This window comes from Mustela lutreola, chromosome 15 (assembly GCF_030435805.1).
Source record: "Mustela lutreola isolate mMusLut2 chromosome 15, mMusLut2.pri, whole genome shotgun sequence".
Taxonomy (NCBI): Eukaryota; Metazoa; Chordata; class Mammalia; order Carnivora; family Mustelidae; genus Mustela; species Mustela lutreola.
In genome coordinates this window covers 942545-1176985 of record NC_081304.1, presented here as the reverse complement: position 1 = coordinate 1176985, position 234441 = coordinate 942545, and the positions used below count along the sequence as shown (strand labels likewise).

General features: G+C 63.9%; 25 protein-coding genes and 2 long non-coding RNA genes across 62 annotated transcripts in view; 11 read left to right on the top strand and 16 right to left on the bottom strand.

Annotated features, from left to right (window-relative positions):
• Positions 1-756: 756 nt before the first annotated feature.
• Positions 757-4126, top strand: MRPL12 (mitochondrial ribosomal protein L12). Its single transcript, XM_059150001.1, has 5 exons — positions 757-886; positions 1456-1642; positions 1763-1849; positions 3486-3620; positions 3748-4126. Exons 1-5 carry the CDS (start codon positions 813-815, stop codon positions 3862-3864), a joined length of 600 nt encoding a protein of 199 aa, XP_059005984.1. The 5' UTR covers positions 757-812; the 3' UTR covers positions 3865-4126.
• Positions 4127-6951: 2825 nt separating this feature from the next.
• SLC25A10 (solute carrier family 25 member 10) lies at positions 6952-14592 on the top strand. Of its 2 annotated transcripts, XM_059149999.1 has the most exons (11): positions 6962-7175; positions 10145-10264; positions 10546-10660; positions 10743-10791; positions 11016-11057; positions 11693-11736; positions 11862-11932; positions 12223-12315; positions 12631-12708; positions 13514-13570; positions 13673-14592. In XM_059149999.1, the coding sequence occupies exons 1-11, from the start codon at positions 7083-7085 to the stop codon at positions 13772-13774; spliced, it is 864 nt and encodes a 287-aa protein (XP_059005982.1). In that variant the 5' UTR covers positions 6962-7082; the 3' UTR covers positions 13775-14592. The 2 variants fall into 2 exon arrangements, with proteins under 2 accessions (XP_059005983.1, XP_059005982.1); XM_059150000.1 differs by lacking the exon at positions 12223-12315 and having other exon boundaries at positions 6952-7175.
• Positions 14593-18175: 3583 nt separating this feature from the next.
• LOC131816880 (uncharacterized) lies at positions 18176-19828 on the top strand. Its single transcript, XR_009348210.1, has 2 exons — positions 18176-19100; positions 19528-19828. It is a non-coding gene; the product is annotated as an uncharacterized LOC131816880 (long non-coding RNA).
• Positions 19829-20563: 735 nt separating this feature from the next.
• LOC131816882 (uncharacterized) lies at positions 20564-23727 on the bottom strand. The gene is made up of 2 exons (XR_009348211.1): positions 23354-23727; positions 20564-21321 (listed from the first exon to the last, which is right to left on the bottom strand). It is a non-coding gene; the product is annotated as an uncharacterized LOC131816882 (long non-coding RNA).
• Positions 23728-38932: 15205 nt separating this feature from the next.
• Positions 38933-43044, top strand: GCGR (glucagon receptor). The gene is made up of 13 exons (XM_059149358.1): positions 38933-39066; positions 39142-39244; positions 39963-40070; positions 40151-40272; positions 40366-40472; positions 40555-40711; positions 40792-40951; positions 41020-41080; positions 41356-41425; positions 41703-41791; positions 41919-42057; positions 42132-42173; positions 42518-43044. The coding sequence occupies exons 1-13, from the start codon at positions 39004-39006 to the stop codon at positions 42746-42748; spliced, it is 1452 nt and encodes a 483-aa protein (XP_059005341.1). The 5' UTR covers positions 38933-39003; the 3' UTR covers positions 42749-43044.
• A 4291-nt stretch (positions 43045-47335) lies between these two features.
• Positions 47336-55202, bottom strand: MCRIP1 (MAPK regulated corepressor interacting protein 1). 9 transcript variants are annotated; one of them, XM_059148788.1, is made up of 6 exons: positions 55138-55187; positions 53872-53966; positions 49147-49201; positions 48934-49052; positions 48327-48428; positions 47336-48176 (listed from the first exon to the last, which is right to left on the bottom strand). In XM_059148788.1, the coding sequence occupies exons 3-6, from the start codon at positions 49152-49154 to the stop codon at positions 48112-48114; spliced, it is 294 nt and encodes a 97-aa protein (XP_059004771.1). In that variant the 5' UTR covers positions 49155-49201; positions 53872-53966; positions 55138-55187; the 3' UTR covers positions 47336-48111. The 9 variants fall into 9 exon arrangements, with proteins under 9 accessions (XP_059004771.1, XP_059004766.1, XP_059004763.1 ...); XM_059148783.1 differs by lacking the exon at positions 55138-55187 and adding an exon at positions 54805-55046 and having other exon boundaries at positions 53872-53974; XM_059148780.1 differs by lacking the exon at positions 55138-55187 and adding an exon at positions 54636-54761.
• A 425-nt stretch (positions 55203-55627) lies between these two features.
• Positions 55628-58379, bottom strand: PPP1R27 (protein phosphatase 1 regulatory subunit 27). Its single transcript, XM_059147786.1, has 3 exons — positions 56493-58379; positions 56252-56402; positions 55628-55966 (listed from the first exon to the last, which is right to left on the bottom strand). Exons 1-3 carry the CDS (start codon positions 56680-56682, stop codon positions 55843-55845), a joined length of 465 nt encoding a protein of 154 aa, XP_059003769.1. The 5' UTR covers positions 56683-58379; the 3' UTR covers positions 55628-55842.
• Positions 58380-60924: 2545 nt separating this feature from the next.
• Positions 60925-70501, bottom strand: P4HB (prolyl 4-hydroxylase subunit beta). Its single transcript, XM_059147784.1, has 11 exons — positions 70290-70501; positions 69268-69474; positions 67841-67974; positions 67572-67709; positions 63750-63854; positions 63444-63569; positions 63166-63366; positions 62870-62990; positions 62576-62757; positions 62414-62500; positions 60925-61867 (listed from the first exon to the last, which is right to left on the bottom strand). The coding sequence occupies exons 1-11, from the start codon at positions 70438-70440 to the stop codon at positions 61790-61792; spliced, it is 1530 nt and encodes a 509-aa protein (XP_059003767.1). The 5' UTR covers positions 70441-70501; the 3' UTR covers positions 60925-61789.
• A 5243-nt stretch (positions 70502-75744) lies between these two features.
• On the bottom strand, positions 75745-79696 carry ARHGDIA (Rho GDP dissociation inhibitor alpha). Its single transcript, XM_059147785.1, has 6 exons — positions 79589-79696; positions 77913-78129; positions 77703-77786; positions 77386-77462; positions 77237-77300; positions 75745-77109 (listed from the first exon to the last, which is right to left on the bottom strand). Exons 2-6 carry the CDS (start codon positions 78100-78102, stop codon positions 76910-76912), a joined length of 615 nt encoding a protein of 204 aa, XP_059003768.1. The 5' UTR covers positions 78103-78129; positions 79589-79696; the 3' UTR covers positions 75745-76909.
• A 9629-nt stretch (positions 79697-89325) lies between these two features.
• ALYREF (Aly/REF export factor) lies at positions 89326-93118 on the bottom strand. Its single transcript, XM_059149873.1, has 6 exons — positions 92840-93118; positions 92302-92433; positions 90688-90835; positions 90016-90079; positions 89760-89937; positions 89326-89683 (listed from the first exon to the last, which is right to left on the bottom strand). Exons 1-6 carry the CDS (start codon positions 93074-93076, stop codon positions 89669-89671), a joined length of 774 nt encoding a protein of 257 aa, XP_059005856.1. The 5' UTR covers positions 93077-93118; the 3' UTR covers positions 89326-89668.
• Positions 93119-93210: 92 nt separating this feature from the next.
• ANAPC11 (anaphase promoting complex subunit 11) lies at positions 93211-98375 on the top strand. 2 transcript variants are annotated; one of them, XM_059149884.1, is made up of 3 exons: positions 93211-93353; positions 94123-94242; positions 98072-98375. In XM_059149884.1, the coding sequence occupies exons 2-3, from the start codon at positions 94134-94136 to the stop codon at positions 98215-98217; spliced, it is 255 nt and encodes an 84-aa protein (XP_059005867.1). In that variant the 5' UTR covers positions 93211-93353; positions 94123-94133; the 3' UTR covers positions 98218-98375. The 2 variants fall into 2 exon arrangements, with proteins under 2 accessions (XP_059005867.1, XP_059005868.1); XM_059149885.1 differs by lacking the exon at positions 93211-93353 and adding an exon at positions 93560-93723.
• Positions 98376-100619: 2244 nt separating this feature from the next.
• On the top strand, positions 100620-101356 carry NPB (neuropeptide B). The gene is made up of 2 exons (XM_059149883.1): positions 100620-101041; positions 101171-101356. The coding sequence occupies exons 1-2, from the start codon at positions 100799-100801 to the stop codon at positions 101297-101299; spliced, it is 372 nt and encodes a 123-aa protein (XP_059005866.1). The 5' UTR covers positions 100620-100798; the 3' UTR covers positions 101300-101356.
• Positions 101357-102857: 1501 nt separating this feature from the next.
• Positions 102858-109575, bottom strand: PCYT2 (phosphate cytidylyltransferase 2, ethanolamine). The gene is made up of 13 exons (XM_059149871.1): positions 109417-109575; positions 107509-107597; positions 106800-106961; positions 106526-106592; positions 105910-105994; positions 105701-105745; positions 104978-105116; positions 104707-104789; positions 104415-104492; positions 104141-104206; positions 103993-104058; positions 103620-103708; positions 102858-103534 (listed from the first exon to the last, which is right to left on the bottom strand). Exons 1-13 carry the CDS (start codon positions 109503-109505, stop codon positions 103423-103425), a joined length of 1170 nt encoding a protein of 389 aa, XP_059005854.1. The 5' UTR covers positions 109506-109575; the 3' UTR covers positions 102858-103422.
• Positions 109576-109935: 360 nt separating this feature from the next.
• SIRT7 (sirtuin 7) lies at positions 109936-116148 on the bottom strand. Of its 3 annotated transcripts, XR_009348200.1 has the most exons (11): positions 115990-116147; positions 115782-115919; positions 115554-115658; positions 113390-113460; positions 113211-113283; positions 112486-112584; positions 112173-112409; positions 111949-112029; positions 111675-111781; positions 111157-111242; positions 110382-110563 (listed from the first exon to the last, which is right to left on the bottom strand). XR_009348200.1 is itself a non-coding variant. In XM_059149865.1 (10 exons), the coding sequence occupies exons 1-10, from the start codon at positions 116080-116082 to the stop codon at positions 110365-110367; spliced, it is 1203 nt and encodes a 400-aa protein (XP_059005848.1). In that variant the 5' UTR covers positions 116083-116147; the 3' UTR covers positions 109936-110364. The 3 variants fall into 3 exon arrangements, 2 of the variants coding, with proteins under 2 accessions (XP_059005848.1, XP_059005849.1); XM_059149865.1 differs by lacking the exon at positions 111157-111242 and having other exon boundaries at positions 109936-110563; XM_059149866.1 differs by lacking the exons at positions 110382-110563; positions 111157-111242 and adding an exon at positions 111300-111530 and having other exon boundaries at positions 115990-116148.
• Positions 116149-116206: 58 nt separating this feature from the next.
• MAFG (MAF bZIP transcription factor G) lies at positions 116207-125150 on the bottom strand. Of its 8 annotated transcripts, none has more exons than XM_059149881.1 (3): positions 125051-125150; positions 121035-121097; positions 116207-120947 (listed from the first exon to the last, which is right to left on the bottom strand). In XM_059149881.1, exons 2-3 carry the CDS (start codon positions 121068-121070, stop codon positions 120495-120497), a joined length of 489 nt encoding a protein of 162 aa, XP_059005864.1. In that variant the 5' UTR covers positions 121071-121097; positions 125051-125150; the 3' UTR covers positions 116207-120494. The 8 variants fall into 8 exon arrangements, with proteins under 8 accessions (XP_059005864.1, XP_059005860.1, XP_059005859.1 ...); XM_059149877.1 differs by having other exon boundaries at positions 125047-125065; XM_059149876.1 differs by lacking the exon at positions 125051-125150 and adding an exon at positions 124808-124918.
• Positions 125151-125265: 115 nt separating this feature from the next.
• Positions 125266-126552, top strand: LOC131816834 (multiple C2 and transmembrane domain-containing protein 1-like). The gene is made up of 2 exons (XM_059149872.1): positions 125266-125937; positions 126336-126552. Exons 1-2 carry the CDS (start codon positions 125281-125283, stop codon positions 126372-126374), a joined length of 696 nt encoding a protein of 231 aa, XP_059005855.1. The 5' UTR covers positions 125266-125280; the 3' UTR covers positions 126375-126552.
• A 2987-nt stretch (positions 126553-129539) lies between these two features.
• PYCR1 (pyrroline-5-carboxylate reductase 1) lies at positions 129540-134111 on the bottom strand. Of its 3 annotated transcripts, none has more exons than XM_059149870.1 (8): positions 134017-134111; positions 133499-133621; positions 133175-133245; positions 132253-132432; positions 131819-132040; positions 131543-131635; positions 131210-131373; positions 129540-130370 (listed from the first exon to the last, which is right to left on the bottom strand). In XM_059149870.1, the coding sequence occupies exons 2-8, from the start codon at positions 133563-133565 to the stop codon at positions 130205-130207; spliced, it is 963 nt and encodes a 320-aa protein (XP_059005853.1). In that variant the 5' UTR covers positions 133566-133621; positions 134017-134111; the 3' UTR covers positions 129540-130204. The 3 variants fall into 3 exon arrangements, with proteins under 3 accessions (XP_059005853.1, XP_059005850.1, XP_059005851.1); XM_059149867.1 differs by having other exon boundaries at positions 134021-134073; XM_059149868.1 differs by lacking the exons at positions 133175-133245; positions 133499-133621; positions 134017-134111 and adding an exon at positions 132672-132759.
• A 2966-nt stretch (positions 134112-137077) lies between these two features.
• Positions 137078-138652, bottom strand: MYADML2 (myeloid associated differentiation marker like 2). Its single transcript, XM_059149789.1, has one exon. It carries the CDS (start codon positions 138344-138346, stop codon positions 137423-137425), a length of 924 nt encoding a protein of 307 aa, XP_059005772.1. The 5' UTR covers positions 138347-138652; the 3' UTR covers positions 137078-137422.
• A 4453-nt stretch (positions 138653-143105) lies between these two features.
• NOTUM (notum, palmitoleoyl-protein carboxylesterase) lies at positions 143106-150366 on the bottom strand. 3 transcript variants are annotated; one of them, XM_059149174.1, is made up of 12 exons: positions 150134-150366; positions 148948-149306; positions 147915-147967; positions 147742-147837; positions 147273-147333; positions 146944-147002; positions 146473-146575; positions 145695-145886; positions 145468-145568; positions 144731-144878; positions 143811-143858; positions 143106-143599 (listed from the first exon to the last, which is right to left on the bottom strand). In XM_059149174.1, exons 2-12 carry the CDS (start codon positions 149277-149279, stop codon positions 143293-143295), a joined length of 1500 nt encoding a protein of 499 aa, XP_059005157.1. In that variant the 5' UTR covers positions 149280-149306; positions 150134-150366; the 3' UTR covers positions 143106-143292. The 3 variants fall into 3 exon arrangements, with proteins under 3 accessions (XP_059005157.1, XP_059005158.1, XP_059005160.1); XM_059149175.1 differs by lacking the exon at positions 150134-150366 and having other exon boundaries at positions 148948-149389; XM_059149177.1 differs by lacking the exons at positions 148948-149306; positions 150134-150366 and adding an exon at positions 148773-148879.
• Positions 150367-162580: 12214 nt separating this feature from the next.
• Positions 162581-186973, top strand: ASPSCR1 (ASPSCR1 tether for SLC2A4, UBX domain containing). Of its 4 annotated transcripts, none has more exons than XM_059149851.1 (16): positions 162581-162759; positions 163518-163573; positions 164844-164958; positions 165831-165931; positions 173449-173506; positions 174496-174569; positions 174841-175237; positions 180875-181014; positions 181229-181310; positions 181697-181763; positions 182421-182483; positions 183013-183065; positions 186189-186240; positions 186471-186540; positions 186619-186794; positions 186874-186973. In XM_059149851.1, exons 1-16 carry the CDS (start codon positions 162658-162660, stop codon positions 186885-186887), a joined length of 1620 nt encoding a protein of 539 aa, XP_059005834.1. In that variant the 5' UTR covers positions 162581-162657; the 3' UTR covers positions 186888-186973. The 4 variants fall into 4 exon arrangements, with proteins under 4 accessions (XP_059005834.1, XP_059005837.1, XP_059005836.1 ...); XM_059149854.1 differs by lacking the exon at positions 162581-162759 and adding an exon at positions 162923-163124; XM_059149853.1 differs by lacking the exons at positions 162581-162759; positions 163518-163573; positions 164844-164958; positions 165831-165931 and adding an exon at positions 172288-172534.
• Positions 186974-187947: 974 nt separating this feature from the next.
• CENPX (centromere protein X) lies at positions 187948-191198 on the bottom strand. 2 transcript variants are annotated; one of them, XM_059149863.1, is made up of 5 exons: positions 191070-191198; positions 188934-188985; positions 188684-188737; positions 188431-188519; positions 187948-188353 (listed from the first exon to the last, which is right to left on the bottom strand). In XM_059149863.1, the coding sequence occupies exons 1-5, from the start codon at positions 191097-191099 to the stop codon at positions 188339-188341; spliced, it is 240 nt and encodes a 79-aa protein (XP_059005846.1). In that variant the 5' UTR covers positions 191100-191198; the 3' UTR covers positions 187948-188338. The 2 variants fall into 2 exon arrangements, with proteins under 2 accessions (XP_059005846.1, XP_059005845.1); XM_059149862.1 differs by having other exon boundaries at positions 188431-188737.
• Positions 191199-191359: 161 nt separating this feature from the next.
• LRRC45 (leucine rich repeat containing 45) lies at positions 191360-199239 on the top strand. Of its 3 annotated transcripts, none has more exons than XM_059149848.1 (17): positions 191360-191997; positions 192501-192562; positions 192967-193037; positions 193320-193498; positions 193757-193885; positions 194865-194977; positions 195309-195367; positions 195671-195748; positions 196021-196156; positions 196252-196329; positions 196429-196540; positions 196636-196706; positions 197080-197172; positions 197435-197527; positions 198011-198181; positions 198247-198394; positions 198601-199239. In XM_059149848.1, exons 1-17 carry the CDS (start codon positions 191778-191780, stop codon positions 198795-198797), a joined length of 2010 nt encoding a protein of 669 aa, XP_059005831.1. In that variant the 5' UTR covers positions 191360-191777; the 3' UTR covers positions 198798-199239. The 3 variants fall into 3 exon arrangements, with proteins under 3 accessions (XP_059005831.1, XP_059005832.1, XP_059005830.1); XM_059149847.1 differs by having other exon boundaries at positions 191361-191997; positions 198008-198181; XM_059149849.1 differs by lacking the exon at positions 197435-197527 and having other exon boundaries at positions 198008-198181.
• A 497-nt stretch (positions 199240-199736) lies between these two features.
• RAC3 (Rac family small GTPase 3) lies at positions 199737-202278 on the top strand. Of its 3 annotated transcripts, none has more exons than XM_059149855.1 (6): positions 199737-199891; positions 200377-200448; positions 200624-200797; positions 200894-201044; positions 201436-201595; positions 201760-202278. In XM_059149855.1, exons 1-6 carry the CDS (start codon positions 199857-199859, stop codon positions 201888-201890), a joined length of 723 nt encoding a protein of 240 aa, XP_059005838.1. In that variant the 5' UTR covers positions 199737-199856; the 3' UTR covers positions 201891-202278. The 3 variants fall into 3 exon arrangements, with proteins under 3 accessions (XP_059005838.1, XP_059005840.1, XP_059005839.1); XM_059149857.1 differs by having other exon boundaries at positions 200624-200741; positions 200982-201044; positions 201436-201599; positions 201760-202277; XM_059149856.1 differs by having other exon boundaries at positions 199738-199891; positions 200624-200741; positions 200982-201044; positions 201760-202267.
• A 1724-nt stretch (positions 202279-204002) lies between these two features.
• On the bottom strand, positions 204003-206021 carry DCXR (dicarbonyl and L-xylulose reductase). Its single transcript, XM_059149860.1, has 8 exons — positions 205890-206021; positions 205653-205750; positions 204973-205127; positions 204836-204878; positions 204659-204758; positions 204504-204568; positions 204280-204397; positions 204003-204184 (listed from the first exon to the last, which is right to left on the bottom strand). Exons 1-8 carry the CDS (start codon positions 205939-205941, stop codon positions 204081-204083), a joined length of 735 nt encoding a protein of 244 aa, XP_059005843.1. The 5' UTR covers positions 205942-206021; the 3' UTR covers positions 204003-204080.
• Positions 206022-207252: 1231 nt separating this feature from the next.
• Positions 207253-210710, bottom strand: LOC131816826 (carbonyl reductase [NADPH] 2-like). Of its 2 annotated transcripts, XM_059149859.1 has the most exons (8): positions 210612-210710; positions 210046-210143; positions 209784-209938; positions 209647-209689; positions 209460-209559; positions 209271-209335; positions 208860-208977; positions 207253-208741 (listed from the first exon to the last, which is right to left on the bottom strand). In XM_059149859.1, the coding sequence occupies exons 1-8, from the start codon at positions 210661-210663 to the stop codon at positions 208638-208640; spliced, it is 735 nt and encodes a 244-aa protein (XP_059005842.1). In that variant the 5' UTR covers positions 210664-210710; the 3' UTR covers positions 207253-208637. The 2 variants fall into 2 exon arrangements, with proteins under 2 accessions (XP_059005842.1, XP_059005841.1); XM_059149858.1 differs by lacking the exons at positions 207253-208741; positions 208860-208977 and having other exon boundaries at positions 208987-209335.
• An 18159-nt stretch (positions 210711-228869) lies between these two features.
• RFNG (RFNG O-fucosylpeptide 3-beta-N-acetylglucosaminyltransferase) lies at positions 228870-232838 on the bottom strand. Of its 3 annotated transcripts, none has more exons than XM_059147901.1 (8): positions 232505-232838; positions 231919-232012; positions 231314-231416; positions 231023-231176; positions 230725-230813; positions 230447-230612; positions 229891-229973; positions 228870-229804 (listed from the first exon to the last, which is right to left on the bottom strand). In XM_059147901.1, exons 1-8 carry the CDS (start codon positions 232790-232792, stop codon positions 229723-229725), a joined length of 1059 nt encoding a protein of 352 aa, XP_059003884.1. In that variant the 5' UTR covers positions 232793-232838; the 3' UTR covers positions 228870-229722. The 3 variants fall into 3 exon arrangements, with proteins under 3 accessions (XP_059003884.1, XP_059003885.1, XP_059003886.1); XM_059147902.1 differs by having other exon boundaries at positions 231919-231982; positions 232505-232837; XM_059147903.1 differs by having other exon boundaries at positions 231919-231967; positions 232505-232835.
• Positions 232839-232891: 53 nt separating this feature from the next.
• The window catches only part of GPS1 (G protein pathway suppressor 1), a 5355-nt gene continuing 3805 nt past the window's right edge, over positions 232892-234441 (top strand). For both annotated transcript variants that reach the window (XM_059147896.1, XM_059147895.1), the window contains exons 1-2: positions 232892-232977; positions 233866-233958. In XM_059147896.1, the coding sequence (XP_059003879.1) occupies positions 232945-232977; positions 233866-233958 (126 nt within the window). In that variant the 5' untranslated portion in view covers positions 232892-232944. The remainder of the gene's footprint in view (positions 232978-233865; positions 233959-234441) is intronic.

Below are 234441 nucleotides of genomic sequence, written 5' to 3'. Positions count from 1 at the left end.
GTGAACCGCCAGCCCTCTCGCCCGCGACCCCAGCCCCCGACCCTTCCAGGCTCCATCACAACCCTAGGGTCGCTGTCAGCAGAGAACCCCGAGTTCACGGCCCAGACGCGCGGGCCCAGGACGCGGCCTGGCTCCGTGGCTGCGGGGCGGCGCGACCCGAGAGAAAACGTGCTCCCGCGCTGGCGCCAAGGGCCGCCCTCCAGGGGCAGGAGGACGCCGAGGGCTGCCCCGAGGGCAGCGGAGCTCCCGGCGCCAGGTGACCCCGGCTGCGGGCGGCCAGGGCGGGCGTGGCCCCCACCACGGGGCCTGCCGAGAAAGGGCACTGGGGACCCTCACGGCCGCCCCGCAGCCGAGCCGAAACCCGGGGTCAGCCGGCGCGAGGGTACGGCGGGGTCACTGCACTGTCCTCCCTGGCCGGACCGCTCCGGGGCCCGAGCCACCTCCCCGAGCCTCGGCCTTCTCGGCCTTCGTCCCCCTTGGGAGGAGAGGCCCAGCGACTCAGCGCCCCGCCCCAGGACCCCGACTCCGACCCCAACTCCCAGCCGCCACCTACGAGCGCCCGCGCCTGCGCGGCTCGTCGCCCTGCGGGTGACCACAGAGAGCGAGGTGAAGCCCGCACGAGGCGCGGCTAGAGCGTCCTCTCCAACTTGTTTCCCCGGCGGCCTCGTGGGCAAGAGCGTCCTCACGCAGCTCGAATGCTCGGCGGCCCCGGCGGCTAGAGCGTCCTCACGCAGCTCGAATGCTCGGCGGCCCCGGCGGCTAGAGCGTCCTCCTCCCGGGGAGCCGCGTGTGACCTTCCCGCCCGCGGACCGATGCTGCCCGCAGCCGCTCGCCCCATGTGGGGGCCGTGTCTCAGGCTTCAGGGCGCTGCGCTCCGTCTCGCCAGGTACCTCCGAGGGCTGGCGGGGTGCAAGGTCGGGGGCTCGGCCGGCAGCTGAGGGTGCGCGCTGGGGGCGGCGGCGGCGGGAGGCCCCCGACTCGCGGGTCCCGGCGGCGGGGCGGGGTCGCGAGGGACCCCCGCGGGCGGTGAGTGTGCTCGGGTGGCCCCAGACGACCGTGCGCCGGTCCCTGCCCCTCCCCGGGCCTCGGTTGTCCCCGCGGCCCCAAGGCCGGGGTAGCGCTGCCGTCGGCGGGTCGGCGTCGAGCCGCCCGCGGGCCCCAGCGTCGGGGCGGCGGTCCGAGACCGGCGCGTTCGGGTCCGCGTCCTGCCCCGCGGGCCGGTCGCGCGCCCGCCCGGAAACGAACGCGCCTGCACGTCGGTGCGCGGGTCTCCGGGGCTCGGGGAGGACCCGAAGGAGGCCCGGACCCCTCGTCCGCCCGGAGCCCGCGTCCGCCCGGAGCCCGCGTCCGAGAGCCTGGGCTGGGACCGAGGAGCTCGCCCTGAGCTGCTGCGACCCCCGCCCCCGTCCGGGCCCGCGCCTGGGCCCGGCTGACGGCCGTGTTGGGGGGGGCTAGGCAGCAGGTGCCGCGCGTCTGCGCTGTGCGGCGGGTGAGATGCAGCGGCCGTCGGAGCGGGGAGGCCCTCGCCGGTGCCCCGCTGGATAACGCGCCCAAGGAGTACCCCCCCAAGATCCAGCAGCTGGTCCGGGACATCGCCGGCCTGACGCTCCTGGAGATCTCGGATCTCAACGAGCTTCTGAAGGTATCGCGGCCCGGCCCCTGCCCTGTGTCGCTCTCTGTGTCCGCAGCGGCTCCCCGAGTGCGAGGCCCGCGCCGGCTTGCGGTGTGGGTGTGTTTGAACTGCTGTGGCTTCTCCCTGCAGAAAACGCTGAAGATCCAGGATGTCGGACTCCTGCCGATGGGCGGCGCGATGCCTGGAGCTGCCCCGGCTGCGGCAGCAACCCCCGAGGTGAGCACAGGCCAGGGGCCCCCCAGAAGGGTGCCACCATGTCCCATGGCCACATTTCTCTCATTGTCCCTCATCTTGGGCCTGCATCAGCCGACACATCCCACAAAGTTGTGTGTTCTCCCCGTGGGCCCCCTGCAGCCTGCTTGGGACGCCTTCCCTGCCAAGGACATGCAGGCCCCTGCCCACACAGAGACCCTGCTTCTTGTTGAATGAAATAAGAGGAGAAAGAAAACGTTTGTCGCACAGCAGAGCATCATAAGTGCGGGGGGAAGGTAGGGAGAATGACGGGCAGGGTTCCAGCTTCAGGGAAGCCTTAAGAAGGAGGTGACCCCATGGGGGAGACTGAGGCATACGGGAGGAGAGCAGAGTTCCCGGCAGAGGGCCAGCGTCCACAAGAGCCGTGGGGCACGGTCAGGGCTGAACCAGAGATTGGGAGGTGGGCGGTGGGCAGGTTTGGTTCTCCACGAAGAAACCAGCAGACCTGAAGTCACACACTTTTGTTTCAGCAGGGGGGGGGGGTGTTGCAATTTGTCGGGGGAGATTCCAAAGTTATCAACAGGTACAAAGAACAACCCATATACTTACCATCCAGCCCCAACAGCAATAAGGTTTTTCCATACTTACTTCGCTTTTCCCTTGGTGTTTAAGGCACGTGTCTGGTCTGTCCTTTCCCTGTGTGCTCCAGCCCATGTCTCTCAAACCGAGGTGTTTTCTTAAGCCACGAGCCGTGTGTGCAACAAACATCATTAACGGTGATTTTCTAGCTCAGATACCCAGATCCGTTGATGGTCCCAGACTCCGTAGCAGTTGATCTACCCCAGCCTAAGTACGGTCTGTCTGGTCGCATCTGGTCCCTGGGTCTGTGAAGTCTGGCTCCTGTCCTCAGTCTGCATTCCATGGCCATCCCCTAGGTCAGGGGTCCTGTAGAGGGTCCCCCGTCCCAGATGTGTCTGAGGGTTCCAGTGGCATCAGCCCCGCTCCCCCCCGTCTGCTGTGAACTGTCAGCTTTACAGGCTGATAAGATTCAGGCTGAGCATTTGGGGCAAGGAGCGACAGATTTACTGTGGAATTTACTGTCTGAACTGGAACACTTCTGAGAATGAAAGGACACCGTTAACAACCCAGGGGCAAATCCAAACCAGACTGCCCCAGGCTGCGGTGCTGCAGGGGTGCTGCCCCTGCGCCTGTGACAGCAGCGGCTCCTCCCACCCTCCCCTCGCAGGTCCCTTGGGGAAGGTGGAGTGCAGCTGCCTGTCACTTTGTCCCCCATGAGGGATTGGGGTTTGGCTGAGGACGGGAATGCTGCTGTTTCCCTGACACGCTGCTGGATAAGAGCTGTGGGTGGCCCCCTGCCTGTCCCCCACAATGCAGCTTTGGCAGGATGAGGGAACTTGAGCGGGTGGCAAGGGGGAGGCAGAGTCAGAACAGCCTCCGGGAGAAGGCGGCCTTCCCAGCGAGGGAGCCGGGTCCCAGCCGGGGGGGGGGGGGGAGTGAGGGAGGGAAGGCTCTGGCTGGTTCACCTCCTGTGGGAACGGCAGGCTGTGCTGGCCTGGCTTTGGGGCCTGGGGTTACAGGACAGGGCCGCGCAGGAGCAGATGTGCCAGTTTACCCGGTGCTTGCTCTCTCTCTCCCCGAGGTGGCAGAAGATGATGTCCCGGCACAGAAAGAACAGACGCACTTCACCGTCCGCCTGACAGAGGCAAAGCCTGTGGACAAAGTGAAGCTGATCAAGGAAATCAAGAACTACATCCAGGGCATAAACCTCGTTCAGGTGAGCCCGCGTGCTGCACGGGCCCCCCCAGCTGTCCCTAACGCGCGAATGGCACTGGGACTGGCTCCTTCTGGGGCAGGTCAGTTGCAGTCACCCAGGCGCCATTTCTGACTTTGCTCTGTGGCAGGCAAAGAAGCTGGTGGAGTCCCTGCCCCAGGAAATCAAAGCCAATGTCGCCAAGGCCGAGGCAGAGAAGATCAAGGCAGCCCTGGAGGCGGTGGGCGGCACTGTGGTTCTGGAGTAGGCCAGCTCTGAGGACTGGTGGACAGGGGTGCCTGGGACCTGGGTGAGGCCCCAGCATCTGGGCCCCGCTGGGGGGAGCGGCCTCCGGACAGGACGACGGCACTGGTGCCCATGGGCCCACTCCGTCAGGCGGATGGACCTGCCCAGCCTGGAGGCAAGGCTCCTGTGTGATCCAGCGCCAGGGAGACAGACTCTAGAACATACTGCGGTCAACGCGCACCCCCTGGTGGCCACTGAGAAAAATACATTGTTCGGGCGCGGTGTGTGCAGAGTGATGTGTCTGGGTGGGCCAGGCTGAGCTCACTAAGGTGGCCCCCTCATTGCCCAGCAGGACATGTGGGGGTCACCGGCGGTCTTTGGGTCCTTTGTGTGCAGGGGCCTGACCTCCCAGGGCTGGCAGGAGCACACCATGGGGTGTGTGCAATGCCCACCCTGCCTGGGGGGTTTCAGCCGGCATGTGGCTGATGGCAGATCATCCCCCAGGAAGTGGGCGTGGGGCACCTGTGGTGGTCTTTAGCAGACCGAGAATGGCAGACCCCTTCTTGGCCACGCTGGAATAATGATCTGCAAGGACAGGGCTGCGGGACCAGAAGGAGACATCGCGTTGGGAGAGAACCCCTCAGGACAGGCGTGGGGAGCTGCTGTGCTTCTAGGGGAGGCGTGCCCAGCACCCAGAGAACATGCTTTCTGCTGAATGCTTTATAAGAAGGCTGCTCCCTGACCCAAAAACCCCACTGGCCCAGTCTGGCCCCAGCTGGCCTGGAGAGTTAATGATTCACCATCAGCAGATCTGGTGGGCCCATCCCTCAACCCGCGCCTACTAGGCCACTTGGAGCGGGTATGGCTGGCCCTGCACCCTGCAGACCCAGCTGCGTCTTCTGGGGGAAGGGAGTGGTCTGAATTCAGAGACAGTCCTCAGCCGGCCTTGGCAGGTCGCATGCAGAGTCTGCGTGTTCTCTGAGCCCCCTTGCCTTTGCAGAGGAGTTGGGGTGATGGTGGGGACTCCCTCCTCCTGCTCCGTCCTGGCTGGACTGGGGATGGCTGCTGGGAAGAGCAGGTGTTGCTGAACCCCAGGGCCATGAGGCTCTCAGGCCAGCCCCATTCTGTCTGCCTGACACTGGGCTCGGGCCGTGCTCACGAGTTCTTCGCTTGGGGCTGTCCACCTGACCTCGTGGTCCTGGCTGGTCCTACCCCCATCCCTCCTGCTCTGCAGTTGGCCAATAAAGTTGTGTCTCCGACCTGGCAATAGGTGGGTGCGCCCTGAATCCCTGGGATGTCACGTGACCTTGGTCCCTGGGCTCAGGGGTGGGTCTGCTGTGCCTCCTGAGTCCCAGGTACGGCACCCACACAAAACCTTACAGGTCCCGTCAGATCTTGGTGGAAGTGCTAGGTTAGTGAAACATGGAAAAGGAAGATCTGGAGCTCTTGCCCATTCCAGGGGCTCTGGTGTCTGCCTGGCCCCCCACGTGGCCCCATCGGTCCTCCCTAAGCTGCGGGAGGACGAGGGAGTGCAGCAGCGCAGACGGGCCCACCTGAGAGGTCTGGCCAGGCAGCCTTGTTTTCAAGACCTCACCTGACCTCCCCGTCTAAGACCTTGGGTTCATGAACAAGTCCTTAGAATCCATTTGAGAATTCATCTGGGGATCCTTGAGTTTGCTGACGTACAACTTGCAAAGTGCCACCTTCTCCTTAAAAAGGTTCCCCATACTTGGTGCATTTTCCATTTCCCAGCATTCCTCCACCCCTGGAGTTCCAGGCTGCGACGTGCTGGGCGGCTGTTCTTGACATTTTCAGTGTTCAGGTCTCTTCAGCCCACGCCCTGCAGCCCACTGATCTGGCGTGTGACCCGTCTCGGAGAACCAAAGCCGTAGGTGTGGAAGCCGCCTCGGTCCCTGACGTTCTCACTGTGTTGCAGAGCTTTGGGTGTGCGTCTCACACCTTCTGGGTTTGTTTTTTTGATGGAGTTGCTTTTCCTAACTTGATTTCAGTTTATTGCTGATACGTAGAAATACAATTGAGTTTTTTTTAATTAAGTTCTATGTCCAATGAGGGGCTTGAACTCAGAACCCCAAGAACAAAAGTCACTGAGAACTGAGCCAGCCAGAAGCCTCCTCTCTGGCTTCCGGGAAATTGCTGTGACCCTCCGCCCACTGTGCCCACCCCCGCCCTGACCCGCACCTTCCTGTGGGAGGGGTCTCTGGCTCGGTCTCCTCTGGGTCCTTGTGCCCGGCCGGAAGGTGACCCCGGGGTGCAGATTTCCACCTTGCCCAGCAGATGCGTCCTTAGCCTCCTATTTGCTGGCTGGGGGAATGAGAGTGGGGAGCTGCGCACAGGTGGCTGGGGGCACGCAGACTCCCAATACACCTCCCAGAAGCCGGCACCCGCCATGGCTCGGAACTTCCCGTCTCCTGGTCCCCTCCAGGACGGCTGCCTGGGGCTGTGTGGTCAGAGCACATCTGAGGCTGCATTTGGCCGGGAGCACCGGAGGTCAGCTGGTGTTCCCGAACTGACCTTTGCCCCTAGTTTCCCTGGAATCCGCAGACCGGCTCCAGGAAGGCTTTCTGCCACCCGCCGGGCGCATGCACGTGTCCCAGGGCTGACCCCTAGGGCCTGCGTGGTGGGGCTGGGACGCTGGGTGCAAGGTCAGGGCCGCGGCTGGGGCGGGCTGTTTGCAGGAGGCTGGCCCTCGGGTGTGTCAGGGACTGGCCGGGCGCCGAGGCCGCTCCTCCGCGTTGACCTTCGGAGACCTGCCCTAGGCGTGGGGGTGACCCTGCAGGGGCGGAGGGGGGCGGGGGTCGCCGCGTTCCCGGGGGCAGTGGAGCCGGCCCACCCAGCAGGCTCCCAGGAGTTGGTGCAGGGGCGGGGGGCCGGCCACGCCCCCACCCCTCGGGTACAGCAGCTGGCATTTCCGTGGGGCCCAGTCGACTCAGCGGCCGGGACGCGGCCGCTTTAAGACGCGCGCGGTCCGCCCCACCCCCGGCTCGAGGCGGAGTCTAGCCGGCCCCGCCCCTGGCCCCGCCCCCTGGGCCGCGCGGGCGCATTGGCTGCGCGGGGCGCGGGTGGCGGGTGGCGCTTTGAACTCGGCGCGGGCGGCGGTGCGGGCCGGGGTCGGGGCGGCGTCGGGGTCCGGTCGCGGCCGGGCGGAGGCCGGGGCCGGGCTGCGGGCAGCAGGAGCCGCGAGCGAGCCGCCGGCGCTCCCGGGCGTCCGCGGCGCGGGCCATGGCGGCGGAGGCGCGCGTGTCGCGCTGGTACTTCGGGGGACTGGCCTCCTGCGGGGCCGCCTGCTGCACGCACCCGTTAGACCTGCTCAAGGTGAGGCCGGCGCGGCCCGGGCGGGGGCGGGGGCGGGAGGGGGGCGCCGCGGGGGGCGGCGGGGAGGCGCGGGGGGCGGCGGGGAGGCGCGGGGGGCCGCCCGCCCCTGGGCGCTGACCCGCCTCGCCCCGCACCGGCCCGGGAGGGCCTGAGACCTGGGGCCGCCTTGCGGTTCTCTGCGCCCGCCGGAGACCCTGCCCACTCCGCGGCGGAGGTGCCCCTTGTCGGGGACCGCGGGTCGCGTCCGGCGTCGGTCGTGCCCCATACCACCTGTGTGACCTTGGGCTGGCCGCTTGGCCTCTGAGTCCGTTTCCATCCCGCAGCTCCGAGGACAGGAGTCCGCCGGGTTTGGAGTCGAGGGGGTGGTTCTGTGGCGTGCGCGCTGGGTGGCTCCAGCACCCCCAGCGCGTGGGCCAGGTGGCCTCCGCGGCCGGTGGGTTCCCAGCGCACAAGGAGGGAATGCGACCCGTCCCTGCAGGTCCCTGCCCCGGGCTGCTTCTCCTGGACTGGGAGGGCACCTGGAAGCCGCAGACCCTGTGCCCACGCAGGTCCTGCTCTGGGGGCGGGCAGGAAGCATTCACACTCATTTTACTTTTTTTTAGGAAAAAAGTGCTTGTGGGGCAGTATGAGACAGAGCTGCTCTTGTCTCCCGGGGCCAGCCACGGGGGGTTTGTTTTCTGTCCCTTTCTCACTACAAAGAACAAAGAAGAAAGGGCCAATGATGCAAAGCCTCCTCTGCCCAGGAGGCCCTGCCCTGGGGAACCTGGGGCCAGGGGGCAGCTCCCTGGCCACCTCCTTCCCTCCCCACGCCCTGCAAAGCAGCCTGACTCCCATACTCACTCCCTGGGAGGGACTGGCGCCTGTGGCCCTGTTCGCCCAGACCTCAGCCTCCTGCCAGGCAGCCCCCGCCCCCGGCCCTCCTCCACCTGAGGACCTGTTTCTTCCAGCAGCCTTTGTTCTAAATGGAGGGGATGGACTTCCCCAGTGAAAATGCAAACCACACCACCAGTCCGGGCAGGACTAGCCACTAGCCGACATGGGGGCTGGAGGTGGTGGCCCCACTGGCGCACCTGACACCTGGCTTGTCCTGCGAGAGGCCTGAGAGGCGACAGGGGGAGCAGGGCCAGGCCCTGGGGGATGCAGTGACCACTGAGAGAGGAGGTGACCGTGAACAGAAAGCTGCGTTTTGGTTTGAGAACGGAGAAACCTCCTCGTGTCTGTTTTGCTTTGCTTTCCCGTTGCCCACGCAGGCCTGCGCCACCCTGGGGTTTGGCTCTGTGTCTGACTATGGGGGACGCAGCTTCCAAGGGCCCTGTCCACTGTCCGAGGCTCCTTGGGACTTCGCATGACTTCGCTGTCCCATGCCCTGCCCCCCTGGTGCTGTTTTGCTGCAGAAGGCCGCCAGGAGGGAGGTTAAGGGAGGCAGGCAGCCACCGGACTCTGACTGCTGTCTGGCCGGGGGAGGACGCAGCCCTTTGCGGGGGAGGGGGGCGGGCAGCAGGCAGTGTGGCAGCCTTGGAGGCTGGCCTCCCTGGCTGAGCTGGTTGCCTCTCGACGGGGTGGCCACTGGAGAAATGACTTTACAGCTCTTTGAACTCTCCTTTTGCCCCATGCCCTGGCTCAGTCGCACGGCTGCTTCTCGCCTGGACAAGGGCTGCTTTCCGCGTGGACGCCTTGCCCCCAGGCCCAGTGCCCTCTGTCCCGTCCAGCTAGCCGATGCGGCTGAGCGGAGCCCCCTCCCCACCTTCGCTGCCCCCAGCCAGACACCACAGCTAGCGCCGGCATTGGCTCCAGCCCAGGCGTAAAGTGGGGCCCACACCCAAGGCCCTGGGAAGGGAAGGGAGAGGTACCCCCACCAGCTACTGAATCCTCATAGCACACTGAGGAAACTGAGGCAGGAGGGTCCGTAGCCTCCCCGAGTAGGCCCAGCCAGAACGTGACTGGGGCCGAGCAGAGTGGGGTGTAGGACAGACTCCGCCCCGGCCCCCCGAGTAGGCCCAGCCAGAACGTGACTGGGGCCGGGCAGAGTGGGGTGTAGGACAGACCCCGCCCCGCCCCCCGAGTAGGCCCAGCCAGAACGTGACTGGGGCTGGGCAGAGTGGGGTGTAGGACAGACCCCGCCCCGCCCCCCCCGGAGCGTCCTTTCCCGTCTCCCCCACTGGACCCCCAGCATCTCTTCCAAGGCCTTCATGTTTCTTCAGCCTGTCTCTGAGGCCCCCTAACTTTTTTTTTTTTACGATTATATTTATTTGACAGAAAGACTGTGAGAGGGAACACAAGCAGGGGGAGTGGGAGAGGGGGAGCCCGACGAAGGGCTCGATCCCAGGACCTCGCGATCACGACCTGAGCCAAAGGCAGCCGCTTAACAGCTGAGCCCCCCAGGCACCCCGTCCCCATAATTTTTGATCCCTCTTGAGAAGTGGCATAGCTAAGAAATGGGGCTCTGGAGGGGCGCCTGGGTGGCTCAGTGGGTTAAGCCTCTGCCTTCAGCTGGGGTCATGATCTTAGGGTCCTGGGATGGAGCCTCACATCGGGATCTCTGCCCAGCAGGGAGCCTGCTTCCCCCCCCAACCCCCACGTGCCTCTCTGCCAGCTTGTGATCTCTGTCTGTCAAATCAATCAATCAATCAATCAATCTTGGGAAAAAAAAGACGGGGCTCTGGAGTCCCCTAGCCGGGGTCTGCATCCTGCCTTAGTGTCCTCATCGGCATGGGACTGAGGACCCCACTCCTGCCGTGCGCCGGTGAGGGCCGGACGTGTGTGTGGACTGTTCCTCACAGGCCGGGCGGGCGGCCTGGTGTTGTCGCTCCTAAGGCAGAATAGGGTGCAATGGAGGTTGGGGCCCGGTGTGGGCGTGGAGTCCAGCCGGGCCCCCGTAGGAGACCTCTGTGTCTCTCTGTGCCTCGGTTTCCCGTCTGAACTGCATCTCCGTGTGGCTGAGGGCGGCGGGTGAGCGGCTGTCCCCACAGGTGCACCTGCAGACGCAGCAGCAGGTGAAGCTGCGCATGACGGGCATGGCGCTGCAGGTGGTGCGCTCCGACGGCGTGCTGGCGCTCTACAACGGCCTCAGCGCCTCCCTGTGCCGACAGGTGCCTTGGGCTGCCCCTCCCGGGACGCTGGGTGGGCAGGGCGCCCCGCTCTGGAGCTGGCTCACCACCTCCCCTGAGAGATGGGGAGACTGGGCCCGGGGAGGGAAACCCGGATGCGGCGGGCCCGGGTTTGAGCATCGGCTCAGTCCCGCGCAGACCCAGTCACTTGCTGACCGTGGGGCCTTGGGAGGGTCCTTCCCTGCCCCGTGGCCCATGATGGGGGTGGGGTGGGGGCGGACGGGCTGCGCCTCCTGTACCTTCTGAGCACCCTGTTCCCCCAGATGACCTACTCCCTGACTCGGTTCGCCATCTATGAGACCGTGCGGGACCACATGACCAAGGGCAGCGAGGGGCCCCTGCCCTTCTACAAGAAGGTGTTGCTGGGCGCCATCAGCGGTGAGCTGCCCGCCGGGCTGGGGGCGGGGGGGCGCAGGTGGGCAACGCCCGCGTCCCATGTTGGCTCTGGGGTCTGTCCCAGGTTGCATTGGCGGCTTCGTGGGGACGCCCGCGGATATGGTCAATGTCAGGTCAGTGTGCGCCCCGCCCCCGCCAAGGTCAGGGTCTTTCCTGACTCCTGGGGGGTGCTGACTCGCCGGTGTCCGCGGTGTGTTCAGCTTGGAACAAGCGCTTGGACCTTGGGGTCCTGGACCCAGGGGTGGGAGGAGGGGGTGGGGCGAGCCCCGCAGCGCGCTGGCCTCTGTGTGGGGCGTACCTGGCCCCTTCCGCCCCTGAGCCGGTGTGGTGGTTTCAGGATGCAGAACGACATGAAGCTGCCCCCGAGTCAGCGTCGCAAGTGAGTGGCCGGGCCGGGCTCCACTCTGGTTTGTGGGGGGCTGCCGGGAGCACGGGGAAGGGAGACCTGAGCCGCTCTGTGGGCCCCAGCTGGGAGTCCCAACGGGCCCTGCTGCGTGTGGCGTCCCCGGGAGTGGCAGAGACGGCTGACCCCGCGCCCATCCGCCCTGAGTCAAGAGGGCTTCTGGGTCCTTTCCAGGGGCCGGGTGGGGGCTGGCTGCGTCCCCTGCCTGTCTGGTGTCTTGTACGTTCACAGGAAGGACCGTTTACAAGTTTAAGTGACTTTGGGCCTTTAAACAAGTTTGGGAGCTGGGGTTTTTTGTTTTTTGTTTTTTAACAGTAAAAATATCATTCTTCATAAAGTCTGAGATCCTGTTGATCCCAAGGCTGTTACAGACTGACACCCCAGCTAGAGTAGGCACTGGCTCCAGTCCAGGGGCAAAACGGGGCTCCAGGCTGGCCCCACCCCCTCTCCCCCTAAGGAACAGCCACAGCCAGGCCCAGCCTCGGGGGATCTTCAGGCACTGTCGTCCCCTGCCCCCGGGGGAGCTGCATGGCTCTCCCCATGGAGGGCCCTCCCGTGGGGGCCAGCGGGCAGGGAACGCCTCACACGGGCCCCTGGTCTGTCCTTGGCAGCTATGCCCACGCCGTGGACGGCTTGTACCGCGTGGCCCGGGAAGGTAAGAGGAGCAGGCCCTGTGTTTGGGGGAGTCCAAGGAGGCAGAAGGGCCTGGGAGCGTCGTGCAGGACCTGGGGGGAGGCGGGGGGGCGCTGGGCTGGGCGCCTGACCTCCGTTCTCCGGCAGAGGGTCTGAAGAAGCTGTTCTCGGGCGCCAGCATGGCATCCAGTCGAGGGTTGCTTGTCACCGTGGGCCAGGTGGGGCTCCTGCTGGTGGGGGGCTCTCGGGGTGGCATCTAGGGGACCCGCCCTCGGCCCCTGGAGAGGTGGTGGAGGAAGGCGGTGGGTTCGGACCACACCGGGGGGCTGGGGAGGTGGGTAGGCCCCTCCCGGTCGGGCCTCCCCCATCTGCCTGGTCACAGTGACCGTGGAGACGTGCTGCGGAGCAGGCGCCTGGTCGGTCCCGGTGACGCCCCTGTGGGCCCCTGTCTGCTCCACCTGGGGCTGGGAGCCATCCCACAGACCTGCTCACCGCTGCACCCCTGCAGCTGTCCTGCTACGATCAGGCCAAGCAGCTGGTGCTCAGCACCGGGCACCTGCCTGACGGCGTCCTCACGCACCTCATCGCCAGCTCCATCGCGGTGAGTGCCGGGCCTGGCCGTTGGGACCTGGGGCCGACCAGCCTTGGGAGCTGAGGGTGCCCGGGACGAGGCCGGGGCTCGGAAGGCAGGAGGCTATGGGCAGGCGTGGCGGAGGTCCCTCTCGGGCTGCATATGTAGGCGGGCGCCCAGGCTCCGGAGCCCCAGCTGAGATGGCTCCGAGTGATCCCCAGTGTCCCGGGGTCCTGCAGCTGTGAGGGTACCTCTGAGGGTCCGAGCCACGGGTTTCTGAGGGGAGGACGAGAGGTGCCGGCTCACTCTGCCCGGCAGGCCCATCGGTGCTATGCTCCCCCGTAGGGTGGGTGTGCCACGATCCTGTGCCAGCCCCTGGACGTCCTGAAGACGCGTCTCATGAACTCCAAGGGCGAGTATCAGGTGAGTCGCGGCTGCAGTCACCATCCCCCTTGACGGTACAGGCATGCGGGCAGGGACGGGGGACCTGGGAGGGGTCCCCACACTGCCACCCTCGGCCTCCGTGGCTGGGAGCAACCGTGTCCCCATCCTGGCACGTGGCTGAGGCGTTCTCTCCCGCCGCTGTTCCAGCCAGCCGTGCAGCGGCCTTCGGCCCTGTGTGTATTTAACCCGATTCCTTGCTGTGTCGCAGAGCTGGCTGGTTCGCTGAAGTCTGTGAAAGTCGGTGGGGGCCGCAATCAAGGCGGCTGGCCAGACCCCGGGGCCCCTGCGTGGCCTCATCAGTGTCCTTACTGGGCCCTATGCCTCTTGCCAGATGCCCCCCCGCACCGTGTGGGGCCGCCATACGCTGTGGGTGCCCAGAGGGTCACCTGTGCCTGGTTCTGCTGTGTCAGCAGGGCTGGTAGCCAGTGACCTTGCCTGCCTGCCGTCACAACCTTTGATGCCCGGCCACTCACTGTGCAGGGCCCCTGGCCAGTGCTGTGGACAGAGCTGTCATGTGTGCCTTGAGAAAAAGCAGCTCATTCTTTTTTTTTTTTTTTTTTTTAAGATTTTATTTATTTATTGGACAGACAGAGATCACAAGTAGGCAGAGAGGCAGGCAGAGAGAGAGGAAGCAGGCTCCCCGCTGAGCAGAGAGTCCGATGCGGGGCTCGATCCCAGGACCCTGGGATTATGACCCGAGCTGAAGGCAGAGGCTTAACCCACTGAGTCACCCAGGCGCCCCAAAGCAGCTCTTTTTATTGCTTAATTTCTGTGTTTTCTGCAGGGTGTTCTCCACTGCGCAGTAGAGACAGCAAAGCTGGGGCCGCTGGCCTTTTACAAGGTGGGCTGTTGATGGGGGCGGGGCCGCGGGGCGGGGCGGGGCCGCGGGGCGGGGCGGGGCGGGCCCTGGGGCTCCCCTCACTTCCTGCTTCCGGGTCCCCAGGGCCTCCTGCCTGCGGGCATCCGCCTCCTGCCGCACACGGTGCTGACGTTCGTGTTTCTGGAGCAGCTCCGCAAGCACTTCGGCGTCACAGTGCTTTCCTGATGGGCCGGGACCGGGCGACCCCGCACCCAGGAGGGTTGGTGGGCTGAGCGCTGCCCGGGTGCCCAGGCCTCCGTGCTCGGGGCCCCCCACCCTGGCCCGCCCCCATGGGCTCCAGCCGCACCCAGCCTACCTGGGCCGGAGATCCTTCCGGTACCCTCCGTCCCCCCCACCTCCTGCCTGCCCGCCCCAGGCTCTCCCCACCTGGCATTGCGGGGGACCCCATGTCCCCCCCCCAGGCACCGTAATGACCCAGAGGGGCGGTGCCCGGGCCCTGGGTTCGGTTCTCTGCTCCCCCAGTAGCCTGCTCACCCTGGAGGTGGGCTGCTCTCCAGTCCCGGGCCTTCAGCAGCAGCTTCCATCCAGGGACGGGAGGCCACGGAGGGGGTGCCGACCCCCGGCACAGCTCAGCAGACTCGGGGTGCGCAGACACTTTTATTTCTGGAGAGGGACCGTAGCTCTTCTGACATTCTCAAAGGCAGCTGTGCCCCCCAGCCCCGGGGCCCCTGGGCAGACGTCACCGGGCAGAACCACCAAGCCCAGGAGGGAGGGCGCATGGCCCGTGGGCACCAGGTTGCTTTAACGAGAAATTTCACCGAAACCTCTTCAGTGCCGCGAGCCTGCTGCCGCCTTCAAAGAGTGGGTAGCGCCCCACATGCTGTCCGTGCCTCCCCCAGCGCCCCATGCAGGGGCCCGCTCTGTGCGGCCAGCGGCTGCCCACGGAACACCCCCAGCCTGAGTCTGGCGCCAGGCAGCCTGTTCCCCGACCCCGCAAGGGGATCTCTGCAGGGTGTCAATAAAGGACCGCGCAGTGCTCCGCACCCCGTGTCTGTGTGCAGGCTCCGGCCTGCGACACCCGCTCTGCCCCCTCCAAAGAGACTATCCGGTTCTGGGGAGCAAGGCTGAGGGCCCAGAGGGAGAAAAAGGCCCCAGCCTGACCACGTACATCGGGGAGGGCTGTGGGTGGAGGGACTGGGGGGGGCGGGGACGGGCAGGACGTGCACACTGGGGGTTCAGTTGGATCCAAGTTCCCACGGACCCCCCCGGGCCGCCTCAGCAGGCACCTGGGTGCTATAAAGCACCCCCTGCTCCCCACTGGCTCTGTCCCAGCTGCCCTGGGAGCCCTGCTCTGGGCTATGTGAGGAGCCCCAGAGGCTGGGCACACCCTTGGACAGACGGGGAGGAGAGGGTGGGGGGGCCACCCGGAAGCCTTCCAAAGTTGCAGACAGGTGGACTCCACCCTTGGCAGCACCTTGGGACATCGGGACCTTGGACTCCTGGCTCTGGAGCGCTGTGGGTGCACGTCCGGTGTCAGAGGGAATCTCCGTAGAGCTGCTGCGGTGGCAGGGCTCCCGCCCCGCGTCCCCCCAGCTGCGGCAGACGTGTGCACCGGCCCCGCGCCCCCCACGTTATTTGGAAGCAAATTCTGGACTGGAAGACATTTATAGATAAAAGCTTCAGCGCCTGTATCTAAAAATGGTCTTTCAGGGGCACCTGCCTGGCTCTGTGGGTTAATTGACTTCTGGTCTTGGCTCAGGCCATGATCTCAGGGTCGTGGGTTCGAGCCCCATGTCAGGCTCTGCTCCGCACAGCGTCAGCTTGGGAATCCATCTCAAGTCCTTAGAAATAGTCTCAAAAAATGTGCCCGTTACTCCAGTAGTAACTCGTGTAGGACCAGGAACGTCGGTCTTTATCCTCAAATTTCCAGTTCTACCTTGAAAGAGCTGGTTTCCTGGGAATCCGTCCAGGCCTGCATGTGTCCCTCCTGCCCCTTCTCTGCCTGTCCTCCGTCCTGCGGCCTGTCATGGAACTCAGCACCCTGGTCCCTGAGTTTCCTAAAACGCAATAATCTGGATCCAGGTCCCATTTCTGAGCCAAGGACCTGGTGTGGGGTGTGGTTCCTGTGTCCTTGCTAAGAGTCTTGGGGTCTGGCCAGGTTAGGGGGTTGGCACAAAGCAGCCATGCACCTGGGGTTGTGGGAGGCGATGCAAGTTTTCCGGAGAGTGGTCTTGGGCGGAGACGACAGGTTGCTGGCCAAGGGTGGGGCCTGTGGGGCTTGGCACAGAGACGGGGGTGGGGAGGGCGGTGGGCGGGGCAGGCGGACTAGGACCTGGCTGGGTGCGTCGTCCAAAGAGCACCCAGGGCCAGGCCCAACTCTGGCAGTTTGGGGCTTGCCGACGACCGGGTCAAGCCCCACTGAGACGGCTAGAACCACAGCCCAGTAGGACAAGGGGCGGGCGGGGCCTGGGAAAGCTGCTTCGCTCAGGCCACAGACACCACTTGAGCCTGGTGTTGGGGGGCGGGGGGGCGTGTCCTCTCTTCTCGGAGCTGCTTCGGTTTGGAGCCAGGAGTCCTCTTACCTGCATGCATAACCTGTCCCTCCCAGGACCAAGGGGAGAAAGTGCCCCGACTGGTTTGGCAGAGACAGCCTGGCCAGGACCTAGTGGTGTGGCTGGGATGTGACAGGGACGCGGACAGCTTGGGGAGCGTGGGGACCGGGTGGTGTGGAGACAGGCGACAGGCAGAGCCTCCACAGGCCACGGCTTCCCACTTCCCGGAGCCCGGAGCCCGCGCTCCGCACGGAAGGGCAGCGAGGAGGTCCTGCCGGTCCAGGGGCCCCATGTTGCTCCTCCGACACTGGAAGCCAGCAGCCCCCCCCCCCCGGGGCCACGGCCTGCTCCCGCAGTCCCTGGGGCCCCAAGCCGATTACTGGCCCAGGGGGACAGGGACAGGAGAGCTCACAGCAGCCCTCACCAGTCTGCCCGGCCTTTTTTTCTTAAAGAAACACTTCACACTTGACAAAAAGCTATATGCCCAGTATTTGTGGACATTCTAGCAACAGGATGTGCTGGGCTGCCGGACCCTCACTCCCCCATGGACTCGGCTCCTCAGCAGAGACGGGCGGGCCTGGCAGGCGCAGCCCAGGACGCGGTGGGGCCGGTGCGGGTGTCTCCGCCGCTCCTGCGGGGGAAGCTGCGCCCCAGAGGAGAGAAGCAGCTGAGTGTGACAGCAGGTGAGAAGTGTGTCCCCACGACACCTGGGCAGGGACGACCCCACGTCCACTACCCGCCGACTGGGCCACCAGCACGTGGCCTGTCTGTACGACGCAGGATTTCTCGGCCATAAAAAGGAGTGGACAGCTGGAAGGCAGCAGGTGTGCTCCCCACATCTGAGGACCGGCAAGGTCTCGCTCTCCTGAACCCACACCCCCAGCCTCCCCCCAAACCGCCACGGCTGCACAGAGATCCACGGCCTGTCCTCCGCCCACGCCGTCGGCCAGGGAAGGAGGCGGTCTGCTGCGACTGGACGGCGACATGGGCTCGTACCTACTGTGTAGAGAGACAGTAGTTCGTTTCATATTTTGCTTAGAAAGGAGATCATTCTATGGAACTTTGAAAAGAGAATTTTGTTTTAAAGATTTCAAGTCCTCTCTACACCAAACATGGGGCTTGAACCCACAGCCCCGAGATCGAGGGGTGCTCGCTCCCCTAAGCCACCCGGGTGCCCCTGCAGGATCCGACTCCAGGATCCCGTTGAGGGAGGAGGGAGCTGGGGGCGGGAGGGGCCGTGGGCAGGGCAGCCTGTGGTGTGAGAAGTCTGGATCCTTGAGGCTGGGGTCCTCTGGGGCTGCTGGGGACAAGGGGGGGGGGCGCCAGTGACCTCCTGGCCCGGGTCATCGCCAGTCGCCGCCCCGCCCCACTGCATCCAGCCGGGGTTGGACGAGTTCATCTCTTCATCAACAGCCGGGGTTTGGTTGGGTTTGGTTTTTAAGGAACCCGCAGAGCACAGCACAAGCGCAAACTCGCAGGGTAGGGAAGGCTTCTGGGGAACAGCGCGCCTCCCCCCAAACAGACCCTCCCCCGGAGACAGCCGGGCCCGCCAGACCCGGGTACTGCCCCGAGGGCGCCGGCAGGAGAGCGAGCACGCGGGGCGGGAAACCGCTCGTGCACGGAGGACTTTCCGTAGGAGCTTGAGTTCCCCAGAGACCACGGCGCTCGGGCAAGTGGAGTCACGGGCTTCCTCCCTCCCTCCCTCCCCCTCCTGCCCCCTCCCCCTTCCCCCAGGAGGCTGCTACTCCAAGGCCCGACCACCCCACCACCTTGCTCCAGGGGTCCGCTTGTTCTGCTGTGCTGTAAGCCTGAGGGATCTGACCCGGCTGAGGTCCATACTATGAGACCGACCGGCCCTTTGTGGGGGTGGGGGTCCCCTCTCCTTGCCCGTCCTGTGCGGCCCTCGAAGGGGGTGCTCCTGGCTCCCCAGCTGCCCCTGCTGGGCTCCATCATGACCCTGCCTGGGTCTCCGGGGCCCTCATTCGCTGCCTCCCAGGGGCCGGGGGTGGGGTGGGGTGGGGTGGGGTGGGGTGGGGTGGGGTGGGGGGGCTGCTCCAGGGGGCGGGCACCGGGGAGTGGGGGCCATCGGTAGGAGGTGTCCCCGGGCCTTTGAAGACCCCCGCTCTGCTTTCTGCCCCGGGACCCCCAGGAAGACGCCTGCCTGCCTGGGTTTCATTGCTGGAGTGTCTCAGAGAAAGGCAGGGTGGGGGCTGGACGTCTAGGGGTCGTTCAGCGCGAGAGCAAACTGTGCTCTTTGCCTTTTGCACAAACCACCCTCCTCCCCTTCGTAAATGCTGATCCCATTCCTGACCCTCCTGAGGGGAGACTGGCTTCTTCTGACTCCAGGTCTAATGACCCTTCAACCCCAATGTCAGTAGCAAGACGACCGTCTCAGGATCCCTTGCCTGGCAGCTTTCCTGGCGCAAATCCTGGAGCAAGACGCGGCGGGTCTATGCCCGAGCAACTCCGTGGCCCAAGCTTGCCTTCCGCTGCACCCGTCCAGAGCACCTTCTGCCTCCGTGAAAGGGCTTCCCTCCGAAGCACCTGCTCTGCATGGTCTCGGTGCCCCACCCCTGCCACTGTTCCCGGATTGCTGCTGTCTTGTCCCTTCCTTGTCCCCAGGGTGACCGCACCTCCCCCTGTGGGTTCCGGGCCACCCTAGGCTGTCCCACTGTGAGCGGTCTACTTCAGAAGGGCTCCCTGCTCTGCACAGGCTGTTCTCTCTCTCTCCCCCTGGACAGCTTTGTCCCCTGCTCTTGGACGGCAGGGTGTCCATGGAGCAATTCTCTCTCATTCCCTTTGAATGCCCTTAGTGCCTAGCCCAGCTCTGTCCCTGCAGGCTGCCCCTGGCTTTCTGGGGCTTTCCCCACCTCTCCAGTGAGGCGCCCTCTGGGCAACATCTAGGCCCAGAGCAGGGAGCAGCCCTCCGAGTGGTCATGCCGTCCAGCCCTGGCCGTGCTCCCTCCAGCGCTCAGGACCTAGGTCTCTGGAGAGAGTGGGTAAGCAGTGGGCAGATGTCGCTCTGTGACCGGTCCTGGGGTTGTGCCCCAGGGGCGGGAGCTGCTGGGCTCCTCCCCATTCCACAGAGGACAGCCAGACATCCACTGCCCAGGGCAGAGACCTCCCCGCACTTCCACAGCCGTTAGTGCTGGCCAAGGTGCTCCCGCCGCTGGACCTGGTCCAGAGGTGACAGTTGTGACCGTGGCGCCCACGGTTGGGCCTCTGAGGGTTGGGAGTCCCTGGGACTGTTGACCAGAGTGCCCACAAGTGGCCTCCAGGGACTCGGGTTTATCACGACACAGCCACCGGGTTCCAAGAGGGACCATCCCCAAAGCCAGTGTTCCAGAAGATGACTTGAGGTTGCTTTTTTAAGTTTATTTATTTCTTTCTTTTTTACTAATCTCTACACCTAACATGGGGCTCCAGGTCCTGAGCCCAAGACCAAGAGTCCCTCACCATTCTGACCGAGCCGGCCGGCGTCCCCCGCTGGGGTCCACAAGCAGCCTTACCGAGGTGTCAGCGCGCCAGGAAGCTCGCACTTGTGCAGGACACGATCTCACAAGTCTGGATGCCTCCATACACTCTTGAAACCATCACCCCAGGCAAGATGGGGGGCACATCCAACACCTCAGAGGTTTCCTCCTGCCCCTCCCATCCTGGGAAACCACCGATCTTTCATCACTGCAGATTTCTGTAATTTTATGTAAATAAAACCATATAACATGTACTCTTCTGTTTTTTTAAATGAGCTCCGCATCCAGTGTGGGGCTCGAACTCATGACCCCCCAGATCAAGGGTTGCATGCCCTGCGACGGAGCTGGCCAGGCGCCCTGGTCATTTCAAATCTGTGATCTCCTCTTTGACTCCAGAGTTATTTAGAAAAATAGACAAATCCGTTATTCTAGTTGGAGACCGGACCACCCGCCCTCGATGACAGCACAAGTGGATAGAAAATCATGAGGAGGCGGAAGACCTCAGCACCCACCCACAGGGCCTGGCCGACACCCGTGGGGTGTTCCACGCACAGCAGCAGAGCCCAGGGAGACCACGGTGGACCATTCCCTGAGCCCGAAAACAAACCCCAACAAATTTAAAAGACTTGAAACCATACAAATTGCATCACCAGCCGCAATGAAATCAAGCTAGACGTCAGTGGCAGAAAGATGAGACTTGGAAACCATCTCTGGATACAGAGGACAGAAGACACCTCAAGGAAAACTGGAAAAAAAGGAAAAGGAAAGCTGAAGGGGCCCCTGGGGGGCTCAACAGCTTAAAGCCTCTGCCTTCGGCTCAGGTCATGGTACCAGAGTCCTGGGATCCAGCCCCGCATCGGGCTCTCTGCTCAGCGGGGAGCCTGCTTCCCCCTCTCTCTCTGCCTGCCTCTCTGCCTGCTTGTGATCTCTGTCTGTCCAATAAATAAATAAAATCTTTTAAAAAAGAGAATCTCTTAGTAACGCAGGAGTAGAAAATATTTCCTTGATCTGATAAAGGGCATTTCCTTAAGAATATAGAGAAAAATTAAAATATTTAAAAGGATAAACCTTTGATTATTTAACAATTTTTAAAATTATGCATGATAAAAATTTCATAAACAAAAATATACAAACACACACACAAATTACAAACCCGAGACAACATTTGCAAAGTATGTGATAAAAGCTTTCTAATATACTAATTGCTCCTACAAATCACTGTACTAAGAAACCTGAGAGAAAAATAGGCTAAGATTGTTCATCTTTTGTGGGCCATACACCTTGCATTAGCTGCGAGTCTTCTGATCATATGGTAGAGAAACAAGGTTCAAAATGACTTGTACAAAAGAAATGTTTCGGCTTATGTAACTGAAAAGCCTGGGTATTAGCTTTCAGGTATGGCTCGATCCAGGTGCTTCACCCATTCCTCCTCTGCCTCAGTCCAGCTTTCCTCTGCATGACTTCATTGTCAGGCAGCCTCTCCTCAAAAGGGGACCGCACTGCAGCAGTTCAGATCCCCCCATGAAGAGAGGAGAGCCAGGATCCGGATGAGCTCTCCCAGACCCCACCAGAGTCAACCCCAAACTCGGGCGTCCCAGGACAGGCCGAGCCGCCGAGCTTGAGTGTCCAGGCTCTGTAGCCCAAGAGTGGGGAGAGGGTCCCCAAAGGGAAAACAAGCTGCTGTTCACAGAAAAGTCTGAAGAGACTGGCCGATGTCCCGCAGACGGAAGTTCTGCCCCTCGCAACCCTACCTAGAAATTAAAAGAGCACAGGCGTGTCACTCCTCTGCCCAGAATGCGGTCCTGTCGCTGCCGGACGTGGGCGCGCGGCTGGAGGGTGTCACGCCAGCCCACGAGACAAACACCGTATGCTTTCAGTCAAGTGTGCAGTTTAGGAAACAAACATGCAGAGGGTAAAAAGACAAGCCAGGAAACGGACTCCTCTCTGGAGAGTTCCCTGATGTTGGGGCGGGCAGGTGACGGGGTCTCAGAGGAAGCTTGTCCAGCGGCTGGCTCACGTCTGCAAGTGCTGAGTCACTGCCTCTTACCCGCCAGACTGCTCTTAGCCCGACTTAAATAACCAGATTAAAACAAACAAACAAACTTGGAACTACAAAAAGAAAGAAAAAAAGAAATGGGCATCTGAGTGGCTCAGTGGGTTAAGCCTCTGCCTTCCGTTCAGGTCATGATCTCAGGGTCCTGGGATCGAGCCCTGCATCGGCTCCCCCTCCCCCCCAGCCTGCCTCTCTGCCTACTTGTGATCTCTGTCAAATAAATAAGTAAAATCTTTAAAAAAGAGAGAGAGAGAAAAAAATCAAAACAGCTCGGGATCCTGTCCTCGGAGAATGTGTTCTCCCACAGAGCTCGCGGAGCAGCCGTGATGCGCTTCAGGACACAGCGGGGAGGGGGGACACTGGGGCACTCAGTGGATCACGGGTCAGACACGTCTGATCTCAGGCTCCGCAGGCAGTGGGGGGTCTGCTTCTCCCTCTGCGCCTCCCTCCACCCCTGCTGGCCGGCTCCCTCTCTCACAAACAAACAACAAGAAGAGCGGTGGCGCTCCGATGCCTCCAGCCCGACACTAACCGACGGGTTGCACAGAGGCTCGGGCAGGAGCTCCGAGAGCCTGGACCAGGGCCAAGGGGGAGCAAAGGGAAGTGGGAGAGGCCGCCAGAGCCCCGAGGCAGGTGGCGGGCTGGCCGGCAGGGCCGGGGCACTGGGGCTCCGGGGCCAGGTGCTGTCAGGGGGCCTGGGTGAGGCCGGGGGCTCAGTCAGGTGCGGGGAGCACAAGGCTGCCCCTGGCTGGCAGCTCCTCAGGGGACAACGAGCTGCTGCTCCTCTTCTCCAGGCTGTCCCAGAGAGATGAGGCCAGTGGCCCTGGGGGAACTCACCCCCCCGGGGTCGCCGTTCCCTAACATGCCATTGCCAACATGTGGGGCGGCCCGGGGGCCCCTGAGAGGACAGATGGTTACCCACACGTGGCTGTCTGTCCAGTGGAAGGACATCCCGACACACACGACAGGAGGGGCGGACAGGGAAGACATCCCCCCGCGCCCGGGGGAGCAGAGCCAGACGCAGGAGGGCAAACCCAGTGTGATCCCTCCGACAGGTGTCAGGAAGGAACGTGTGCAGCCACGTGAGGCTGGGGAGAGGGATGCGGCTCCGGGCCCGGGCAGGCAGGCTCTGAACGTGACCGCGTGGCGGCTGCACGTTCCCAGCGCTGTTCTGAGCCCCCGACCTCGTGCTTCAAACGTGTGGACGTGTGGACGGGACGGCATGCCAATAAAGCTGTTAAAAAAAAGTGAACTATTGGGACTCTATCAAGATAAAAAGCTTCTGCCCAGGGGCGCGTGGGTGGCTCAGTGGGTTAAGCCTCTGCCTTCGGCTCAGGCCGTGATCTCAGGGTCCCGGGATCGAGTCCCGCATCGGGCTCCCAGCTCGGAGGGGAGTCTGCTTCTCTGTGTGACCTTCTCCCTCTCCTGCGCGCGCGCGCGCGCTCTCTCTCTCAAATAAATAAATAAATAAATATCTTTTAAAAAGTAAAAAAAGATCTTAAAATACCATATAGGACACAAGAAGAAGAAAAAATTGGAAGAGCAGAAGGACACCACAGGCGGCTGTGAGAAAGGCAGAGGTCCAGCCGGCCCGGGAGCCCCCCGAGGAGAGCTGCGTCCCCCCGGGCCTCGGACCCCCTTCCCGCCCCTCTGGGGAGCCCACCACCCCCACGGGAGGGAGGAGAACACGGCCCGGGCAGAGCGGCAGTGCAGCCCGTCCCTGCACCCGCCTGCTGCTGCCCGGTGGTGTTCCTTTATGCTGCGGGTCGGTGTCCCGCGAGAGCGGGGACCCCCAGCCGTCGGGCCGAGGGCTTCCTCTGGCTGTGCCCCCCAGGCAGGCGGCCCACCGGGGCCGGCAGAGCAGAGCCCACTGTCATTTGCTCGGTGGACGTGTCTGTGGCTGGGAGAAGGAGCAGGGGGTGAGCAGGTCCACCGCCAAGCAGGCCGCCGCCTTGCGGAAAGCCTGTCACCCCCAGGGTGGCCACTGGGTGGCAGTCACGGGGCGCCTGTGGCCAGGAAGACCTCGTAGCAGGAGCAGGTAGGGTGGGGGGGGTGGTTAGTGACCCAGAAGGGTGCTGCCCTGAGCGGCCCAGGCTGGGGTTCCTCGTGCCCAACCAGCCGCTGAGGACACGCCTCCCAGGGGACAAGAGGAGCCGGCACACGAAGCCGGCACAGGAAGAATTGACAGAAATTATTTCCGGGTTTGCCTGGGAACAATACTGATCTGGAAAATACAAGCCTCCCAAATCCGGGGCTCAGAGGTGGTTCGAGCCCCCAGGACTTCTGAGGGGCGGTGGGGCCCAGGGGGACGTGCTTCCTGCACCGGGGTAGGACCGCGGGCCTCTCTGTGGGTCCCACACAGCTGCCAGCACCGGACCACAGAGGGGCGCCCGAGAGGGTGACAGGCAGGCCAAGGACATTTGAGGGGCCTGCGCCCACCTGGGGGAAGCAGGTAGGGGGACATGCTAGACCACACAGCTGGTCTGTCCAGCCAGGAGTGTGTCTGTCCTCCCTCCAGACTCCAGCGGGAGACAGTGGGAAGTTTGCAGCAGGAGGGGATCCCCGAGTTTGGGGCCGAGTGTGGAAGGCTCTGGCTGCCTTGGGTGAATGGTTTGGGGACTGCAGTCATGGGTCCCATGGGCGCACAGGGCCGGGGGAAAGGGGGCAGAGGACCAAGTAACCCCAGGCCTTGGGGGCAGGTACAGTGCAGGGGCACAGAGAGGGGCCTGCTTGTTTCCAGCATGGGCCCCAGGATCACTCCACCACCCCTCCTGCCCTGTGTGCAACCCTCGGGGAAGTGAGTGCAGCTTCCTTTTCCCAGTGAGCCTTGCCAGAAAGACTAGGACCACCATGGGGCTCCCTCTCCCCCCAGCATGATACACCAAGGCCCTCCCATGGGGAGACTCGGAGCACCAGCCACTATGGCCAGCTTTGCCCTCAAAGGACACTGGAGGGGCCACACCTGGCAGTAGACACAAGACAGGTAATTCGTTCTTGGAGACCCTGGAGCCCACCGGGGCCCCACTTCCCATGACAGGTCCCAGCGCCCAGGCTTGGCCCCTGACCCCTGTGTTCCCTGGAGGCCTGGCCTCTGCGGGCTCTGTGGACGACTCCTGCCTGGGGGGGTCAGGGTCAGACAGGACTCCAGGACAGACAGGACTGTCTGACCCTGGAAGGCTCAGAGCTCCCTGTGCCGGCAGGGCGTAGCGACGCTCTTTTGGGTGAAGAGTGCTTCCGGGGTGATCTGGGCCCTGGCCAGACAGCTTAGCTTGTTCCTTTCCCCAGGTGAATCAGAGCTGAAGCCACGTGGGACCAGGCACCAGAAAAGCAGCTTAGTCTCCACCAAGGTGCCCACACTTTCTGTGTGTGTCTGAGGCATGTGCATCAGGTGACAAGACCGGTGTGGCAGCCCAAGGATGAAGCCAGCACAGAGGGCAGGCCGAACAGAGTCCCCAGGAGACAGAACCGCAGCCCTGATCAAGCTTCTCCTGAAGCCGACCCCTCTGTCATTCAGCGTGATCCATTTATTCTTCCAGTCAGTTTGAGTTTTCAATGACTTAAAACCAGAAATACCTTCAGTCATGCGGCATATTTCCAAATACTAGACGAGCTTGCGACGGTGGGAGCCGCCTGCCGGCGGGTGGTAGTTATGAAGGGCAATCCTGCAGCAGCGAGCACCGGCATCTTGTCTCGCAACGAGGACAGAGGCGCGTATCCTGAGTCCACCCCTGAGACCAGAGGGTGCGCCTGGGCTTCCAGGACAGGATCTGGGATCCAGCTGGCTTCCGGCTCAGGCCTGACAGGTACAAACCCCTGCATCACCCAACAAATCAGCGTGGTAAACGACACGTACCACGAAATGTGCCGTGTTCATGCGGACGGCTCGGTGCCGCTGAGCACGTCCATGTTCTTGTGCCGCCACCGCCACCGCCATCCACCTCCAGAGCTTTCTCATCTTCCCACGCTGGAGTTCTGTCCTCACGATCATTGAGCTCCCAGCCCCTGGCACCCCCAGCCCTTCTGTCTCTACGACTGCGAGTCCTCTGGGGGGGCTCACGACTGCGAGTCCTCTGGGGGGGCTCACGTAAGTGGAATGGTGCAGTATTTGCTCCTCCGTGATGGGCTGAGGTCACCGAGCGTGTCCTGTAGGTCCGTCCACATGCAAGCGGGTGCCAGGATGTCCTTTTTAAGACCAACTAATATTCCACTGTGTGGACGGACCGGCTACATCCGTTCACACGTCAGCGGACACAGGCTGCTCCAGCTGCTGGCGATCTGAGGCGTCCCGCTGTGGCTGTCCAAGTCCCTGCTCTCATGTCTTCTGGGGACACCCACGAGGCACTCCATGTTGCCTTTTGGAAGGGCCTGCCTTAGGTCTTCGAGGTGGACACCAGTCTCCGCGTCGGCAATCCCCCTCCCCACAGGGAGGCCCCATGGTTCCTTGGGTGTCCTGCCTTAGGACTGGCACAGACCCTTATCGACAGTCCTCGAAAGGCCCAAGTGGTTCCCACACCCCAGGCTCAGGTCTGAAATACTGAGGGTGTCTCGCACTCTTGGCTTTGGGGTGCAGAGGCCAGGGGGTCCCCATCTACCCCTTGCAGCATGGACTGGACTCGCCAGCGTGCCTCAGCCAACAGACAGTAACACGAGTGACAGCATGTCCCCTCCAAGATTAGTTACAAGAAGGTTTCGGTCCTGCCCCCGCTCCCCCACACACTCCTCAGGGAGCTGGCTGCCGCCTCGCTCGCTCCTGAGAGCCCACAGAGGAAGGAACGGCTGTCCCTGGCCAGCAGCCTGCGAGGACCTGCAGATTCCTGACGCCCAGCAAGCGCGAGGCGGTACACGTTTGCTGCTGTAAGTGGCCGGATCTGGGATAATTCGTTACACAGCAGGCGGTAGCTAACGCACTCTGCTAGGACACCACGTCCGAGGCTCCCGTGGGTCACAGCTCCCTGGGAGCCAACCCACCTTGCCGCCCGCTGGGCCATCTGGGGCCCGGGCACCCCACGGAACAATGGGGACCCCGGCTCTGGCGCCCCCCCCCCACCGGCCCTGGCCTAAGGAGGATCCAGAACTTGCTGACATCCCCAGAGCCTGGCGTGGCCGCTCGTCTGCCCTCAGGGCGCCCCGGGGACCTCAGCAGGCGCAGGTGCTCTGATCCTGCGGAAGGAGCCCGGCCGGCTCTCCCGCCCTCTGTCTCCTGGCCCTTCCCCGGTTCTTCCCAAGGCAGCTCCCGCAGCCTCCACGCAGCTCACCGCAGGCCCTGGCACCCCCCACCCCCCAGCTTCCTTCCAGGAACACATCCCTGCCTGGGCCCGAAGGCCCCTGTTGTGCATAAACTCCTCCGGGCCTGCCCAGTTCCTCCACACTCCCTTCCAGTTCTCCTGCGGGCTCCCCGGCCGGCGGCTCCTCCTGCGATAGCCCGTCCCCACCCAGGCCAGGCCAGGCAGGACCCAGCCCTCCACGCCAGCTTCTGCGAGCCGGGCCCCTCCCTCCAGGCCTCTGCTCAGGGCCCGGGAGGCGGGAGTGGGGGCGTAGGAGGGAGGGAGGGTGGGGTGTCTCCGGGGCCTCCGCTGGTGCTCCCTCTGCAGGAGTCCGCGCTCTAGTCCCTTTCTAGAAGGACCTGGTCTTACTGGGTCAGGGCCCACCCTGTGACCTCATTTTGCTTTAATTACCTTAATTGCAGTCACGCCCTGAAGTGCTGGAGGTTGAGACGTCCAGGCCCCAATGTGGGGGGACTCAGCTGGGCCCTGACAGGCACCTCTGGGTCTTGCTGCCCCGAATCCCCGCGTGGTGACTTCAGGGCTTCCTGCTGGCTCGAGCCCGACCCTCAACAGTACCGTCGTGCTCCCCAACCCCCAAAGCCCGAGGGCTGTGGCCCGTGTGTCCCTGCCCACCTGCGGCTCACGCCAGTCCTACACGTGAGCATCTGTCCCCACCCTGCTGCCCGCACCCCATGAGGGAGGGACAGGAGTGTCAGGGAGCCCCCAGCTTCCCCGTCCCAGGGCTCTACTGAGTCCCCTTGCTGAGACAAGAGAGGGTGGCTGGCGCCAGTCTGCGGGCCACCTGTGTCCCACGGAAACCAGGGCCAGGGCGCAGGGAGCCGTGGAAGGTCACACGCGCCACGGGGCTGGGCATCAGTGGGACTGACCCGCAAGAGCTGCGGCTCCCGGCCAGCCCGACCCAGCGCCCCGCAAGGCTTCATCCCTCCTGCGGCTTCTCTGGGTCTCTCCCCTCCGTGCGCCGTCCTCTGCCTGCGCACTTGGCCTGGCTCACTCTGCAGGAGCCCAGGGCCCAGCCTGCCTCCCGTCCTAATCGCCTGGATGACCCAGATGGGGGCTTGGGGCTTGTCTGTCCCCACCACACCATGACCTCCTGGGTTAGGGGCCCGCTGCCCTCTGGCCTCCTCGGGGCCCATCCACCACCTGCCCCCGGCCGTCCCTGCCAGTGGCGCCGGCCCCCCGCCCCCCTGCTCTGTCGTTGACCTGAACCTGGCCCCATCGAGAGCTGGCGGCCCCAGGGCCCCTTCCCGCTGCCACCCTCCCTCTAAGTGGCCTGATTCGATCCAGCCCCAGCGGAGGATAATGACCTGGATGGTGGCTCGGGGCGTGAGGCAGCCGGCGAGACAGAGGCCAGGACCCGGTGTCCCAGAGGATGGAGGTCACTCAGGGGGAGGACGATGGCCTTGGAGGGAGGATGCCACTGTCCTCGGTCCAGCCCCCTTCCTGCAAATTGGGGCCTGGGCCCTTCCCCCAGCACAGGCCGGGGGGCAGCGGGCAAGTCTGTGCCCGCTGCTTCACCTTTGAAGGCTCAGGCTCCCTGTCTGTGACGCGGGGGTGGAAACCACAGCCCTCCACTGAGGCTGGGCTCAGGGCCCCGAGTCCCTGCAGGTCAAGTGCACGGGTTCTGGGCCCTGGCCACCCCCTCCTGGGGGTCCTTGGGCACGCTTGCGTGACTCAGTTTCCCTGTGCCTCAGCAGACCGTGTCTGGAACGGTGCGCGGGCCAGCATCCAGCCTGGAGGAGTGGTGACGCCGGGCAGGAGGGCCACCAGCCACGGGGCCGCCGTCAGGGAGGCCATGGAGAAGGTCGGTCGGGAGGACGGAGACCAGAAGGATCCCGGGGGTGGCAGGACAGAGGTTTGAGGCCCAAACCCTGTCCCAGGGCCTGCCTCAGCGGCTGCTTCCCCCCAGCCACAGGCACAAAGCCCACACTCCTGCTCCCGCCCGCCCCTCTGGTGGCACCAGCTTCTGTCTGCAGACGGACAGGAGGTCTGTGCTCTCCCTACGCAGTGCTGGGCCTGTGCCAATGGACAGGGACAGATAAGTGGCCCCCAGGCCTGACCCACAGCCAAAGGTCAGCCGGGACCTTCCCCCAGGGGCATGGTGGGGCCTGGACATGGCTCTTCTGCCACCTCACTGCTCCCTGACCTCCCCCCCGGAGACTCAGAGACGGCAGTGAGCACCCCAGGGCCTTCCAGCTGGGCCTGTGCACACACCTGCACACGGACACGCACATGGACACCGACATACAAACACACCTACACATGGACACATACATGGACATGGACACGCACCCGCACACAGGCACACATATGCACACGGACACAACAACCGCACGCAGACACCCATACGGACACGGACATGCACCCACACATGGACACACACAGACATACACAGGGACAGGGACACACACCCGCACAGGGACACACACACACACGCACGCACAATCACATTCCCTACCCAAACAAGCAAGTCTGCAGGCACCAAGGACCCTCCATGTCTTGGGTCTGAGGGAAGGACCAGGAACCCTGGAGAGCAGGAGCAGGAGGGGCAGTGCCCGCCGCACGGAGCAGGCTCCGGCCTGGGCACAGGATCCTAGGGCCGCGGCTCACACTCGCACAACTGAAGACCCCTGCTGGGAGAGAGGGTCCCCTGAAAGTGTTTTAAATCTCCAGCTCTGGCAGAGGCCCCTGCAGGAGGGAGCCTTGGCGGGGGACTTTCCTCAGATGCACCTGCCCCCAGCAGTGACCTGGCATCTCAGCGCCTTACTTGAAAAAGATGTACGTGCACACACTTAAAACCAAAACAGAGCCTTGTGCTGGTGAACACGTATAGCCACGAAGCTCTTAAATTCTACAAGTGAGGGGCGCCTGGGTGGCTCAGTGGGTTAAGCCTCTGCTTCAGCTCAGGTCATGATCTCAGGGTCCTGGGATCGAAACCCGCATCGGGCTCTCTGCTCAGCGGGGAGCCTGCTTCCTCCTCTCTCTCTGCCTGCCTCTCTGCCTGCTTGTGATCTCTGTCTGTCAAATAAATAAATAAAATAAAATAAAAATTTATCAAAATATTAGCTTATGAAATACAGAAATATACAGAAAGGATACTTCCTGACCACAGAATGCAAGGCTGGTCCAACATCTGAAAATCAGTGTCATTTACCACAGCAATAGACTGAGAAAAATCAGATCATTTCATAAAAAATCAAAGTCATCTGATAAAATCCAACATCAATTCATGACAGGACGAAGCAAGCAGGCGCCTCCCAATAAAGCGGGAGCGGGCATCGGTGATCTTTCTTGGATGGATAAGCCGCATCTCCCGTCTTCAGACCACACGTTCTCCTCCACAGAAAACCCAAAGAATCGACACCACACACAGAACTGATGAGTGAGTTTAGCGAGGTCGTAGGATACAAAGTCAATATTTGTAAAACAAAGATAGTTTGTATGCACTAGCAGTGAACCACCAGAAACACAAATTTAATGTAACTTATTTATTTATTAAAGATTTTATTTATTTATTTGACAGACAGAGACACAAGTAGGCAGAGAGGCAGGCGGCGGGGGTGGGGGATGCAGGCTTCCCGCTGGGCAGAGAGCCCAAAGTGGGGCTCGATCCCAGGACCCTGGGATCATGACCCGGGCCGAAGGCAGAGCCCCAACCCACTGAGCCACCCAGGCGCCCCTGACTTAATTATTTTTGAGGGAGAGCGAGCAAGCACCGGCGCACAGGGCGAGCGGCGGAGGGAGAGGGAGTCTTAACCAGACCCCGTGCCCTGCATAGAGCCTGACGTGGGGCTCGGTCTCTGGAGCCCGAGACCGTGACCCGAGCCACACCGAGAGGCGGACACTCCATGGGCCGGGCCCCCGGGACTCCCCAGCAGTTTCTCTCGAAGTGAAGCCCACGCCGCCCGGTGAGCCCACACCCCGCTCCCAGGTGCTTCCTCCGGGAGCAGGGACAGCAGGTCCCCACAGGGACCAGCACCGGCCCCTCCGGGCAGCGGGCGGAGGCGACCAGGGAATCGGTCCTCGGAAGGCTGGTGAGCGGAGGAGCGGCGCTCGCGTGTCGTGGCCGCCTCCGTGGCCCAGCGGGCTGTGACAGAGAGGTGTCTCCACGGCTCCGTGATGAGAACCAGAAGCCAGGCACCGAGGGCCGCGCGGTGCGCTTCGAGGGAACTCATGGAAAGGCGGCGCTGTAGGACCGAAGTCCGGGCAGGGCGGCCTGGGGCCCCTGGAGAGCCCCGGCGACAAGGCTCAGGAGGGGCTTTGGGGTGATAAAATGTTCCGTATCTTGGTTCCGGTGGCGCCACGACAATGTTTGAGAAACTTCCCTGAACGGTCCACTTCGGGTGGGTCAGCTTCTGCGCGCGGGCATCAGGCCCCGACAAAGGGGACTTTAGCTCGAGCTGCGGGACTAGCGGGACGAGCGCCGGCGCAGCTGATGTGAAGGTAGCGCCGGTGCGGCCGAGCCGCGCAACTGGGGCGGGGCGGGCGGGGGGGACACGTGTGGCCTCGGAAACGTCGCGTGGGATTGAGGAGCCGCAGACTGGGCCACGCTGCGCCCCCCAGGCCACGCTCCCTGACGCCTCCTCTGGACACGCGCGCGCGTGTGATCAGAGGCCGGGGTGCGGACACACGGCGGGGGGGGGGGGCAGAGGAGGGGACCGTGGGCAGGTCAGAGGAGACTGACGGTTTTCGTTCCCTCTTTTGTTTTTATCTTTTATTTATCTATTTTTTTAGAATTTCAGGTGCGAATTCAGCTGCTATCAGCTCTGAAAGTTTTATTTATTTATTTTAATTTTTTTCTTTTTTAAAGATTTTATTTATTTATTTGACAGAGATCACAAGTAGGCAGAGAGGCAGGCAGAGAGAGAGGGGGAAGCAGGCTCCCCGCTGAGCAGAGAGCCCGATGCGGGGCTCGATCCCAGGGCCCTGGGCAGAGGCTTTACCCCACTGAGCCACCCCGGCGCCGTCACACATTTGTAAAGGAAACATGAACACTGGGCACCGAGTCCGCAGCGCCCCCGGCCCCGCCCCCGGCGGAAGCTGCTGGCCAGAGCCGCGCTGGTCGCTCAGGTGCGGGCCTCCCCCGGGCGCGGGGCTCACGGTCTGTCCCATGCGGTTTGGCTTTGTCTTCTCTGAGACTTGCCCAACTCAGCCTTTCAATCCTTCTGTGAGAGCTGAAGAGTTTCCGACATTATATTTTTGATTTCCCCAGGTCCTTCTGGCCCTGTTTTCCCACCTGGCCAGTCGCCTGCGCTGCCGGCCGCGGCCTCCTTGCCCGGGGTTCTCTGTCTCGGGCCAGGACGGCTGCTGGCCCTTGGCCTCCGCCCCCACCTAAGAGCGAGGCGCAGGACAGGTCCCATTTGCGTGCGCTTTGGGTGGTCCTGCTCCTTGATTCCTGCGGCCGAGAACAGCTCTCAGGGGCCTCGGGCTGACACTGGGGACACCTCTGGGACAGGCTGTGGGATACACGCCGGGGATAAAACTATATCCAAAGTCGGGCGTCCGTGGCCCGTGAAGGTGTGTGGGAGACACCGCGCGGACCATGGGCAGCGGCTCTGTCCGGCCGGCCAACGCCCACCACCGCCTCCGTCAGCCCTGATGCGTCCCTCTGCGCTGGGTCTGTGTCCAGCACTGGCCAGTCCGGACCCCTGCCCTCTTTGCTGCCATCATAAGCCCCCAGGAACGTGGTCGCGAGGTCCGTCTGGTTCTGCAGACAGGCAAGCAGGGCCTCCTGGGGCCACAGCCTCCCTCCCATGGGGTCAAGCGCCCGAACTCAGCCCCGCTGGTGTTCTCTGCAGAACCCACGGTACAGACGGTACAGACGCACAGAGCCTGCATTCCAGGGACCAGGGAGGAGGCGTGGGGGCGGGGGAGGGCAGTCTCCGCCCCAGTCTTCCCCAGCCCTCAGGAGCCTGCATACCTCCGGGGACACGCACTCCCATGGGGTCCCTAGCAGCTGCCTTCCTCAGCTCTCCGGCCCTCAGAGGCTATGTGGGAAGGCCCAGCCCCCTCCATTCCCAGCTCCTTCTCTGTTTATGTCTTATGAATCAGCTCTGTAAATAGAGGTGACCCAGCCCCAGGAAGGCCCCCACCCCCATCTGTCCCATCGGCACCCACCAAGGCCATGCGCCCCCCACTGCGTCACCCGTCACCTGGGTCAGGTGTGACCCCCCATGCAGCTCCAGGCGCTCTGCACTCATTCTAACTCCTCTCCTGGCCGAGACTCCACCAAGGCTGCAGGGCCGGGTGTCCCCGGGGATGGAAGGGGGTAACCCCGAGATCTGTGCCCACCCACACCGTGCTCCACCCCCCAAAAAGGGGTGGGGAGCTGGAGGAAGGGTGTGGGAGAGAGTGGAGGTGCGGGCAAGGAGTCCTTGGGCACAAACCTCGCGTGGCCCCTCCTCCCACACCTGCGGCCCCTGCCCAGGCGGCGGGCAGCCCCTGCCCAGGCAGAGCCAGAATTTCTTTTTTTTTTTTTTTAGATTTTATTTTTATTTATTTGTCAGGGATAGAGGGAGAGAGAGCGAGCGAGCACAGGCGGACAGAGAGGCAGGCAGAGGGAGAAGCAGGCTCCCTGCCGAGCAAGGAGCCCGATGTGGGACTCGATCCCAGGACGCTGAGATCATGACCTGAGCCGAAGGCAGCCGCTTAACCCACTGAGCCACCCAGGCGCCCCAGAGCCAGAATTTCTGACCTTTGCCTCTGATCTTTGCCTTTGGCCCAGTCCCAGAACCAAAAGAGAAAGGCTCGCTCTGGGGGCAGGGTCTCAGGTGGGCGGCAGGAACAGGTCTGGAGGGCACCGGTCGACACATGCGTGCAGCCCTGGGAGCCCCTCCTGTGAGACTCCAGACAGAGGCCAGGCAGAGACCCGCTAAAGGCCGGCTGTCTGTCCATCCGTCCCAGGGCAATGCGGACCAGTGTCAGCTCTGCTCTGGGAGAAACAGAGGCCCATGGGTACCAACACCCCGTAAAACAGAAGTAGAGTAGGGTTAAGGGCCCCAGAGACAAAGGACAGCATCTAACCAAGTCGCTGACCTGTTGAGCCAGGGAGGACATCTTGGGTGACGGCGGGTGGCTGGAAAGGCGCTGACAGCGGAGAGGAGCCCCAGACTGAGGGCAGAGAAACACCGGAAGGAGAATGAAGACTTGCTGATGGACAGGAGACCTTCCTGGGTTTTCCCTCCTGCTGACGGGCCAGGTGTCCAGAGGCCAGAGGGTGTTGGAGGTGCCTTGAGGAGAGGGGAGTGGCCCAGGGGCGAGGGCTCCCCAGGTGGGGCTGTGGGAGCTGTGGGAGAGAGAAAGAGAGCAGAGGGGCGTGCAGATGAGGAGGAGGGTGCCAGGGGAGCCACAGGCACAGGAGGGCTTTCTAGGAGGACACGATCATCAGGGTCCCAGGATGCTGAATGGCCAGGAAGGATGTGGCCCCAAAGTGTCCACCGGGCTTGGTGGCCCAGAAGTCACTGGCGCTGAGTATGGGCTGGGATTCAGGTCTTGGACCTGGGGAGGGAAATGGGACAGGAGAGGACATCCTAGGAGGGTGACTGGGGGCAGGAGCCCGGGGAGGAGGGATAGGAGAGAAAGAGCCGAGTGTCCACCTTGGCCACAGGGCAGCCCTGGAGAAGCAGGGGCAGCCCGGTGGGGAAAGGCATGTCCCACCCAAGGGGCTGTTGAGTGAGTGGTGCTGGAGAGGGGGACCAGAGACCCAGGGTTAAATGGGGCCCCAGGGGGACCCCCTTCCCCACCTGCTCTGTCCTTCCTCACCCCGTCCAGCCTGCTCTGCGGCGGGAAAGAAATGTCACTTAGGAGCTGCCCTGGTGGTTAGTGGGGGCCCAGTCCTCGGAGCAAATCCGCTCCGCACTGGGAAAGAAGCCGGAGGATGGCCACACGGGCTGGTTGGGAGGGGACCGAGAGGAGGGGGCGCAGTCCCAGGCTCCACCTCAGTGGAGGTGGTCACCCCCTGTCGGTCCGCCAGCCCCCCGGGGAGCTGTGGGCCCGGGGTGACCCGGTCTGCAGCCGGCTCCGAAGCGCGGGCGTGCGCACGGCGAGCTCGCGGCGCGGGGGTCGGCGGGGCGGGGTCGGCGGGGCGGGGGTCTGCGGGGCGGGGTCTGCGGCGCGGGTGTCTGCGGGGCGGGGTCTGCGGGGCGGGGGTCTGCGGCGCGGGGGTCTGCGGGGCGGGGTCTGCGGGGCGGGGTCTGCGGCGCGGCGGTCTACGGGGCGGGGGTCTGCGGGGCGGGGGTCTGCGGGGCGGGGTCTGCGGGGCGGGGTCTGCGCGGGTGCGAAGCCGCAGGCAGGGTCCGGGGCGGGCCGGGATCTCGCGGGCGCGCCTGGGGGACGGAGGCGGGCGGCGGGAGCGCTGCGGGGAGGCAGACAGGGACCCCAGTCTGCGGCTTCCCCCTTTCCCTCCCCCCTCCCCCACTACGCAGGCCACTCCCGCCCCCGCCCCCGCCCCCGCCCGCCTGCGCCGCCACCACCGCCACCACCGCCACCCAGCGTCGCCGCTGGAAAGTTTGCGCTCGGCGGGCGCGGAGGGAGCAGGGAGCCGTGGGCCGGGGCCGGAGCCGGAGCCGCAGACGGTGAGCACCTGGCCAGCCCAAGGGGACGGCCCCGCAGGGCCGCCGGTCGGGGGACAGACGGGCGGGCGCGGCCAGGGCCCACGCATCGGCAGCACGGAAACAGCGGGCGGGGACCCCTAGTCGTGCGCCAGGAGGTCTTGGGGCCTGGGGTGTCGCAGTCCTCACCCCTGTCGGACCCCTCTGGTCCCCACCCCCAGATGGGCCCTTCCCGCTCAGACAGTCGACTGGGTCCCGCACCCTCAGGTGCTGGGTGGGGGGGGCTCAGCGCTTCCCCTGCCCTCCCCACCCTGGGCACTCTGTCCCGCTGCCGGCCACTCCTCTTCGCTCTCCCCAAGGGGCCCACGTGCAGCACCGCGGGGACACCCCAGGGGCCTGGCGCTGTGGGTGGCCCTGCTTGTCCCCTGTGGAGGGCCCCAGCTCCCCAGGACTCCCCAGCGTCATCCCCTCCGCCTGGGTGTCCCTGGGAGGGGGCGTGTGGCCCTGGCACCCCACCTGGTCTGCTCTTCTGTGGGGCCCACACTTGTCACTTTGACCCGCAGGGAGGGTGGGTCACTGCCCTGCCCTGTTCTCACCTCCAGCCTCCGAGGCCCCCACCGTGAACCGACTGGCCCCCTGACGTCTGGACACTCACATCTTCGAGGACGGGCCTGGCTGTGTCTGGGTCCTTCCGAGCCGGGGTGCGGGGCTTGGGGGGGACTGCCGCTGGTGGGGACTTGCACCCTGGCGGCATCCGGGTCAGCCCCGCCCCAGGGGGGTGGGGAGGAAGCAGGAATCCCTCTCCGTCAACAGCCTTTGGCCCCTGAGCCTACCCCAGGGGCCATGACCTTCCTGCTAGTTGCTCTGGTTTCACAAAAACAGCCTGCCCCACCCCCCACCTCCGCCCCAGCTCAGACCTTTCTGAGGCTTGCAATCCTCCTGCCCACCCACTGGGATCCTGGGGCAAGCGGTGGGTGCGGGTAACCGTTGCACCCTTGCCTGTCTGACAGGCCACCCACCCATCCTGGGGGCCTCCTCCAGCTCCGGTCCGGGAGTCCCTCAGCTACCCCAGTGGGAACTGCTAGGATGCCGGCGGGGCCCTGAACACCAAGGAGTGCTGTGTTCTGTGGGGTTTGGGGCCAGTAGCCCCCCCTCCACCCCTGTGGGAGGTGGGCTGCGTGAAGCCCTGAGGGCACGGCGGAGGGGCTGGGAAGGGAGATCCCCTTGGCAACCCCGGACTCCCCCGTGAAGCCCTGCTGCACATCCAGCCCGGAGCTCATATTTGTGCTGGGACCGTCCAGGACCCGGGAGGGAGCAGGGCCGCTCGGTCCATGAAGGGCGGACGCTTGTCCCGCAGGGCCCTGGCGCCCCCCACCCTGGCTCCACCAAGGGTAATAAGGCTAACACTGGGGCAGAGGGGGGAGACCCTGGGAGCAGGGTCACTGGCACCGCTGGGCCTGTGCCTCTGACCACCTCAGCACCTGGGTTTCAAGCTCATCCATTCAGCACAGGGTACCCCTGCCCACGTCAGGGGCTCACGGGAAGGAAGGGCCTGGAGACGACAGACCCCCCTTCTCTTCCGGTGGCAGAGCTCTTGACGCCTCATGACAAGGAAGCAGGGACCCCCACTAGACCAGCGGGGGAAACTGAGGCTCGGAAAAGGGAAATTGTGCACCCTCGACCCAGAAGCAGAAATGGGCCGGCCTCCCATCCGGGCACCCGGCAGGGGCCTGAGGGCCTCAGCCTGGCATAGCCGGAAGTCGGCAGGCCCGGCTCCCGCTTCGCTGAGGGACAGCCCTGCGGTCCTGGAGCTGCTTTGCTGTCGGCCCCTAGCGCCAGCTGCAGGGCATCCGGGCAGGGAACATCTGCCTTCCTGCCCAGGCTCTCAGCCAGCGTTTGCCCCTGTCCCTGCTCTCACCCAGTCTGGGGCCGCCCTGCACCCCCGAGCCTGCCTGCCCAGCTCTCCCTCCAGCCATTGGGCACAGCCTGCGAGAGGCTGGTTCTGGGCTGTTCCTTACCCTCCTAGCCTGGCTGGGCAAGGGCCGGGCAGCAGACAGGGCTGCCCGATCAGAATCAGGAGATGAACCCCCACGGGTGACCCCGGAGCTGGAGGGGGCCGAACCTGCCCTCAGTCTCCACCTGCGGCACCTTTCCTGCTGGAAGGGTCATGCGCACCCTGGCCCCTGCTCTCCTGAGCCCGCAACCCGGTGATGCCTCACCTGGCCCAGGGACTGGGGACTCGTGACCGCTGGGTGAGGCCTCCACCAGGCCTGGCCTGCACCCATGACTGAGGGCCGGGTCGGGAGCCCCACAACACGCTGGGGTCTAGGTGCCCACCCTGGATCCCTGAGCTCTCTCGCCCTCTGCGGTAGTGTCTCAGGGTCCCCTCAGGGCGAGGGGGGAGTCTCAGGGGAGTCCTGGGTTGAGCTGGCACCCCGTGCGGCCCCCCCTTACCCCGGCCACTCGCCGTCTTCCAGCCTACTGGCTGTCCGTCCATCTGTCCAACCGTCCATCCATCCGACCGTCCATCCATCCATCCATCTCTTGCTCACTGCTTGCCAGGGCCCATCCGCAGACCTGGAGGGCTCACACAAGTCCTTCCTACGGGGCCCACAGCCCAGGCCCTAAAGGGCTCCTCCCTGCTGCCCCCACGGAATTCAATCGGAGTCAGAGGAAGCAGGAGAGGAGAACAGATGGGGCTCTGGCCCGGAGCTCTGCTCAGACTTGGGCCAGGCCCCCGAGCACCAGGAGGGCGGGGGTCCCACGTCTGGGCCCCTGGCCACCGCAGTGACCATCCCGAAGGACTGTGCTGCCAGCCACCTGCGCCACGTGCCCCAGGGGCGGGGCGTGAGCCTTGTGTGGGGCCCAGAGGGCACATAGGGATACCCCAGGGCCTGGGAAGGGTGCTGTGTGGGACGGGACTGTCCTGAGCTTGTGCCTGCACTCCCGGTCCCCTGGGCAGGGCTGGGAGCTGGCCCGGGGCCACCTTGATAACCAACCACAGTGACGGATGGCGCTGGCGCCCCGCCCCAGCCTGGCCCGCTGCCTTTCCCAGGGGCTAAGAATAGGTGGGGAGGATGGCAGGGGCCGAAGGGAGGCGGTGGGTCCTGGGTCGCTGCTCCCCACAGGACGGAAGCACCACCAGCGTGCAGGGGTGGGTCTCCCAGGCCATGTGAGCTGCAGGAGAGGCAGCCACGGGCAGAGCCACGGGAAACCCAGCTCCACCCAGAGAAGACAGAGGACCTCCAGGACCCTGGGCGGCACCTCCCAGCGCACGGCCAGACCCCTGCCCCGTCGCCGGCAAAGAGCTACTCCTTGGGGTGTCTTCTTCCTCCCGGCTCCTGCCTCCTCTATAGGACCCGAGGCTAAGCGGGGTGGTTCGAGGAAAGCCCCCAGCCCGCTGGCCACAGCAGACCCAGCCGGGCCTTCTCACATGGGTGTCCGTCCACAGGCCCTGCTGCTCCGACCGGAAGCCCCCACAAGGACCCCCCTGCCTGGCAGTGTGGCCCCAGCCCGATGTGGTGGGTGGGTGGCCGCTCACAGGCATGTGCCCCGCCCCGCCGCCCTGCCCCCACCTTCTGCTGCTGCTGCTGCTGCTGTTTTGCCAGGTGAGCGCGGCGGGGGGGCCCCCACCCCCCTGCTGACGCGACTCTGTCCCACCTGTCCCTCCCTCTGTCCCCCAGCCACAGGCCCCATCTGCGCAGGTGATGGACTTCCTGTTTGAGAAGTGGAAGCTCTACGGTGACCAGTGTCTCTCCAACCTGAGCCTGCTGCCCCCCCCCACGGGTGAGCCCCTGGCTGCTCCCCCAAGTCCAGGGCTTGGCCAGGCAAGGCCCTGTTCCCTTGTCCCCCACTGATAGGGAACCATGGAGGGGCCAGTCAGGGACATCCCCGAGACCACACACCAGCATATAAAAGAAATGGTAGAACTGCCTCAGAACTTGGTGTCTGCTGCCCTCACCCCGCCCTCCTGCTGGTCCCAGGGCCACCAGCTTTGCTCCCGTGGAGATCCAGGCCCAGGGGGCAGCCAGTGTTGGGGGGAGGCAGCCCACGAAAGTGGCCAGACCACACAAGGCCTAGGCAGGAGAGGGAGACGGGCCCTCCCGGGGAGGGCTCAAGCAGGGACTGGCACCCCCTTCCGTATAAGCCCTGAGGGCCCCTTAGGGTCACGGCGGGAGGTTAGGGTAGGAGCAGCTTGCCAGCAGGCCAAGTGCCACCGTCTGACCATGGAAGGGGGCCCCGTCTAGGCAGAGGGAAGGATGGGGTTTGAGCTATGGAGCTTACCCTGGACCCTGGAAGGAAGCCTATAGACAGGGGTTCCGCCCCAGAGAAGGAGGAGCAAATTCAGGTGGGTTTGGGGTGGTGCGGGAGGGGGAGGCGGCTGCCGGGACCCAGGGAGATCTGGGGGGAGACTGCATGCTGGGGGCAGAGGGTGTGGTATGGGGGCTTCCGAGAGGAGCCCCGTCCTGCTGAGGGGCACCCCCCGTCCTGCCTCGCCCTGCAGAGCTGGTCTGTAATAGAACTTTTGACAAGTACGCCTGCTGGCCGGACACCCCTGCCAACACTACGGCCAACACGTCCTGCCCCTGGTACTTGCCCTGGCACCCCAAAGGTGACCACAGAGGGGCAGTGGGGGGTGGCGGAGGGGGCCGAGGCTAGAGCTCAGGTGCTGATCGGAGCCTGGGCCCCCAGTGCAGCACCGCCATGTCTTCAAGAAGTGCGGGCCCGATGGGCAGTGGGTGCGCGGGCCACGGGGGCAGTCCTGGCGCAACGCGTCTCAGTGCCAGATGGATGAGCATGAGCTCAAGGGCCAGGTGAGCCCATGGCAGGTGCGGCAGGAGCCAGGCCAGAGGGGAGGGGGCGGGCATAGTGGCTCTTCGGCCCTGACCAGCCACTACTCTTCGTAGAAGGAGGCGGCCGAGATGTACAGCGGCCTTCAGGTGATGTACACGGTGGGGTACTCTCTGTCCCTGGGGGCGCTGCTGCTGGCCCTGGCTCTCCTGCTGGGCCTCAGGTACGCCCACCCCCACCCACCGCTCGGCCCCCCCACCCTGCGGGCAGGGCAGCAGGCGGGCCCTGAACCCCTGTCCCCGCAGCCAGCTCCGCTGCACCCGGAACTACATCCACGCAAACCTGTTTGCGTCCTTCGTGCTCAAGGCCAGCTCCGTGCTGGTCATCGATGCGCTGCTCAAGACACGGTACAGCCAGAAGATCGGGGATGACCTCCGCGTGAGCGTCTGGCTGAGTGACGGGGTGAGCACCCACGCCTCCGGGCGCCCGGCCCCAGGGCTGCGGGGGGTGTGTGACCTGAGCTCATGGGCCCCTGCGGCCAGGCGGTGGCCGGCTGCCGGGTGGCCGCGGTGTTCATGCAGTACGGCGTGGTGGCCAACTACAGCTGGCTGCTGGTGGAGGGCGTGTACCTGCACAGCCTGCTGGGCCTCGCCGCCCTCCCGGACAGGAGCTTCTTCACCCTCTACCTGGGCCTCGGCTGGGGTGAGTAGGCCGGCACGGTGGGGGGTAGGCTGGCGGGGGCCTCTGGGTCACAGCTGCCCCCTCCGCAGGCGCCCCCATGCTCTTTGTCATTCCCTGGGCCGTGGTCAAGTGCCTGTTTGAGAACGTCCAGTGAGTATGAGCCCACCGGAACTTGGACCCGAGGTGGCTCCAGGCTCACCCCTTCTGGGCGCGGCACCCTGGGCTGGGTCTGTGGGGAGTACCCGGGCAGCACTGGGGCGCGGTGGGGGGGGGCACCTGTAGTCGGAGGTGGTGGTGGGCGGGAAAGCAAGACTGCCCCAGGATGGGGGTCCTTTAGGACCATCTCCCCTCCTACCCCAAGCGCTGGAGCCCCATGACGTCAGGGGGTGGGGGGCTGGCGGGGTGTGAGCCGGCCCCGCCCACAGGTGCTGGACCCGCAACGACAACATGGCCTTCTGGTGGATCCTGCGCTTCCCGGTGTTCCTGGCCATCCTGGTGAGGACCCGCACGTGCAGCCCCTGCTGGCCCCTCGGAGCGGGGCAGAGAGGCCTGGGGTCTGCCCGCCCCAACCCCGCCCCGGTCCCCCCTTGCTGGCTCGCCTGACATCCTGCCTGGGCAGACAGGGAGCGAGGCCCTGGCACTCAGGCGGGACCCGGGCCTCGGGTTCAGCAGCTCGTCCCCAGCTGGGGGCCCAGCAGCCCCAGGGCCAGGGGGCCAGGAAGGCTTCAGGGCGGGGTCCGGGCTTGTCTTGAGCTGCGCCCTCCACACGCAGATCAACTTCTTCATCTTCATCCGCATCCTTCTCATCCTCACGGCCAAACTGCGAGCCCGCCAGATGCGCCACACAGACTCCAAGTTCCGGTGGGTGCGGGCAGCCAGCAGAGCCCGAGACCCCCCCACCGCAGGGGCCGGGGGGGGGCGGGGCGGGGGGCGGGCCAGGGGCCCTGTGGGCGGGGCTAGGCCCAGCGGCTCAGACTCCCACCCACAGGCTGGCGAAGTCCACACTGACCCTCATCCCCTTGCTGGGGGTCCATGAGGTGGTGTTTGCCTTCGTGACCGACGAGCACGCCCAGGGGACCCTGCGCTCTGCCAAGCTCTTCTTCGACCTCTTCCTCAGCTCCTTCCAGGTGCCGCCCCACCCCCTGTAAACCCCCCCCCCCGCCCCCGCCTGGGTGCCGCCCTGACTGGCCCCTCTCTCCAGGGCCTGCTGGTGGCTGTTCTGTACTGTTTCCTCAATAAGGAGGTAGGTGGGGAGGTCTGGTCCCAGCGTGCAGCCGGGGAGCAGCCAGGCACAGAGCAGCACCAAGGCTCCCTGGCCTCCCCCCTGCAGCTGGCCGGGGGGGGGGGGGTAGCCCTTCATGCCTCTCTGTGCTTATTGGTCACAGTCGCCATGATTCTGGGCGCTGGACCCCGAGACGGCCTTGGGCTGGTCCTTGGGGAGCACACGGTGAAGGGGGCGCCCAGACAAGAAAGAGCCCAGTGTTCTGGCTGGAACCTGCCTTGCTCTGCACCTGGGGCCCCGCAGTCCTTCGAGGCTGGGAGGCTGGGACTATGGGACAGGCCCGACCTGCCGTGCCCCCACCCCAGGTGCAGTCGGAGCTGCTGCGGCGCTGGAACCGCTGGCGTGCCGGTCGCTCACTGCGGGAAGAACGCCACACCAGCAGGCTCGGACCCCCAGCCCTGCCCACTGGCGACCCCCCCAGCGAGAAGCCACTGCTTTCCAGATCCGGAGGCAGCAGCAATGAGACTGGCCGGGACCCTTCTGCAGACCCCTGCCTGGTCAGCAGTCTCCCCGGGCTGGCCGAGAGCCCCTTCTAAAGCTCCAGGAGGCCCCAGGAGGCCCAGCTAGGGCTGGACTCAGGGGCTGAGAGAGAGCACTGCTGGACCACGCAGAGCCAGATGCCCGGCGGCAGCAGGAGGGCTGGGAGCCATGGTGGCTTCGCTGCTCACCGTCCACAGTGGGGTGGTCTGAGGGCTGGGGGCTCCCTGCACACCTGCTCCGTGCAGTGGGGGACGCGCTGGGAGGAGCCCCGCCGGCAGGCCGAGCTCAAGGAAACGTGTATTCTCCGACAATAAAGTGTCCAAGCCGGGGCTGCCTGGCACACGCGGGACAACTGGGCTGAGGGAGAGGTACGCACTGGGCCAGGGCCTCCCCATCGGAAGGGAGCAGCCTCGCTTGGGGCCGAGAGCTAGTGTGCTCCCTCCGGGAGTCCCCACTTTACAGATGAACTGGAGCTGGAACCCCCGAGAGGGTCCCAAACATGACTCATGGCTGACAGTGTGCCCCCCCGCACACACACCCCCTGCTGGAGCGGTTTCCGGCCACCCTCCCTTGCTGGTTGAAGAGGGGCTCAGCACGCCCTGCGCCAGAGTGGATGGCCCATCCGCCGTTTGTTTTGGCTCCCAGACCCCAAGAGAGTCACCATCTGCCCAAACAGGCATGTGAACGGTGGGGGACGCCTAGGGAACCCCCCCGCGCCGCACTCCCACCAGCCCCGTGTGGACACCTCTGGTTGTATCCTGGAGTCCGGCCAGGGCTGGACTCAGACCCTGCAAGGGCATTGGCAGGCGATCCAGATAAAATGGGGGGAAACCAACCGCCGGGAACTGGAATGACGGAGTGATGGCAGCAGCCCTTCTCCTGAGACCTCTGTGGTCCTGACACACTCGCTCGGCAGAGGGGCCCGACCCCCTCCACACCGGCGCGTGGCTGGGCGGCTGTGTGCAGCAAGGACCCTGTCCACAGTATTTGGGTGGGCACCCTGCCGGGCAGGCCGGGACCCTGAGGGGAGCGAGCGTCCTACACCAGAAGAGCCAGGCAGTGCCCTGGGGTGCGGAGCCCAACTGTTTGGGGGCGCACGCTGAGGTCCAGGTCGCCGTCTTGAGGAACTAGTGCGGGAGTGGAGATGGCGTGGGGGCTGTGCTCATGGGTTGGAGCGCCCCGGGAGGAGGAAGGAGTCAGACCCGAGAGCACACACTGCTCGGTGGGCCGGGTGCCCCCGCTTCAAGGCGCCGGCGGAAGGTGACCGCGGAGCTCAGGGGTGTGGGGTGTCCACAGCCTCCCCGGGCCACGTGGGCTGGAGTTGCTCAGGCAGAGCCAGGCTAATTGGAGAAAATGAGCGGACAGAAGGCCTCTCAGGAAAAGTAAATAAAATTACTCCCCCGCCAGGCACTGGGGCCCTCCTGAGGGGCGCGTCACCCCATGGGGCCCACAGCCCCGCGGGCCGGGACGCGGCGGGGGCGGGCCCGGAGAAGCGGGCCGCTGGTCGGGGCCCACGGAGCTCTGTCGGGGCCCAGGCAGGCGGGCGGTGGTGCGCAGACGGGCAGGGTCGGCAGAGCAACGGGGGAGCGCCAGCCACACGGCGGCCAGGCCGAGGCCCCTGACCCTGAGGCTTCAGACCACCTCTCTCGGGCCCTCCGGAGTCCCGGCCCACGGGGCGCGCCCACCAGCCCGTGCGCCGCGGAAGCCCGTGTGGGGCACAGGCGCGCACCGGAGCGCAGTTCTCCTTCACGCCCGCTGCGCTCAGGGGTGGGACCGCCCGGGGGTGGGGGCGAGCTGCTCGCCCAGCGGCCTCCTGCCGGCCCGCCCCAGCCGGACGCCCTCTGCCGTCTCCTTCACCTTGGCCCTGTCCCCAGGAGAACTGGAGCCGACCGGCAGGGCTGAGCGCGGAGGCCTGGCAGGGGCTGCACCGGCCCGCCAATGAACACTAACTTCTGACCAGGCCACCCTGCAGGCGTGGGGGGGGGGGGCGCGCCTTCCCACAGCCCAGCACCCACACCTCTCGGTCCGCGAACATGAACACTCCGGGGCCTCCGCCTCTTTCCCATCTCCAGGGCAGTCCTTGACCTCCGGCCCCGCCCGCAAATACACGGGTCCCGCCGCGCACGTGCGCGCACCTGCGCGTGTGGCCGTGTGTGGACGCGCGTGCTACTGAAGAGTGGAGGACGAGGACACACAGGGTCAACCCTAGGAGAGCGGAGAGGGGAAGGGGGACCTCAAGCGGGGCAGTGAACAGGAGACACACCCTCCGGGGGACCAGTGGCCGCGCCCCCTGGGGAAGCTTAGATGACCCGGTGGACAGTTGAAGACTTAGTGTCCGTGCACAGAAAACCAACCAAGCGAAAAAGGGCCGTGAGTAACTTCAAGGAAAACAAAATGTTGGGCTGAAAACAACCGTCACAATTTACCACACGCTCTGCAAACGGACACGGTAACGCGAACACTCAGCACTGGCGTGACCGTGACCCGAACGAGGAGAGAAAACCCGGTCTGCCGGGCCGCACGGTGGCCGGGCCGCGCGTAGGGAGGATGAAACCGGAAAACCAAGGAGGACCCGCGTGTGCGCGCTTAGAAGCAGAAATACAAGCGCGGAGCTGGACGCACGTCGGTGCGCCGGTCCGCGGTGCGGGGACCACCCCGGGACGCTCCGGCAGCCCCAGCGCCGCCTCCCGCCCCGCCCCCCGCCTCTGACCCCACTTTCCACCGTCAGCCCTTTGTTCTGCTACCTCCTCCCTGCTTGACGGGGATCAGGCCGCCCTGGAGTCTAGAGGACTCCCGGGGCTTACCGCCACCCCCGTGGTCCTCCCAAACCCATACTTTGGACTCCCCCTCCCCCGCACCCCGTCAAACTCCGCACATCCACACGGAGCTCCTGGGCGTGCCCCGCCCGCAGCTCCGCTTCCTCCGGCTCACCGTGGCAGCCCCGCCGGTCTCCGCGTCTACCCCGAATGCGAGCGCGCTCCCAGCCCAGCAGCCAGAGCCACCGTCCCACGCCCCATGCAGCCCCGCACCTCACTCCAGCTTACGGAAACGTGGGGGACGGAGGTGCCTGTCCACAGCAGGAGGTGACCAGCCAAAGGCAGACTGCAAGCAACTGCACCTTGAAGCACCCAAGGGGGAGGGGCGGCGAGCCTTCAGGGACAGGCCCGGCGGAAGGAGGCGGCCGACACCCTCTGCCTTCCCACCCGGAGTCCGCAACCCACCTGGAATATACTCCGCCGTTAGGAGGAACACGGACGTGTATCCAGTACCTGGGAATTATTGTTCAGGCCATACACATAAACACGCTCAGTATTTACTAGATCAAAATTGTGGTAGAAGCAAAAGCCTAAAAATTTGAGTCAGGCCGTGCTCTGAAAGGAGGTGAAGGCAGGGTCATACCGTCGCCCCACGATGAACGAGGACTGATGTGCGCCCGTGCGGGGCACAGGGTGGCGGAGCAGAGGGAACGTCCCCGCTCCGCCAAGATGCTCACTGCCCTCACGGCACCGGAGGGCAGGGGTCTCCAACCACTCGCGGGCACCACACGGCCACAGTGAAGTCCCAGCAGCCTGGACGGGGAGGAGGCAGCACCGCTGAGGCTGGGCTTGGACCAGAGGGCCCAGAAGGACCTCCCCGCTAACCCGCCTCCCTCCGCCCCACCTGCCCCTCCCCCCTGGTCTCCAACACCCCCTGACGACTGCTCAAAGTCCTCACCCGTTAGGCAAAATCTCCAAAGGGGACACATGGACCCAAGTTAGGGAACGGATGGTTCCACACCCACCCACTTTCCTGCCTCCAGTGCCCAGCTGAGCTCCGCTCACCCTCCTGGCACGTGGCCTCTGGGCCACACTCTACCTCTGAGGTGGGTCTTGGCACAAAGACCCCAGGCTGAGCGCCTCCACCCCATGCAAAACCGAAGTGGGCAGGGATACTGACTGAAATGCCCTTGAGGAGTCTCCTGTGGTCCCCACACCCCCAGTGGTCAGGTAGACAGGCCCACGGGTATCACCACTAGCACAGGAGGCCAGGGAGGGTGGCTGGGGGCCCTTGGACCCCTCGGCAAGACTCCCACAGGTCCCTAGGGAGCAAGCAAGGCCATGCGGTTAGAGACTGGGCGCAGGGCCGGCACCCGCCAGCTCCCACTGGCAGTGAGCCAAGGCGGCTGTTTATTACACGACCTGTCCTTCCTGTGCCCTGTCCCAGAGGAGCACCCTCGCAAGAAGACGCCTCCTGGAGTCCCCTGTAGGCCCCAGAGCATTCTTCCAGGAAAGCATGTTCCCAAAATAAACTCCAGTTCCGTGTATGGGACCAGGGCTTTCCAGGTTTGAAGGTCAAGTGACTTGGGTCTCTCTCAGGGCCCAGCGGCCACTCCTTCATCGGTACAGCGGAGGAACCACTCCCCCCAGGGTCCAGGGCTGCAGAGGGAGCCTCCTGCCTCCAGGGTCCCCACCCTTAAAGCAATGGTCCCCAAGGAGCACAGGAGAGCCACCTCAGCCTCTCTCCTCCCCCAGCGCCCACTGCCCCCTGTCAGAGGCCTGAGCCCCCTAGAGGAACCCAGGGAGCTGATGGGACGTCTGGGGTTCAGGGTGGGGCCTGACCGTGGGTCTCCAGCCCTCCGTGGGCCTGACAGACCAAGGGGCCGCTCCAGCACCACCGGCCTTTATTCACTGGTCCTTGGGCTCCAGGCACAGACACTCGGCTTTTGAAGGGCACAGGAAGAAAAGGGGGCCCTGGTGACCATCCCAGCACATGGTACAGGGCCAGGATCATCTTCACACCCCTTCCCGCAAGGACACCTGTGGCCTCAGGGCCGCAGACAGCAAGGGGCTAGGCCCAGTCGTCCAGGACCCTTTCTGAGGGGGTGCTCAGTGCCATCCTGAAGCTGATGCAGGAAAGGGGCCAGGCTGGACAACGGGCTGAAGGATCAGACGCTCCCCAAGGTGTCCAGCCCAGAAAAGCAGCAGGGCTTGGTGGGGGGCGCACAGGTACTATGGGAGAGAGCATCGCAGTCCTGCCTCCTGACCCCTCAGGGACAAGCCCAGTCCCACCAGCCTGGGAAAGAGCAGAGGCCCCCTTGCCCCCCTCATGACCTTGGAAGTGGCCAGGGGTAGGGACTCAGGGGGTAGGGGCAACAGGAGGTGATGGGAAGTGAAGAGAAGTCAGAGTCAAGGCCCTGGACTGGGGGCGGGCAGGGCAGGCAGCTCCAAAGACGCGGCTCCGGGGAGAGCAGGGGCTGACAGGGCCTCCCCCGTGACGGGGGCAGCTGGAGACCCCGAGAAGAAAGGAAGGGACTCGGGGAGGAAGGGCAGGCCATGGCCAGCGATCGTGCCCCTCCCGATCCTGGGTTTACAGCCCCTCCCCCTCCCAGCATCAGGCGGCGCCCGGTCTCCCGGAGGCCAGGGGAGGGACACGGCGCGCTTCAGGACTTCTTGGCGTCCGGCGTGTTCCGGCGCTTCAGGTCGCTCAGGTCGATGGGCTTGAAGGCTGTCGGGGGACAGAGTGTTCAGTGGCAGCGTGGACACAGAGGCAAGGCCCAGGACCCGTCCCGCACCTGCCCCTGGCAGCCACGGCCCCGTGCCGCGCCGTCTTCCAGCCCTCCCCCCAGCACCGCCCCGGGCCAGCTCCTCCGCTCACTCTTCAGACTGGGGTTAGGGACCTTCTCCACGTACTCCTCCACCAGGCCCCGCTCGCTGCCGGACATCTGGCTCCGCAGGTCTCGCTCCACGCCCTGCCAGGCTGTGAAAGGCAAGGGGGCGGCATCAGCACCCCAGTGTGGCTGGGGAGTCAGGCAGAGTCCAAGTGGTCAGGGCCCCTCCTCCCCCCCCACTCCCAGCCCCCCACCTCTCGGCTTCCGGCCCCCAGGACTGCTCCTGCCCGGGCCTGGCTGCTGGTGGGCTCGCAGACACACGTGACCCAGCGCTCTCCATCCTAGGCTCGGGCGCCCCGCCTAGCCCCCCTCCTGGCACACGTGGGCACACGCACCCAGCCACACGCCTCCACACGGCTGGGTCCTCCCAGAGCACCCCGTCTTCCCGTCTCCCACAGGGGCTCCCTCTCCTGGAGACCACCTGGCCCACACCACTGCTTCCTCCCTGGGGAGCCGCACCCCGCCCCACCCCACCCTCCCGACCAGACATGGCCCCTGAAGACCAGGCCAGGCAAGAGCCCAAACTCTGGGATGGCGCTGGGGGCTCTGAGGACTTCTCGGCGCCCCAGCCCTGGCTGGGGGAGCCCCGCGTACCTTCGTAAATGAAACGCACATTCTCCTCGTGGGCTGGGGTGAAGATCTCACTGCTGCTGGGGGGAGAGCGGGGGCTGCTGTTCCTCTTGCCGTTGTAGACAACTCTGGAGACGGGGGAACTGGGGGGGCCCGAGCACATAAGGAAGGGCTGGGGGCCAAGTGGGGCCCATCCCCTACCCCCCAGGGGAGGCCACCCTGCTGCCTAACACCCACCTGGTCATTGCGGGGGTGTCTGGTCCTGCACTCCACAGCCGGGTCCCCTCGGCCTCTGAAAAGGAAGCCCAGACCCTGGGAGTGGGACAGAGTCACCCTCTCCATGGGAACTTCAAGGGAGGGAGGGGTGTGGGGCCCACCTTCTCCATCAAGCTGACGCCGAACTGCTGTGGGCTCCCTGTCCACCCAGAAGCCCCGCAGGGGGAGGACCAGCCACAGTCTGGGCAGAGTCAACCAGCTGGAGGCTGAGAGCTGGCAACCTGGCCCTAAACTCACAGTGCCCTCCTTCGGGGCAGCCCCCAGCTGCTGGACCACCCCTATCCAGAGAGCCCCTTCCCCCACGGTCGGTGGCTTGGGATGGCTCCAGCGGCAGTGCCCAGATGCCCCCTTTCCAGAGTCACAGAACACCTCTCGTGAAGTCTAGGTCTGCAGGGGAGAGCCGCAGCGACCCCAGTGAACCCCAACTCTGCCCTCCCTGCCCACAGGGCCTGGAGTGCTGTCTTCACTGCGCCTGGTTCCCACCTGTGAAACAGGGACGGGCTTCGCGGGGAGGACCAGCTTGCGGGGCCCTGAGGCCAGGGCACGAGTGAGTCGGCGCCCGGGACGGGGCAGGAGGAAAGGTGTGAGCCTGGAAGAAGCTGCCGGGCCCGACTCGGGCACAAAGACCCTGGGCTGCTGCCTATTTCCAGCCTCTCTGTCGACTCCGGTTTTATGGCCCAGGGGGAAGCCTTGGTAATTTTTAAGATTTTATTTACTCATCAGAGAGAGTGAGAGCACACTCCGAAGGGAGCAGCAGAGGGAGAAGCGGTCCTCCCGCTGAGCAGGACTTGGTCCCAGGACCCTGGGACCATGACCCTAGCCAAAGGCAGATGTGTGACCCACTGAGCCCTGCAGGCGAGGCGACCCGGGGGCTGGTATTTTTAGGCTCAGTCTCAAACCAGCCGCAGAACGGTACCCCCCTCTCTGGCTGACAGCAGAGCACAGAGTAAGGAAGTTGCCTCCACAGAGCCAGTCCCAGGCCTGGCCTGGCCCCAGAACAGACGACCCTAGGTACTGGGGGCAGACAGAGGGGGGCCCTGAGCACAAAAGCTCCTGCCCCCCTCCCTCCTAGAGCCCAGAGCAGAGAGATGCGGCCCTTCCCAGAGGACCAGAAAGCTGTGGGTCCTTGTTCTCTGGCTTACTCGGTCCCGTCACCGACGATCCAGCCTTTGAAAACCTGCACAGGTAACCAGCAGCCCAGAAAGCAAGACAAGGACCTCAGAAGAGCACCAAACCAGCTTCCTGGGCGACCCACCCCAGCCCATCCCGCAGCAGCCCAGTCCCTCTCACAGGGACTTCTCCTCCCGTGGACTCAGGGGGCTTCCTGACCCTTCCCAGGCATCAGCCCCCCGAACACTGGAGCAGAGAGAAAGCCCTTTCTGGCCTAAGGTCACCCTGGGCCACTCAAGGGGCTGTCAGCCGTCGGACAAGGTGGGGGGCTCCCATTACCCGCAGGATGGAGGGGCCAGGAGGACCCGCCAGCCCCTGCCTGCCCGCAGCCAGTCCCTGGTCTCTTCCTGTCCAGGCTTCGTCAGCCCTCCCGCAGGTGGTGCTCCGCAATCAGGGAGGCCCCTGCTGCACGGCCCTGCCCTTCCCGCCTCAGCTGGCCCGCTGCAGGGCTCTCCCCACCAGGCAGCCTCCAGGGACCACCCAGCCTGTGCGGGCATGTGACCTCCTCTTAGGGTCCCCTACTCATTGGCCCTGGGCCAACTCAGGTGCTCACCCCCTCTTGGCTCCCATCACAATGTCTGCCCACGATGCCACGGTGCGGCTCTCTGGACACCTCACCGGCTCCTCTCCATCTCTGCAGACCCAGGGCCTAACCTGGGCTGGCCCCAGAGCAGCCGCCCTGCAGGGTCGGAGCCTGTAACCTGAGCCCCGGGCCCACAGAGCACTCGGTCCCCACGCTGGGGAGCCAGCCCCACTGGGCTTCCTGACTAAACCAGCAGCATGAGAAAGTTACATCAGTTCCCTGTCCCAGACCTGCGCATCTGTCACAAAGGCCGTCCCCTACGGACGTCCTACTTCAGCTAAGGTTTCTAGTACCCTGGGCAAACTGCACGAACACGCGCCTTTGTATCACACATCCAGGAGCTTCTGACGGCCTGGAGGCCTGAAGAACAAACAGAATGACGTTTCAAAAAGGAGCCACCTTCTGCCTCCCCTCCCAGCACGAAGTCTACGGCACCAGGCCGACCGCTAGAGCCTGAGTCGTACCAGCCTGTCCTCCCGGACGGAGAAACCCCTGCACGGTCCCAGGCCTCCCTCCAGCTCAGCCTCCCTCCCCTGGGCCTTTGTCACCAACAACGGGTCCCGGCCCCACCCCCACCAGACCCAGCCATCTGGCAAGACTCAGCAGCACCAGGAGAAGCAGCCTCTGGGAGACAGAAGGGACAGTGACCTGCCACTCCCTCCCCCTCCCCACCTCCTACGGTGACTGGGTGACTGGGCCTCCATTCCTGATGCCAGAGAAACTTCCCACTAAGATCAATGCGCACCCCCAGCCATCCTAGTCCTGGGCATGTGCCCAAGACACGGGCCACGTGGCCGCTGAGGTGCCCAGGAGTGGCCGGAGAAGCACCCCCCACGAGGACCCAATGGAAGAACCACTAAGAATGGGGGTGTGTGTCGAGCCTGCTCCTGCCCCCGAGGAGGGACGACACCGCTGGGGGCCTGAGCCGTGTGAGAGCGGGAGACACGGCACGGAGGGAAAGACAGACGACGAAGCCCGGGACACGGGCGCCCTGGGAGCAGCCCCCAGCACAGGGCCAACCACAGAGGCTCCGACGGGAGAAAGGGAAAGGCGTCCGTGGGGAGACCTGTACGAGGACAGCTGGAGGACAGCCTGCGCCTAATCGACCGCCGGACCTGCGCGACACCTCCCCGACCTCGGCAGGCACGGTCTGGGCGGAATGAGGGGAGGAGGTGGCCGTCAGCCAGGGCTGCCCGTCCGTGAGCGGCAGCTAGGAAGGGAGGCCGGGGGCTGGCTGACCACGGGGCATCTCCGATGAGCCAGGACACCGGAGCGCCGCTGCGCCGCAGAAAGTGCTGAATGGGGCCACGAGAGTGGCAGGGTGGAGGCGTTGCGTGACCAACGTGCTGGGGAGAGCAGCACAGCCCTGGGGGAGTGCCAAGGACACCTAGCAAGACAGGCCGAGCCATGGAGGACCACGGAGCCTCCAATCCAGCAGGACGGGGACCTGGCGCTCCGGGAGGGCTGGGGAGGAGGGCAGGCCCTCCCACAGAGTACCTGGCTGGCACCACTTCCCAAACCACCTCCCTCCTCCCCCCACTGGCCTTCCCTCTTCTGCTCACAGGACTAGAGGCACAATTATTTCCTCGACTCTGGGGCGCCTGGGGGGGCTCTGTCAGCGGAGCGTCTGCCTCCGGCTCAGGTCATAATCTCGGGCTCCCGGGTCAGGCTTCCTGCTCAGCGGGGAGCCTGCTTCTCCCTCTCCCGCTCCCCATGCTTGTGCGCTCTCTCGCTCTCTCTCGCTCCCTGTCAAATAAACAAAAATCTTTAAAAAAAACAAAAAGGAAAGAAACAGGGTCTCATCCGGCCGCCGCGAGCCCGTCGACGCTTGCCGCGCCCTTCCAGTCTGGGTGACGGGTGACGGTGATGTGACGGAAGCTCGGTCACTGGCGTCTAGATCTGATGACGCAACCCGACGGTCTCCCCCGGGCCCACAAGCCCACCAGCAGCAAGCCCAGGGCCAGCCTTCCCGGAGCTGCCAACGTGCTCTCCCGCCGCTTCTTCCCATTCGCAGCCACCCCCCACCCAACGAGACTCCCCCCAACTCCGGTCCTGACCCCTCCCCAAGTAATACCCCACTCTACGTGCCCTGGGCCCTCTAATGCCATCAGGCCCTCAGCGTGGCCCAATCTATTCCTTCAGGTGTGTCTGACTGCTGGGCTCCAGCTCACGCCCAAACAGTCTCTGAAGCAGAACCGCCTATGCCAGCCGCCATCACCCCAGAGAACCACGCGCCGCCCCCCCACACTGTGCTCGCCGCAGGGCCGGACTCTGGTCCACGGCTGTCGAGCTCATGGAGGCCGGCGGCTGCGGGCTAGGCACACGGCAGCGTCCAGAACCGTTCTGTGGCCGGAGCTCACCCATGCTTGCTCTGCGGCCTCCAGGGCCATCCCTGCCTTCCCGGGCCTGGGAGTCCCTGTCTCAACCAAAGCAGCCCCCACGGATGTGCGCTGGGCTCTCCTGCTTGACGAGAGAACGCACTGACGGGGCACTCATGGGAGCGGCAGGCCACTGCTGACTACAAAGCACAGGCCAGGACAGTCCTGGGCGCAGCAAATGCAGAGCCAGCCCACTCACAGGGAGGCGGCGGCCGGGCACTCCCAGCACGTGTGAGAAGGCAGCAGTGCCACCAGTCACAGCAAGCTGCCGCCACCCAGCCAAGCACGGTCTGAACCCCCAGCGGCTCCCAGGGCCGGGCCCAGACAGCTCAGCCCACCTGAGCACCTCAGAGCCGCTGATGCCCTTGGTGGCCCCCTGTGGCAGGTCCCTGGACACCCTCCCGTCAATGTGGTTCTGCTCAGGACTCTCTCCGGATGGATCCGTTTTGTCCCTTGCTCTTGCCCGGGCACCAAGGAGGCCTCCTGGGGGGAGGCCGGGCATGGGGGGACCCGAAGCCCCGCCCTCAGCCCCCCGTCCCAGACTTTCCCACACACCGCCGCATGCGCAGAGACAGGAGCCGAGAGGACACGCTTGTTCGGAGGCGACGGTGAAGACTCCGGAGTTAGAAGCCGTTCTACACACGGTAGTCCTGCGCTCCTGCGAATGCCTGATGCTCACGTTTTCTTAGACTCCACGTTCCCGACACTGCGTCTCTGCTGTACCCCACAGTCCCAGCCATGAAGACTCCCAGAAAACGACCTGCTATCCCCGCGGGCACCAGAACACTGCTGTGCGAGCACCCGCAGAGGCGCTCCCGCGAGGACCGGGCAAAACCTCTACGGCGCGCGCCCTCCGCCCTCGCCCTCCGACCTCAGCCCTCCGACCTCCGCCCTCCGACCTCGCCCTCCGACCTCCGCCCTCCGCCCTGGCTGGGGCAGCAGCTCCCGCCCCAAGCAACAGCCCAGAGGGCGTGCACCCCCACCCCCCCACCCCGAATCACGCCGGCGCCTGCCCCACGCGGCCCCCGCTCCCGCTCCGCCCCGCTCCGCCCCGAAAGCTCTCTGCCCAGAACCCGCGCGCTCCCACTGCAGCTGGGGCCGCGCGCGGCGTCCCCGCCCCCAACACTCGGGCCGAGACTCAGCTAACCGACCGCCTTTTCTCGGAAGCCTCCCTGGGGCTGGCCAGAGCGCAGGACACGGGCACCGCCATGCCCCCCGGCCACCGGCAACGGCAGCCCCCGGGGCGGCGTCAGGCCCTGCAGCCCGGTGAGCTGGCTCCCCCGGGGCCGGGCCCAGCTCGCCCACGTTGCGCCCCGCACCTAGCCCCGCACCACCGGGCCTGCGGGAAAGGCTGGAAAACGGGAAGGAAACGCTGCGGCGGGGCCTGGCCAGCTGCATCCCAGGCAAGAAGCATCCTCCGGACTGTCCCCTGTGGGGACGGGCGAAGGCGGGACATTTGTCCCCCGCGGCGGCGGCTGCTTCACAGACCGAAAAGGGCGGGTCCCCCGCGGCCCCTCCCGAGCGCATCTCCCCGGGTGGCGGGGCGCCCGGTCCCGAGCGCCGCGCGGACCAGCCCCGCCACGTCCGCACGGCCCCGCCCCGCCGCCCCCGCCGCCCCTCCGCGCCCCCCAGCAGGCCCAGCGACTCGGGCGCGGCGGACCGAACGCTGCGCCGGCTCCCGGCCCTGCGCGACCCCGCCCGAGCCCTCCCCGCGCCAACCGCCGCGCCAGGGCGGGCCCCGGCCGCGCCCGCCCCGCCCCGCCCCGCCCCCGCGCCCGTCTCACCTCGCCCCCGCGCCCGCCCCCGCCCGCCTCACCTCACCTCACTTCACCCGCTCCGCCGCCGCCGCCGCCGCCGCCGCCGCCACCACCGCCGCCGCCGCCGCCGCCAGCAGGGGCCCGGCCGGAAGTGACGTCACCGCCGCGCGCAGGCGCAGGCGCGGGGAGCGTGAGGCCCACGTGACGGCCGGCGCGCGCAGCAGGCGGGGGCGGGGCCCGAGGCCGGGGCTTTGCTGTGCCTGCGCGCCGGGTGGTGCCTGCGCGCCGGGTGTTGCCCGGCCGCGGTGCGGCGGGGTAGGGGGCGCAGGGCCTGCGGTGTCTGGGGCTGCGGAGCCGCGGGGAGCGCAGCCGAGCGGCTGGGGCGGCGGCGTCCGGGGGGGCCCGGGATGGCGCGGTCAGACAGCTCGGAGCCCGGAGCCCCGAGACTCTGGCCGCCTGCGGGGACGCCGACGCCCGGACCCACAAGCCGGTGTGGACGGCAGGGCCCGCGCACCGCCGGGAGCGCGGGACCTGGGGCCCGTCCCCAGTAACCAGGCTACCACCAGGGGCTAGCGAATGACGTTTATTGAAAAAGTAAAAATCCCAATAAAAAATTCACCTGCAGAAAAAGCCAGGCCAGAAGGGGGGGTGCCCAGGTACCGGGGTCCCACCGGCGGGCAGTTCCGAGCACTTTGGGGGTGGGCGCCCAACTTCTCCAGGCAGGGCCCGAGCCCTGGGGGCGGGGAGGGGGGGCGGGGAGGGGGGGGGCTCAGTCCATCGTGGTCCCCTTGAAGAGCTCCACCAGGTCCTTGAAGTCCGGGTCGATGAGGTCCGACGGCAGGTCTCCGTCGTCGTTGGCGGCGTCTCTGTCTGCCCCCAGCGAGATGAGGTACCTGGGGGGGCCAAGGCGGCAGTGGGGAGGTGGCCGAGGGCGCTCTGACCCCACCCCGGGCCGCGGGCTGCCGCTGACCCTCACCCTTGTAGGGTTTCTGCAGGAGGGGCGCGGAGGAGGGAACCTGACCCTGCGCAAACGACTGTCCAGCCCGCAGGGAAGACGGCAGAGAGGAGGTTCCAGGAGCTCGTGGGGTTCTCAGCTGGACCTGGGCCGCCCAGACCACATCCGGGAGGCTCCTTGAGGCCAGAGTGGTGGGGACCGAGCCCGCGGCCGTACCCCTCACCTGGCTATGTCCGGGTACCCGTCGCTGCAAGCGATGTGCAGAGGCGTCCAGCCGGTCTCGTCCCGCTGGTGGATGTCAGCCCCGTACTTGACCAGCAGCTTCACACACTCCAGGTTCCCGGAAAGCACAGCCTCGTGCAGGGCGGCAAGGCCTGCGCAGGGCATGGCCAGGCAACAGGGGTCAGGGCGGAGCCTTCCCGGGACACCGCACAGACCGCGGGCTAGGCCACACAAGCACTCACCTGAGGGGTGGATGGTGTCCAGGGCGACCTTCCGAGCCCGGATGAAGCGCCCCACCTGCTCCAGGTCCCCTTGGCGGATGTGGTCCAAGAACAGGACGTCGTTAGGGAAGCGCACGCTGCGGTCGGCCAACAGCCGCCTGCGCCGCTGCCGGGGGCTGTACCGGGCATAGCGGCTGGTCCTGCTGGGCATCCTGGGTGCTGTGGCGGGCCCGCCGTGTGGGGACCCTGCTGCTCGGGGAAGGGACGTGTCCGGCTGGGATCACACCGCGCATGCAGTCTCCTCCTCCGCCGTCGCCGCGCTCCTGGGCCGCCCGGCGCCTCCGTCTTATATAGTACCATGGCGCTATATAAAGCTGCGCAGTCATGCTCCCGCCGGGAGGGGCTGAAACGGAGCAGCGCCGGCCCTGTGCGCGGGATCATGTTCAGTGGTTCATCTTTCAGCCCACCTGTTGCTGTGCCCTGGCCAAAGGGGTCAGATCCTTCCTGGCCACTGCTGTCTGCCCCACAGCTGGGCCCAGAAGGTGCCTTACAGAGGGCAAGAGAAGGCACTAGAAGGACAGGACCTATGAGGAACGCAAGCAGCTACCAAGGTCATGGAGAGGGCCCAGGTACCTGCCAAAGGCATGGGGGCGCAGAAAAAAGGTCATGGTATCCGGTGAGGGTGGCTGCGTCCACCTCATGGAGAACAAGGGGGCTGCCCCCCAGCCAAGGAGGAGGCACAGGGCCCTGACTATGCCAGACCAGGTCCAGCCCTGTATCCCAGCAGGATACAGGACCCGTATCCCTCTCTGTCACTTGTCACCTCCCCTTAGGCTTGCACCATGCTTCTCTCCTCCTCAGAAACTTCCCAGGTCAGAATCCCAATAAACACCTTGGTTTCCGGCTGCCCAGCCCATGCTGCCCTGTTTCCCTCCAAACGCATGTCCCCACCACCCACACTTCTCCTGCTTCCAGGCTCCCGCCTCTCAGTGCCAAGGACATCCGTGCTCCCACTTGAGAGAGCGTGCCATCTGCTCCCCCAGGAGAGGCCGTTACACCCCGAGGGGTGTGAGCTCTGCTTGGCCTAGACACCTATGGGAGTAGAACCAGCGGAATGCTAAGGAGATGCCCAGCCGGCTGGACCAGCACGAGCAGTCCTACTGTGGCCACCAGTATGTGGAGGTGGCCTGGCTTCACTGGAGAAAAGCAGTAGACATGAGCACACTCCCAGGAGCAGGTCTGGGGGCTCAGGGTCAGCCCCCGCAGCACGAGAGGCTGGCTGGCTGCGTTTATTAGGGCTGCTGTCACCAAGTACCAGACTGGGGACTTAAACCTGATTTTCTTGTGGTTCTAAAGGCCAGAAGCCCAAATCAAAGTGTTGCAGGGTTGGTTCCTTCAGAAGAAGAATCTGTTCCAGACCCCTCTCCTGGCTTTTGGTAGTGGTCCTTGGTATTCTTCCGGCTCATAGATGTATCACCGCATCTCTGCCCATATGGTCTTCTCCCTTCCTGTGTGTGTCTAGATTTCCCCTTTTTGTAAGAATCCCAGTCATTGGATCAGGGTCTTCCCATGCCAGCATGACTTCATCTTGACTGATCACATCTGTGACCTCTGTATTTCCAAATAAGATTACAGTCTGGGATTCTGGGGTTAGCACGACCACATCGGAAGATCGAAGGGATGCGGTGCAGCCTGTAATGTGGGTGTGCGATGCCCCTGGGTGGTCACCCAAATCCTGAATGAGGACAGAGCCCAGATGGACGAGTGCTGGGCACAAGGGTGGAGCAGGCAGCCTGCTTACCAGCAGCCTTGTGTCACCATGCTGGTTTGGATCCAACAAAACCAAATCAACAAATGTGTTTAACACCCTCTAGGTGCAAAGCCTTGGGCCAAATGCTGTGTAGAAGCAGGGCAGTGCCTCGGACAGACTGCCCGCCCTGACAAGTTTCCCCAGCCCTTTCCAGAGCCCCCACCTGCCGCTGCCGGGACCCAATACAGGGCTGGTGCCCAGTGGCCCTGCACTGCAGGCTCATAGACTGGTGCCAGCTGATCTTAACTACTGGTCACTTGGGAGGGGTCAGTATAGCTTCTGGCTGGTTTCCAGGAGAAAGAACTTTCCTTTGATGTGAAGATTGCCTATTCTGGTGTCGTGGAAAGTTGTGTTTGCCCTCCCAGAACCCCGGATACAGCTGCCAAGGGCACAGCCCTTCCCGACAGTGACCCAGCTTTGGGCTAGAGACAGGCTGGTCCGCGCCAGCCTGTTGGCGATTCCAGTGATGCAGCCCCTGGCCCATCAGACTGAGGTGGGCTGAGAGCTTGGCTGTTTGTGGCTTTGGCATTTCCATTTGGATCAGAGAAGGGGCAGGTGCCCAAAGCCCCTCCTGCCAGTCACAACAGACCCCCCGAAAGGTATTTAATGTGTTTTTTATTCTAGCGAGGACACGGGACTGTCCTCTAAACCACAGGCGTGACCTGAGGCATCCCCTTTTGGAAACCTTTGGTCAGAAGCCAGGGCTGAGCCTCTGACCCACGGCTGTTTGCAGAGCCTCCCTCTCCCGCAGCCATGGTGGAGCCGAACCGGATTGATCCAGCTTGGCCTCTGACGCCCATGGGCACTTATAAAGTGACCTGGTTTGTACAATGCTAGGCTTTTGCCTTCTAGAGCCTTACAGCCAACTAAGACATTTAATTAATCCAAGAAGCTTACTCTGAAAAGTCCAAGGAAAAGCGGGAGCCGGAGGGCCTGTTAGGAGAACAGGTGCAGGCCTATTGCCGGGTCCTCTCCCGCCGGCGGGCTTTGTGGCTGGAGGACCTCAAGGGGCTGGTGCGCGGCTGGACAGCAGCCTCTAAGCACCTGCAGAGAGCAGAAGAAAAGGGGGGAGGGGAGAGAGAGATTTGGGATGTCCCAGGCTGCTAAGCCGGAGCTGAGCACCCTGCTAACCCGGAGCTGAGCACCCTGCTAACCCGGCAGCCCTGCCAGGTCTTGGACTCTACGGTGCAGCCTCCCGGCCAACCCTGGGGCCCTGGAATGTGCCCATCAGCTGCCTCTGCGAAAGGGGAAAGGTATGGGTGACTCACTCCCCTCCCGGGAGCACATGACGGCCCGGCTCTCTGTGCACAGGACACAGCTTGGCACAGCTGGGTCGTAGGGTCACCCACACCCGCCGCTGGGGCCGGGAGCACAGCCTCCCCCAGTGCGCAGTTCTGACTCCCAATGGCCTCGCTCTGTGCTGGCTTCCTTCACGGGAGGCCATGTGTCCCCTTGGGGGAGCAGCTCACATTTTGCGGGCAGGGCTACCGCCCTCCCCTCCTAGGACCAAGGCACAACACACGTAAACCCTGGAGTGGAAGAGCTAGAAGCCAGCGCCGGCGCAGGCCACCCGATGACCGGGGCTGCAGAGGGGAGGAGTGGCTGAGGGCCTGACTGGTGCTGCCTAGGGTGCTAACGCTGGGTCCTCCCAGCCGGCTGGCTGGGTACTGCCCTCCTCACCTGGGCTGGGGCCTGTGCGGGCCTGGAGGCCGGGCTGCCAGCTGCAGGGGCGACACGGCAGGCACACGGGAGTGAGCAGAGAACACCGAGGAGCCCAATGGCAGCACATTTTATGGGTGCATCTGCACCGGCGAAGCCCCCATTGGCACGTGGGCATCAGAGCTGGGGGGCCAGGAACGGAACAACGCCGGTGTGCTGCAGGGCTTCTCGGGGACTGCGCTTCATGCTGTCCTTGACCCAAGCTGGACCGAGCGTTCATGTGCATTCCCTCCCAGAACATCGGCCGGCCGCCCTTCGGTCCCACCTGCTGCTGTAGACATGCTGAGACCAACAGATGCGAAGCCCGGGGTGGGGACGGCGGGGCGACCATCAGAGTCCTGCCAGCTGTTGTGGAGCCCCTCTCCTGCTCTTGAGGTACCCACAGGCGCCCCCACACTTCCCGGGCTCCCAAGGAGTCGCTGTCGGGCTCCCACACGCCGTCGGCCCCACACGGCAGCTGGGCCCGCCATCCAGGAAAACCAGTTCTCTCAGCATGAGCTCCAAGCGAGCTGAGGTTCTTTGGGTCAAATTTTTAAAACCTGGGCGATCTGCTATTTGAACACGCGACCCTGACCATTGTGTCTCAGTGGTGAGCACAGCAGTGCCATTGGGTCACCCGTGCCCAAGCACACACTGCTGGCTCGTCAGACCCCCCGTGGCGGGAAGCCTTGGCACTGGCTGGGCGCAGGCTCCACAAGTGGCCACTTGTGTCCCAAGGCAGTGAGATGCCCCAGGACAGCACCAGACCCCCACCCCCATCCAGCTGTAGCACCTGTGGCCGTGCTTGCTTGGCGACTGACCACCTGGGACAAGCCTGTGGCTTCCATGGACGCCCCGCGCTCTGAGAAAGCTGCCCTGATGGGGAGAGGCCTAACCCCGGCCACTCCCCGCCACATGGAGAGCTTGTGAAGCAGAGACAAGAGGTAGTAAAATTTCAACTTTATTTGGCCAATGTATTCAATTCCAATATCGTGGTAGAAACGGCTGCAGAACGGCCCGCACGTGGTTCGGCTCAAGCACCCTTGGCCGTCGCCCAGCCTGGAAATGGAGGGTTCTGGCTGTGCCTGCCGCAGGCCTTGGGCGGTGCTGGAAGTCACAGAGCACCGGGGAGCCTGGCTCGGGGAGGAAGGGGGGCCACCCGGGTCTGCCCTGGGCTCAGCCAGCATCCACCACCCCCTCCAGTCGTACAGGCCCCTGTGACGGAGACCTAGATTCGCCATCTAAGCCAACAACACGAGACCCACGCTCCGTCACGCGTTACCAGCAGGAGGGGAGAGGGACCCGGCCGGCCTGGCCCGGCGCCTCCCACACAGGGGACAGGAGTCTCCAGGGAGGCCCGGCCACAGTGGGACACCCTGACGTCCAAAAATGTCTCAAAATCCCACAAATGGAATTTCTTAAAGTGATACTATAAACCCTAACAGGAAGGAGACTTCACCTGCATGAGATTCAGAGACATTTTAACAAGCACTTTGGACAGAACCATGTACGAAAAAGTACATCACAATTAAAAACAAACAAAAAAACAACAACAACAAAAAAAAACAGCCCACCACAGTGAGCTGGCCCGGAGAGAAATCCCTTTCCAAAAACTGAAAAGCACAAGTAAGAGACGGGTCTAAATTTACGCGTGTCAGGATAAAGTGTTGCTTCAGAAAAATTCCCTGCACTTCCGGTCGGTGTCCCCTCCTTGCCGGGAGGGTCCTCGGGCTTCCGGAGGCCGCGCCTCTGGGCGGTGCTGCCCGGGGGTGGGGGTCGTGTCTGGGCCGCCAGGTGTGCGCGCCGCGCCTCACAGCTCGTCTCGCGCGGCTCTCTGGTCGTCCTCCTCCAGGTCAGGCTCTTCCGCTTCTTCCAGGTCTTCCAGGTCCTGGGGTGGAGGAGGGAGGGCACGAGGAAACCCACTGGGACAGGACCGGGGCAAGCCCGGCCCCAGCACCCGGGCCCTGCAGCCCGGCTGGCCACGCGGACTGAAGCGAACAACTCTGGTCTCTACGCGCGGACGCCAGGGGGCCTCCCGCCAACAAGACAGACGGGGAGGGTTGCCCAGGGCCCCAGCCTTCAGGGTCTGTGGGGCCAGGGACAGCCCTATGCCAGCTTCACGGTGTGCTCCCTTGGCAGGCCTGCTGCCCCTCCTGCCCCCCCCTCCACCTAGCAGACCCTCTGCTTTGCCCCAGCCGCCCAAGGCTGAAGCTGCTGTCCGGCAGGACACCTCAGCCACCCGGCCGGGGAAGAGCCCGAGTCCCGGCTGGCAGGGGGCCTTATGGGACGAGTCTAAGGTGCCTCCAGCAAATACCAGCACTCCAAGACCCCCTGACGGCGGCCGCCGGCCGGAGCGCTCTGCAGGGAGAGTGGCTCTGCCCAGCCTGGGGACACACGCATGCCCCTCCAGTGGCGCCCACTGACCCCCACTCACGTCATCATCCCCAGCCCCGTCCTGGCCACCACTCTCCAAGAACTTCTTAAAACCGTCTAGTGTCCGCTCCCCGTTGTAATCAATGACCTGTGGAGGGGGGTAGGGTCAGGGAGCTGGGCAGCCCCCCCGCCCCCCGCCCCCGCCCCCGGGCCAGCTGCGCACCGTCCTGTCGGCGCTGGCGGGGAAGAACTTCAGCGTGGGGAAGCTGTGCACTTTCACGGCCTCCACTTCGTTGGCCGTGGAGTCCATCTTGGCGATGACAATGTTTTCGTGGTCCTTGTACGTCTCCCCCAGCTTATCCCAAATGGGGGCCAGCTGTTTGCAGTGGCCACACCATGGGGCATCTGAAAGAGAGCCGTGCTGAGGCGCTGGGCCCAGAGCCTCCCCTGCCTGCCCCCAGCGCGCACGTCCTCGCGGGGCGGACAGGCCCGGGGGTGCTGGAGGGACTTCACTTACAGAATTCCACAAAGACGTTCTTTTTCTCGTCAAAGGCCACTTCTTCAAAGTTCTTCCCAACCAGCACCTTGACAGGCTGCTTGTCCCAGTCTTCGGGCAGCTCCTGGCTCATGAGGTGGGGCTGGAGGGCAGGGGGACAGGGTCACGGACGCCCACAGCCCCCACGCCGGCCCTCGGAGCCGCAGGAGAGGACCGTGCCCGGAGGTCGGGGCTGCTCCGCGCTCCCTAAGCAGGGGAGCCCCGAGGGCCCAGAGGCTAGCACAGGCCAGCGCCGTGCCAGGACACGGCTCCCCCACCTTGATCTTGCCCTCCAGGAAGCGATGGCAGAACTCCTCGATCTTCGCCGCCGTCAGCTCGTCGGACTCCGGCTTGTACTTGGTCATCTCCTCCTCCAGGGTGATGAGGCGCACGGCGGGGCACTCCTCCTTCTTGAGGCCGAAGAACTCGAGGATGCGCTGGTTGTCGGCGTGGTCGCTGTCGATGAAGATGAACAGGATCTGGGCGGAAGCAGCGCGGTCAGGAGGGGCCACAGCGGCTCCCGCCCTCCGCCCGCGGCAGGCGTGCGAGGGCTCACCTTCCCCTTGAAGCGCTCAGCGGCCGTCTTGAAGTTGCTTAGCTTGCTGTCGTAGTCGGGCACACTCTTGGGCAGGAACAGCAGGATGTGGGTCTTGATTTCACCTCCGAAGATCTTTGGGGCCGTCTGTGTCATAAGCAGAGGGCACTGGGTCTGGGCCATGAACTGAGCCGCTAACGAGATTCCCTCTGCGGCTGCGATGCCACCGAGGCAACACTGCCTATCGAGGGGTCCCTGGGGCCGGGACCTCGTGACCCCCCCACGCCACCCCATCCTCAGGGCACAGGACCCACAGGAGAGCCACACCTGCTCCGTGAACTCAATGACCAGCGGCAGCTGGTTGTGCTTGATGAAGTCCAGCAGTTTCTCTTTGGTGACGTCCCCCTCAAAGTTGTTGCGGCCTTCGTCGAACTGTGGATGCAGAGGGACCCTATGAGGCCCCCGGTGCTCCCAGAGCCTCCCGCAGCGCCCCCCACGGGCAGCCCGGGCTTGGCGGTCTGGCAGCCCCCTTCTAGTCCGGCTTCAAGAGCAACAGAGAGCAGAAGCCACATGCCTCTGCACCAAACAAAGCTGAGGCGAGCTGCAGAGGGCGGCCTCTCTCCAGCACCAGGCAACAGCTACACCAAAGGGAGGGCGTGGGGCCTTTCACAGCGGCTGCACTTTCCTGCTTGGCCTCCAAACGCGCCCTCTCCTGGGCCTGCTGTGCCCTGCTGTGCCCTTGGACGGAAGCAGAGATGAGGGACGTCCAGACAGACAGAGGTCAGCCGAGGCTGCCTCCACCAGGCAGACGCCAGTGAATGCCAGAAACCCAACACTCTCACCACCCAGCTGCAGTCAGCGCAGAAAAACCAACTTTCACAAGTTATTACAAATAACTTGTTGTTTTAGATGGATGAGCTTTAAGTTGCTTCCTCGCCCAACCTGGGCCTGGAACTCTCAACCCTGAGGTCAAGTGTCACCCGCTCTTCCGACTACACCAGCCGGGCGCCCCTGGATGGCTCAGTGGGTGAAGCCTCTGCCTTCGGCTCGGGTCATGGTCTCAGGGTCCTGGCATCCAGTCCCGCCTGGGCTCCCTGCTCAGCGGGGAGCCTGCTTCTCCCTCTGCCTCTCTCTCAAATAAGTAACATCTTTAGGGAAAAAAAAAATTTCTCAGTTCTAATTTCTGACCCAATAAAAACCAATAAATATAATATGCAGCCACTCCAGCTCTCTGGGATCCCCAGTAACATGAAGAGTTTGAAGAGTCCCGGGGCCCGAAGGTGGAAGGCCGAGCTGTTCCCCAGAGAGGCCCAACGGGAGCCCAGCCGCAGCTGCGGCTCTGGATGGGGTGCACAGACGGGCTGACCGGCTGCCCGAACCTGCCCAGGTGAGCCTTCTGTCCTTCCCCTGAACTGTCACAGCAGACGCAGGGACCGGAACTACCATCCTTCCCTTCCCCAAAGGAACTTCTGCAAGAGCAGGTGGCTACTCCCCCCTCCCGCCAACATTCCGCTCGAGCGGGAGCTCCATCCTGACCATGACGGGGCTGCTCAGGTCGACCGGACCAAGGGCTGGGCACTGGGAGCCCCTCTCCCGGGCGAAACTGAAGCCTGCTTGCTCTCCCCCAAAACCTAGGATGGAGAAGAGGGAAAGGCGGCGAGGAGCCAGGAGGCTGAGCCCCACCAGGCCTGCGCCCCCAGCAAGTTCCTGAGCCCCTCCGAGCGGCACACGGGCCACGGCGCCCGCCACTTCCCCAGAACCGTCTCCGCCCCCAGCTGGGAGCGGTCTGCCCGATTTCACGCGAGGCCTGGAGAGCAGAGCTGCCCCACGCACCTGTCTCGAGTCATGGTCTTTTCAGTAATGGTACCGCATCCCACAATGCTCACGGTCTACACTAGTGAAAAACAATGAGCTCTCACCTAGCTAGTGACAAGAGCAGAGGCCAGCTGCATCAGGCCCCAGCAGCTAACGTCCCCAAAAGGCTCGACGCTGTAGGCAATGGAAGAGAAGCCTAGCCCCACAGCTACTCCTAGGCCTCCAGCTTCAAAGAATACAAAAGAAAAAGCAAACCCCGTGACAAAGACACAGCATAAGCAGCTCTCAAACCAAAGGTCCGACAGGCAGTGACCCATGACCCAAGCCCCCATCCTTCCAGGGAGTGGCTGCTGGCTGCTCCTGGGAGCCCACCTGCCCTGTCCTGCTGGGAAGGCACCCAGCTCAGCATGCCCCCAACCCCCCAACGGCCCTGGGCAGACAGGAAGACCCAGCACTTTGAGGAACCGGGCTGATCAGCCCGCAGGAGACGGGCGGCTGCCCGGTACCAGCTCAGGAGCTGGACCTGAGCCTCCCTCCTCTCATCCGTGGCACGGCCCACGGGACGGCGGCTGTGACTCCTGCTGACCCGCGCAGCACCAAGTCCCAGGGCTCCTGCTCAAGGCTGCCCCCAACTGGCATCAGACCCAAGGGGGCCGGCTGTGCCCTGTGAGCAAGGACCACAGGAAGCACACGGTGGTCGGTTCGCCCACTGAGCTCCTGCACATGAAGCCTCCGCAGACCCTCACGGACACGTGAGCACCCACAGGCCCTGTATGAAAACTGGTGCTCTGGGGGCGCCTGGGGGGCTCAGATGGTTGGGGGTCTGCCTCCAGCTCAGGTCCTGGTCCCGGGTCCCGGGATCGAGTCCTGCCTCAGGCTCCCCGCTCGGCGCGGGACCTGCTTCTCCCTCTCCCCTTGCCTCACCTCCCTTCCTTTCCTGTCTCAAACGAATAAATAAAATCTTAAAAAAAAAAAAAAAAAAAAAAAAAGACAGCTGGGGCTCTGGACCTTCAGGCTGGTGGGGGAGCGCTGTGCGAACGCAGGAGAGCGTACTGGCCTCCGTGGCATCAGAGAAACTCCTTCCTCCGTCAGCCTCAACCTCGGGACCCAGGACTCCCCGTCAGCCCGAGGCCCACCCCTCCAATGCCCCAGGGGCTCCCCTCGTCACACGTGTAACTGGGATCTCCCGGGCACCCGTGCGAGGACTAGTGGCTAATCTAGCAAAGCCGCTCCCTTTGCGAGCGAAGACAGTGTCTGGAGGTCTCTCCGAGGCAAGACGGACCACAGAAACAGCAGAAGAAAGCCACCCCAAGCCGGCGTGTCCCTGGTCCTCTGCCTGGGAGACATCTAGGACCCCTGCCAGTGCCTGGCGTAGTGCCAGATGCAGCAGTTACTATGCATTACTGACCGTGGCCTGTCTTTAGTCACTCGGCCCAGCAGCCCCACACGCAAGGAGGCGCACACACAGAGGCCCCAGCCTGGAGCCTGGCACCCCTTTGGACCACACACTGTACTGCTTTACTGGAGCTCTGAACCTGCCCACTTCCCACAAGGACAAACCAGGACTCAGAGACCCGATCTCCAGGCCCGAGGACATGCCTCCTGCCCCGTCCCCACTCTCCAGGCGTGTTCTCCCTCTCCAGGGCCTGCGCCATCGGAACCGCACGGACATACCACGGGCCAAGGCACGAGAGCGTACTCGGACATCATGGGGGTTCAGCCAGCCCACCTGGCTGTGTGGTGGCTAAAACAAAAATCAAAAGACCCTGTGGCCCCACGGTCACGCTGCACATGGGAGCCAGGCCTTGTCCTAGCAACGGCGCAGGCAACTGAAGGGCACGTGGCCCAGGACCCATGCTCGCCACACCACGGGGGCCGGACTGGGCCGGCGGTGGGAACACCTGCCCAAGAGCCAACACTCAGAGTCTCTGTTTCCAGTGAGCAGGACGGTCACGGAAGCAGGAGCGCCGGTCGCACGGCGCTGTCTGCAGGATTACGATCCTGTGCTTGGAACCAGTCACGGCGCGACCTCTGCTGTTCTTCCCAGTCTTTTAGAAGAGCCAACCCTGCAGAGCGGCCGTGCTCCCGTTAGCATGGCCCAGCAGCCGCCACGCGAGCCACAGCAACCCCACGGCGCAAAGTCTGAAGGCCGCGTCCAATCGGCTCCTCTGGCCGGACGTTGCACAACATTGCACAACTGGCCCTCGGTAAGTCGGGGGCCAGGGCAGGGCAGCACCGCCCGGCCAAGGTCCACCAGCCGCAGGGCGATAAGGACAGCAGCGCCCCGCCACGGTGTCTCAGCGCCCGGGGTGGGGCCGAGGGAGGGCCACTCACCTTCTTGAAGAGCACGACCCCGTCCCCTGCCAGCTGGTATCTAGAGAACACGTCACTGTTGGATGTGATCCCAAAAGGTATGTCGTCGACAGCCTCCGCTGCCAGCAGGAACTGCTTGGCAAAGTCCGACTCCACGTCCTACACAGGAGAAGCTGTAGAGGTGACCACAGTCCCCGGCACCGTGGGTCCCTGCCGGGCCTCGTCCCCGGGGAACCCTTCGCCCATGCTAGGGGGATGAAGGCTCCGAGAGGAAGCTCCCAAGCCTCTACCTTGAAGAAGCCGATGACGGTCACCTCGCTGGACTCCAGCAAGGCCTCTGCGGCCGCCGCATCAGGCAGAGTGGTGGCGGCCGGGCCTGTGCGCTTCTTCAGCCAATTCACGATGTCCTCGGCCTCCCGGCCAGCTGCGCCCAAACACATGCGGTTCCGCTGAGAGGCAGGCCCACCCCGCCCCTCTGAGCGCTCTGCCAGAGCCAGAGCAGCCTAACCCTGCCGCGGGACAGAGGGACAGCCGCCTCGTCCTCACACCCGTGCGAGTCCTATCGCCAACAAGACTCTCTGTGCGCATGAGAAGCTGCCACGGGGTCGCAGGGAAAGGCAGTGGCTGCCTCTGGCGATAGTTACAATTGCTTTTCCTTCCCTCTGCATTTTCAGAATCTCCCTGACGCGGGAAATCACTGAGCATGCGCACGCGCACGCTTCTGCCCTGGCCTCACTGTACGCGTCATCTTAATTAAAGATGTGGTGCAACTTTAAAAAAAGAAAAAAGTAAGAGGGCTGCCTGGGAAGTCTGCTGAACACCAGCTTTCCCCGTGACAACAGGCAGAGCTCCGGCTGGCCTTGGGCATCCCGGCCACTCCGGTGTCGCTGTCCGCGGGGTGGCCGACCACATGTGCCTGCCGGACCAGCAGGGCAGAGCGATGGTGCACCTGCGTGCCACCCAGGGCCAACAAGATGGACAGCTAGAAGCCTGCTCCTTCTGAGCCCGAGGCCAATCGCTCCCCCCCGCAGCTGGGCTGCCTGGTCCGACCTGAGAAGGGCTGCGGGAGCTCGCACCGAGAAAGGGCTCTGCCAAGTGGCGGCTCAAGGCTGAGTCACCAGTTACAGGTGGATTAGGAGTGGCTGTCTCATTCGCCAAAGCTACGCGTCAGCGATGGGATCGTACAACTGTGCGCTTCCTGTTCCCAAAGCGAACACCAGAACCATAAAACAGCAGCACAGGAAGGAGCCCAGAGTCGCCGGCGTCAGGATTAACGAGGCTCCTGCAGAGCTCTCCGACAGCAGAGCCACAGAACCGGTTCTAGAGACAAAAGTCTTTCCTCTCATCAGTACCTACCAGGCCACAGGGGCCCAGCCCGAGGCAGCCACAAGGGCTCGCGCCGCAGAGCTCGGCGGTGACAGGTGCCCGATGCCGGCCTGTCCCCGGCGGCACTCGGCTCGGCGGCTGGACACCCGAGTTTGCGGTCACTACACTCGCTCCCGGGTGTGGTCCCAAGGGCCCCAGCCTTCCTCTCCTCCAGGGTTGGTCTCGGGACGCGCCTCAGCCCGCAGCTCGCCAGCCCTGAAGGCTGTCCGTCTCCACCAGAAAGACGCTGCAGGGATGGCCGGACACTCCTCACAAGGGCCTGAGAGGCGGAACTGGATGGAGAACAGCCCCCCTCCCCGCTCCTCGTTCGGGGGCAGCGCGGCAGTCACACCTGTGTACTCCCTGGGAGCAGCTGTGTCTCCGTTCTTGAAGAACTTGATCGTAGGGTAGCCGCGGACGCCATACTGCTGGGCCAGATCAGACTCTTCCGTGGCATCCACCTTGGCCAGCCTGATCTCCGAACCTTCTGCCTTCAGCTTCCCAGCGGCTTTGGCGTACTCGGGGGCCAGAGCCTTGCAGTGGCCGCACCAAGGGGCATCTGAAAAAGAAGCGGGGTGCTAGAGAGTGGCACTGCCCAAGTCCCCCGGCTTCCCCCCTTCTCCTCCGTCCTTCCTTCCATGACGATCTTATCTGCTCACCCAGACAACCCCGGGAACACTCAGGGCTGGGCGGAGAGCTCGGGGCTCGGAAGCGGTACTGGGACAGAGGCCAGAAGGAGGAACCGCACCAGCCCCCGCTGCTCCCGCCGGGTCAGCACCGGTTGGACTCTCGCCACGGGGACCCTCCCGGCACCGCGGGCAGCACGGGCAGCCACGTCCCTGGCACTGCCCTCGGGGAAGCAGGGGGCTAAGAGCTGGTCGCCAGAGCCAGCCGCACCTGTGCCCAGCGGCGCGGGCACCGGGGTGCGGAGCTGCCTCTCCGCTGAGGCCGGCCGCGTCAGCACTTGCGCGCACGGGGCTGGGTGCGGGGGGACAGCACGCGGCAAGGCAGTGCCCGCGGGGCGCGCGCTCTGGGGCCGGCCCGGGGCAGGCGGGGGCTGCCCTCCGAGCGCCCCTCTGTACCTGCGGCGGCTCACAGGGGTGCCCGCTCTCCGGGGCCCACGGAGGGACCTGCCGCGCGGACAGCAGGCACAAAGGCACGAGCGGGCCGTGGACCTGCCGCCACCGCGCGGTCCGGCTCGGGCCGGAGGGGCGGCCCCAGGGCTGACAGCAGGTCCGCGGGCGGCCGGGGGCGGGGGCGGGCGCCCCGGAGCGCCGCGTGCCCGCCGGCCCCGGCCCCGGCCCCGGCCCCGGCCGCGGCCCCCGCCCCGCCCCGCCCCGCGGCGCCAGGCCCGGCCCGGGCGGCGGCACTCACAGAACTCCACCAGCAGGAACCTGTGCGCCGCCAGCGCCTCCTCGAAGTTGCCCTTGTTGAGCACCAGGACGTGGTCCTCCTCCTCCGGGGCGGCGGCGCCCGCGCGCGTCAGCGCGGCCAGGGCCAGGCAGAGCAGAGCGCGGCGCAGCATGTCGGCAGCGGGCGCGGCGCTTCGGTTGGCGCCGCGGGACAGCGAGGCCACGAGAGCGCGCGCCGGCCGCCCCGCCCCTATAAGCCCGGACGCCGCCGAGCGCGCGCCCGCCCGCGCCCGCGCCCGATTGGCTGGTGGGAGCCGGGGCCCGCCTTCGAAGCCCTCGGACTGGCTACCCGCACTGACCCCGACCCCGGATTCGGAATCGGCGTGGAGGCCGCCCTCCGTCTCTCCCGGGATTGGTCGGGGAGCTCGCGCTCGCACTCTTCCCGGGCTTCTCATTGGCTTCCGCTGGAGAACTTTCTCTTCCGCGACTTGTGACTGGTGGCTTTCTCCTACACCCTCCGTGGGTCTGGAATGGCTGCGGCCGGGGGGGGACCCGGGCTCTGTGGCTCCTGATTGGCTGGGAGATGAGCGCACCCCCGCGCGTTGCCGCGTCGAACGTGGCACTGGGGCGGAGTTCTCGGTTGAGGGGCGGGGCTGCGCCTGCGTCTGTGAAACCCCTCGTGTTGTATTTTGATTGGACGGCCAGTCCGTAACTGACACCTCTCAGCTACCGCCCCAGCTCCGCAAGCCGGAAGCTGGGCTAACGCAACTTCCGGTGTGCGTGAGGTTCGGGCGGTGCCTGTCAGGGACCCCTCTAAGGACGCGGACGGCGGCACGTGGGGCTCGGCGGGCCGGGGCGGGCCGGGGCGGGCCGGGGCTCCGAGCGGGCGAGGAAGCGGGGGAGGCCGGGCCGTCCGCCCGCGGGTCCGGAACCGGGGACGCGGCCCGTGGCGTCGGGGCAGCCCGGCCGGGGAAGGCTTCGGGCGGCGGCGCGGGGTCCTGCCGGCCGAGCCGGGACACGCGGGCCGAGCGCGGGGTCCCGTGGGCGCGTCCCGCTTGTGCCCGGCGGCGGCGGCTTCGCAGAACGGAAATCCCGGGGCCGCGGGCGGAGGTCGCGCCGCCCCGCGTGCCCCTCCCCCGCTCTGCCCCCCGCGCGCCCCCCGCACGACCCTCCCCGCACGGCCCTCCGCGCTCGCTTCCCCGGCGGAGCGGCCCCGCCGCAGCCCCAGACTCGTCGCCAGCCTCCGGCGCGGCGGGCAGCGGCGTCGGCCGTGTGACACCGCGGCCCCGGAGCGCGGCCGGGCGGGGGCGTGGGAGGGCGCCTCCCCGCCTCCGCGCAGGGCTCGCCCCGCCAGAGGAGCCGTCCCGGGGTCTCCGTGTCCGCGCCGCGGCCCGCCCCACGCAGGGGCTGGTCTCCGCTGGGGTGTCTGTCCGCACCGAAAGGCCGTGAACGTGCCCGCCCCGGCGTCCGTGGGGCCCTGGCCTGACGGTCCGGCCGACGAGTGACCGGTAGTTGCGGGCCAAGCCCTCCTGCTCTCTGGGGAGTGCGTGGCGCTTCGCCTCACGGCTGCTGCCCGTGTCCCGGCGTCTGTCCTTGCCGCAACGCGGACCTTCCAGCCCGGGCTTGGGCCTGGTGGAGGAGGTCATCGTATGCCGGTTTGACCCGCGTGTAGATGCCCATGGGGACCTGGTCTTGTTCTGCTGACGGGACACCGCGAACACATGGACGGTCCCCTGACGCTGATAGCTTGTGGTGGTTTGGAGCAGCGTCACCCCAGAGCTCGCAGCCTTGACAAACACGGGAACCTCGGGGTCAAGGGGAGAACAAGGGGCGCCTGGGTGGCTCAGCCCTTGAGCATCTGCCTTTGAGCGAGTGACGGAGTGACCGAGCCCGCGGCGGGCTCCGGGCTCAGCGGGGAGTCTGCTTCCCCTCCTCCGTCTCTGCCTACTTGTGATCTGCCAAATAAATAAATTTTTTTGAAGAATGGTCTGTTGACCAGAACAAAACAGCTTTCCGTTGTGTCCATGTGCCACACTGGGCACGGACCACTCTGCAGGACACACTTAACAGAATTCATCTACTAGAGACTTTCAGTGACTCAAATATATTGAATTTGTGATTATAATCTAAACTGTTTAGGGGCACCTGGGTGGCTCGGTTGGTTAAGCATCTGCCTTCAGGTCATGATCCCTGGGGTCCTGGGATTGAGCCCCGCATCGGGCTCCCTTTTCAGTGGAAAGCCTGCTTCCTCTCTTCCCACTCCCCCTGCTTGTGTTCCCTCTGACTGTCTCTCTCTGTAAGTAAATTAAGTCTTTAAAAGGAAAAGCAGGGGCGGGGTGGGGGACACAAAGCAGACCCGATCCCATTGTGGCTGCGAATGAGCCTCACTCTCGAGTCTGTCCCTCTCTGTGCTGCGTGCAGTCCACGGGCCTTGACGCAGGTGAAGGCGGTGCAGCCAGTGGCCACAGCTATGAAAACCAGGGAGTAAACGAGGCTCTGGCCTAACGGGCCTTGGTGTTTGGGTATCTTGGCTGTGCCTGCTCCAGGCGCCTGCCCAGCTTGCATTGGTCTCCTGTACCAGCCTGTGCAGGAGCGGCAAAGTGGGGTTGTCAGCTGGAAGGAAGCCTGGTTTGGGGAAGGTCTGAGGTCCCCAGTTTCTGTGGGGCTGGTCCCAGAACACAGGCTGCTTCACTGAACACCTTTGCAAACCTCGGCTTTGAGGGGAGGGCTGGCATCACGTACCATCCAAAAGCTCCAGAGAGGCTGTGGGGCTGTGTTCACCATGTACCCTGGGTCCCGAGCTGCAATGTGCCCTTGGAGGTCAGGGCCCACCTGCCCTGTGGCTGCGGCCCAGCCTCTCTCAGGACCAGCGCCACTGCCGCACGACACCCTCCAGGCGTCTCTCATTCTCTGAGAAGGTGCCCATTACACCTCATGCGAATTACTGGGTGATACGATGTTTTGAAAAATAGAGTTCTCAGGGGTTCCTGAATGGCTCAGTCCATTAAGCATCTGCCTTCTGCTCTTGGTCCTGGGACCAAGTCTCGCATCAGGGAGTCTGCTCCCTCTTCTGCAGCTCTGTCAATTAAAAAATAAGATCTTAAAAAAAAAAGTTCTTGGGTTGCCTGGGTGGCTCAGTCGGTGAAGCATGTGCGTGCCTTCAACTCAGGTCAAGATCCCAGGGTCCTGGGGTGGAGTCTGGCATCAGGCTCCCTGCTCAGTGGAGAGTCTGTTTCTCCCTCTGCTTGTGCTCATTCTGTCTGTCAAAAAGATAAAGTCTTGTTTGTTTATTTGTTTTTAAGATCTTATTTATTTGACAGATCACAAGTAGGCAGAGAAGAGGAAGCAGGTTCCCCGCTGAGCACAGAGCCCAATGTGGGGCTCGATCCCAGGACCCTGGGATCATGACATGAGCCAAAGGCAGAGGCTTTAACCCGCTGAGCTACCCAGGCTCCCCGAGTTGTTTGTTTTGTTTTTGTTTTTTTAATAGAGTTCTCAGAATAAAACTCCTTTCCAATCTGTGCTAGGGTAGAAGGTGTTGAGGGAGTCGACAGCAGGCTCATGAACACCCAGGAAGTGCTCGCTAGGCTACTGAAGGACAGCTCCTGACTGTAGGGTCCCACTGCCAGGCAGGACCATGCGACCCTGCACACGTGCCTGCTGGGGCACCGTGGGGAGCTGCGGCCCCGGGGGTGGGGTTAGTGGGAGGGGGTCCTGATTCCAGAGTGGGATGGTGCAGGGCGTGAAGATTATCATAAATCACGGTCATTGGTGATGAATCAGTCACGTTAGAGACCCTTAAGTGGAAGAGTCAGTGGAAGAAGGGCCCATCTGGGAATAGATGACGAGGGGGTAGCTTGAGGGCTCCTGGGGGACATGGACAGGGGACACAATGGAAGAGGCCCCCAGACTGTACAGACAGGTTCAGGGTGAAACCAGGAGGACCAGGTTAGACTTGGGACTGACGAGACACGTCCTGCAAGTCTTGCAGGTGCTGCCCGATGTGACCCTTCACCCGGGGAGGGGCCGGAGCAAAGTCCTGGCCCTTGGCAAGGTGCCGGTACAACTCGGCACTTAGGGTCCGAGTCCACGTGTGTGACTAAAGCTGGGAAAATCCATGGTCTGAGGGAGCCTCAGAAGGCCCTGACCCGCTGAACTGTCGACGCACGGTTTAAACCCTGGCTTTAGATTTTCCATGGACCTTGTAGGAAACGTGCTGGGAGAGGTGCTGCGGTGGCCAGCCCCGGACTGATGGGCTGGCTGAGCTCGAGACCCTGCCCGGGTATACCTCTGGGGGCCAGGGTGCGTTTCAGAGGTCGCTGCATTCTTGTTCAGTGGGAAAGATACCCAGACCCTGGGCCCAGGATGGTGTAACCCTACTGGCTTTTTGTGCCACCTGACGGGGCCAGGCTCCTCTCTAACCTGGGTCTGGGTGGGAAGGGCCACTTCATCTTGTCATCCACCAGGGGGCCCTGGTGAGCGGGGCCGGGCCGACAGCCCCGTGGGAGATGTCCACCGCAGCCCCAGCCAGGGAAAAGCTGCCGGCTGGGCACCCCCTGCTGGAAAGCACTGGCAGGAGGGGCAGAGCCCGAAAGGTGTGGCCAGCGGAGCCTCTCCGAGAGCAGCTTCCTGTCACCATGAAGTGTGGCACAAAACCCCTTTCTAGCCCGTCCAGAGCACGGAAAGGGCAGGTTTCCCAACAGGCGCCAGGCCACAGGAGGTGGTTTCCAGTCTGCGTTTTTCCCATTCTCGGGCTGGGGAGGGAACATCAGAGTTGCTCTGCGCCCTCCCACGGTGTGACGAAAGGAGGCAGTGTCCCCCTTCTGCTCCGCCCCCCACCCCAAGGTCCAGTAGAGGCTGTGCAGTCCTCCAGGAGCCCCCTTGCTGTTTGTTTTTTAAAGATTTTATTTATTTGTTTGGCTGACAGATCACAAGTAGGCAGAGAGAGGGGGAAGCAGGCTCCCCGCTGAGCAGAGAGCCCCATGCGGGGCTCAGTCCCAGGACCCCGAGATCATGACCTGAGCCGAAGGCAGCGGCTTAATCCACTGAGCCACCCAGGCGCCCCCTCTTGCTGCTCTTCTGCACCTCTAACAGTGAGGGCCCCCCAGTCTCCTCCTGGCTACCCCACTTCTCCCATTCCTCCCCTGGAGCCGGGGTCCTGTAGGGCCGTCCAGGACACTGACTTCTAGTCCGGCCTCCTGCCCCTGCTGCTGGGTACAGGGACTGTCTCTGGCAAGGTTCCCCTTCTTCAGGGTTGGGACATGTCCTCACGAAGCCTGTGCTCCAGGCCCCAGAAAGACCTCCTGCACCCCCTGCCCCCAAGCCAAGAACCGTGTAACTTGGGCAATTGGGGAGATTCGGGGCCTGCGCCCAGGGAAGCACTGGCCGGATCCTAAAAGGAAAGCTTCAAATCATTCAACAGCCGCAGGCACCATGGCTGCCCCCCACCCCCCGAGACAAGCAGCAGACACCCTGGCTGCTTTGGGGGAGTTTATTTCCCGGTCAGAAAAGGAGAAGCAGGGTCAGGCTCCTGAACATTCTAGGCCCAGGCCCAACAGGGGAGGCAAGGGGAGGGGAGGCACAGGGGAGGCCCCGACTGTGCGCGCTTGGTCCCACAGCTGTCCTGGCTGGGTCCGGGGAGGGCCTGCCGGGGATGGTGGCACCGAGCCTGGGGGCAGAGGCGGCAGGCCAGGGGGCCCAGAGGACGGCACATACGGAGGCAATAAATACTGCCAGGCCAGGCACACGACTCCAGGCCGGCAGGCCCTGGTGGGACAAGTAAGGCTCGGCCGCTGGCTTTGTCCACCGAGGGCGGTCTGCGGGGGCCGTGGGCTCCAGCACTGCCCGCCAGGACAAAGAAGGCAGAGGCGTGAGGACACCTGGCCTCCCAGATGAGAATGGAGGCAACTTCAGTTTTGGCAATCTGGCTTCCCCCCAGCCCCTGGAGCCGTCCCCACAGCCCCGGCCGGGGGAGGGGGCTGGCTAGGCCCTGGCGGGCAGGGGAGCAGCAGCAGCACACCCCACACCCCTCCCCGGGCCACGGGGACTGCGGGTGGGGCAGGGACCGGGGGACACCACATGCTCATGCAGACATGGGGGGGTTAGAGGTTAGTGACGGCCCCCACAGCACACGTTCCACATGTTAAGGCATCATGGTTAGACAGTTACTGACAGCGATGGATGAACTGACCGGGGACAGGTGAAAGCAGGAGGCTGGCTGGCCCCCAAGAGGCCTCGAGTCATGCACCCCACCCCACCCCCACCCCGAAGAAGAGAAAGAACAGGATTCAGGGCAACTGCAAAGGCCTGCAAGGACCCGGGCGTCCAGGAAATCCCCTTGGAAGAGCCAGTGCCTCAGGTCAGATTAGAACGAGTGGAGGAACCCAAAGGGGTACGGAAGGGGAGGTGGAGGCCTGGCCTGGAGGCTCCCTCCCCCCTCCCCAGCACAGGCAGAAGCAGCAAGGCGAGACCACCGAGGAGGCTGGGGCCAGGAGGGAGGGGCAGGGTCGGCTGGGGGCGGGGGGCAGACCCGTCAGCACTTTGGTAAGGGGTCAGGATGGAGAAGGGGGGCTGATGGGGGTGGGGCACGTCAGACAGGTCCGTCCGTCTGTCCGGAGGCCTGCCCGCCTTCCGGGTCAGGGCTCAGTCCTTCCAGTCCTTTTTGATGGTAAGGTTCCACTCCCAGGACAGGTGGTCCGTCTTGTCGTCGTCCGTGAACCGGGACTTGATGTTGTAGCTCCCTCGGGCCAGCATACCCTTGGGCGCCTCCTCCGTGGGGGTCAGAAACTCGTACTCCTCCGCCCGGGGCCCGTAGCTCCCCACCATGTAGTCGGTCTTGTCGACTGCGTGCAGGAAATGGGCGGTCACCAAGGCTGCCAACCCCACGCAGGGCCGAAGGCACACACCGCCTTCTCTCTCCCCATGCAGCACCCCCATCGTGGGGGCAGGGCGCCACCCCCCCCCACTCACTCTTGACGCCCTTCCTATACGTGTGTTGGATGTACTTCATGCCAGACACGATCTCCCGGTTCACCTGCAGGGAGAGAAGCCAGGCCAAGCTCGGCGAGGCTTTCCAGGCCCACGGCCCCCCAGCACCTCCCACAGCCCCTGCGCCTTACTCGGAAAGAGATTTTTATCCGGTATTCCACGCCCTCCTTCAGCACAAAGGACTGCCTCCTGAAGCCCTCCAGATCGCCTGTGCCCAAGAAAAGATTGTCTAGAAGGCTCAGCTGCAGGAAGGGGCACAACACTCCCTCGGTGCCCACCCTGAGCCACACAGCCCCAGGCTGCCCCATCTAGGACCCCCAGCCCCTCCAAAGCCAGGGCCGCAGACTTCCCAGCCGCGCTTCCCACGCCCCCCACAAGAGGGCACGGGCGTGCTGAGAAAGTACTTGCAGCGGAACCAGCAGGCTAACCCTAACCTCAGGCCACTCACCTGTCAGGTCCAGCTCCAGGGGCCCCGGGGCCGTGCTGCACACCAGGGTCAGGCGGGTCACAACAACATTGGGGACGTTGGGGTCTGCGGATGAGAGCAGGTTAGAGCTCTACCCCAGCCCTAACTTGCCATTGGCGGGGGGAGGAGCGGCTGGCAGCAGGAACCCACAAGTGACAGGTGTCCCTCTCGGTGCTGCCTCAGCCCACTTACCAGCAGACACAGTCACGCGGCCCAACAGGGCCTCCTTGTACTTGCGCAGACTCTCGTCATCCTTGTCCAGCTCCTGGATCTCCTGGATGCTCTTCTGGGCGGGGGGCTTGTAGTTGACCGAGTGCTCGTCCTCCTCGTTCTCCGCGGCGATCTGTGCCAGCTGCTCCGCGGTGGGCTCCTGCTCGGCCATGCTCACCTCTAGCTGGGTCTGCGACACCTGTGGGACCGGCAGGGTTGTGGCAGCCTGAAGGCATGCAGTGTCTGCCTGTCTGGCCTCTCAGCAGGCCGACCGCCAGCACGCCTCTGCCGGATGGACGGGCCCTCGGCGAGTAACCGGCCCCGTGCTTGGGCCCCAGGCAGGCAGGCCTTTTGGAGGAAAGCAACTGCAGGCAGAGCTGTGCAAAAGTCCCGAACACAGACTCCTGAAGCCCAGAGAAGACCACACTCTGTGCCCTGCCCACCTTGCGGACCCCTGCAAGCCTGGGTAGCGCATCCAGAACTACAAAGGCCCCTCAGTGTGCTCCCTAGGAAGACGGGGCACACCTCTCCCACAGCTGGGCACAGAGACAGCCGCCCCGCCGCACTGGCAGGGCGGGGCCACCTCTTCAATCCTGCCCAAATCCTGCCCTTCTTGCGAAGCTGTCCAGACCCTCTTCCTAAGGAAACCTCCTCCTGGGTCTCCCTGACCACACACTCCTTGGGTTTTGTCCTAACAGGGGAGTGGGCCCTGTCCTGCAAGTGCAGGGTTCTCCTGGAGCTCAGATGACCGGCCGGCCGAGAGCCACAGGCGGGTCCCAGGGGGGCACGAGGAACCCCAACCATCTGCCAGCCTTCTCCCCAACTGCGAGGCCGTGTGACCCGCAACGTGGGAAGGGCTGCAGGGCTGCAAGGTCTCGGCGCCCCTTCCGGGATCCTGGCTCAGAAGAGCTTGGGGCAGCGCTGTGGAGCGCACGGCAGCGCAGGGGGCAGCGCAGGGGGGCAGCCCCGGGCTCCCCAGGACGAAGGATCCCCCCGCGCCCGCCAGAACGGCTGAGGAACCGGCGAGGCCCTCTCCGACCCTCGCGCCGCACGGGAAGTGGGCCAGAGCGCAGTCCACGCTGGCCCTCGGCCGGCCCCGGAAGGACCGCCGAGCCTGTCCCCCGGGACCGCGCCGGCAGCCTGGAGCCGCCCGGCGCCGGACCTCACAAAGGGCCGCCGGAGCCCCGAGCCGGCCGGCCGCCACAGGTGGGGTGGGGCGCGCCCGCCGGTCCCGGCCTCCGGGCCGCTTCCTCGGGAATTCCTCCCGAAGGCTCACGCCCTGACGCCACCCAAGTGTGGCCGCAGGCGACGGGCTCCGCGAGCGCGCCGGCCGCGGCCCCCACTTCCTTCCGCAGGGCTCCGCAATCTGGGCGGGCGCGCGGGCTGCGGGGCTCGGGGGGCCTCGCCGCGCGGGCCGGCCGCCGCGCCCGCGTCCCCGGGGAGGGGGCGCCAGGCCTGGACCCGGCCGGCGCGCAGCGGCCCGGGCGGGGGCGCGGCGGGGCGCGGGCGGCGGCCCCCGAGGAGGCCCGCGCCGACCCCCGGCGAGCGGCGCGAACAAAGGCGCGGCGCCCCCAGCCCCGCGGCGCCCCCGCCCGGGCCCCGCCCCGCCTCGCCCCCGCCGCACCCTGCCCGCCGCCGCCCCCGCCGCCGCCGCTCACCGGAGGCTCGACCGCGCCGCTCTCGCGCTCCCTCCCGCACGGAATGACGAACGTCGCGGCCCCGCCCGCGCGCTCCCGGCCGGCCACTTCCGGGGTCACGCGACTTCCGCTCGCGCCGGGCGGCCGCCGTGGGGCGCATGCGCGCGCGCGGGCTGCCGGGAGCGCGCCGCCACCATCTTGTGGCGCCGGCCTCGTGGGCGCGTCCCGCGAGGTCCGGGCCGGGTTAGGGTTTGGCGCGCTTTGCTGCCGGTGGTTTTTGTTGGTCCCGGGCGTCCTCGGGGCTCGGCCGCCAGCCCGGGGCACGGGGCAGTTTCACGGCCTCGCGTGCGCCTCCCCCTTCCCGTACATCGTGACCCGTCCCCGAGGTGAAGCGCGGGACCGGCGGCCTGTGTCGTCCGACTGGGACCCCAGGGCCGCCCCGGCGCCGCTGCAGGGGAGCCTGTCCCCGCGCGGGTGGCCCGGCCCCTCCGTCCGCTGTTGCTCGCGCACGCGAGAGGAGCGCCGGGCTGTCGGCAGCGGCTGTCGGCTGGGGTCCGACGGGTGCCGCGCGCAGACCCGGAGACGCTGTGTAGTCCCCGCGCGCCCCCGGCTCCCGCGACCCCGGCGGGTCCCCGCGCGCCCCCGGCTCCCAGGACCTGGCAGGGCCTGGGGCGCCTGCCCACCTGCGACGCTGCCCTCGGCCTCCGCCATCCCCGGCCCCTCCTGTGGATGGAGGCATTTTCTACCACAATCTGAATGCAAAATAGGAACCTGGCTATCTTTTGAACACGTTTAAATATTGAGGATTCTGTGTAACTGAGGGGTCGCGCGGTCAGCTTTGTGTGCGGAGCGGCGGTTCGGTGGGTTGCTTGCCAGGCTTCCTGTCGTCGGAAGTCCAGAGCCCACAGCCCACTGCCCTGCATTGCCCAGTTGTACGTAGAGGAGAACTCTGCTTTCAGATGACCCAAGTGCTTTTATTTATTTTTTATTTTTATTTACTTTTTAAGATTTTGTTTATTCATTAGAGAGAGAGAGCACAGACGGCCGAGGGGGGGCGGGGGGACAGCAGAGGGAGAGGAAGAAGGCTCCAGGCTGAGCAGGGAGTCTGACCAGGATGCGGGGGTCATGACCTGCGTGGACGGCAGCCCCTTGATGTCCTGAAGTCACCCAGGAGCTCCGCCACCACCAAGAGCTTTTAAGAAACAAAGCAAAAAGCAAAAAATTCCTATTGTAGGAAATTTCAGACATATACTTTGTTAGGAATCTGTTACTGTGTAAAAACACGTGGGGGCATTTAGCAGCTTAAAACAAGAGTTCCTCCGCTGTTCCTGGGGGCCCGGGAGCGGCGTGGCTGGTGGTCCGGCTCTGGTCTCCTGAGGCTGCCGCAAGCAGTGGGCCAGAGCGGATCCTAACATCTGGGGGAATTCCAAGCCCTTGCCAATGCGATGAGCAGGATGCTCCGTCCTTGTGGGCCAGAGGGTTTACTGCCCTGCCACCCCCCCACTCCCTGCTTGCAGCAAGGCCACTGGCTTCTCCCAGGAGCGGCTGTCCACATCGGAGAGACAGGTGGACGCGGAATAATAGCCAGCAGAGCAGCAAGCAGCGTCTCTAATAACATCCGTCTCAGGAGGAAGGTCGCTTCTGCACTCTTCCGGCCTCACAGACCTGCCCTAGTATAGCCTGGGAGGGGCCCAGGGGGCTGGCAGTACCAGCAGGCAAGGCCGTTGGGCCTGCCTTGGAGGTGGCCCCCCGCACGCACCAGAGGAGAGAGAAGGGCAGGATGAGCCCAGGGCACCTGCCGTCTAGCCTCCACAGTTAGCCTAGGGCCCGGCTTGTTCCCCTGTGCCAGCTACTGGTTGGAAGCAAACCTCAGAGGTTATTTCCACCGTGAATATTTCAACACGTATTTATTTCAAAGGAAGGGAATCCTTTCTGGGGAGAAGCAACAGTCACAGCCCCAGCATCTGCCCTGTTCACGTATCTACCACTGTGTAAGGAACCATCCGAAGTGGAAGGGCTCAGAGCTGTGATTTACAGCTCTCTCCGCTATTCTGTGGGCTGGGTGAGCTCCGCTGGGGCTCTCCTGCCGCTGCCGTCAGATCAGGTCCACGCTGGGGCCCCATCGGGTTGCGCCTGAAGGAGACTGCCGGCCCCAGGCCCTTCCATGAGACTCCTGTGAGATTTGGGCCGCTGGATCCAAGAGCAGATGTTCTGAGAGGCCTGTTCCCAATCTCCGTGTGAACCCACGGGGGCTTCCAGAGACCAGACTCCTGCCGCTTTTCACGGGTCAAGCAACTTGAGCCAGTGCAGGTCTAAGGGCCGGGAATCAGATCCCACCCTCTCAATGGGAAGAAAAGTGTCCCTCTAATAGGACCAAATGACGCACGTTCCTCTCCGGTTAACACACTGCCTGCCAGGACCCCCGAAAGTCTTCATTTTGGCGTCAGCTCAGGGCGCAGGTGAGAGTGAGGCTGGGGTGTGACTTATCTTAATTTGGAAATTGGGGCTCAGGACCCAGGAGCCCTGCCCCGCAGCACCGGATAAACCATCCCTGACCTGCACAACCTGTGAGTGTGATAGAAAATGGGGCGCCTGGGTGGCTCAGTGGGTTAAGCCGCTGCCTTCGGCTCAGGTCATGATCTCAGGGTCCTGGGATCGAGCCCCGCATCGGGCTCTCTGCTCAGCAGGGAGCCTGCTTCCCTCTCTCTCTCTCTCTGCCTGCCTCTCCATCTACTTGTGATTTCTCTCTGTAAAATAAATAAATAAAATCTTTAAAAAAAAAAAAAAGAAAGAAAGAAAATGGGGCGCCTGGGTGGCTCAGTGGGTTAAGCCACTGCCTTCGGCTCGGGTCATGATCTCAGGGTCCTGGGATTGAGTCCCGCATCGGGCTCTCTGCTCAGCAGGGAACCTGCTTCTCTCTCTCTCTCTCTCTCTCTGCCTGCCTCTCTGTCTGCTTGTGATTTCTCTCTGTCAAATAAATAAATAAAATCTTAAAAAAAATAGTATACCTACCAAAGTTAACAATGCTTTCTTAGTATCATCAAATGTTAAATGTTCAATTTTTCCATCTCAAAACTTTTTTTTTTCTTTTTTAAGATTCTATTTAGGGACGCCTGGGTGGCTCAGTTGTTTGGTATCTGCCTTCGGCTTGGGTCATGATCCTAGGGTCCTGGGATCGAGCCCTGCATGGGGCTCCCTACTCAGCTTCTCCCTCTGCCACCTCTGCTGCTTTGTGCTCTCTCTTGTACTCTGTCAGATAAATAAATACAATCTTTAAAAAAAGAAACTAAAAACAACTCTTGTTCAAGCTGGCCTGTCCACATCAGGATCGAGGCAGGGTCAATACCGTGCACTTGGGCAGTGTGTGGCTGAAGTGTTTTTTCTCATGCACCTGTCTGAAAGCAGCCAGATGTCCCACAGTTCAATTAAATTCTGGCGCTTTCTGGAGGTAGCCCAGACCTGCAAGTTGAGGGCTCAGTCCTACGAGGCGAGGCTCCCCCTACTTCAGATGCCAGACGTGCGTCAGGTCCGCGGGCTGCCCATGGTTTTGCTGGCCGGTTATAAACACAAGGGGATCCTTTCTGGGGAGAAGCAACAGTCACAGCCCCATTATCTGCCCTGTTCACGCATCTACCACTGTGTAAGGAAACACCCAAAGTGGAGGGGCTTGACCACTCCTCAGGTTTGAGAACTTGCTAAAACAAGTCACAGAACTCGGGAAAATGCTTTACTTACAACGACTGGTTTATGATAAAGGACACAACACAAGAATGGCCAATGACCAGAGATGTCTCTGATGAGGCATGAGGCATGGGGTCGGGGTTGTAACTTCCTTGCCTTTCTCCAGGTGCACCACCCTCCCAGCACCTCCAAGGGTTCACCAACCCAGAAGCCGAACCCCATCATTTAGGGGTTTTTATGGATGTGTCATTAAAAAAGGCACAACTGCGGGGCGCTTGGGTGGCTCAGTGGGTTAAAGCCTCTGCCTTTAGCTCAGGTCATGATCTCGGGGTCCTGGGATCGGACCCGGATCGGGCTCTCTGCTCAGCGGGGAGCCTGCTTCCTCCTCTCTCTGTCTGCCTCTCTGCCTACTTGTGATCTGTCTCTGTCAAAGAAATAAATAAATTTTTTTTAAAAAGGCACAACTGGTCAAATCATCAGCCATCGATGATGAACTCCGTTTCCAGCCCTGCTCCCCCCCGCAGACGTTGGGGTGCGATGGGGCAGAACATCCCACTCCTCTGAACATGGCTTGGTCTTTCTGGTGACTAGCCTCCACCCTGGAGCTGTCCAGGGGCCCCAAGAGTCATCTCATCAGCCCTGGTGTAGTTGGCTGAAAGGTTTTATTTTATTTTTTACTTTATTTATTTATCTATTAAAAAGATTTATTTATTTATTTATTTGACAGACAGAGATCACAAGCAGGCAGAGAGAGAGGGGGAAGCAGGCTTCCTGCGTGCAGGGAGCCCGATGCACGGCTTGATCCCAGGACCCTGGGATCATGACCTGAGCCGAAGGCAGAGGCTTTAACCCACTGAGCCACCCAGGCGACCCCCCTATTTTTTTAATACCCCTTTTTTTTTTTTTTTTTAAGATTTTATTTATTTGAGAGCGAGCGGTAGAGAACACAAGCAGGGGGGAGGAGCAGAGGCAGAGGGACAAGCGGACACGCTGAGCAGGGAGCCCAGTGCAGGACTGGATCCCAGGACCCCGGGATCATGACCCAAGCCGAAGGCCGACGCTCTAACTGACCGAGCCACCCAGGCGTCCTCGAATATCCTTGTTTTTAAAGAAACGCACACAGAAGGGTTTGGGGAAAGCGGCCGCTTGCTGCACTCCGTCTCCATCGGTTCCGATTAAAACGTGGAGCGCCAGCATCGGGGAGTCCGGCGAGAGCCACGGGAACTTCTTGTCCCATTCTCACTTCCTTCCTGTAAATCTGAACATCAGAACTACAAAATAACAGCTAAGGACCTTCACAGTTAAACAGAGAAGCGGGCGGCCGCGAGCGCAATGACAAGCCTGGGACCGTGGGACACGGGCTGGCGGCGCCGCAGGGAGTCGGCTTCGGCAGCTGGAGCGCAGGCCCCGGGGAGGGAGAGCGGACTCGGCCGCTGCAGCACAACCTTCATCCCATCCAACAAAGCCGACGGGTCCAACTCACGGCTGGGCGCGCTGCCTGCCGGGCACGGGACGCTCCGGCCGCCAGCGCTCCCAGGCGGCGCCCAGGGAGGCGCCGCGAAACCGTGAGAACGGCTATTCAATCCAGACTCTTCTTAAGATTTTATTTATTTATTTGACAGAGAGAGATCACAAGTAGGCAGAGAGGCAGGCAGAGAGAGAGGAGGAAGCAGGCTCCCTGCTGAGCAGAGAGCCCGATGCGGGGCTCGATCCCAGAACTCTGGAATCATGACCTGAGCTGAAGGCAGCGGCTTAATCCACTGAGCCACCCAGGCGCCCCTTTCTTTCTTTTTTAAGGATAAGGAAGATAAAAAAAATGCAGGCGAAACCACAGGAAGATACCTCTTTGCCCCAGATGATGGCTGAGGTAGGTGGACGGTGCACACCGGCAACCTTGTGCTGGCCAGTGAGGGTGCGGGAGGGCGCAGCTGCCCACCGACCCCAACGCCCATCCTAGAGGCACGTGTTCTAGAAGACTGTGTGCACACGCCCAGCAGCCCGGGCCTGGAACAGCTCACATGCTGGCCCACCGCACGGCGCGGGAACAAAGCGTCAGTCCTCACCGGGTTCTGGCAAGACACTGAAGTGTGAATTCCGTGCTAGTGAGCGGGTCTACTTGGAAAGCACGACGCCAAGTGAGAGAAGCCAGAGACAGAGGGGCACGCGTGGTAGGATTCCCTTTATGCACCACGTCCAGACCGGCGTGTGCCGGGACAAGGGGAGGAGTAGGGAGTCACTGCTAGTGGAGTTTCTTTTTGGGGCGATGAAAATATTCTGGAACTTGAATGAGCTGTTGGACTGTGACCCTGTGAATGTGGGAAAGTCACTGTGAAATTAAAATTCTACCTTCCAAATGGGTCAACTTTATGGTATGTCAATTCTATCTCACTAAAGCTGTCGTTTAAAATAAGCCCAGTAGGAGCATCCTGGTGGCTCAGTGTAGAGCACGTGACTCTCAGTCTCAGGGCTGTGAGTTTGAGCCCCATTGGAGGGTAGAGGGGACTAAAAAAATAATAAAATAAAAAGTACAATAAATAGGGGCACCTGGGTGGCTCAGTAGGTTAAGCCTCTACCTTCGGTCATGGTCCCAGGGTCCTGGGATCCAGCCCTGCATTGGACTCTCCACTCAGCAGGGAGTCTGCTTCCTCTCTCTCCCTCTCTGCCTGCCTCTCTGCCTGCTTGTGATCTCTGTCTGTCAAATAAATAAATAAATAATCTTAAAAATAAAAAATACATAACTAGAACGCCTGCAGAACCCAGGTCTGGAGAGCACTGGGAGGTGGTTCTGTTTGTACCGTCACCCTCTGTGCTGACTGAATGTGTTAAGCTTCTCTTTTTCTTTTTTTTTTTTTTTAAGATTTTTTTACTTGACAGACAGCAAGAATACATAACAAGGGGAGAGGTAGAGGGGAATAAGGCCCCCAATGCAGGACTCCATCTCAGGACCCTGGGATCATGACCTGAGCCAAAGGCAGACATTTCACCGACTGGGCCACCCAGGCGCCCCTATTTTTAAAGTGACCTCTTCCTCCAACATAGGGCTCAAATCCATGACCCCAAGAGCCAAAGTCACACACTCTGTCAATGGCTCCGGCCGGGCACCCCGATATCCTGTGTTTACCCCCTGGCCAGTCTGTCCCCCATCGGAGCAGATGTCTGAGGGCAGGGACTTCTGTCTTGCACTCACTGCTGTGTCCCCAGCTCGTGAGGATGGCGCTTGGCATGCGGCAGGCACTCACATATTTGCCGTCTGAGTAAATAAGTTTTCTTTAAGCTCAAAAATAGAAAGATCAGTTGACCAGGTTTCCGGGAGGATGAATGAGATCTGCACGGAAAGCCTGACGGCGAGGGAGGCCCAGGCCCTCCACGGCGGTTTCTCGATTTCTGCAGCCCCGACTGGAGAGCGGCGCCAAGTCTGCGTTCCCACAGTTAACTTCTGTCGTAGGTGTGAGACTGTATCACGATTTCTCACTTTTGTTTCCCGTGTCAGGCTCGCAGCTCCCTGAAGAACCAAACTCCTCACTCCGCAGACACGTGCGGACAGACAGAGGTGAGAGGGCCCAGATGTCGGGGAAGGGCCGCCGCTGCTCATCGCCGACTCTGGCTGCCGCGATTCCTGCAGTCCGCAAGCAGAGAGGCCTGCCGCTTGTTCCAGAATGCTCGGTAACACACATCTTCGCTCAACTAACCAAGAGCCAAGGACACGCCGGCAGCTGGCCGGCTCCCCACTGCACGGGCCATCTGATGACAGGTCCGGCCCGGGGGCTCGGAGTCCCGCAGCCAGTCCGCTGTTCCTCCCCGGGGCCGGCTTCCTGCTCAACGCGCAGAGCAACTCAGACAGGCCAGGCAGATCCCATACCCATTTCTGGGCCCAGCACTGAGCTTCTGTGTGGACCGCCGGCCATGAAGAAGGCCGGTTAGCATCCACATTCGGGCTAAGGGGCAGCCAGTCCAGCCGGGTGGCTCTGAGGGGCACTGGCCAACGGCAGTTCAGTGTCTGAGCAAAAAATGTGTGGGAGAAAAACATGTAAAACCCCCAAGTTTTATTTCCTCTTTCACTCATTTAACTGGAATCTTGGGGGATGAAGAGTGCTGGCCGTTGCAGGGTCACCTGGCACTGTTCTTTCGGTGACCAGGTGCCCAGCTTGCCTTGGATCACGGCCGCCGTCTCTGCACACAGCAGACCCCCTTCCTTCTCAGGAGCGTCCCTGCGTACACACGGTTCTACTTGGAAGTAGAACGAGGTTTCCTGGGGCGCCTGGGGGGCTCACTGGTTGGGTGTCTGCCTTCGGCTCATGTCGTACTCCCCAGGTCCTGGGATGGAACCCGCACCGGGCTCCCTGCTTAGCGGGCAGCCTGTCTCTCCCTCTGCCACTACCCCTGCTGTGTTCCTTCTCTTGTGGTCTGTCAAATAAGTAAAATCTTAAAAAGAAGTAAGATGAGGTTTTCTGTCCCACAAATGAAGGAGTCAAGGCTCAAAGCCATCGAGGCTGCTCCCCACCTGTAGGACGCACGCAGCACCCGCCCCCTCGGACTCGCTAAATTTCAGGGTCTTCTTATTCAGTCACCCCTCTCTACCCCATGGTCTCCCCAGCTCCTGCAATGTCACCCCCTTCAGTTTCTCCTGTCACTTTCCTGGGTCATGCCACTGACCACTGCTTTGCCAGTGTCTGCCTATCACCAGCTGCTAAACTGGCAACGTCCAGTGCTCAACACCCGTGGGACGTCGGTCGGCGTCCCGGTGTCTCTGCCTGACTCCTAGATCCCACCCTGAGCGCCGCCCCTTCCCCCACTTTTCTCTTGGGCCTTTCTCACCACATGTGGCACCTTCAGCCACGGCTCCAGTGCCTCTGAGCCACCCCCCCACCTCCCCATCCCGGCGGCCAGCAGCAGCAGCACCTGTGGCCTCTGGCCCAGGCCTACCTTCCCCCTCCAGCAGGGGTGCTCTTCAAGTAGCCACCACCTCTCCGGCGGCCGTCTCCCTATCCAGCACGAGGCTGCTCCGCAGACACCGCCTCCCAGGGCCCCCTCTGTGCCGGGGTCACATGACCTCGACCTATCCTGCCCTTGTGGCCGCAGCCGCCAAGGCCAGGCGTGTGCCAATCCCTCCCTGGGACACTGGGCTCCTCCAGGGCTGAGCTGGAGCGTGCCGGTCACGCTTCCGTGCAGTGCCTGGTGTCAGCGGGCCGTTCAAGTGGCAGCTGCCGGCTGCGTAGCAACGGCGCCGGTAAAGGCACCACGGCCAACGTGCGAGTTGACCCCGGAGCCACAGGGCACAGCCTGGCGGGTCCTTATCCGGCCACAGCAGCCCTCCCTGCCACGCAGCTCTGCTCTCCGCAGCCCCCGGCCTTCCCGGGGCTCTCTTCTCTGTGGAGGCCACTGCCCTCCAACCGCCTGCTGCACCCGCAACTGTGCTCGGGGGGCCGCAGAGCAGGGGCCCTTAGGTCTCACTGGCTTCCAGGCACAACTGCGCCCTGGGCACCAGCTCCAGAGAGGGAGGGAAACCCTGAGGACCACAGGGTGGTCTCCTGACCCACCCTCCCAGGGCGGGGATCTCAGCCTCTCCCGAGCAGCATGTCTGAGCACGGAAGCAGAGGCAAGTGGCCAAGTGACATGGCCGGCCTGCTCTCTTCTGTCCCAGAGGGGGTCCAGGTGGGGAAGCTGCTGGCCCTCCCTTCCAGAGCTGTGTGCTCAGACGCGCCTCTGCCACAGCTCCCCCGAGCGTTTCACCCAGGACACAATTAAGGGCACACTTTCTGGCTGGCTCCTGCTTCCATGGGAGAGACTAACAGGAAAGGCTTATGTTGCGAAGTCAGAACTGCTGATCCATGCTTCTGACAAGCAGAATTCCAGGAGGAGAGGGACAGCCTGGCCACAACACGGCGTCCCCGGGCCCCCTCACGTCACACACTGCAGGCGGTGGTGGTGGCTCCTGCCACGTCCTCCCGCCCACCCTATGGGAGAGGACGGGGCTAGGGCGGGCCGAGCAGAGAGCACGGCTGCCGGCGCCGGACGGGACCGCTCCACGCACGTTCAGCCAGGCCCAGGGAAGGACTGCGACGCGGACGAGGCACCGCTCCAGTTCCACACGCATCTCTGCTTTATTATGGCAAAGGTGAAAACACCACCTTCCCACAATGCCAACCGGTAACATTTATCCCAAAAATAACTCAGTACAAAACACGGCTGTTTCAGATTAAAAAAAAAAAGAAAAAAGAAAACAAAAAAAAACCAGAAAAACCCAAAACAAAACAAAAAAGGAAAGAAAAAAAAAACCTTTACACGAGTTTTTAAATCCTATCTTAAAACATAAAAGAAACAAATCCGTCATTGGCCGCACAGCCCCAGTCCAGCGCCCCTCCCAGCCGGGGGCACAGAGGAGACGTCTGGGTCCTGCTCCACGCCAGGATCTGCCGCGCTTTAGCTGGTGTCCATCTGCAAGACACATGCAAGTGCTCGCTCAGCGGCTGGCCCGTGCCCCCTGCACCCCCCAGCCCGGCCTGGGACTTACTCTCGCGTTATAAGCGTCCAGCTGGGCGTCCAGCTCCTCTGCAGAAAGCTGCTGCTTTGAACTCCGGCCAGTGCCTCTGCCCCTGCCCCGGCTTCCTCCGCGGGTGCCTCTCCGGGTGCCGCCGCCGCCACCAAAACCCCCGGAGCCGCGGTTTCTGGTCATCCCGCCTCTGTTCACGCTAGCGAGGAAGAGGGAGTCACTCTCCGGACGTGGAAAGGCCTGCGGGCCCACGCGGCGCCCCGGCCCCGGCGCTCACCTCTGTGTGGGTCTCCGCTGCGTGTCGATCTGTGACGTGACGAGCTGGATGTTCATGGGGCGGCCTGCGGCAGAGAATACAAGAGGCGTCCCGGTTAGAGGGCCCTGAGACGCACCGACGGCGCCACAGCCGGGTCTCCACGCAAGCACCGGCAAGGGGCTCTGTGTGTCTCCGGTGCTCCCGACAAGAGGAGTGGCCGAGCGAGCCTGGCGGGAGAACGAGGTGCTGCCGGGGACAACCCCACCAAACCCGCCGCCTCGCTCCTTCTCAGTCCAGGTGACGTGGGGGTCTGGTCAGGCGTCCGGGGCGCTCTGGGTGGAAAGGTGTGGGTGGCCTGACGGAAGAAGAACCGGTACCTTTGTCTTTACGACTACAGCCCCGCACTCAGAGCTGTACTATGGCGGTTCTGAGAAGGCTTCACAGAAGTGAGTCTTCCGGAAGGAGCTGAGGAGGGGAGGGATGTAGCTCGCTGGATGGGGGTTCACAAGAGGTTGGTCCCGATGTGTGGGGCAGCATGAGAGGTGGCAGGATGGAAGAGAGAGACAAAGGGGCGAATGCAAAGTGTCCTCGGCCACAGGGGGAAGGCATACTCCTGCACGGACAGCTGCCAGCCCCAGACCGCACAAACGAGACGCAGCCCCGCCATCATCCTGGGTCCAACCGCAGACGCACCATCCAGGGGGACCCCGTTGTATTGCTTCATAGCTTTCAGGGCATCTGCCTTCCGTTCAAAGTGCACGTCGGCGGTTCCTAAACTGCGCCCGGAGCGGTCGTAGTGCACAGCCGCCTTCTTCAGGGTCCCGAATTCAGCGAAGAGCTCCTGGAGGCCGGGAAAAGCAGCTGTCAGCCAAGTGGCTTCCCTTTGGGTGGCCCAGGGCACTCCCCGGGCATGTGAGCTGCTCTGGGGTCGTTTCCCTGGGCGGCAGACACATGGGGGGGCAGGGCAGTGGTAGGGGAAGGGAGGGGCAGCCGGGACAGCAACTTCCCGGAGCAGCTGGGCCTGAGGGCTCCTGCCAGCTGGGGACCTTACATCTGTCCCAGGATGCAGGTAAAGGACCACAGAGCCCACCAGTGAAGGGAACAAGATTAAGTTGCTATCTTCTTCAACAGAGGAAAACTGACAACACACCCAAGGACTGTGCCAAGAAACAGCAAAGGCCAAGATCACAGAGCAAGGGATGCTATCCGACATGTGGACATGTGGACCAGCTCACAGGGCCCGTTGATTCGGGAGCCCTGACCCAGCCCCTCCCCCAGGGCGGATTCTGGCTCACCTTTCCCTCTCCTCCTACTCAAGCCTGCCGCAAAGGCTGAAGTCAAGCGCTGCCATGGAAACTGCCCTGACCTCAGGCAGGCTGGGAGTTGGAGAGGGAACCCAGAGTGTGGGGCTACTCCGGCCGCAGGCACACAGCGGGAAGTGGAGTTCACCAAAAGCGGTTTCCAGTGGATGCCAGAAACCACCTTAAAAAAAGTGTTGAGACACCGTGAGTGCTCACCGGCCTTGCTCTGTCCTCCCACGGCAGTCAAACAAACAGCGGGGCTCCGGGGAACTGAACCCAGGAAGGCCCAGCACCCTGACCCAGCCATCTCTGGGACTGATCCCCAAGATGTCTTTACTTAATCAGAAAACAAGTAAATATGCCTTTAAAATCTACATGCCTTTGAAATTCAAACAAAAAACCCAAAGAACAAAAATAAAAAATGCCCCCAAAAACAGAAAACAAAACAAAACAACAAAAAAAGAAAACAAAGAAAAAAAAAGCTTCAAACAAAGCTGGGTTTGAGAATCATGGTGCTCAAAAGACCAGGGGAGGACCAAGGCCCAAGTCCCGTGAGACCCGGAGCTGGGGCTCGAGGCACACCGAGCCCCCTTCTGCGCTCTGCACACTGACTGCCACGGAAGAAGATCCTTCTCCTCCCAACGACCTTAGAACCAGGAGCAAATAAACCAAACGGACACCCTAAGTGCGGCCGCGACCCAGGGAAGGCGCACCCCAGGCCGGTCTCCCCCGCGGGGAACTGACCGCTCGGGCAGAGCGTCTTCGGGCGCAGGCGCATCGGCAGGGCAGCCGCTCCCCACGGTCAGCTGGGGCCGGCCTCCCCGCACGCTGAGCTGCCGGCCGGCCTGGCACCTGCGGCCCGGCCTCTGCTCCGCACTCCTGCACCCCGTAGACGGGCCGGGGGCTAGCCCTGCCGCCCGGGGGGCCCTCGGCCCTCAGCCGGGCACATCCCAACCGGGACCAAGTCGGCGAGGGCAACTGCTCAGCGCGACACTCGCGCCCTCACCTGAATGTCAGCGTCGGACACTCCGAAATCCAGGTTGGACACCAGCAGTTTCCCCCCCGTCTCGACGCCCGCGCCGCCCCCGAAGCCGCTGTCGAACAGGTCGTGCTGCCACTTGTCCGGAAGCTGTTTCGGCTGGAGGAGAGACGCGAGAGCCGACCCCGACCGTGAGCGTCGGCCCGGGGCTCCCGCGCTCCCGGGCAGCGGCGCACGGTCCGCGCGGAGGCCCGCAGCTCGCCCTTCCCGCCCACGCCGCGGCCCGCCCGCCGGGCCCCCACGCTCCCGCCGCGCCGCCGCTCCCTCCGGCCGACTTCCCGCCGCCCGCGCGGCCGCGCCCAGCGTCCGCTCGGCCGCCGCCGCCACGAGGCCCGGCGCCCAGCCGAGACAAAGGCCGAGGGTCTCCGCCTCCCGGGCCCGGGCCCGCGCGACCTCCGCGCCCGCCGGCGCCCGCGCCCCCGGCCCGCGGCCCGCCGCGCTCCCCGCCGCGCGCCGCCCGGCCGGCCCGCTCCCCGCCGCGGGCCGCCGCCGCCGCCGCACTCACCCTGCTGTAGGGCGCCGGCCGGTTCCTGCCGCCGCCGCCCGCCGCGCCGCGGGCGAGGGCCGGCCGGTTCCGGATGGGCCCGCCGCCTCGGTTCACTCGCGCGGCGGCCTGCGCCCCGCCGCCACGGCCGCCCTGGGAGCCGGCCCGGCCGCGGCCCCGGCCTCCGCCGCGGCCACCTCGCTGGCTCCGGTTCAGCTTAATGATGTCGTCCAGAGACATGTCCATTTTGTCGGCCATGGCGGGCGCGGAATCGGCCTTGGCTCGAGCCCGCGCGTCAGCACGCCGGCGCGTCACTTCCGGGGCCGCGCGGCGTCTTCCGGTGCCGAGGCCTCGGAGAGGCCGGGGATTGGCTGTGAGTGCACGGCGGGGGCGGGGCGGCGCGTGCGCGCTAGGGAGCGAGCTGGGCGGGCGCTCCGGAAGGTGCCGGGCAGTGGCCGCGGTCGTTTTTATACCTTCCCGCGCGGGCGCTGCCAACGGAAGGCGGGCGGGGCAGCGCGCGGTCAGGCCGGCGGAGGTGCGAGAGCGCGGGGCGGAGCGCGGCCGTTTGGGCGGGACTGGCGCGCCGCCCCTCCCCCCGCTGCCCGCGCGTGCCTGGACCCCGCGCGTCTGCCCCGCGCCCCACCCTCTCCCCGGACGGAGCGCGCGCCCCGCCCCGCCCCGCCGCGTCTCCCCGCGCCCCGCGCCCCGCGCCCCGCGCCCCGCGCCCCGCGCCCCGCGCCCCGCGCCCCGCGCCCCGCGCCTTCGCCCTCGCTCCTCGCGCTTCGCGCGCTCCCCGCGCCGCGGTCCCGCCCTGCAGCCCCTCTTCCGCGCTCTGGTCTGGCGGCGGCGGCGGCGGCTCCCGACCAAAGTCCTTGCTGAGCAGGGCCGCAGGCCGAGCGGGCTGGGTGGGTGCCCCCGCGTAGCCAGCTGGGCCGGGCTCTCCTGGGCCGCCCGGGCCGGCCGCAGCCCTCCGAAAAGCCCGGTGCGGCCCCTCTCTGCAGGCACGGGTGGGAGCCCGCGCTGCGCTTCGAGGACGCCGGGCAGCCCGTGCCGAGCGTGTAGACATCCCTGCGGGTGTGGGAGCCTGGCTCGCCCTCCCGGGGGCGCCCGGGCCCTGGCCCCGCCGTCCTTGCGGACCAATGTGCGCCGGTCGGTCTGCGTTTCTCAGGGCTCTGGCCGCCGGTCCAGCCCCGTGCTGACCGTGGGGTTGGGTGACCCTCGGCTCAGAGGAGCGCCGCTTCGGTACCTACATGCTGTAGCGGTGCAGACTGAGGTGCCGGTGATCTCTCTCCCTCTGCCTGTAGGCTCCGCGGCCATGAAGGTGAAGATTAAGTGCTGGAACGGCGTGGCCACTTGGCTCTGGGTGGCCAACGACGAGAACTGTGGCATCTGCCGGATGGCCTTTAATGGCTGCTGCCCGGACTGTGAGTGTCCCCTGAATTCCCTCCCTCTTGAGCTTTGCCTGCTGGCCTGGCCATGACCTCTCGCCAGAAATACCTGCACGGAGTGGCTGGGTTTTGGTGCCCCTTTCCTCAAGAAAAGTGGACAGAAGAGAGCCAGGTGGTTTGGGCCCCTGTTTGTAGAAAGGGCCCGTCAGAAGTTTTGTAAGAAAAAGTGGTGTCACCTTGTAGCGTGGTGAGACTCGGCTGTGAAGTCTGAGGGGGGAGAAAGACATGTTAGAACTCTGTGTCTCAAGATTCTCAAGCAAACAAAACCCGGAAGGTTGTAGGGGCTCCGCTCCCTCGCCCAGCACAGAGGATCACGGTGGGTAAGGGACCTTTCCACCGCTGCTCCTCGGCTCGGCGAGGATAACTCGGACGCCTGGTGCCACGTCCGCCGAGTCTCTAAACGGAACTCCAGCTTGTTACAGGCTGTCCCGTCCCATCGGACAGGACGTGATGATGAGTCCTTAGGGTCTCCCCTATTCCTAGTCCTTGCTGGGACCTGCCCAGGTGTCCGTAGGTGTCCCTTCACTGTGTGGTGTAAGCAGGATCCACAGTTGCTTGCTCCGCTCTGCCCTGGGTGTTCAGTGTTAGCATAGAACAGGCCCTTCCACCCCCACTCAGTTTTTTCAAGACGTCTGACCTTTTAGCGAAGTTGTCTTGTTTCACGGAGTGCCTCCCACCAGGTTTTATTGGATTTCATTTTTGTGCTGGTTTGTTTTTTTTGTTTTGTTTTGTTTTTAAAGATTTTATTTATTTATTTGACAGAGAGAGATCACAAGTAGGCAGAGAGGCAGCAGAGAGAGAGTAGGAAGCAGGCTCCCCACTGAGCAGAGAGCCCGATGCGGGACTCGATCCCAGGACTCTGAGATCATGACCAGAGCCGAAGGCAGCTGCTTAACCAACTGAGCCACCCAGGCGCCCTTTGTGCTGGTTTTTGATTCATTTTTGTTCACGTTATGTTCTGTGAAGTAGAAACGCTTTGAATATATTTTTAAGTCAAAAACCAGTTTTTGCACCAGTGTATTTTGGTTTTAGCCAAACCCAAGTGAACTTAAACAGAAGCAAGTTGACCCTTTAGGGGCCAAGGGCAGTCCCAAGAGGAAAACAGGACATTGAAGTACTAAAGGGTCCCTGTCCCATGAATGACCAGGCCTTTTGTGTGGGGTGAGGTGAGTGGCCAGAATAATAGTGCTTTACTTCTTACAGTGAAATTCAGGTCATTGGATTTTTTTTTAAGGTTTTATTTATTTATTGGACAGACAGAGATCACAAGCAGGCAGAGAGAGAGGAGGAAGCAGGCTCCCTGCTGAGCAGAGAGCCCGATGCGGGACTCGATCCCAGGACTCTGAGATCATGACCAGAGCCGAAGGCAGAGGCGTTAACTCACTGAGCCACCCAGGCACCCCTACTTCAGATCACTCTTAAATGCGTCGCTAGTGACACAGCAAAGGCCATGGGAGTCTTGGGGGGGGGCACAGACCTGCAGCTTCCTAAGCGGCAGACTCCAGTCTTCTGGAAAGAAGTCCTGGAGGGTACCGCCCTCGACTGGTTGTGGGGGAGAGAGCGGCCGGCAGAGACGCTGGGGTGCGGAGCCCAGCTATTGCCGTGGCAGCAGGGCTTGTGGCTGGCATCTGCGTTTGACGGTGGGCTTTGGTTTTGTGGGGGGGGGTATTTAGGGCACGATCTTCTGACCGGAGGTCAAGTTTGAGAGCCAGTCGTCCTGTACAAAGTGTCAAGCCTAGGTCCTGCCTGTGCGGATGAAGGGATGCTGGGGTTCTCTTGCTACAGCTGTGCGCTTGTGAGAAACCTGGGGTGACGGGCGCTGTGATAACCTGCCCCCAGCCCCAGAGGGCTTTGGGAGTAAAAGTCTTCTTGAGACATGTTTTTATGACAAAGGATTTGCGTCCAGACCGGAGCAAGCACTTGGGTGAGTCACCGTCACTATTCTGTGCTCCGCATGCCTCAGGCAGGCTGTCTGCTGGTGACGTTACTGGAAGCGGCTCCTGCCTCTGATGGCCGATGGCCGTGTGGCCTGGGTACTCCCCCATCAGCGGGCCCCCAGGGCATCCCCTGCCAGAGTATCCTGCCTTTGCAGGGGACTCTGATTCCAAGCTGAGTTCTCCTGGACCCAGGAAGGCCCTGGGCCTGGGGGGTGTCATGTCAGCCATCGCACCGAGTGGGCACTCCTGGCACAGGGTCCTCCCCCCGCCCCCCCGACGGGCGGGGGAGCAGAGCGAGTACAGTAATTCTGTATTTGCCCCAGCGTATAATTTTCTAGTCGTTAGGTCATCAAAGTCTCAGGAAGGCAACGATGTTTTGTCATAAAAAGGATTTTTTTTAGAAGATTGAAAAACACCGCCCCAAACACGTGGATAAGAACGTACAGCGGCGGCCGTCCTGACTTGGTGGGGTGCAGGCATGTGGGGCAGGGGCTGCTCGGGGTCAGGGAGCCGCGCACGCTCGGTAGACGTGGAAGGACATTGAAGAGCCCACATTGGCTGCTGACCTGGTGCCCGTCTGAACCACGGGGCTGCGCTCCTGCCCTCCGGAAGTGGCAGGCACCTCAATGCACCATGTGCTCAGGCCTCTTGTCCAGAAGAGGGGTGACGGGGTGGCCGAGTGCGGCGAGGGTGGCCGAGAGCACCGCCAGGTTCCCAGCCCCTCTGTTGGCGAGGGATGGGCCAAGTGGGACCGCTGCGTTGGCTGTGGTATTATTTCATGGGACCGAGCGTCCTGTGTTCGGTGTCGAGGAGGGATGGTGGTCATAGAAGTCCAGAGGCAGACTCTGTTCTGCGAGGAGCTCCCAGCATGGTCTAGGACGTGTGTAGACAGAGCTGCCGCAGGGACAGGCTGTCAGTCCCAGCCCTGGCTTGTCTGTCTTGGCCCTTGTGTTTGTGCATCAGTGACATCTGGTTCAGCTAGTGTTCCAAAGGTGTAGAGGACCCCCAGGGCAACGATGGGGGGGGATGGCACCCCAGCAAGGGTAGAGGCTGCAAGCCATAGTGCGTCAGTGCCCATGGGGACCCTGACACACAGCCTGAGGGGGCCGTTGTGCTCTGGTGGCACTGGCTGTTTGATGGGATTTTCTTGCTTCTCAGAAATCAGAGGAGATCAGAGACCCCTTTTTCTTCTGATCACGGCAGTGTGGCTGTCCCCTGTACCCGTCCATGGAGGTGGCATTTCCACGCACAGGGAGTGCCAGCAGCAGGTGGCCTGACAGCGAGGCGGAAGGTAGCCGCGTGCTGACTCCCGGCTGCTGATGGCTCGGGCCGCCTGCAGCCCTCCCTTGGAGCCTCCTGGGTCCCTGCCGTCTAGAGAGGAACTCCCAAGGCCCCAGCTCTCCTACGCCTGGTCGGAAGGAATAGTTCCCTGTTCAGAGGGGTGGCTCTTTGGTGGCGGCGGGGGGGTGGGGGTGTCCCTAGATAGATTCAGGCTATGACCTTGGTGTCCCAGTGTGCCTGTAGATGGGCCTGGAACCTGGGAGGCGGGGACTGTGGGCTCGGCCCGCGCCCCCCCTGCAGCTGACCACCCCCCTCGCAGGGGAGGACAGAGTGAGGGCTGCGCTTGCGGGCCTGTGTGTGTGTGTGTGTGTGCGTGCATGTGTATGTGTGTGCACACCACACACTGTGCTCACGCTCCTGATTTCTGTCTTTCCTGAAACATGAGGCGTGAGAGGCCCTGCACACGGGCGCCCTTGGGCTGCTGGGGCTGGGCAGGTGCCGGACACCCAGGGGTCCTGCGCCCCATCTCTGCCCGGTGCGTGGGCTGCCCTGTGTGACTGGCCTGGTGCTCTCGCCCCCTCCCGCAGGCAAGGTGCCGGGCGACGACTGCCCCTTGGTATGGGGCCAGTGCTCGCACTGTTTCCACATGCACTGTATCCTCAAGTGGCTGAACGCGCAGCAGGTGCAGCAGCACTGCCCCATGTGCCGTCAGGAGTGGAAGTTCAAGGAGTGAGCCCCCCATCCCTGCCCAGGGCTGGCCGGCTGTGCGCTCCTCTGGCACCAGCCCCCTCCGGGCCGCGACACGCCTGACGACTGGAGCTGCGTTTGTTTTCCTTCAAATGGTGACACTTTTATCCAATAAGTAAAACTCATTAAATTACCTGAACCTTGCTGGAGGCCTCTGTTGCCTGTTTTCTTGGTCCTGACGCCACTTCGCAGTGCGTTGATAGGAAATCTCAGGAGTAAACATCTCGATGCGATGCCGCCAAGGCTCTGAGTCACATCCCCAGGAGGAGCGGGAGTGTAGGATCAGCCAGAAGAGCCAGGGGCGAGAGTGGCTGGCTCTGGGGGCTTCAAAGGCCCCGGGGGTGCAGAGGCCCTGGGGCGTGCGTGTGTACCAACGGGAAATGGAACACCAGTGGCTCCGAGGCCCGGGGCCTGTCATTTGGCCTCTCACCTGCTCGAAGCTGGGGACCGCCTCGCAGACCAGTCTGGGATCCTGACTTGGCACAGCTGGCAGCTGCTGTGCCTTTCACTGACAGGCCGTCCCTGAGCAGGGGCTGGTGGTCTCTCTCAGTCCCTCCTCCCTTATTTTGGCGCGAGGCCAGCTGGAGCGTCTGAGCAGTGACATACCCGGCGTAGGCCATGTTAAGGACATCTGTGTCCCAGGTGTCTGAGGTCCTCTACTTGGAGAACAGCTCATGGGAGGCTCCTTTGGTCACCTCTGTCAGTCCACAGCTCCAGGTTAGGGGTGGCCCCTGGGGGCCATGGTCCCAGCCCTGGAAGTCTTGGCTGCTTCTGGACAGACTGCTGCAGGCCTCATGTCCTCATGAGCTGCAAGGAGTCACTGGGCACTGGCTCCTTCCGGTCCATTCTCAGGGAACAGCCCCTGGGGGTCACTGCCTTGTGCCTTGTGGGTGGCCAGCTGCTGAGTGCTCCCATGCTGCTTGTCCTCAGTCCCTGGGGGCAAGACCAGGTAGTGTCCTCGGGGGCTGGCCTCTTGCTTGGTCACCTCTGGGGCAGCCTATTTCATGCCTGCATGTTGTACCCAGAGAGAAGGAAGCCCAGGGGACCATCCCCCTTCTCCAGGCCGGAGGTCACATGCCCTCTGTCCAGAAACCCAGCTGCCCGGGCCCCTGAGCTCAGGATCCGACCCGGGGAGGACACACCCAAAGGAAGACACATCGCATCCAGTTTGTTTAGGGGAAGAAGAGGTGCCTGAGCAAGCCCCCTGGCCCCTGCACTTGGTGCCCCGCCCCCCACCCCAGGGCCTGGGCTCAGCCCTCCTGGAAGCTCCCAGAAGTCCTGTAGACAAACAGGTGTTGGGGCAGCTACTGTGTATTCTTGAGACTTTGTGTCTACAATGTGTCAGGATCCAAGGAATCCCTGGGAGTTCACAGCCCTGTGGGAGTGGGCTGCCGCTGCGGAGGGCGGGTCCAGGCAGCATGGCCGGCCTCCACTGTCCCGGAGTTTCCAGACCTCACCCTGGGGTGCCCCCAGCCCACCTCCCCTGCCCGGGGTGGGGGGGGGGTTCTGCTGTGACCCATGACTCTGCCTGGGGCATCAGACGCTGAGTGCAGCCTCGAAGGCTTTCCGGCCTTGCCCTTTGGGGTGGGTGCTCTCATTCTCAGATGCACTGTCCATTTGCCTAAGGTCGCAGACCCTCCTGTAGGCTGTTCCCCACACGCCGTTCGGACTCTTCCGTGTTTCCTGCCTCCAGCCTGGTCCTTGCAGGGTCTGCTTGGCCTCAAGCTGGCCCTGCAGTTGCCCCCCAGCCAGCTGTCTCCTCCCCGGAAGCTCGGGGACCCTGCAGCGACTCCGGCACATCAGCCAGCTCTCCCCCCAGGTCGCAGAGGCTCACAGCCTGCCGTTGCGAACACTCCTCAGGCTTCCCCTTACTGCCCCCCACCGCCGGCCCTGCTCAGCTCCCTGGTCTTCCCCCGTGAGCCAGTGAGGCGCTCTGCTTGCCCTCCTGCCAGCTCTGTTTCCCCATTTGGCTATGGCTTGAGTTAGGGACTGAGTCATGGCCTGGTGAGCACAGGTGTTCTGAGGGTGCCCACCCCGAGAGCAGAACTAGGTGGAAGAAGTCTCTGGGTTCATGTCAGCTGTCCCTTGGTCTGGTTTCCAGAGGTCAGGCCTGGCCGCGTTGCCCACCTCTTCCTAAAGGACCCCACCAGTAGTGGCCCTATTAGAAGTTTCCCCTGTGGGTGTGACACAGAAGGTGGCCCCCAAGCCCACCCAGACTTTGAAGTTCCCTTTGAGGGCTGGAGAAAGTGTCCCCGGGGCACAGATGTCTCTCTGCAGCGTCTAGGACCTCTGCGGGGAGGGGTAACTGCTAGGGCGCCCTCGCGTCCTGGGGGCTGCTCAGTGCTGCCCCGCTTGTCCCTGCTTGCACCGAGGCCGCATCCAGGCAGGACCACGGGACAGGGGGAAGGAGCAGGCGGCAGCGGGGAGGATGGGGGCGTGGGATCCCATACGGGAGGCTCGGCTTCTTGCTGCCTGAGGGGGGCCCGCCCCCGCGCCCCGCGCTGCTAATATAAGGCGGCGGCCGCCGAGGCTCCGAGCCGCGCAGTCCAACCGCCGCCCGCGTCCCCATGGCCCGGTCCGCGCCGCTGGTGGCCGCCGCCCTGGCGCTGTGCCTGCTGCTGGCGCCGCCGGGCCTCGCGTGGTACAGGCCGGCGGCCGGGCCCGGCTCCTACTCGGTGGGCCGCGCGGCGGGGCTGCTGTCCGGCTTCCGCAGGTCCCCCCACGCGCGCCGCTCCGAGCCCCCCGGGAGCGCGGGACCTCCGGGCCGGGCGAGCGCCGTCGCCGAGCCGCGCCCCCGCCTGCGGAGCCTCGTGAGTGGGGCCGGCGGGGCTTGGGGGGGGTCGGTCGGAGGTCAGAAGGGGGGCTGTGGTGCGCGGGGTCGCGGCGCGGGGGCCGCGGGGTCGGGCCGGGGCGGCCCCTCAGCCTCCTCCCGCCCCCAGGCCGCGTGTGTCAAGGACGTGTCCCCGAAACTGCGGAGCTGCGCGCGGTTCCCCGACGGACGCGCCACCGTCCAGTGCCAGGCGGACGTCTTCCTGTCGCTGCGCGCGGCCTCCTGTCGCAGCGCCTGAGCCTCCACCCAGCCCGACCCTGCCCGGCGGCAGCGCAGACACCCCAGCGCCTCCCTGCACCCCCGCGCCCATCCGCTCCCCGAATAAACGAGAAGCGCAGCTGAACTCCGAGTGGGGGCGGGTGGGGCGGGCCCGCGGTCTGCAGACCCCACTCCGCCGCCACTGTCTGCCCTGGGCGGGGGCAGCCCCCTCACCTCCCGCTGTCGTCCACACAGCCCCCGCGCTCCCCCGTGTCCTCCAGGAGGCAGCTCCATGTCTGCCCTGAGCACTGCCGCTGCCCACCACCCCACCCAAGGGGGCCCCTGGCCTAGGACAGCCCCCCCCACCCCCGCCTTGGTTCTGGGGTTTCCTGAGGACAATGCTCTGCCTTTTAAGAGGCGCAACTCCTGCAGTCCCTCTTTTCTTGGTGTCCCCCCAAAACACAAAGTACTAGGCACAGGGCAGTGATTTGGGCTGTTGAAGGAGGGACTAGGCCAGGGAGGGGTGGGGCTGGGGGAGGCAGCCACACCTGCTGCTCCAGGACAAAGCCCGGCACAGCCCCACTTAGAGGCTGTGGGAGGACCCACACACCCACTGGCCTGAATGACTGCATCTCTAGAGGCACTGACTTCCCAGAGCCCAGGCCCCGAGCCTCCTCCAACTGTGTCCCCGTGGGCTCCCTGGCTGCCGCAGTCCCCAGCTTAGAGGGGCCGCTCCCGTGTTCTCCCCCTTCGAGTCCGTGCAGGACTAGCGGCTCCCTCCTCGTGCCCCCGCTCCCAGGGCCCTGCTGCCCGGGGCTCCAGGAGTCTGAGTCTCGCCCTCCCTGAAGCTGGGGGCCTAGGGGCGGTGCGGGTCTAGGGAGTACCTCGCGCCTCTCCCGCACTGGCACAGCTTGGGGAGGGAGGAGACTGGTGGCGGCCACCCAGCGGGGAGCCGGGGCGGCTGAGCGCTCAGTCCCTTCCCTCCTGCTGCCTGTACAGCTCGAAGTTAGACTCATGACTGGTTACATCGGGAGGAGGAGGGCAGACCCACCCGCCAAGGAGGGAAGGACGCTAGCCCTCCCATCTCCGCTTCCACGGGGCCAGGCCAAGGTGCCCGGCCTCACCCGGCTCCGCGGCTGAAGAACAGATGCCCTTCCGGGGGGAGGGGCTGAAAAGACACCATGGCAGCCCTCACCTCTGAACGAAACCCGCCGAACTCTCGCCCCTTCCCGTCCGAAACAAAGAGGGGAGCGGGGTCGGCAGCCCACAGCTGCTGGGCTGTTCCCAGTGGCCCTGATCTGGGTGCAGGAGACCCCAAGATGCTTGGGGGGGACCCGGTCAGAGAGCCGGAGCCAACTCCTTCCCAGATCCGTGGCCCTGTGCCAGGCCACGGGGAGCCAGCCTCCCACTGGCCTCGTGACGGGCTCGGGGCCAAGAACCCACTGGGCTCTGGCTGCTCTCCCTCCGTTACAGGCTCTAGGGAAGGCAGCCTGGGGCGTCTGGGGGTCCCTCGCTGCCAGGCCGCCTGCTTCTCCCACCCCCAGCCTCCCCACCATGTGCGTGGTGGTGGGGAGCAGGGCTAAGAGCCGGACGCAGAATAGCTCCCACCAGGTTTATTTGGTCATACCCCAGCCGGTCAGATACAAAACCGAGAGCAGTCTGTGGGGAGAGCAGGAAGGCTGGCCCGGGAAGTGGGGGGCACAGTGCCCAAGAGCCAGCCCCAGGGCACCAGGGAGCCCACACGGGAGGCGGCACAGCCTGTGTCCTGAGGAGGAAAGAGGGTGCCCCTTCAGGTCACTGCTCCCCCAAAGCTGGCTTCCAATGAGGCCTGGACGGTGGAAAGTGCCAGGTGGTTGGGGTGTCCTGGGTCTGCAGGGGCTTGGCGGGGAGCAGAAGCCAGGCCTTCATCGGCTCGCAGGGTGGCTCCCCGCTGGCGAAAGGTGCCCGCTGGGCTGCTCATCTGTGCTGGATGCCCTCTCTGTTCAACTCAGTGGGAAAGCCTCTGGGCAGGTAGGGTGGGGGCAGCGCCCTCGGCTCTAGCCCTTCCAATAGCAGGCCAGGTGGAGAGGGAGCCGGCAGCTTTGTTACACACCAGACCCTCGAGGCGTGGTTAGGAGAGCAGGAGGGGCTGGCCCATGGGCACGCGGGGTGACCGCCCACTGCTCAGAAGTCACAGTCGCTCTCTCTCTCACGCTGCGCCTCCTGCCGCCTCCTGGCCTCCAGGAAAGCCAGCTCCTTGGCCTCTTTCTTCTGGTTCCGGGCCTCGTACTCTAGCCTGGGGGCCGGGCTGCGGTGAGCTGTGCACCCAGGCCTGGGGCTTCCGCGGTCCCGCCGGGCCCAGCCAGGCAGCCCTTCCTCACCTGTTCTTGATGATGCGCTGAACAATGAGGTCCGTGGTCAGGTCGTTCCCGCTGTTGATCTGGCAAAAGATGCCCCTTCTCTTGGGCTCCTGGAGGCCAGAGGGTTGGGGGAGGTGATGGCAGCCCTCCTCTGGAGCTGCCTGGGCCTGGAGGGTCCTCACCCCCGAAAGACCAGAACACTAGCATGGTTCCTCCCACTGCTTAGCAAGCGTCCTCCTCCTCCTAGGAGGCCACTGGACCGCAGTTAACCCAGCCCCAGGGTAGCTTCCAAACAGGCACTGTGAGACGGGGGAGGCGGCAGGGTGGGGGCAGGTTCCCCGGGGAACAGCACACTCGGCCACCTCCTGCCCATCAAGGGCCCAGCACAACCCACCTGGTAAGGATCTGAGCCATCCTTGTCGGGCACGATTTCTGTCTTCCCGTGACATACCAGGTCCACCTGGGGAGGGAGCAGGGGTCAGGGAGCCTGGTGCCTTGCACTCAGAGGGCCCTCCCTGGGACCTGGTCCACAGGAGCCTCACCTTGAAGTGGTCCAGGAGCTCTGCTGTGACCGCATAGGGGGCCCCGATCACCACTTCCGACACGTACTAGGGGGACAGGGAGCACAGGTGGTCAGCTCAGAACCCACTAGGCCCCTGGCTGATGGGAGAAAGTGCTCGCTGCTAAGGAAGCAAGGGCTGGGGGAGGGAGCAGCACGGCGGGGCTGGCTGGCTGGAGCCCAAGGCTCCTGGGTACCCCCTCCTCCCCCGCAGCCTGGGCAGGGGACCCCACCCGGCGCCCCGCCGTGGTCCATACCCGGCAGGCCAGCACGCTCAGGGTCCGCTCGTGAAGGTTCATGATGGGGTAGTTCTTCCCCTTGTAGTGGTTGACCTCCTAGGGCCACAGTGAGTTCCAGTGAGCAGGCAGCCTCTGGCAGACGGGCCCAGCAGTGCGGGGAAGCCCCAGTCCCCAGAAAGAGGCCCCTGCCTCCCCCACCTCCATCAGCTCCCCAGGTCTCACCCCTGTGAGCCACCTGTGCCCAACCTCAGCCCCAGGAGCGCCCCCCCCCCGCCCGCCCACACCCTATCAGCTGGCCGGAAAGCGAGACCTGGTCAAAGTGCAAGCCGGCGATGACATACGGCCTCTCGGCCAGGCCGTGCACCTTCTCCAGGAAGTCCACATGGCCGATGTCTGTGCCCAGGTTAAGAATCAAGTAAAAGGAGAAGAGGCGCCCTGCAGGACCGGGGCTCCGGCGGGTTCCCCTGAGCTCCCCCCACTCTGGGAGCTGCGAGGAGTCAGGGCAGCCTCTCAGGTCATGACCCAGGGGGGCCCACGGGGCCAAAGTGGGGGACACCCTCCCCCTCGGTCCCAGAGGATACGGAACAAGTCGAAGGCACCGGCCACATAGATGACAGTCTCCCCTGGCTGGGGTTCCTTCCCCGAAGCAAACTGGATGATCTTCTGAGACGTCTGCAGGAACTGGGACACCCCTGTCCAGGGGTTCCGCCCCCCAGGGCACTAGAAGCCGAGAGGGCTCTGGTCAGCGAGTGCTGCCTGGGGAGCGGCCTGTCCTTCACCTGCCCCCAAACCCCAGCTCCTTTTCTGGGCTGCCTGCGCCTGCCTGCTGGGAGCAGGTGTGGGGCCGCTGGTGCAGGACCCCAAGCCCCAGCTGCAGCACTTGCTGGGTCACGTGGTCACGTGGTCGCTCAGGCAGGGACAAGGTGGGGAGCCAGCAGCGCCTGCCCCAAGCAACACCGGGACGGGTGGCTCCACCCTGTGGCCACCGTGGGCACTGCAGCCAACAGCACCGGGGCCTGATAGCAGGCCCAGCAGTGGCCACTGTCCTGGTGGGGACCCAGCACCCCAAGCCACCTTCTGGTCACCTGGGAGGGCCCTTCTGAGGGAAATGTCGGCCTGGCGGGGCTACAAGGGAGAGAGGACCAGGCCGCCTAGTTAGAGGCCACCTGCTTGAGGCGGTCCTGGCTCCTTGATGGCCGTGGAACTGGCTGAGCCTGGTGGGCAGTAGCCAGGCGGTGCCCGGAAGGTGGGGGCCGGGTACAGGGGCATCAGGGAGTGGCCTGGCGAGTCGGGGCGACACTCACCTTGCCGAAGTTGTCTGCATACTCCCGGTACTCCGAGGAGATCTCCTGAGAGGAAGGACACGGGACGTTGAGGAGCCTCGCCGTCCCCCAGACATGGCCAACCCCCAGAGCTCACAAAGTTTGGGACAAAGACAGACAGACCAGGTGCTTCCTCCCTCCCAGCAGGGTCCTGAGCCCTGGGAGCCTGCCCCGGTCCCTCCCAGACTCACGTGGCCGCTGTGATGGGCCTTGGTCACCAGCAGCATGCGGCCGACGAGGTCCGTGGTGGACACGCCCTGGGTGCGCCTGCACTCTCTGCGGGCACAGGGGGGTCAACACTCGCATCCTGGACATACCCCAAAGGCCCCACAGCGGCTCACCCCACCTGAGCGTGGCCCCGACAACCCCCGCTGGGCCGTGTAGACCAGGCAGCTCTGCACCACTCTCGGCCGCAACAGAAAACCAGGACCAGGAGCACAGGGCAGGCCACGGCGCTGTTATACACGGAAGGGCATGACAGAACAGATGAGAAGTGCTGCTGGGCAGGGCGGGGGAGGCCAGACCGGGGCCCATGGCAGCTCCAGTCTCTGGCCCTCACGACTGTGCCCCATGGCTGAGTCCAGTAACGGCCACACCCCATGCTCTTCCCAGCGGCCAGCTGCCCACGGCCCATGCCCACCACCTGGGCTGGCACAGGTCTGTGACACCTGAAGACCCGCTGGGCAGCCCACCCTGCTCCCACCCTGGCCTGAAGAGGCTGCAGCCCATTTTCCTCGTGGGCAGAAAGAGTTAGGGGGGAGCTGTGAGCCTCACTCCTCGACAAGGGGGGCCCTCTCTGGGGCTCACCTGTACCTCCCGGCCTGCTTCACTTCCTCATAGGTGTCGCGGCCATCTACGGTCAGCGTGATGTCATCTAGGGAGCACCACACACGGGTGAATGAGGACTCTCAGCTCAGACTGCGGGGACCTGTGGGGCCCCCAACCCTCATCCTAGGCTGGCCCTGGCATGCAGGGACTCTTTCTGGGAACAGACCCGACGCCTTCTCAGACCCCTGAAAGGCTCAGGCCCCAGCAGCCCGGCCAGAGGTCCCAGCACTCTGGGCCCCAGCCCCTCACTCACTGCCATGCACACAGAAGTCACAGTTGTGCTTGTCCAGAGTCTCCAGCGTGGTCACGTAGGGAGCTGCGGGCACCACCTCGTCTACCCACTTGATGGCCCGCACCATCTTGTACCTCTCCTCTTGAGTGAAGACTGGGGGCCCCTTGTGCTTGGAGATCTCCTCTAGAGCCAGACACAGAGCAAGGACAAGACAGATGAGCTCTGCAGGGCTGACCCACAGGCTCGCTGGCCTTGGGGCCCCCTCCCACCACCAAGCAGGGCTTGGAACCCCAGCTGAGTTTGTGGCGGGCAGCCGTCTGTCTCCCTGGGCCCTCTGCCTGTCAGGAGGGCAGAAACACACCCGTGTGGACACCGCCCTGTCTCTCTGGGCCAGTACAGGGGCTCAGGATGTGTTCGCTGGCTAACTATGTGCTCCCCTCACCCAACCAGAGTTCCAGGGAAAGTCCTGTGACAGCCGGGCGCTCCATTCCCAAGGGTCCCAGGCACCAGGCTGGGGCGGGAGGGAGAAGCGGGCAGCACGGCCAGAAACGCCATCCCTTGGCTGCACTGTTCAACTTGAGCCGCAGGATTGGAAGCCGTGGGGGGCTCAGCCTGGGCCTGCAGGTGGCGTGAAGCTGCTGGGCCGTGCTCTTCAGAAGGATGGCCATGGACCTGGCCTTGCCACCTGCAGGGCCCTGGGAGGTCAGTGGGAGGCAGCAGCCCAGCTCACCATCGGTGTGTACACCCACGATGAGGTAGTCGCCCATGGCCCTTGCCTGGCGCAGCTGGTTAGAGTGGCCATAATGCACCATGTCATAGCTGTGGAAGGAAAGGACGGTGAGTCCCTGTGCCGAGGGTGGCGCTGAGCAGCTGGGAGGGGGCGTGGGGGTGCAGCCTCGCTCCCCTGGGCCTTCTTTAAAAAGGCCTTTGAGAAGCTGCCACTGGGAACAGCTCCTCAGGGTCTGGCCAAGCCTGGGCATTCAAAGGGGATTTGGGCACTCAGCTCCCCATGCCACTGGTCCCTGGGCCAGATTTAACAAGCATGACAGGGGCTGGGCTGTACCCAGGAACAAGGCCTGCTGCCCACTGGGGCCACTGAGCACGCACAACAGCTCGGCTCCCCAGGCATGCCACAGAGCTCCGGCCTCTGCCCTCAGCCCCTCCTCTCACCAAATGCAAACAAGTGTGTTGGGGCGCAGCCTCTTTACTCTGTGAACTGACATTAATATAGGGGTGGGCTGGACTCTGTACCACTCTGAAGCAGGCGGCCAGTCTTTGGGACCAATAAGGAACAGAGTCTGACAGATAAGCAAAGGCGACTGCCAGCTTTGGAAGTCCTGCTCGCTCCTCCATGGCCTCCAGAAACTCAGCGAGGCTCTCCTCTCTGGGCCCAACAACTACCTCCCTGGCGCCTGGTTCTAGAGCTCTTATCCTCAAATCTAGGCCTGATTAAGGAGTGATTTCTCAGCTAGAGGCCCACTTGCTCCCCTGTGTGGTGCCCAAGTTGGCCCCACACCAAGTCCATTTCCTTCCAAAGCCTCACGTCGTCTCCTGGGTAGGTGACACTGTCCTGCTTCTCCAGGTGACCCACGCCACCTGGTGTGCAAAGCTGTTCCACTCCCTGACACCTGTTAACTCTCACTGCAGCACCCCAGGTCACCGCACACAAGACTGTGGGGTCACACGGCTCAGGCCCTGGGGTGAGAGGAGCGGCTAAGTGCAAATGCAGCAGCCTGGCTGGCCCTTGAGCTCACTGGACGGGCTGGGCTGGGGGTTCACAGATCGGAATGCAGGGTGGTGCTGGGTCCAGGGTGTGTCCTAGCCACCCTGGCCTGCTGGGGCATGGGCCTGGCCAGACCAGGGCCAAGGCCAGAGTCCACCCACACGAAAACATGCTCCCTCCCTGAAGGGGACTCAGGCACAGCTGCAAAGGTGTGGCAGCCCCCCCAGCCCCAACAGACCCCCTCTCTTCCCAAGGGGGGAGCTAGCCAGGTGGGGGCTGTGCTTTCTCTGATTGCCACCGAGAAGGCATCCGGAAGCGCCCGGGGGCCAGCGCTCAGTAGAGGTCAGTTTTCCTCTCACCTGCCGACGGCCCCCAACTTATCTGCAAACAACTCCAGGTCTCGCCCAGCTAGAGGACAGGACAGATGGGCACTGTGGCCCTGCTGGGCAGGACCCAGGAGCCCGGGGGCTTCGCTGGGGGGTCGCGGACACAGGCAAATCCCGCCCTGCCGCTCGCCCTGACACCCAGTAGACTCCCTCGGCCCTGCGGCAGGCGGGCTGGGAAGCCGGACACCGACACCGCGGGCGAGACGCTCTGGGCGCACGGCTCCCCCGTCGGGACGGGACACGCGCGACTCGCGCCACCACCGGCCACACTCCGGCGGCCCGGCCCGGCGGGCGGCTCAGCGACGGAGCCCGGCGCACGGGCGCCCGCGTCCCCAGGAGGGCGCCGGGGCCGGGAGCCGCAGGGCCGGGCCGCCGCCGCCACCGGCCGCTCGCGCCGCACGGCCGGCCCCCGGGCCCCGGGCGCAGGCCGGTCCGCGGACGTGTCTCCGGGCGGCGGCGCAGCGGCCCCCGCGGCCCCGGCTGTCCCCGCCCGCGGCCCGCCCGCCGCCGCCGCCGGCGCCGCGCTCACCAGCCGTCGCACCACACTCGCACGGCGCGCCTGCCCTCCGGACCCGGCGGCTCTGCACCGCCCGCCGCCCCGTGCCCGTTCCGGATCATGGCCCCGCAGCGGCGGCGCGGCCCGGCCCGCTCCGCGACTCCCAGCGGCCGCCGCCCGCCCCGAGCACGCCCCGCCCCGCCGGGCGCACGCGCCGTCACGCGGGCCTCACCCGCCGCGCGCGGCCAATGGCGAGTCCCGCCCCGCCCCGCCCCTGGATCCCCGCCCCGCGTGCGCCGCCACAGGCGTGAACCGCCGGAGCCGAGGCCCGCCCCCGCCCGGCGGCCGCCCGGGTGTCCCGGAGACCCCGCCCTCCGGCGCGCGGGGCCAATAGCGCGCACGCACCTAGCCGAGGGGGCGGGGCGGGACCACGTGGGGCTCCACCCGCTCTCCCCGCCTCCCCTCGCCCGCCCCGCCCCCGGGAACCCGCGGGGCGCCCGCGCCCGCGCCCGCTCCCGCGCCCACCGGGCAGCCATTCGAGGACATGCGGGCGACAGTGCAGAGATGTTTAATAACAATAAAAAGGCGCGCCGAGCCCAGGCTCAGAGCCAGCCCTCTGCCGCAAACCCCGCTCAGAAAAAGGTCGCTATGAAGTTACCACGGTTTAGTAAGAAGCAGTAGAAATAGGGTTGAGGCCCCTGAGACGAGCCCGGTGCACGAGGTAAGGCAGTCGCGTGCTTCCTCCTGACCGGCCGGCTGTGAAGCAACCCGAGTTCCGATCCCGCAGAGAGGCGTGGCCGCCCCCCCTCTAGGACGCGGCCCGACAGCGAGGAGTCCTCTGACCGACGGTGGCCCACGCCCGAGGTGGCCGCAGCAGTGCAAGGGAGGGGGCGCGCGGGACCCGGGGGGCAGTCCCGGCCTCGCCCCTGACTGCGAGTTCCCATATCTGCAAAGTGCCATTTGTTCTCGTCCAGCACCGGGTTACGTCACTTTCTTCCTTTTTGTGCGTTTAGTGCAGCCCCTGCCAAACCAGCCGCCTAGGACCGGGGCTGAGCTGAGCGGTGCACCCCGGTCTCCAGGCGGAGGCTCCTCTCGGCTTCTGCACAGCGACTTCCGAGTGTGGCTACCTTCCTCACCCGCACGCAGGGGAGTCGCCAGGGAGAAGATGGGGTCCTGCCACCTACCGAAAAGGGAAAGCTAGGTCAGGTGAGCCTGGGAGCCTCAGTCACAACCTGCCCCAGGGCGGGAAAGCTGACTCAGGAGGTCGCCCTGCTTCCCTTCCCGTCCTAACTGTGGCCAGGCTTTGCTTGGTGGCAGCTCCACTGTTCTGGAGCTACAGAACGGCTTAAGCTCCCCAGTAACTCAGAGTTCAGCACTCAGTAGCTCAGCCTCTGCGGAACTCAGTGTCCTTGCGGACCACCCGGCAGGCCCAGCTCACCGGGGTGAGGCAGGAGCAGCCCCAAGAGGGATGAATCACTAGCAGCTCTGGGTCCCACTTTTCACTTGTATGGCCGGGGCGGGTGGACCAGACCCTCTCCCTCTTCCCAGACTGCGGGATGTGGGGGAAAAAGGCCAGCTGACTAGGGAGGTGTGGCCTACGGACTACACCATGGAGAGATCATGTGTCTGACTGAGATGTAGAACCACATATTATAAACTTAAGATACAGATAAGCACTGATAAAGAAAATGAGCTAAGTTAATGTAAAAAAAAAAATAAAAGAGTACAGTACACAATAGGCCCACATTACAGAACACCACAAACATAACATACAAGAATTGCCAGGCCCAGAAGGTGAAGGGATCCTTAATTCTTGAACCCTTTGATTAAAAGAAGTTATTGATTTCCCCTATAAGACCCTGAAAATTCACAGAGAAAGAAAGTGTAAACTTTTTACTCAATACATACACCACGTCTAAATTATCACAAATTCTGTATTAAGGTACAGTTTAAGCTTCCCCACAGTACGCCAGCTCCCCAAACCGAGTGCACCAAGACTCTGTCTGACTGGAGTCGCTGAGACCACGTCCCTTCAAGGCACCTTCCCGTCCAGGCTGTCTGTGGTAGAGGGGGCCCTCCAGGCGCGCGCTGGCACATTCCCTCTCCCCGCAGGGAGTCACGCTCTCGGCTGATGCCTCAGCCGCTCCCTGCAGAGGCCGCCGGGCTGCAGTCACACCTCAGACACCACGTGCAACTCAGAGCATTCCCTGTGCTCAGTTCACGAGAACAGACAGACACAGCCCATCCACACAGGGGCAGGAAAGGGGGGGATGCGCCCGTGCCCCGCTCACCTGCTATAAGGGGGGATCTCCAGGCCCAGCTCATCCATGAGGAGCTGCATGACGTCGTCACACTTTCCGTGAAGCTTCAGGGCAGCCCAGTCATCCTTCGGGGTCCACTGGGGACAGGGGAAGGTGCGTGAGGATACCCCACTGCCCCCCGATGGCCCTTTCTCAGCCAGACCTCTTTGGGCCTTGAGTTCGGGACACGAACGTCCCAAGAACTCCCTGGTTCTCCTCTCCTAAGGTCCAGGTCTTAGGAGGGGCCTCTCCGTACGCGGCTCACCTGCAAGTTCACAATGTAGAGCTTGGGCCGCCGGCTGGGGGGCTTGGTCATACACCACAGACGAGGATACTTCTTCAAGACCTGCAGGAACGGACAGACCGACAGAAAGACCATGCACACGATAGGGAACGAAGCTCTAGGACACCAGGGTCGAACAGCGAACGGGCAAGGTGCCAGCAGGCTCCCCGCCCCCCGCTGCCCCAACCATGGTGCTGTTCACGTACCTTTAAGCTGGAGCCTAAACATAGGATTGTATCTGCTTTGCTGGCTGCCTGAGTGGCTGCCTCCCAGTTCAGAGGCTGCCCCAGGGTCCCCCTCTCCCCAAAGTGCACGATGGTGTCCCGGAGCTGGGCCCCGCACTTGTGGCAGGCCCGGCCCGTCTGGTGCCGGTGCAGGGCGGTGCGCTCGGTCACATCGAACACTCTCACATACTCTCTGTTGGGGGTGCAGGCCGTGCACACCTGAGGAGGAGAGGCCGCCGTGAGCAGGAGCTGCCGGCCCACGCAGGCCCCTCTGGACCCCAGCGGGACCGCTCACTTCGATGTACATGTTCCCGTGGAGCTCCGAGATGGCCGTGCGGGGCAGCCCGCTCCGCAGGTGGAGCCCGTCACAGTTCTGAGACACCACGTGCTGCACCTGGAGGAGAGGCCAGCGTGAGTCAGCAAGGGGGCCTTGGGGGGGCTGTGTTCATGAGTGACACCATCCTTAACCCTGCCCCGAGCCCCCAAACTGGGGGTGACTCCAACCCCATATGAAGCCTTGGAGGCAAAACCAGGGGGGCAGGTCAGTCCCAGCACAACCCGGAGGGCCCTCGGCGGGGAAGGGCCCCTGGCTGCCGCAACAGCCCGGAAGCTCTTGGCGAGCCAAGAGCGCAGGTTTCTGCTCTCTTGGTTCGTTATGTTTCGAGTCACTGAAGGGCCAGGAGGAGGGACCCCTGCCCACGTGGCTGAACGTGCTCAGCAGGGGGTCTTCAGAGGTTTCCCACAAGCTTCCCCTTTATCTAGGTGGCTTCTGAGGTCTGTGGGGACAACGTGATAGAAACGCAGCGTGGAAAGAACCCCCAGCAGCTCTGGCCTGAGGCAGACCCCATCCATGACTCTCGAGAGACTCAAGCTGGGAGTCAAGCACTCGGTGGGCACTCACCCCCCAGGTCCAGCGGCTGACAGAGGCACAGTACAGTTGCCACTTGGGCACAAATCTGGCCGTCCAGGTTCTGCACTAGGGACCCAGCAAGCGGACCGCCAGCCACAGCAGGTTCTTACCAGCTTTTGCTCATGTAAGCGGGCGATGCTCATGTGGGTGAGGGTCGGCTCGGCCTCACTCAGGTCAGCGGCCCTGCGAGGAAACGGACAGCGACGGAAAGCACAGGTGTGGGGAGCCACGAGGTCAGGCCATGCTGCCTCTGCTCGACGGGATGGCAAGGCTGCCCTGGACTGCTTACCTAACACTTCTCCCTTTCTGAAGCAGAGTCCATACTCCATTAGGGCCCCGGTAATCTGGGATAGAGGCTGCCTGCACGTTCAGAAAGAAAATAAACCCGGTGACAATGCGTCACTGTAGGAAATGGCAAAATTCACAAGCGTGAAAAGCAAACGTTTCTCCAGATGTGTTCCAGGCTTCTCCACGCACTGGCCTCTATTCCTTCCAACGGCTCAGCACTTCTTAGTGTTACCTGCCTAAATCCAGATGGAGTGGCTCCTTCCCTCTGCCCGGACCCCTCCTCCCACATGGTCTAGCTCATCCCTCCAGGTCCCAAGGAGTCCTGCCGCCTCTGGGAATGTCTCCAGCATGGACTACAACCTGGGCTCTCCAACCACACCTGTCCTCCAAATCGAGAGAGAGGGCTGGTCAGGCTCATCTGTGGGTCCCCAGGGCCTAGCCAGTGCTCAGGGAAGGCTTAGCACATGCCGAAACCCTAGGTAGGAACACTCATCCATGTTGATTCTCCCATCCTGATAGTGCTTCCTGCCCCACTGTCACAAAGATCGCCGCCTCTCCAGATGAGATAAAGATCACTAGATTTCTCCAGTTCTCAACACCATGAGTGAAAACAGAAGGCGTGCTGGGATCAAGCAATCTTGTGTTCCCTGGGCTGTGAGTGACCTGCCTCCTGGGGAACCCTGTCTCCTCCCTGCAGCTTAAGCTTGGAAAAATGCCCCCTCGAACCACGCTGAAGAGAGACGTTGGACAGCAACACGCAGAGGAAGCGACAGAGCGCTACTCCCGCAGACACAGGAGCACAGGTGACCGCAGGAAGGAGACCCCAGGACCAGCGCTCCACGGTCTGCAAGTCAGGGTGGTCAGTGCCCCTTATACGACCTCACTGCTGGGCCTCTGAGCTCAACCCTGTTCGGAGGGTCTTCCTCTCCCCCTTGCCTGTGAAACCTTGCTCAGCTTTCAAGGCCTGGCCTCGATGCTGCCTCGCACACAAAGGCAACGGGATGGATTTCCCAGCTCTGGGCTGGGGGCACGAGTGTCTGCATCTCTGCCCAGCAGCCCAGCCCCGCTGCGCTACCTTCGCTCTCTGCTCACCTGCCGTGTTCTTATCACCCACGGGCCTCCTGAGAACAGAAATCCTCTGTGTTCGCCTCTGCGGGGCCTACACGTTCCCGTTAAGTAGACAAGTGCCTCAACGCTCACGATATCCCACGGCCCAAGATGGCCTCTCGACAGAACGTGCCCAAACCCCCCACGCTTCTCTCCTTCAGCTGCTGTACTCTATCTCTGCCTTGCTTTCTACTTACTTCCTTTCAACGTTTAGAAAACAGGAACAATGGGGGATCAGGAGACGGTTCTGGACTTGGCTCTGCCCACATAACCTTGGGCTGGTGGGGAACCACCTTGACTTTGGCTTTTTCTTTTTCTAATTAAAGAATTTATTTATTTATTTGACAGAGAGAACACAAGCTGGGTGGGTGGGGGGGGGAGGGCGGCTGGCAGAGGGAGAAGCGGGCTCCCCCCAGGCAGGGAGCCCGACCCCAGGACCTTGGGATCAGGACAGAACCGAGGGACAGGCTTCACCGAGTGAGCCACCCAGGCGCCCACCACCTTGGCTGGAAACGAGCAAGTGCCCGGACACTGTCCTGCTTTTTGCTTCCTTCCCTCCCTTCCTATCGCAAAGGCGGCAAACATTTAAAAGGGTTTAATCTCCCCCTTGCAGCCCCAAGCCGACGCACTTGGCGCTTCTCTGCGAACGAACACCGGGAGCACCCGGGGGGCGCGCTCAGTTAAGCCGCAGACTCGGGGGTCCGCTGAGGCCTCGGCCGGCAGGGGTTGAGACCGGCCCCCTCGTCCCCCGTGCTCCCGCCTGCACGGTCTCAAACACAGAAGTCGAAGGAGAGAACCCAGACGGACAGGGAAGAAAGAGCGCATCTGGGGGCGCCCGGGGGCTCTGCCGGGCCGTGAGGTCCAGCCCCACACCGGCTAGGGAGGCCACTCCGACAAACGGGCAGCAGCTTGAAGACAGCGCGTCGGGGCGGCTCGGGAGGCCAGTGCGCCGCGACCCGCCGGCCACTCGGAGGCCTCGGCTCGGCGCCGGGCGCGCCACCCAGAAGGGGGCGCCCCAGCCCGGCCCGGCCCGGCCCGCGCCCGCCCGGCCGCCTTACCGTGCTGATGCCCGCGCCGGTGTAGACCACCAGGTACTTGGCGCTCCGCACGGCGCCGGCCAGCTCCCGGACTTTCCTCCGCAGCTCCTCCGGGTCGTCGCACACCTGCCGGGACAGCCGAGGCCGGTCGTGACGCCCGCCCCGCCCCCGCCCGGCCGGGGCCCGGCCCCGGCTGTCCGCGGCCCGAGCCCCGCACCGACCGAGCCCCGGGCGCGCCGCGGGACTCGCCTCCTGCTGCCGCCGCTTCAGGCCCTCGCGCCGCCTGCTCCGACCCTGCAGCTCGGTCACCAGGTCCTCGCTCTCGGCCAGGAGCCGGCCCTCCTCGGCGCTGCGCTCGGCCGCCGCCTTCCTCAGGATGCGCGACACCTGCGGGCGCGGGGCGGGCGGTGAGGGCGGCGCGGGCCGGGGGCGCGGCGCGAGGCGGGCGGCGGCGTACCTGGCGGAGGCGCTCCCGCTGCTGCTCCTCCCTCAGCCTCCGGACCCGCTCCGCCGCCTTGCGCTCCGAGCGGCTGGGACCCCCGGCTGCCATCGCTCCCGGGAGACCCGCGCTTCCGCTTCCGCCTCCGGGCAGGCCGCGCTCCGGCGCATGCGCGAGAGGCCGGCCCCGCCCTTCCGGCCCCGCCCCCGCAGCGCGCAAAGGAAGCACCTGACAGTCTCTTTAAAAGGTGTTTATTGATCATATACAAAATAAAGAAAACCTTATATATCACAAACATACACTATGTACAGCAATAAATACCCGGGGTCCGGCCCAGTGCCGCCCCCCCTGGACAATAATTTAGCAATAAATACTGCACAGGGCAGGGTGGGCCCTGGGGCCAAGGCCCGCCCCAGGGAGGCCCCTCCTCACCTGCATCTCCAACACCCTGGCAGGTCTCAGGGAACCCCCACCTTCCCCTGGTTTCAGCCCCAGGCAGGACAGGCAGGGTCTGATCACCTCTGCTTGGACCCAGCCTCTCAGCGCCAGGAGAGCACCAGAGCGGGACACACGGGGCAGCCCTTGTCCTGTTGCCCTAAGATGCCAGGAGAAGGCTTTCTGCACCCACTCCCGTTTGGTTAAAGGCTTCAGGGAGTAGCAAATTGAGGGGATGGGGAGAAGGGAGGGGCTGGGACACAAGGTTGCTGCAGGGGCTGGCCCCTCGCAGTTCCAGGGCTGGGGGTACTCTCTCCTACACTCCAGCTGGGGCTGCCAGACACCCACGCACCAAGGCTGCTGCTCCAGCGAGGGGTGCAAATGCCTGTGACTGGCTCAAAGGTGCCGCACACGCTCAAAACACACAGGCCTGAAGCAGGACAGGCCATTCCCCTACCTTTGTGTGTCCCCCACTTCTCCCCACCTGCTCCAAAACTAGACAGCCAACAGGAAGGCAATACCGCGCCAAAAAGAATTATTCAGTGGCTTCTGGGGGAAAAAAAATCGTTACTGTGTTGGTTCCTTTCACCAAACCACAGCCTAAAAAAGTAACTTACAAGATCCCCGAGCGGAAACGTGCCGCAGGCTGCGGCTTGGGCTTCCCAGCTGTGGACAGGAGCGTTAGCCAGCCGGCCACCTCAGACAAGGAGGCAACAGGGATAGGAAGGGGCCTGACCACCTGTCCCAAAGCAGGCTGCAACCGATCAGAGCCGTGGGCTCAGGCACGGACCGCAGGGGCTGCTGTTGACGGTCAGACCTGGACCAGGGGCAGAAGAGCCTCCGGGGAGACCCGGCATCCGGCAGAAATGAGCACACACCACAGCTGAGCAGCTGTGTCTTCTCATGTACAGACAGCAGTGCCACCCGGAGTGGCAGCCAGCGTCAAGGGGAGGTCTCCCCCAGGTCATACTCAGGGCAGGAGCTGCCCTGTTCCCAACAGGGTTGTCCTCTGAAATCTGAGTGTCTGTGTTGGGGGAAGGGAAGAGTGAGGCAAGGGTGGGAAGGAAGGTGCACATCACGGTTCACTTAGCGGACCGGTCTGCGAGACTTGGCTTCGGCCAAAGCCCTCGATTCGCTGTGTCAGAAAAGTCGAGGAGGAAAAGAACACAACACTCTCACAGCAGGAAAACGGAATGAACAAGAATCAGAAAGACACCAAACCAGCCACGTGTGGACACAGGCTCTACTGTCAAGAAACCAAGGTGAAGGGGAAAAGGGGCAGAGTGCAGAGTGGCCCCACGGGGCCAGCGTGATGGGAACGGGACATTCCCCTAGACCCAAGGAACAGGTGCTCCAAATCTAAAAGCTGTGAAAGGAAGCATGACCTCACTCACTCCAGAAGCTTCTTCTATTACCTAAACCAGACCTGCACTTTCTCTTCTACCTGTGCCCACCCTCCAACTCACCTTTCAGCTTCCAAACCTGCCTCCTCCCTCTGCTTTCCAGGTCTCCAACCTGGCAGATGGCCGGCTATCTCCCAGCCAGTGCCAGAGTGGGGACCATAAATGGACGCGGAGGGCGTGGGCTTCTCCCCCTCTTCAGGGATTCTTACGATGCGATTCTGACTCACCGCTGCTACAACCAACATCTTTCGTCTAGACCTTAGGTAGACAAAGCCGCGCGTCAGGGAGGGGCAGGAAGCCACTAAGTATTGAGCGTCGACGGTCACAATCTCCACTGCAGGCCGACCGGGCACAATCGGGAAGGATGGGGCCTCTAGGGCCAAGAGAAGCCCATCAACAGGACAGAAACGGACAGCACATCCCCGCTACCACCCCATGGGCACTCTGGGTCAGACTGGAGGATGAATACCCCGCCAGCCCCCACTGAGTTTCTTTTCGCCAGCCCACACGTCTGTGCGTTATAGGGCTCTAAGAGCCCCCAGAGAAGCTGAGGCCCATGTGGCCAGAGACAGGGCCAGCACCACAGGCAGCTTGCATCCCATGGCGAGGAGGGGCTTCCGGAGCCCGGTCTGGAAGACTAGCTGCCTCTGCAGAGGAGCCGGGCTCAGCCCAGGGGGGGCAGGTGGGCCGGGCCCAGCCCTGGAGACCAGCACCTCCACGAGCTACGCAGCACGTCACTGGAAGACACAGATCCCAAAGGAGGCAAAAAAAAAAAGGCCCAAGGCCACGAGCAGGAGCGTGGCGCCTGCAGACCACAGCCCTTGTCTGGCGCCACTGGAGACCCCCACCCCAGCCCGCGGGCAGGGAGAAAGGCCACCCCGGATGAGCCCCAAGACCACCTGGCTTAGCCTGGGAAGCATTCCTTCACGGCGGGGAAGCACTGCTGGGCTAGGTGGGCAGCAGGACTGGAAACTCCCATGTGGGCCCAGGGGTTCCCGACGAGGCCCACGGGAAGCCTACAGGGACAAAGCTGGGATCAGCGGCCAGAGCCCACGCATGCTGACTGGAGGCCAAAAGGAAGACACATGGGGGTACCTCGTGCCTCTGTGGTCCCCGGCAAACCCGCCAGCCATGGTCAGCGGCGGTAGGCATGGAAGCAGTGGGGGGGCGGGCACTCTAGGACTGCCCCTCGTGGCTACCCTGCCACTGGGTCAGCCCAAGCCTTACACAGACATGCGAAGCCCAGGCTGTGCGGGGTGAGAGCAGCAGAGCCCTGTGTCTGGTCCCCGGGGGTCCCGGGTCAGGCACTGAGGCAGAGGGGGCTGGACTGATGGGCGGCTCCCCAAGGCCTGCTGGAGCCCGAGCTGCCCAGCACCCCTGTCCAGGTCCAGGCCCAGCAAGCCAGCAGAAGCAAGAACACAACCAAATCCAAAAAACAAACACAGGATTAACAGACACAAGAAATGACACCCACAGGTCAAAGGTCACCAGAAGCACCAGCACGTGACGCGGCACAAGACCTCACCAGGCACAGACAACACCACGGCACCGGCAAGAGACGGAAGCAGGAAGGGCAAAGGAGTAAGTCACTTTCGGTACAATTGCAAAAGAGATAGCAAAGAGCCAGGACGCGCCTTGTGGTTGCTCACGGCTTGGCTTTTTTTTTTTTTTTTAATCTTTTTTAAAACTAAGTTTTATAAATAACGTCTGATAACTCTGTGTATATAAAAACTAAACTCCAACAGCCACAAAGACTTGTCCATAAGTTTACAAGAAAGGGATTTTTTTTTTGTTTGCTTTTTTCTTTTGTTAAACTAGCAAAGTTTCTATTATACTTTCCTTCCTTGTCCATATATACGGTCAAATGTTCTTGCTTGTTTTTTGTTTTTTTTTTTAAAAAGACAGTTTTATAAATACTCTGCAGCTCTTTTTTCTTTAGCTTTTAAACATATAATTTAATAACTTCGTAAAAGGAACTCCTCTCTTAAATAAAGGGCTATGTAACCACACAAACAGGTCATGTAAACAGTGGCACGGGACCCATCGCAGGACACTGGACACACCCTTCACGTATGTTCACAACCAGTGATTTGGTCTTGTTCAGTGCAACGCATCAGGCTCGAGCGCCCTGGCCCCTGGCACAAAGCCGCGGAACGCCCCCTCCCTCCCAGCACCTACAGAGCCCAGGCTAGTGGCCTGCCCGTCCAGGGCCCTCGGGGACACCCTACTCCCAGGAGCAGAGTCCATCTGTGCCTGTGGCTGCACTAAGAGTGAATCACAGGCCCCGGCCAGCCAGCAGCCGTGGGAGCCCGCGGGCCACCCAGGAGTGGACAGCAGCCTCCCCTTGCCCTGGGGCCCTCCCTGCTCTAACACCCGAGCTCCAGAACGCTCATTCAATCTTTCTCTGTTCCCACAGGGCCAACTCTGGACGCCAAGCCTGCACCGCCTTGGTACAAAGGGGACTGGGGGGCAACCCCACGTCACCGCCGAACTGACCAATCCCAACACACAAAACACACGATGACGACGACGAGATCAAAGGGGCTCAGCCCGGCGCCCCTGGGGTGCGGGTTGTGCTTTGCAGGGAAGGGAGGAGGCAGGAGAGGAGAAAGAAGGGGACAGGGCTGCCAAACTCGCCATGCGCTGAATGGCCCCTCGCAGGCCCGCCCGGGCAAGCGCCAGTCCCTACGACCGGGCGTCCGTCTTGGACTTTACTATCGTAATGACGCTAGTGGCGGCCACCTTGCCAGGGACAAGGGGCCCCAAGCCGGCAGCGAGGGGGCCCCGGGCCGGAGCCACGGGGCTGCGGGCCACGGTCCTGGCGAAGTTCTGCAGGGCCTCGTACTTGGCGCGCAGCGCGTCGAGCTCCAGCTTCATGCTGGCGTTCTCCGAGGCCAGCTTCTCCACCTCCTGCTGCAGCTCCGCCTTCTGCTTCTCCAGCTCCTCCTTCTGCGTCACGCGCTTGACGCGGCAGCTGGCGGCGTAGCCCCGGTTCTTGAGCGTGCGCCGCCGCTGCTTCAGCTGGATGATCTCCTCCTTGGACAGGCCCCGCAGGTGCTGGTTCAGCTCCCGCACCGACATGGTCACCAGCTCCTCGTCCGTCAGGCTGGTGCCATTCTCACCCGGCTCCCGCTTCACCTGCGGGCGGGACTGCGCGTGAGGCCCGGCGGGGACCGCCCGCCCCAGCGCCGCCCCAGCTCCGGGCGCCGCCCACGGTCCGCTCACCTTCAAGGCCTTGTTTCCTTTATTGGGGGTCGTCATAACCCGGGGGCACGGCGAGCAGGCACTCTGCGAGACAGGGAGCGGAGGTCAGGACCCTGAGGACCGCTCCCCTTTCTCCCTCCCCGGGGGCACAGAGCCGAGGGAAGGGGCCCAGTCCCAGCCTCAGCCCTCACCTCACCATTCCCAGTACCTGGCCCGGAGGACCACCTGCCAGCCTCTGGCTAGGCTGGTCCCTGGCCACCTTGTCCCTAGGAAACCCAGTGGGTCTGATGGGGGAAGGGGGACAGAAGGCCTGTTAGAAAGGCAGCGACCAGAAAGGGGCCTTGGGAAGAGTTGAGAGGGATGCAGGAAAGGCCAGCCTAGAAGGAAGCCGGGAGCTTTAAAAATAACCCCAGTGTGCGCCCCAGAGCATGGCTGCGCCTGGCGAGTCACGCTGACTCAGCACATCGCTCCCGCTCCCGCTCCCTCACCAGCCGGGCCTGGCACTCCCCAAGGCTGCCAGCCAACACAGCCCCAGGGGACCCGCAGCCTAAGCAGAGCACGGCTGGGGCCAGAAAGGCCAGCCTGGCCAACAGCAGGTGCGGGGCTGGGCCCAGTGACCCTGCAGCTGTGTACTCGGGGCCCTACCTCCTACAGCCACCTCCCCTTAGCTGGCCCTGTCCCCACAAAGGCTTAGGGGCCGGTGGGGACTCAGGCCAAGAGAAGGATGCAGGACAGTCCTGATTCTCCCACAGACTTTTCACTTTGAAGAGCTCGACTGTTTCCGGCATTGGTGGGAGCACCCCCCTGCCCCCAGGTGGCAGGCGCCCCAGGAGAGGCTGGGCTCAGCCCTCTCTGCTGCTGATGGAGCAACCTTCCTGTGGCTTTGGATTGCCGCATCTGGTGCCCCTGCCCCACCCCAGCCACGCTGTTTCCTAAGAGGGCCCGCCGGGCCACCCAGGGGCTCTCCTCAGCCCCCTCCAGCCCCAGCCCCCTGCCAGGGGTCACTGCCCACAGCATAGGGAAAAACAACATAAGGGCTTGGGGGAGGGGTGGACCAAAGGGCCCCTCGCACCCATTCAGTTGCCCTTCCCACGCCCGGCCCTCACTGTCTGCTTCCTCGAGCCCTGCCAAGGACATTTATGTGCACCTAATCCTGCAAATTCGGCTCAGCCTGCCCCCACCAAAGCTTCAGGCAAGCACACTCCCTCCCAGCCCCCTGCTTTCCAGGTCAGGCTGGAGGGAAAGCGGACCCTGGCCTCCTGCTGCAGGAGGTGTGAGCACCGTGAGCAATTCTGGGCAGCGGCGGGGGTGGGGCTTGTGACCCTTGCTGGGGAGGTAAAGCACAGCTTAAGGAAGTGGAGGCTCGCAAGGTGGCTCCAGGGCAGGACTGCCACTCACCCCTCCTCAGCCCAGGGCTCTCAGGCCGCGCCGCAGAGCACCAGATGGAGCAGACAGAGGCTAGAGGTCAGAAGGTCCTGAGGGCCCCAAACCCACTCTGGGGGACAGGATCTCATGGCTGAGCTGCCGGGGCCCCCCCAGCCTTAAGTCTGAGTTGGGGTGCAGGGACACTCCCCGGGGTCCTTCCACTGTCAGCCCAAAGGAAAAGCCCTGGCACCAGCTTTTCCCACCAGCCATCCTCCCCCGAATGCTGAGCACAACAGTGACTTCCTGAGATCACACAGAAGAGTGCGGAGCGTGGCGGCTGGGAGCTGAAAAGTGCCTCCTCGGCAGTTCTCACCCTCCGCAGAAGGCCTGAACTCAGCACAAGTGCAGCCACTCGCCTCCTAATCAAAGGTGCAGGGGGCTCGTGCCCGCCGTGGGGGAGGGGCAGGGCTCAGCAAAGCCAGGGCTTCTGCGGCCTCTGCCCACCAGGGAACACACACAGATGCGATGGTGACGGGCTTAGGGGAGGGGCTGTGGGACACAGCTCAGGGCACCTCGGGAAGCCAGAAGGAGGGTGTCCAGGAGGCTGGATTGAGAACAGGCTCCCTCTACTCTCCACCCCAAAGAGGGTCCAGGGTTGGGCCCCAGGGATCCTTCCCCAGTCACCTTCCCCTGAGGGTGAGCCACACTTGTAGATAAGACACGGACCGTCCCCCCCCCCCCCCCGGGCGACCCACTCAGGCTGACAGCCAGCTGGGAAGGGAAAACTGGTTTCGACAGCTCCATGCCCTGAATGGGGGGGGGGGGGCTCTAGATGCACACGCAGGGCAAGAGCCCGCTCCTTCCCTGCCTGACAGAACCACCTCCTCCAAAACCCCTGAGCCACTGCAAGCCGTTCTGGAAAGAGTGGAAAACTTAATCTGCACCTAAGAACAAACGAGAACACGGAAAGAAGTACCCTCTTCGGGAATCCGCACTTTCCTAGGGTATAAAATTTGACCCAGAGATCAGCTGAGTTCAACATCCGGCACATATAAGCCCAAGGCTAAGTGCGTGTGTGCTGGGGCGAAGGGGCATCCCTGAAGACCAACCACAAGGCCAGCCTGACCCAGCCACGAACCCCTAGGCAAGAATGGTCAGCTCTGGTTGAGACAAAACGCCCCAAGCCCTGGAGGCCAGGAACCACCCACACACTGAGGAAAGGTCAGGCCGCACCATCCTCAGGCTGTCACCCCCCAAGAGGCCCAACACCCACCAGGGAGGGCCACAATCTTTGCTGACACCCACACAGCACCAAGCCCCAACCTCAAGCAGGACAACTCTAAGGGTGATCAGGAACCGCCGTCTTCCGCTCCATGGCTTCCACACCAGCCCACCGGCTGTGCCCCAAAGGCCACAACCACCACCTGCAGCTCTGCCCCACACCCCAGGGCCAGGCAGCAAAAGGGGCAAGGCCTGCTCACCAGACACCTTGCTTTCCAGATGTCAAAGTCCTGTTGTTTCCTCTCATTGGCAGTTTCCTGGTAGGGCGGCACCTGCTTCCCCTGCCCTGTCCACTGTCCTCCAGGCCTTGAGCACAGGCACCCTTCTTTCTCCCACTGACTCCCTCTCTGGCCAGGGGCTATGCCTCTCTTGCCCGCCCAGGGGCTGCCCAGCCTAGCCAACCAGACCAGCCACAGGCAAAGCCTGCTCCCCAGCCTGGCAAGCACGGCCCCCTAAGCTCCTCCCCTGCCCTCCTCTCACTCGGAGAACTATTTCCCAGTTTGGGGAACTGTCCCAGACGCTGGTCAGGGACCGGCTGCCTGAGAAGAGCCGGCCTGGGAGGAGATGGACAGGCCGGCGGCTGCGCATTCTGCCAGGAAAGAACACCTGCACCTGGGCGCCCCCCCCCCCCTTCTCACGCCCCTGCCTTCAACTCGCACACCAGCCCTAACTTGAACGGGTGGCCCAGCCCCGGGGGCCTGGCCCTTCCCCAGTTTCCCTCCTCCTCTATGTGTCGGGCCTTTCGGACCCCAGGCCCCTAGCTCAAACCCGCCCCCACCCCAGACATCAGAATGAGCATCGAGTGACCTCATGCTGATGACTCAGCAAGTCTCCCTCTGGGCTCTGGCACGCGTGCGGCGGAGCGAAGCCGGCGCGAGCAGGGTCTTCCCGGCCCCGCCACGTGCCGCCCCCTCCCCCCAGGCCCGCCGAGGACCCCTGCGCCCGGGGAGGCGGACACAGACACCTGATGAATCAGCAGCTACACCCGGGGGCCCCCCGAGGCTCTTCCGCCGAGCCCTAGGCGCCCCGCTCGACCCCACCCTTTCCTCCCGCCACCGCGGCCGCCCCTCCCACCAGGACGCCCGGGGCTCCGCCGCGCGAGCCCCGCAGACGCCCCGCCCCGCCCTCCTCCGTCCCCCGCGACCCACCCCAGCACCCCGGGCGCGAGGGCCAGGAGCTGCCGCTGACTCGCGGGGAAACCGAGGCACGGGCCGCCCGGAGGGCGCGGGGCGGACCCGCAGCCGGGAGCGCGCGGCCCGCCCCGCTCCCAGCCCGCCCGGGGGAGCCGCGGCCCCGCCCGCCCCCCGCCGCCACCCCGCGGCCCGGAGCCCCCCGGCCGCCCGCCCGCCGCCCGCCGCCCGCCCGGCCGGCCCGCCGCCGCACTCACCCACCACACTGCGGGCCCGGGCGGGCCGAGGCCGGGGCGGGCGGGCGGGCGGGCGCTGCGAGGCCGCGCGGGGGGCTCCGGGCCCGGGGTGGGGGCGCTTCGCCTGCGCGGGCCGGGCCGAGCGCGCTGGGAAGGCCGGGCCGGACCAGGCTCGGGATCCGCCGCCGCCGCCGCCGCCGCCGCCGCCGCCGCTCCACAGACGTCACATGATGTTTGGTCACGTGGGCTCCATTCATGAAGCGGCGACGCGGCCGCCGGGGCTTAAAGGGGAAGCGGCAGCGGCCGCGGCGGCTGCGGGGCGCGTCCTCACTGCGCCTGCGCGCCCGGAGCCGGCTCCGGACCCTGCGCGCCGCTCCCGGCCCTGGCAGGACCCTCCCGGGCCGCGAGGCTGGGGGCCCCGGGGGGAGAGCTGGGGGGCCCGTGTCCCGCTCTGCTGACCCGCGGGACCGCTGCGGCCCTGAGGTCCCCGTGCGTCGCGGACACGGTCCCCGAGGCGCTTCCGAGGCTGCACGGCGGGCACAGCGCGCGTTCCCCCCCCGCGTCATTCCCGGACCCGCCTCGGCCCTGCCGGGCAGCGGGGGCCGGTTCACAGACGACCCGACAGCCTTGTCCAGGGTTCGCAGTGAGGTCTGGCCGCGGCCACCTGCGAGGGCTGCGGGGTGTCCCCACCCACCGCCCCCAGACCTCACGTTAGCGACGAGCCCTGGCGCAGCTCCCCGGACTGCCCGGACAACATCGGTGAGAGGGGTGCACCCACCGCACCTGTCTGGGACCCCGTCCCCTCGGGCCGAATCCGCTCCTGCCCCTGCTGTGAGGACCTTTCGCTGCTGCTCAGAATTCCCGGGGTTAGAAGGGACACCGGAGGGATCCCATTTCCAAGTCCTCGAACAGGTATAGAGCCAGGAAAAGCGACTCATCCTGCGAGGCAGGTCGGTGGGACTCAGGTGAGCTGGCCCAGGCGCCGTGAGGGACAGGCGGCGGCAGCAAACACACACACACACACACACACACACACCGGGTCTCTGTGGGAATTCAGTGCCACCAACTGACGAAGGCCATCGGCAGAGGACCCGGAAGCCAGGGACATAAGGGTCCCCGAGGGACCCCCTGCCTGCCTTCAGGATCTCCTCTGTGAATCCCACCATGCCTTGTACCCCGCCTGCTTTGTAGGGTTGTGCGTGGTGGTCTATTTCGAGGTGGTCTTTAAGGGCAGGGCACCACACTGTTCTCCAGGGCCTTAATATATCTGGGGCATGACTCTTGGTTGGTTGTTTTTTTGTTTTTTTAAGATTTTATTTGTAGGAACGCCTGGGTGGCTCCATCGGTGAAGTATCTGCCTTCGGCTCATGTCACGATCCTGGGGTCCTCAATCAACCCCCACATCAGGCTCCCTGCTCAGTGTGGGGTCTGCTTCTCCCTCTGCCTGCCGCTCCTTTCTGCTTGTGCTCCCTCTCTCTTGCTCGCTCACTCTGTCTCTCTCAAATAAAATCTTTTTAAAAAGTTAAAGATTTTATTTGTAAGTGATCTTAACACCCAAGGTGGGGCTTGAACTCACAACCCCAAGATTGCTTGCTCTAGCGACTAAGCCAGCCAGGTGCCCCAAGGGCATGACTTTTAAAGTCTACTAAATACACAGAACAAGGCTTGCCCCTGAGGACGAAAGTGCACTCCTGTGGGCTCCACCTCCGCCAGCCTCCTCTCGCCACCACCAGCTCCGTTCTCCTGGTCACACTTGGTAGGGATGTAGGGCCTGACTTACTGCTGGGCCTTGAGAGCCACTCCAGGCAGGTCATGGGGGTTGGCTTGGTGCCACACGGCTCAGGCTGGAACCATGACACCATCAGGAAACACAGGTGATTGACCCGGGCCTGGGGACCAACCGCTTTGTTGGAGGCTCACTGGCTAGTCTTCTCATGCCCCCATACCCCCGACTCCTCAGTTCTCACACAATGGGGCCTGGCTGCGTTTATACGCGGTAGATGACTGAGAGGCTGACTTACCCATTGTGCTGCTGCCTGCTCCTTCTCCCCAAGGAGGCTTCTACTCTTGGCAAGGTGTCTCTTCCTCCCCACTGGGAACACACCCGGCCACTTGGAAGAGGGGATAGGCAGGCGGGAGGCTGTGCCTATCCCGGGCCACCAGAGAGGTCAATGAGAAGTGCACTGGGGCCCAGCTCACCTGGAGGCCAGCGAGAGTGCGGATGTGAGGACTGCTTCCCGCTTACAGGTGGCCCTGGGCCCTAAGGTCAGCCCTCTGGACATGCGATGGGGGGGGCTAGGCTGCCCACCTTCTACTCTCTGGGACCTGTGGGGAAAGGAATGTTCCAGACCGCCCAGGCTCCTTTGCTGCCCTCTCACCCCACTCTTCTGCAGAGGTGCGGAGAGTTTGCAAACAAGGTTCCGATCTGCTGCAGAGTAACGGGCAGCGGGTCTGTTTGCACATCTGTGGGAGGTCCTCAGGGATGAGGTTGTGCCCTGTCCAAACACCCAGAGAGCCTAGCCTTCAGGATCTGTCTCTGGGTCCAGCTAGAGAGCCCCGGAGAGTCCGTGGTTGGTCTCATCTGCCCCAAGTCTGGCTGGCCCCCACCCAGGGCCCAGGACATCCGTCTCTGGGAATAACACTGCAGCCACACTGGGGAGTGACACCAGAAAGTGACAGGTCCACAGGCTCCAGCATCCCTGCCGGTCCACAAGCATCACCATGACTGGCGTCTGGGGCTGCCTCGGTGGGCAGACGCGGAGACCCAGCTCTCTGGTCCAGCCTGGCCGTCCCCGGGCTTCCCGCTGCAGCCTGCCCATGCCCTCCTGCTGACCCCTCCCAGATCTCCCCCTTCTGCTCGCACCCTCCGCAGGCAGATCTGGGGACCCCACTGGGTTCTCCTGGAGTTCAGCAGGCCCCAAACCTGACATTACAAGGAGGCTCAGGACACAAGGACTGACTAACCCTTCTTCCACGGGGGTCCAGGCAGGGAGATGGGCCCACGCCAGGGCCCTCCCAGGATGTACTTCTTCCTTCTCTGTCTGGCCAAGGGCTGCCGACTTGTTTGTTCTGGAGCCCGAGTCCAGCTCACTTGGGGTCCACAGGACAGGGTCAGCCTGCTACAGGAAAGGACTGGCAAGGAGAAGTCGGGCAAAGACCCCATCCAGGCAGGCAGGAGCCTAGGGCAAAGTTAGGCTATTAACTAATTTCCAATTAGGAAACTAAGGCAGAAGCAGACGGGTCAAGCAGACGGAGCTGGTTTTCCCACTGGATTCACCCGGCCCACTGGGCAATAGCAGGTGAGTTCATTCTAGCCACTGCCCCATTTGGGGACATCCAGGGCATGGCAGGGGTCAGAGCTGGCGGTGACGGGAGCCAGGAAGGCATACCTAACTGACCCTTGCCAGCGGACCCCTGTGACGGCTTCTCTAGATGGTAGCATTGCAATGCCTCCTGGCTGGCATCTGGGGGCCCCTGGCCCTTGAAGCCCATCTCTGTCCTTGGCCTGCCCCGGACCCGTGTGAAACAGGTCCCTGCTCCCCATGGGGCTGTGCTCATGGTTAGTGTCTGGGTATCTGTCCCCGTGAGACCCTCAGGCCTGGTTCACCTCTGCAGCCTTCTTGCCTGGCTCACTCCCCTTCTGCCAGCTCATTGGGCTTCCCTGTTTCCCCACCAGCGGGACTCTGGCTTGATCCAAAACCACAGCCTGAGAGCTCACGTCCCCTCTGCTGAGACCCAGGACATTCTTTGTGGGCCAGAGTAAAGCCTCCGCGCACAGCTTTTCTGGACCCAAGCTTCCTCCGATGCCACCATGTGCCTCTTCCACACTTCAGACCCACCTGCTCACTCTCCTAGAGCCAGAGCATGTGTGCTAACCGCGTGCCCCCTCATGCATGGCCAGCAAGTGATGAGACTAGCCTTGAGTTGAAGGGAGTGGCCAGGGGCCAGCTTGGGTCCTGGCCAGGCCTGTGGCCTGTCCTCTTCTGGAAACATTTTTCCCCAGGGAGAGGGTGCCGAGGTGCTGTCAGAGGTGATTCTGGCTCCCTCATGCCCACCTCTGCCCCCACACAGGAGGGGGACACAAACGCCCCAGGCCCAGACACGTGACATCTACTGGTCCGAGTCTCTGGAGAGCCCTGACATACCTCCCTGGGGGCTCCTCCTTCACCCGTCCCTGCCTGTGTGAAGAGATGTGTGCCCCGGTAAGCTTGGAGGTGCTGGGGGTGCAGAGGCTGCCCCCCCCACAGTGGGGCACGCCGAGCCAGGCCACCGGGGCCAGCATCCAATCTTGCCTCTAGGGCTGAGGCGCAAAGCACCGCACTCTTCCCCAGGAGTTCCCTCTACCTTCCCTTGCTGGGACTCAGTCCCCCGCAACCAGAATGCCTTGCCAAACAGGGCTCCAGGACCCGTGCGATGCGAGTAGCAGGTGGTGACTAAGAGGACACTCGACAAGGTCCCTCTAGGACCGCTGGGGCCCTTCCTCCACACGTGGGATGAAGTTAGAAACAAGGCACCAGGTTGGAAACCAATGTATTTCACCCAAAAGGTGGAGAAGGGGCAGACTCGGCAGGGAACGGGACACACAGATCTCAGAATCCGGGACTAACTAAGGAGCCCTCTTCTCAAACGCCGAACGGCGATTCAGGGGACTTGCAGCTGTGGTCCTGGCTGCTGGACTCAGGACACTTGGGATCCTCTAGTCCTTCTCACAATGAGGAGGCCTCACCCCAAGTAGAGACTGGAGAAGGGGCAGGGGTGGGACGGGGTTCGCTCCTCGGCTGGGCCTCTGTGGGAGTGGGGGTGCAGGGGGGAACCTTGACCTTTGTACTCAGGAAGGGGCCTAGCCCCAAGTCGGCTGACCATTTAAGGCCCCCAGGCCTCCTGAACTCCAGAAGAGGTCCTGACCCGGTCTAGGGGAGGAGGAAGGGGGACATTGAGGTCGGAGAATCCATCTGTTCCGGGCCAGGAAGCACTTAGTGACCACACAACTTCCCGCTGGGAAGCGACGCAGCCCCTCCCTGGTTACAACCCCTGCTGCCCTGAGCCGACTCGAGTGGCAGGCAGTGGGCTGCTGTGGGGACACCCTGTGTGGCCTGGGGCTAAGGACAGCCAGCGCAGGGGTGCCAAGCCCAGCAGGGAGGAGACAGTGGAGAGCAGCCTGGTGAGCGTGCTGGCCACCTCAGCTCTCCTTGCCCGCTGGGGCCAGGCTTTGGGGGAACGGCGTGGAGTGGCCAGAAGGGCTCTGGGAGCACCCCACACAGGACTCCAGCTTCACCTTGTCCAGGACGGTCTTTTTGATGGAGGCTGGCGAGACCTTCTCCTGGTCGGCCACGGACTGCAGCTCCCTAGGGAGGCAGCGATGGGGGTTAGCTCCAGGCCGTGCCCCCGTCCTGCGCCCAACTGTTCACCAGGGAGGAGGAAGCCCCCGACGGCCTGGGCGCTCTGTGCTGTCTCCCACCTCAGCTCCCTAGGCCAGGCCCCTGCCCGCTGCCTCCTACTGAGTCAGATCAGCTCAGGGTCACCAAACCTACTAGCAGCCCCTCAGCCCCTGAACCCATCCCTGCCCCAAGCAGGGGCCATGTGCCTTGTCCGTATCCCCTGAAGGTTGGGGCCAGAGGGTAGCACTGCCTCCCAGGTCGTCCCTCGCCATCAGGTCGTGCACGCAGAGACATTCTGGGCTTCACTGGGGAGGGCAGGGATGTGAGAGACATGCCTGTCCATCCTGCAGACCTGAGCTCCAAGCCAAGTCCGCACATCCTGCTGTCCCTCCTCTTTAATTTCCTTTCTGCCGTCACCCTGCTGGTGTCACCCCGCTGGTGCAAATGCACAGCGGAGTGCCCTTACGGCTGACCTGCCAAGTCTCCCCAGGAGGGGGCGGGCGGGAGGAGGGTGTGACCCGGGCCCCAGGAGATCCCTCTGGTTCCCACTGGCCTGCCTCCCCAGCCTGGATGGTCACCCTGGTCTGCAGGCTCAAGTGGTGACACCCCGTGGGGAGCGCCACATGGGCCCGGAGGGCAGCCCGTCTCCACAGGACAATGGGTGCCTGGGTACTACCAGCCATGACCCTCGGGCACTGCTGCCAGGCCTCAGTAAATGTGTGCTCGGGGAAAGGCTGAGCAGAACACGTGAGGGCTCTGGAGGGCCGAGTCGCGCAGCCAGGAGCAGGCAGCCTCGGGGGGCCCACCGTGTGCGGACGCAGGAGGCCTCCACAGCATTGATGAGGAGGGAGCGGAAGCCCCCGCTCTCCAGGACGTGCAAGGCGTGGATGGTGGCCCCGCCGGGAGAGCAGACGTGGTCCCTCAGCTGGCCCGGGTGCTGTTCTGAGTCCAGCAGCATCTTGGAGGCTCCCTGCACCAGAGAGAGCCGCTGACCGCTGCAGGGCACCTCTCTTGCCTGCAGGCCACTGTCCCCAGCCCCAGCCACCGTGCACCCGCTGATTCTCCCCCATCCGCCCACCGCAACAGCGTCAGGCCGGGCAAGGAGCAGCCCTCAGCAAAGCATCAGGAAAAGCACTGACCAGCAGAGCCTGGGCTCCGAGGCGGACTGCCAGGCGCCTGGGCAGCCCCATCTTCACACCCCCATCTGCCAGGGCCTCCAGGGCTGTGAATGCCTGCAGGGAAAAGGCACCGAAGCCCCTGCCCCAGGCCCTTCCTCCTCCTCCTCCTCCTCCAGGTGGTGCTGCCGGGCAGCTCCGCCCACAGCAGCCAGGGCAGGGAGGAGGAAGGAGGATGTGCCCCGTCCTGGGAACTGTCCGCCACGCCGCCACCCCTGGCCGCCCAGCCCCAGTCCTCACGTAGGCTGGGCCGCTGCCGCTGAGCCCGGTGACGGCATCGATCAGGTCCTCCTCCACCTCCGTGCAGAAGCCCACGCTCCCCATCAGCTTCTCCAGGAGCCGGCCATCCTCCACCTGGGCGTGGGTGCCCGTGGCGTACACAGTGGCCCCCTCCCGCACCACAACCGGGGTATTGGTCATGCAGCGGATAACTTTGGGGGCCGGCTGGAATGCCATCAGCTTCTGGAGGGGAGAATGGCTCTGTGTCTGTGTGGCCCCTTGCCCAGCAGGGTGTGCTTGGCCTCAGGGAACGCACTCGCCCAACCAAGCACTTCCTGGCTTCTCACTGCGGGCAAGGCCAATCGGCCATTTCTCAGCCAGAGCTCCCAAACACAGCGCAGAGCATGCTTCTACCCCCTTCTCAGACCCCACCAGCCTGCACCCACAATGCTCACCTTCTCGATGGAGCTGATGGTGACCCCAGCAGCGCAGGACACCACGATGTGCCGACCCTCCATGTCAGCACCGATCTCGTCCAGGATAAACGGGATGATATGTGGCTTCACGGCCAAGAAGAGCACGTCACTGTGCCGCACAGTCTCCTTGTTGTGGGGAGTCAGGTTCACTCCCATCTTCTGCAGGGAGCGCCAGTGGGGGCTCAGCCTGCCAACATGGCTGGCCGCGCCCCCTCATACCCTCCCCAAGCTGAGAGCCTAGGGCATAGAAGAGGACTGAGGCTGCTGAGAACGGGGACAGGCTGGGGAGGGGTTCAGGGCACGGAGCTCTGACAGTCCCCAGTCACCCTTCCCACCCTGAAGCCCAAGCTCTCTGCACTGATATACGACCCTTTTGGAAACAGAAAACGGATGAGTACCCACGCCACAGCCCTGATGCACCCCATCGTGGGCGGCAAGCCTCCAGGGGTGAGCGGCATTATGGGTGCGCAGGCTCTCCCAGCTTGAGGTCTGGAGCCCTAACTCAGCTGTGGCAAACCAAACCTGTATTCAGTCCCCAGATGGGTCTGACCTGGCCCCAACTCTGTGGTCCCATCTGCTGGGCTCCCACAGTCCCTGTGGAGGCTCTGTTTGGGGAACCCCATTCCAGTCCAGCACACCCTTCCCACAAGCTGCACATGTGCCTGTCCCCAGGTCCCAGGAGCTGAGCAAGGGCTGTTACCAGCAGGCCAGCAGGCAGGTCTGTGGGGTGCTACGGCCCAGGGCTCTCCTCTCCTGGGAAGGGTGGTGGTCCCACAGTGTCTCTCACTAGGACCTTTACACCTGGGGCCGTCAGGGTCAAGGCTATCACACACTCACCCCAGACACAGTGACTTAGCCCCTTCAGGGACCACCTCCCCGTCCCTGTCCACCCTGCACCTACCCTGAGGGCAGAAACCGTAGCCAGGTCCATGTCTGGGGAGCTGGCCATGATCTTGTGGGCAGCCAGGATGCCTGCGGGTAACAGAGATCCTTCCTCAAGGTCTGTCCTGTCCTCCCACATTCACGTTCACGGGAAGGAAAGTGGAAATCCCACCCCCAGAGTAAGACAGCAACTCCTGCCCCACCCCCAACCACCCCAAGGCTGCCATCTCCCCCAGGGCTCAAACAGGGCAAGTTTTCCAGACCCGTCCTTTCACCCCCCAGCCGGTGGAAGGGTCATGGCCCACCCCTGCCCAGCCCGCGGCCTCCCGGCTGCAGGGCTTACCTGCTGCTGTGAAGCCCCTGGCCAAGGCAAAGGCCAGCTGGCCAGCTCCGATGAAGCCCACGCTCATGTTGTCGGAGGCGCCGCCCACAGCCCTCCCGGCGGCCACCGGCCCTGCAGGGGCAACTACGGGACGAGACGGGGCAGGACCCAGAGCAAGAAGTCGGGCGGGCGGTGCCAGGCCCGGCCCCTCGGCCGCTGGCCCGCGCCCATCCCCCCCCGCCCCCCCCGCTCCCACCGCCAGCGCAGCCGGCCCAAGTTTGCCCGAGGCCGCGCGCCGGCTGCGACCGCGGCGGCTCCAGTCCCCGCGCCCGGACAGTCCCGACGGCCCCGAACAGAGGCCACGGCGAGCGGCGGGCCGGCCTCCGGAGCCGGAGAGCCGCGGGGGGCGACGGCTCGGAGCCCGGACGCCCCCCACGTCCGGGCCCCACCCCCACCCCAGGCCCTAGCTGGGGCACGCAGGCGCGCCTCCTCCTGCCCCGCGCGCGCCCGCGCCCGACCCCAGCTGGGCGCCCACTCACCCACCGACCGCGCGGGTCGCCCGGGATGCGCGGAGCCGCGCCCGCCACGCGGCACCCGAGCCGGTCGGCCCCGCCCCCGCCGCTCCAGCGAATCGGAGGCGCGGCCGCCAGGCGCTGGCCAATCGAGGGGCGCGGGAGGAGCCAGGGGGCGGTTGCATCATCCGCTCGCCCCGCGCCCCCGGCTCCGCCGCCTCCCGGCCTCCCCGCGCCCCCGGCTCCCGCCCCGGGTCCGCGCCCCGCGACGTTGCGTGGGCCCTGAGCGCGCCGGAGCTGCGGCTCCCCGCGCGGGGCCTGGGAGTGGGCCGGGCGGACCCGCACACGCCGGGCTGGGGTCCTCAGCCGAGGGGCCCGGGTGCGCCGTTCCTCTGTGTCCTCGCTTCTCCGCTCCTTTGTGCGCGTGCGTGCGAGCGTGCGGGAGGCTTGAAAGCAATTTGCGAAATGGAAACATTTAAAATGTAGCACTATCTTGATACTGTGTTTTGTAGCTTTAAAATTTATTTATTGTACCACGAAGCTTGAAAACTGGAGAGGATAGCCTAAGCCTTTTCAGAATCTCAAAATCGGTGGGCGGGGGTGGGGTAGGGGGTGCACCCGGGAGGTCTAGGTCGATCCCGCGTGAGATCCAGACCGTCTTTTTCCCAACTGGGGTTTTCTCTGCGGGTCTTTTCTCCAGGCTGCGGCATGACGGAGGCCATAGTCCTGTATGGCCTAAACCTCCGCAAACAGGGGCTTGGGGCCAGTAGTGACCAATGAGTAAAGAGAAGATGAGATCCTATAGTGTCCCTCAGCTCCCGTGGAGCACTCCCACGTCTCCCGACATCTTGTCAGCAGTGTCCATGGGAATCCGGGGGTTTGCATTTGGAGAACAAGTTGAGTCTGCCTTCGGGTTTTGGCATAGTCCAGGGTCCCAGTCAGCAGAAGTGTTAAGGGCAAAAATAATAGTCATTGGCAACCCCCACCCTACCTCAGGGGAACAGGTGACCTGCTCTATTTTTTCAGTTCTGTATCCTCAACGGTGACAAGCTGTTCTCGGACCTGATCTGGCATTACCCTGACGTCTGTGCTCCAGAAGCAGGGCTATGAGTTCTTGTGGACACAGTGGTGGCCACCAGCACCAGCAAACCCATGGGTAGTGACCATGAACGGAAGGTAGATTTCCTGGCATTCCCCATATGAGGGCAGCAGAACGTTTAGTGCTCTCCCTCTGAGGGAGGCGCTTCTCCAGTTGTCACTCCCAGGATCCATGCCCACCAAACCTCATGACCCAAGTGCCCCCCCCCCCGAGACTCTTGCCTACCAGCATCTGCCCCTGACCCCACGCCACTTGTCCAAAGTGGACTGTCTTGGGACTGGCCCAGACTCCAAGCCATAGTGATAAAGCCCAGCAGTCCCTCTGAGTATTCCCTGCCTGGACATAATCAAAGGACAGAACCCCTGCCTTCAAAAAGTACTGTTTTTCACTGATAAGAACAAATAACTCCCTCCTCCAAAAAGAAAAAGTCCTCTGACCCAGAGAGTGGCTGTCTGCAGGAACATCCCAAGGCAAGCCTCCAGGAGGGCTTCTGCCATGTTGACCAAAGTGGGATGCCTCCCACTTTGTCTCCCCCACAGACCTTTTAAATTTAGGGTAGGTGGAGCACTGGGAGCACAAGGCCACTGGACAATGAGGAGACTGGGGAGCCGGTAACAGATAACCATTTCAGAAGTTTGGCTAGAAAAGGAGGAAGACTGGTCGAGGTGCAGGCCTCCCTGTGAGCTAGGAAGGATGTGACCCATATGCTCCTTTGTCGCCTGGAGATGTGCCCCCTGGCCCCCGCTCTCCCTCAGTCAGTGAGGGCTGTCAGGACACCTCAGGACACACTGGTCCCGTTGGGGATTGGCTGTTGAGCCGATGATGCCTGTCTCCTCCAGATAAGAACCCTTGTGAGTGCGTGGTCCCTATCAGGCAAGCGAGCCATCCCTCTCACACAAGGGAGCCCCTGGAACCCAAGCCTAAGAGCTGCTTGGGCCCACGCCCCCCCCCCCCCGCAACCCCCTGCGGGAGTGTGGGGTGTTGGTGATACTGAACACCACGGCAAGGGAGGGAGACCAGCTCGGCATCAGCCTCATCTCCCCCAGCCGCATTGCCCACCAAGGGAGAGGACAATGTCTGTTACTCCCTCGGGAGGCCAACCCTCAGCCCAAGAGCCCCTCCTCCCTCAGTCACGTCCCATCTTGTCCCTTCTCCCCTACTCACACTGCAGGGAATGGCCAAGGAGGTGCAGTTGGCCATTGCCCCCTGGGCGGAGAGATGCTCACCAGAGACAGGATGCAAACATTAGCGTTTATTTCCTGCTCCCGGGGATGGGCCACGGGGCTGCTGTACTCAGGGGCAGCCAGCGGCTTGGTCTGGGGTGGCCCCAGCTGGGCTCTCGAGCAGGAGAAGCTGGCGGGAGTGAGGAGGGTGACAGCCCCTGTAGGCTCTGGTGATCAGCGGCCGGGTGAACGGATGCTCGAGCGGAGGTCACGGGCCTGTGAGTACTACGGAGGTGTCCAGTGCCCGGGCTCCATGACCCAGTGGCTGCCCTAGGCTGGGCCCTCCCCCTGGATCAGGGCTACCCCAGACGTGCCTGCTGGGAGCCCACAGTGGGCACTGCAGAAGCTGCTGCCCTGGGGCTGATGGTAGGGGCCTGGTGGGCACTCCCTCCCGGGGTGCAAACCCAGCTTCTTCCCCACATTCTGCGTACAAGGGTGCTGCCAGCCCTCTGTGGGCCCCTGCAGGTCCCTGGCACTGTCTCTAGCCTGATGAGGCTGTCCCGTATGACCACGCCATGATTCCTTCTTATGGCCACTCAGAGATGGGCGTGGTGGGATCCCCATGCCTTCTCTTTGAGGTGGCGCAGAGCGTCCCAGCAGCACCCTGCTGAGACAGCTGTCCGTCCCACACCCCTGGGAACTGTACCCTTTTCAACTCTACTTAGGTCACGGCCTGGACGGGGTCTCCAGACGCTGATGGGCATATGGGACTGCCTCCAAAACCCTAGCCTTCGTGTCCCCATCTATAAAGTGGGTCACAACAGCACCCAGTTCAAAGGCTTCTCTTGTTAACGGTGGGTGGCACTGGACCAGGGAGGGCCAGCAAATGGAGGGAGACAGAGAGAGAGAGATACAGACAGAGATAAGAGAGATACACAGAGAGAGACAGACAGGGACAAGGGCTAGGAGCTGCCGGGGGGAGGACACTTTCCTGTGGCCTCCTCAGGGCCTTCTGTCCCTCTGCCTCCCCTCCCCCCTCCCCAAGCCTGGCCAGAAATCTGGGAGCGGTTCTGCCGGTTGCCTCCCTCTGGCTTGCTTCCTGGGGGTCTTGGTTCACCTGGGTCCCCCTCATGGTGCCTGGAGCCCCTGGAGAGCACGGGTGGGCAGGCAGCTACAGGCTGGGCACGAAGCGGATCCTCTGGGAGTAGGCGAGGTCGGCGATATACAGGAGCAAGTTGACGTAGGTGAAGGTGGCCACCACCAGCTGGCTGTCCCAGAAGCAGCTGCCTCGGGGGCAGTCGGGGGGCCGCCCGGGCTCCCCGTACTTGGGGTCGAAACAGAAGACAGGCCAGATCACAGCTGCGCTGAGGTAGAGGAGCACGGCTAGAAAGGTGTACACCACCACCAGACGGTCGAAGGGGCATCCCAGACCCCCTGTGTGGCCCGTCACGCTCAGGGCCACCACAGCCACCGTGGCCAGGAAGCACAGGCTGTAGACGGCCACACACCACTGGGTGGCCACGTAGCGCCCGTAGCGGCTGTCGTAGATCAGGGCCCCAAAGATGATGCAGGCCACGAAGGCCTGGACGATCTTGAGGAGCCCCGAGACCGTGGCCATGTAGCTGGCCACCTGGCCCGGCCGGGCCCGGGTCAGGGCTACCTCCACGGCATAGGCCAGGAAGAGGAGCCCCGCAAAGACGCTGGCTGCCAGGCGGAAGTCCCTGGTCGTGCAGCCTGCGGGCTCGGGGGGGCACTGCAGCCGGGCGAAGTACAGGGGGTAGAGGACGGCGGCCGTGGCGGACAGCAGCGTGGCTAGCATGGCGAAGGCCGCCGTAAAGTTGCCCCAGGACAGGTGCAGGCAGCTGTGCAGCCGGGTGAACTCGCAGGCCACCACAAGGCCGGAGAGGGCGAAGCAGAAGCCCCAGGCAGCCATGCAGAAGGTGCCCTGGACGCCCGCGAAGCCTCCCCGGTGGGCCACGAGGCTGAAGGTTGTGCAGCCAAAGGCCAGCTGCAGGACTCGGGCCGTGCCCACAGGGGATGTCACAGCACCTAGGTGCAGATACCCCCCCCCGGGGGGCTCCATGGCGCTGCCCATCTGGCCGGCCTAGTCCTTGCCTGGTGCGGTTCCCCTGGGGCCCCGGTGTCTCTGTGGGGCCGAGGCCCCTCTCTCTGCGGTGGCGGCTGGGACAGGTGCGGCTGCCGGCAGCAGGGACGATGACGCCGACTCCGCCTGACTTTGCAGCACGGCTGCCTCTCCGCTGCCTGCGCGGGGCGGGCCAAGCACCCCGGCTCTATAAATAGGTGGTCATGATTGGAGCCCTGGAATAGCAGCCTGGTGTGTCTGTCCCCATCCCGGAGGGTCATCTGACCCCTGCATCCCGCTGCCAAGCCCCTGCCAGGACCATTAACCCCTTGGCTGCTGGCACTGCCCCGCCTAGCCTCGGATGCACCTGCCTCTGTTGGTCAGTTGGAGGCAGGGCCTGCGGGGGAGGAGGAGGGAGAAGAGAGAAGGGGGGGGAGCTCCGAGGCCTCCAGGACCAGCACTGGTGAGGAGGGAGGAGGCTCTCAGGGAGGCCAGGGGAGCAGTGGGGACTGGGACAGTTTTAGGACCCTGCCGTCCGAGTCCCCTGGGCTCTCGCTCAGCCTGATCTCCTGGAGGTGTTTGGACTGACCCCAGGACACAGCGTTTTAGTTGTCATTTAGGGGTCACTTGTCTTTCCTCGAGTTTAAATAACTCCTAGAAAAAACCCCAGGGCTCCCCTTCTTCAGGCTGAAATATTAACAGTGTACGATCACGACCTGAGCCAAAGGCAGATGCTTCACCGACTGAGCCACCCCTGCGTCCCTGGATTCAAGAATTATTAATATTTTGCCCTATTTGTGTTCTCTCTCCCCCACACCATTAATTATTAATAATACTAATTAATTCTGGGGATGCCTGGGAGGCTCAGTGGTTAAGCGTCTGCCTTCAGCTTAGGTCATGATTCCGGGGTCTTGGGATCGAGTCCCACATTGGGCTCCCTGCTCAGTGTGGGGAGTTGCTTCTCCCTCTGCCTGCTGCTCCCCCTGCTTGTGGGCTCTGACGAATAAATTATAAAATCTTTAAATAATATATGAGTTAATTCTGCAGATATGATGATTTGCCACAAGATACTTCTATGGACACCTCCTAAGAATAAAGCCATTCTCCCACAGTTGTGACATTTTTTTAAAAAAGATTTTATTTATTTATTTATTTATTTATCTATTTGACAGAGAGAGCAAGAGCACAGGCACTAGCAGGGGGAGCAGCAGAGGGAGAGGGAGAAGCAGGCTCCCTGATGAGCAGAGATCCAAAGTGGGGGCTCTATCCCAGGACCCCGGGATCATGACCTCAGCTGAAGGCCGGATGACTGAGCCACTAGGCACCCCCACACTTGGGAAATCTAAGAATGATCATCTGATGGGGCACCTGGGTGGCTCACTCGGTAAAATCTGCCTTCGGCTCAGGTCATGATCCTGGGGTCCAGGAATTGAGTCCTACATCAGGCTCCCTGCTCAGCGGAGAGCCTGCTTCTCCCTCTCCCACTTCCCCTGCTTGTGCTCACTTTCTCTCTCTCTCATACATGCATGTGCACACAGGCGCTCTCGAATAATAAATAAATAAAATCTTAAAAAAAAAAAAGAATGAGGATGCATGGGTGGCTCAGTGGGTTGAGCCTCTGCCTTTGGCTCAGGTCATGGTCTCAGGGTCCTGGGATCGAGCCCCACATCGGGCTCTCTGCTCCACGGGGAGCCTACTTCCTCCCCTCTCTCTCTGCCTGCCTCTCTGCCTACTTGTGATCTCTGTCTGTCCAATAAATAAATAAATAAATAAAAAGAATGATCACCTGATACATGGTTCTTACTCAATTTTCTCCATCTATTCCTGAAAACATTTTATACCTCTTAATTAATTAATTAATTAATTTTATTATGACTTGCAGGCCCTGAACTCAGGACCATGAGATCAAGACCTGAGCTGAGATCCGGCACCGGGCGCTCAACACTCTGAGCCCCGGCCCCGCCCGGCACGTTGCACCTTGTAAAGCATTTGTCGCAGACTCTGATTGGGGTCATATCTTGACGCGGTCTGTCATGTCTCTCAGTTTCCTTCATTCCAGAATAGTCTCTACTCCCCTCCCCCTGCTCCCCTGTACTGTCTGTCTGTCTGTTTCCCTCTGGTTAGACTCTGTGAGATGCTCTTGGCAGGAAAACCAGGGAGTCTGTCGGGAGAACCGTGACAGGGAGTGTCCAGAGCACGGGAGGCAGCCGTCGGCGTGGAGTGAACTGGAATCGTCCCCAGTTCACGATTTCTCGTCTCCACTTCCTGCTGTCTTCCCAGGGTCTCAGCAGCCACGGGCCTCTCGTGGACAGTGTTCTCAGCGAGCACACACAGCCCCTCTAGCTGTGGAATGGTAGGGGTTGTCTGACCTGATGCGCCTGCTTGTGATTTTTCCAGAACAGCTAATCTAACCGTAAAATAAGGGATTCTTGTTTGTTCTCATGTCTTTAATGCTCCGAGATCATGTCTGAATGCTGAGGAGGGGGCAGGATGGATGGAGGGTCTTCCTCCCGCTCGTTGGGGAGCCTGGCCAGCTCGCTCATTCAGGAGGAAGGCTCTGTCCTTGGGCAGGGCTCCGTGTGCTCTCGGGCAGGATTCTCTGCTTCATCCCTTCCGGCATCTGCTGCGTGTGCTCCTGACCCTGGCCAAGGGAGCGAGGGGACATGGCCCTTTGGCCTCGGGGGAGCCCTCTCCGTCAGAGCAGACAGTGGTCTCATTTCTCTCGAGCAGACGAGTGCCATGCGCTTTAGACAAAGTTCACAACTCAGCGAGTCCTAACAGTGAGCCGAGCCATGTTTCTGCACCACACAAACGGTTGCTGGGGTCCCCCCTGCCACGCCCTCACCCAAGAGATCCAGCTTGTAGTGCCCGAAACCTCGGGCATCCCGGGAAGACTGGGCTCAGCGCTGCCAGCAGTGGGGAGTGTCCCTGTGTGCCTGGGGACAGCCAGCCCAGATATGCAGGTGGAAGACAGCCTCCCAGGCACCCGCAGCAGGTGTGGCGAGGGAGGGGGCGCCTCACTTCCTGAGGAGCAGACACTGCCCAGACAGGGCTGGGGTCTCTGACGGCCTGCACGGAGATGCTTGGAAGTCAGGTAAACGGGGAGTGCTGGGGAGAGGTGGGGCGTGGCGTGATGACAAACGTCAACGTCCTGCGCTTTGCAGGGAAGGGCAGCCAGGACTGACCACTCGCCTTTCTTTCTCGGTCGGGAAGATGTGCAGAAAGGCTGTATTCCCTTGGGGGGAGGGGTCCCATCAGGCCTCCGCCGAGGGTATGAAGCTCGGTGCTCTGGTGCCCCCGGGGAGCATGAGGCTGCCTGCTAACCTCTGCGCTGGCCCCAGACGGAGCAAGACATCTGCCTGACCTGACGAGGGTCGCTGCCGCCACCCTTCTCTGCACAGAGCCCGTCTTGGGCCGTGCCACCCAAGTCCCCCACCCAGCTCAACTGTGGCAGGCCCCTTTCTGTGACTCTCCCCTTTGGGGCCCTCCCCACCCCCTTTCCCCCGGGGAACGTACTATCCGTGGCTCTCCGGGCCCCCCAGAGAGGGGGGTCAGTCACTCCTGGATATACCTTCTTTTGTCCCCAGCATTTGGCCTCCCCATCCCTGACCTCGCTATTGCCTTGACCGTCGGGACCGCATGGGTTTCCACAGGGGACCATGGGGCAGTGGCCCATGGAGGAGACTACAAGTGGGCCACCAAGGGCCACCTGGGGAAGCCAACATGGGTGACAAGTGGGCTGAGGGCGGGGTGAGAGGAGGCCCCAGAAACCCTTGGGCTCTGGTCGAGTCCCTCTCGGGCCCACTGTGGCCCTGATGTGTGGGCAGAGCTGGTCAGACTCCGCCGCACGGGGGGACACCCCGCAGCAAGGTCAGGGGGCCGTGCTGGGAATGAGGGTGTGGGGTCTCTGAGATTTCTCCCCCATTCTGTGGACGGGTCTGCCAGCTCCTGTCTGTGATGGGAGGCCGGGAGCAGAGCCCAGGCTGAGCCTGGCAAGGGTCCTCCCTCTGCCCCGTGGCCTCTCCAGGCCTCAGCTCCTTTATCCGTCCATCTGGGGCTCTAAGAAAACCTGCTTGAGCACCGCTCGGGACCGTGTACTGGGGTGCCCGAGGCGGGAGGGCTCAGGAAGCCCCCCCAGGGAGCAGCCCCACCTCCGGGACTTTGTCCTGCAGGCCGACATGGTGAGCCCAGCACTGGTGGGGAGCACGAGGAGCACCACGGAGGCAGGGAGCAGCGCGGGCCGCATGCCTGTGCTGGGTTGGGATGCCGGCCCCGGGGGGGCCATTGGCAGTTTCCGGCTGGGCCTGAGGGGGTTTTCATCTCAAATCTGCCTCTTTGCATGTGCCTAGGGGGCCTCTGAGAACAGATACGATGCAGACTTTTAAAGAAAAATGTTCCCTGGCTGACAAGTGTCTCTCTGGGGTGACGTTTCTGGGGAGACGGGGCATGACGGCGCGGGGTGTGTGGCACTCAGAGCGGCTCAGTGTGTGAACGTCCCCAGTCTGCTGGGACCCCTGTGTCGTGGTCCTGACCCGTGCTTGCTGCGTGCATGGCTGGAAGAAGGGTCTGGAAAGGGCCACGAGGCAGGGTGAGGGCCTGAACAGGACCTGTGCGTCCAGGGGCTGCCCTGTAGGATCTTGCCGCCCGGGCGGTGGGGGTCGGGGTGTGCTGTGGGCAGCGACTCCCCCAAACAAACACGCCCGCAAGGTTAGGCTCTTCGGTTGTCTTTTTGTTTCTTTCATTGTTAAAAAAAAAATACGTTACAAAACAATATCATTAATCATATATTTCTTATTTTCCTTTTTAAAAAATTAAAGTAATAAAAAAGTGACTTTATAAAATAATACAAAAGGCCAGGAGAGGCCGGGTGGGGGGCTGGGGGGTGGCGGGACCCAGGACCCCGGCTCAGCGGGGCCTCCCGCAGGCAGTGGTGAGCAGCAGGGATAGCCAGCCGGAGCCTAGGTCCCCGAGCTCAGCATGCCGAGGAGTTTACTGGGCTCCAGACCCTGCTGTTGCGCCACGGCCTGCACGTCAAACCCCATGTGCATGAGGAACTGCGCCACGTTCATCTCCTGCCCCGTGAACTGGTCCCGGATAGTGGGGCAGGAGGGGTTGCAGTGGGGCCAAGGGCAGCTGTCCACCAGGTGAACCGGGCAGCCCTTCAGGGGGGCTTTGCTGGCCTTGTGGCTGTCGTGCAAGCTTCTGTCCCAACAGTGCAGTGCCCGGGGCAGCGAGGTCCCCTTCACCTGCACGTCCGTCCAGTGGCTGCAGACAGAAATCCGGGTGGGGGGTCACCTAGTGTGGCCAGAGGGGGCAGGGGGCGGGCTGGGTCTGAGTGCTGGCCACACAGCTGGTTGTGTACGTGGTACTGATGGCCCTAGAAAGCCCTGACACAGAGCCAGGCCAGGCAGGGGGCCCGCGGGGGGCTGGGGCTGGGGCTGGGGCTGGGATCCACTCAGGGCTTGGGGACACTGACCTTCGGATGATGATCTCGTGGGACAGGCAGGCGGGGGCGAAGCTGGCCCTGTCCGGAAGGAGGCGCACTGTGACCCCCGGGCCCTTCCCCACCCAGCCCGGTGCCCACTCCCCTGGGAACCCGTCCCCTTCCTGGCTCCCACCCTCCTCCCATAGCCACGCCTGGCCAGCTGCTCCTCTGGACCAGGCCTTGTCCCCTCCAGCCCACATGCTCTGACGAACCCCGGTCTCTTCTGCCTCTGAGCCCTGCTCCAAGTGCACCGCTGCCAGGCATGGCCAGCTGGGCCGTGGGGGGAGGCCGACCCGGACATGCCACAGTCATGGACTGTATAGTCATAGACTGTATTTCTCAAGCAGTTTTAGGTTCACATCAAAACGCACTGGGAGGGAGAGATTTCCCCGTGCACGCCTGGTCCACGAGCACAGCCTCCCTCGCCATCAGCATCCCACAGATGGTGGGTCTGTCACAGCTGACAAGCCCGCGCGGACACGCCATTGTCATGCGGAGTCCGTGGCGTACGTCACGGCTCGCTCTTGCCGCTGTGCGTTCTGTGTGTTTGCACGCGTGTGTAATGACGTGTGTCCACCATCGCGGTCTCCTACGGAGCAGTCTCGCCGTCCGACAGTTCTCTGTGCTCTGTTCATCCTTCCCCCGCCCCAGCTCTGTCCTTGGTACCCACTGATCCTGCTGCCCCCCAGCTCTGCTGTTTCCAGAACGTCCTGGGGTTGGAATCCTGCGCTGCGCGGCCTTCCTTCTCCGGGGAACGCGCACGTGAGCTGCCTCACGTCTTCCCGCGGCTGGAAAGCTCCCTTCTTCCCAGCACTGGCCGACACCCTCACCCGGGCCGCCAGGGGCCGCGCAGCCCAGCAGTTTGCCGCACACCGAGGGGGCCGGGGTCGGGGGGTGTCTCCAGGACTCACGGCACGTCCTTGAGCGTGTTCCGCAGCTCGCGGCCCAGGTTCTGGATGTAGAGCCACTGGCCCTCCTGCACAGGCTGCCCCGTGAGATGGACGTTGTCGACGGTGAGCTGGGCCTCGTCAAACAGCCACTGCACCACAAACACCGGGCCTGGGGGGCACAGCTCAGCTGGGCCTCGCCTCGGCACTCGGCCCCCACCCCAGGCCAAGGGCCTCCGGGGTCCCAGTGAGGGCCACGGTAGGCTTGCAGACCTGCTGGGCTCTCCCTGGGAGTGCCGGATCCCAGCCCCCAGGGCACCCTGGTCTGAGGAAGGACCCTGTTACCCATCCCCCACCTCCTTCCCCTGCCTGGCTCCCAGGCTCTCTGCTTTGACCAAAACTTGGTGATGTCCCTCTGAGCATGGAGCAGGGAGGGACGGCCCAGGCCCCAACAAGGGCAGCACGGGGACTCATGCCGAGCACATTCCTGACTGAATGTGCACAGGGTGACCAGCCGCCCTGGCTTGCCTGGGGCCAAGTGCATGGTCAAGGCCGGGACTGGGAAGGTCCCAGGCAGACCAGGAGAGCGCCGGTACCTCGCTCCCGTGTAGGCAGGCAGTGGTGTCCCCCCGGGCCGGCCTCTAGACTCCGGACCTGAAGAAGCCTGGCCTAGCACTCCTTGCTCAGCGCCCGCCCGCCCCGCGCCCCGCAGCGGCCCCTCACCGCGCCCGCCCGCCCCGCGCCCCGCGGCGGCCCCTCACAGCGCAGTGTCGGGTAGACTTTGTAGCCGAAGAAGCAGTTCCACTCCTCGCCGTCCTTGAACTGGTGCCGACAGCGCTCCGGGACCACCCCGTTCCAGTACCTGGGCATAGGCTGGGGGTCAGGCAGCCCCCGTGCCCGTCCCCACCGGGCCCCCCCAACCCACAGGTGCTCTACACAGGGGCCGGACAACCTCCCAGCGCCCGGCCGGCCTCCCAGCCTCTGGCACCTGATGCCGCGGCGGATGGCCTCCGTGGGCGCGCAGGTGACCGTGTCGACGCAGTCTGTGCCGCGGTACTGCTTGTTGTCCAGGAACCAGCCCGAGTCCGCCAGGCCCCGCACCTGGATGGCTGGGTAACCCAGCTCCTCCAGCTGCTCGGCCACCCGGTCCACGTTCAGCAGCACCCCCGTGCCCCCCGCGCTGCAGAGAAGGCAGCGTGTGAGGCCCCGGAACCCGCCCTGCCCCGGGGCCAGCCCCAAGCCCCGCCTGGGGTGCTGAAGCCTTCTGAACAATGGGCTCCCAGACTTGTGTGCCTTCTGGGGCCCCAGGCACTGATCCCTTCCTGCCTTCCTCCTTCCCTTTCTCTCACCCTCTGACTCAGCTCCCTTATCTGCAAACCACGGTGGGCTCTGTGGGCTCAGGCTCAGTTCTCTAGACTCTGGATACCCTCTGGGCCCTCTGCATGCCTGTAACCAGGTGTGATCGCACATAGAGGGACGCTGGCCCTGGAGAAGGGGTCCTGTTCCACAACGAATGCCTCCCCGATTACCTAGGTCACCGTTGCCCAAGGCCTCCCTGGCCTCTGGCGAGCACAGGGCCCAGAAGCAGTCTCTGGACGGCCTCCAGCTGCGGAGCACTCCGTAGCTGAACCCTGGGGACCCTCGCGCTCCCTGCCCAGGCAGGGTGAAGCCGGAGCCCTCTACAGTCCCAGGCTCAGCCTGCTTGCCCTCCCATCCCCACTCCCGCCGCACCCCTGCAGACTCCCGCCTCGCCCTGCCTGGCTCACCTGCTTCCTGCCAGCAGCAGCACCTTGGCCCCGCTCAGCCCTTTGCCCAGGAGCTCTCGGACCACCTCCTGGATGATGAGGGCACCCATGAAGGCGTACTCATCTGCAGGGGGAGGGAGGGTGGCTTCAGGTGGGGGCCCAGACAGAGAGCAAGGCTTCCTGCCTCCAGGTTGGAAGGAGGAAGAGGTCGAGCTGGGGGTCTGGAGGCTCTTCCAGGGGCTGTGGCCTGGGCGGACTGGAGGGAAGTGGTCAGGGGCCCAAGGCTATGCCGTGGGCCCCTCCCCAGGGAACACCCAGGAGTGTGGACCCTCGCAGGCACCCAGCCAGCCATGGACAGCCAGCCGTGGGTGTTTGGGGCAGGCATCCTGGGACACACTGTTAGGGGATTAGAGGGAGTTCCGAGACCGAGACCGGCCTCCCTGCCTTGTCTTTCGGGGGCGGGGAATAGAGAGAGGAAGGCCGGGGACTCACTCTTCTCCGACTTGGACGAAGCCCCGCTCCAGACATCGCTGGAGCAGTAAGGGATGAAGCTGTGACACAAGCACAGTGTGAGCTCGCCACCATCCTCCTCTGCCACCCACGGCCCTCAGGAACGACCCCCTTCCCAGAAAGGATCCTGAGAACAAGGCCTCCTGGGAAGGAAGTCTCCGAGGACAAGGCCCCACGGACAGGATTGCCCAGGAAGGACTCCTCCCCCCCATAAGGGCCCTCTCCAATGAGGACCACCCCCCATGGGACCCGCCCAGGAAAGAACCCACTGGAGGTAGGCCCCCCAGGGAGCACCCTCTGTTCCCTCTTACACCATGTTGGCATTCCACCAGTGGGGGTTTTCCTCAGGCTGGGAGGACAGGATCCCGGTGCCTGCAGTGGGGGGGGACAGAGGCAGTGGGCCCCGTGGGCAGCTTCTGGGGGGAAGGAGTGCGCAGCAACCAGACCACAGGAAGCCGTGGGAGGTGGGTGACCCTCCTTGGCCGCACCAAGGCAGGTGGGCCAGGCCAGTCACTCGGATGCCACCCTGGATCTCTCCTACCCTCCCCTGGCCTAGGGATGAGTGGTGGCAGCCATGGTAAGCCGCCCCGGAGCTTACCTGCATAGTGAGAATGAAGATGTTAGGTGGGTGCCCTGGCCTTAGGAGGGCCAGAGAACTGGGGGGTGGGCGAGGGTGGGGCCTCCCCAGGGCTCTAGAAAGCCAGGACAGCAAGGGTTGTTCCAGAACTTGGAACCCCCAAGGGGAAGCCCCAGGCAGTCTGAGACTCGAGACTCGCCCACCTGTGCGGGTGCGCGGCCAGTCTCTGGAGCTCATGAGGCGCCGCATGGTGTCATAGCGGGAGTCGCAGTTCTCCCTGTTGAAGCAGTACCAGCCACCTGCGGGCACAGCCCCCACGTCAGGGCACGCGCGCAGGGGCCTCCGCCCGCCTCGCCGCCTCGGTCCTGGGACGCACCTTCCAGAAAAAGGAGCCACCGCCGACTGCCCTTGGATTCCTTCAGGTAGTAGCTGCGTGGGGGGGGGAGGGGAGACGGGCGGGGCGGGTGGTCAGCTCTGGGGACGAAAGGGTCATTCCACCTGTCGCCCGGCGCACGCTCCGGCCGCACGAGGGCGCCAGCGGCCAGGTCCCGCAGAGCGCGCGCGGCCCGCCGGCCGTGGCGGTCCCGGGAGGTGGCGCTCGCAGGGCGGGAAGGGCCGCGCGGGGCTGTGTGGTCCGTGGAAAATCCCCACGGCCCGCCCCGCGCGGGACCCGCTGTAACCTTGGCGCCCGCGGCCGGGAGGGCGGGGGGGCGGTCTTCGCTGGGCTCGGGATCTCCTGGGACGCGCGGCGCTGCTTGGAGACGGGAAAGCGCCCTCTCCAGAGGCGTGTGCGTGGGGCGGGATCCCTGGGACCCGCCGGGAGGTCGTGGAAGGGCGCGGGTGTCACCGGGTCCTCCCGCTGACGACTCCCGACCCGCAGCCTTACATCCTTCCTTCATACGCTTTGGGGCTGGACAGGGGTCAACGCCGCACCCCCATTCCTTCCGTCCCACCTGCGCCCCTTCCCTGCCCCTCTGGCTGGCTGGGGCCCCAGGCAGTCCCGGCAGCAGCAAGGAGCAGAGAGGGTCGGTGCGGAGCCGGCGTGGGGATGTTGGTACAGCAGGACTCTCCCCGCCCCGCTGCGTTGCCTCCTCCCCACTCGAGGGCTGCCATCTCCCCGCCCAGAGACCGAAGGACGCGAACAGAGGGGTTGGGCACCAGTGACCGAGGGGTCAGTGCCCGGCCTGGCGCGACGCCAGCTCTCCGAGCGCCGCCCCACCCCACCCCACCGCACCTCATCCTCGCCAGGGTCGGCTCCTCTCCCCCGGGGGGCGACCAGCGCAGGGAGTCCGCGCGTCCGAGGGCGCACGGAGACGCAGGACGCGAGCGCCGCGGGCGACCAGGCGGCGGGAACCCCGTGGGGCCGCCTGCAGGGGTGCGCCGGGCGGGCGGTTGGGTGCGGGCCTTACCCGGCCGGGCTGCCGTCGTTGCAGGTCACCGACGTGTTGAGCAAGAGGTGCAGGCGCAGGTCCTCGTTGAGCTGCTGAGCCGAGCAGGGGTACAGGGACTGAGCCAGGCTTTTGACCTGCGCCATGAAGCTGTCCATGTTGCCCTCCACGGCCGTGAAGTCCAGCGGGAAGCTCTCCACCGGCTGCCCGGCCGCGGGGGCGGCCTCGGCACGAGGCGGGGGCGGCGGCGGGGGCGGCTGCTGGCCGCGGCGCCGCCAGGTCTTCCTGCCCTCGCCGCCCCCGGCCCAGTGCAGCAGGCCCAGCAGCAGCAGCACGCGCACCCCTCGGCCCATGGCCGCGCCGCTCGGGCCCGCGGCCACCTGCGGAGAGCGGGCGGCCTTGAGGCGGCGGCGGCGGCGGCGGCGGGAGCACCGGGCTGGGGGCGCCGGGCCGCAGGGCGCCGGTCGCGCCTGCTCGCTTGCCCCGCTCCCCGCGCTGGGCCCGGCAGAGGAAGCGCGGGCGGCTCGGCGTCGAGGCTCCGGGGGCCGGGCGCCGTCGGCCTGGGCAGCTCGGGCTCCGCGCACGGCCGGCGAGGGCAGCGCAGGGTCTGGGTGCGCTGGCTCCGGCCCGCGCCAATAAAGCGGCGGGGGCCGAGCCTGGGCGTAGTTTGCGGGGGCCGCTGCGGCCCGGGTGCCCGCGCGTTAGATGTGCCGCCGCCGCCCGCCTCGGCGGAGGGGGAGGGGGCCGCGCTCGCTCTTTTCTTGGCGGAGGCATCGCCTTTTCTTCCCAAACCGCAAGCCTGACGGAGGGGCCTGGCCTACCCCGCCGCGGCCGCCGGAGGCGCTCCCGGCCCGGCTCCGTGGGGGGCAGCGCGGCCCCGCGGTCCCGGCAGCTCCGTTCCCCGCGGCCGGCCCGGCGCCGCCGCCCCCGCCCCCAGGAGGCTGGAAGGGGCGGCGGGGCCGGGGCCGGGGGTGGGGGCGCCGGGCAGGAGCGGGGCTTTTCCGCGCCGGGACTCCGCCTGCGGCGCAGGGGCCGGGCCCGACGGGGCTGGGGGGCGCAGGGCGGGTGCGCTCACCTGAGCCGCCCGGGGGCCCCCCGCCACCCGCCCCCCCCCCCCCCCCCGCCGCCCAGGCCCGGAGCAGCCCGCGGGCGACCCGAACCCCGGCCCGCACCCCCCGCCCCGAACGGGCCCGAGCCCCGCGCTCACCGCGGCCGACCCCGCGGCCCCGGCTCCTCGGCGTCGCTCGCCCTGCGCCAGCCCGCTGGGACGCCGGCTCGGCTGCGCTCCCCTCTGGCGCTGGCGCGGAGCCGCCCGGGACTTTTATCCAGCGGGGCCCCCGGGATCAAAGCGACGGCGGACACAGGGCCCCGCGCCGAGGGGCCGGCAGCAGAGGCGCCGGGGCCTCCAGGAGGAGCGGACAGGTGTGGCGTGGGACCCGGCGCCCTCGGTGACCTGCGGGAGGCAGCGGGCGCCCCGGCACGGCGCCACGGGGGAGTCGCCAGATCCCGCCGCCTGGATGGACAGATTCTGGGCGGCGCTGGGAAGCCGTGGGGCGCTGCCACTTACCGAGGTCGGTGGGCCTCGGGGTGGGGTCCTGGATCCTGTCTGCCAGAGCCCTGGCTGAGCGCTCCACCCCAAGGGCCCCCAAGAATCTCTCCCTGCCCCAGCTACCACTGGGAAGTCAGGGACCAGGATCTATAAGCCGCGGGCTTGGTCTCCCCTGAGTGACCTCCACCCAACCAAGTTCATCATGGGCTCACCTTCCCCGCGGGCCTCACTGAGGACAGAAGGAGATTCTTTCTCAGAAATCAAAAGGGCAAGGGGGGGGCAGGTGTTTGCTTAGGAGGATTCTAGCGGGTGGGTGGGGGAAAAAGGCATTGTTCATCCTCCACACCCACAAAGTGCCATGGACAGCTCCAGCAGACCTTCTCTCACCCCCTCCCCTCTACAGTCCAGGGGATGTGTTACACCCATTTTAAAGACGGGCCTTGCCTTTTGGGACCGGAGCCCAAACTAGGGCAGGCCTTCCGGAGCCCCTCTCCTGGTTCAGGGCAACAGGGAGGCTGTGTCCTCTGGAAAGCACCTGCAGCCCCTCGTAGGGCAGGAGATTCAAGGCCTCCAGGGCCCTGGTAGCAGTCCCCCCAAGCCCCGACTGCTGCTGGCCGTGAGTGCCCTCTGTCCTCATAGGGCCCGAGGCTGGGCACTGAGCTGCCTGTCTCCCGGTAAGACCAAACAGGGCCCTTAACAGCCATTGTTTGGGCACTGGAGAGTTGTGAGATGCTGGGGCAGAGCCCCGGAAACCTAAGATGAGCCAGAGGTATCCCGGAGGTTGGCCTGGGCTGGGGTCATTCAACCACGGAGAGGGCATGTGGTGTCACAGGTGTGTGTCCTCCCCAAAGGCCCCTTCAGTGTGGCTGTGTGCCCATTTTCCGGATGATGGGGACTGAGACTCAGAGAAGCTAATGGAAGAGCTGAGGATGAGCTCTGTTCATTCAGCAGTCCACACCTCCTGTCGTCCCCCTGTCCCCCTGGCTAACCCCTGTCAGGTCAGCTTGAAGGCCGCGCTTGGGACCGGCCAGCCAGAGTCAGTAGCTTCAAAGTTTGGTTCCACCCAGAGGTGGTCCCACTTCCCACCTGGCCCCAGCTGACCTTCGCTTTGGGGAGAACCTGCTTAGGGAGCCCTCGCCCTCTAGAAGCCTGTGACTCCCAGTCCCAGGCGGGGCAGTGCTACTTCCCGCTGGATGGTAGGACCCAGGGGGCTTGTGCTTCACAGGGATCTGGCTCTGAGCCATTTCCTGGCTGGGAGATTCAGGGCAAGGCCTGTGACCTCTCTCTGTGCCTCCGTTTCCTCTTCTTTAAAGTGGGGTAATGACCGTTCCTCCATCAGAGGTTCTTTGTGGGATTCTGGGCGCCCATGCGTGTAAGTGCCCAGCATGGCGCAGCAGGGGTGGCCGGCAGGGTTGCCGACGAAATGCCGGGACAAGGGAAAAGCACGCGTGTTATAGCCGCCGGTGTTTGCCCTGATGCGTCTTAGCCGGCACGTTGGTTCAAAACGAGTTCCTGTTCTGGTTTGTTCAACATCATGAGCAAAAGCGAACAGCTTTCCCCAGAACTTCGCCATCTGTCTGTGTCCACCTTCCCCACACCTGCTCCTTTAGAGCTGGGCTCCGACGCTGTTGCAACAACTGGCCGCTCGCCCTCGTCTTTCTGCCGACTCGGAACTGGCCCTGTCCTTGCGCTCCTGCCCCTCAGGGGCCAGCTCTACCTTTTGCAGCTCAGATGCCCCCTGCTCAGGGTTTTCTTTTTCTTTTTTTTTTTAAGATTTTATTTATTTATTTGACAGAGAGAAATCACAAGCAGATGGAGAGGCAGGCAGAGAGAGAGAGAGAGAGAGAGGGAAGCAGGCTCCCTGCTGAGCAGAGAGCCCGATGCGGGACTCGATCCCAGGACCCTGAGATCATGACCCGAGCCGAAGGCAGTGGCTTAACCCACTGAGCCACCCAGGCGCCCTGCTCAGGGTTTTCAACTCCTGAAAGCCTCTGGGCCCTCCCAGGACAGCCGGTCTTTCAAGCCACCCGCCCCTGGGCCTCTGCTTCTAGGCTGCCCTCATCCAGCCCAGCGGCCACTGTGGCCCTGGCTGGTGGGAGGAGGGACAGCCCTCTGCGGAGCAGCCATGGGTCAGACACCACCTCCCAGCTGGTCGGACGGCCATGGTCAGAAACGGAAAAGGACACGGGTTGGTGAGGGTGTGGAGAGCCTGGTCCTGCGCTGCTGGTGGGAATGTGGAAGGGGGCAGCCGTGGGAGGACACCGTCTGGGGGTTCCCTGGGAGCTGAAACACAATTAGCATATGATCTAGTGACGCCACTTCTGGGGAGAGTCTCAAAAGGATTGAAAAGAGGTGTCCTCACACAAGCTCGTCTGTGACCGTCCATGGCAACATGGGACCATCGTCTAAAGGAGGGAAACCCCAATATCCTTCACAAAATGAATGGATAAACAGAACGTGGTCTCTGCGTGTGATGCTATCGTCGTCAGACGCAAGACAGAATGAAGCAGGGACAGGCTCCACAATGGGCGAACCTTGAAAGCATCCCACTGAGTGAAAGAAGCCGGATTCCAAAGGCCACATATTGCATGATTCCGCTTGCAGGCGATGTCTGGAGTAGGTAAATCCCCGGAGCCAGAGAGCAGACTGCTGGTTGCCAGAGGACGGGGAGGAATGGGGAATAAGCGCTAGTGGGGACGAGGTTCTTTCTCGGTGATGAAAATGCTCTGAACTTGATTGTGGTGGTGATTGCGCGACATCAAGTGTACGAAACAATTCTACGCTCCAAAGCAGTTGGTTTTATGTCATGAGAGTTTTACCTGGAAAATAGCCCTAGAGCATCCATGAGTCTGACCCACAGGGGTCACCATGCTGGACTCTAGGGGCTTGGAGACGTGGGCCTGGATTGGAACGGCGGGGGCAGCTGCTACTCTGGGACACGGGATGTGCGTACCCCCCTTTGCCCATTAGACAGATGTCTGGGGACCCACACGTTGGGGGATCTAGCAGCAGGACTGAGTGCCTGATTTCCTAGCTTGTGGCTGGGTCTCTGATCTTAGGTTTCTTATCTATAAAGTGGGGACAGGAATAGTACCTTCCTCCCAGGGGGGTGGGAACATGAAAATCCGCAGGACATGCAGAGCCCAGTGAGCTTGTGAAATAAGATTCTTATTATTTTGGCCTGACTGTGGGCCATCCCTCAGCGACCCAGGTAGGCTGAGGTCCTGGGCACAAGGGAATGTCTGGAGGGCGGACACTTTAGTTTGGGGACGAGGAGCACGAGCAATGATCCACATCCCTCGATGCGGTGGCCCGGAGGCTGGGCACACCATGGATCCTGGGCGTGGGGCTGGCCCTGCTCTGCCCGCCCCCTCCTCCCACTGGCACATTACTCCTGCCCCTCGGCTTCCTGCCCCCCGGCCAGGTGGGCAGTGAGTACTCCCGGCTGAACTTCCATCTGGCCTACGCCCAGCAGCAGGGGAGCTGGGGAAACGGAAATGGACCGTGGTTTGGGGTGGGGGGCTTGTCCTTGGGGAGGAGGACATGGGGGAGGGAGCCGGCGACCTTGGACAGGCACACAGTTAAGGAATGGGAGTTGCGATGCACGATCCACGAGTGGACATGTGCATAGATCCGGTGGCGAGCGGGAAAGGCAGAGACGAAACGTTTCAGTGAGGGCTCAAGATGCGGCAGGTTCAGGGCCCAGGCTGGCTGAAGGCGCTGTGGGGGAGGAAGGATGGCATGGCGGAGGGCTGCGAGCTTTGCAGGGGGCCCCCTGAAACCCTGCGTGAGGCCCCCGCAGACCCACAATCTGGCCAGAGGGCTGGGCCCGCGGGACCTCAGGCCATCTAGCAGCTACAGAGCCAGGGCCCTTGCCCAGATGTGGGACTGCCCTACATCACATAGCTGGCTTCTTCCTGGGGCCCCCAGAGGGCCCTGAGACGGGGTTCGGTTGCAGGAGGGCTGCTCTGAGCTCCAGCTCTGGCTGGCCATCTGGGGTCCAGCCACCACCTGCCCGCCTTGGCTGCCTTGCCTTGCCTGGCCACCTGGGTGGCTCTGCTTCCAGCTGCTGACCTCCAAGACCCAAGAGGGCAGGGAAGTGGGGCAGACAATCCGGCACCCCCCAGCCTCTTGCTCTGAGAGGTGGCTCTGCTCTGCAGCCAGCCAAGAAGAACCCACCTCCAGCTGGGAGCCAGGAAGGGACCTCAAGGCCAGAGCCTGCAATCACGGAATTTGAACCCCCTTTTGGTTTCCCCACAGCCTCCACCCGCACTCATTAGCCAGAAATCCCTCTTGGCTTCATATCCTGGGACCTTGATCAGCGAAAGCCCTTGCTTGGTGCAGGTGTGTGTGGGGGGATATCTAGGCTCCTTATGGACACTTCTAGGTCTGATGCTGGGACGTCTTCTCCTGGGAATCAGGTGGCCATTTGCAGCCCAGCCTGAGCAGCCTTGGGGTCACCTGGCAGAAGGGACCATTTATACTCCTTACCCTAGGACTGAGAGTGCCCGGGACTTAGAGCCTTGGGCTGCAGGAAGAGGCTGGGTCCTGCTGTGATCTTCCCTCCCTACCCCCAACCAGGGAACAGCAGATCTGAGTAGGGTTTTCTGCCCCGAGGTCAACCGCTTGGGTCCCTCCGGTCACCTGGCAGGACCTGCCTGCCTCTCCGCGCGCCATCCGGTCCTGCCCTCCCCATGAAGCCTCAGCTGGTGACAGGTGGTCCTGGCTGAAGGCTGGGTGTCAGTGGCCACCTGGGAACAGCCACATTCCAAAGCTGGGGGGGGGGGAGAGGAGGTGCTTCCAGAAACTCTGACGAGGCGGGGCTTTCTGGGGCATCGCAGGAGCATCCCCAGGGTGCCAGGCTGTGCGCCTGCTGGGGGGGTACAGGTGAGCAAGGGCCTCAGGGAGGTCCGGCTGCCCCAGGCCTCGCCCTGTGCAAGGGAGCCGGACACAGCCCCTCCTTAGCTGTCCCAGCTGCGGGCTCCCTCGCACCCTAATGAGCTCGGGGCCAGCTGGTCCCCATCCCGGGGGGACCCAGGCCTGCACCGGCAGCTGCGGGCCAGGGAGGCCAGCCACGTGACCTCCGGCCAGCCTCCCTCCCACCCTGTGATCTGCACGTGGCCTCTGGGGAGCGAGAAACAAACCCTCAGATCTGCTTGCTGGGAACCTCTCGGAGCCAGCCAGCCAGCGACATCAAAGGGGGCAGCGGGGCGGGGGCGGCAGACACTGCTCTTAAAGGGCCACACCACCGTTTAATCCAAAGCAGAGCCTGGGAACAGCTGTCCAGCGGCTGCAGGGAGGGAGGTCGTAGGCCGGAAGGAGCGGGGGAGGCGGCGGTTCCTGTCCTCCCCAGACCCCGCTGCGCTTGCTCCGTAGGGCTGGCTGAAGGCTGGCATGGGAGGGTGCTGGGAGACCCCCTCAGCAGCCCCCGTGGCTGCCGCCCCCCATCTCAGAGAAGGGTGCAGTTGGTGGGGGGGGGGGGATTGCTGGTTATTTGCAGCTTCCTGGGCCACAGCGGAGAAACACCACTTGTTTCATGAGCTCAGTGCTGTGATCTGATCGAGCCCGTGTATGCGTGTGTGAGCGAAGGCTCTTCTCTGCCTGGGGGCCGCCAACCCCAGCTCCCGGCCCTGGATCCTGTGCCTGGGCTGTCCCCTAGGGCAGGAGGGGACCCCCAGGGCATGATGTCAGGAGGAGGGAAAACAAGCCAGTGCACCAGCACCAGCCCACAGGGTGGCGTGTGCACCGAGGGAGGGTGCCTGGGTTTCATTCTTTGGCAATGAGCAGTCACTGTCTAATGATAATACAGGTAACTTCCAGAAAGTTCTATGTTGGGAAGTTGATTTGGCTGGTTAGGTTAAAAGTGCCATGTTATTATAATCCTATTGTATATGCGTGTGAATGCACATATATATGTATGTATATTTGAAACACATTTTGTATGGTATGGGGGGCCATGCTTCCCCTGGCCACTTCCTCCTTGACCTTTGATTCCCAGGCCAGCCAGGAGATTTTTACTTATGACATACCACCTGAGGTCCTAAGAGAACCATAGTTCAGGACAGCATGTTTTTGGAAAACACAACCTTAGCCCCATTTACGATGCCCAGGAAGATAACCTCCACTGACCTCCTCCCTCCTTGGCATTTGGGTTGGGCAGGGCCGGCCGGAGGAGATTCTGTGCAGCCTGGAACAGGGACCCCACCCTGGTCTCCTGGCCTGGCTCACGGTCGTGGGGGCCAGCCATGGGGCCCTCACTGCCTATGATGTTCTCTCTGGCTCGGCAGCATCGAGCCGCTGTCTCCTGAGTGCTGCTGCTTCTTGGACTGGTGGAGACCCAAGAGCGAGGCAGCCAGGACTTCATGCCCCGGCCACAGCCCAGGCTGCCCACAGGCCGCAACATCCCATGTAGCATCCAGCTGGGACACTGGGCACTCTGGCTGCAGGGCAGGGAGGCAAAGGTCCCGGAGCAGGTCACATGGACCGCGTGAGGAGAACAGAGGAGGGTACCTCCTGCGCCATCCACTGGGTGAGGGGGAAGGAGAGAGAGAAGTCACGTCCATGTCCCTGGTTCTGACACATGCAGCTGCTTGTTTTTGCAAAAAGAAACACGGGAAGGCTACCCTGGAACCGAGAGAAGACGGTTTTCTGTGGGGCGAGCAGGAATGGACCGAGACGCAGCGATCCTTTCCGGCTCTCCTGCTTCATGCTTGCAACATGTGAATCAAATATATATGGGCGTGACCAAACATGACGGCCAATCAAAAGGGATGAAAGAAAGACCGAGATTCAGAAATAAAGGAACCTATGTATCAGATGAATACAACTACACAGAAAAATAAAATTAATTCAAATAAAACTTGTATACCTGTATTCTTTGTTTGTTTAAAGACTTTATTTGTCAGAAAGAAAGCAAGAGACACAGAGAAGGCACAAGCAGGGGGAGCATCAGGCAGAGGCAGAGGGAGAAGCAGGCTCCCCGCTGAGCAGGGAGCCCGACGTGGGACTCGATCCTGGGGCCCTGGGATCATGAGCTGAGCCAAAGGCAGATGCTTAACGACTGAGCCACCCAGATGCCCCTATATTTCTTTTCTTTCTTTCTTTCTTTCTTTTTTTTTTTTTTTAAGATTTATTTATTTGAGAGAGAGAGAGAGGGAGAGACTGTAAGTGGGAGAAGACAGAGGGAGAAAGTCTTTGAGCAGACCCCACAGAGGGCAGAGCCTCACGTGGGGCTTCGTCCCATGACCCAGAGATCATGACCTGAGCTGAAATCAAGAATCAGATACTTAAGCAGCTGAGCCACATAAGCACCCCACAATCATCTCGATTTCTTCAGTGGTTTATATTCTGGGGACAAACACAGCTACAAAGAGATCGTGAAATTTCCTTAGTAAGTCTGTAGTTAATAGATCAATGTAGTAATTCCAAAGCTATTTGGAGGGATTTTGGAACAGAGAATGTGAGGAAATATACTGATATGACTGAAAACGAGTGTTCTCACTATGGAGAAAGGGATATTTGCTAGAATCATATAGATTTGCCTTTTTTTTTTTTTTCTGGTAGAACAAAAATGGTGGACTATTGGCAATTTCATATGCTTCAACCACATGAGGGGAGGGAAGGAAGCCTGAGGTATGATTTGGAAGGCGAGACATTCGATGCCCTCAGGATCCCAGCTCAGTCCCTGGTGGGGTCGCGGAGCGCAGAGGCGTCCCCACAGCACTGAGCACACCCCACTCTAGGCTTTGATTTCTACATCCCATTCCTCCTGTGGGAGGCTGGGGCTTCCTTGTGAAATGGCACATTCAAGGTTGGACAGGGAGCATCCTGGCTGAGCCTGCCACGTCGTCGCGACAGACGTGAAGAAGTGCTCAGAGAGGGCTGGAAACACGTCGAGAGGCTGCAGGAAAGAAGTCGACCACAGAAGTGCCCTGGGCTTGCTCAGAGGACGGCGTTGATGCTGGAGTCCCACGGTGTGTAGTAGTTCATGGTTGTGGGAGAGGATGGCTCCGTTCTTAGGAAACACAAAAGTCCTGAGTGAGGAAGGTGCCGAGTGTCTCCAATTTACTCTCAAATGGTTCAGAGAAAAAGTCTGTGAGTATAATCACGGAGACGAGGAGAAGCGGACCAAGCAAGGGGGAAGGAAGTATGCTGCAACTGGTGAGTCCAAGAGACTCCCAGGAGCTCCTTGTACTGCTCTTGCAACTTTCTTCTAAGTTTGAAATGATATAAAAATAAAAATCCCCCCTCCGAAGAGAAGGGAGCATAGCAGCCAGCTTGAAGAGGGTCTCGCTGCTCAAATTTAGATCCGTTTGAGCATCAAAAAGAATCTATGAATTCATCTTAACATTTAAGAATTTTTTCTTAAAAGAGGGAAAGCATTTCTCAACCCAAACAATGCCTACTACATGTAAAGGAAGTGATAAAATTAGGAAGTCAGGACTTTGTGATCATAAATGTAATGTAGGAGCCAGACACCAGCCATCAAGGGAGGCTAAAGCCACCGGGGGAATGACTCTTGGAAGCGCACAGTCACAGTTTCCGGGAGTCGCCCCACACATGGCTTATTGACTCTGTGAAGAACCTCGACCGTGGGGCACTGTGGCACACCCCACCTTGACCGTGTGTCCAGAATCTGCTCCCCACTAACAGGACAAGCCGGTGTCCCGACGGGCTCTCCCCTGTCCTGCCTCACTGCTCGGAATGCTTAGCCCTGGAAGGAGGCTCTAGTTGGCAGCGAACGGGGCTGCCGTCTCTCAGAATGCGAGTGTCATGGAAAAGTGAAACAAGATGAACAGAAGATGGAGGGTCTGTTGTGGATTAAAAGAGCAAAACAGATGTGACGACCAAAGGCAATGCCACAGCCAGCGATGAAGGGCCGTTCTGGGGCAAGGTCAAGTCCAAAGGCAAGTGTGTATCAGGTGATACCGTCGCACCCATGACCGTGTAGGTCATGTAGTCCACCTTGGGACCGGCTACAGGCAGTGGAGAAGGTCCTGGTTCTCAGGAGGCGCTGCTGGGTTACTCGGGTCATTCCGCTGGCTGACCTTCAGACAAATATGTGTGCAGATATCCGTGCGGAGCATAGGCAAATTGACGAGTCTTTAGCAGTGCTCATCTACGAGAAGGTGTACAGAAGTGCTAGAAAGTGGTGGTTTACTGTATCAAAGGTTCGGCTTTCTGTAAGTGTTACTTTTGTATGTTTGCCTGGTTGTTTTTAGACTGTGTTGTCAGAGAGAGAGCGCACAAGCAGTGGGAGCAGCATGCGGAGGGAGAAGCAGGCTCCCCGCTAGATGCCATGTTTTAACTGAAAATTGTACTGAGATGCTGACAGAATCACGTGGAATCATAAGGAAGAACACAGAGCCTACCCCTTGCTCACTTTGCCGGCTCTTCTGCGATCGTAACATTTGACAGAACTAAGGACAGTGTCACCACCTGGACAGTGAGGGGGACATGGCGCAGCCCCTTCGTGTTCCCTGAGGGTCCCAGGCATCACCCTCCCACAGCCACACTGGCTTCACTCCCTCCCCCAAACCATCACCCCGAACACCTGACAACCCTTCTAGCATTTCTAAAATGCTGCCATTTTGGGGCGCCTGGGTGGCTCAGTGGGTTAAAGCCTCTGCCTTCAGCTCATGTCATGGTCCCAGGGGCCTGGGATCGAGCCCCTCGTCGGGCTTTCTGCTCCGCAAGGGAGTCTGCTTCCTCCTCTCTCTCTCTCTCTCTCTCTCTGCCTACTTGTGATCTCTGTCTGTCAAATAAATAAAAATAAAATCTTTAAAAAAAATAAAATGCTGCCATTTCCATCAGGCTATACAGATGTGCCCTTAGATATGCCTGTAGCCCTTGAGGAATGGCTTTTTATGCCTCTGTCCCCTTCCCCGGGAAGCCACCCAGGGCGCTGCGCCTGTAGCTTGTTTTGGATAGCTGAGCCATGTTCTGTGGGGTGACCATGCCACAGGGTGTCCAAGCGCACACCTGTTGAAGGACATCGGGTCATTCCAGGTGCGGGCTGTCACAAACGAAGCCACTGGGACCAGGAACAGCACAGCCCTGCCCTTCTCCAAAATAGCAGCTTGGGCAAGAAGAACACAAGCTGCGCAGAGACGCCAAACGAAACACTTGGGGAAGGACCCCTCTTCGTGGCCTGGCCAACCTCCCAAAGATGACCTTTGACCCCATGGTCTCTTCTTCTGGGACAGTGTCCTGCGATCCGGGTAGCTCAAGGCCGCATCTGGAACGCGCAGGAAGAGACAGAGCGCAAAACGATCTTGCTGAGTCGCACAGAGGAGACGAGGCAGGCCTCTCGGGGGAGCAAATGCTCCCAGTGTGTGTTTGGCCCCTAGCGCGTGGTCACCAGAGGTGGGTGAGGGGCCTTCCCACGGTGGCGGAGAGCTGGCACGTCCAGGACCTGAATGTTTGGCTGTGGTGCGAAATCAATCCCTGGCCAAAGGAGGCCACCTCCAGGTGTTTCTTGCCTTCGGAGGCTTGTCAGGCTGTGCAGTCAGTGCCCCAGGGCTCCAAGCCAGGACACAGTGGCCTGAGTCCTCCGGTGCCCCACTGTGTCCGGGTCCAGCCATAACAGGCCGCTAAGGGGAGGGGGCTCTGGCCTGACTCTCCCATCTCCCACTGCCAGGGCCCCAGCGTGGATCCCACAGAGTTTGGGGCACCCTGCCTCTGCCAGGTGAGGGTCAGCAGCGGGAGGGGAAGGCCCAGTTGGGGGGCCACGTGCTCGTAGTACTAGCAACGGTCAAACACTCGCCCCCTGCCAGGCTCTGCCCGAGGACTGCGGACCGGCGCGGGGAAGGGCCACGCAGATGGAAAGAGCAGTAAACAAGTGAACGGCCTGTCCTGTGGGGCAGAGGCTCCGGCGGAACCCCGGCCTGGCGGCATGCCAAAGAGGCTGGGCTGGGAAGACTTGGGGTGTAGGGCCCTGTCTCTCACAGAACGCCTGCAGGGGCCTGATAGCCAGAAGGGTGGGGTGGGAGAGCTTGACCCCACAGCGACCACAAAGGCCCCAAGAGGGTGTGCTCTAAGCCCCGGTGTGTCTGGCCCCACACAGACTGTGAGACCCATGAGAGCAGGCAGCAGTGGACAAGGAGATAGCAAGGAAGGGGCAGGGCAGCCGCCCTTGTCTCTGGGCCAGTGAAGACCTGGCTGTGGCTGGTATTGGGGCTTGACCAGATGCCTCCCAGGTGCCTCCCGCGGGACATCTCCAGTGTCCTCTGAGGCTCTGAGGCCTCAGGGGAGGGGCTCACTGATGGTGAGAGGGCTCCCTGGGACACTCAGGTCCCACTGAGCATTGCACTGCTGCCTGGATCCTGGACTCTGGAGGGTCCCTGGAGCTTCCTCAGTTTCCCTACATATGCATGCAGAGGTCTGTGTTGGGCTGCATGTGGGTGCCCAAGAGGTGGGTGGGTCCCCTCCACGAAGGTGGGACAGCACCCACACAGGAGGGGTGGAAGGATTCCACGCGTTCTCCCCACCTTCCACAGACCCCCCCTGCGGCGGGCTGGGACGGGGGACACGTCCTGGCTCAGGGTACGGCTGGTGCTGACTGCGAGCCCGGCATGGAGCCTGTAGAGCGCTGGTCTCGGACTTTCACCCAAAGCACTCTCTCTGGTCTGGAGCCTCTGGCCGGCCTTTACCCCGAGCCGGTCCTTGACCTTCACGCCACCCCCCCAGGGCTGCAGGCGGAGTGACTGCGGGGGACTTGGGGACAGTGGGCAGGAAGGAGGGGCAGGTCAGCGGGCGCTGGAGCCGGGGCCGAAGGGCGAGAGAGGCGCAGGCCGGCGAGGCGTGGTGGCCCGGCGGGGACCCGGAGCCCAGGCCACGCGAGCTCGCGGCCCAACACCACGAGGCGCCCGTTGGGGTGTTGGCGCCGGACCACGCAGGCGAGGAGCTCTCCGCAGCTCGGCGAACGCGCCCCGGCGCGGGCCCGATTCGGGGGCGGGGCCCGGACCTCGGGGGCGGGGCCCGGACCTCGGGGGCGGGGCCCGGACCTCGGGGGCGGGGCCCGGACCTCGGGGGCGGGGCCCGGACGCCGCGGCGGGCCCGGAAGCGCGCGCGAGCTCCGCCCCCTCAGGCCCCGCCCCGCCACCGCGTGGCCGTGCGTCCCGGCTGTTAGCGAGAAAGTGGTTTGACGCCGGCCTGGCGGCGGCGGGTCACGTGAGCGGAAGATGGCGGCCCCGGCAGGCGGAGGGGGCTCCGCGGTGTCGGTCCTGGCCCCGAACGGGCGGCGCCACACGGTGAAGGTGACGCCGAGCACCGTGCTGTTGCAGGTCCGGCGGCGGCGGGCGGTGGCTGCGGCCGGGAGAGCGGCGGGCGGGCGGGCGGCGCCGGGCCCGCGCCTGCGGTTGGGGTCGGGAGGGGGGCGCGGGGCGGGGCTTGAGGGGGCGGGGATCGAGGCGGCCAATGAGCGGCCTCCTGGCGCGACGGGCCCGCCCCCTTCCGCGTCGGGCTCGGGGTTCAGGGGCTCTGCGGGTCGCTGCGGGGCTGGGGTCGGGCCGGCGGGAGTCCGGGCGCGGCACCTCCTTCCGCCCCGCGGAGTCCGCGGCGGAGCCCCGAGCCGTGTCCCCGGCCCGGTGTCCCCGGGCGTGCGGCCGTGGCGCTTGGAAACTGACCTGCTGAGTCACTCGTGCGCTTGGTGCGGGGCAAGCGCCGCCGCAGGAAGCGGCCCGGGCCCCGCTGGGCAGGCCGGGCGGGGAGCAGCCCCCGGCGTGGGGGGCCGGCGGCCTGAGCCGCGTGCTCGCGGGGCCCGGGGGCGGGGGCCGTGTGTGCCGGCGGCCCGTGGGGAGGACGGTGACGCGCAGCCGGCGGAGGGGCTCCCCGCGTAGCGAGAGGCGTGTGGTGGGGGCTGCCCCGCAGGCCCGGTGCCGGGGGGCAGGCCCGGTGCCGGCCCGCGGTGAACAGGGGTTGCAGGGGAGGGGTGTGGGCCTGTCCAGTGGACAGCCCGTTAGTTCACGGAGAGGGACTGTGTGCTGCCAGCCCAGCGGCCGGCCGGACACGGTGGCTCACGGGCCTGTGGTCTGACTCCTAGGTTCTGGAGGACACATGCCGGCGACAGGACTTCAACCCCAGCGAATACGATCTGAAGTGAGTTTGCTGGGGTCCAAGTCCGTCCACCCCTGCCCAGCGCCCCGCCTGGGGTCTTAAGCCGACGCGTTCATTTTCTCACAGACGCCCAAAGTCAAGGCATGGGCAGGGCCACGCTGCTGGCAAGACTGGGAGAGGAGCCTCCGTCACCTCTCCCACCTGCTGGTGGCTGCCCTCAGCCTCTGCCTCTTCCTCACGTGGCCTTCTCCCTCTCTGCTGCGTGTCTTCCCTTCCTCTGTCGCCTATAAGGACACTTGTCATTGGATTTAGGGCCCCCCCAGTCCAGGATGACCTCCTCTCCAGATCCTTAACTCAGTTATAGCTGCCACGCCCTTATTTTCAAGTGAGGTCCCATTCCCGGTTCTGGGGTTAGGATATGGATGTGTCTTTTCTAGGGGTCTCCGCAGAGGGCTTTTGTGCATTTGGTTGTATAAGTTCCTGGTGGGGCTCTGAGAGCAAGAGGACGTGGTCTTGCAGAAACAGGAAAACCCCTGCAAGCTGGGGGCGGGTCGGGTGGCCTCGCGGCCCCGGAGCTACACACATGGGTCTCCGTGTGCGGGCGTTTTTCTAGAGAGGGGGCTTCCACCGTATTCCCAAGTGGTCTGAAACTACAGAAGAGCCAGAAGCCTGCTTTGGTCAGGTGTGGGTTTCAGTTCCACCCGAGAACTTTTCGCCTTAGTCGCATGTCGTGATGGTGTGGCTGTCTTCACGTCAGGGACGAGAGTGGCCCTTCGTGCGGGCGCTTGCTTTCCTGGGCCTCGCCCATGCTAGCACTGAGAATCCCGGGGCTGTGCTCCGTACTGGCAGTCCCCTGCCATGCTGTCACCGAGGCTTGTGCTCTTTCTGTACCCCCGCCCATCCCCCCACCTGCCAGAGGCAGGTGAGAGCCTCGGAGCAGAGCCAGGTGCACGCCTTTAGTCACCCCTGGGTGTGTTTTTATTTTTTGAGCCTGGACTTGGGCATGTTGCTGCTTTACGCCTGGTGGGGGTGGACAGCCCCTTGGTCTGCCCCAGACGGTGACCCGTTTCTGGTTTCTCTCTCTTGCTCTTTTCCTTGTGCATTCAAAGCTGAGTCAGTCGGCACTCTTTTTCCATTCGCAGACCTGCTGCAGACGGGGGCCCGCTGTGTCCCGGCTGGCTTGCAGGCTGTACTGCGGTTCCTGCAGCCGGGGGGCACTTCCGGGGGGCCCCTGCTCTTAGTGGGGCTGTGCCAGCACCATGTGAACGCTGGGCTGTGTCAGGCAGCCCGCGAGCTATGGCCTGTTTTGCAGGTTTCAAAGGAATGTGCTTGACCTCTCTCTCCAGTGGAGATTTGCCAACCTACCCAACAATGCCAAGCTGGAGATGGTGCCCGTCTCCCGGAGCCGCGAGGGCCCCGAGAACACGGTAGGCGGCTTTCAGGGGGCAGGTGCTGCCTCTGGCTCTTTCCTTCAGGCTGTTTGGGCTGCGGGAAGCCGCCGTCACAGGAGTGTTAGGGTAAATGGAGGGCGGTGTGCCAGTGAGGCACGTGTCCCCACGACCCACGCTGTCCGGGGTCAGCTGTGGATGGGAAGTGAGCCTTCTCAGTCTTCGTGCGGGTTTTGTCTCCTGGGTGAGCTAGCTGGCGCTGTGTCTTTCAGCAGCACTCGCCGGCCTGATGATTGTGCTCGGGGAATTGTCTGGAGCCTGCAGAGTCCCGTGGGATGTTGCGTGCAGCCTCGTTTGGGGAGGACGGTGGCCCAGAGGCCCAGGCTTCACCCTGGACCTCCCAGGCCTCGCCCGGACCGTGGCCTGAGTCTGACTGTGGCCTGTGGCTCTCCACCAGATCAGTGACTCTTAGGTTGTGGAGATGGAGGCAGACGACCCCATGGTTATCATGGGTGGAGACGGCCACAGTGGGGCCGGGGGTGGTGCTGGTGGGTGTTGGACACACACTCGCCCGCGGGCTCTGGGCACACGTGCCCTGGTGTGCCTGTCACGCAGCAGAGGGACGGGGGAGGTAGACCCACGTCCCCACTTACAGAGGTAGCCGTCATGACCGGAGCTGGTCCGCGGAGAGAATCGGGGTGGGGGGGGTGCACGCTCCTCATCTGTTGCTGCGCGAAGGGCCGGCCCTGAGTCTGTTTGCAGCAGTCGGGGCGGCTTCCCACATGCCCACGCGATCCCGGCAGCCCCGAGGGACAGGGCTCTCTTCCCTGTGCCCTGAGATGCGGACGCGGGTCCGGGGCAGGACCCACCACTTTCCTTCCTGACGGGTGTCCTGCACCCGCGCCCCTCAGGTTCGCATCGCTCTGCAGCTGGACGACGGCTCTCGGTTGCAAGACACTTTCTGCTCGGGCCAGACGCTCTGGGAGCTGCTCAGCCATTTTGCACAGACCAGGTGAGCGCTGGTGACCTGGTTCCGGACGCTGCCCCGCTGTGCTGCGGGTGCTGCCGGGCCAGGGGCCTGGTCCAGAGCCACAGCCCTGAGGTTTGCTGTGGCCTGAGGCCGTGCCTCTTGGGCTCTGTGGTCCTGGTGAGGGGACTGGTTTCAGATGAAGGGGCTGCCGGTCCGTTTGCTGCCCCAGCGGGTGCCGGCAGCCCGCAGCTCATCTTTCTTGCTGGGCCTCCCGTCATGACCATGTGCCGTCTGTGTCCTCCTGGAAGGGCAGAGCTGTGCTTCTGTCGTCACGGGGGGCTCAGTGAGCGGTGAGGGGAACGGGGCTCTGGGCTCCTCAGTGGACCAGGGGTTTGGGTATAAAACTTCCTTATCGTGGAACCATGTCCTGTTTAAAGAGAGAATCTTAGTGGCATTTGGCGTGTCAGTTTTCATCAGCGGTCAGCGGTGTAAATGCTGTATTTGAATGTGTCAGTGCTGGGGCTTTGCTTTTTGGTATTTCATTTTGGCTCAGAGATCTTCGTCCACTCACGGCAGTGGAAGGGCCGTGGGAGGGTGTGGTGCTCTGTGTGTGGCCCGGGGCCGGTCGCCGGCCGTCTGGGGGGCTCCCGCGGGGATGTGAGGATGGGGTGGGTGAATGTGTGTCCAGTCCTGAGAACGGGCCTGGCCCTGAGGCGTGTCTGTGGACAGGGGGCCTCCAGGTAGGGCTCTCCTGGGGACAGAGCCTCACCACAGGACAGCGCCTGCTGGTCTGACCGTGGCCCCTGGGGTCCCTGCGGCCGATTCCTGCCCCCCCTTCCCCCAACCTGAGCTGTCCCACTGGGGCTTCTCTTCCCATTTCTGATGTGCCGGTCCTTTTAGTGATGTAGCTGCCGACGCTGCTGGGCCTAGACCATGTGGCTACCTTCTGCTCCCCCGAGCCTGGGCCCGGCAGCCAGGGCCGCCTTCCCTCCGCCAGCCTCTGCGTGTTCCCCAGGCGCTCCCGCTTCGCTGATCGGTGGCCGTGATGGCCTCCCTGTGCTGCTGCTGCTGCCTGTTGTCTGACTTGGGCGGAATTCCTGTTGGCTGGGCGAGGCTGGGCTTCTGGTCCCCTTACTTCAGAAGAAGATGGGTCGTCCGGGGGAGGAGGTGCTGGTCAGAGCTCGACTCTGGGGCTACGGGTACCTGCCCTCAGTGGCTGTGTCTGTCTGTCCCTCTTTCGTCAGGACCACTCAGCACAGGCGGGCCTGCCTCACCGAGCTCACCGAGATGGGCTCCGGAGCGGATAGGCAGGTGCACAGAGCCACCCGAAGATGTCACAGAGAGGGGAGGGCGCCCTGGAAGGCGACAGGGCAGCGTTTCCTGGGTGGTTGGGCGGGGAGGGTTCGGGAGCAGCAGCACCAGGATCTGCGAAGGAGCTTTCTGGGCCAAGGGGACTGCAGGCGTAAGGGCCCCGCGGCCAAAACAGAGAAGAGTTGGTGGAACGGAGCGCGTCATTCATCCTCTGCCTAAAAGGCGACTAGACCGACACTGAAGGACTTCACGAAGCTATGACTCAGAGCCCAGGCAGTGGCCGTGCCACATCGAGGGTGTGGTGGGCGATGGCTAGGCAGGAGGCAGGAGGCGAAGGTGGGTGGCCGAGGAGGCAGAGCAGGCAGGGGCCTTAGCTGCCCTCCTGCGTTGTGCTGCTGGTCCTGGAGGCAGTGCTCAGGGCCCTCTGCACTGAAGGTGCTGTTTCAAGAACGGGCGATGACGTGAGCGTGTCCCCTCCCCCAGCGGCTCCCACAGGCAAGCGAGCAGGACAGCGGGCACTCAGACCCGTGAGCTTCGGCACACACTCCCGGGCCTGTGGCTGCTCGACCCTCTGCTGTGCCTGTCCGCCCCCCCGCCCCCCCACTGTGGAGCTGCGGGAGCTGAGGCAGAAGGGCCCGTTCTCCATGCTCAGACACGGGGCAGGCCTGCAGGAGGGCTGCGGCGCCGAGAAGCTGGCTGATCAGTGCCTTCCAGGCCTGAAGGAAAGCGTGTGTTCTAGAACTAGCTGTCCGTCGAGGTACTGTGAGCGTGAGCATGGACAAAGCCGTTTCCGGGCCTGAAAGGTCACCCGTTCGCCCCTTGTGCGCGGTTTGAGGACGCCGCTGAGACCGCACCACTCAACGGCAGGCGGGGTCCACCAGGAGGAGAACAAAACGAGCCGTACTGGAAACGGAAATATTTCTGTTTAAGATTTTACTTATTTATTTGAGCGAGAGAGAGCATGATGGGGAAGGTCAGAGGGAGAAGGAGCTTCCCCGCTGAGCAGGGAGCCTGGTGCGGGACCCGATCTCGGGACTCCAGGATCATGACCTGAGCTGAAGGCAGACGCTCAACCCACTGAGCCCCCCAGGCGCCCCTGGAAACCGAAATCCTAAAGGAATCAGTGTCCCCTGTGGCAACGCGCAGGACTTGGTGCCTGGCCAGCTGGGGACAGAAACAGAGGAGGAAACGGTAGACCGGTCTCGGGAGGGGGAGCTGCTGCTGAGGTTTAGGGAGCTGAGTGGGGTGGGGCCGGCTCTGGGGAGGTGGGGACTCACCCCGGGAGGAGCTGGGCGGTTGGAGTTGGCAGCGGGGCATCCACAAACCTGCGCCGCGTGGCTGTCCTTCATGGCGTCCAGAGCAGCCTGTGTCCTCTGCATCGCGCTCCCAGCGCCTGTCCACGGCGGCGATGTGCGCCCGCCGTGTGCCACCAGCCCCGCGGAGAGCAGGAGTAGACCGTCCAGCTGCCTGACCGGGCCCCCAGGTCCCCGCTGACCAGCTTCTAGGGGCAGAAGGCGAGGCCGGCAGAGGCCCCGCGCTGAGCCTGGTCTCTGAGGTTCTGTGCACCTCTCGGGAGCTGGCGTTCACTAACCACAGAGCGGGGTTCACGTGAGGGGGACAGGTGGCAGCGTCATCCCCGCGTCCCGGCCTCGTGCCCAATTAGCTGTTGATGCACACTGGAGCCACGCGGGGGCGGCCCGCCAGGCAGGGACACTGGACGTGGACCCGTGCGTGGCCCCCCGACAGACCCTCGTAGGGGTCAACACACGTGGACTCCGGTGGAGGCTGGCGACTCTGGGAATTCCAGGTCTGCGAGAGGGGGATGAGCAAGGGGGTTGGGTCCCCTCGTCGGGGCTCTCGGGCAGAGGTCCGTGTCCCAGGGCAGTGGTGTGCCCTGCTTGCCAGGACGCTGGCGGAGGGAGCACGGCTTCTGGGGGCCACTGCTGGCCAGGGGGGCAGCTCTTCTGCACGGTGGCCCTGCCCTGCCCACCAGCATCTGGATCAGCTAACTGGCCACTGGACATGCCACCTGTGCCACACGTGTGGGCCACGGAGGTGATTTTGCGTTTTCGGGCAGCCACATCAAAAGAACAGTGAGAACAGGTGCAGTTAATCTTAGGACTTTGAAAGACTTGACCCTGTGTGTCCGGATCGTTGGGCTTTGAACATGTGATCCACAGGAGAATAAGGTATTTTTCATTCTCTGCCGGATGGAGGGCTTTGAAATCTGGCGTGTCTCACTCTTGGACTGGTCTCCCCATGGGCTGTAGCCGTAGACGTGCTCCGCGCCCACATGGGACTGGGGGCCGCCGCACACGGTGCCGCCTCCGAACGGACTGGCCAGTCCTCCTGACTTCTCAGCTCTCTGAGGAAGGGAGAGCCCCAGGAAGAGGAGCTCCAGGCCTGCGACTCCCGGGCTGCTGCCCGGTGCCCGGAGTCCCTCTGCTCCCCGCCGGGCTTTGTGGCTGAGCCTGTGCTCTCAGTGCCGGCTGTCGCACTGGTAGCAAACGGCTTTGAATGTCCCTGGGAAGGGCAGGCTGTGTGCGTGGTTCCCTCAGTGTTGTGTGACCCTGGGGCACAGTGGACTGCAGGGGGGCTGCTGTGAGCTTGGGGACCAGCCCGGGGTCACACTGGGGAGGGGTCAGAGTTCTTGGGCACCGCCCCCATCCTTCTTTGGGAAGGAAAGGAAATTTCCCTCTTGAAACCACCCCTGCCCCATCCACCCTGGAGGAGGGACCCCGTGGCTCCTTCCGGCCCTGACCTCATCTTTGTGTTGGGGTACGCATTGCCTGGCCCCTTGGGACGTGGCCCGAGTTGGGCCTTCTAGTGGCCGCTGTGTCTGAAACCCGGCCCTGTTGTTTGGGTTGGGTTTTGTCCCTTTTGTGCTGACGTGGGGAACGCGGTGGCACTGGGTTTGTGTTGGCAACACCCATGTTTGTACCTGCCTGGCTTGGTCAGGCCCAAGGAGGTGAGGGAAGTAGTGTCTCCGGATACCTGGCTTGCGCCCCAGCACAGTGCCCTGCTGGGAGCCGGCTCTGGGTGGACGGGCGTCTCCTGCCCGTGGTGTCAGCCCCTTTGTGGTGAGCGAAGAACGTCCATGAAGCCAATGGCAACAGCATGTCTGCCCTGCCCAGCCGTGCCCGCTGGGCTCTGGCCCAACCAGAGGAGCGGGTTTGCTGGCCTTGGATGGAGCTGGCGCCATCCTGCGGGTCTGGGGCAGCATCTGACGAGGGGCGGCAGGCGCCCACGGAGGTCCCCCGCACCAGGCCCAGCCTCGGGTTGCCTGCGGCTCTGCCTGGGCCTGGGGCACGGGAGCAAGTTGGGCACCGGGTTCACCTTCAGGAGGCCCCTGGCCCAGCCCCCTCCGGAGAGTCTCGGGGCTTTGCTGGGGTCTCTGTTGCAGGGAGCGCTGGGCCAAAGCTCTGGACCATCCCTGTCTGCTGTATTGGAGGGAGAGCTCTGCTCATTGGCCGGGAAGGTCTGGAAGCCATTGCGGCTGCCCCTCCCCTGGCTTGTTTACAGCCCTGCCCTCAGATCCCCACGCAAGGAACCCGATCCCTCTGGGGGAGCCGCACATCAAAGACGGGCTGGCTTTGATGTCCAGGGGCCTCGAGGGCACAGAGGCAGGCAGGCCTTCCCTGGGCTCCACCCCCCCACCCCCCCCTCCGTTTGTGATTTGTGGGGACATCAGGTGCCGGAGCTGGACTTGGAGAAAGTGTGCCCGGCCAGAGGTTCTGTGAGTGCAGAGAGGGCTCCCTCGGGTGGGCTGGGTGTTGGCATGGCCGGCGTGTGTCCGCCCAGCTCCCTGCGTCCAGCTCCCTGAGCCCAGCTCCCTGCGTCCAGCTCCCTGAGTCCAGCTCCCTGCGTCCAGCTCCCTGAGCCCAGCTCCCTGCATCCAGCTCCCTGAGCCCAGCTCCCTGAGCCCAGCTCCCTGCGTCCAGCTCCCTGAGCCCAGCTCCCTGCGTCCAGCTCCCTGCGTCCAGCTCCCTGCGTCCAGCTCCCTGAGCCCAGCTCCCTGCGTCCAGCTCCCTGCGTCCAGCTCCCTGCGCCCAGCTCCCTGCGTCCAGCTCCCTGAGCCCAGCTCCCTGAGCCCAGCTCCCTGCGTCCAGCTCCCTGAGCCCAGCTCCCTGCGTCCAGCTCCCTGAGCCCAGCTCCCTGAGTCCAGCTCCCTGCGTCCAGCTCCTTGCGTCCAGCTCCCTGAGCCCAGCTCCCTGCGTCCAGCTCCCTGAGCCCAGCTCCCTGTGTCCAGCTCCCTGCGTCCAGCTCCCTGCGTCCAGCTCCCTGAGCCCAGCTCCCTGCGTCCAGCTCCCTGCGTCCAGCTCCCTGAGCCCAGCTCCCTGAGCCCAGCTCCCTGCGTCCAGCTCCCTGCGTCCAGCTCCCTGAGCCCAGCTCCCTGCGTCCAGCTCCCTGAGCCCAGCTCCCTGCATCCAGATGGCTCCAGAACCCCCTTCTTTCCTGTCTGCCCAGTACCTTGCTGGCTGGGCACATCTCCGTCGGCTGAGGTCCCTTCACTTTTCCTCTGTCCCCTTTTGGGGTCCTCTGTTTTCCTGAGGCCTGGGGTCTTGGTGGGCACCCCTGGCCGCGTTGTGCCTGCAAGGTCGCCCTTCCCGTGGCCAGGCCCCCTGCTTTGCTCTGGTACATGCCGGCAGCCTTGTCTGGGGGCAGCTGCATTGTAGGCAGGGGTGTGAGCAGAGCATGGGGTGAGCTCCATGGGGAGCTGTTAGCCGAGGGGCCCCCACCTTCCCTGGGGGGTTGGTGGGAGGCAGCAGGGCTGGCTGGGCGGGGGTGGGAGCAGGGCCGCCCCTCCCTCGCGGGTCCCAGTAGCTGGCTCTGGGCAGCCCTCAAACACCCTGGAAGCAAACAGGAAAAAGAGAAGAAGCACCACGTAGAGTCGGGCCAGGGATTGGATTCCAGGTCTCGGGGCCAGGGTATGTGCAGAGTGTCCGTGGGCAGCTGGGGGTCCTGTTGCTTCTGGTCTATAGCTCAGCTGCTGGTCTTCTGGTCCAGGCATGTCTGCGTGTTGAGCTCCGGGCCCTGCTGGGGCCTCGCTGCGTGGCCTGCTGTCACTCCCCAGCCTCCCACTCCGGTGGGCCCTGCTTGGAGGAGGGGGACCAGATGGGGCACCCCACGTGTGGTCTTGAACTGGCGTTTACGGGGCCTGAGTTGGAGCAACATGATAGGAAACCCAGACGGGAACGTCCTCTTGCTCTGGCACCAGCAGTTGAAGGGCCAAAGCCAGGCCTCGGGCGGCCTGCACCCGGGAACGTCACGGTCAGCGTGGGGCCACACCACAGGAGTTGGGGTCCAGTGTTGCACAGGCGTGTCTGGGAGCAGGTGTGTGCGTGTGTGTGCGTGCACACATGTGTGTACACCTGCACGCCTGTCTGTCCAGCTGCCCCTCTGGGGGGCTCTTCCCTTTTGTCTGGGGGTCCCGCTTACGAGGGGAGGAGGCCCGCTGCCGTCTGGGTGGAGCGCGTGGAGCGCTCGTGGCATTTCTGGTCCATCTACCCCCGCGTTGCCCTGGTGCCCAGCCTGTGCGTGATGGTGGCTGGGGCGTGTGCACGGCCACACTGACACCCGTGCCCGCCCCAGTCTCTGCTTTGACGGCTTCTCGGTGACACAGGTTTTGGCAGCTGTAGGGAGCCCTCTGCCTTATGCTGCTCAGACCCCTGGGCGTGAGGGTCTGACGCTGGGGGGCATCACTGCCCTCCTGCATCACGGCTCCTCCTGCCCTGGGTACAGGCTGCGGGCCGACATGCCCACATGCGGCTCGAAGACCAGTGCTCTCTGCCCCTGGCCGGGACCTGGGGTCACGTGCTTGTGGCCTCGGGGACCTGGACACTCTCCCTGGAGTCCACTTGATGGGTGCCTGCCCCGAGCTGCTCCCGGCCCTTCAGGGGTCAGCAGCGCTCTTGGGGCATGGCTTCCGATAGAAGCCCGAGCTCCAGGCTTCTTTCTCATAGTTGACCCCCCGCGGTGGACCATGAGCCCCACCCCCACTTCCACACGGTGGACCGTGAGCCCAGATGTGTCTGGCAGGTGGCTGGTCTCTTCTGAGCCGGGAGCTGGGAAACACCCCCAGGGCCTTCGGGCAGGAGGCTCCCCACCAGCGGCTAGCTATCTCCTCCTGGTGGCCTTGAGGGGGCCAGAGTGGACCTAGCCGCAGTGTCCTGCTGGGCTGCCCGGGGGTGCTCCGGGGTGGGGGCTCCCACGGCTGGCCTGTGAGCTTTCCTCTGCTCCCCCCGCAGGGAGTGCCTGGAGCCGCCGAGCGAGGCCAGCCCGGTCTGTGTGTACATGAGGGATGAGGTAGGTGTGCAGCCCGGCCTGCCTGCCCGGCCTGGCCCCAGGGCCCACCCCCAAGTCACCACACGGCCCGGCCCTGCTTTCCAATCTGGAAAATTCACTCTCTCAGACCCGCCTTCAAAGCAGCGGCCGGGGAGACAGGCTCTGAAAGCGTGATGTGTTTCATGGAAAAAAGCAGAGTGCCGGCTCCGTTGGCGCTGACCGCGGGCCGCCCGGGCCGCTCCCCAAACCTCCCCGACGCCCTGTTTGTTTTCCCAGCGTCTCTCAGAGCCTGAGAGTCACAAAAGTGGTTTCATTTTAATAAATATTTGCTCTGCTCCTTGTTTTGATCTTTTTCAAAACTGAGTGCAGCACGGTGCGAGTGTAGCCTGTCCCCGCCCGCCTGTGATGGGGGACCCTCCTGGCTCTGGGTCCCCTGGCTCACAGGGGCTTTTTGTTTTGACCCTGGCAAACACCCTTCCCTGGCCCTGGGTGGCCGCTGTCCCCGAGGGGCCCTGGTGTGGATGGGACCTGCTCCCCTGCCCATCCCCACTCAAGGTTCCCCAGCACGGGCTACAAGGGGCAGGGGTACCAGGGCTGTCTGGGGGGGTCCAAGGGGGACACATCTTCCCCCAGAGGAGACAGGCGCTGGACCTCGGGCACCTCGGCCTGGATGGAGGCCCTCATGGTTGGATCAGCCCGCAGAGGTGGCCAGCAGTCCACATGTGGCTGACTCGGGCCTGAGCCGTGCCTGCCCGGGCCACGGCTGGGGTGAGGTGGGGGAGGCAGCTGCTGACCAGCCAGCAAACCCTCGGGGGCTGGTCAGGCTGCAGGAAGCAGGACCTAAGCCTGCTGGGAGCTGGTGTCCCCCAGGGGCTGGCTGGGGGCCCCTGTGGGGTCAGTGGCGACCGAGTAGGCGGAGGGAACCAGCGGGAGGTGCCTTTGGCCTGGGCGGCCAGGTGGGGGAATGCTGTCCGTGAGGCTCAGCCGTGTGTCCTGTTCCCCCCTCACAGGTGGCCGGCAGAGCCTCCTTGCAGGCCACGACGCTCAAGTCCCTTGGCCTCACAGGGGGCAGCGCCATCATCAGGTGGGGGCCTCAGAGCCCGTCGAGTGGCAAACAGGGAAGAGGGGCAGAGAAAATGGGCACCTCCCCGCCGACTGTGGCCCTGGCCCCTTGACCTGGGACCCTGGCCCGATGGCTGCCCATTCCCCGGGGGCCTGTGCGGCAGCAGCTGGCTTGGGGGGCGGGGGCTGGCAGCACCTTCGGGGGGCCAGAGGATCACATGCGGGGCCAGGAGACCCAGGCAGGGGTGCGCTCCGTGTGGCGGTTCACTTGCTCTCTGGGTCTGCACCCTCAGGTTTGCCATGAGGCGATGCAGCTCTGCTGGCCTTTCACGGAGCAAAGCCCCAGGAAGCCCTACCGCCTCGCTGTCGGCTGGCCAGGCTGCCGGCAGCCCTCTGCCCCCGCTGGATTCAGCGGGGCTCAGCCGGGGGGACGTGAGCCATCAGGACGAAGCTGACATCCCAGGGGCCGGCCGTGTGGACGCTCCAGCCAAGCAGATCTCCAAGGAACCCGCTCCCGCCCCCTTTGTTCCTTTCTCAGGCGGGGGGCAGCGACTGGGGGGCCCCTCCGGCTCGGCTCGCCCTCTGATGTCGCCTTCAACCAAACTGCCCAAGTCCTTCTCCAGCCCCGGAGGCCCCTCCAAGCCGAAGAAGTCGAGGCCTGGCCAGGAGCCCCGGCCAGAGGCAGAGCCGGTAAGGAGGCTGGGTGCTGGGCTCCTTCCGACCGCTAGCCTGCGGGTGCGGCAGGGCGATGGGCACGTGTCTTCTCTGGGAACTGATTGTTCAGCCCGGATCTTGTAGAGGCCGCATTGTAGGTGGGCCTGTGATGGGGGTGTCCCCGCAAGCGTGGTCACGCCGGGGGGGCGGCCTAGGGCATCAGCGCGGGCTCTGAACACTCCTGTCCCAGGCGGTGTCCCGGAGCCGCCGTGGGCCCCCCATGTGCCCGGGCCGGCCTGTTGACTGGCTTCGGACTTGCAAGCGGTGCCGGCATCGCTTGTCGCATGCTGTCTGTGTTCGTGAGCCTGCGTCCCTGCGTCCGGTGGGCTGTGTCCTGCTGGGAGCCAGTGGCGTGCCGGGCAGGCCTCCTTGCCTGCAGTTTACGCAGCTGCTGAGGTTTTGGGTAGACTGCCCCCTGTGCGCCGTTCCTGCCTCCCAAGGAGCCATCCCGTTTGGGTGCCGTCTCTCCGGGAGCAGCTTCTCTGGGGGTCAGAGCTGATGTTTCAGCTGAGCTCCGTTCATGAGTGCAGCAGCCTGTTCTCAGTGCGGAGACACACCCGCTGGCGTCCTGTCTCTCCTGGGGTCCTTCTGGCTTCCAGGTTGCACATCTGGGGAGGCTGGAGGGTCTGGGGCCCAGGGACCTTAGGGGGTGCTGGGTAGGGAAGGCCTGGCCGTGGGACAGAGCCCACGTCCTTTCAGAGGGCCTTTTCCTGCTCCCTCGCCAGACCCCCTTGGTGGGCTGAGTGGATGGGCTGGGGGAGCGAGCCAGTCCCGAGTGTCGTGATGGTCCGTCCTGGGGAGACAGTGGTGGGGCTGTGAGGGACTCATCCACAGTCCCTGCTCTCATGCCCTTTGTGACCTGGCCCGGAATCAGTGGCTGAAAGACCTGTGTGGTTGGGGTCTGACTCCGTCCGGGCTAGCTCTTCCTGGGGACCCCTTTGTTTGGGGGCTGGACCTTGGGGTCAGGGCTGGCCGGCCCTTCTTCCACCCTGAAGACACAGGGCATGTGGCTGGTGGTCGCTGGCCCGGCCGGGCCACGGCTCTGCGGATCCCTTGGGAAGCTGCAGAGGGTCCTGTGGACATCCGGGGGGCTCTGGGCTGCGCTCTCCCGTAGGTGGTTGCTTTCTGGGCCTGGGATCCCTGGGCATCCCTGGGCTCTGAACCCGCAGCCCCCGGTGGGAGAGGTCCCAGGGAGGGGCTGCCTGGCCACCAGCAGCATGTGCCTTTGATCTGGACATCCCAGCAGCTGGTGGGTTGTGGAGCACCCCCCGCCCGCCTGCCTCGTGCCTCCTGTCACTAACAGCCCCACACCCGGAGGGCTGGCCAGCCACATGGTGTCTGCTTTGTGTCCCTTTGCAGCCCCCCCCCGGGGGAGAAGAAGGGAACAAAACGGAACTTTTGGGGGAACTTCAAAGGTACACTTTGGTAATCAAAAGGAGTTTCCGAGTTTCCCATTAATGTTTTGCCTGTGTGTGGTTTTGGATTTAAATAAAGAGTCAAAAGAGACAGGATAAAATATAGGCAGGTCCTCGGCTGAGAACTGGGATGGTTTACAGACCCAGGCGGCTCTTGCCTTTGATGTCAAAGCGTTAATTATTAGAAGGTAGTTTTACTGGCCGTCAGGGGTGCGGGGAGAGGCGGGGGCTGCCCGGCGGCCCCTGGCCTGTCCTTTGAAGTCCTTCTGCCTCCCGGGAGGCCGCCCCGCAGCCCTGTGCGAGGCTGGGCCCCCTCCCCAGCCCCCCAGCCGGTATGGGGGTCTCTGATCAAAGGCCCTGATGCCCCGGGCAGGGCAGGCGTCTGACGGCAGTCTCCCCAGCCTGCCCCTCACCCTGCCGGGCTTGGTCTGCCCCTCAGAGATGGGCCTGGGACTTTCTCGGAGCCCTGCCTGCAGGCAGGTGTCAGCCTGGTCTCTGGCCACTCCTGCGCCCGGGCTTTTGGGCAGGTTTAGAGCACGTGAGGGAGGGAGGAGCCCGGCCGGCCCCGGGGGCCAGTGACCGTGATCCGTGCCCCTGCTGCCCGCTTCCTCTCGCCCTGAGGCCCCTCTGGCGCCCTCCTGTGAGCATACCCTGCCGTCCCCTGTGTGTGGGTCTGGGGCAGGGTTTAGCGTGTCCTTGTCCTATGCGCTGTTTCTAGCCGTCCCCAGGGACCCAGGTAGTCTGGATGCTGCGGAGGCCGAGGGCAGATGGGTCATGGCCCGAAAGGTGCCCTCCAGCCGTCTCTGCCACGGCCGGATTTTGGGGAGAGGTGCCCTGGACGCCTGGGCAGGGCTGGGCGGGGCCCGAGGGCTCTGTCTTTGGGCCCCCACCCTGATGGGACCTGTGGGCCGCCCAGCCCTGCTCCGCCACGTGGGTGTTCTCCCGTCTGTGGCTGGCTGACGTCGCGCCGCGGGTCTTCACCCGGAGACCCACGCCACAGCTGCGTTCACTCGTGACTCCCAAGGCTCCCCTGCAGGCGCGGTGGTCTGGTCACGCACGGGCGTGTGGGGGCCTCGGCGGGTGCGCGGCTGCCCCGTCCTCCTGTTTGCTCTGCCCAGCGTTCCCGGTAGTCGCCGGTGCGGCCTGGCCTCGCCCTCTGGCTCAGCCCCGCGGAGGACGCAGGGCGCCGGCTCGGTGAGTAACTCCGGAGGTTTGGCCTGCGGCCCTCGCGTCCGGATTCATTTAGGCTCCAAGCCTCAAGGGGAAACGCTTCACATTCCCTTTGACCAGAGACCATTGTCAGAGGACGGCCCGGGCTGGGCTGGGGGAGGCCAGCAGGAGCCCTCGCGGGAACGTTGGAAAGTCGGAGGTTGAGGTCACCCCCAAGTCCCTTTTACATTTTTTTCTCTGTGTGTCATCACGTCCCGGAAAATTACTGTCAAGAAAATGAGTCTCAGCAGCCGCCAGGCCGCTTCCGGCAGAAGGGGCCTGGGGTGCCCGGGGCCGCTCGGCGCTGCCGAGGGTGTCAGCCCGGCGCCCAGCCTGCCCGGCCCTGCCGGCTCTCCACCCCGGGCCGGGCCTTACCTTTGCCCGCGCCGCGGGGCCAAGGGTAGGCAAAGCCCCATGGCCGCCCCCTGCGGTTTCCCTCTGGCGTCGCCTCCTGGCGAAGCAGGGCACATTCCGCAGGCCGGCCAGGCCGGCGGTTGGTCACTGTGTCCCCATCTCTGAATGGGCTGTGTGTCTGTCCAGTGTCTGTCCAGTGTTGGGCCATTGTCCCCCGCAAAGCGTGCTCCTGCCCCTCTCATGTGCCTCCTGGGCTCTGGCCAGTGTCGCTCCCTTTGTAGGCAGCATTAAGGTCGTTGATGTCCTGCTCAGCCTCTGTCCCTCCATCCTGCGCTCCACCATGACTTTCCCTCACGGCGGCCACCACATGCGCTCTCTTTCCCCAAGGGTGTCTCCTAGAGCTTTGTTCTCCATACACAAACCTCTCCCCGAACCTGCCCAAGACAGGGGCCTTGGGGAGTGACTGCTCGGACTGGGCATGGCGGGAGCAGGAACCGCGGAGGAGGGTGGTTTTCTGGCAGAGCCTCGGGCGGGAGCAGGACCAGGGCTCAGCCTAGCTGCTGCCGGGCCCCAGCCTTCCTGGCTCCCCCTGTTGCCAGCCCAGCCCCTCTTCTCCACCGGGGAAATGCTCTCCAGGGGATGGCCAGGCAGAGGTGTCTGAAGCTGCCTGGCCTCTCTCTCCATCACTGAGCAGTTGGATGGTCCTTCCTAGCAGCCCAGCTGTGGGCTTCGGTCTGTTCCCCCCGTGGGACAGGGCCTGCCTGGGGCCAGGATGTCGGGAGGTCTGGCCCTGGGCTCTGCTGGTGGCTCTTTCCCAGCCCTCTGGTTCCTGCGTGGGGCCCGGCTCCCAGCTTCTGTGTGACAGACAGGTTTCTGGAGCAGAGTGAGCAGCAGGACGAGAGAAGGAACCAAAAGTAGATCTAAAACCCAGAAGAATTTTGTCCATTTTGTTTTGTGACGAAGAGTCCATGGCTCCTGAGCAGCACGGAGCCAGTTGCTGGTGGCTCTTCCCCTTCTGGAAGTAGCCTGGGGAGCGGGCCATGGGCCTTGGGGTCACCAGCCCTGCCGGTAGCCCGCGGTCCTGGCCACCCGAGGTCAGGCCCTGGAGTGCCCAGGAGGACCACGAGAACCAGTGGGCCGGGCTCCCTGGGACTGGCTTCACCGGCCAGGTCCGAGCACACAGACTCCCTTCCGGGCCACGGATCGCACGCCACCAGACGGCTGGGTTCTCAGGGCGACTCGTGCGCCTGCGGTGGGTCCTCCCAGTGGGAGACTGTGACAGGGTGGCCCTCGAGCCGGGCGTTAGCCTGCAGGCTTCGTGCTTGAGTGAACGCGCGGCTCCGGCTCCCAGCCTGGGCGCATCCGCGTCCTGCCCTCGCTCCCCCCAGCAGCCCGCCCCAGGCGCCCAGGCCAGCTCTTGGCCCTTCTGGAATGCAGGCGCCGTGGCTGTGGGGGGCAGCCTGGCGCCTGGCATCTTGTTACAAAAGGCTCTGGTGTAGACTGCCCGCGGCAGCGCAGGATCCTTGTGGCTGCGCGCGGGCAGCCCCCGGGGGCCTCAGCCAGCCACCTACGGGCCCTGAGGCCGGAGCTGCGGCCAGCCCTTTGCAGCTGCTCTGCCCCATGCCTCCGGGTCAGAGGGCTTCCTGGTGAGAACCTACCTCCCTTCACAGGGGGAGGGCTGGGACTGCCGGGCACTGGCCGGACCGCAGGGACCTCAGGCCTGCTGGGGTAGACGGTCAAGGCCTCGGGTGTGGCTGGGGGATAGCACTGGAGACCCCGGCAGGTGTGTCAGTCCCGAGGGTGGTGAGCCCGGGCTACAGGGCAGCCCGTCGGCTGTGGGCATGGTTAGAGGGAGGGTCGGCTGGGGACTGGGGCTCCCAGAGCCTGCCGTGCAACACAGCCAGAGCAGAGGGCAGAAGGTGGCCTCCTGGGCTGGAACTTCGCGCCCTGGTCAGGCCCGGCCCTGTGGCCTCTAGAGGTGTCCTGCCCTGTGGTCATGGGACTCATGGTGGCGGTTACCCCCCGGCGGCCCCTTGGGCCAAGTAAGTCCTGCCTCACGATTTCTCTCATCCCTCATCGTTACTGCTAGTTAGGAGTGATGTGTCCCTTTCTGTGTCCTCAGGGTGGTCAGAGGGTGGGCTGGGGGCAGCTCAGCTGTGGGGCAGGTTTCTGCCAAAGCTCTAATCTGGGGACTATTGCTTCCCCTGCCCTACTGGGGAGCCCCAGTGTGGCCTCCAGCAGTGTGCTGCTCCCTGAGTTTGTCTCTATTTGGGGGACCCTGGTAACAGGAAGCTCCCTTGGCCTCTTAGTGGAGACAGGGAGTGAGCACAAGAGCTGCTGGGGGAGGCTGGTCCCTCAGTCCACTCCCGGAGCCCCCTAGTAGCAGGGGGACCTGGCCGGCTGGGCCTGGCTGTGCCAAGTCCAGGGGCCCACGCCCTGCCGGCAGGTGAGGGTCTCTGTGTCCGTGGGGCTGAGCAGGAGGCCGGGAAGGAGGGTGTGCAGTCCTGGCCCTCTGGCCCTGGCCTCGGACTGACCGGGGTGGCCAGTGAGGTATGGGCTTGGCTCAGGGGTCTGTGTGGCTGCTCCAGCCGTGAGGCCCAGGGGCCCTGTGTCAGCTGAGCCCTCTGCCCGCCAGCCCGTGGACCGGGACCCCATGGTGTGCCACCCCGACCTGGAGGAGCTGCTGCAGGCCTGGCCTGCAGAGCTGCCAGATGAGTTCTTCGAAGTGACTGTGGACGACGTGAGGAGACGCTTGGCCCAGCTCAGGAGCGAGCGGTGGGTGTGCCATCGGCATCTCTGTCGATGCCTTGCTCCCACGTCCTCAGTAGCACGTCTGAGGGTCAGGGGTTCTAGACAGGCCGTGCGGCCCCGTCTCATCCGTCCGTATGTGGCTGGGCGGCCCACAGAGCCCGGGTGGGTGTGTGGGGCCTCTGCTCGGGTTGGCCCTGGAGACCCCAGACCTTCACGCTCCCGCCCCCTCCCCCTGCAGGAAGCGTCTGGAAGAAGCACCCTTGGTGACCAAGGCTTTCAGGGAGGCCCAGAGGAGGGAGAAGCTGGAGCGCTACCCTAAGGCATGGAGAAGGGGGAGCGTCTGGGCGTGTGTCCTGCGGGAATGTGGGCCCCGTCCCCGCGCCCTCGGCTGGGGTCCCCCACACTTCCCATGAGGCCTGCACGACCGTGCGTTATGACCACTGCCTCGTCGTACGACGGAAACAGGCGTTGATGTGTCTTTACAAACACGCACGGTGGTGCTCGACCAGCCCCTCGTGTCGGCAGGCAGGGGCGGGCAGGCCAGGAGCAGGCCCGCGGTGGCCTGGGCCAAGTGGCCGGCCCTCCTGCCTGCCCCAGCCCCGGCGTCTTCTGGCTGGGTTTGGGGGACCTGGCCGTCGTGGGCCTGAGGGGGCCATGGACTGGGCTTCGGCTGTACCTGCTGACGTGTGGCATCCTTGCGGCCCAGGTGGTCCTGAGGGTCCTGTTTCCTGACCGCTACATCCTGCAAGGCTTCTTCCGCCCCAGCGAGACAGGTGAGCGGCTCCAGCGGCCTTCTCTTCCCGACCACGGGGCTGCGGGTGCCGGGCCGTCGGGGGTCATGGGTGTTTCTGGCTTCGCTGCTGTCTGTGGGACGGGCCGTGAGCTTGCAGAGCGTGTCGGGGGGTGGGCACGGCTGGGGTGCCCCCTGCGTCAGCCTGTTTAGGGTGAGGGTGAGACGTGAGTACCCAGAGGATGGGTGGGTCCGGCACCCCCAGCAGCAGGAGCCCCCAGCTTGGGGCTGCTGCCCGGAGGGCACACAGCAAGGCCTGAATGAGGGGTTCGGTGAAGTCTGCCCCAGACTGCAAGGGCCCCCCCAGGGCAGAGTTCAGGATTGGATCGTGGGCAGGGGAGGAGACCCCAGTGGGGCCGGGGCCTGGCCAGGCTGGGCGTCTCGGAGGACTACGGAAGGGGTGAGCTTGGGGTTCCAGCCCCGGAGCCTCAGTCTGGCTTGAGGGTGGGAGCCGGGTCATGGCACACCTGAGGCGGAGACGGCGAGCTGCTGGGCCTCCCACGCCCGTAGGGTCGTGGGGGTCTGTGTGGCGTGGGGCCTGGCTGGTCCCGTCCTGGGAGGGGGCCGGCCCTGGGGTGGGCTTGAGGTGGCCCGTGTCTTCCTGTGGAGCTGTCGGCTTACCCTGCGCTCTCTCCTCCAGTGGGAGATCTACGGGCCTTTGTGAGGAGCCACCTGGGGGACCCCGAGCTGCCCTTCTACCTGTGTGAGTTCCCCGGTCCTCCTGCATGCAGCCGGGAGGGTCTGGGTGCCAGTGACCCCTGGCCCCTCCCAGCTGGGGCTCAAAGCAGCTCGTTCCCTAGAAGCAACGCGGCGGGAGTGGGCTGGTCCCAGCCGTGGGAGCCGCAGCGGCATCTGAGGACAGGTCCCGGGGGCTTGGCCTTTGCCTCACCTCCGAATCCCTGCACTCTTTGCCTCCAACCCCGCCCCCTTCTCCCGGGCTTCTGGAAGCTTCTCCCTCCAAGGGCATCCGGGGAGGGAGGGGTCAGGCCGCCCGTCTGTGCGGGGAACTGTGTGGGGCCGGGGTTCCTTGGTCCCAGACCACCGAGCCCCCTGCCAGGGATTTTGCTGCAGCGGAGAGGTGGGCAGAGGGCTGTGAGGTGAGGGGCCCCTTGGAAATAACCCAGCTGAGGCCGTGGGCTCTGGGCCTCCCTCTCCCCTCAGCCGTGTCCCTGGGGAGTGTGGGCAGGGGGCGGGGGCAGGGCTTCGTGGCCCAGACAGCTCTCTCTCTGCAGTCATCACTCCTCCAAAGACCGTCCTGGATGACCCCACGCTGACCCTCTTCCAGGTACCGGCCCTGGGTGGGCTGCGGGGGCTGGGGGTGCAGGTGCCGCTGGCCTGGCTCTGGAGGGCGAGCCTCGGCCCCGGAGGATAATCACGCCTCATAGCCGGGTGATGGGGCAGGGGGGTGGGTGGGGTGTGCGGGGGCACAGAGCACTTCTGACGCCGGGGCGGGCACTTTCCAGCCTCCTTGCTTCCTGCCCTGGCGGGGAGGGGCCTGCCCAGCCGGCTGCCAGCCTTCCTGAGCTGGGGTCTCCCTGGCCTGGAGTCTGGGCGACGGGGCCCCTCCAAGGGCTGGATCGGACGCCTCCCCTGCAGGTGGCTGGCCGCCTGCAGGACCTTGGGGTGGCGGTTGTCAGGCCGGTTTGGCCCCAGGCTGCAGGGACTGCTGCCCCGCCTGCTTCCCTGCCTCACCTCTCCCCTGCGCCCCAGGCCTCTGCGGGGAATACGCGCTGCGCCCTCCCCACCAAAGTCTGCTTCTGCCCAACCCTCCCTGTGGCCCCCAGAGCCCCTGAAGGTGAGATGAGGTGCTTCTGTGTGCTCCCCTGGGGGCTGCCTTCTAGAATCAGGCAGAATGTCCTGTCCCTTTGCTCCTGGGAGGGTCGCCTGGGGCCTCCCCAGCCCTCCGGCCTAATGGTTTCCCTTCAAAGTCTTCTCAGATATTTTAATTAGTACCAGAGGCAGGGCCTTGTTAAGTGGCTGGCAGGCCCTGCTGAGGTCTGAGCTGGGGCAGGGGGGTCTGCCTCTTGCCTGGGGCTGCCACCTTTGTGGGGGACTTGGGGCAAGACCCGGCAGAGGCTGGAAGCTCACCAAGGGAGGGCGTCCAGGGGGCGGGAGCAGGGCGCTGCCCCCCACTCCCCCAGTTCCCCTTTCTCAGCCCCCAGGAGCCCCCAAGGCGCGGGGCCTCTTCCTCCGCCCCGCCCCGCCCCGCCGCCTGCCTCCCTCCCTCGCTGGCCTGGCCGGCCTGTTGATAAACATTGCACTGAGGAGATGCTGTGGGACGGAGGGGGACTGGTGCCCAGTCCCGCCCTGATGAGGAGCCCTGGGGTGCTGCCTGTCCTCCTGCCCCGGCAGCCTGATTCCTGGTGACACTCTGCCCCCAGCGACCAGCAGCTGTCTCCTTTCATCTGTCAGCTCTGCCTGGAGCGGCCGGGGCCTCCGCGCGGGGTGGCGTCCCGCCTGCCTGCGATCAGAGAGCTGGCAGGGCTCGGGGAAGGAAGCCTTCCTCCCTTGTGTGGCTGAGCGGGCGTGGGCGCGGAAGCCGCCGCTTTCATGTCGCTGGCAGGGCTGTGCTCTGGCTGCTGGCTGCCCGGGAGGGAGGCTGCCGGGGGGCCGGTCCTGAGCTCGAGAGAGTGACAGCCTGGGGTAGGTGTGAGGCACGGGGGCCCAGCTGCCCCTTTTGGCCACTGGGCCGGGAGAGGGAGTTCTGGGGAAGGTGGGGCTGCAGACGGGTGTGGGAGGAGGTGGGGGTGCCGCTGGCAGGCACGGGAGCCCCCGGGACCCGTCCGGTCTGCCTCCAGTGCTGGTGTTGTCCTGAGCCCCTCAGACCCCCTGCCCTCACCTCGTGTGGGGTCCAGGGTCAGCCATAGCAGGTCCTGAAGACGGCCGTGACCTGTGCAGACCACCTCGGCCTGAACGGGAGGGTAGGGCCTCCCTCCTGACGGTCATGGTGGTCTCCCATGCTGTGTGATCACCCCTCGTTGGGCGGGAATCCCAAAGGTGTCAGCAAGCGAGTGGGGTCGTTCTGGTGGGAGGCTGCGGTCAGGAGAAGGTACCCCAGGGGTCCTGGAGGACTCCTGGCTGGTGAGGGGGGTCCTTTGAGGCTTGAAGCCCTACAGCCGCAGGCTCCGCTGCCAGATGCAACGTTCTCGTACTCACTGAGAATGGCCGCGGTACCCGGAGGGTCAGCTGAGGGCTGGGCACTCGGTCCCCATGCTCCCCTCCTGCTCCCTGGCTTCTGGTGCCTCCAGGGCCCTGGTGGCAGCAGTGCCTCTGAACAAGGCTTTGATCCGGTGTCAGAACGGGCTGTGGGGTTTCCTGGCCCGGCTCACCCTCGGCTTCGGTCCCGTGTTAAGTGGGACTTAACACGGCTTGGCCTTGGCTAGGCTTGGCCTTGAAGCTTCTCTAAGAGAGCAGAGGGGAAGGACTCACCCGGTGGCTGCCCCTTCCACTGAGGGGGAGGACAAGGGTCCTCTGGCCAGCGTTAGAGTTTGCAGCCCCAGCCCCCTCAGGTACAGACACGAGTGGTGGCCTCTGGGGCCCCCTGCCTGCAGCCTTGAGTTTAGCCCCTGCTGGGTCCTGGGCACATCATCCTTGACCTGCCCTGAGCAGGAACTGGGCACCACTACCTCCAGGGAAGGAGACTCAGGAGAGGCAGTGCCCAGGCCCCCGATGGCACAGGCTGCGGGCTCCCCTGCAGCAGCCGCGCGTTCCCTGTGGATGGGGCTGCTCGCTGCCTGGCCCCAGCTCTTCCTACCGGGTCGCAGCCCGGAGTGCGGTCAGGGAACTCCTCTGTGGGCTTCTGGGGCCTTGGGTAGCGAACTCTGAGAGCTAGCTGACCAGGGCACCACCTGCCTGCCCAGGACTCTAAAGCCCCTACTCCCCAGGCCTGGGACAGCCAAGGGTCCCTGCCGTCTGCAGGTCTGGGCACTTGCCCTGAGCCTGAGGCAGCCCGTCTGGCCGCAGCCGCAGCCCCCTGTGCTCTGTTTTTGGATCCACACCCCCACCCACATCGCTCCGCCCCCTCCATCTCCTCTGCAGTGTGTGGGTGGGGGCTTCCAGGCCCTGGTCCCCCAGGAACCAGGCAGGCAGGAGAGGAGCTCGTCGGAAGGCAGCGCACACCTGTTCCAAAAGCTTTCTGTTGGTGGTGCTCGGGGCCAGTCCCCGGAGGGACCCCTGTGGTCTCCCGGCTGGCCTGGCTGCCACGGGGGCAGGCAGCTCTAGCTGGGGGCACCTGGCTGGGGCTGTGACCCTCCGTGGAGCGCCGGGCCCGGTGAATGCCCCAAGCTTCACACATGGCCCTAGAGGCCACCACAAGAGTGGTGCAGCCCACCCTGTCCATCCCCTGTGGCTTTTTTGCTTCCCTGCAGCCCCACCCGGTGCCCTGAGCTGCCTCCCGTTCTCCCCACAGGCAGATCTCTTCCCTGCGGCCCTCGTGCACTTCGGAGCGGAGGAACCAACCGGTGGGTGGGGGTCCTTCTCTTTGCCCACCGTGGCTGGCCAGCCCTGGGCCCAGTGTCCTGGCTCATCATATGCCCCAGAGTAGGGGATTTCCTTCCAGTCTGGGAGGGAGACCTGTGCCTGATCCCCTATTCCCAGGACAGACACCTGCCTGGGCCCCATCCCCTCCCCTCCCAGAGCAGCGGTGGGGAGGGCGTCTCTGTGACCGGAGGGTGGGCTCCGTGTCCTGCAGGCCTCTTCCTGGAGCCTCGGCTGTTGGAACACACAGTCTCCCCATCTGCAGCCGACATGCTGGTGGCCAGGTGAGCGCCCGCAGCGGGGAGCGGAGAGGCCCTGCCCTGGCACGCCAGCCATCCTGTACCCCGGCCTTTTGCCCGCAGGTGCATGTCCAGGGCTGCTGGAACGCCATCCCCGATGCCAGCCCCTGACCCTGCGCCCCTCGAGTCAGAGCCAGCGGCCGAGGCAGGGGCAGTGGGCCTCTCTGAACCCAGCCCCGGAGCGGTCCAGCCAGTCAGGAGGGATCTGGGGAAGGTCCCCAAGTGGCTGAAGCTGCCAGGTAGCGTAGCAGGGGCACTGCGGGGAGGGAGGGGCAATCTCCTGGGGACCCGCCGGTCATCCTGGTTCTCGAATTGCAGCCAGCAAGAGGTGAGCGCCACCAGCCTGGACGTGCCCTGTGTGCCAGCCGCGGGACCCCTCCCCACCCTGAGCGGAAATAAAGGCGTGAGCTGCTCTCGAGACCCTCTTGTGGTCCTTTTTCCAGGAAAGGTCCCCACTGTCCCCTGGGCCCACTGGTCCTGCCTCTGGTCTGGGTGGTGTTGTGTGCTGAGTTCTCGTGCTTGGGAACAGAGGCACCGGCGTCCCCACTGAGCCACTAACTTTACCTAATTGACACCGGGAGTTACCAAGTGCCAGAAAGGCCCAGGCCGGGCTGCGTGCAGGCAGGGCCGCCCTAGCTCAGGGCACTGGGACCAGAGGGACTGGGGGCACTTGGGGAGGGCAGGCTGGTGACCCCTGCGCCCCCGAGCCGAGGCACTTCTCAGTGGCTGTGGGGTGTGTGTTCCTGCCAGCTTTCCCTTCAGGTCTGATCTCCTCCACACGCTCCCAGCACTTTGAAGCCCTGAGACTCCCTGAGCTGGGGGGGACACGGACACAGCATGAGAAGGGGCGCAGGAAGGAGCCAGTATGCTAAGCCCGGGAGGGTAGGCTTGTCCTCCAGCCCATGCCCTGCTCAGGTGTGGGTCAGGCTGCCCCTGGGGGTGCTGCAGGGGCCCTCTGATCCCCGTGGTGGGCGGGGTGGCTGTTGTCCTCCCCAGGGGACTTCTGCCCCTCTGTGTGTCCTGGCTGCAGACACCGGGTGGGTGTCCGAGCTAAAGCGAGGTGGGTGCTGTGGGGCGGAGAGGCCCCCGCACTTCAGGGGCCGCCGTATCCCGCGGACCGAGCTCCTGACTGGTCTCCACCTGTAGGCCCTGCCCACAGTGACATTCCTGGCCCAGTGGCGGCCACATGGCCTTGTATCCCGTGGCAGAAACGTCATACTGTGCGTGCGGGCTCATCTCATGGGCCCTGCTGTGGCCCTCGGCAGGCCACGCACACGCGCGGTCGGGCTGGCCTGCCTCTTAGGCAGTCTTCCCTTCCAGCCACGTGGACAGAGGCAGCCCAGGAGGCTTTGAAGCAACTTGACTGGGTGACAGCCACAGAGAGGCGTGCCCAAGGATATGCATCGATGGTTTATCCATAGCTCAGGGAGGCGGCTTCTGAGGGCGTCAGATGGCTACATGGACACACGGGAGCTCTGAGAGCGGGGCGTCGGGCCCCGGCTGCTTCGTGGCCCCTGCCTTGTCTCACACTTGTGGGTGTAGGGGGAAGCCACCTGCGCCCCTGGGTCCCCTCGGCGACCCCCCCATCTCCTGTGTCCAGGCGATCAGCAGTAGGAGGTCACCAGGAGGAGTGGGGCATTTGCCAGGACCTGATTCAGTCTTGGGGGCGGGAGAAGGGCTTCTCCAGCATCAGCATCTCCTTCCCTGTCTGAAGCCAGAGGCCGCAGAAATGGGGCGTGGGGTCTCGCCTCAGCTCAGCAGGCTGCAGTGAGGGTGGCGGCCCCTAGAAGTCCAGGAGCTGTGGGGAGAGCAGAACCCATGAGCCTCCAGCCCTGCTCCCAGGAGGGCGGGACACAGGGACACTGGGGCACCTACCAGCTGAGGCAGCACCTTCTCCAGCTGGTCCACGTCCACGAGAGTGAGGTCTTCTGCCTGGGCCTGCCGGGCGCTGCGGACAGCCGCTTCTGCCACCACGTGGGAGGGTGGTGAGGGGGGCAGGTGGGCGGGGCCGGAACCCGAGCTAAGCCTTCCCCCGGCTGGGAGGATGGGTCAGAGGGGAGTGGGGACCCCCCCCAAGAAAACACAAGGGGGCAGTGTCGGGGCCCGTCTTCTGGGGGCCCCAGCTTACCCACGACGAAGATCTTCAGCAGCTCTGCCATGAGCCACAGCGCGTCCCCGCCCACTGCGAGGAGGAGGGAGTGAGTTGTGGGACCAGCGGCCTGCCCTCCCTGCTTTCCTCACTCCTGACTTGTCCCCGCCTCACGCAGGTGGCCCTCTGCCCTCCCCGAGGCCTCGGCACGCCCCAGAGCTGCAGTGCAGGGTCACGGGTGCCTGGCAGCTCCCTGGTGTGGCCCCGCCCGCCAGTTGGTGTCACGAACCTTTGGTCTTGCCGTCCGTGAAGTGCGCGCGCAGCAGCTCGCTCACCAGGTCCTGGGGGGTGGGGGCGAGGGGGGGCAGTGGGGTCAGCGGCCCATCACCTCCCCAACCTGCCACAGACCCCCATGGGCACTGAGTTCTGGATCCTGGAGAGGCCGTCTCCTGGGGCAGGGGACTGGGCAGTGAGGATCCCCCGATGCCTCCAGGAGCATCACAAGTCAGACACAGGTGGGGAACAAGCGGGGGCAGCCCGGGTGCCCACCCACTGCTCTCTGGGTCCCGTCCTTGTAGGATCCCAGGTGGTCTTGCTCTCCCGCCCCTGGGGCTGAGGTGCTCTCCCCGAGTGGGCCCTTTGGCAGGTGTGTCCACACCGCCAGCACAACCAGGCTGGTGACAGACTCTGCTCTAGGCACAGGTCAGCTACCTTTGAGGTCCCTCCCTGGAGTCTCCCCCAAGCGGGCCTGGGATGGCCGCTGTGGGGAGCTCAGAGCTGAGCAGAGGCTGGGCTGCTCCGGTGATAGACCTATCACGCTCAGGGTGAATGTGGGAAGACGGAGGGCAGAGCCGGAGCCGACTCCTCCAGGTGGGGGGCTGGAGCCTCTAGAGGACAGCACCACTCTGTAGAGCTGGGGGGTGTGGCCGGAAGAGACTCTGGGGGCCAGGAGCTCCGCTCGGAACATGCTGCGTGAAGGACACGCATGACACCCCCAAGCAGAGCGGCTGCGCAGGTGGCTGGAGCAGAGGAGAACCTTCCAGAAGATCGAAGGATGGTGAGGACTTGGGGGTGGACCAAGGGACATTACAGAGAGCAGGGTCCAGCCAAAAGAGGCCCTGAATGAGGAGCCAGCAACCCCAGGGGGGAGGCAGGAGGAGCCCAGAAGTGACGTGTGGGGAAGGTGAGCTGGGGACTGGCCACGCTCCGGCTGTAGCCATGGGAGGCTTGGCTGCCTCACCCAGTGCAGCTCCCAGAGCGGAGCAGAGGGGCAGGGCAGGGAGAGGAGGCCACGGGGCCCAGGCTCAGGAGGGTAAGAACTTGCCACAGGGTCAGGCGGAGGCAGCCTCGCTCTCCCAGCAGAGACGGTGAGAGCCTGGTGCCACCTGCTGGTCCTGCCGCTGCCCACCGAGGAGGTGCTGGGGAAGGCCCCTGAGGCTCTGCACCCCCCTGCCTCTGCACCCCGGGGAGGATAACCCTCAGGGCCGTGGCAGCCCAGCACCCGCTGTGTGTGGTGGTTCCTGAAACAGGCCAGTGAGTCCAGGCTGAGGAGGGCAGGACAGGCCCTGGGACGCAGTCAGCCTCTCCCCGCTGTCTGCAGGCCCTTGGGCTCCTCTCTGACCCCCCGCCCTCACCTGGGACAGCTCTGCTCAAGGGTAACAATCATCAATCACCCCAGTTCTGGCCAGAGCCCTTGGGGTGGGGACTCAGGGCTCTCCAGGTCTGCCGGTGCTCCCCTCTCCAGCAGTTACAACGGGGGGAGGGGGATTTGTGCGACCACCTTCCTGCCAGGCCACCCTGGCCTCAGTGCCTTTGCCTTTTCAGTCACTGACCGGTGGCGGCCAAGTCGCCCTCCCGGGGGCCAAAGCAGAGAGGCCTGAAGCACAAGGCGAGACGCAGAGCCCCCGCCTCTCCCTAAGGCAGGGGCTCCCGGGCAGGGCGAATGGTGAGGCTCCGGAGCAGAACGGCTTGAGTCTGACCCAGCCCTGCCTCAGTTTCCCCACTAGGAGCAGCGTACTTGCATCCACGTCCGAACCGGGTGACCGTGTGTCCGGGAGGGCCCGTGCGGATCCCCCGGCCCCCCAGGAAGGGACACAGAGCGGCCAGTTTCCGCCCCGCCCGGGCGGGACGCGGAGCCCAGGGCCCCGCGGGAGGCCGCAGGCCAAAGGGAAGCCGGAGAACGTGCGGGCGGCGCGGCCACCAGCCAGCCGCCTGCAGCCACTCGCGCCGCGCCAACGGCCAGTCCCGGGGGCCGCCCCCCGCCGCAAGCCCGGCCGCCGGCTCGGCCTCGGGGGGCTCGGGCGCAGGACCCCGCCTGCGGAGGGCCGAGGGCGCGACTCCGGGAACGGGAGTCCTGCGTGGGGCCGGGTCGCGGCGCCCCCCGCCCCGCCCGCCGCCGCCCCGCCGCCGCCCGCCGCCCTCTCACCCTCCGGAAGCCGCCGCCAGCTCCTTCCATGACAGTCGCCCCGGCGCGCCCTCCACAAACCCGGGGGCCCCCCAGCCAGTCCGCCCTCCGCGCGCCCTCCGCAGCCCCGCCCCCGTTCCTCCAGCCAATCTGCCCGGAGCGCGCCTTCCGCGGCCCCGCCTCCAGGCCCCGCCCCCGCGGGGCCCCGCAGCGCGAGCCCGCCCCCTCGCCCCTATTGGTCCGCAGCGAGAAACGCGCGCCTTCCCCCTCCCGTCCGCCGCCCCACGCAAAGCCTCCTGGGAGTTGCAGTTTGCGCCCGCCCTTCCCGGCGCGCCTCGCTCTTCCTGGATACTGAGGCTTTGCGGCGGCCGCGCGGACCCGCGGCGGGAGCGCAGGGTCCGAGGCGCGTGGGCTGGGTTCCTGGGTCCCGCCCCGCCGCGGGAGAGCCAGGCTGCGAGGGGCCCTCATCCCCGCCCCTGGCGGATGCCCCGCTCCCGGGTTCCCTGCGGGAGCGGCCGGCTGCCCACCACCGCCCCCCGCCGTCATGGGGTCTCCCTCCCGGAGAGCCAGTTCGGTTTGTCCCTCGATGCGCGGCTGCTGAGGACCTCGGGGCCCTCGTGCTCCACCCTGAGCTGCCTGGCGCCGTAGGCCCCCACGGGAGGGGCCCTGAGGGAGGGGGCCTGGCCGCGCCCGCGGGCCCGCGGCGAGGGGCGTCCCTGCGAGCGTGCCATGGAGGAGTTCCGGCACTGCTACAGCCGGCTGTGCCGGGAGAGCGGGGCCGAGCCCCAGGAGACTGTCCTGCAGAAACTGCAGGAGCTGCCGCGGGGCCGGCTGGACCTGGCCACCCAGAGCCTGACGGTGGACACCTGCCGGGCCTTGGGCAAGCTGCTGCAGAAGGAGGCTCTGCTGACCGAGCTCATCCTGAGCGACTGCATGCTGAGCGAGGAAGGTGGGCAGCCCAGCCCGGGCGGGGGCAGGCGGCCCTGGGGACCGAGAGCCGCGGCTGGCCGGTGGCAGCCTGGCACCTGGCCTTGCCCTGGTGTGCGCGTGGCCCTCGCTCCTCGGCAGCCTCTGGCAGAGAGCTCTTCCTTCGCCGCAGACCTTGCCTTTGTGAGGTTTCTGTTCTGCACTGTATGTACTTAAAGCCAGCAGCGGCGCCCCTGGCAGCAGGGGACAGTTTCTCTTTGTAACAGAGAAACCTTACCTACCCCTGACTTAGCCGAGGCCCCGTGTGCTGGGGAGCGTGCGGCCGGTGACCTGGCTCTGAGCCTAGCACAGACAGCAGGCGTTTCAAAGCTGGCAGTGAGCAGGGCAACCCATTCCTGGCATGAGTCCTGACCACTGGGGGCCACTGGGACAGTCCTCTCTCTCCTATGTCTGGGTTGCTGCTCCAAGCTGGAGCCCACAGGGAGGAGCTCAGGGACACAGAATGACAGCCCTACCGCCTTACAGGGGCCACACTGCTGCTCCAGGGGCTGTGTGCCAACACCATTGTGCGGTTTCTAGATCTAAAGGTGAGCAGGTCTGCGCTCGGGGGCGCACTGCTTGAGACCGGGGGTGGGGGTGCAGTGGGTGGGGGTAGATTTGGGTGTCCCGGCAGCCTGAAAATCTGGATGGTGGCCAGAGACAGTGTCTCTAAGTACTCTTGGCACGCAGGGCTCCACACGGATTTCTGATGGTCTTGATGGGGTGGGTGGTGATTGGGTCAGGAGTGTGAGTTCCAGACTGTTCACGTGAACAGACAATGAACCTGCACCAGGAGGCCCCCTGCGGCCTGAAAGGAGTTGCACCTGGTGCCGGGGGCAGTCCCCCTGGCCTCATCCGCTGCCTGACCAGGGCCCTGTGGGGGGTGGACATGGCATTTAGAGCCCAGCCTGTGAAGACACGGAACTAACCATCCTGCCTCTTCCTGCCCCAGGGCAATAACCTCCAAGCTGCGGGCACTGAGGCTCTGGGACTACTTCTCCGACAGAACAAGTCCATTCAGAGGTAAAGTGTGGTCCCGGCCTTGCCCGCTCCGCCCGCCCCCAGCACCACCCACCCCCATGAGTGGTTCAGGGTCAGCTCAGGGCACATTCTACAGCCTGAGAGCGTCATCTCCAGGCTGGTCGTCTGTGTCTCCCGTACAGCAGTAGGGAGTTGGCAAGTATCAGTTACTCACATGGCTTCAGCCTTTCTGCCTGAGACCCCGAAGCCTGCACCTCCCCTCTGGTCCCTGTGACCACAGGGTGCTCCTTGGGGCCACACAACTCATGGCCACCTTTCCTGCAGCCTCACCCTCGAGTGGAACAACCTGGGCACGTGGGAAGATGCCTTTGCCGCCTTCTCCAGGGCCCTGGCAGGCAATGGCACTCTCAGGCAGCTCGACCTCCGTAACAACCAGATCAGCCACAAGGGCGCGGAGGAGCTGGCCTTGGCCCTGACCTGTAACGCCAGCCTCCAGCAGCTGGGTGAGGCCACCCTGCACTGGCCTTTTCTGCCAGGCCTGCGGTCTGGGGCCCAAGCCTCTGCTCCCTCAGCTTTCCTGCTGCCGCTTTCCCTTGCTGCTGCTTTTGTCCTCTGGAAGCAAAGGGGCAGGAAGGTGTCGTGGGGAGGTTCCCGGTGAGCAGGGCTCCTGCAGGGAGGACCCTCCCCCAAAGAAAGCATCCCGGGCTGGGCCCGGCTCTGTCCAGGGGCGCTCCGTCTGGTGACAGCAGGTTTCCTTCCAGACCTGCGCTGGAATAACATCGGCCTCCTGGGGGGCCGGGCCCTGGTGAACTCTCTGCCCCGCAACAGAGCCCTGTGGAGACTGGAGCTGGCTGGGAACAACATCCCAGGCGACGTCCTCAGAGCCGTGGGTACGCGCAGGGCCACCAGCCACTGCGGGAGGGGCGGCTCGGGGCTCAGGACAGGGATGTGTGCAGGCATCGTGAGGCAGCCTCAGTCAGACACGGGAAGAAGAGGGAGGAGGGGCCGGGGGTGTGTGGCGTGGCGAGCCGGCGGAGCTGCCCTGCCCTGCTCTGAGCTCTCCTCAGTGTGTGCACCCCTCCTCAGCCCCGCCAGGGGCCCCTGGCACAGACGAAGAAGCAGAGGCACCTTGGCTTATGGCCTTGCCCCGAGGGCCATGCCCATGCCTTGGTGGCCCAGCCACAGCTGGAAGGGGGCTTCTTGGCATCTGCCCCCACGCCCCAGAGTTCATGGCTGTGCGTGGGAGCTGTGTGGGTGTGGGGCCGCCCTGGCTCCATGGTCCCTTCCCCTCAGTGACCCCGACAACTCAGCCCCAAGCCCAATAGAACACTGTGTCGCTCTGCGTGGTTACTGTCCTGCTGGTAGTGCCAGCCACCCCGGGGCCTGAGCTCAGACTGGAATCCTAACCCTAAGCCTAACCCTGCTGGACTGGCCCGGCCTGTGTCATCCCTAGCTCCTGCTAGTGCCCTAGCTTTTCACGGGCTCCTCTCCAAATGCTGCCTGAACCCCTCCAGAACACGGGAATTGGGCACGACATGCACTTCTTAGAGGTCGAACAGTGGACTCTGACCTTCGGGCTGGAGCCCAAATGCCCCAGGAAAATCCCCGTGTCTGGCAGCTGAGCAGTCTCCCCGCCTCTCCCCATGTGCATGCCCCCTGCACAGGTGCCTCCGCGGCTCCCGGGCCCACCGTTAGCCCCGTTCCTACCCCCTACTGAAGCCCTCCCCTCCTAGCGCAGTCTGACTCGCGGGGTGAGACCACAGACGGGGTTCTCCGACGACTGGCTTCCAGGCCCAGGGCTGGGCTAACTGTTGGCCGCCCCGAGGCCTAAGCAGCCCCCTCGGTGGATCCCTGGGCTCTTTCCCATAGAGCAAGCCATGGACCGCAACCGGGAGCGGCAGACCACTTCCCGAGAGAACCAGGCCCGCGCCCATGTGCTCAGCAAGGAGGTACAGCACCTCCAGGAAGAGAAGTCCAGGCAGGTGAGGACAGCACTGCTCCTGACCGCAGAGCCTCTCCAGCTGCGTGGATGCAGGGCCCGCCTTGGTTCCCGGCCGTGGCCATCTTCCTCTGCGCCCGAGGGCTTCTCTGAGTGGCCAGCACTCAGGCCTGAGAGGCAGTCTTTAGGTCTGACTTCTGGCCGCGTGGGTGGGCAGGTGGGCCTCCCTGTGTGGGAGCCCTATCCCCCTCCCAGACAAAGCGAATGCTTTTCTGTTCTGCTGCTTTTTGCGGGTGTCTGCTCTCCGTCCTGCTTGACCGGGGTGATAAGCAGGTTCCAGGCCCTGACAGGGCTCTGGCTGGCTCTGTCCCCAGTTTCTGGACTTGATGGAGACGATCGATAAGCAGAGAAAAGAGATGGCCAGGAGCAGCAGGTGGGTACAGCCCCAGGGTCACAGAGCTCCAGCTCAGGGAGGGCAGGGTGCCTGAGGTTTCAGCCCTGACTCTGGCCTCGCGGGGTGACCGACCCCGAGCTTCTTCACCTGCCGAGCGACGAGAGAGTAGCATGTGCTTGCCCAGCACCCTGGCTGGAAGGTTGCAGCCGGCACTGAGAACCTCCCTGGCTGCACCTGGAGCGCTGTGGAAGCAGGAGAAGCAGCGGCTGGTACCCGAGCCCGGGGTGGGGTGCTGGCAGCACTCTGAGGTGGGGGTTCTCGGGCCTTCCTTTCTGCTTACAGGGCGTCCGCCGCATGTGTGGAGCAGCTTCAGGAAGCCCTGAATGAGAGACATTCTGTCATCAATGCCCTCAAGGCCAAGTAAGTGGGGCCGAGGGCAGAGGAGTGGGGGAGGGGTGGCTCTGGAACATTTTAGAGACCTGTCCGTGGGCAGAAGAGTGATACACACAGGAGCCCTAGACACCAGTGTACAAAGTTGAGGTGGGAGACCACTTGGTTAGTAATCCCGGAAGGCTTCTTGAAGGAGGCGCGCTCTAGCTGAGTTGACTAGTGGTTGGCAAGAATGAGAACAGTGGCGCCTTTGCAAGGCTCCAGGTGCAGCTGGGCGGGGGCTGGCTTTTCCCTCCCTGCAGGCTGCAGATGGCGGAGGCCGCCCGGGCTCTGTCCGAGCAGAAGGCCCAGAGCCTGGGGGAGCTCTTGGCTGCCGCAGAGCAGGAGCAGCAGAGCCTGGCGCAGAAGCAGGCGAAGGAGCACAGGCTAGAGCAGCAGGTGAGCAGGGAGGGGTGGGCCGGCACAGGGTGGGCGACTGGGCAGGCGGTGCCGGCCGGGGTGACCGGTGGTGACCGGTGCCCTGTCACCCGCAGGAGGCGGCAGAGCGGGAGTCTAAGCTCCTCAGAGACTTATCCGCTGCCAACGAGAAGAACCTGCTTCTGCGAAACCAGGTATGGGGGGGTGGGGCCAGGCCTCCTGGGAGGCGGGGGCAGGGGCCTCCGGGCAGGGGCTGGGGCCGCTGCTGCCCGTCCATGGTGCCGGCTCCCCAGGTGGACGAGCTGGAGCGGAAGGTGAGGTCTCGGCAGGAGCAGCTGTTCCTGGCCCGGCAGGAGCTGAGCAGCAAGACGGCGGAGCTGAAGATGCGGGCCAGCCAGGCCGAGGGTGGGCACCCGCCCACAGCTGAGGGCCCAGAGAGGGGAGGACAGCGCGAGGGCCCCTGGGGAGTCCCACCCATGCTCTCCCCCCTGGGCTTTCAGAGCGTCTGGAACTGGAGAAGAAACGGTCCCGACAGAGCTTGGAAGACTTGGAGCAGCTGCGGGCCAAGGAGGTGCTTGTTAATGACACCACCGGTCCCTGCTGTCCGTCCAGGGTGTCATGGTGTCCCCTTGTCCCCTGTGCACACCCCTGGCTGTGCTCCCCTGACAGCCTTGGGATGCTGGCTGGTAGTTCTTTGCCAGCCCCAGCAGATGACAGACCCAGAAACTCCCGACCAGCTTCTAGAAAGCACGCTAACGCCGGCTGCCACCTGGTGTGGCACTGGGATGTGTCCTCCGTCCTTGTTTCTTACAAAGCGATAAGGAGCAGCCCCTCCGGGAAGAAAGTGTCCCCAGGACCCACCTGCCACGGGGTGGGGGTTCCATGAGGGGACGTTAGCCGGGGAGCTAGTCTTTCAGCCCTGCTCTGCCCCCTCACCTGGGCAGGTGGAACACATGACTCGTCACCTGGAAGAGAGTGAGAGGACCATGCAGGAAAGGGTACAGCGGCTGGAGGCCTCGCGCCTATCCCTGGAGGAGGTGAGCATGTGCTGGCTGGGTGCCAGGCCCGGCCCTTCCCTGGGGCACCCCTTCTGTGGTCTCAGAACCCCATTAGGACCACCCACCAAGAGCCCTGAGGCCAGAGGGACTTAGTGCAGTGGGGCGTGGGATCCCTCAGCCATAGCAACCCTGCCTAGTGAGCGAGGCTCTCGGGAGGCTGGAGCAGGGGTACCCCCGGTACTCCCAGACGAGTCCCTGGCCAGGGCAGGACAGGCCCAGTGGGTCACTGTGCGTGGTGCAGGAGCTGAGCCGGGTGAAGGCGGCGGCTCTCAGCGAGCGCGGCCAGGCTGAGGAGGAGCTCATCAAGGCCAAGAACCAAGTCCGTCTGGAGGAGGTGAGCCCACGGCCGGGCAAGCCGGGAGCCTGCTGCTTGCGGTGCCTGCCTGGGAGCGAGGCCTGAGGGGCTGAAGTGCACAGGCCAGACCCAGATTTGTGGCTCAGTAGTGGGAGGTGAGGGACAAGAGCCCCAAGGGTACAGGGTCAGACAGGAGTCTGAGCAGGTCGGGTCTAGGATCACATCCAAGCCCCCTACAAAGAGCCACTGACGACCAGCCCTGGGATGGGGGAAGGGCTTTGCATGGCCAAAGCCAGGACCCAGAGGGCAGAATGGTCAGCCTAGGAGAGGGGGACTCCTGGAGCCTCGTTCAAGTGGAGCCTGTTCGGAGTACGCATTCCGTGTCGCACATGAAAGCTCCCTCTGGCTGAGCAGGGGGATCCCTCCCACCCCTGTGAGCCCAGGGCCACACGCAGGGAAGCAGCAGGCAGGCCTTGGGCCCGCCCCATGTTGCTCACCAGCCCCCCTCCCCGCCAACAGCAGCAGCGCCTGGCTCAACTGGAGGAGAAGCTGCGGCTGCTGGCGCAGGCTCGGGACGAGGCTCAGAGCGCCTGCCTGCAGCAGAGGCAGACAGTGGCCGATGCCCAGGCCCGGGCCAGCCAGCTGGGCCTGCAGGTGGAAGGCCTGAGGCGGCGCCTGGAGGAGCTACAGCAGGTACGCGGGACCTGGAGGGACGCACCCCCTGGCTTCCAGCCCCCTCTCACCCCCGTGTCTGGCAGGAACTGAGCAACAAGGACCAAGAGAAGGTGGCGGAGGTGAGCAGGGTCCGGGTGGAGCTGCAGGAGCAGAACGGCCGCCTGCAGGCCGAGCTGGCAGCCCAGGAGGCGCTGAGAGAGAAGGTGGCGGCCCTGGAGCGCCGGCTGAAAGGTGAGCTGAGCTTGGTGGGACCCGTTCTCCCTGGGTGACCCAACGGGCGGCCAGGCTGCAGCGCTGGGCAGTGCCCATGTCACTGGGCAGTGTCCGCATCATCCAGCGCCCCCCACCCCCAAGGCTGCTCTGCCCACCTCCGGATGGCCTGGGGTCCAGGGTGGGCCCTGAGCCGGCACCGCCCCCACCGGTTTCCTGTCCCGCAGTGACCGCAAGCGACCACCGGGAGGCGCTTCTGGACAGGGAGAGCGAGAACGCCTCTCTCCGGGAGAAACTTCGGCTCAAGGAGGCAGAGATCGCTCGGATCCGGGAGGAAGAGGTCCAGAGGGCCAGCTTCCTGCAAAACGCTGTCCTGGCTTACGTGCAGGGGTCTCCTCTGAGGGCTATGAGCCCCCCGAAGTGAAGGGAGGCAGGAGCCTGGGGGGAGGCAGGAGGGCAGCACCTCCCAGAGGTCTGTGGGTCCCATCCGTGCCCGTCACTTTCTTAAAACAGCCTGGCAGGGAGTCTGCCGCTGGGATCCGGGGCTCGTGGGATCAGTGAGTAGGGACCGCTGCTGCTCACCACCGGGGAGCCCGGCTCAGCGAGCCCAGGGCCACCGGCCTCGATGTCTAGAGTGGGCACCCCTCCGGGCCCTCCCAGGGTCCTTCCTTCCTCCGGTCCCGGGAACATGAAGCACGCAGGGGGAAGAAAACAAGGAAGAGTCGTCCCTGCTCCGGGGCAGCCCCTTCTCGCTGGCGGGGCGGCCCGTGAAACGTGCCCACACAGGCCCCTTTTACAACTGACCGTGCGCAGCGGCTGCCCCGTCCGCTGGGTCTCTTGAAATACAGAACTTTTGCAACTTGTGATACGTTCTGGGTTGGTACTTTTTCCCACGTTTGTGCGCCGATGCCCCAGGCACCCTCTGCTCCAGCCCTGGAAAGCAGACCCTCGGGGTGCATCTGGGTGGCCTTTCCCTCCTGCCCACGGAGGCGGGGGGCGGTGGAAGGACAAGGCAGCGCTGGCACCTGCAGTCTCCTGGCCAGAGCGCGGGTGGGTCTCAGCCCCTCCGGCAGAGCCAGCCCTGGGCATGCCCTCCCCGGCAGGAGCCACAGCACACGGACCGCCCCAGCTCAGCCTGGTGGGGGCGGGAGGGCCCTGCCCGCGCTGCCCCCTCCCCCCTCGGCGCGCGGCAGGGATCCCGGGACGCTGGGGAGCCCGTCCGGGCTTGGGGGACTGGCCGGGGGTCGCCGCGCCCCCACCCCTCGGCGGAGTTCTCCGGGAACCGCGAGGGCCGGGTTCGGGGCGGGCGCGCGCCCCCCGCGCCCCCCGCCGGCCGCGCTCGGCTGTCTCCGCGCCCGGCGCTCGGCGGCGCTCGGCTGTCTCCGGCCGCTCGGCTCGGCGCTCGGCTCGGGTCCGCGGCCGCTGCGGCGCGGGGCATTTCTCCGCAGCTCGGCTCGCGGCCGCGCCCGCCCGGCCCGCGCCCATGCAGGCCATCAAGTGCGTGGTGGTCGGCGACGGGTGAGTGCGCGGCGCGGAGGCCGCGGGCCGGGCGGGGGCGGCCCCGGGGACCCGGCCCGGGCTCAGCGCACGGCTCCGGGGCGGGTACCGGGGCGGGTACCGGCTCGGGCCCGGGCGGGGCGGCCCTCACCAACCCCCTCCCGCCGACGCCCTTACCGCGCGCGCCCCGGGGCCGGGCCGGAGCGGGAGGGCGCGCCGGGGCGGGGTCCCGACTGGCCGCCGGGCGCGGGCCTGCACCCCCCGGCCCACCTGATGCTGCCGCGGGGCCGCCGCCCGGCCTCCGGGTGGGTGGGGCCGGGCCTCTCACCTGGACTGAGCCCCGCTCGGGTCCCACCCTCCCGGGGTGCCGGGGGCGCCTCCGGGCCGGCTCGCCCCGCCCTACCCGCTGGAGGTCTCCGCCTGCGGTTCGGGGGAGGGGGCGGCCGCTGCTGGGCAGAGGGCTGGAGGCTCGGCCGGAGCAACGTGGGCTCGCCCTGTGTCCGCAGCGCCGTGGGGAAGACCTGCCTGCTCATCAGCTACACGACCAACGCCTTCCCGGGAGAGTACATCCCCACCGTGTGAGCGCTCCGGGGGGCGGGTCTGCGGCCGGCCGGCGCCGGGCTCCCCTGGCGGGGCGGAGGCTGGGGGGGGGGTGTCTCGGCTTGTGGGCTGGGGCCAGGGTGCGGCCAAAGCTCGGGGTCGGGCAGCCTGCGAGCCCTGGACCTGGGCTGACCGTCGTGCTCTGCCCGGCAGTTTCGACAACTACTCCGCCAATGTGATGGTGGACGGGAAGCCGGTCAACCTGGGGCTATGGGACACTGCCGGGCAGGAGGACTACGACCGGCTGAGGCCACTGTCCTATCCCCAAACTGTAGGTGACAACAGGGCCAGCCGCAGTTGCTGGGTGGCTTGGGTGGGGCCCTGGAGGTCCTCCTGTGTGAGTGTGCAGGGCGCGGGAGGTCCTCCTGTGTGCGTGTGCAGGGGGCGGGAGGTCCTCCTGTGTGAGTGTGCAGGGGGCGGGAGGTCCTCCTGTGTGAGTGTGCAGGGGGCAGGGGCCGTTTGGAGGTCCGTGACCACTCCCACCGGCGCCCCCCTCTCCCTTTCTCCCAAGGATGTCTTTCTGATCTGTTTCTCTCTGGTGAGCCCCGCGTCCTTTGAGAATGTCCGAGCTAAGGTAGGGCATTGAGTCGGAGGGCATGTCTGTGGGAGAGGGGCTGGTCCCAAGGGCTTTCCCTGGCGGGGCGGGGCCTCTTGCCTGAAGACCTCAGGTCACTTGTCGTTTGGAGGCAGAGGAGATCCCTGTTTTGCTTGGGTCTGAAGGTGACCAGGGGGCATGACAGAGGGGCAGAGGCGGGGTAGGGGAGCTGATAGGCCCTTCAAACTTCCAGGTAGTGTTTTTGTCCTTGGTCATGTCCCCACCAAGCCCACGGCCGCTTCCTGAAGCAGGAAGGGTTCAGTGTGGGTCCAGGGACTGAGATGAAGGCACCCCTGGGAGCCATGGCCTCCTGCAGGCATGGCTGTGGGGAAGCTCTCGGATGTCAGGGTCAGAGCCTCCATCCCCACAGTGGTACCCAGAAGTGCGACACCACTGCCCCCACACGCCCATCCTCCTGGTGGGCACCAAGCTGGACCTCCGTGATGACAAGGACACCATCGAGCGTCTGCGGGACAAGAAGCTGGCACCGATCACCTATCCCCAGGGCCTGGCCATGGCCCGCGAGATCGGTGAGTGGGCACTCTGGGGCCCTCGGGTGGGGGCAGGAGAGAAGGGGCAGAGGCAGGCTCTGGAGGGCCCCCCACCCGCGCTGCCCCCCTCCCTTGCTGTGCTCCCCCCCGCCCCCTCGCACTGACTCCGCTCCTCAGCATCCCGCCACCCCCGCTGCCCTCAGGCTCTGTCAAGTACCTGGAGTGCTCAGCCCTCACTCAGCGGGGCCTGAAGACGGTGTTTGACGAGGCCATCCGGGCTGTGCTCTGCCCGCCGCCTGTGAAAAAGCCGGGGAAGAAGTGCACGGTCTTCTAGAGGGTCTTCTAGAGGCTGCTTCAGGAGGGGCAGCCCCGCCCGGCCCCGGTTTGCTGTCGTGTTGACCTGTCTGGTGTCCTTGAGTCTGCTGTGGGGGAGTGGCGTGGGTGGGGAGGGGGAAGAAGCATGGGGACGAGGCCACCGCTCCTGGGGACAGGGCTGGGGCAGTGGGGTCCTGTCTGCTCTGTCTCCTCTCTCTGGGGTTACAGCTCCAGCTGTACCTGGACCCCACGGGAGGCTGGAAGGGAGCAGGGTCTCCCTCAGGCTGCAGGGGCGGGTCCAGGGCAGCCCCAGGATGGGCTTCCTGATGGGGGGAGGTGGGGGGGTGGGGCCTGTTCATGCACCCCAGGATCGGGTGGCCCTTACTTCTTTTATACAATAAACGTTCTCCACCATCTCCCGTCTGTCTGGGTACCCTTCTGTCTGGCTTGGGGTGCTCTGCCCCTAACCTCTTCCATAGAGAGTGGAGGGGTGAACTTGACCCTACACGCTGGGCAACAGGAGAAAAAGACCTTGCTCCGCTGTGTCAGTCCCCAAACGATGGGACCTGGACCAAAGCAGGTGTAAGGGCACGTAGCCCCCTTGGGGTGAAGAAAGCCCCCGTTGTCCTGACGTGAGGCCTCCGAGAGGGGCGCACCCGGGGGCGGGGGCTGAGGTGGGCTCCAGTCAGCCGGCTCCCAGGTGTGGTGAGGGGCAGCCTGTAGTCAGGGCCCACTGAGCCCTACGGAGCCCCTGGCGGGACTGTGCGGGCAGCTGGCGGCCTCCCCCTGGCTCCCCGCCACCCACCAGGGCTGGAAGAGCAGCGGTCAGGAGGAAAGGCAGCCGGTGTAGAGAGAGGGAGAGGAGAGGAGGGAGCAGCCCGGGCCGGTGCGTCACTGCTGAAGCCAGAGACAGTGGGAGCTGAGGCTGCCGTCAGCCTGGGAGGGCCCCGCGCTCCAGGAGTGCGACCTTGCCCCTGAGGCCACAGGGCGCGCTCCAGGCAGACCCGTGATTAGAAATCCCTGCTCCCCGTGCACTGCACAACAGGCCCCTGCCGACTGGCCCGCCAGCTGCGAGATTTTGGGGAATGTGTTAGCCAGTTGTTCAAGAGCCTTTATTAACTATGTAAACTTGGGGCGCCTGGGGGCTCAGTGTGAAAGCCTCTGCCTTCAGCTCAGGTCGTGATCTCAGGGTCCTGGGATCGAGCCCCATGTCGGGCTCTCTGCTCAGTGGGGAGCCTGCTTCCTCCTCTCTGCCTGCCTCTCTGCCTGCTTGTGATGTCTGCCTGTCAAATAAATACATTAAAAAAACAGATAGTCCAAACACCCCTAATTGTTCTTGTACACAGGGCTATCACCTGTGTTTGGGGTCATCTACACCCGGTGTGTCTGTGTGGCGAGAGTGCCACATAAAGGTTTGGGAGCTCGGGGCCCCTGGGCAGCTCAGGCAGCTCGACTTCTGACTCGGTTTTGGCTCAGGTGGGGACCTCGAGCCCTGCGTCCCGCCCTGTGCCGTGAGCTCCACGCTCGGCAGGAAGTCTGCTTGAGGTTCTCTCTCTCCCTCTCCCCGTCCCTGCTTTCACGCTCTGTCTCTCTAAAAATAAATAACTCTTAAAAAAAAAAAAGGTGGGAGACCGTGCATCTCTCCCCAACTCTGCCCTCAATGTATCAAGTGTGGGAGTCTTTAGGCCGTGGGAACAGGAGAGTTCTGCCACAGAGCTTGATTGGCTATTCGTCGTGTAGACTTAAAGCAACAACACACAAATGCCCTCCTCTCTCGCCTCCCTCTCCGCTAACTCCTTACGGCACTAACAACACTCATGTCAGGGTTACGCCCACAGAGCTGGTTGGTAAGAACTCCGCCGCTTCTACCCCGACGGCCTCTGGACAGGGCCGAAGGCCATTCCTGGTCAAAGTCCTCACCATGCTTAGGAGCCAGCCTGGAAGGTCCCACCTCTCAGGCCCTGCCAGGGACCCGGCCCGATCTGAACATCTTGGGCCTGGGAGCCGGCCTGCCACCTGGCCTGGGGTCTAAGCTGAATGGCACCTGCGTACCCGGGACTCATTCCCACACACGGCACTGGGCTCTGCATCTCTGGTCGCTTGCCAGCAGCCTAGAAATCAGTGTGCAGGCTAGACAGAAGAATCGTGTTTATTGGAGAGACGGGGGTACGTCCGTGCGCTCAGCATGAGGCTGGGGCATGTCAGAGACTCAGGTAGCCAGGAAGCCCCCGTCCACCGGCACAGCGGAACCCGTGGTCATGCCGCTCCGGTCACTCAGCAGGAAAAGGATGGCGTCCACCACGTTCTCCACCTCTGCGGGCAGAGTGAAGTCAGGGCATAACCCACGCCCTTTATCCTTCCCGCCCAGGCCTCATCGAGGCAGGTGCGGGGGCTTCTGCCTGACTCACCAGCAAACTTGCCAAGTGGGATTCGATCCAGCATGGTCTTGGCCTTCTGGGGGTTGCTCCAATTGGCCTGGCCCATGAGGGTCATCACCACCGTGGGGTTCACCGCGTTCACGCGGATCTACACCAGGATAGGCAGGAGGTCAGCAAGGCAGGCTAGGTGCCCCGGGCTGGGGTGGGGGGGGGCGTGGGAGCTGGGTGATGGGAGGCATCCCAGTAGGGCTCACCTTGTGTGGCCCGAGCTCCAGGGCCATCGCCTTGGTCAGCATGTCCATGGCACCCTTGGTGGAGCCTGTGACGAAAGGTGTGCCTTGAGCCTGAGCTGGCTGCAGGCTTGGGGGTCACCAGGGTCGGGGCCGGGGTGCAGCCGGGGGTCACTCACAGTAGACGCTGTGGTTCGTTATTGCACGCTGTGAGGCCTGGCTGGAGATGTTCACGATGGACCCCGGGGCTCCCCTAGCTATTAAGCCCCTGGCCACGATCTGGAATTGCAGAGGGAGCGTGAGGTAGAGTGAACTAGTCACCCGCCATTCCCACTCCTGCCCTGAAGGCGGCTCACCTGGGACACTTGGATGACAGCCCGCAGGTTCACGTTGAAGGACCTGGAGGCGGGTGGAGACACCCTCGTCAGGGGCCGGGGCTGCTGCTGCAGGGGGCAGCCCTTGCCCTAGGGTTCCTCCATCCTGGCCGGCTCACGTGTCACACGCCTCCTTCGTGACCTCCAGGAAGGGCTGCAGCAGCGCCACGCCAGCGTTGTTCACCAGCAGGTCCACCGGCCCCAGGCTGCTCAGTGCCCGCTCTGTGGCCTCCCAGTCACCCAGGTCCACACACACGGGTTCCACCCCGGGGCACTGTGTGTATGGGGGTGGGGGACACAGCTACCGGAGGCTCCATGCCCGAGGAGGGGCAGAGCTGGGCCTCTGCCCCACGAGGACTTTGACAGACATGCGAAGGGAGGAGGTTCCAGAGGGTCCAGCTCCCTTCTCGGGGTTCAGAACCCCCGGGTGCTGAAGGAGGCGACAGAGGAGCCAACACGGCCCCTGTGCCCCCGGGCATTTCAGGTCTTAGGGACCTGGAGGCTGGCCCGCCTCTGGCCAGTCCATTTCCTGCACCCCGGTGGCTCAGGAGCCGGGCCTGCAAAGCCTGAGAAAAAAGCCTGAGAAATGGCAAAGCAGCCACTTCGGCCTGCTTCCAAACCCAGCAGTGTCGCCGTTCTTGCGGACGCCGGGTGGCCAATGGAGGCCGAGCGCCCCGGGAGGGCTTGCGGAGGGTCCCCGGTCAGCCCCAGCGCCAGGCGCCTGCGCGTCCGGGCCCGACTTCCCCGCCGCCCCGCCCGCCTCCCGCGGCCCGCTGGGCGGGGACTGGGCGGCGCCTACCTCGCGGACCAGGCTGTCCAAGTCGGCCCGGGTCCGGCTCACCGCCACCACCTGCACACCCGCCGCGTGCAGCGCCTGGACAGTGGCGCGCCCGATGCCTGCGGGGAGCGCGGCTCAGCGTGGCGCATCCCCGGCACCGCGCCCCCGCCGCCCGCCGCGCCCCCAGCCCCCCGGCCTCCCGCCGCCCCCGGACTCCAGCCGCCCGCGCCCCCAACCCCGGCCGCCCCGCAGGTCCACCTTTGCCCGCCCCCGTGACGAGCGCCCGGCGGCCCGCGAGCCCCAGCTCCATGGTTAGCGTTTGGTCCCAGCGCCCGGCGGCGGCGACTCTGCAGGTGGGCGGACGCGGGGCGGGGCGCGGGGCGGCCAATCACAGGCCTGCGTCCGGGCTGGGGGCGGGGACATTAACAAACCCGCTCCCCCACCAGTAGGGAGACTCGGGGAAGGGAGGGGGCGCTGCAGGGGCGGCGGGTCGACCCCGCCTAAGTCGGCTTCGCCGCCTCCGCGAGCGTTTCCCCGGCCCGGCTGGTTACCGGAGCACAGACGTGGTCCTTAATGCCGGGAAGAGCTGCGGCGACGTGCGAAGGCGAGAGCGCGGAGCTGGCGCTTCTCGTTTGGTTCCTGCAAATAAGTTCGGTGGGAAGGATTGCACGCCTCCTCCCCAGGCCGGCCTGGGAGCGGCTCGGGAGGGCTCCCCTGGAGTGCCCGAGGGAGCGTTTGCACAACTGAGCCTGAAGAAGCCAACAAGATCCGCGTTGACCTTGAAGGGACCCCAAAGTCATCCAGGACCACCCACCTGCCACCACCAGCACTTACCAAAACTTGGGCCGAAGAAGAGGAGCTAGGATTGGGGTCATCGAGGTGCACGGTGGCCAGCAAGGGCAAGCATTGCTTCTAGAGGCTTTGGGGTCATTCACAAATGTGAGCCCACATGCATACCTGTGCACTGTCTCCCCCATAAAAGCTGATTCGTTTAGGGGGTTATGGCAAAAAAGCTAGAACTGCAGGAGTACCTTCTATGGCCCAAAGTGGGGTGGTTGCAGGGCCTCTGCGTCACTGGGGCTGTGGGCCTAAGTGGACAGGTTGGAGGAGAGGGTAGTGGGGCAGCCCGCGGCACACATCTGAGAAGCCCCCAGAGAATGGCCAAGTAAGTCCTCCCCGCCAAGCCCTGAGGTCCCCACCCCTGGCGCCCCAAAAACCCTGACCTCCCCGCCAGAGGCCAAGGGAAGAGTGGCCCCCATCTGAAAGTCCTTCCTGAGAGGCACATCTCATTAGATCCCTTCTGTGGCTTTCCTTTGCCCCCAGAATGCTGTCTAAATCCTCTAACATGTCCCGTGGGCCAACTCTGGCACCAACCTTGCTGTGGGAGACCCTGCAGGTGGGCGGAAATGCCCTCAGCACTCCCTACCCCCACTCCCAGCCCCGCAGGACCATTGCCTGCAGGACCCCACCCCAGCCCCTCCTGCCTTGCATCCTTGCTCAGGGTTGGAGACTTTTCCAGTCCAGCTGAGTGACCCCCCCCAGGCCTCATCACCCCCCAGGGGTTCAGTGGGGACTGAAAGGTCCCCCACCAATGGGTCCGCGATTAAAGGAGCGAGAATGATACAAAGCAAGCAAAGCTTTATTTTGTGCCAAGCATCGAGAATCTAACTGACCGGTCAGGGCTGGTCAAAGAGGCGACGTCTCTGCCTTACAGACTAGCTTTTAAGGGCAAAGGCCATGTGGTTGGGCCTGGCCACGCACAGGTGGCCAGTGAAATTGTAACACACAGAGAAAGCTGCACAGTCATGCTAGGTCACACATAAGGGACCAATTGAATTACAATTTATCCTAGTAGATGTTTAAACTAGCCTATCACCTTGGTCAGAATTGGCACCCAAAAGGCGGGACCCACACTCCTTGGTAGCTAGGGAGACAGTATGCACCCCACTGATTGGATACCTCCACCTGGCCTGAGCCACCCTTGTATTTGGGCTTTGTTACCTGGGACTGGTTTCCCCACCTTGCTTTTAAGTAGGTCCCCTGCGGGGAGGGGGGGCAGAGTCAGTTTAAGTTTTACTGCGTAAACAACAAAATGACTGTTTAATCCAAGATGGAATCACTCTGGCTAAATAGGCCCTTACAGGGACTTGACTCTGGTGAGCGTGGGGGAACCCGGCAGGGCTTGCAGAGCTCCTTGCCTGGGGCCAGAGACAGAAGGCAGGGCAGCAGCTTCAGACCCTTGCCCAGCTCAGGCCTCCTTCGAGGGAGGGGTCTTGCGAGGGGAGGTGGGTCTGGAGGTGGAGCTGGACTCCCTTGGGCTGGATAAACTCGACTGGTCCAGCACCCCACCCCCACCCCAGCCGGCCTGAGCGCTCTGTCCCACCTCCCGGAGGGAGGGTCTGTGTCAGGTCCAGATCCCTAACCTGACCTCTCCCTCTGACCCGCGGTGGTTGCCGCTGTGCGGCGGGGCTGAAGGGCGGGCCAGAGCCTCGCCGGAAGGGAAGGGGCTGTAGGCTCCCCTGTGCCCTCTGGACTCTGGCCTCGCCCAGGGCCGATTGGGTGTTTGGGGGGACGGGCCTGGACAGCAAGAATCTCCTTTGTGTTAGCAAGTCGCTGCCCTTCAGCCACAAGCCAGGGCCGGTGGTGGAGTCCGGCTGGCTCTAGGATGTGGCCTCTCACTTCACGGAAGGTGAGATGTGTGCCCTCCGCCCCTGATCCTCCACTCCCCAGCCTCGCGGCTGCCCCTCCGAAACCCCGAAACCCCGGCGCACACTGGACCCAGGAGAATGGCCTCCGTTTATTTGGTCAAATCCAACCAGCACAGCGGACACAGTGGGCGGGTGCGGACGGGGAGCTTGGCCAGGTGCGGAGTCTGGACGCGAGAGGGGCTGGTGGGGCTGGCGGGGTGCGGGGGCCACCGGCGTGCGGGCGGGGGCGGGGCGGGGCCTCGGGCGTGCGGGCGGGGGCGGGGCGGGGCCTGGCGGGAGAGCGCCCGCGCCGCGCGCTCTAGGAGGCTAGGTACCCGGCGTCCACGAGGATGCCCGAGCCGCTGGTGGAAGCGCTGCGGTCGCTGAGCAGGAAGAGGATGCTGTTGACCACGTCCTCCATCTCTGCGGGGAGCGGCGGGGGGCAGTGGGGGCAGGCGGGGTCAGCGCGGCGCGCCCGGGCCCCCCGGGGCCGCCCCAGCCGCGCCGCACCGCGCTGGTCGCACCCCGCAGCCCCGCTGACCTGCAAACTTCCCCAGCGGGTGCCGCTCCTTCAGCTTCCGGGCAAAGTCGGGGTCCGTCAGGACTTTCTGGCTCATGGCCGTCGGCACCACGGTGGGGTTCACAGAGTTTACCCGAATCTAGCCCCCGGGGATCCAAGCGGGCCTCAGCAGGTAGATGAGGCCCGCCCCCACAGCCCCTGGGCACCTCCCCCCACACCTGCAGAACTTGCTCTGGCGCTCAGTCCGTCGCTGACCCCCTGCCCAGAGCCTTGGGTAGGCCTCAGGCCTCTCCGTGCCCTCTGCCGCCCATTGCCATCCCGAAGTCCTGCTCCCCAGCGCCTACCTGGTGCCTGTGCTCCCCAGCGCCTACCAAGTCCCGACCTTCTGTGACCCCCGGCCTCTGTTCCCCAGGTCCCCCCTCCCATGCCCACCTTGTATGGCCCCAGTTCTGCAGCCATGACTTTGGTGAGTGTCGTCATCGCGCCCTTGGTGGAGCCTGTGGAGGGCAGAGAGCCCTGAAGACCCATTAGGGATTCTGCCTCCTATGCACAGAGGCTAAGCCCCAGAGCCCAGCGTCTCCTGCCTGGAAAGGGGGGTACAGGCTGGGCAGAGGGACTCACTGTAGACAGCTAGGTTGGGGAAGGTGACGTGGGCCACCATGCTGGACACGTTGACAATGGAGCCGGGCACTCCGCGCTGGATCAGGCCCCGGGCCACGATCTAGAAGCCAGGAAAGAGGCAGCCTGACCCCAGGACGCTCCCACCTGGGCCTTGTCATTGCTGGGCCTTGTCCTCCCTCTGGCTCACCTGGGACACTTGGACCACAGAGCGCAGGTTCACGTTGAAGGTCCTGGGGGAGGGTGGAGAGTCAGATGGTCCGTGGCCACACCTGCTCTGGGTCCCCAGCAGCCCCTCCCCAGTCCACCTACTCTCCAACTCCCCACCTGTCGAAGACGTCTTTGGTGACCTCCAGGAAGGGCTGCGTCTGCAGCGTGGCAGCGTTGTTCACCAGCAGGTCCACGGGGCCCACGCTGCCCAGTGCCCGCTCCGTGGCCTCCCAGTCACCCAGGTCCACACACACGGTCTCTATCCCAGGGCACTGTGGAGAGGCATTGGTCAGCGATCAAGAAGGTAGTTGGCAGGCTCCTGAGGCACCTGGAGGGCGTGGGGGGCAGGCTCGGGCCACGGTGGGGGTGCGTGCCTCACCTGTTCGGAGAGGCTCACCAGGTCCGTGTTGGTGCGGCTCACGGCGATTACTGCGGCGCCCAGCGCGTGCAGGGCCTTCACAGTGCCTCTCCCGATCCCTGCGGGGGTGCACTGGTGAGGAGATGGCCCAGGACATCTGGGTTAAGCCTGAGGACCGAAGCTCCAGCCCCCTCTGCTCGGGAAAGGGAGTGAGAAGGTGCTGGGCAGAGGGTGGGCACCAGGGGGACGTGGTACCAGGTCTGAGGCAGAGGCTCGGCCAGCCAGGCTCCGGCTGAGGGAGGCCCCTGAGGAGCTCCTGCCCACCAGACCCAGGGAAGAGGCCCCGGCTGGATCTCTGAGCTTGAGGGCCACCATCTGGGGCAGGGGTCTTGCCTTCCTATCCCAGGGCAGCCTGCCGGGCTCAGGTCCAGGGGCTGTCGGGGCTGCGGTGAGGGGATGATTGCTGGCAGGTTGGTCCGTGACAGGCATGGAGGGACTCAGACCCCAGCACAAACCTGGGAGGCTCCGCCCACCTTCCTCTCCAGCTCGGCCCCTCAGGCATCCTTACCCACCCTGCTCACACCCACCTTTCCCTGCCCCGGTCACCAGGGCCCGCCCGCCGCTGAAGTTCAGCCGCATGGTACTGACTCTGAGCCTCCGTCCAGTGGGAGAGGAGCGCACGGAGGTTTTAAAGGCCCGGGGCGGGCTGTTCTGGGGGGGTTGAGGAAGGGAGGCTGGGGGCACGGGGCAGGGGCGGGGCGTCACGGGGGCGTCACGGCAGCTTCTGTTTCCTTGTTCACAGGGATCCGCTGCCCTCCTGACACACAACCCGAAGGTGCTGGCCAAAAGCCCCACCCTGAGTTTTGAAAAAGGAAATTAAAAAAAAAACGTGGACCGGGGGCATGCCCTTCTTGGCCGGCTTGGGGAAGACGGCCCGGAGCTGACCCCCGCGAGCCCTGGGCCCAGCATCCCTGCACGGTAGCACAGGCACGCTGGGCTTGGGGCTGGTCTCCCGCCCTGCTGACCCTACTCCACCATGGATGGCCCCAGTCTGGGGGCCGCTGCAGCTCCAGAGTCCCCCTCACGCACCCCTGGCCAGCCTAGGACTCCTGCCCCTCGGGCCTCCGAGCATAGTAGTGCTCAGCCCTGTCCACAGGTGTGGCCTCCCTGAGGTGCCCCCTCTTCCCTCTCAGGTGTGGCTCTGGGAGTTGGGGGCCGCCCCCTCCTTCCCCAGCTGTCTTCTTTTTGTCCCACTCCCTCCCCCTTTTAGAATTTCATCTCAGCACAAATTGGCAGACTCTTCCCGGTGCCAAAGGGCTTGCTGTGGCTTCTCCTTCGTGGCACTGATCCCCGTGGCTTCTTTTTTTTTCTTTGGACAGAGAGAGATCACAAGTAGGCAGAGAGGCAGCCAGAGGGCAAGGGGGAAGCAGGCTCCCCGCTGAACAGAGAGCCTGATGCGGGGCTCGATCCCAGGACCTGGGATCATGACCTGAGCCGAAGGCAGAGCCTTAACCCACTGAGCCACCCAGGCGCCCCGGTCCCCGTGGATTCTGACGGCCATTCCACTTCTGCGGCTGAGTCCGAGGGCCTGTCCCAAGCGCCTCCCCACCCTGTGCCATAGGCCTCACAGGACCAAAGCTACTGTCCAGAGGTCTGAAGTTCAGGGCAGGGCCATGACACCTCCACCAGGCCCCTCCAGGTGTGACCCTGACACACGGATGGGCCCTGGCTGCCTCTCCCTGACCCGGGCCTGGCCGGCCCCCAGGTGTGGTCCCAGGAAGAGGCTCCCGTCCTAAAGCGCATCCGGCCTCTCTGAGACCTCCTCTGCTCCCCGGGGCCCAGGTGGGCTTGCCCTCTGGCACACGTCCTTGGCCTTGTCAGTCATCAGGGAGTCCGGTGGAGGAAATCTTTGCCCTGGGCATGACACAGCACACACAGTCTGGCTTTCTTCCCAGCCACTTGTTAGAAATCCTTCCCATGAGGGACGCCGGGGGCCAGCTGTGGGGGAGAACAGTCGATCCGCGAGGCCCTCAGAATGCAGGTTGGAGCGGTGCCTGGGAAGCACGTTTGTGCAGCGCAGGGGTGAGCCCTCATCTACAGTGGGAGCCGCAGGTCTCATCCAGGATCCCCAGGATGGAGGGCACGGACTCCATCGCTCCCAGAGCCCTGGACTGCAGGATGGCCCCCAGCCCCCGCCCGCCCTTGCCTGATCTGCTCCCAGAAGGCCTTCTGGAGAGTGTTCCCCAAACACACACAGGTTAAAAGCACCTCCCTGCTTCTGTTAACCCACACCCCCAATCGGAACCCCACCCCGTGAGTTCTGTCCCTCCAAGGCCACCAGCACATTCCAGACACAGTTCAAATGCTACAGGTGATTTTTATTTTTAAATAATTCAGAATTGCAAGGCTGCAAAAGCTTTTCTCCCCCTGCGCCATTTGAGAGTAAAACTAGCATCCCATCACCCCCAAGTAGCTTCTGGTCTGCTTCCTTCAAACACAGACCTTATCCTGCACGCGCACACGCACGCACACGCGCTGGCCCCATGAGTCCCCCTTGTGGGCTCAGCTCCCGTTCAGGTCCTACAAATTACCCTAGTGCTGGTCTTTTTAAAAAGAGTGGCTTCGGGACGCCTGGGTGGCTCAGTTGGTTAAGCAGCTGCCTTCAGCTCAGGTCATGATCCCAGCGTCCTGTGATCGAGTCCTGCATCAGGCTCCTTGCTCAGCAGGGAGCCTGCTTCTCCCTCTGCCTCTGCCTGCCACTCTGTCTGCCTGTGCTGGCTCTCTCCCCCTCTCTCTCTGATAAATAAATAAAATCTTTAAAAAAAAAAAAAAAAAAAGAGTGGCTTCATCGAGGTACAATTGACGGGCCCTGCTAGCAAACAGTCCACTGAGTAAATTCTAAACATCTAATCGGCTTTCTTCATCCCTTTTGGGCAGGGATCTTCCCATCTAGAGAGAGAGGAGCTCCCATGAGCAGCAGAAAAGGAGAGGTTTTTAAAGGCAGAGAGGGACGGGGAAAAGGAGGTTGTTAGCAAAGGATGCCTTGCCTCAGACGGGGGGGGGGCCTTGCTTCAGACGGGGGGGCCTTGCTTCAGACGGGGGGGGGCCTTGCTTCAGACGGGGGGGCCTTGCCTCAGACGGGGGGGGCCTTGCTTCAGACGGGGGGGGCCTTGCTTCAGACGGGGGGGCCTTGCTTCAGACGGGGGGGCCTTGCTCCAGACGGGGGGCTCCTGAAGGGGGAAGACGTTTCTGACCGGGACCATCCCCGGCTTCACTGGCTCAAGGGTCCCTGACGTGAGTTACTTCGGTTTGGGCCCGTGGTTTTCTTCGCCCCTCCCCCCTCCCCTCCCCACCCTTCTCCTTCCAATCCTTCTTTTTTAAGATTTTATGTATCTATTCACCACAGAGAGACAGCCCGAGCAGGGGGAGTGGCAGGCAGAGGGAGAAGCAGACTTCTGGCTGAGCAGGGAGCCTGATGGGGGGCTCCATCCCAGGACCCGGGGATTGTGACCTGAGCCAAAGGCGGATGTTCCACCCACTGAGCCACCCATGTCCCCGGGCCCGTGGTTTTCTTTTTAGCCACAGATTAAACGTGCATGATTGGAGGAGTCAGGGCCTCGGCAAAGCCCGTGAAGCCATCCCTACAGTCAAGGTCACACACCCAGGTTCCAGCACCCAGTTGCTCGCGTTTGCCGTGAGACCTGCCCCCACAGCGTCCTGCGCTCGGTGCCTGGAGTCACTCTCTCCTCTCGCCTGAACCTGCCCCTCAGTTCTGTGTAGGGAAAGTGTCCAGTCCAGGCTCGCCTGTGGCTAGGGGTGGCCCGTCGCTCTCGCCCCCCTCCCTCCAGATCACTCCTCAGTCTTGCCTCCACCTTTACGACCTTGGCATTTCTGGAGCCTGGAGGTCAGCTCCTTTATAGGAAGTCCGTCAGCTGGGGCTTGACCGGTGTCCCTCCGAGGTGAGGTCCCCCATGTCCCCGCCAGGGAGGGGCACCATCGGCCGCTGCCAGGTGGGGCCTGTCTCACCACTGGCCATGTTAACTTGATCGAGGGTGTCAGCTTTGACCCCGTCAGGCACAGCACTGTCCCTGTGCCTCACATCTGCCCTCCTAACCTTAGGCAAACCGTCCCCTGGGGCCAGGGTCCCACGTGCACGCGGTGTCCATCTACCCCGTGTGAACCGCCACCACGCATGTGACTGAACCTCCAAGTAGAGCCCGGAGCGACCTGTGACTCACAGAATCCAGCCGACAGCGCAGCCAGACGCGTGTCCCCTAGACACGCTGGCGCCCACACTCGGGGCGGCAACCGGCGGGGGGGGCAGAACGCCGACAGCGCTTGTGACCGACAGCTCTGGTCACAAGTACCGCCCACCTCGTGGCTCTCCACGGCCCAGGCCCCTCATCCACTGGAGGGAGAGCCCGGCGGGCCGGCCTTCTGACTACCATGACGCGTGGCAGGCGCCACCAGCAGGTCTTGGGGACGGGTGGCACCCGGGACCCCGCGCCTTCCCTGAGCTCAGGAAGCCCCGCAGCGGCCCCCACCACACACTCTGGCCGCAGAGAGGAGCCCGAGGCGGAGTCGGCTCTGGAAGGGGCGCTGCTGTGGGCACCCCCGGGCTCCCTGCGCTGGGAGGGCGGGTCTCCCCGGGCCAGACCGGCCTTGCTGCGCCTGTGGGCGCCCCCCTGCCCCGCCGCGTTTCCAGGTAGTGTGGGCGGCCGGGGGCCCAGGGTGCCGGGCAAAGCTCTGGCCGCCGAAGCCCTGCTGCCCTCGGGGGTCCGGCTCTGCCCGGCGAGCCCCGCGGACCGCGGTCTCTGCGCTCCTTGCGTCCCCCCGCCGGCTCCCACGCCCTCAGCGGCCGCTCCACGCCGGCGCCTTCGCACGTCTGCGGCCCCAGATCAGCCGCTGTGTGGCCGCCGCCGCTTCCCAAACTCGGGCTCCACACGGCCCAGCCTGCCCGGACTGGGGTGAGCGCGGCCAGAGTGGGGGCACCGGCCGAGCACCAGGACGACAGCAGCCGCTGGGGAGGTGCTCAGGCTTCCTTGGACGCTGGGCTCCGGGGACACCTAGTGGGGCAGCAGGCGCGTCCGTCTGTCCTGCCCCATGAGTTCCAGGTCCTGCTTCAGCACTTGGTGCTGCCACTTTGACAAAAGTCCTGGGGCTCGAGGGGTCTGTTCGCACCATCACTGGGGGGGGGAGGCTGAGTGTCCACCGAGGCCCCGCGCTCCTTCCAGGACGACCACGGACACTTTCCTCCCAGGCCTTGGGCTGGGGCCGCCCCTTCCCCTGTGTCTCCAGCACCAGGAGAAGCAGCCTGCTGGGGACACGGGCGCTGCTGCAGGCACCGGGCCGCACGTCCGGCCCCCCCGGGCCCAACAGAGACCCCGGGCCCAGCCTGCTGTGGGCTCCCAGCTGCTGCCAGAGTCTCTCCAAGCCTGGGACCCAGAGGCCATGAGGGCCGACCCGCAGAGGCGCCAACACAAGGCAGCCTGAGGGTCTCCCACAGCCTCATGCGCGCCCTCCAGACCCCCCACAGGCACACCACGCACCACACACTCACGTGCACACCATACACGCCGGTGCACGCATTTGCCCTGATGCCTGCATTGCCGCCTGTTTTCTACCCTGAGATTATGTGTTTTTTTTTAATATTTTATTTATTTAACAGAGAGGGAGAGACAGACAGAGATCACAAGTAGGCAGAGAGGCAGGCAGAGAGAGAGGGGAAGCAGGCTCCCTGCTGAGCAGAGAGCCCGATGCGGGACTCGATCCCAGGACCCTGAGACCATGACCTGAGCCGAAGGCAGAGGTTTTACCCACTGAGCCACCCATGCGCCCCAACTATTGTCTCTTCTTAAAAGCAACCCAGGGATGCCTGGGTGGCTCAGTGGGTTAGGCGTCTCCTTTCAGCTCAGATCATGGTCTCAGGGTCCTGGGATCGAGTCCCGCATCGGCCTCCCTGCTCGGTGGGGAGCCTCCTTCCCCCCTCTTCCACTCTACTTGCTTGTGCGCCCTCTCGCTCTCGCTCTTTCTCTCTCTGTGAAACGAATAAATAAAATCTTAACAAAAACCAAAACAAAAAACTAACCCAGGAACATGCCGAAAAACTCCTTGAGAAGAAGCTGTCCTCCCCAGCTGCTGCCCCAGAAAACCCGTGTGAATGGAGCTCCTGTGTCCAGCCCCCAGCGGTGCCCCAGGCCCTGCCTCACTGCCCACCAGCAGCACACGGCCGGGGGCGCATGGGGAGGGCAGCCCCGGCACACACTGGAACGCACACGTGGGTCAAGAGCACACACTTCTGGCCACGGGTCTCGCCGTCGGAGCAGCGGGGAAGGGGACAGGGCGGGCAGCGTTCTGAGGGCCCAGGAGAAGGACTCCAGCTTCGCGGTGCAGAAGGGGCCATGGGGGGTGGGGGAGGCCTCAGGTGCACGCTCGTGACACACCTGTGGTGTCCCTGAACAAAGGTCCTTCCTGAGCCTCCGAGCTAACTTTAACTCCGGTTTCCTCCTTGAGAGAGGGGAGGTTTTCTTTCTCTTCATGTTTTTCAGGGCAAGGAAAAGCCTCTTGAGCAGACCTGCCCGAAACTGGACCTGGGCAGGGCCGCAGACGGGACACTCGAGCAGGGTAGGGTGGGGTAAGTCATAGCCGGCTGGGGCCAGGGACGGGGCGGCGCGGCGCGGAGGGCCAGAGCCTGGGCACCCACTGGAAAAGGCTGGGCAGCGGGCTGCACTCAGAAGGGCGGGGGTCCTCAGGGAGGCTTGGGCACCTGATCAGCCTGGGAAGGAGGCCCCTCCGTAGGCCTGATCCTACCCCACTGCCTGGGCTGGGCAGTTTCGGGAAGGCTTGATGTCACCTGGAACATTCTGAGATTGGGAGGTGTAGACAGGTGCGGTCCCATGGCTGTATCCTGTGCACCTGCGCGAGGAGGCCGGGCAGGGAATGGATGCCAAGCCAGACCGTCTCCAAGCCAGGGCACTCTGGTGCCACGAGGAGTGTGGGGGAAGGGGCTGCCCCAGTGCCGTTCATGCTGAGCCAGAGGCTTCTCTCTGAGAGGCACGTGTCTGCTGTGTGACCCAGGGCCCAGAGCGGCCCTGGTTCCAGAACTTTCCTCATACTCCACTGGCCTCTTGCTGCCCAGCAGGCAGCACTGGTCTTACTTCATGAGGGTCTACCTGTTCCCAAGGCCAGTCGCCTGCACTGTCCGGCCCCGGCTCCCAGCCCTGCTTAGCTCCTGTCGCGTCTGCCTGGAGGGGCCCCGCCCCCGCCCTGCTGGCCTCTGCCCGCTCAGCTCTTTGCTCCGTGCACCTTCCTGGCATTTGGGCCCGAGAAGCCAAGCTGGGACGCCGGCTTCCCTGAGGGTCACCCCTCTGGGTTCCTGCAGCCCTGGTGTGGGCCCCACAACAGCTGCTCTGGGACTCCTGACAGCCTGAGCCCCGGGGGCAGGACGCGCTGGGGCCTCGGTTCCCCCAACAGCGGGCAAGATTTTCCGTGTGTCTGTGGTGTGAGGAGCGAGTGAAGGAGTGATCGAACGAACGCACATTCTTTTTTTTTTTTTTTAAGATTGTATTTCTTTATTGGGATGGCTGGGGGGGGGGGGCTCAGCCTGTGAAGCGTCTGCCTTCGGCTCAGGTCCTGATCTCCGGGCCTGGGGATCAAGTCCCGCATTGGGCTCCCTGCTCTGCGGGGAGCCTGCTTCTTCCTCTCACCCTCCCTGCTGCTTTCCCTGCTCCTGTGCTCTCTCTGTCTCTGTCAAATAAATAAATGAAGCCGCATAGACACTCTAGGTCAGACCTCCCCTCCTGGGCCTCTGTGCTCCCAGCTGGGAGCAGGATCCAGGGCTCAGGCCACCCCAGGAGTTCAGTGTGGGGACGGCTTTGTCTCTGGGGGTGTCTGTGGGCTCAGCGCCAGGCCTCTCCTGCTTCGAACACCCTCTCTGTGGACAGGGGTTCAGGCTGTGGACACCCCAGGGAAAGGCCTCCTGCAAGGTTTCCTTTGAGGACCTGGGAGCCCTGCACGCCGCCTCTGTCAGGCCACGTGGAACATGCTGCAAACCACAGCTCATTGGGTCTTGGTGGCCAGGTCTCACCCAGCCGCGGGGGCCCCGAGCCTCGGACGGAGAGCCCCAGGTGTCTGCGGAGGGGGTGCCCTCAACCCTGTGGAGCCGGCTGGGAGTGCAGGCCAGCCAGAGCCACCGCGGAGGTCTCAGTCCTTCTTGGGGGCTCCTGGCCCTGCCGGCCTCCAGCACCTCCTGAAGGCCCCGGGCCCACTCGGGGTCACCCCTGCTCTCTCAGAAGCGATTTCACAGCCTGGCGCTGGGGCTTTGAGAACGACAGGGAGGCCGTGGGTGTCCGGGTTAGTGGGCAGGGGTCCCTTCCTGGAAGCTCCTGGGTCCTTGGGACCGAGCCTGCCCCCACCCCTGACAGCTTCTCGGGTGGGAAAAGGCCTCGGGCCCCTGCTCCCAATTTAATGGGGTGACAGCAGAGTGTGTCAGGTGTAGAGAGGGCCTTCAGGCAGATCTCCTTTGCCAAGAACCTAGTAAGCTGCTTGCTGAGGTGGCCTAATGCACAAAGGCCCACGTGGGTGAGTGGAAGGCGATGCGTCTGGGGAAAGGCATCAGGGAGACTCCCAGGATGAGGCCTGGGGGCAGGGGGCAGAGATGTAGTGCTGGGAAGGGGACGTCAAGCTTCCTGCTTGCAAGCTGTCTCCCTGGGCCTGTCCCTGGGCCCTTTGGGAGTTGACCCCAGTGTCGCTCTCGCCAGCAAGAACGACACGGAGACACGCGTGGAGGCAAACTTCTTTAATGGCTTCTTTTTATGTTCTTCCCCCTCTGGCGCAGCACAGCACGCAGCTCCCGCCGCCCCGCTCGGGCGCCGCCGCCACCTCCAGGGCCGCGCCCGCCGCCCCTCGGCGCCCGCCACCGCCGCCGCCGCCGCCGCCTAACCGGAACTGCGCCGCCGCCATGGTCCGGGCTGCGGCCCCCTCCGGCCCGCCGGCCCAGCGGCGCGGCCTGGCTCCCGGCGGGCCCGCCCCTCTACAAGTCCATTCAAGCATATATACACCGGCAGCTTAGCCCGCCTAGCCAATCACCGCAGTGCTCACGCACCTCCCGCGTGAGTGGACCTAAATGAACAGCCAATCATATTCAGTCCCTTACGGCTCTTAGAGTAGGCCTCCTGGACCGGCTCCCGACACCCCAGGCTGCAGGCACAGGTGTCCTCCTACCCCCACCATGCGCTGTGAGTCTAGAAGCAGAGGGCCCGGCTGTTGGGACCCGGGGAACTTTCTGGAGGTGAGGTTTCTAGGGGTTTCTCATCCTCAGGCCAAATCACTGAGTTCTCACATCCCTAGACCTCTCCCAGTGCGTTTAGAAGATGGTCCCTTCCACCAGCATGACAGTGTCTGTGGGGAGCTGGCCCAGCTTAGACGAATTTCTGTCTCCTCAGATCCCACTAGACCCTTCCATCAGCTAGTGCTTCCTCAAGAGCAACTATAACTTGGCCCTTGGATCGGAGCAGAACAAGGGAAAACAGACCAAGATTCACAACGCGATGTCCTCGCCATAGACTGAAACGCTCGTACACTTGCTTCCAGCGGGGATGTTCTAACTGGTTCCCAGACTAGCCTTCCCGCTGTGAGTGACCGTGGAGTTTGACAAATGTACCAGTAGTGATTTTCTGGAAATGGATAGTAGACAGCACAAGACTTCCGTCCTTGGTGGATAGAAACCCCTAAGGTCAGACCCACAGATGCTCTGCCGGGGATAACACGTCCAATGAGGGGCAGGGGGTCAATCTAAGCAGAACATGTGGTCCTGCCACGCAGCAGAGGCAGATCAGGGTTTGAAGCAACTGAAGGGATGGAGTCTTCAGGGAGGGGAGGAGGCTGTGCCCAGAAGTCGGGTGTGGTCTCTGTCTGCTCCCTGTCTAGTCCGTGGCTGAGGAGTGGGCTGAACACAGGCAGGATATCACCCAAGAGTGGCTCAGGACAGAAGAGAGCAGTTGTTATGGGCCCAGTGCTGGGGACCTGGGAGCTCTGGCCCAGCCAGAGAGGGTACAGCTCCTCCACACCTAGTGCACACCCTGGGCAACCAGCCACGACCTGGAAAGTCTCATCCTTAGGAGTCAGGGCCAGTGCTTCTCTCTCTGAATCCCTCACAGAGTATACAGGGGAGACAGTTTGGAGGCTGAGTCCCACTGAGTTAGAAGACCTGGGGAAACACCAGAAGTCTTCTGCAGAGAGCCCTAATAAAGCACAAAACCAAATCCGAACAAGTTTGGAATGATTAGTCAGTAATTAAACTGTCTACCAGAAAAAAAAAAAAACAACAACAACAACACAAAACAAAACAAACAAACAAACAAAAACCCCAACACTCTTCAGAGGAAGATAACAAAATCCAGACTTTCTATGGTGTATCATCTGTAATGTCCAGTACACATGAAATATTTCTAGGAATGAAAAGAAACAGGAAAACATTGCCCATAGTCAAGGAAAAAGCAGCCAACTGAAACAAACATTGTCTTGATATACCAAACAAGACTTTAAAGCACATATTTAAATGTGTTCAGAAATTAAAGGAAAATAACATTTTGATGAGCAAACAATTACAAAGTTTTATCATAGAAATGGGAACAATAAAAAAGAATCAAGGGGCGCCTGGGTGGCTCAGTGGCTTGGGCCTCTTTTGGCTTGGGTCATGGTCTTGGGGTCCTGGGATCTAGCTCCTCATTGGGCTCCCTGCCCACTTGGCAAGGAGCCTGCTTCTCCCTCTCCCTCTGCCTGCGTCTCTGCCTGCTTGTGATCTCTTTCTCTGCCAAATAAGTAAATAAAATCTTTAAAAAAAGAATCAAATGGAAATTGCGACTTTAAAAGTACAGTAACTAAAAGAAATTTGCCGGGTAGGTTTAATGAGATTGTAGGTATCAGAAAACAGAGTCATTCCACTTGAAGGCAGGTCAATAGAAATGAGCTAATCTGAAGAAAAAGAACAAAAGACCAAAGAAGAATGAAGAGACTCTCAAGGAGCCTCTGGATAGGGTTAGATAAATGGTCTAACATGCAGGTCACTGATGTCCCAGAAGAAGAAAATGAGAAGAGAGGTAAAAAATATCTGAAGAACAAATCCCCCAAATTCTCAAACATTTGATTTAAATTGTCAACATACGACCCCAGAGCTCACCAAACTCCAAGCAGGATAAGCAGAAAAAGAATGACATCAAAGTGCATCATGACCGACCCGGTGAAACCAAAGATCAAAGGAGGATGTGGAAAGAGACCGGAGGAGGAGCGCTCGTTGCCCAGCGGGAAGCGGGAAGCGGAGCGGGGACGACCAGCCCTCATGAGCCAGCGAGGAGGCCAGGAAGCAGTGAAATGACATCTCCAAAGAGTTAAAAGGAAAAAAAAAAAAAAAAAAAAGTCTGTCAATCCAGAAATTCTAGACGCAGCAAAAATATCTCTCAGCAATGTGATGAGAGGCGCCTGGAGGGCTTAGTGGGTGGGGCAGGTGATTCGATCTTGGGGTTGTAAGTTCAAGCTTTGTGTTAGGTGTAGAGATGATTTAAAAATAACACCTTAGGGGCACCTGGGTGGCTCAGAGGGTTGATTCCCTGTCTTCGGCTCAGGTCATGATCTCAGGGTCCTGGGATCGAGTCCTGCATCGGGCTCTCTGCTCCGTGGGGAACCTGCTTCCCCCTGTCTCTTTGCCTGCCTCTCTGCCTACTTGTGATCTCTCTCTCTGTGTCAAATAAGTAAATAAAATTTAAAAAAAAAAAAAAACCGGGGCGCCTGGGTGGCTCAGTGGGTTAAAGCCTCTGCCTTCGGCTCAGGTCATGATCCCAGGGTCCTAGGATCAAGCCCCGCATCGGGCTCTCTGCTCAGCGGGGAGCCTGCTTCCTCCTCTCTCTCTGCCTGTCTCTCTGCCTCCTTGTGATCTCTGTCTGTCAAATCAATAAATAAAATCTTAAAAAAAAAAAAAAAACCAACACCTTAAAAAACTAGGGTGAAATTAGATATTTTCTTTTTTTTTTTTTTTTTAAATAAAGATTTTTTTTTTTATTTATTTATCAGAGAGAGGATGGGGAGAGAGCGAGCACAGGCAGACAGAATGGCAGGCAGAGGCAGAGGGAGAAGCAGGCTCCCTGCTCAGCAAGGAGCCCGATGTGGGACTCGATCCCAGGACGCTGGGATCATGACCCGAGCCGAAGGCAGCTGCTCAACCAACTGAGCCACCCAGGCGTCCCAATAAGATATTTTCAAGTCAACAAAAGCCAAGAGTGGTGGTGACTAAGACCTGTACTACGAGAAAGCTAAACAATGTTCTTTAGCTCAATGAGAAATGATCCAGGTGATTCCTTGCAGCTACCAGGAAGAATGAAGAACGTCAAAAATAATAACTACATTGGAAAATATTCAATACAATTTTTCTCATCAAACATTTCTTTAAAAACATTTGACTCCTTAAAATAAAAATAAGAGGGGCCCCTGGGTGGCTCAGTGGGTTGGAGCCTCTGCCTTCGGCTTAGGTCATGATCCCAGGGTCCTGGGATCGAGCCCCACGTCGGGCTCTCTGCTCAGCGGGGAGCCTGCTTCCCCCTCTCTCTCTGCCTGCCTCTCTGCCTGCTTGTGATCTCTGTCTGTCAAACAGATAAGTAAAATCTTTAAAAAAAAAATAAAAATAAGAGGGGTGCCTGGCCGCTTCAGTGAGGAAGTGACTGTTGATGTCAGGGTCTGAGTTTGAGCCCCATGTTTGGGTGTAGAGACGACTTAAGTAAATAAATATTTTAAGAATATCCTAGTGAAGTGGCATATGTAAAAGTCAAAAGTAAAACAATAACAGCCCAGAGGTTAATGAGGTTAAAAGGAATTCTAGTCTTGCAAAGTGGTTCATATCAACCCCAAACCAATTTTGGTGAATTCAGGATGCGTATTGTTAACAGTACGGGACCAACAAAATACTTTTTAAATGTGTGGCCACGAAACCACATGAGGAAATGAAGTGAAGCCGTAACGCGATTTGACAGTCCCACCCCAGGAGAGGGGTCAAGGAGCAACAGGGGACAAAAAGCAGAAAGAACAGATAGAAAACATGGGGAAGTGGCGTACTTGAGCCCAACTAGACCCGTAGGTAAGTACACTGGACACGGCCTGAGTACACACGTCCCGGGCAGAGATCAGCTTCCCGAATGCAAAAGCAAGACCAGAAGCGCGCCCGGCCACCTCAGCTGTCAGGCGTCTGCCTTTGCTCCGGTCGTGATCTGGGGGTCTTGGGACCCAGCCCCGCAGCGAATTGCACCCGAACCCCCAGGCTTCCAGCTTGCGTCTCCCTCTGCCTCTGCGCCTCCCGCTCGCTTCCCCACCCTTTCCTCTTGCCCTGCTCCTGCGCGTGCGCGCTCTCTCAGATCAGTAAAACCTTTTTAAAAAGATGACACACACTTTACAAGAATACGACCACACACTCCAGGAGGGGTGGGAGCAGAGGACAGAACTACAAGGAACAACTGGGTGAAAAGAGGGGAAACCGGCCAGGATGGGAGAGCGTGAGAAAGTGATTCTTGGGGGCACCTGGGGGGCTCAGTGCGTTAAAGCCTCTGCCTTCGGCTCAGGTCATGATCCCAGAGTCCTGGGATCGAGTCCCGCATCGGGCTCTCTGCTCAGCGGGGAGCCTGCTTCCTCCTCTCTCTCTGCTGCCTCTCTGCCTGCTTGTCATCTCTCAGATAAATAAATAAATAAATGTCAGATAAATAAATAAAATCTTAAGGAAAAAAAAATAAAAAAAAAAAAAAGAAAGTGATTCTTGGCACAAATTCCAAGAAAGAAAAAGCACGGAGGAGAAGAAGGGAGAGAAGAGGAAGGCGGCAGGCGGGAAGAATGTCGGGGGGAGGGGGAGGCAGGAGGGGTGCGGCCTCTCCTGGGGAGGCCTCCGAGAGCTCCGCATCTGGGGCTGTTGCTCCCTTCTCCCGGGCAAGGGGCGTAAGGGGACAGGTTAGGGGCCCAAGGCCATTCTGTGTGGCTTCAAGCTTTTAATTTATTATTTTATTTTATTTTGTTTTATTTTATTTCATTTTTTAAGTGGGTGCCATGCCCAGCCTGGAGCCCAGTGCGGGGCTTGAACTCTCGACCTCGAGATCAAGACCTGATGCTTACCTGACGGGGCCCCCCAGGCATCCCTCAGGTTTCTTCCAGGAACCTCTCTGAGAACTGTGTGCCCTTCCAGGGCCACGGTTACCTTGGCCTTGGCCAGAGCACAGCTAGGAAAGTGGCCTCGGGGGCTGGTGGCCCCCAAGCTCTGGCTCAGGCAGGAAGAAGGACGTTGCTGAGGCTCAAGGGCTGTGGGGCTGGGGAGGGAAGCCCACCGGCCAGGCCAGGGGGCGATGAGGCCTGGGGTGCAGAGCCGGGGGGGCCCTGGGCCCGGCACAGGCACGGTGAAGCTGCCTGGAGGTGGTGGCTGTGGCCAGGGCGTGGTGGCTGGAGCCCATGCATCCCTGCACGGAGGCCGGGATCCCGGGGAGACCCCTCCTCACCAGGGCGACTCCCCACAACTGAGCTTTCAGAAGGCAGTGCTGCTGTCCTCTCCTCCAAGAAGACAGAGGCCCGTTGCCCCTGCCAGGGGTGCGTGCCAGCGGCTGCGAGCAGAGGGCCCTGACCTCCACGCCCTGCCTTTTCCCGCATCTCCTCCTCCTCCTTCTTTAAGATTGTATTTATTTATTTGCAGAGAGGGAGAGAGAGAGAGCACAAGCAGGGGGAGTAGCAGGCAGAGGGAGAGGGAGAAGCAGGCTCCCCAGAGAGCAGGGGGCGCCCAATGCGGGGCTCCATCCCAGGAGCCTGGACGGCGACCTGAGCCGAAGGCGGTCACCAAACGACCTGAGTCACCCACGCACCCTTCTTTCTTCTTCCTCTTTCTTCTTCTTCCAGAACCTCTTGGTGGCTGCTGGCCTGGCTTCATGTTCCACGTCAGGAAAACGTGGCCGAGAACAAGATGGTTACCACTGGCTGGAAACAGAAGTTTGTGTCTCTGATAACGACAGGTAATAGATGCTTCATAAGATCCCCAACCCTGCCCCCGCCACGAACACAGCGTCAGGGGCTCCCGCTCCCTCTGTCCGGTGCTCGGGGCACGGGCCCCCGAAGGGCTCCTCCGCACTTCCCCGCTTCCGTCCTGCTGAGCCGGCGAGAGCAGGGAGAGGATGGTGTCCCTTCTGGACTCGGTGCTCCTGATCCTTCTCTCGGCCTCCATGTTACCCGCTGACGCTCAGGACACTTGGAAGCCACAGATGGTGGCCCCAGAGGTAGGGGCGCCCTGAGTCCCTGACCCACGCGATGGCCGCATCATGTGAACAAACGCATATTTTGGGCAGGGTCCTAACCGCACCACCGCCCAGCCCATCCCGCTGACCCTCCGTGCTAGCTTTTTCTCTTTCTTTCTTTCTTTCTTTCTTTCTTTCTTTCTTTCTTTCTTTCTTTCTTTCGTCAAAACAAATGACTTCATGGACTGATTCTAGCCCTATTTGTTGAAAAGACCCCCATAGGCTTGCTCTGGAGACCTTAGTGGTCCCCTGTGGCGGTAGGCGTGTGCACCCGCGCCGGGCTGTCCCCTGGGCCCTCGGGCTCTGCGTGCGGGCCTGCCCGGCACCTGCTGTCTCCGCACCGCAGCCCCATGGCAGGTCTTGAAGTCTTTAACTCGATTCTTTTCCAAGGTTGCATTTTGGATTCCACTAATGTGCTTAGTGTTTCCATACCAAGTTTCGAGTCGGCTGATCAACTTTTTTGTAATGTATTTGTCAGACTTTGGTACCAGCATTATACTGGCCTCACAAAATGAGGAAAAGTGTCCTCTTCAGCCTGATTTCTGAAAGGTCTTGGGTGATGTTGGTACCCTTCCCTTCAGAATCCGGCAGTGAGAGCACCTGAAACGGGGTATTTCTTTGTGGGAACTTTTTGGTTAATACATTGAAATTATGCAATAAATATGGGCCACTCCCGCTCTGAATCTCATCTTGGCTCACTTCCGAAACGATGTCTTTATGGAGACATTGTTTGTATCAAAAAGTGGCCGGTGTTAAGGTGTACAGTTCGGTGTTTTTCTTACGTTCAGAGAGTTGTGTAACCACAACTACTATCGAATCCCAGAATCGGGCTAATCCTGTTACTCACGGTGGGATGACGTGGCCACAAACACGGAGTTAGCTAGTACCGAGCCCTTGCTCTGGAGGGATGCGTGTGGCCTTCCGGCACGCACAGGATTCACGGAGATAATAACCCTAGCAATGGAAACACAGTTCCTTCCAGGAGATTCTGTTTGACAAAAGAGAAAACAAGGTTCAGCAGCGTCGTGTGAACTGCTTGGGAGTGGGGACTCGGCCCTGTGCCTCTGGCCGCAGAGCGGGAGCCCTCTGCCCTCCGTGCACACCCTCCCCCACCCGCCATATCCTCCGGCCTCGGACGAAGGAAGCAGGGCCTTGCCTAGTCCGACCGCGACCTCCGCTGGGGATGCTCAGGTCTTCCACTGTCGGATGAGGACAGGAAGAACTGATCTTGAGATTACAAACAAAATGTGATCAAGCAGGCCAGTCTGCAAACACACAGCCTTTCAGTGGGGATCAAGGGATTTTCGTGGCCCCAAGAAAGCCCACACCCATCAGCAGCTGCCCCCATTCACCGGCCCCCAGCCCCCAGCAGCTGGCCTGCTCTGTGACCCACTGTCCCTCCAGGGCTGGCCTGGGGCCTGGCCTGCAGGGACACGGGGTGTCCTGACGTTTATTAAACACTCGTTCAAAAAAACTGTTAGATGGATGTCCAGGGATGCACGATTGAATTTTTAAACTTAATTTACAAAATTTTAACTTTTTCTGATGCTTTGGCTACTGCACGTCCATTGTATGACATACTTTGTTATGCGTAAAATGCCATAAAGGAGAAAGAAAAAAATCCATTTTACCGGTTTTTGCATTTTTCAGAGACAACTAAACATTTTGGTGTTTCTTTCCAGGCTTTTTGTCCTCCCTGAAAAATGAAGGCACCAGCGGGTCTGGCAGACCACGCCGCTCGCCGCTTTGGAAGCCGGCCAGTACCCCCCCACCTTGGAGGCCGCTGGGGGTCTGGGGACGACTGTTCCTCCTGACCCAGCGAGGGGGTCTGCGTCTCTGAGGGGGCCCAGCCTAGCGCTCCAGCTAGCTAGTGGGCCGACTGGGCCAATCCAATGCTGTGCTGGGTCTATGCTCTGTGCGCACAGGACACGGGGAGGCAGAGGGCCTGAGCGGCCTGCGGTCTGGGAGCTTGGGCTAGTGTCCCAGTCTTGGGGGACGGCATGCTCTATGTCCGGGGGTGTTAGGGGGTGTTCCGAGGAAGGACAATGCTGGGTGACCTGCCGCAAGCTCCCTCCCGAGTGACGGGGGTCCCTTGCGAACTTGCTGCTTCGGGGACTAAGGGCACCCCTCTCCCAGGACCCCAGCTGGCATCTCCTACCCCCTGGATTTCTGGAGCCCATGTCTACCCGTCCTCAGGCTCTGTTCCCACTCTGAGGCTTGGGCCGCCTCCTGGTGCCTGTCTCACCCTCCACCCTGACGGCCCCCGCAGCCCCAAGCTTGCCCGGTCCGCCTGTCTGCCGTGGTGTGCGGCTGGGGTCGCGGGATCCTCTCCCCGGGAACCCCGAGCGGTCGCACCTGGGGACAGATGTTTGAAGCAAAATGGGAAACTGCCTGTTGGAAAATTTCATAACCCGAGTCCAGCAACACAAATGGGCAGTGCTGGGGCCACTAACGAGAAAAGCCTCAAGGCCCGAGTGAGTGGACGTGAACTCAGACCCCAGCCAGAGTGGGAGAAACGGCTCGGGCTTGGCTCACGAGTCCATGGCAAATCCAAGCCTGGAGGACGGTTTGGAGAGCAGAGTGACCAGCTCAGACTTGATGGCGTCTGATGGCATCTGAGCGGTGTAGACAGAGCGGAGGTGGAGGGGGCGCGATTCTCCACGGCAGACACATCCCCCGCGGGCACGGCGCGGCTGAGGAAGGGGCGGGAGCCCCCACCTGCCGCGGGCGGAGCCTCACGCACACCCACACACCGCGGCCTGCGGACCACACCGCGAGGTGCTGACCCAGGGCTGAGATCCGGTGCCAGTTTCCCCCGCGGATCCCTCCCTGGTTGCCGTGACAGTCGTGCAGCACCGAGAATGCAAGGTTTCAGACTTGTTGAAATTCGCCACTCCCTGCGTTTGCCTGGACCCCAGTGCTCCTCCTTCGGGCCCGACGGTGCTCAGTCTGGGGCTCCTCCCAGGACTGTCAGCAGCCCTGGGGCCTGGAACCCGTAACGCTGGACTCTCAGTGACCTCCGGACGTGTCTTCCTCCTGGCGGAGCACCATCGAACCATACGTAGACACCAGTCCGAGGACTCCAGGCTGCTGTCTGGGTGCTCCCTGCCTGCCCTACGCACGTGCATCGGCACCTTTACGGCTCCCTCACCTGCGGCCCTGCACACACACACGTATGCACGTTCACGCACGGCCCGCACACGCACACTCACGCACGGCCCTGCACATGCATGCTCATGCACGGCCCTGCACACACGCACAGCCACACTCACGTACAGCCCCGCACCCCCCCGCACACACACTAGTTGTCCCGCAGTGTGCTGAGGAAGCAGGCGAGACGGAAGACTAGCCTCTGGGGCCAGGTTTGCGGTGGGTCCAGGCCCCGCTGTGCGCTTGGGACCCCACGGGCAGTTAAGGCTTGGCAAGCAGGGCTCTGGGGGGCGTAGAGTTGCCTGGAGAGACCCTTCCTGGGCCAGCAGCTGGAGGCCTGTCAGCTCAGCTGCCAGGTGCCGGGCCGGTCCATTAAGCCAATCAGCCAGAGAATAACAATCACCCCTTTATTCACTTCCAGCAACTGCGCAGCCAGGAGCCAGGGCGAAAGTGCCGAGTTCTCTCATTCCGCTCTCTCTTCCACGGAAAGGCACAGTTAAGGCGGGTCCGCTGCAGGGGTGGGGGGCACCGCCCTGCAGGGGGAGCCCAGAACAGAAGGGCCCTGCTGCTTTCTGGACTTGAGGCAGGGGGCGAGGTCAGGGAAGAAAAGCATGGAGTGGTGGGTCGGAGTGGAGAGATATGAAGGCCTTGGCTGAAGAGACCCGGTGAGGCGGCCTCCAGGTGGCGATGCCCGGGGCAGAATTAAGCCGGGTTTTGAGCTCGCTGGCCGGAGGCCTTACTGCAGCGCCTTCAGAGACCAGCCGGGTCCCCGCTCCAGGCCTGCTGGTGCAGCCTCCGTGCCCACGGATGGCCTGCTGACGGAGCCCACGCACGACCCTGGGCCTGGAACCCACTCAGTGAGCCTAGTCTGCCCGGAACCCCCTCTCCAGCAGGGTGAGGAGGGCAGGGTGGGGCCCTGGGAGCAGAAGCCAGCCTCCTCCCAAGCCGCTAGGTCCCAGAGCAGACCCTTTCCTGCGGGAGCACACCTCGGGGGCTGCGCTGGGAGGACCCACATTACACCTCCCGCTCTCTGCGGCAGCTGGCACACGCACAGCCTGGACCCCTGGTGCGGGGGCAGGCCACTCACCCAGAGAGCTCGGTCACCTGGCCCACCAGGGGCTCTGGGGGGGCGCTCTGGGGGAAGCCTGCAGCACCCCATCTCCCTGGACATGGCTGTGGCCAGCTAAGAGAGCCGAGAGCGGAAAGGGTCAGCAACGGTCCTGCTCCCTGGGTTGGGAGTCCAGGGTCACCGAGCAATGAGGTCACTCTGCTTGTGCATTGGACACCAATCCGTGTCTGGGTAGAGAAGGCAGTGGACAGACTTGAACCTGGGAAGGAAACGCGGAGGTCAGGCCTCCTGGGATGTAGGTGTTGTGGGGGGAAGCGCCAGAGGCCCTCCTCACCGCCCATCTACCGTGTGGGGTCCTGCTGCAGGCTGAAGCCCCCGACGTTCACCACGTTATGTGGGTTCTCTGGACCCCCGTAGCTCAAGGTGACCTGAGCGGGGGCAGGGAGGGGAGAAGAGACAAAGTCGCTCCCAGGATCAGCTCTTCCCCCACACCCTCCTCTGGTCTCCGGAGTCAAACCAGGAGAGGCTGCTGTGCCTCTGGCTCCCCGGGGCCCTCCAGGGCAGGACTGCCCCCCATCCCAGGGCCCCCAGGGCACGACCTCCCCCCGACCTGCCAGGGTAGGTGGAGGGCCCACCCAGGCCAAGTCCGGGCCCATCCCCCACGCTCCCCACCCAGGGCAGGACCGTCCCCCTCCATCTGGGGCATCCAGGAAGGCCCCTCACAAAGGAGCCCCTGTACCCAGGCCCCGGGATCCCAGCAGGCCAAACACACGGTGTGCAGTAAGTTCGCTGCAGGGCTGGGAACGCTTCCCTGAGCCCTGGTGACGGGCCTGAGATCCCGGGCAAGGGCCAGGCACCTCGGGGGGCAGCCGGGGGCTGAGGCCCGGGAGCTGGGCTATACCTGCCGCAGCACGGCGTCGGGCGGCAGCCTCCGCAGGTCCTCCAGGTGCGAGTGGAAGAGCGCGCTCGGCAGCAGGCGCGCGCCCAGCAGCCCCTCCACGATGTAGCCCACGGTGCAGTCATCCGGCAGCCGCGCCCGCTCGGCGGTGCTGATGAAGCTGCCCAGGCTGGTGGGGGGCCCGGGCCAGCAGGTCAGGGCCTCCTCCGTCCTCAGTGCCACCATGCCCGCCTCCCAGCCCGGGCGGCCGGCCCCCCACACCCCCCACGCACCGCCCTCACCTGGCCCAGGGGCTCATCTTCAGAGCGAGGCCTCTGCTCAGGCAGAAGCCGGCTCCGCCCGTGGCGAACCAGAACTTGACGGTGGTCACCTGAGGAGGAGAGAAACGCTGGGCCGGGCGGTATCCGCAGCTGCTCTCCGCACAGAGGGTGGGGGGCCCCCCCGGACACAACGGGCCCAGCTCCTCCCACAGCACCTCCTGAAGGGCCCCCACCCCAGCATGGGCCAGACTCGCCACGCTGCCGCCCTTCCCCAGCGGGGTCCCCGCGCTCTCAAACGTGCTCCCGGCCCAGCACTCACGGTGCCCCCTCCCGGGACCCTCTCGGCGGCCTCGATGGGGTGGTCCAGGCTGGGCCGGCCCAGGTAGACGTCCTGGCTGGGCGAGAAGGTGGAGAGCAGCCGCAGCAGGCCTCTGGGGTTCACGTAGTTGTCGTCGTCCACGTGGCAGAACCACCTGGGAGCAGCGAGAGGTGCTCTGGCGTGAGGGGCTGGTGCCGCTGGGGGCCTCCCCCTGCTGGCTCCCGAGCATGGGTGGGCCCGGCCTCAGCCCTGGGCTCTCCTGGGGGGCACTGGAGCAAGGCCACCACATACTTGCGTCCGGACTCGATGAACTTGTCGTATTCCACGGCCATCTTGCAGCACAGGGCCTGACGGGTGTGCACGGCCGAGCAGTTGGTGTTGATGACGTGGCTGCCTGCCGGGCGCGGGAAACGGGGGAGGCGTGAGGGCCAGCCCACCGCATGGTGATCAGGGCAAAACGGGGCTGCCCAGTGGGCATGGCCACCTCACCCTGCTCGAAGCCCCCAGGCCGGGTCCAACCGCGCAGCCCTGGCCGGCTGCTGACCCACAGGGCCCAGACCGGTAACAACCATCTGCACCACTGTGAGCGCAAAGCCGCCCCAGGTCGAGGACTGCCAGGAAACAGTGGCCTCTGCTGGAGCATCTTTGGGACCGTTTGGGGACTATGGCTCTGGCCCGAGGCCCTGGGAGGCCTGCCAGGGCTGCGGGAGGCAGAGCCCGGCCCGTGTGTGTAGGGGACCTGGATGCAGGTCCTGCTCTCCACCAGCTGTGTGACCCTGGGCAAGCGACGCCCCCCACCCCGCCCCAGACCTCTGTACACAGCAGGGAGACGGGTGTCACCGCACCAAAGGATCCATGAGGGGACCTGGTGCGCACAGGCTGGGGAGTGCGCTCACCTGCCCGGAGTTGCAGTTCAGGGTCATCCCCGTCCGTGAAGATGAAGGTCTGGGGAGAGACAACCTGTGAGGCCCCAGGGGGACCCGAATGGAGCTGCAGAGATGCCCCTGGGTGAGCCTGGGCTTCGGAGATGGAGCTTCAGGATAAGAGGGTGCCCAGGACGGGCCTGGACGCTGGGGTTGGGACGGGGCGGAGGGGTGGGGGAGTGGGGTTGTGGGTGGGGGGGAGTGGGGTGGGGGTTTTCCCCAGCGATGGCCTGCTGCTGTCCCCAGTGTCTCCTGCTGCGGTTGGGGCCTGGCCTGCTCTCACAGGACGTCTGTGGGGTCTTGGTCCAGTGTCAGCCGAGAGAACCCACCCCAGTGGGAGGGCGGCCGCGCTTGGGTCCCCACAGACTCAGAGTGAGGGTCTGGCCATCACTCTGGGGACACAGCAGTGGGCAGGGGGTCCCGGGGATGGGGTCTCCGGGGCAGCCCTTGCGGGGACAGGGGTGTAGGGGGCGCGGACGGTTGCCGTCCGGGGTCGGGATCCGAGCTGTGGGATCGGGGGATGGGGTGCCGCGATCGGGGATCCCGGGGCGAGGCCCACCTGCTGGCGGGCCCGGGAGATCCAGGTGCTCAGCAGCAGCCCCAGGCGTGGCCCGTGGTTCTTCTGGGTGGTCTTGACAGCGATGAAGACGTCGTCCGGCCGCAGGCGGGGGACGGAGGCGGGTCGGGCTGGGGACCCCCGCCGGCCGGGGCTCGGACTGGGAGCCCTGGCAGGGGCGGGGGCCGGCGCCGGTACGCGGGGCAGTGGCAGGGGCAGCAGCAGTAGCGCGGCCAGGGCCGCGGCCAGCGCGAGGCAGGCCCGGCACAGCGCCCCCCGCGCGCGGCTCATGCGGCCGCGGGACCCGCGGGCACCGCCCGGGCTCAGGCCGCGCAGCGGCCCCTTTAAGAGCCGCCCCGCCCGCCGCGACCCGGATGCGCTGCCCCGGAAGTGGACGGCGCTGCCCCGGAAGTGGACGGCGCGCCGCGGCGGGGTCGGTGAAGATGCCGCTGCCGGTTCAGGTGTTTAACCTGCAGGTAACGCGCCGCGGCCGGCGACCCCAACGCGCCCTCCCGCACCGCTGCTCCCGCCCCCCCACCCCCGTCGCCGCCGGGCCGGGGCCGGGCCCCCGCGCGGCCTCCCCTCCCCGCCGCCCCGCGGCCTCGCGCAGGGGCCCCGCCGTGGGCCCGGCAGCCCGGCCGGCGCTAACGCTCTGTCCGTCCGGCCGCGGGCGGCTGTGTCAGGGCCGGGGGTGCGGAGCCAGGACAGGATGCGGGGCAGGCCTCCTCGCCAGGGGCCGCTCTACCGCGCCCCTCCCAGCGGCAGGTCAGCCCTCGTCCTGCCGGGCTCGGCCGGGGACTCCGGCCCGAGCGCAGCCTGTCGGCCCGTACGCTGCTTCCCGAGGTACCGTCCAGGACGGGGGGCCCAGGGGCGAGCGAGCGCGGGGGGGCGCGCCCACCGGCCCCAGGACACTGTTCCGCCGCCGCCCGGGCCCGCCGCCCCCGCTGCCGGGCGCTGCTCGAGGCTCGGAGAAGCAGCGTCAGGACGGTGGCTGCGGCCGTGAAGGGACCGCAGGGGCACCCCCTCCCCCCCGCGCCGCTGCCTGCCCGCGGCCCCGGAGACCCGCGGTGGATCGGGCGCCAGGGCTCTCGCTCTGCGGCTGCGGGGCTTGCGGGGGGCGGCGCCGGACACGGGCTGGGGAACGGTCAGGGACGGCCAGCGCCTCCGGACTGGGTCCCGGACAGGATCGCGCAGACAGGATCCCCAGGACAGGAGCCTGCTGGGGACGTGGCACCGCGGGCAGAGCCCGACTCAGGGGACAGTGAGGGTTTCTTGCCCTTCCTGGTCAGTCCGGGGGACAGTGAGGGTTTCTTGCCCTTCCTGGTCAGTCCGGTTCGAGTGCCAAATGCCCGCTTGTGTTGCAGGGGGCCGTGGAGCCCATGCAGATCGATGTGGACCCCCAGGAAGACCCGCAGAATGCGTCCGATGTCAACTACGTGGTGGAGAACCCTACTCTGGTAAGGAACCCTGCCCGCGGTCCTAAGGCAGGCAGCAGAGGGCGTGGGGTGTCAGTCCTGGGGCGGGGGCGGTAGGCAGGGGGGCCCCCCACCCAAGCCATGCTTTTCTCTGACCCAGAAACCTCTAGGCTGTTCGGTTGCCCACTGGTCTTGGGGGGCGGTAGCCCAGCTGGAGACCGTGTGCCCCACTTCTCTTCATGGGGCAAGAGCCCACGCGCAGCTCTCCTCAGACCCAGGACAGGTCTTTCTTGGTGCCCAGCCTGCAGCACGGCTTCCTGACCGCTCTGCCTGGGGACTGGCAGTCACGAGTCAGGCCCATCTGGCTCTGGCCATTTGCCCCCTCAGTGCCCCAGGCAGGGCTCTACCCTGGAGGCCCCCGCCCTGGCTCACGCCAGGTGGCTTTGCCGGCACCGGAGAGCCGTCTGGCTGGCGCCCGAACACCTCGTCGTTCTTGCCATGGGTGTAGGGCTTCTCGGATACCGC

Bases quoted from the DNA above. Each gene is read 5' to 3' on its own strand.
- MRPL12 (XM_059150001.1), top strand. From the start codon at position 813: ATGCTGCCCGCAGCCGCTCGCCCCATGTGGGGGCCGTGTCTCAGGCTT. The intron at 1,643-1,762 runs GTATCGCGGCCC...TTCTCCCTGCAG, and splicing joins ATCTCAACGAGCTTCTGAAG to AAAACGCTGAAGATCCAGGA. The intron at 1,850-3,485 runs GTGAGCACAGGC...TCTCTCCCCGAG, and splicing joins CTGCGGCAGCAACCCCCGAG to GTGGCAGAAGATGATGTCCC.
- SLC25A10 (XM_059149999.1), top strand. From the start codon at position 7,083: ATGGCGGCGGAGGCGCGCGTGTCGCGCTGGTACTTCGGGGGACTGGCC. The intron at 11,058-11,692 runs GTGAGTGGCCGG...TGTCCTTGGCAG, and splicing joins CCCCCGAGTCAGCGTCGCAA to CTATGCCCACGCCGTGGACG. The intron at 13,571-13,672 runs GTGGGCTGTTGA...CCGGGTCCCCAG, and splicing joins GGCCGCTGGCCTTTTACAAG to GGCCTCCTGCCTGCGGGCAT.
- GCGR (XM_059149358.1), top strand. From the start codon at position 39,004: ATGTGCCCCGCCCCGCCGCCCTGCCCCCACCTTCTGCTGCTGCTGCTG. The intron at 40,071-40,150 runs GTGACCACAGAG...CTGGGCCCCCAG, and splicing joins CTTGCCCTGGCACCCCAAAG to TGCAGCACCGCCATGTCTTC. The intron at 42,058-42,131 runs GTGCCGCCCCAC...CCCTCTCTCCAG, and splicing joins TCTTCCTCAGCTCCTTCCAG to GGCCTGCTGGTGGCTGTTCT.
- MCRIP1 (XM_059148780.1), bottom strand. From the start codon at position 54,730: ATGCTTCTTGCCTGGGATGCAGCTGGCCAGGCCCCGCCGCAGCGTTTC. The intron at 49,202-53,871 runs GTGTGTGGGAAA...CTTCCTTTTCAG, and splicing joins CTGTCTCTGCGCATGCGGCG to AGGCCGAGGGGACCCGGCTG. The intron at 49,053-49,146 runs GTGGGTGTTAGG...GGGCCCCCCCAG, and splicing joins GACACCCCCGCAATGACCAG to TTCCCCCGTCTCCAGAGTTG.
- PPP1R27 (XM_059147786.1), bottom strand. From the start codon at position 56,682: ATGCCCAGCAGGACCAGCCGCTATGCCCGGTACAGCCCCCGGCAGCGG. The intron at 56,403-56,492 runs GTGAGTGCTTGT...TGCCCTGCGCAG, and splicing joins GGACACCATCCACCCCTCAG to GCCTTGCCGCCCTGCACGAG. The intron at 55,967-56,251 runs GTGAGGGGTACG...TGGCCCCCCCAG, and splicing joins GGGTACCCGGACATAGCCAG to GTACCTCATCTCGCTGGGGG.
- P4HB (XM_059147784.1), bottom strand. From the start codon at position 70,440: ATGCTGCGCCGCGCTCTGCTCTGCCTGGCCCTGGCCGCGCTGACGCGC. The intron at 67,975-69,267 runs GTGTGACTGCCG...GTTTGGGCGCAG, and splicing joins TGCTCCCAGGGAGTACACAG to CTGGCCGGGAGGCCGAGGAC. The intron at 63,570-63,749 runs GTGTGGCTCTCC...CTTATGACACAG, and splicing joins TCATTGAGTTCACGGAGCAG to ACGGCCCCAAAGATCTTCGG.
- ARHGDIA (XM_059147785.1), bottom strand. From the start codon at position 78,102: ATGGCCGAGCAGGAGCCCACCGCGGAGCAGCTGGCACAGATCGCCGCG. The intron at 77,787-77,912 runs GTAAGTGGGCTG...TCTCATCCGCAG, and splicing joins CCGCGTGACTGTGTCTGCTG to ACCCCAACGTCCCCAATGTT. The intron at 77,301-77,385 runs GTAAGGCGCAGG...CTCTCCCTGCAG, and splicing joins GGATAAAAATCTCTTTCCGA to GTGAACCGGGAGATCGTGTC.
- ALYREF (XM_059149873.1), bottom strand. From the start codon at position 93,076: ATGGCCGACAAAATGGACATGTCTCTGGACGACATCATTAAGCTGAAC. The intron at 92,434-92,839 runs GTGAGTGCGGCG...TCTCTCCTCCAG, and splicing joins GGCCGGCGCCCTACAGCAGG to CCGAAACAGCTTCCGGACAA. The intron at 90,080-90,687 runs GTGCGTCTGCGG...TCTCTGCCGCAG, and splicing joins CAACGGGGTCCCCCTGGATG to GCCGCCCCATGAACATCCAG.
- ANAPC11 (XM_059149884.1), top strand. From the start codon at position 94,134: ATGAAGGTGAAGATTAAGTGCTGGAACGGCGTGGCCACTTGGCTCTGG. The intron at 94,243-98,071 runs GTGAGTGTCCCC...CCCCTCCCGCAG, and splicing joins TAATGGCTGCTGCCCGGACT to GCAAGGTGCCGGGCGACGAC.
- NPB (XM_059149883.1), top strand. From the start codon at position 100,799: ATGGCCCGGTCCGCGCCGCTGGTGGCCGCCGCCCTGGCGCTGTGCCTG. The intron at 101,042-101,170 runs GTGAGTGGGGCC...TCCCGCCCCCAG, and splicing joins GCCCCCGCCTGCGGAGCCTC to GCCGCGTGTGTCAAGGACGT.
- PCYT2 (XM_059149871.1), bottom strand. From the start codon at position 109,505: ATGATCCGGAACGGGCACGGGGCGGCGGGCGGTGCAGAGCCGCCGGGT. The intron at 107,598-109,416 runs GTGAGCGCGGCG...TTCCTTCCACAG, and splicing joins CGAGTGTGGTGCGACGGCTG to CTATGACATGGTGCATTATG. The intron at 106,593-106,799 runs GTGAGTGAGGGG...GGTGCTCCCTAG, and splicing joins TGACTTCTGTGTGCATGGCA to ATGACATCACGCTGACCGTA.
- SIRT7 (XM_059149865.1), bottom strand. From the start codon at position 116,082: ATGGCAGCCGGGGGTCCCAGCCGCTCGGAGCGCAAGGCGGCGGAGCGG. The intron at 113,284-113,389 runs GTAAGCAGTCCA...GTTTCCTCGCAG, and splicing joins CAGAAAGGGAGAAGTGTTAG to GGCCGCTGACCTGAGTGAGG. The intron at 111,782-111,948 runs GTGAGCCGCGTA...CCCTGTCCCCAG, and splicing joins TCTACATTGTGAACTTGCAG to TGGACCCCGAAGGATGACTG.
- MAFG (XM_059149881.1), bottom strand. From the start codon at position 121,070: ATGACGACCCCCAATAAAGGAAACAAGGCCTTGAAG. The intron at 120,948-121,034 runs GTGAGCGGACCG...TCCCGCCCGCAG, and splicing joins AAGGAAACAAGGCCTTGAAG to GTGAAGCGGGAGCCGGGTGA.
- LOC131816834 (XM_059149872.1), top strand. From the start codon at position 125,281: ATGAAGCGGCGACGCGGCCGCCGGGGCTTAAAGGGGAAGCGGCAGCGG. The intron at 125,938-126,335 runs GTATAGAGCCAG...TGTTTTTTTAAG, and splicing joins ATTTCCAAGTCCTCGAACAG to ATTTTATTTGTAGGAACGCC.
- PYCR1 (XM_059149870.1), bottom strand. From the start codon at position 133,565: ATGAGCGTGGGCTTCATCGGAGCTGGCCAGCTGGCCTTTGCCTTGGCC. The intron at 133,246-133,498 runs GTAAGCCCTGCA...TGTTACCCGCAG, and splicing joins CAGGGGCTTCACAGCAGCAG to GCATCCTGGCTGCCCACAAG. The intron at 132,041-132,252 runs GTGAGCATTGTG...TCTCCCCTCCAG, and splicing joins CCATCAGCTCCATCGAGAAG to AAGCTGATGGCATTCCAGCC.
- MYADML2 (XM_059149789.1), bottom strand. From the start codon at position 138,346: ATGGGCAGCGCCATGGAGCCCCCCGGGGGGGGGTATCTGCACCTAGGT.
- NOTUM (XM_059149174.1), bottom strand. From the start codon at position 149,279: ATGGGCCGAGGGGTGCGCGTGCTGCTGCTGCTGGGCCTGCTGCACTGG. The intron at 146,576-146,943 runs GTGAGTCCCCGG...CTCCCCCTGCAG, and splicing joins TTCGTCCAAGTCGGAGAAGA to ATGAGTACGCCTTCATGGGT. The intron at 143,600-143,810 runs GTCAGTGTCCCC...TTCTGTCTGCAG, and splicing joins CACGAGATCATCATCCGAAG to CCACTGGACGGACGTGCAGG.
- ASPSCR1 (XM_059149851.1), top strand. From the start codon at position 162,658: ATGGCGGCCCCGGCAGGCGGAGGGGGCTCCGCGGTGTCGGTCCTGGCC. The intron at 163,574-164,843 runs GTGAGTTTGCTG...CCTGTTTTGCAG, and splicing joins CCCAGCGAATACGATCTGAA to GTTTCAAAGGAATGTGCTTG. The intron at 173,507-174,495 runs GTAGGTGTGCAG...CCCCCCTCACAG, and splicing joins GTGTGTACATGAGGGATGAG to GTGGCCGGCAGAGCCTCCTT.
- CENPX (XM_059149862.1), bottom strand. From the start codon at position 191,099: ATGGAAGGAGCTGGCGGCGGCTTCCGGAGG. The intron at 188,738-188,933 runs GTTCGTGACACC...TCCTCCTCGCAG, and splicing joins CACGGACGGCAAGACCAAAG to TGGGCGGGGACGCGCTGTGG. The intron at 188,354-188,430 runs GTAGGTGCCCCA...CTCTCCCCACAG, and splicing joins AGAAGGTGCTGCCTCAGCTG to CTCCTGGACTTCTAGGGGCC.
- LRRC45 (XM_059149847.1), top strand. From the start codon at position 191,778: ATGGAGGAGTTCCGGCACTGCTACAGCCGGCTGTGCCGGGAGAGCGGG. The intron at 193,038-193,319 runs GTAAAGTGTGGT...CCTTTCCTGCAG, and splicing joins CAGAACAAGTCCATTCAGAG to CCTCACCCTCGAGTGGAACA. The intron at 196,330-196,428 runs GTATGGGGGGGT...CCGGCTCCCCAG, and splicing joins ACCTGCTTCTGCGAAACCAG to GTGGACGAGCTGGAGCGGAA.
- RAC3 (XM_059149855.1), top strand. From the start codon at position 199,857: ATGCAGGCCATCAAGTGCGTGGTGGTCGGCGACGG. The intron at 200,449-200,623 runs GTGAGCGCTCCG...TCTGCCCGGCAG, and splicing joins GGAGAGTACATCCCCACCGT to TTTCGACAACTACTCCGCCA. The intron at 201,045-201,435 runs GTAGGGCATTGA...CCATCCCCACAG, and splicing joins TTGAGAATGTCCGAGCTAAG to TGGTACCCAGAAGTGCGACA.
- DCXR (XM_059149860.1), bottom strand. From the start codon at position 205,941: ATGGAGCTGGGGCTCGCGGGCCGCCGGGCGCTCGTCACGGGGGCGGGC. The intron at 205,128-205,652 runs GTAGGCGCCGCC...CCATACACACAG, and splicing joins TGGACAGCCTGGTCCGCGAG to TGCCCCGGGGTGGAACCCGT. The intron at 204,398-204,503 runs GTGAGCCCTACT...ATCCTGGTGTAG, and splicing joins TGGAGCTCGGGCCACACAAG to ATCCGCGTGAACGCGGTGAA.
- LOC131816826 (XM_059149858.1), bottom strand. From the start codon at position 210,663: ATGCGGCTGAACTTCAGCGGCGGGCGGGCCCTGGTGACCGGGGCAGGG. The intron at 210,144-210,611 runs GTGGGTGTGAGC...GCACCCCCGCAG, and splicing joins GGTGACCGGGGCAGGGAAAG to GGATCGGGAGAGGCACTGTG. The intron at 209,690-209,783 runs GTGGGGAGTTGG...ACCCTCCCCCAG, and splicing joins ACCAAAGACGTCTTCGACAG to GACCTTCAACGTGAACCTGC.
- RFNG (XM_059147901.1), bottom strand. From the start codon at position 232,792: ATGAGCCGCGCGCGGGGGGCGCTGTGCCGGGCCTGCCTCGCGCTGGCC. The intron at 230,814-231,022 runs GTGAGTGCTGGG...TCTCCTCCTCAG, and splicing joins GGGTCCCGGGAGGGGGCACC to GTGACCACCGTCAAGTTCTG. The intron at 229,805-229,890 runs GTAGATGGGCGG...TTTCCTTCCCAG, and splicing joins CTGCAGCAGGACCCCACACG to GTTCAAGTCTGTCCACTGCC.